The 259320-nt window shown below is 53.2% G+C and overlaps 75 protein-coding genes and 1 non-coding gene across 76 annotated transcripts; 38 read left to right on the forward strand and 38 right to left on the reverse strand.

The window, feature by feature from the left end:
* Positions 1 to 3341: 3341 nt before the first annotated feature.
* On the forward strand, positions 3342 to 4690 carry BDP81DRAFT_449372 (homeobox domain-containing protein; the record flags this gene model as incomplete). The annotated part of the gene is made up of 3 exons (XM_060592397.1): positions 3342 to 3482; positions 3544 to 4378; positions 4443 to 4690. 3 exons carry the CDS (start codon positions 3342 to 3344, stop codon positions 4688 to 4690), a joined length of 1224 nt encoding a protein of 407 aa, XP_060445932.1.
* Positions 4691 to 15480: 10790 nt separating this feature from the next.
* Positions 15481 to 18951, forward strand: BDP81DRAFT_222423 (uncharacterized protein). The gene is made up of 6 exons (XM_060582813.1): positions 15481 to 15968; positions 16024 to 16327; positions 16400 to 16616; positions 16698 to 17000; positions 17064 to 17549; positions 17607 to 18951. Exons 1-6 carry the CDS (start codon positions 15746 to 15748, stop codon positions 18831 to 18833), a joined length of 2760 nt encoding a protein of 919 aa, XP_060445933.1. The 5' UTR covers positions 15481 to 15745; the 3' UTR covers positions 18834 to 18951.
* A 9287-nt stretch (positions 18952 to 28238) lies between these two features.
* BDP81DRAFT_427243 (uncharacterized protein) lies at positions 28239 to 28870 on the reverse strand. The gene is made up of 2 exons (XM_060590340.1): positions 28751 to 28870; positions 28239 to 28702 (listed from the first exon to the last, which is right to left on the reverse strand). The coding sequence occupies exon 2, from the start codon at positions 28697 to 28699 to the stop codon at positions 28412 to 28414; it is 288 nt and encodes a 95-aa protein (XP_060445934.1). The 5' UTR covers positions 28700 to 28702; positions 28751 to 28870; the 3' UTR covers positions 28239 to 28411.
* Positions 28871 to 29525: 655 nt separating this feature from the next.
* On the forward strand, positions 29526 to 30050 carry BDP81DRAFT_471426 (uncharacterized protein; the record flags this gene model as incomplete). The annotated part of the gene is made up of 3 exons (XM_060594586.1): positions 29526 to 29822; positions 29872 to 29893; positions 29944 to 30050. Exons 1-3 carry the CDS (start codon positions 29553 to 29555, stop codon positions 30048 to 30050), a joined length of 399 nt encoding a protein of 132 aa, XP_060445935.1. The 5' UTR covers positions 29526 to 29552.
* An 821-nt stretch (positions 30051 to 30871) lies between these two features.
* Positions 30872 to 33052, reverse strand: BDP81DRAFT_460869 (uncharacterized protein; the record flags this gene model as incomplete). The annotated part of the gene is made up of 7 exons (XM_060593697.1): positions 30872 to 31144; positions 31174 to 31499; positions 31576 to 31752; positions 31803 to 32179; positions 32222 to 32547; positions 32640 to 32775; positions 32835 to 33052. 7 exons carry the CDS (start codon positions 33050 to 33052, stop codon positions 30872 to 30874), a joined length of 1833 nt encoding a protein of 610 aa, XP_060445936.1.
* An 813-nt stretch (positions 33053 to 33865) lies between these two features.
* BDP81DRAFT_222472 (uncharacterized protein) lies at positions 33866 to 35880 on the reverse strand. The gene has a single exon (XM_060582814.1). The coding sequence runs from the start codon at positions 35778 to 35780 to the stop codon at positions 34023 to 34025; it is 1758 nt and encodes a 585-aa protein (XP_060445937.1). The 5' UTR covers positions 35781 to 35880; the 3' UTR covers positions 33866 to 34022.
* A 4161-nt stretch (positions 35881 to 40041) lies between these two features.
* On the reverse strand, positions 40042 to 41925 carry BDP81DRAFT_427261 (Emopamil binding protein-domain-containing protein). Its single transcript, XM_060590341.1, has 5 exons — positions 41219 to 41925; positions 41134 to 41160; positions 40945 to 41081; positions 40653 to 40887; positions 40042 to 40590 (listed from the first exon to the last, which is right to left on the reverse strand). The coding sequence occupies exons 1-5, from the start codon at positions 41439 to 41441 to the stop codon at positions 40442 to 40444; spliced, it is 771 nt and encodes a 256-aa protein (XP_060445938.1). The 5' UTR covers positions 41442 to 41925; the 3' UTR covers positions 40042 to 40441.
* Positions 41926 to 42043: 118 nt separating this feature from the next.
* Positions 42044 to 42936, forward strand: BDP81DRAFT_373842 (uncharacterized protein; the record flags this gene model as incomplete). Its single annotated transcript, XM_060586682.1, has 2 exons — positions 42044 to 42368; positions 42431 to 42936. The coding sequence occupies exons 1-2, from the start codon at positions 42248 to 42250 to the stop codon at positions 42934 to 42936; spliced, it is 627 nt and encodes a 208-aa protein (XP_060445939.1). The 5' UTR covers positions 42044 to 42247.
* An 88-nt stretch (positions 42937 to 43024) lies between these two features.
* On the reverse strand, positions 43025 to 43504 carry BDP81DRAFT_460872 (uncharacterized protein; the record flags this gene model as incomplete). The annotated part of the gene is made up of 1 exon (XM_060593698.1): positions 43025 to 43504. The coding sequence occupies one exon, from the start codon at positions 43502 to 43504 to the stop codon at positions 43025 to 43027; it is 480 nt and encodes a 159-aa protein (XP_060445940.1).
* A 1587-nt stretch (positions 43505 to 45091) lies between these two features.
* BDP81DRAFT_460873 (tetratricopeptide) lies at positions 45092 to 47624 on the forward strand (the record flags this gene model as incomplete). Its single annotated transcript, XM_060593699.1, has 2 exons — positions 45092 to 47494; positions 47550 to 47624. The coding sequence occupies 2 exons, from the start codon at positions 45092 to 45094 to the stop codon at positions 47622 to 47624; spliced, it is 2478 nt and encodes an 825-aa protein (XP_060445941.1).
* Positions 47625 to 49438: 1814 nt separating this feature from the next.
* BDP81DRAFT_318161 (histone-fold-containing protein) lies at positions 49439 to 49774 on the forward strand (the record flags this gene model as incomplete). The annotated part of the gene is made up of 2 exons (XM_060584333.1): positions 49439 to 49553; positions 49611 to 49774. Coding segments are annotated over 2 exons (279 nt in total), but the record flags the coding sequence as incomplete, so codon positions are not given.
* A 317-nt stretch (positions 49775 to 50091) lies between these two features.
* BDP81DRAFT_222604 (Sedlin) lies at positions 50092 to 50984 on the reverse strand. Its single transcript, XM_060582815.1, has 2 exons — positions 50661 to 50984; positions 50092 to 50494 (listed from the first exon to the last, which is right to left on the reverse strand). The coding sequence occupies exons 1-2, from the start codon at positions 50843 to 50845 to the stop codon at positions 50188 to 50190; spliced, it is 492 nt and encodes a 163-aa protein (XP_060445943.1). The 5' UTR covers positions 50846 to 50984; the 3' UTR covers positions 50092 to 50187.
* A 693-nt stretch (positions 50985 to 51677) lies between these two features.
* Positions 51678 to 52132, forward strand: BDP81DRAFT_318493 (mitochondrial ribosomal protein L31-domain-containing protein; the record flags this gene model as incomplete). Its single annotated transcript, XM_060584363.1, has 2 exons — positions 51678 to 51957; positions 52080 to 52132. The coding sequence occupies 2 exons, from the start codon at positions 51678 to 51680 to the stop codon at positions 52130 to 52132; spliced, it is 333 nt and encodes a 110-aa protein (XP_060445944.1).
* Positions 52133 to 52655: 523 nt separating this feature from the next.
* BDP81DRAFT_318197 (RNA recognition domain-containing protein) lies at positions 52656 to 53323 on the reverse strand (the record flags this gene model as incomplete). The annotated part of the gene is made up of 2 exons (XM_060584339.1): positions 52656 to 53162; positions 53258 to 53323. The coding sequence occupies 2 exons, from the start codon at positions 53321 to 53323 to the stop codon at positions 52656 to 52658; spliced, it is 573 nt and encodes a 190-aa protein (XP_060445945.1).
* An 801-nt stretch (positions 53324 to 54124) lies between these two features.
* BDP81DRAFT_318560 (nuclear pore complex protein An-Nup82) lies at positions 54125 to 56861 on the forward strand (the record flags this gene model as incomplete). The annotated part of the gene is made up of 2 exons (XM_060584368.1): positions 54125 to 54481; positions 54537 to 56861. 2 exons carry the CDS (start codon positions 54125 to 54127, stop codon positions 56859 to 56861), a joined length of 2682 nt encoding a protein of 893 aa, XP_060445946.1.
* A 2090-nt stretch (positions 56862 to 58951) lies between these two features.
* On the forward strand, positions 58952 to 59537 carry BDP81DRAFT_427274 (uncharacterized protein). The gene has a single exon (XM_060590342.1). The coding sequence runs from the start codon at positions 58960 to 58962 to the stop codon at positions 59431 to 59433; it is 474 nt and encodes a 157-aa protein (XP_060445947.1). The 5' UTR covers positions 58952 to 58959; the 3' UTR covers positions 59434 to 59537.
* A 184-nt stretch (positions 59538 to 59721) lies between these two features.
* Positions 59722 to 60917, forward strand: BDP81DRAFT_460880 (uncharacterized protein; the record flags this gene model as incomplete). Its single annotated transcript, XM_060593700.1, has 2 exons — positions 59722 to 59767; positions 59830 to 60917. The coding sequence occupies 2 exons, from the start codon at positions 59722 to 59724 to the stop codon at positions 60915 to 60917; spliced, it is 1134 nt and encodes a 377-aa protein (XP_060445948.1).
* Positions 60918 to 66434: 5517 nt separating this feature from the next.
* BDP81DRAFT_449385 (uncharacterized protein) lies at positions 66435 to 66944 on the reverse strand (the record flags this gene model as incomplete). Its single annotated transcript, XM_060592398.1, has 1 exon — positions 66435 to 66944. One exon carries the CDS (start codon positions 66942 to 66944, stop codon positions 66435 to 66437), a length of 510 nt encoding a protein of 169 aa, XP_060445949.1.
* Positions 66945 to 67711: 767 nt separating this feature from the next.
* On the reverse strand, positions 67712 to 68825 carry BDP81DRAFT_460881 (putative short chain dehydrogenase/ reductase; the record flags this gene model as incomplete). The annotated part of the gene is made up of 6 exons (XM_060593701.1): positions 67712 to 67749; positions 67814 to 67902; positions 68036 to 68280; positions 68354 to 68493; positions 68593 to 68695; positions 68784 to 68825. 6 exons carry the CDS (start codon positions 68823 to 68825, stop codon positions 67712 to 67714), a joined length of 657 nt encoding a protein of 218 aa, XP_060445950.1.
* Positions 68826 to 70120: 1295 nt separating this feature from the next.
* On the reverse strand, positions 70121 to 72174 carry BDP81DRAFT_449386 (FAD binding domain-containing protein; the record flags this gene model as incomplete). Its single annotated transcript, XM_060592399.1, has 5 exons — positions 70121 to 70988; positions 71061 to 71677; positions 71747 to 71892; positions 71968 to 72048; positions 72114 to 72174. The coding sequence occupies 5 exons, from the start codon at positions 72172 to 72174 to the stop codon at positions 70121 to 70123; spliced, it is 1773 nt and encodes a 590-aa protein (XP_060445951.1).
* A 3235-nt stretch (positions 72175 to 75409) lies between these two features.
* On the forward strand, positions 75410 to 76490 carry BDP81DRAFT_394017 (uncharacterized protein; the record flags this gene model as incomplete). The annotated part of the gene is made up of 6 exons (XM_060587892.1): positions 75410 to 75540; positions 75617 to 75659; positions 75711 to 75779; positions 75813 to 75981; positions 76039 to 76058; positions 76404 to 76490. The coding sequence occupies 6 exons, from the start codon at positions 75410 to 75412 to the stop codon at positions 76488 to 76490; spliced, it is 519 nt and encodes a 172-aa protein (XP_060445952.1).
* Positions 76491 to 79479: 2989 nt separating this feature from the next.
* BDP81DRAFT_460883 (Glyoxalase/Bleomycin resistance protein/Dihydroxybiphenyl dioxygenase) lies at positions 79480 to 80824 on the forward strand (the record flags this gene model as incomplete). Its single annotated transcript, XM_060593702.1, has 6 exons — positions 79480 to 79632; positions 79692 to 79885; positions 80053 to 80176; positions 80266 to 80495; positions 80612 to 80721; positions 80793 to 80824. The coding sequence occupies 6 exons, from the start codon at positions 79480 to 79482 to the stop codon at positions 80822 to 80824; spliced, it is 843 nt and encodes a 280-aa protein (XP_060445953.1).
* Positions 80825 to 81448: 624 nt separating this feature from the next.
* On the forward strand, positions 81449 to 82518 carry BDP81DRAFT_481071 (uncharacterized protein; the record flags this gene model as incomplete). Its single annotated transcript, XM_060594952.1, has 4 exons — positions 81449 to 81623; positions 81727 to 81893; positions 81962 to 82038; positions 82397 to 82518. Exons 1-4 carry the CDS (start codon positions 81561 to 81563, stop codon positions 82516 to 82518), a joined length of 429 nt encoding a protein of 142 aa, XP_060445954.1. The 5' UTR covers positions 81449 to 81560.
* BDP81DRAFT_427291 (short chain dehydrogenase) lies at positions 82407 to 83927 on the reverse strand. The gene is made up of 2 exons (XM_060590343.1): positions 83689 to 83927; positions 82407 to 83620 (listed from the first exon to the last, which is right to left on the reverse strand). Exons 1-2 carry the CDS (start codon positions 83800 to 83802, stop codon positions 82685 to 82687), a joined length of 1050 nt encoding a protein of 349 aa, XP_060445955.1. The 5' UTR covers positions 83803 to 83927; the 3' UTR covers positions 82407 to 82684.
* Positions 83928 to 84742: 815 nt separating this feature from the next.
* BDP81DRAFT_318177 (Sas10/Utp3 family protein) lies at positions 84743 to 86629 on the forward strand (the record flags this gene model as incomplete). Its single annotated transcript, XM_060584336.1, has 1 exon — positions 84743 to 86629. One exon carries the CDS (start codon positions 84743 to 84745, stop codon positions 86627 to 86629), a length of 1887 nt encoding a protein of 628 aa, XP_060445956.1.
* An 828-nt stretch (positions 86630 to 87457) lies between these two features.
* BDP81DRAFT_427295 (uncharacterized protein) lies at positions 87458 to 90055 on the forward strand. Its single transcript, XM_060590344.1, has one exon. It carries the CDS (start codon positions 87858 to 87860, stop codon positions 89682 to 89684), a length of 1827 nt encoding a protein of 608 aa, XP_060445957.1. The 5' UTR covers positions 87458 to 87857; the 3' UTR covers positions 89685 to 90055.
* BDP81DRAFT_319025 (enoyl-CoA hydratase/isomerase) lies at positions 89853 to 90968 on the reverse strand (the record flags this gene model as incomplete). The annotated part of the gene is made up of 2 exons (XM_060584406.1): positions 89853 to 90477; positions 90772 to 90968. 2 exons carry the CDS (start codon positions 90966 to 90968, stop codon positions 89853 to 89855), a joined length of 822 nt encoding a protein of 273 aa, XP_060445958.1.
* A 414-nt stretch (positions 90969 to 91382) lies between these two features.
* On the reverse strand, positions 91383 to 93299 carry BDP81DRAFT_348343 (A49-like RNA polymerase I associated factor). The gene is made up of 3 exons (XM_060586162.1): positions 93063 to 93299; positions 92672 to 92997; positions 91383 to 92614 (listed from the first exon to the last, which is right to left on the reverse strand). The coding sequence occupies exons 1-3, from the start codon at positions 93196 to 93198 to the stop codon at positions 91751 to 91753; spliced, it is 1326 nt and encodes a 441-aa protein (XP_060445959.1). The 5' UTR covers positions 93199 to 93299; the 3' UTR covers positions 91383 to 91750.
* Positions 93300 to 95378: 2079 nt separating this feature from the next.
* Positions 95379 to 97060, reverse strand: BDP81DRAFT_373884 (zeta toxin). The gene has a single exon (XM_060586683.1). It carries the CDS (start codon positions 96874 to 96876, stop codon positions 95875 to 95877), a length of 1002 nt encoding a protein of 333 aa, XP_060445960.1. The 5' UTR covers positions 96877 to 97060; the 3' UTR covers positions 95379 to 95874.
* Positions 97061 to 99032: 1972 nt separating this feature from the next.
* BDP81DRAFT_427306 (organic hydroperoxide resistance protein) lies at positions 99033 to 100300 on the reverse strand. The gene has a single exon (XM_060590345.1). It carries the CDS (start codon positions 99873 to 99875, stop codon positions 99210 to 99212), a length of 666 nt encoding a protein of 221 aa, XP_060445961.1. The 5' UTR covers positions 99876 to 100300; the 3' UTR covers positions 99033 to 99209.
* A 697-nt stretch (positions 100301 to 100997) lies between these two features.
* Positions 100998 to 104081, reverse strand: BDP81DRAFT_449396 (serine/threonine-protein kinase ATG1; the record flags this gene model as incomplete). Its single annotated transcript, XM_060592400.1, has 3 exons — positions 100998 to 101149; positions 101204 to 103799; positions 103947 to 104081. 3 exons carry the CDS (start codon positions 104079 to 104081, stop codon positions 100998 to 101000), a joined length of 2883 nt encoding a protein of 960 aa, XP_060445962.1.
* A 3054-nt stretch (positions 104082 to 107135) lies between these two features.
* On the reverse strand, positions 107136 to 107688 carry BDP81DRAFT_427308 (uncharacterized protein; the record flags this gene model as incomplete). The annotated part of the gene is made up of 1 exon (XM_060590346.1): positions 107136 to 107688. A coding segment is annotated over exon 1 (254 nt), but the record flags the coding sequence as incomplete, so codon positions are not given.
* A 1614-nt stretch (positions 107689 to 109302) lies between these two features.
* Positions 109303 to 110269, forward strand: BDP81DRAFT_222834 (uncharacterized protein). The gene has a single exon (XM_060582816.1). It carries the CDS (start codon positions 109484 to 109486, stop codon positions 110135 to 110137), a length of 654 nt encoding a protein of 217 aa, XP_060445964.1. The 5' UTR covers positions 109303 to 109483; the 3' UTR covers positions 110138 to 110269.
* A 3177-nt stretch (positions 110270 to 113446) lies between these two features.
* On the reverse strand, positions 113447 to 115683 carry BDP81DRAFT_427312 (ornithine aminotransferase). Its single transcript, XM_060590347.1, has 4 exons — positions 115646 to 115683; positions 114842 to 115571; positions 114067 to 114768; positions 113447 to 114001 (listed from the first exon to the last, which is right to left on the reverse strand). The coding sequence occupies exons 2-4, from the start codon at positions 115337 to 115339 to the stop codon at positions 113864 to 113866; spliced, it is 1338 nt and encodes a 445-aa protein (XP_060445965.1). The 5' UTR covers positions 115340 to 115571; positions 115646 to 115683; the 3' UTR covers positions 113447 to 113863.
* A 1479-nt stretch (positions 115684 to 117162) lies between these two features.
* BDP81DRAFT_348358 (Alg9-like mannosyltransferase family-domain-containing protein) lies at positions 117163 to 120155 on the forward strand. The gene is made up of 4 exons (XM_060586163.1): positions 117163 to 117718; positions 117839 to 118060; positions 118174 to 118364; positions 118465 to 120155. The coding sequence occupies exons 1-4, from the start codon at positions 117506 to 117508 to the stop codon at positions 119852 to 119854; spliced, it is 2016 nt and encodes a 671-aa protein (XP_060445966.1). The 5' UTR covers positions 117163 to 117505; the 3' UTR covers positions 119855 to 120155.
* On the reverse strand, positions 120127 to 123993 carry BDP81DRAFT_373899 (RhoGAP domain-containing protein). Its single transcript, XM_060586684.1, has 3 exons — positions 123394 to 123993; positions 122905 to 123063; positions 120127 to 122852 (listed from the first exon to the last, which is right to left on the reverse strand). Exons 1-3 carry the CDS (start codon positions 123539 to 123541, stop codon positions 120616 to 120618), a joined length of 2544 nt encoding a protein of 847 aa, XP_060445967.1. The 5' UTR covers positions 123542 to 123993; the 3' UTR covers positions 120127 to 120615.
* Positions 123994 to 133504: 9511 nt separating this feature from the next.
* BDP81DRAFT_348363 (uncharacterized protein) lies at positions 133505 to 135196 on the forward strand (the record flags this gene model as incomplete). Its single annotated transcript, XM_060586164.1, has 3 exons — positions 133505 to 133675; positions 133742 to 133894; positions 133971 to 135196. 3 exons carry the CDS (start codon positions 133505 to 133507, stop codon positions 134733 to 134735), a joined length of 1089 nt encoding a protein of 362 aa, XP_060445968.1. The 3' UTR covers positions 134736 to 135196.
* Positions 135197 to 136970: 1774 nt separating this feature from the next.
* On the reverse strand, positions 136971 to 138336 carry BDP81DRAFT_449402 (uncharacterized protein; the record flags this gene model as incomplete). The annotated part of the gene is made up of 3 exons (XM_060592401.1): positions 136971 to 137664; positions 137763 to 137922; positions 138048 to 138336. 3 exons carry the CDS (start codon positions 138334 to 138336, stop codon positions 136971 to 136973), a joined length of 1143 nt encoding a protein of 380 aa, XP_060445969.1.
* Positions 138337 to 139072: 736 nt separating this feature from the next.
* BDP81DRAFT_481085 (S-adenosyl-L-methionine-dependent methyltransferase) lies at positions 139073 to 140731 on the reverse strand (the record flags this gene model as incomplete). Its single annotated transcript, XM_060594953.1, has 3 exons — positions 139073 to 139441; positions 139525 to 140237; positions 140299 to 140731. 3 exons carry the CDS (start codon positions 140729 to 140731, stop codon positions 139289 to 139291), a joined length of 1299 nt encoding a protein of 432 aa, XP_060445970.1. The 3' UTR covers positions 139073 to 139288.
* Positions 140732 to 142372: 1641 nt separating this feature from the next.
* Positions 142373 to 144127, reverse strand: BDP81DRAFT_318429 (alpha amylase; the record flags this gene model as incomplete). Its single annotated transcript, XM_060584357.1, has 1 exon — positions 142373 to 144127. One exon carries the CDS (start codon positions 144125 to 144127, stop codon positions 142373 to 142375), a length of 1755 nt encoding a protein of 584 aa, XP_060445971.1.
* Positions 144128 to 146928: 2801 nt separating this feature from the next.
* BDP81DRAFT_449405 (tetratricopeptide) lies at positions 146929 to 150648 on the reverse strand (the record flags this gene model as incomplete). Its single annotated transcript, XM_060592402.1, has 2 exons — positions 146929 to 147999; positions 148054 to 150648. 2 exons carry the CDS (start codon positions 150646 to 150648, stop codon positions 146929 to 146931), a joined length of 3666 nt encoding a protein of 1221 aa, XP_060445972.1.
* A 1231-nt stretch (positions 150649 to 151879) lies between these two features.
* BDP81DRAFT_471455 (uncharacterized protein) lies at positions 151880 to 153916 on the forward strand. The gene is made up of 6 exons (XM_060594587.1): positions 151880 to 152841; positions 152890 to 152979; positions 153026 to 153103; positions 153157 to 153393; positions 153453 to 153550; positions 153586 to 153916. The coding sequence occupies exons 1-6, from the start codon at positions 152003 to 152005 to the stop codon at positions 153627 to 153629; spliced, it is 1386 nt and encodes a 461-aa protein (XP_060445973.1). The 5' UTR covers positions 151880 to 152002; the 3' UTR covers positions 153630 to 153916.
* A 264-nt stretch (positions 153917 to 154180) lies between these two features.
* Positions 154181 to 159122, forward strand: BDP81DRAFT_481088 (mRNA capping enzyme alpha subunit-like protein). The gene is made up of 7 exons (XM_060594954.1): positions 154181 to 154674; positions 154746 to 155071; positions 155130 to 155396; positions 155448 to 156569; positions 156630 to 156720; positions 157264 to 157531; positions 157705 to 159122. Exons 1-7 carry the CDS (start codon positions 154572 to 154574, stop codon positions 158663 to 158665), a joined length of 3138 nt encoding a protein of 1045 aa, XP_060445974.1. The 5' UTR covers positions 154181 to 154571; the 3' UTR covers positions 158666 to 159122.
* An 859-nt stretch (positions 159123 to 159981) lies between these two features.
* BDP81DRAFT_394040 (Alpha/Beta hydrolase protein) lies at positions 159982 to 161281 on the forward strand (the record flags this gene model as incomplete). The annotated part of the gene is made up of 2 exons (XM_060587893.1): positions 159982 to 160362; positions 160418 to 161281. 2 exons carry the CDS (start codon positions 159982 to 159984, stop codon positions 161279 to 161281), a joined length of 1245 nt encoding a protein of 414 aa, XP_060445975.1.
* A 3405-nt stretch (positions 161282 to 164686) lies between these two features.
* Positions 164687 to 165727, forward strand: BDP81DRAFT_449410 (uncharacterized protein; the record flags this gene model as incomplete). The annotated part of the gene is made up of 1 exon (XM_060592403.1): positions 164687 to 165727. The coding sequence occupies one exon, from the start codon at positions 164687 to 164689 to the stop codon at positions 165725 to 165727; it is 1041 nt and encodes a 346-aa protein (XP_060445976.1).
* A 1245-nt stretch (positions 165728 to 166972) lies between these two features.
* On the forward strand, positions 166973 to 170243 carry BDP81DRAFT_319104 (phosphatidylinositol 3; the record flags this gene model as incomplete). Its single annotated transcript, XM_060584414.1, has 5 exons — positions 166973 to 167052; positions 167177 to 167363; positions 167417 to 169895; positions 169946 to 170150; positions 170204 to 170243. 5 exons carry the CDS (start codon positions 166973 to 166975, stop codon positions 170241 to 170243), a joined length of 2991 nt encoding a protein of 996 aa, XP_060445977.1.
* Positions 170244 to 173858: 3615 nt separating this feature from the next.
* BDP81DRAFT_394043 (Urb2/Npa2 family protein) lies at positions 173859 to 178078 on the reverse strand (the record flags this gene model as incomplete). The annotated part of the gene is made up of 3 exons (XM_060587894.1): positions 173859 to 174598; positions 174650 to 177971; positions 178028 to 178078. The coding sequence occupies 3 exons, from the start codon at positions 178076 to 178078 to the stop codon at positions 173859 to 173861; spliced, it is 4113 nt and encodes a 1370-aa protein (XP_060445978.1).
* Positions 178079 to 178309: 231 nt separating this feature from the next.
* Positions 178310 to 178962, forward strand: BDP81DRAFT_427344 (uncharacterized protein). The gene is made up of 3 exons (XM_060590348.1): positions 178310 to 178362; positions 178422 to 178509; positions 178569 to 178962. The coding sequence occupies exons 2-3, from the start codon at positions 178435 to 178437 to the stop codon at positions 178761 to 178763; spliced, it is 270 nt and encodes an 89-aa protein (XP_060445979.1). The 5' UTR covers positions 178310 to 178362; positions 178422 to 178434; the 3' UTR covers positions 178764 to 178962.
* A 27-nt stretch (positions 178963 to 178989) lies between these two features.
* BDP81DRAFT_348395 (uncharacterized protein) lies at positions 178990 to 179897 on the reverse strand. Its single transcript, XM_060586165.1, has one exon. The coding sequence runs from the start codon at positions 179752 to 179754 to the stop codon at positions 179005 to 179007; it is 750 nt and encodes a 249-aa protein (XP_060445980.1). The 5' UTR covers positions 179755 to 179897; the 3' UTR covers positions 178990 to 179004.
* A 1211-nt stretch (positions 179898 to 181108) lies between these two features.
* On the forward strand, positions 181109 to 181923 carry BDP81DRAFT_449414 (iron-sulfur cluster assembly accessory protein; the record flags this gene model as incomplete). Its single annotated transcript, XM_060592404.1, has 2 exons — positions 181109 to 181474; positions 181549 to 181923. The coding sequence occupies 2 exons, from the start codon at positions 181109 to 181111 to the stop codon at positions 181921 to 181923; spliced, it is 741 nt and encodes a 246-aa protein (XP_060445981.1).
* Positions 181924 to 182307: 384 nt separating this feature from the next.
* On the reverse strand, positions 182308 to 183320 carry BDP81DRAFT_460907 (60S ribosomal protein L7; the record flags this gene model as incomplete). Its single annotated transcript, XM_060593703.1, has 3 exons — positions 182308 to 182934; positions 183119 to 183208; positions 183267 to 183320. 3 exons carry the CDS (start codon positions 183318 to 183320, stop codon positions 182308 to 182310), a joined length of 771 nt encoding a protein of 256 aa, XP_060445982.1.
* A 536-nt stretch (positions 183321 to 183856) lies between these two features.
* BDP81DRAFT_223111 (40S ribosomal protein S14) lies at positions 183857 to 184993 on the forward strand. Its single transcript, XM_060582817.1, has 4 exons — positions 183857 to 184282; positions 184396 to 184468; positions 184590 to 184750; positions 184815 to 184993. Exons 1-4 carry the CDS (start codon positions 184213 to 184215, stop codon positions 184964 to 184966), a joined length of 456 nt encoding a protein of 151 aa, XP_060445983.1. The 5' UTR covers positions 183857 to 184212; the 3' UTR covers positions 184967 to 184993.
* A 445-nt stretch (positions 184994 to 185438) lies between these two features.
* BDP81DRAFT_318162 (SNF2 super family protein) lies at positions 185439 to 188954 on the reverse strand (the record flags this gene model as incomplete). The annotated part of the gene is made up of 2 exons (XM_060584334.1): positions 185439 to 187636; positions 187688 to 188954. 2 exons carry the CDS (start codon positions 188952 to 188954, stop codon positions 185439 to 185441), a joined length of 3465 nt encoding a protein of 1154 aa, XP_060445984.1.
* Positions 188955 to 189878: 924 nt separating this feature from the next.
* BDP81DRAFT_318620 (ketopantoate reductase PanE/ApbA C terminal-domain-containing protein) lies at positions 189879 to 191210 on the forward strand (the record flags this gene model as incomplete). Its single annotated transcript, XM_060584370.1, has 1 exon — positions 189879 to 191210. One exon carries the CDS (start codon positions 189879 to 189881, stop codon positions 191208 to 191210), a length of 1332 nt encoding a protein of 443 aa, XP_060445985.1.
* Positions 191211 to 192334: 1124 nt separating this feature from the next.
* On the forward strand, positions 192335 to 192865 carry BDP81DRAFT_223143 (uncharacterized protein). Its single transcript, XM_060582818.1, has one exon. The coding sequence runs from the start codon at positions 192461 to 192463 to the stop codon at positions 192749 to 192751; it is 291 nt and encodes a 96-aa protein (XP_060445986.1). The 5' UTR covers positions 192335 to 192460; the 3' UTR covers positions 192752 to 192865.
* A 1774-nt stretch (positions 192866 to 194639) lies between these two features.
* BDP81DRAFT_427354 (uncharacterized protein) lies at positions 194640 to 195627 on the reverse strand. Its single transcript, XM_060590349.1, has one exon. It carries the CDS (start codon positions 195281 to 195283, stop codon positions 194816 to 194818), a length of 468 nt encoding a protein of 155 aa, XP_060445987.1. The 5' UTR covers positions 195284 to 195627; the 3' UTR covers positions 194640 to 194815.
* Positions 195628 to 197379: 1752 nt separating this feature from the next.
* BDP81DRAFT_518783 (uncharacterized protein) lies at positions 197380 to 198632 on the reverse strand (the record flags this gene model as incomplete). The annotated part of the gene is made up of 2 exons (XM_060595935.1): positions 197380 to 197570; positions 197670 to 198632. Coding segments are annotated over 2 exons (1101 nt in total), but the record flags the coding sequence as incomplete, so codon positions are not given.
* A 3346-nt stretch (positions 198633 to 201978) lies between these two features.
* BDP81DRAFT_223184 (uncharacterized protein) lies at positions 201979 to 202439 on the reverse strand. Its single transcript, XM_060582819.1, has one exon. The coding sequence runs from the start codon at positions 202385 to 202387 to the stop codon at positions 202139 to 202141; it is 249 nt and encodes an 82-aa protein (XP_060445989.1). The 5' UTR covers positions 202388 to 202439; the 3' UTR covers positions 201979 to 202138.
* Positions 202440 to 208071: 5632 nt separating this feature from the next.
* Positions 208072 to 214996, reverse strand: BDP81DRAFT_319022 (pre-mRNA-processing-splicing factor 8; the record flags this gene model as incomplete). The annotated part of the gene is made up of 2 exons (XM_060584405.1): positions 208072 to 210554; positions 210607 to 214996. The coding sequence occupies 2 exons, from the start codon at positions 214994 to 214996 to the stop codon at positions 208072 to 208074; spliced, it is 6873 nt and encodes a 2290-aa protein (XP_060445990.1).
* Positions 214997 to 215930: 934 nt separating this feature from the next.
* Positions 215931 to 219244, forward strand: BDP81DRAFT_471470 (eukaryotic translation initiation factor 3 subunit 8). The gene is made up of 2 exons (XM_060594588.1): positions 215931 to 216443; positions 216504 to 219244. Exons 1-2 carry the CDS (start codon positions 216098 to 216100, stop codon positions 218762 to 218764), a joined length of 2607 nt encoding a protein of 868 aa, XP_060445991.1. The 5' UTR covers positions 215931 to 216097; the 3' UTR covers positions 218765 to 219244.
* Positions 219245 to 219422: 178 nt separating this feature from the next.
* BDP81DRAFT_t161 lies at positions 219423 to 219495 on the forward strand. The gene has a single exon. It is a non-coding gene; the product is annotated as a tRNA-Lys (tRNA).
* Positions 219496 to 221542: 2047 nt separating this feature from the next.
* On the forward strand, positions 221543 to 222586 carry BDP81DRAFT_394054 (peroxin 11C; the record flags this gene model as incomplete). Its single annotated transcript, XM_060587895.1, has 1 exon — positions 221543 to 222586. One exon carries the CDS (start codon positions 221543 to 221545, stop codon positions 222584 to 222586), a length of 1044 nt encoding a protein of 347 aa, XP_060445992.1.
* A 374-nt stretch (positions 222587 to 222960) lies between these two features.
* On the reverse strand, positions 222961 to 223704 carry BDP81DRAFT_460918 (uncharacterized protein; the record flags this gene model as incomplete). Its single annotated transcript, XM_060593704.1, has 2 exons — positions 222961 to 223395; positions 223552 to 223704. The coding sequence occupies 2 exons, from the start codon at positions 223702 to 223704 to the stop codon at positions 222961 to 222963; spliced, it is 588 nt and encodes a 195-aa protein (XP_060445993.1).
* Positions 223705 to 225391: 1687 nt separating this feature from the next.
* BDP81DRAFT_460919 (uncharacterized protein) lies at positions 225392 to 227509 on the forward strand (the record flags this gene model as incomplete). The annotated part of the gene is made up of 7 exons (XM_060593705.1): positions 225392 to 225529; positions 225641 to 225934; positions 225994 to 226306; positions 226347 to 226574; positions 226623 to 226899; positions 226988 to 227236; positions 227335 to 227509. The coding sequence occupies 7 exons, from the start codon at positions 225392 to 225394 to the stop codon at positions 227507 to 227509; spliced, it is 1674 nt and encodes a 557-aa protein (XP_060445994.1).
* Positions 227510 to 228048: 539 nt separating this feature from the next.
* On the forward strand, positions 228049 to 229485 carry BDP81DRAFT_318295 (phosphatidylserine decarboxylase-domain-containing protein; the record flags this gene model as incomplete). Its single annotated transcript, XM_060584347.1, has 1 exon — positions 228049 to 229485. One exon carries the CDS (start codon positions 228049 to 228051, stop codon positions 229483 to 229485), a length of 1437 nt encoding a protein of 478 aa, XP_060445995.1.
* Positions 229486 to 231329: 1844 nt separating this feature from the next.
* Positions 231330 to 234061, reverse strand: BDP81DRAFT_427377 (heterokaryon incompatibility protein-domain-containing protein). The gene has a single exon (XM_060590350.1). It carries the CDS (start codon positions 233638 to 233640, stop codon positions 231436 to 231438), a length of 2205 nt encoding a protein of 734 aa, XP_060445996.1. The 5' UTR covers positions 233641 to 234061; the 3' UTR covers positions 231330 to 231435.
* A 1180-nt stretch (positions 234062 to 235241) lies between these two features.
* On the reverse strand, positions 235242 to 237220 carry BDP81DRAFT_373967 (Lactonase, 7-bladed beta-propeller-domain-containing protein). Its single transcript, XM_060586685.1, has 3 exons — positions 236586 to 237220; positions 235877 to 236351; positions 235242 to 235628 (listed from the first exon to the last, which is right to left on the reverse strand). The coding sequence occupies exons 1-3, from the start codon at positions 236972 to 236974 to the stop codon at positions 235290 to 235292; spliced, it is 1203 nt and encodes a 400-aa protein (XP_060445997.1). The 5' UTR covers positions 236975 to 237220; the 3' UTR covers positions 235242 to 235289.
* A 1222-nt stretch (positions 237221 to 238442) lies between these two features.
* On the forward strand, positions 238443 to 239960 carry BDP81DRAFT_449427 (uncharacterized protein; the record flags this gene model as incomplete). Its single annotated transcript, XM_060592405.1, has 1 exon — positions 238443 to 239960. The coding sequence occupies one exon, from the start codon at positions 238443 to 238445 to the stop codon at positions 239958 to 239960; it is 1518 nt and encodes a 505-aa protein (XP_060445998.1).
* A 538-nt stretch (positions 239961 to 240498) lies between these two features.
* On the forward strand, positions 240499 to 242390 carry BDP81DRAFT_427381 (family 43 glycosyl hydrolase). Its single transcript, XM_060590351.1, has one exon. It carries the CDS (start codon positions 240609 to 240611, stop codon positions 242220 to 242222), a length of 1614 nt encoding a protein of 537 aa, XP_060445999.1. The 5' UTR covers positions 240499 to 240608; the 3' UTR covers positions 242223 to 242390.
* A 1074-nt stretch (positions 242391 to 243464) lies between these two features.
* BDP81DRAFT_348437 (alcohol dehydrogenase GroES-like domain-containing protein) lies at positions 243465 to 245100 on the reverse strand. The gene is made up of 2 exons (XM_060586166.1): positions 244913 to 245100; positions 243465 to 244821 (listed from the first exon to the last, which is right to left on the reverse strand). The coding sequence occupies exon 2, from the start codon at positions 244625 to 244627 to the stop codon at positions 243539 to 243541; it is 1089 nt and encodes a 362-aa protein (XP_060446000.1). The 5' UTR covers positions 244628 to 244821; positions 244913 to 245100; the 3' UTR covers positions 243465 to 243538.
* Positions 245101 to 245499: 399 nt separating this feature from the next.
* BDP81DRAFT_223284 (uncharacterized protein) lies at positions 245500 to 246123 on the reverse strand. Its single transcript, XM_060582820.1, has 2 exons — positions 245919 to 246123; positions 245500 to 245864 (listed from the first exon to the last, which is right to left on the reverse strand). Coding segments are annotated over exons 1-2 (291 nt in total). The 5' UTR covers positions 245920 to 246123; the 3' UTR covers positions 245500 to 245574.
* Positions 246124 to 247903: 1780 nt separating this feature from the next.
* BDP81DRAFT_348441 (uncharacterized protein) lies at positions 247904 to 249415 on the reverse strand. The gene is made up of 3 exons (XM_060586167.1): positions 249004 to 249415; positions 248784 to 248946; positions 247904 to 248725 (listed from the first exon to the last, which is right to left on the reverse strand). The coding sequence occupies exons 1-3, from the start codon at positions 249223 to 249225 to the stop codon at positions 248043 to 248045; spliced, it is 1068 nt and encodes a 355-aa protein (XP_060446002.1). The 5' UTR covers positions 249226 to 249415; the 3' UTR covers positions 247904 to 248042.
* A 389-nt stretch (positions 249416 to 249804) lies between these two features.
* Positions 249805 to 251911, forward strand: BDP81DRAFT_406286 (uracil permease). The gene is made up of 3 exons (XM_060588968.1): positions 249805 to 250170; positions 250237 to 250380; positions 250464 to 251911. The coding sequence occupies exons 1-3, from the start codon at positions 249940 to 249942 to the stop codon at positions 251769 to 251771; spliced, it is 1683 nt and encodes a 560-aa protein (XP_060446003.1). The 5' UTR covers positions 249805 to 249939; the 3' UTR covers positions 251772 to 251911.
* An 828-nt stretch (positions 251912 to 252739) lies between these two features.
* On the forward strand, positions 252740 to 254523 carry BDP81DRAFT_394064 (uncharacterized protein; the record flags this gene model as incomplete). The annotated part of the gene is made up of 4 exons (XM_060587896.1): positions 252740 to 253006; positions 253078 to 253466; positions 253550 to 253617; positions 253679 to 254523. The coding sequence occupies 4 exons, from the start codon at positions 252740 to 252742 to the stop codon at positions 254521 to 254523; spliced, it is 1569 nt and encodes a 522-aa protein (XP_060446004.1).
* A 750-nt stretch (positions 254524 to 255273) lies between these two features.
* On the forward strand, positions 255274 to 255882 carry BDP81DRAFT_318975 (uncharacterized protein; the record flags this gene model as incomplete). Its single annotated transcript, XM_060584402.1, has 1 exon — positions 255274 to 255882. One exon carries the CDS (start codon positions 255274 to 255276, stop codon positions 255880 to 255882), a length of 609 nt encoding a protein of 202 aa, XP_060446005.1.
* A 596-nt stretch (positions 255883 to 256478) lies between these two features.
* BDP81DRAFT_373988 (oxidoreductase NAD-binding domain-containing protein) lies at positions 256479 to 258071 on the reverse strand (the record flags this gene model as incomplete). The annotated part of the gene is made up of 2 exons (XM_060586686.1): positions 257899 to 258071; positions 256479 to 257827 (listed from the first exon to the last, which is right to left on the reverse strand). The coding sequence occupies exons 1-2, from the start codon at positions 257996 to 257998 to the stop codon at positions 256479 to 256481; spliced, it is 1449 nt and encodes a 482-aa protein (XP_060446006.1). The 5' UTR covers positions 257999 to 258071.
* Between the last annotated feature and the right edge of the window lie 1249 nt (positions 258072 to 259320).

Here is a 259320-nt window from a genome sequence, read left to right on the forward strand (position 1 = left end):
GCACGCAACTGTTCCAAAACACTCGGACGGAAGAAAAGCAGCCTATGATGAATGTCGTTTCAGTCTACACTGGTTGTCCTTGGGTCAATGTGCCAGACTTCTGTTGACAAGCACAGCAACCATCATCGAATGTTGCGGACGAGGCATCAAGCCGAGTTGGAAGCTCAGCGACTGGTTGAACCCAAGAACACCCACACCCACGAGGGAAGTTTGGGGCACGTCACAGACGTCAGCTGCGACCGGGCGACTGACGGGTGGCTTGGAGAGTCAAAGTAAGAGGGAAAAACAACAACAGAGTTCATCGGCTTGGTTTCTTCAACCCAAAGCTTGGAAAAGCTTGGGATGGACGTTTGAATCGTGTTCCCTGCCCTCTCACTCGTCGACAGACTCGCGCGGCTATGTCAAATACTTGAGCCTGCGACGCTCGCGGACCTTATTCAGGACTCGCACAAGAATGCGATACCTGAATAGCGTTAGGATTGGGCTGAAAGGGGTGGGCGTGTCAGCGGCGGATGGCATAGCCGCTCTAGCGCACAACTCAACCTTTGCTTGCCTTTCCTCCCATCCAGGAGACTTCCGGACCCGCCCTATTGTTTAGGATGGCTGTTGGACAGGAATTTTGGGGGAAGGGGGGGGGGGGCGTGGACGGGATCGAGAAAAGACAAGCAGGGGAGCGCCATCACGTCAAGGCTCCCCTGGCTGCTGCTCTCCTGGCCCTACCCCCCTCCAAGAAAACATCGTCTGTCCATCCATTCACCTCATCCGCAGGCACACTCGTCAGACACACCACACATTTGACACCAGACATGCACACACGCGCACATTGGCATACGAGCTCGAACCGGAACTTCAACAAGCAGTTGCAGAACCATGCGCCCATTGCAGCTTTGTGACACACCACCACTCGCTTTCTTGACGGGAGTTCCCTTTCCTGTCAAGATGTCTCCAAGTCATGACATGTTGGACATATGCCTAACAGTACTGAGAGCTGTCTCACTCCCTGACCATGTGCACAAAAAAGAAAGCTGCTTGTATTTGCAGAATCAACGGCGCCTCCCCGGGAGCGAAGGGGCGAGCACGAGCGATGGATTTCGCCCGTCAACAACAAGATGCTAAATCGAGAGATTCGAGAGCTCGAGAGTTGCTAGACCTTTTCTATGGCTACGGTGACCAGTCTTCCAGAGCCGATTGCTCACGGACAATGGAAGCTGATCCAGCCAGCAAGAGGTTCAGGAAAATTCAGGACCCCCGCTGTCTTCTATTTTGGACTGCTGAGCTCAGACGGCAGTTGTTCGGCGGGTCGAGAACGCCATCTTGAACAACAGACAATTTCTTGGGGGCGATCGCAGCATTGCCGTTCACGACCTCCGGGGACCTTCATATTCAAGGTTCGAGGGTGGTGGATGGAGCCGACAAGGGCTTTCACTGCTCGCCCTTTATCGCTTTCGTTAGACTTCATCTTTCTTTCGGCAATGCTATGGACACTCATTCACGTCAATATTGGACAGAATCCGTCGTATACTGAACCCATCTCCGGTTTACCATGTTCCCTCGCTCAACCTGCTCCGATCGGGAAATGACGGCCAGCCGGGTCAGAGACTGTTACGTACCAGAGTAGGAACCAGGCCACCAGTGCCAGCCCCCGGTCTGGTTGATGGTGACTTTTATTTTTTATTTCATTTGTGCATATCTCTGTTTTATTCGCATGGCATACTACTTGACTGCCTACGGATGTCTTGTTCACATTTAATCCGTCATAGGACCCCAGCGCGGCCAGAGCGTTACAAGCGACAATGAAGGGGCTTGGCTGGGAGGGTGAGGTAACTTGACACCAGTTGCATATGTGATGGCACGTTGAATAGTGTATCCGTAGGTAGTCAAGTCGTTGGAGTAATGCACCATTGAGTACAGTGGTAGGTATCTCGATATCCATAATCCGCCGCCGCCGCGCGCGCCCCCCCTTCGGGCAATTTCATCTACATCACAACCGTCCTGGCCCCGGGTGGGAGCCACGAGCAGCCAGGGAGCACAAGTAGACCCCTGCCCACAGACGCGACGGCTTCCCTAGTGGCTCTTTTCGTGTCACTGTTCGAGCAGGCTAGTGCTTCTCCCATCTCTTCCACTCTTCCACCAGACCAAGACGTATCCTGGTCACTTTCTTTTCGTTCAGACCCCTATCCATGTCGTTCTGCTGGCACATCCTCAAGTACGACCTCGAGCTAGCATAATCAGTCCGTTGCCCGCCAAAGGGAACGCCACCGAAGCAATCCTAGGACCAGGCCCTGACTGGGTGTGGGTACGGACGGTGTGGTCCTTTGACCCTGGTCGAGATGGGCAATCCCATCCTCCTTCTTGTTCCTCATCGACGGCCTGCTTGTACCCTGATCGTCCTCTTGCCATGCCACCCATGCCCATGCCTCGCAGCTCTGGGCTAGTTCAGGTTTAGTCTGTTCCGTCAAAACCATCCTCCCTCCCCCACATCAGCAAAGGCCTCGTTCCCAGATACATAGCAAGGCATTAAGCATCCGTGGGCTGTGCGCTTCTTCTTCCTCCAGTCCAGTTCACTTGCTCTACACTACACTACGGATACCTTACCATACACTCTACTACTCCCAGTCAAGTCTCCACGGTCCGATTCACAAGAACCTACTAGTTGGGGGCTCTTTCGTCTGAGGCTGGTTCGTGTCAGTTTCAGTGTGCTCAAATCACCGTCTTAATTTGTCCAATTTGGCCCGTCGCCGGGTCCTCCTCCTCCTCGACACTTCTCTCCCATTTCCTATTTTGGCACCACATCTGTGCACCACTGCCCGTTAATCTACCTGCACAAGACCTCTTCCCAAAGCTCCAAGATATACAAAAGGACTGCCATCCCACCTTACATCTACCTCCAGCATCACCGACCATCATCCCATTCGAGCTGCTTGTTGATTCACGGCTGGGACCACTTGACCATCACATCAGCATCCTTTTTATTGCTTCTACTTCTTCACGCCTCTGTCTGTAGTTGACGAGCAATACCAATCCATTACTACTACTACCATTCGACCTCGCCGCCGAACAAGCTTCATCAAGCAAAAAACAACAAGCAATCGTTCTCCGACGTGCCACTTCCACAAAAAAACGAACTTTCCTGGCTGGGCCGTATTAGGTACAGCTTACTCGCATTCACCTTCTCCACATAAGAACCTGGGCTGATCAGCAGCAGTCCTTAAAACCGCCGTGCGGCTTCATCATTCGAGTCCGCCAATCTTCTTTTTAACCCACAGGATCGAGCACCCAAAGTGTCTCGTCCGCAACGCTCGTGTCTAAAAGCCTTTCATTCTCAAAGAGAACAGCACAAGATGTCTATGCTCGCCATGGCTGCTCCGTCCCCCCATTCAGCATTCAAGAACTACCCCTGGGATGGCGGCAGGTCTTCCTCAGACTACTCCTCGCGCCCTCGTACTGAGCCCGAGAGAATCGCCTTGCCATCAATTCGTCAGGTATGACGATACTCGCAGCCTACAGAGAGGCCCTTGAACAATCAACTAACAAAGTATACAGGCCATCCCAGAACTCCACCTTCGCCTGCAACCCCAGGAGGCATCAACCACCAGAACCACCTCTTCCAACACCTCGCCAACAGTAGGATATGCCGGTGTCATGACGCCTCCCGAGTACGTTCACTCGCCAAACTCGAACAAGAGGAGGAGGCTCTCAATCGACGAGGAGCAAGAGAGCGAGAGAGTCAGCCGTGTCCCTAGACTGTACGAGTCTCCTGCCCGCATTCCTCAACGCCAGATTTCCCCGCCAGTCCCTTCCCGCGCTGCCACTGAGAGCTGGACTGGATCTGCAAGGACGAGCCCCTACATGTCTTCATCAGGCATGCCTTCCATGAGATCCCCCGCCATGGAGGTCAACGAGCGTCTCGAGTCCCGCCCAACACTTCCCAGCCTCCCGCCCATGAACTTCGATCGGGAATCGATCCCCATGCAACGCGTTCGCGGCCACTCCCAAGACGAGTTCCAGCCCATCCGCCCTTCCATGGCCATGTCTTCAGGACCCATGATGGAGGCCGCTCCTTCATACCGCCCCAGTGGATACGCCTACGGATACCACCACCCCAGCCGAGTCCAGTCTCTTTCCCTCGGTTCCATTCACCCCTTCGACCGCACGCCATTCTCAGCCGCCGGATACGGTCACTACCCTGAGTTCATGCGCATCGGAGAGCTTGGAGGCATGGGAATGCACGGTGACAGCAAGCAACGCAAGCGCCGTGGCAACCTGCCAAAGGAGACGACTGACAAGCTGCGTGCATGGTTCGTCGCTCACCTGCACCACCCCTACCCCACGGAGGACGAGAAGCAGGAGCTCATGCGTCAGACCGGTCTGCAGATGAGTAAGTTTACACTTTCAGAACCCGTTAGGTGTGGGACCAAAAACGCTAATCTTTTTGCCTCTAGACCAGATCTCCAACTGGTTCATCAACGCGCGGCGCCGTCAGCTTCCCACCATGATCAGCAACGCCCGTGCTGAGTCCGACGCCATGTCCAGCCGCAGCGGCGAGAGCAAGATCCTCCCGTCGACAGAGCGCAGCGAGTACGACGACGGCAAGCGCTCCAGCGTTCCCCTCAGCGATGGCGAGGCCTTTGATGAGGACCTCGACCTGAAGCAACGGCGCACTGCCCACATCAAGAGGGGGAGCATCTAGAAGATAGCGCCTCTTGAATCATCCGAGACAAAGAAAAAAAAAATTACAAACGCCCAAAACAAAGGGCGACCTCCTGCGACACAAGAATTCTTTATCACTATACCAGACGCGCGCTTCTATTTTATCTTATCATCATTAACGACGGACCACGACCGCCAAAGACCCAACAATCACAAAATTCGGCAAAATCAGGGGCAAATTTCTAATATTCATGAGCTTTTGTATAAAAAACAATACCACCAGGAGTTGATGAGATCAAGTCCCCTCCTCCTGGAAAGCACCCTTTTCTACGTCGACTGTATCTATGGGGATAATGTATTCTTACACCAACACAAGAAAAGGCGACTGGGGTTTTACATCACACACACACACACACACACACACACACACACATACACACAAATGGGACAACTTGGGGGAGGGAATTGGAAGGGGGACAGGCAGGAAACTGGATGGGCTTGGTCGGACAGACAAATATGCATAACAAGGGTTTTTCTTTTTGGACAACTGTTTATTTTTTTCACAATGGGGGGTGGAAGGTGTTTCATGGGTTGGGCAAAGGGGGGGTCAACATTTTATTTTCTCTTCCTCAACCACAGCCAAACCAGAGGCTTGCTTCTCTTCATCACAGGATACGTAGAACGATATCATTGTAACAAATTCTGTTTATTTTAACTCTCTACGAGCTACACCAGAAAGATGTCATTCTCTTGTACATAGTACAAAACATTCAAGATTCCATTTACTGAGAAAACTGGTCTACATCTGAATCTTTCAATGTGCTCAACGTCAGTGGATAGAGAGAGAATGTGTCGGTATTCTGCATAGTTCACCTGGTGAACCCAACAGCCCGGCACCACGGGAAAGCAAGACAGCCCTGCCTCAGAGTAAAGGGGGTGTGTGTTTGACAGTGAGTGACAGACAAACATGTTCCCTCCTTTGCACCCTCTATGAATTTTTAAATTTTTTTTTTCAAAACAAACAAACAAGTCGTTAGAGACTCGCCAAGTCCACGGGCCTCTTCGTTAACCATCTTCACCAGCTTCAGCTGAACGAAGTAGAAGATAGTGAAGAATCCAAGCGCAATGTTTACATTTCTCACGCATATCCAATCGGACACAACAAACATAATCACACAATCACACAGCACCCTTTACCACATAAACAGAATTCAAGAGGTTGGGCTGAGAGGTACGTATGTGTATGTGCAGATGTGCAGGTGTGTCTGTGTTCGAGCAATTCGGCAACAAGAAACATGAAAGGTCTGTGTGGTTTCCCAGTTCCTGGATGACAAGTCAAAAACCAAACCAAACCCCCATTGCAACTCCCACACACCCCCTTTACCTTACGAGGGGATGGGCTATATGCCGTGGTATTCCGAACAACGTCACACGGAAGGAGTGGGTAAGTTTTTCCCACTCCATGATCCCTTCCAGCCCTTCCAGCCCGCTTGACTGTCACTAAGGCAAGGTGATGAGCACGGTGAAATGTGGTGCGGGTTGGTAAGGCGAAAAGGCTCAAGGGCTGCTGCGTGTGTGTGCGTAGTGCGTCTTGCGTATCGCTGTGCATTTGCGTTCACCCGTGCGTGTTGTTGAAGAAGAAAGGCGAGACTACGACGGCTTCGTAATTACGTGAACATAGATACCGTGTGTGTGTGTGTGTGAGTGAGTAGGTAGACCAGAGGCGTGTGAGGAGGGGACCCAAGATCCTGGGCGAGCTCTTAGTCCCGCCCATCGGAAAAGGCCCGTCCGTTACCGCTCTGCCCCCTTCAAACTACCCGTTTCCCGCCTCTTTGCCGTTGCCGTTGGACCAAGATGTCGTCGATATCGTGATTCTGTGCGCGGCGGGTGAATGTTTCTCGCGAGAGACTTACGGTCAAGGTGAAAGGGGTGACTACTGCAGTCGCCTCCTCCTCACTCTCAGTCTCTGTGTGTCTTGTCTTTCCCGCCGTCACCGCCGCTATGCCTCTTTTTTTTTCCTCCGGTTGCTCCGTCATTACACGCGGATTCTGCAGCGAGCGGGCCTTTTTTCGAGGGGGGGTTGATGGTTGTTGAAAAGTGCCCATCACGAAAAGGCGGGATGGAGACATGACAGGACTGTGTAAACACACGCGCGTGTTGACACAACCCGCTGAGATTGATAGAGAGCGGCCGCCCTCTTGGTGTTAAATAAATTGTTAAGCTGACCGCGATTCTTCAACGACGACCACCATCTTTCGTCTTAGTTCCATCATAGAGCCTCCTGGTGCTTTCTTGGTGCCGGGCTAATTAATGTCTGCTTTGCTAATTTGCTAGTCTGGTGTAGTGTAGTTCGTTGTTGGGCCCCCCTTGATTTTTCCCGCCATTTCGTTGTGACAACAAGTCCGCCTCTCCCGTAGTAAATGGTTTGTGTGGAGAAGGTTCGAGACTTCTGCAAAAGACACATGCATCACATTAGATAGTTCATGTGGGCAGTGAAAAAGGGGTACATTGAAGAAAAGATTGAAAAAGGGCTGGGAAAGAACGGCGGAGCTACTGTATGCTCTAATGTGAGGTGATGTGTGGTCAGTGTTTTTCTGTGTGTGTACATGTAAAGTTATGTTGTACATGGCGTGTCCAGCGTTTAGTAAATGTGTGGCGTCGTGAAACCTCTCACACACTGCGCACTCTCTCCTGCTGCTCTCTCAGGACCTCTCTACAAGGCGAAAACAAGACTAACGCTTCATGTTCCAGGGCGAACAGCTGATTCGCTGGGTTCCGAAATGTAAAATGGATAGCCTTCTTGTATTTTCCCTGGCGTGCTTGTACGAGATAGGGGACCAAAAATCAGGCCAGGCATGTTTTCTTCTTTCTTCGGTGGGTTTCACAAAGAGCGCTGCAGGCGCGGACGGATTTGGGGGGTCCCTCCCGCCCTTTCTCAAGGTAATCACGGGACAACGCGGAAAAATGAGAATACGAGAAAAGAAGAAGCCAGGAGAGTGAGGTAGGTTCAGGTACCTGCAGCCCAACCAAAGTACGGATCCTGTGGCGTAATCGTTCATGAAGAAAAAAAACGAGGCCAGCCGCACTCTCCGGATCCCCAACACCACAATGATATTGACAAAATGGAGCAAACGACGAAAAGGCGGAGTGGGCTAAATGTTTTAACCTCCCCCTTGGCCGGCCTTACACTCACCACACTCATACTCACACACACACATTCACACCACAATATCCGGTAGGATGCCTTACTCCACAGGAACTAGACACGTCCCCTACCTTAGTTCACTCATGGCCCGCCGCCGTCACAGAGGCACACCTGGGAAGCTTGGAGTGCGACCCTTCCTCCTCGGTGGCAGGCCTCGCCGTCCTCGCTCTATGTTCCTTACGGGCCTCATGGGAACGTCGGCGAGCTGTTGGCCACGCAGACGCACGCCAACGGCGCAACCTCTTTGCACAGGTGGGATGGACACCACCTCTCGTGGGTTGCATATCCGGGCAATGGCCAACGCCTCCCGATCTCGATAATGGGAGCTGCAGATCTCCTCGACTACCTACCTACCTACCCTCCTCTAGTCCCTGCGTAACGTACAGCACTGGTCTATCCCGCCCTTTCATTGTGTCTGGTTTTCTTTTTTTTCCCCTCTTTTTCTGCCCACCCTCGGAGGGACCCTCAATGTAAGCTAGGTACTTGCACGAGAACCCCAGTGTACTTTTGATGACGGGCGGAACATTGGCATGCCACTCACTTGATGATGCCTTGCAGTTCTTTCCCACCCTCATGCCATGCGGGTGTCTAACCTTGCTCCTCCTGACTTGTCCTCAGACTTGCTGCTACATGCAAGCTGCAATGCATGACCCGTGGATTGTCGGGGCCTTGCCAATTACTTTTAGGTGGTGGTCGAGATAAACCTCCTTTTCCTGTCTCTGTCTCTCACATCTTGGCAGACGCAAACCTTCAATTAATTCCCGGGGCAAAAAAAAAAAAAAAAAAAAGCAAAGAACCATAATGAAAGGTAGATACGGACATGGATCGCTGGTCCAAAGAGCCCGTGTCAAGGCTGGAAAGTGATCGACTGCCGGTGTCAGGATACCTCCTCGAAGCCCCCTTGACTGGACGTGACAGAAGAACCCAAGACAGCTGGATGGGGGGGGTAATAGAACTGGTCGGAGCCATTAGCATGGTCATCCGATGAAGTAACCTTGGTCTTGCTGAGACGTTGACATGAAGGGGGAAGCAAGTCAGTCCTTCCAAGGGGGGGTAAAGTTTGATAGGTACATGGCAACAACCACCACCACGCCATGAGCTTCGACAGCTAACCCACCAAGGGGAGGGAGGCTTTCAAAACGTTTCCGCACCATTTCCCCTCTCTCTCACATTGATGCTCTTAGGGAGTTAGGCCATGCCGAAAGTCAGATTAACATCTGCCAGTGTGCTACGGCAATATCCTGACAAGTGACTGGGCCCGATGCAAGGTGCGGCAGGTGTCCAAAGGTTGGATGAGGGCGAACCAGAGTGGGAAGCGAGACTCGTCGTGGTTGCGATGTCACTGGGCCTCGCGTCCCATGCACAAGCGTCGTAGCTTTGTGTGAGATGACAGCCAGTCGCAACGGCCACTGGACGAAGAGGGGGGGAGGGTGTGCAGGTTCACAACGTGTAGACTGCAGCACAACACAAGACGAGACCCAGGAAAGGCCGCCGTCGACAGGGAACAGGGCTCGCACGTCCGGTTGCTTCAAGCCGGGCCAAGAACGGCCGGCGCTCAGAAGGGATGTCAGTTGCCCACCCTCAGGCACGGGACATGAGACTTGGGGTGGAAGGTTGGCGAGTCAAACTTCACCTTTGGTACAGCTGTTGCTTGTTACAATGTTAAAAGAGCTTGAGGCGGCAGGAAGCTATCATGGATGTCAGCAATGAGGCCAAGCTCAGCCCGTTAATGAGCGTGAGGGTGGGAAAGCGCCCAAAGTGGGCGTGCCATGCCAGCATGGCTAGTGTCGTAGGGCCTGTTACTGCAGCATAGAATAGGAAGGCAGAAAGATATTGGGATGGGATGGCATAGATCCATCATCCAAGGGTGTGTGACTCTTTCGTTTGCTCGGCACTTTTTGGCGGAGCTGGGAGGCGTTAGATGAAAACGACCTTGCGCTGCGGAGTCGAAGCGTGATGCCTATGGAGATGTGCGAGAACTTAGAAGCCCTGGATGGATGGTAACATGCCGCATCGCCACTTGAGACGCAGCATTAGAGGGCATGGCCGCGGTAGACTGGGGAGCATGGTAAGGAGAGGTTCAAACGAAGTTGGCGCGATGGAGAATGGCGGGCGGGTCTACAATCTGTAGCGGGTCCTCGGAGATCAGCGGATCTACATTGGACAACGATGACTACGGTACCACAGTATCGTACAGATACATACCTAGAACGAACACAGGGATTCGCGCGATGACGAGGAATTGGAATGAAGACAAGCCATAGCGGCCGGATGTATCATGTATGCGTAGGGTATGCCATGTCGTGATGCTTGTCGAAGAAAGCAATTCCGTTTCCAGGATAGCAGATCGGGCTATGCGAATGGGCGTCGTGAGCATGCAATCTCATGGCGTAGTGTACAATTTGCAGGCCAATAATTAGATGGAACTTGGAGTCGAAGCTCGTCTTGGTGCAGGATTGTGTTCGATACATGTCAAGGCGAATGGCTGTGGCTGTTTGGCATTGGCGGGAGGGTATCGAGACTCATTCGAGAGGGTCCATGGTGCGGATGTCGGGAGTGTTTCGAGGGCATTCAAGGGTCGATAGACTGTGGCGCCAGGAGCGTTAGTTTCGTGCTCTGCTCGCTCTTTGGCGTTTGTGGCTTGTCTGTTGGTCGGCCAGGCTCGCATGGCAAGGCCGATGGGGCGCATCTGGAAAGGGTAGAAGCTTGAAGGAGAGCGTCTTTGTCTCAGGGCGTTCCTTTGACGGATTCAAGGTGTTCCATGAAGTCGGTTTGCCTCTTGGGGATGGCTTAGCGGATAGCCGCGCCCATGTTGGCACTTTGAGAAGTTCTGCAGCGACATGTAGTCGAGCACAGTCGCCGCCCCCATGTTTCGAATACTTCTGCTGGGGTTCTCCAGGAATGCTTCTCCTGTGTAGGTATCCGTAGGCCAAGACGTGTCAGGGTATTGAATCCCTTGAGGCTTGAGCAGGTACCACTTGATGATTTGAATTTCTTCGGCCCCCCTTTGTTTTCGGAAACGTAGCAAAGTACTGGGCCGGTTCGGGAACGAGGTGTCTCCTGTCAGAGCCATCATGCAGCGGGCACAGAGAGGGCCGAGGGGTGGGTGCCGCGCACATCATCGATGATTGACCAAAAGTGCCTTGACGTGCTGGGAAAGGCCTGGTACGAGAGGATGCCAGCGATGACTCGCCGGGGGAGGAGGTTGTTGAGAATGTAACTCTGTGATGTGTGTGAAGTATCTTTCTTCTCTTCCGTGGCAAGTTGATTTCAAAGAAGCGCACACTCTGTAATACGCTACTTCGTAACAGAGCAGGAAGCGTGATGAAGAATGGACGGGAATGCAAGATTGTGAGTGGACGATTGACGTCCATGTTGGAGATTGAAGATGGCTTGTGCCCCATAATTCTACACTAAGCCCAAGATACGTACTCTGCACTACGTACCTGCACGGTATACCCTGGTCACGCGGTCCGGACCAGTAGGCTGAAGCAAAGATACGTATCTTTCTTCACCTGACGTTGGCGAAGTCCCGTGGGATCCACTTGAGCTTCATGTTCCTTCCTTCCTTTCCAGGCCTTACCGGAAAGATACTTCCAATCTGGGCCATCACTGGTGGGTCTTGCAGGTGCCTTTCTCAAATAGCGTAAGCCCCTGGACAACCTAAGCTCTGATCCAGCTCCATCTCTGTTAGACCAACCAATAAGGACGGGAATGTGCGAAGAATATCGCAGTATGGCGATACCGAGACTGTTGAGAATGGAAGTACCGGGATTCAGCCAGTCCAGGTGTCCTTGAGACAAGGGGTTGTCGTGGTATTAGCAAGGCTTGGTACATTGATTCCTCTCCAGTGATTTACGACGCTCAATCGCCATCACCAACAGTGCCGTATCGCGATCATCATCCGCGATGTAGCACTGACTGGAGGGTTGCCTGGCCCGGGCTACAAGCGGAAGGGTAGGGGAAGGAAGGGACGGAGGCCATGTGGGGAATGATCCGGTTCTGGCTGCCATAATCCCAGTGCCCCGATTTCCGCCTATCATCCGCAGCGAATGATCGCCGGGCCCCGGTCGCCATCTTGCAGCCGCCCTGGCATGGCCCTGGTTCAATCGAGCCTGAATGCCACCAACTTCTGGACTGCGGATATTCCGACCCATGTTCCAAGAGTTTTCACTCCTGCTACTCTCCAATTGAGTCCTTGACAAGGCTTTTACGATTCAAGGTTTACCTGCCGTAGCAGAGGATGGAGACAATGCCGTATACTACCCCGTACATACAGTACTACGCAAAATCTACTGCGTATACCTGGTCGTGGGAGACAGAAATCCCACCAACAATTCAAGCAACGTTCTCGTTCATATTCCGCCATCCCGACGACATCCGTGCTTCCTCGGAATATGCCCCAATGGTCCGTCCAGAGATACTTACCTACTCTAGTTACCCAAGGAGCCAAGCCAAGCAAGGAAAATCTCTGTAAGTAGCAGTCAGGTATCCCACATAAACACTTCTGCATACTATGAAGTATGTGCAAGTGCGGGTACGTGCGCAGGCTATTCTCCTCTTCCTCCTTCTCCAGGTACATGCTGGACGCTGCTCCTTGCTTGCTGCGTCATGATCCAGATTCTAGGAGACTTGGTACATACATACGTGGCGCCGTGCACCTGCTCTCACAGAGCCAACTCGTCACTGGATCACAGAGGGCCTCAGAACGAGTGTTTCCTGCCTCAATCCACGCATGCCACGCATGGCGACCCAAGGTATGTACAGATCTGGGGCTGCGGCTGCCGCCAACGTAGGGCAATGCGACCTGACGTGAGGTGCCAGTCAGACATTGGACGCCCCATCTGCCAGCTTGCCAATACACTACATATATCGTCCAGAGCACGCTTTTGGAGACTTCTCGCTGCATAATTCGACACTAGAGCATCGCCAAACCATCCCCACCAGCATTATGTTTAGTCATGATAATGGAGTCACACTCGGACCTTGACTCGAGGCGTAAGCCTAGAGCGACCTCTTCCCAACATCACGCAGCCTGGGGCACTCACTCCCAGTCTCCAACACATCGTTGCTGCGTGGGTGCCCCCCATCGCTTATCACACTTTGCCTCCTCAAGACCAGTGTGCCCTGCGGGCTGAGAGAGCCAGTCTAGCATGGCCTGGCCTGTCGAAGCCAAGGAGCGTAACTGACTTCAGAAGTTGTGAGTTGTCCCTGCCCCCCTCCTCAAAACATAGTTTGCTCTGACGTCTATCCCGATTTACACCCGTCAGCCGCTTGGTTCCACTCAACTAGCAACGCACCGAGCGGTCATGCTTCCCCAGTCTAACCCACGCCGGCTCGTCTCTCATCCTCAAAGTTAGTGTTTCTACGAAGGCTACCCTGAATCGCAACGGCCGACGATCCCCGTTGCCTGTCTGTTCCCTTGTCGGCTGCGTTTGGTTCCTCGACTCCTACTGGTTGGGAATTTCCTCCGATTTGAAGGATGCGCAGAACACGAGGGCGCTCAGATGACAAGTCTGAAGGGCACCACTCATTGGCAGCAAGCCAAACAGCATATTTTTGGTGAAACCACCTAACAGAGGCCACTCCAGCCCCTTTCATTCCACCATCATGGCAATCCTCATACTGAGCTTTTGGTGGCTGGATTTACCTACGCACAGCCCTGGTAACAGGGCATCGCAAAGTTTCCAAATCCATGTCGCCAATCTTCGAGAATCACTAAGATCACGGCTTGTCTGCTGACCACGCGGCGGGAAGATCATGAAGCCTGGGCCACCGTCGATCCTGATCAGCCTGAATCCAGCGCCAAAAACCGAAATCCCCGGGTCCGTTCGGCTTGTCAATCTTAGTTGGCTTCATCTCCCATCAAGTCACTCGCCCGAGTATTCCTAAACTGGCCTCCCGAGAAGCCACTTGAGCGATCCTCTTAGTTCCACACAAAACACCTTCCGAAGGACTCGCGATCTATGGCCGCTCCGGCCCCGCAGGGAGTTAGTCAAGCATCCAACTCACCAAGCGGTGGCGGGCAAGCGCTGTCTGCGTAAGAGACATCCTTGGCAGTTCATAGCCAATCTCAAAACCTCTTGGCCGCGTTCGTTCAACCACTACCTCCAAACGCCGTCGTGTGTCAATTCCTCACCCGGCGTTGTGCTGACATCCAGACCACGACGATCATCAGCCCTGGGGCCAAGTCTAACGATGCCTTCTGCCATGACGCGCTAGACCGGGATGCCGTGTGCAGCTGTCAAAGGGTAGGATGTCTCGCTCGTATATTCGGCCTCTCAAGTTCATTCAATGGTACTAACTCCGGTGTCATACTCAACCGAGGGACAGTGTTGGAAGCGTGGGAGAATAGTGGACCGTGGCGTTCGGCGCGCGTCAATCCTCCACGCTCGCCCGTGTTTTAGTTCGGCAGGAATGTGAGACTAGTGGCAATTCTCTCGGCGCGGTTTCGACTGGTAATTTCCCGATTCTGTTGCAAATCACCCTCGCGACTACGAGGAGAATGTCGTACGAGGCGTAGTGGAAGGTCTGGCCATCACTTTACTTATGGCGGGCGCCATCGTCAGTGACTGCCGTTCCTCGACACGCTTCACCGATGATATCGCCGGATCTCCCGTGATCCTTCGAGGAACAAAGTTTCAGACCGCCAACCGTGACGAATGAGAGCAGGTGTGATCACTCGTGATCGTCCCACCAAGGTGAGAACAGTCCATCTGACCGCGAGAGACTGGTAATCACGTACTGTATTCGCCCTCAGGCCGAATGCTATGACTGCACGATTGGGATGGCAGTCGGTGAACACCTTGACCCAGGGCCGAGAGTGCAGCAACTCTGTCCAGTCCATTGGGTACTGGTTCCTGGAGCGCCACGGAGAATTTTAGCCTTTTGACGACGCAAACTCAAAAACTCGTCATCAACGAGAACGCAGACGTTTCTTCGTCGGCTACTTTCACCTGATACCTTAGCTCTGGGGACACTGACAAGCTTAGCTGTCGGCTCGCCATTAACTTCGGCCTTTCGTGACGGATCCAGATCATCCAGGGGAGGCGGCGATGAGCCTCCGCCGATCATTGAACACCCCCCCCGAGCTGTCCGTGGACCCGCGGTGCCGCGGTCGGCTCAGCGTTCCTGGCGAAGATCACCGGGCCAAGAACACTAAACTGCGCCGCTTGGCAGCGGATAAGCGGATGGCTCGGCCGAGCCGGAGCCGGGTGGGATGAGATCACCGGAAAGAGGTCGCCGAGTCTAGGCCAACCCAGCTGGACGTGGAGTTTGCGGAGAACCACAAATTATCGGCTGAAGAACGGGAAAATACCGGACAGTATCCGGCGACGGCTCCGAAGATCCCAACGTTAGGATCCATTCTGCGCCGTTTAACAGGCTTGGCATACAGAGTTTGCAGCTCACGTGGCGAGAAGCGTGGACAATTGGTCGCTAGAATTTTGAGCAGTGAGAATGTTGATTCCTCAACTCTTGGCCAGCCTGATGAGTCATCATGTACGGCTCGTCATAGAAATCCCCAGAGCCAATTAGATTGAGGCGCTAGGTCCATCTTGGACATCGGACATCGGTGCAAAAACTGTCCGACTAAGCAAAGACTGGGGCTGACACGCACTCGAGCGCGTATCTGCCTGGTGTAGACCTGCTTCTAATAGTGCAGCAAAGGGCCACGGAGAAACTGTCAGTAACTCTTTGGCCTTTTGTGCCGCAATAGTGCTCGTTCAAAGCCCGTATTACGTACCTGTTGTCTCTTGCGTCACGCTGCAGGCCCCTCCGAGTCCGACTCTCCCGTCTGCTCCGAGTTTGCCTTGAATCTTGGCCCCGGCCGCGGAAGGCCCACTTCCGGCACTCTCCTTACCTCCCGGAAGCAAATTTTTGCGGCTCATCATGGATACCGACGACGGCGTGCAAGCGGATCTCCCGGGCTCCGCCGCCAACGCCTCGGAGCCGTTGGCGTGTGTGACTTGCCGGTCCCGAAAGCTTAAGTGTGATCGAGTGAAGCCGGCATGTAGCCGTTGCCTGAAAGTTAAGGGAGAATGCGTGTATCCGGAATCTAGAAGGAAGCCTGCCTTCAAGCGGAAGAATGTCAAGGAGCTCGAGGAGAGACTAGGTAATGCGTTATCATGTACTCCCGCCAAAAAGACTTCTGACTAACCATGACACAGCGCAAGTGGAGGACCTTCTCAAAGAAGCTGCCAGCAAGGGGAATGGGGCACTGCCCTCTGAGGGTGACCTGGATAGCCGGATCAACATTGGCATGGACGACTTCCATGTTGACATTGAGACCATCATGGCCATGCAAAATGGTACCTTTGACGACGGAACCTCGGGCTTTCACACAGGACCCAATATGAACAAGACGGTCCCGCCCTCACAACCTGGAGCACCCAGCTTCGCCGACGCCTCGGGGGAACTCATGGGACTAGGGCTCTCGGAAGCTTTACCCCCTTTTGAAATGATGGAGGAGCTGTATGTTGCGGCATCTGGCGCTCTCTCTCCCCCCTGCTTTCGCGATAGGCCCCCATCTGACTTGGAGAGCAGGAACAAGAGCTTCTTTGAGAGGCAACAGCATTTCATCCCAATCATCCACCCTGGTCGATATCTCCAGGCGTTCTACTCGGCGCCTCATAAACGCCCGCCCATGTGTCTGCAGTATGCAGTCTGGTCCATGGCCTCTAATGGGCACGAGAAGTATAGCCAGTACCACGACATTTTCTACAAACGGGCTCGACAATACGCGGATGCGGATGAGATGAAGGTGAGTTCTCTCTCTCTCTCTCTCTCTCACACACACCTGCTGCTCTAGAAAGGACTCGCTAACGCTCACACTCATACGTAGGGATTCGGCGAGCACTTTCTCACCATACAACACGCGCAAGCGTGGGCTCTCATCGCGACGGACGAAGCGAGGTCCCTCTTCTTCACGAGGGCGGCCATGAGCTCGGCAAAGTGCGTACGACTCGTGGAAATGATGGGTCTTCACCGCATCGACGGCGACGGGCAGGAAATGGCGCCGACGCTTGCGCCGCCCACGTCGTGGGTTGACCTTGAGGAGCGGAGGAGGGCGTTCTGGGGCGCGTATTGCATCGACTGCCACGCGAGTATTGCAACAGGCTGGCCTACTCTCATTAACCCCAACGAAGTAAGAATCCTTGCATGCCTGAGCCTTATTTTTTTTTTTTTTTTGGTTACTGACCTAAGACAGATCACGACACATCTCCCTTCATCCGAAGAGGCCTTCAACTCGGCTCGCGAAGAAGAAACCTCAACCCTGCCAGAAGCGTTCCAAGGGGCGTCGTACTCGACCTTTGCGGGCGCCGTCATCATGTGCTACATCTTCAACATGCTCCTGAAGCACGTCCACTGGGAGCGGCCAAACGACAGGCCCGCGGACGTCGAGTACGGCGAGTTCTGGAAGCGGCACAGGGACATTGACAACATGCTCTCGAGCGCCTTCATGTTCTTGCCGGAGCGCTTCCGCCTGCCCCAGAGCATGCGCGACCCGACGTCCGTCCACACGAACCTCAACCTCCACGCCTCGGTCATCTGCCTCCACCACGCCGCGATTGACAGGATCGAGCGGAACAAGCTTCCCGAACAGCTCAAGGCCGCCTCGGAGCTGCGGCTGCGGACGGCGGCGGAGGAGGTGGTGAGCATCATCAAGTTGACGAGCCACATGAACTCGGGCTATGTAAGAGAAAGCCACGTCCGCCTCGAACCCGGCTTCGCAAACGCTCATTCGCTACAGAAAAGTCCCATGGTCGCCTTGTCCCTCTACTCGGCGGCGTCGGTGTACGTCTACACGGCGAAATGCAACTTGGACACTGGCTTCTCGACGGCAGACCTGCAGAACCTGAAATTCATCATCAACGCCATGGAGGCGATTGGGAGGCGGCACATCATCACGCAGGCCTTTCTCCAGCAAATCTTTATGGATATCGAGCGCAACGGGCTGTCGGGCGTCATCGACCTACCCAACCTGGCAAACTACAAGAACCTGTTTGGCTGGACGTCGTCCAACATCCCGCTGCTCGCGCGGACGTCCATCTCGAAACACACCGAGATCCAGCCGCCCTTGCCCGGCAGGCTGCCGCTCGGTGATCCCAAGGGTACCGCCTACGAGCACTACCCGATCAAGATGTCGCACGACGGCGGCTGCAATACCCCCATCTCCATGGGCGGGACCAACCCGATGCTCGGGCCGGTGCTCGGGAAATTCGACCAGGCTATTGGGATGAAACCGCCGTCGTCATCGGCGTCTATGGATACGCGGGACATGGGACCGAATAAAAGGAAGCGGACGTCGGAGGCGACGACGTCGACAACGAGCCCGGACGTACCAAACATGGCGGCGCAAGCCGGCCCCTTTGCGTACCAGCCGGTGCCGGTGGCAACCGGTATCGACAGCGTGGGCGGGTTCGGGTCGGGGCTCCTGCGAGGGAGTGGCATGGTTGGGCCAGCAGCATCGTCAGCAGCAGCCACTTCGCAAATAAACCTTCCGCACCGGAGCCCCGCGACGGGACAGCCTTCGCCAACGTCGGTGTTCAACAAGAGCACGCCGTCACAGTCGACGGGCGGGAGTAGCAATAACAATACACCGCCCGGGCTCGGGAACGGCAGCACCTCTTCGCCAGATGATGGTAGCACCACGCAGAGTAACGGTGGAAGCGGTGGCGGGAACGTCAATGAGATTATCGACATTACGAGCATCCAGAACGCGATGCTGGGCGGCGGCGTTGCGGGGTCCTCTTCGACGTCAACGTCAACGACGACGTGGGACTCGAGGGGTTTGCAGTATGCCCCGAGCACGGATCCGATTTCGTTTATGAATATGAACTTTGATTCGATTCCCCCGGGTATGGGAATCGATCCGTGGACTGTGTTGGCGAATATGGATGATTTGACGTGGACTAGGGATGGAGAGGTGTCAACGGCAGCAGCGACGGAAGGGAATGGGAATGGAACTACCGGGTAGGAACAAATGGAGGTGGAAAGGGCGCTGGGTCTTGGGACGGGAGGAACGGGTACGATACCGGAAATCTAGGCTTTTGTTTTTGGTTTTCTCGGGGTTGCTCCTGGGTGTAGGTAGGAGGAGGGGGGGGGGGGCGGGGGGGGCGGTTCAATGTCTGATGATATCCAGCGGGAAGGTGAGGTTTGGCGTTGCAAAGCAGGCAAGAACGCGGGTGGGATAAGGTAGGCAGGCGCCACGTATAGGTAGGTGTACGGATGCGTCACGAACGTTGGGCGGTTCAGCTTGGGGCGGTAATATTGCATCGAAGTGGCGGCGTACGAGGAAGGAGGCTTGCTTGTTGATGAACAAAACATCACGGTTACTATATGGGACACGACACGCATCTCATTCACAACATCAAACCCACAAAACATCACCACTACAATAAATACCTCACGCAACAATAGTAGCAGGTCGATATTTGACAATAAAAAAGCTCGGTCATAGGGTGTTGAACCCCATGCCTACGAAAAACCAGCGTCCCAGTTTCTTCTACCCGTTGAACCACCAGGCTACGTGGCCCCGGCCGAGTCGGATCGCACCGGGCAGATGATCTTTCGTTCGAATCTGTGAGCTATGTATCCTCTGGCTGAGGTGGGAATAGTCTCGCGTGGTGAATGCCCTCTGGTCGAGATTGGTATACACATAAGAAAATCAAAGTCAGGTATCGTGAGCTAGACGTTGCAAGCCTTTTCATTCAAGGGCCGTAGCTGTCAATCTGTGAGTGATACTGGAAAGTCATGATAACATTGCAGTCCTAACTGGAGGCTATTGTAGAGTCACGTTGAACACTTCCCGTATTCAGGGGTGGCTGATCCACCGCCCGCGAAATCTCAGGCCTCCATTTCCCGGCTGTCTGTAAACGTCAAGATCTGAGGGAAGGCAGGTCGAAAGTTTCAGCCAATAGAGCCCGAAGAAGCCGTGGTCCAGCGCGGCAGTCTCCTAGCTTTCCGTACCCGCACTGGTTGGCTTAGCCAGGTCACAGCATTTCTCATCATCTTTCGCGGGACCTGTTTGCCTTAGAAAAGAGTGCGCACGGCGCCCATGGCTCAGTTTCCGTTCGGGGGTCCACGTGATTCTCATTCTCATTTCGTTATGCCCGTATTCACCGAACGCGAACTCGACGCCGTTTCCGGGCGATTGCCACTCTTTTGGCAAAACATCATCGTTCCAGCTTTCGTTTGGGCGACCAAGTTGACTTCGGCGGTACTTGAATTTATCGGCGCGGAAGATGTGGCATTTCCGACTAATGGTTCCACAATGGTATTCGAAGCGGTAAACAGTGTCGGGGAACTTGGGGTGCTCTGTGATGTTGATATGGTAGAGGTTTTGGCTTTTCGTGTTCCAATAAGTGCCGATCAACCGGTCATCAGGTCCTTTTCCCTCAGGCCATTCTTCGGTGTTTGGCAATATGACATATCCAGTGTCAACTGACATGTTAGCGTCAGAAATTTTGGTAAAGGCGTGGTGGATTGAGTGGATGTTGAGTGTAATGTTCTGGAATTGGACGTTGTCTTGGGGTGAGAATGCTCGCTGAGTAGGCAGCTATTTCATGGCGTTTATATAGACGAATTTCCTCTATATCCTATTTCGAAGACTTGGTATTTGGAACGAACTCATGAGCGCGAAGGACTGGCATCTATCCCGTGGCAGTGAATATGGTTGATGCGGTAAAGCCCGGCTTCGTGTCAAAGGATCCCATCGTTGTGGAACAGTAATCATCTTTGCTGAAGAACGCGGGTGACTATCCTCAAACTTTCGAACGAAGGTCGAAGAATAATAGAAACTGAAATTATCTCACCTGATGTTAATCGCCCTCGCTAAGGATCGCTAAATGAAGCATCGTGCTAAAAGGCAGTGACGACATTCCTGTCGAAAATCTGAACAGTCTTCAATGTTTACCTCATTATTAAGAGCTTAAGAGCATGTTGCAAGAATGTCTTTCATAGGACCGCCACAAGTTGGTTTCACGAAGCTGTCCACCGGCGCAAGCTGTTCAGCTATTCAAAGTCTCAAGAAAGGAAAACCGCCAGAGGCAAGGAAGCACCCTTGAGTACATTTACCGACTGCGTTACAGTCAGATTTTACATTCACTGTTCGTGGCAGCCTCTCTGGACAATCTGCGGGAAAGATAAAGCCGCGAGGCTATTCATGCACGATGAAGAGATCCATGTAGTGGTGGCGATGGTCATCAGAAGCCAATGGGTAGATACATTGATCTATCACGCTCGTGGAGCCTAATAGGCACTGAAGTCGAGCTGCTGCCACTGAAACGTCGGCACTAAGCCAGACCAGAAAATGGAATCAGTATCTTGCAATCCTGGAATTACTCCAGGATGCATCCTACGTTTTTACTGATCCTAAAATTACACTGCACCTTACTAGGTAATCACAAAGTTAGCGACTGACGTTGGGTGTTTTATGAGTTGGTTGATTGATCGTCTTGGTGTAGATGGGCTGCCAGGGATGTTTTCCGCGGCGGGGGCAAGATTTCACTAATAATAGAAATGATCCGAACTCTATTGTTGCTGGACCGTAATGATGCCGGATTAGATTTAATATGATGCCTTATTCAGTAGGACAATATATAAGACGTACTATGGTGAACCTCTCACTTTGGGCGTTCCATGCCAGGTATTGTCACTTCTAACGCCTAAACGTATCATCTAAGTAGAAATATATACTTATATACAAGAGATGGTGTAGTAAATCAAATTACGGGCCGAAGAAGGCAACTCAAGGCTCGTAGGAACACATAGAAACAAATCGGCAGATCAGGATCTACATAAGTCAGGGCGGGCTCTCGAATACATGCGCACTATGTGTATCTTAAGTCTACTGGGTATTTTTCTTTACGTAGTTTTGCATTTTGGAAAACTAAAGCTGTAAGGGCTATCTGAGAAGCCCGAAGTAACCCTATAATAGTGATGCAGAAGCGAGGAGTAGGGGACCTCAAGAAGCTGCGGTCCATGGCAATGGTGTTCTAGCTACCTCGGTCGAGCTTGGCTGCCTCCCATGCTCTGTTCACTCGTCTTGCTTCGTTTTTTACTCTGTTTGAAGGACTTCCATGACGGGCACGCTGTCCAAGTCGTCGGTCCACGTCATTTGCTTCAGGGGAAGTCTTTCGTTGTACTGAATTTGACATTCCGGCTCTGTAAAGTAGGGGGCACCTGAGGGTGGCAATGCCTTACGGTCCTTTCTATACGCGACGTCGTTGAGGTTGCCTCGTACCCAACGCCTACCACCATCACCGATGATCGGGGATAATCGGACCATGCGGCCACTTTTGAGCGGACCAATCGCATTGCCCGCACTGTCGATGCGCGTGTATTCTATCCCAAGGAGTGGTTCGACGTGGCCATGCTGGTCTCCCACTGGATCAAGTGGAAAGATCCGGACTCTGCATTTCCTCGAAGTAGGATAATAGGTGCCGACAAACTTGCCAGGTGCGATTATATCGACTGAGGTAGCTTCAACCATTTCTCCGGACTTAGTAGCGCCAGACATCCTGAAAAGAACGCGGTGGGATTGATTAAATGTTGGATGTAATGGTCTTTGAATTGCGGGATGCTGTCTTGGGGAGTGATTACTCGCTAGACTGGCAGCGAATCCATGGTATTTAAGCAAATGGTTTCTTTTATACTCAACCTACTCCGGAGATTTGAAAACGAAATCTCTCCAAACGAAACTACAAATGTGGAGGAAGCGCTTTCACCGAGTAATAGTGGATATGGACTATGCGTTAAATCTCTCCTTCATACTTATCAAAGGATCCTTCGTTGTGTAACAGTAGCCGTCTTTGCTGAAGAACACAGGTGACTTCTACTGTTCAGTATCACAGGGGGGGACCGTAACCAAACTTGCGAACAGATACTGAGGTTTCAAGGAGAAGTACATGGCTGATCTTGACCGCCCCTCGCTTAGGATCGACAGATGAAGCATCACTGCACCGATACCCGAAGGCGGCGGTCCACCAGTTGCATCACCGCCTGTGATTTTCCCTTCATACTTTGTTCAGTGCAGTCCCAATACGACTTAATTGAAAGAGTACGCCATGGGGTTATTCATGAGCCAGGCGTGAGGAGGGTTATTTGAAGCCAAGGAGGGAGAGGGGGGAGGGCCCTGGAATACTCACCTGTCACTCCTGATCGCAGGGATAGGCGCGGTATCTATACCGTTTCCCAAGAGACTCGTTATCAGTGACAGTCAAAGAAGTATATTACGTGCATGGCTATGAACAACGTGATGTTTGATGTTGGCTGTTTTGCGGGGTTCAAGCACCTTACGAGACCTCGTCACCGTAGACCATCTCGTGCCGCCACAACAGCAATTGAATAACAACCCTTCTGTTGGTATTCCTTTCACAGGGAATTTGGTTCGAACCGTAGGGTCCTGGGGTGACGAAGTATCAATATCTCTGTATTGATTGATTCTGCGTAAGGAGTAGAAGGGAGATTCCAACCGGAGGTTGGGTGGGTAGTCGAGGTCTAATTGTACTCCCTCGAGGTGGCCCATGCTCTGCCCTTACTCGCGGTCGAATTGGACTTCCAATCCGACACTGACTATCTCTCTCTTGTAACGTATAACTGGTACGGTTGGAAGGATAATTCGAACGCTGCGAAGTCGTGTACATGTATAGAAAAGCAATGCTGTCTAATACGCCCCTTTCCCTTCCTTCCGAGGTCCCTTCCGTGTGACCCATCCCTCCATTCGTACCGTAGCCTTCCCCTTGTCGATGAAGCTTTCCAACCCTTGGTTGGGGTTCGCTTTAGTGAAGGCGTCGGCGAGGTTGTCGTCGCCATGGATCCAACGGATCTCCATTATCTCGCGTCGTTCGTACGATTGCCGTAAGGCCATAATGTCGATCATAAGCCTCTTCTCCTTCGTGATGCCTAACCGGTCCATATCTCTGAGGCATAGTAGAAAGGGTGTATTGACCGGAAGGATATGGAAGGTCATGGTTCCGAAGGTGGTGATGATGCTCACCGTACCAATGCCCACTAGTTGGTCCCCCGGGCCGAAGCTGATAACGGCGATGCCTGCCTTCGACCTGTCGAGCGCTGCTGGGTAGATCTTCTGTAGCGCTTCCAACTGGCCCTGTCCTCCGGTAGACCAATGTGATGCTCCGGTATCAGGGATAATCCCTTGGAAGACGTCTGGCCCGTACCTTTCCTGGGTATTGTATACCTGGGCCGTCCCCTCGTCTGGCTCATCTGGTGGATATAAAAAGGGGAGTAGCGAGGCCCCTGAGCTTGTCTTCCTTTTTCCCTCGGTACGGGTGTGATCACCTAATGCTTCTTCAGCTAGGTTGTGGTGACTCAAGGCTTCGCTTGATCCTTGGCTTCCTTCGTGTAGGGCCGACGATCCCTTACTTCGTACGAATCTGCCTTGACAACCATGGAAGAATGCCTCCTCGTTGAGGGTATTGACCGCTTGCCTGTCATTCAGAGTGGAATATCCTCCTGACGATGAGGGAGCGAAGAAGACGTGTTGGACCTCGTCGACGTCGTCGAAATCGTTGTCGACGGTATCGTCGATCCTGGTGAGGAAAGGAGTGATGTCCTCATCGATGTCAGATTCGTAGTCATGGTCCTCTTGTGTGGAAGGGTCCTTTCCTTCGTAGTCGACGATGAATTGTTGGAATTGGCCTGGGCTATTCTTGCCCTCGGTGCCCTTCATCTGCTTGTATTTCTCGTACGACTTATCTCTTTCCTCTTGGGTATGGCTTGTCGACCAACAGCCGTCTTTCTTGCAGACCCAGCACTTTCCGCGAGGCTGATTTCCGCGTGGCCTGAATCTTGTGGCTGCTGTTGATCCTCCTCGTGTCTCTTGATCATTGGATCGGTTGCCGTATCTGGCTTCCTTTCCTTTGCCGTTGTATGTACGGTCGACCCAGTGTTGTTGATATGGTGCGTCAACTGCTCGGAATTGCTGTTGTCTGGGCATCCTGGCCTCGATGTTGAAATTCGACCTCAGCCGTGAGCAGAGGGTCTCGTAGTCGGTTGGCGGTGCGTGTAAAGTTACCCTTGCCTCGGGGACTCGCTGGACCGCTGTACAGAGATATCCGACTTTTCTCTCGTTAGTTCCCTCCGTTGGCTGGGTTTTGGCTAACTTGTCGATCTTGTCGATGAGCTCCTCGAGAATCTCAACGCGTGGCTTGCCCTCCATTCCGCGAGCGATAGATCCATATGAAAGTGCTCTTAGCTCGGCAAGGAGCTCGAGGCTCCTATCGTGTGTCTCGAAGCGGCTTCGGATTGCGTCAACAATGCTGAGGAAGTCTGATTTGTCGAGTGTACGCACCGCAAGGTAGTAGTATTCCTCCGCCTTGCCCGTGAGTACAATCGTGATGGCTGAGTGATATTGGTGTTCCTTGATTCCTGCCTTCTCGCAGTAGTCGTAGAACATGGTCAGGGTCTCTTGTAGGACCTCGTACTTCCCCCCTGCATACTTCTCTTTTGGGAAGATTTTCGTGAGGTCTGTTAATTGCCTCGGGCTTGCAAGGGTCTGGTCTTGTTCATCCCGTGATTCGCGGAACGTTGGAGTATAGCGTTGACTGTGTGTAGTCGAGCGAGGGCCTAGCCGGAGCTCTCGGCTGTGGTCTAACGGTTGCGGTAACGGGTTTAATGGTGGTGTGATCGACGGCAAGCTCGGGCTTGTAATAGAGATTGGAGGAGCCGTTGCTTGACGTACTGGATTCGGGCCGCTGCTACTGTGATTCTTCTGAGGTCCGACTGCGCCGTTGGTGATCTTCAAGAGGAATTCCGGCCTGGTGGTACGCTGGTTGAACTCGCTAAACCGATATATCGCGCGGTCTACCTGTTGTTGGTTCCAATACGTAAACTCTGTTGCCGCTAGGGTTGCTGCGAGTACCTCGTGAGGCTCTCCTGTCTTCGACGAGTCTGGCAGTACGCCTCGGCTATGGAGGAATCTAACAACTTCTCTTACGATGCATTTGTTGGCGCTCGCGAACCATTCGCCTAGCCAATGTCCGATGTCATCGGTAATTTGGTAGAACAGGGGTTGCCCTTCGAGTTCCTGTTTTGAATAGATCTCCATTAGGAAGACGAGGGCTGCGTCTATCTGTTCCTTGTTCGGCATGTCCGCTTCGTCGAATGTCCAATTTCCCCAGTATGAAGCATTAATGCTCATCCACTTGAAGGGGATGGGCATCCTTGATAACGCCATTCTCCCTGACTCGCTTATAGTCGTGCTCTGGCTGGTGCTCGTACTTGGCGCAGCCGGTGTGTCTGACCTTAGTGGGCTCGAGCTCGAGCCACTCATTGGTTGTGGCATCATGAGACTGTCGTCGCTTGCTTGGGTTGACGGGGTCTGGCTCGATCCCGCCCCTTCTTGCTGACGGGCGCTAGATCTCGTCGTTAGTCCTGGCCTCGTTGCCGTGGGTTCCTCGGGCTCAGCCACCATCTTGGTCTTCTTCCTTGGCCGCGTGGTGCCCTTTTGTGCTTTGGTCGAAGGGCTCGTACTTCACGCGTTGGAAGGTATAGTCGGTATATTGTCTCGCGGGCGTAAGTCGCAGGCTGCGGAAAATAGATATAATTGTCGCGCGGGCTGGCCGCGGTTGGTGTACTTGACAGACTCGAATTCGCGGTCTTGCCGCGAGGAAGTCGGTATAAGAAAAAGGTCCTTCGTCGGTCGTCGGGCGCTCGAGGCGTCTGGCCGGTCGACCGTCAAAGGCGTTGCTGACGTGATGGACGCCTCCTCTCGTGAGATTCGAGAGGTCAAGGGAGCACGATTCCTCTATCCCGTTCGGTATTAGAGGGTCGTCTCTTCTGCTTTCGTGAGATGCCTTGCTGATCTGCGATAGTGGAATTTAACCACTGATCAGTGTTGGTATTCCTTTCACAGGGAATTTGGTTCGAACCATAGGGTCCTGGGGTGACGAAGTATCAATATCTCTGTATTGATTGATTCTGCGTAAGGAGTAGAAGGGAGATTCCAACCGGAGGTTGGGTGGGTAGTCGAGGTCTAATTGTACTCCCTCGAGGCGGCCCATGCTCTGCCCTTACTCACGGTCGAATTGGACTTCCAATCCGACACCTTCACATCCCAAAGAAGAACCGGGGACTAATTGAAAGCAGGAATTTCTCAAGGCAGAGATCGAACTAGACCAAAAGAAGGTTAAAGAACCATCTCAAGTACTATGGTCTCGCAATATGATCGACCTCACCTCCCCAAGCTGCCATATATGTCCATATTTAATAGAGAACTCGGGATTACGATCTCCCATAGACACGTCGATGACTTCCAGAGTAGTAGTCAAGCCCGCTTCGACCAGCAATTGCCTGGTGTTGTATGTTTTCTAGCATTCCTCGTGATGCATGATCATGAACGGCTATTTCCTTAGGCGCTAGGGTCGGTGATATTGAGCATCTGCAGTGACATCCTCTACTTGAATAGTACAGTGACAGCCAGATTGCCTTACTCTGGAGGGGTTAGAAGTGGGGCACCCAACATCAGCTTCGCCGATGGCGCGCATACCCCGCATAAGTGGGTACTAGGACGGAGGACACACCTACGGGCCGGACTCCGGCGACACGGAGTGCCATGCCCCGAGCCAGTCTCGAAGATGCCGCACCGGGTTTGATGGACCTGAATCAGTTCTCCGCTCGCCCGGGGACTGACCGGTCGCCGTCCCGGAGTCGCCAGCTTCTTTAAGCCGCCCACAAGATGAAGTCAGCGGATGTTGTTACCTGGGTCATGAAAGATACCTAGTGGTTTCTGACTGCTATTGCGACAAGACTACAAGCGACTTTTTACAACGCTAATCCCACCGTTAGACAACCTGCCCGCTTCATCCTCTCGAAGCATCCATTCCTTCTTTTTGTATTTCTGTGGCCAAATCCCGTTTTTCCCAGGCGCAAGGATGCCGTTTGTATCCAGCGCATTCTTGATTGTTTCATTGAGCTTCATCTGAGGTAATTCCTGTTGAACTTGTGTGATAATCAATTTTATTTCAGATCTTAGGATCATATTCAGCGCACACTTATCGAGTAATCTTAAGGCTCGACTTTGACCGATCAATCAATTATATTGTCAGCAAGCTGTTAGTAATATTCCTGTTTCCTCCACATAACCTTCAACTGCCGGCTGGTTACGAAGCAGGTTACGGCTATATGCGTATTGCAAGCTGTAATATGTTCCTAAGCGGCCATTTTAAGCTCATACTGGAGCTATCCTATGTTGCTGACTAGACTTGTTAGGAATAGCTTCTTATCGGAATGATTAATAAGTGTGAGGGCGAGGACAGTGATAAGACCGAGGACGGTCGGGAGAAAACCTCCGTGGGAACACTGGATATAATGCGTGGACATATTTAGGCAAGCAAGAGATGTTTGGAAAGAATATTAGTGTGATTTGAGTTACTATTTCTTGGTTAAGCGTGCTGATTGTTTCAAGCTTGCTGACCGCGATGAGGCTGACAGATCCGTTACTTTTGCCAACTCTATCGTGGAAGCTAGCGAGGAGCATGTCTGTTCAATAGCTTGTCGCAGTGAAGCAGAACCCGTAGTTCAGTGCTTGGGGTTCTAGTCCTTAATTTTGGCCAAAAGGCAGTTCCCGAACAGGTTGGGGTTCAAGTTATCAGGACAGCCAGTACATCCGCCATTGACCAAAGCGCCTCTAGAGCCCAAAATGGGTTGGGTCGCCGAATGAGCACACTTTGCGCTCTCGATACAAATTCGAGTGTACAGTCGGTTGAAATAGTCCTGAGCGGCGGGGCCAATGTACATGTCCCTGGCACAAGTCAAGGTGTAGTCGAAGGCCATTGCAGGCGAGATCGCCGCGAGAAAGATTGCGGTGGCTGAGAGCTTCATCGTCTATCGCTGGTTAGTAAGGCACCGCTTAGATGGGTTTGACATACTAACAACTTAGAGCTCAAGAGATGGTATTTTCATGAAATGCTGACGACGAGTGAATGAAAGTATACTGGAAGAGAGAGTAAAAGGTTTCGGCAGTTCATGCGGAGTTGCGAGGTTCCTAAATACCCAAGTTAAGGTCCTGTCCCTTGCTCTGTGAAGGAAATGGCAGCCTTGGTCCTGATGCCTATATTTCGCGCTTCTTACTCAGCTTCCTTAGTGCAAAGCATAGACAGAGTATTTCGAAGAGCTATGGTAGTTTAATATATGAATTGATATTTGCCCAGAAACTCAGTATAATAAAATAGGAAGGCGTAGTTAATCTACTTAGGTCTATAATCACTTATTATTCAGTATCTGGCTAATGTGGAAGAAGAATTAGAAAGTCATTATTGGAAAAACGAAATTTAGACCAAAGTCTCAATTCATGGGTGATGCCTCATCTATCTATATAATAGGCTTTTCTAGAGGTGTAAAAGCTCGTATTCTCTGGGGAAAAAAGCTAAACCTTTGAAATTCCTACTTAGACGGGGCCCAAACTGGAATAAAAGGCTATTGAGAAACCAATCTCGTTCATCTTGCGCGAGATAGAGCTAAGAACCGTAAACTGCGACATCGAGATTTCCTAAGCGCTTGCGGGTTATAGTGGTAGTGCATTGCCTCACATAAGCGACTGGTCCCTAGCACCCGAATAGAGATCCATCTAGTATATATAGACAGTGGCCCTTACAACTGGAATCATCAACAACCTTTTCTTCAGCATCAGACCTTACAAGCCTCCCTTCTAATCCATCTTTCAATATAATCCATCATGCTTTTGACTACTACCTTGCTCAACGTCCTCCTTGCATCTCTGGTTTCTGCCCGATATGTTGAGAACGACCCTAAGACGTGCACCAAAAACCCCAATAAGAGGGACGTCGGACAGGACCCGGTTTCCGAAGTCGATGAGAGAGCCATCATGGGGGGCAGCTTGCTCGAAGGTCGTGCTGTGGGAAAAACAATTTGCCTCCAATGCTGCAACTATGCTGCTCGATTCTGCGATGAATCTTGCCGTATCAAACACTCGGGCGCTGGTGCCGTAAGTCTTCCCTTATCTATGGCTAGCTGTCAACTAAATCGATTTGAAGGCTTTCTGGGCAATGGCCGCCTGTCAGTCCGAGTGTCAAGTCTGGGGGGCAGCCTGCTCTTCAGCCTGCCAGGCACTTCCCTAAACCCGGAGTATAATTGGTACCTCGTGGACCCCAACGGCATCCTGCATCTGGTACTCAACAGTGGTTTATGGCGCTACAAGCATTTATTTGACTGAGATGCGATTTATCAGGGGAACTCTGGGTAGCATCCAAAGGCCCGTATGAGAGACCGGCAGCCAAAGTTCATTGTTTAGAAGCTGCGAAACTCCGAAGATGTGCAGTATGGTGGTTGCTGAAGAGCTACGGGAGTCTGCCCAAGACACCATTTCCAGTCCAGGTCTAGAAAAAAACGGCAGTATTGTGCCTGCTTTGTCAAGAGCTTAGTACTTAGAATTTATAATTTTTTTGAAAAGTTCACTAAAACCGTTGCATAATCAACCAGAGTCCTGAAAAGATTTACTCAAGCTTTGATTCAAAAAAATTATCGGAAGAAGCCTCCGTCGTGGAGAGCTAATTTGTCATCAGCTCAGCTGAAGCCTTTTCCTACTACTTCCTAAATATCTTGGGCGGATGGATTACGAAGACAGACTCATAAGTTTCTAAAAGAATATTTTTAGACCTATAGCCGATATTTCAGACCGTAAGGCCGAATAGATCTATCTGTAAACTTCCATCTAATAGTCGTTTTGCACATGCCTCTCCATTAATCATGCGTAGACTACCACATTCAACAGAGCCGTTTCATTCAAGCCCAGTCAACCGGCAGTCTTCGTTGTAAAACAGTCGAATTAAAGCAAACAATCGCGGGGTCATCCATGACTCGTATGTCCAGCTGTCGTAGCATCGAATTTCACAACCCGGAGATACGCATGGTTTGGAACCTTGATGCCTTCGATTTGCCCTCCTCCGAACCCCGTACCCCGTATCATGGGTGATCAAGATACGGTTCCGTGTACCTTCAACGCGTGATTTTGAAGGTGCATCTTGTGATCGAGCGTTATTTTATAAATCTTGCACTCCGTTCATTACCGTCCGCAATTTTGGACAAGTATTTATGCCGAAAGTGTTTGGTCAAGTTATTATACGTGTAGAACTCAAGGGTGAGATTGTCTAACTGTCCCCCGTTATCCGGAGGTAAATCTAAGGCCCGGCTAATATAGACAAAGTATCTCTTGAGCCACTCCTGATCGTTAGTGATGAAAACGGATCGTGTGGCGAGGTCCAGCTGGCCGCCCTCAGGCGGATCAGAAGTAGAGTAACGAACTGCAGCCTTTTCGACCGAGGGCGAGACCGGGGCACAGTACATCCTTCCTGGACAAGATAATATGCGGAAACAGCCTCGATAGCTTCATCCCTCCGTCGGTATTGACCTTCGAGCGTGGTCACGATCGGGGCGGTGAGTTTCGTCATCAGGTGTCTTTGGGCTGGGCCCTGAGGTCGACAGGTGTTGTCCGTCGCAGGGTTGGCAAATCCGATACCATGTATCTGACGCTCGATGTCGTCTGTGGCTTGCTTGTCAGTCCACTCGTCTCTGATTTCCTGTTTGAGTTCTCTCCGAAGCCTCGGCTTTTCGTTCTGCCTCGCTCGATTGACTTTGTTGTACTGTTTGGAGCCTTGCGGCAGTTCTCGAAGAGCCCTCGTCAGCTCCCTGGTGCGTGGCAATCGACGCAGACTGCTCTGATGCGAGGCCGATAGGGCGACGCTCGGAGATGGAGAGACCTATGCTGCAAGACTGCTTCTTGAGCGCCTGTTGTGGCTTCTGCCCCCGGAGGACGCCCCAAAGGTCGGCCAAAATGTTACGTCCGAGGTAGTGTCTCTGGAAAGGATCGGAGTTGCCATGTCCTAGAGCGAGATTCCGGAGAGCTTCGCTGACGTCGACTGCGTTGCGAGTCAGTATGACCGGCTACTAAGCTATCAAGAAGACAAACCGCTTTGATCGAACGCGTTGGCAGCATTATAACGTAGGTTATACGCTATCGTAGGGTACTCGATCCCAAGTATTTCGCCGATTCTCTGAATCCACGCCGCCATCATCTCAGAGGTAATACGATCGTTGGTGGAAATTTGATAGCCCGTCAATGTCTCGATGGCCCGACGAAATATGAAGATATCGTTCAGGTCCTCCCTTGACGGCAGTGGCAGCTCCCGCTCGCCAGGACGTATATCGAGGTTATCAAGATGGTGCGGCGAGGTGAGGCTGCATGCATTGAAAGCTCGATGTTGGAAGAGGACGCTTAGGAGGAATACATGGAGGATTAGGAGCAAGAACGGATCGAACATCGTCTCGGGGATGGAGTATGTTTTCCTATAATGTAAGTATGGTTTACTTGCAGCAGACTGGGTCGACTCAATGTTCCTTCTCACCAAGATAGCTTTTGGTGAACTCCAGAGTAAAGCGGAGGGAAGTTTGTGTGGTCCGCCTTCTGGGTCTCTGGCCAGAACGACCCTGATGTCCTTGAACCGCAGGTTCAGAGTCGCTTCTGGGCGAGAACCGGCCGGAGCAAGCAGAAGGACAAAGAGCACGGCGAGGATGCGCAGCTCTCCAAGCTTTAACGACTTATTTGTCGTGCTCAGAGTCGCCCTGATCCGCTGCTTGAGATTGTCGATCGTTATACAACGATTATCTCGCCGCTGCTCGATCAAACGGTGTTCCTTCCCTAAATCTCGAAGAACCTGGAGCAGTCAGCAGGAGCGCTGGTGTCGCTGTGGAAGAAACCTGCTCTGTGCATGCTGCAGTTCAGCTTCTGGTTGATCTTTTCACCCACGGCTCTCTCGAAGAAGAGTCGAAAGACCTTCCAGTATGTGCCAAAGAGCTCTTCTTCTTGATTCCGCGTTTCTTTTGCGCGCATATACTGTCGCCACTGCTCCTCCACGGCATCAAGAAGCACCGTTGTCCCAGGGCTGTAATCTTGGCAGGCGAATGCATCTTCGTTAACGCCTCGACCTTGCGTCGTCAATACTCAGTTGACTGAATATTGCCATCAAATAACCTGATTTGGTCTTCCACATCCAAATCGTCATCGCAGAGATCGCCGATATCGGTCTGTGTCGGTGCCCGAGCCACATTTCTGCTCCTTCGTACGAAGACGTCGTTGTTGTAGTCGTCGCTTTCAAGTTCGGCAGTGAATGACGCATCGCAATCGTAAGTGTACACGTTCGTACGTCGGCGATTTGGCATGGTGGGAAGTAAAGCGGCGGTCGGGAGAGAATGATCGAACAAGTCGTGACGTTCTGCGGATGGATCGACGAATCGGCTCACTAGGCAGTGCAGCGCCCGTGCGCCCGTGGATTATATTGCAAGAAGGCGACAGGCCCATTCTGGCGGCCTCGTTTGGCTGTTGGAAACCGATACGCAAAGAATGACTGGGAAATCAAGACTCGAGAAACTGGCCGTAGCCGCGTGAACTGTTCTGGACGGTAGTGTGGCCGAGATACCATGGCACTCAGGGGTACCCGTCTGGAACGGGAAAGGGTGACGGTTGCTTGGTGGGCGTGGTGCCTGAGTTTAGAGCGGCGACTGGTTTGTGGCAATGGCCCGATGGATCTGGCGGCAGAAGCTGCCAAAAGCGGCGGCAAATTAGCCGTCTCCTAGGTTTCAGGCTGGGCGGACGTCGTGGCGGAGCCTGAGCTGACAGCGGAGGTTGCGACCGAGTCTTGGCCAGAAGCCTATGTAGAATCTATACCAGGGCTCGAACCCGAACCTCAAACAGCGGCGAAGATAGAAGATAATTAGGGCTATTTCATCTAAGAAGGCCAAGAAGAGGACCCAGAAAGGAAACAAGGTCGAAACAAGGTCGAAAGCCAGGGGGACATTTGCTTCTGGAAGGAAACGCATCTTGCTGATGGTGGATGGGAGGATTGCTCCATCTGTCGACTGCACATTAGCAGCTTCATGTCATCCTACCATCAGCCGAAAAGAAATAGGCCATTGAGGATATAGGGCAGCAGTTTTCACAGGACAGACCAAAGAACCAGCTTCTTTCCTTGACACCGCGAACTTGTGTAGGACGAAGATTGATAAGTGTAACGCCATCTGACACATTATTTAAAGATCTACAATAGATCTCTCATTACATGTCCAAGTCCATTACTGTTCTCTCATTCCATCGAACTATCAGAATGCATGTATCGCACCTCACTACAGCCTTTTATCTCGTCATCTTCAGCTTAGTAGAGAAGTGGACTTGCAGCGTCCCAAGAGACCGGCTCGGAAAGGAACTCGAGAAACGGCTGTGGATCTCCCTCCATGAGAGGCCCTGTCCTTTGAGTTGAACCAAGAGTTTATTCTCCTGTTCTGAAAAGGGGCATCTGGACTTTGCAGATCGCCTCGCAGACTTTCGTCGCTTCAGCGAAGAACCTGAGGCCAGGCCAACTGAGGGATAACAATGCGTTTGTTGTCGTTCTGTGGACGGCTGCTCCCATTGCAGTTGAAACGTCGTTATAAATCCATCTGTGATGCGCTTCAGGACTGCATCCTTTAGAGGCCACTCATCGTATCGCGCAAAAAAGGATTTGGGGTCTAATTCGTTATCGGTAGAAGCAGGAGAGACCGGCGGCGTCAGAATTTCACTTGTCCTTGGTCGATTTGTAGCCCGCTCTGACCTTCGTCTTGGCTCTAGTGCTAACTGCGATGACGTGTTCCGTGGTCTCAGAGCCCTGCTGGTGCCAACAGTCTCCTGGAAGTTTCTTTTACGGCGTTTGGGTTTTGGCTGACCGCGTTGGTCATAATTGTCCTCACAGCCCTGGGGCCCTTGCTGAATACTGTCAGGGTTGGCTTGATCTCCGATGCAGTCATCATTGGTTCCATGAGCGCCATCCTCATCGCTAGATTCCGGGTCCGAATCGACTTCAGCATAAGCGCCCGCTGATAGTCGTGATTTGCGAGCTCGGCGATGGACTCGAGATAAGTGTACAGGAGGAGCATCTGATGCTGTCGTCTTAGCATCCATATACATTTCGTCCGGTGGAGGTGAACGATTGCTGTAATGAAACGCCGTTTCTGTGACCAGCGGCTCGCTTCGGTCGGTTGAGCCGGGGCTAATTTCTTCACCACCAGCGTTTGGCCACGCACTGGAAGTCTCTGGTCCGGAGAGGAGTTGGCGTGTGTAATTTCCGGCGTGACAGGGCGTGTCTTGGCCTAGGGATGCCAAACTAGAGTATGGCAGCCCAATTTCAGCCAACGCTGGGCTTTGCATCGTGCCAGACTGTTCGGCAGGCCCTCGCGGGGATTCCGGGGCCTCTCCAACTTCCGCGCTGCTGGATAACACGACTTGTTGATGTTGCAGCCAGATCGTAAAGTCATCATCGGCTGCTTGACTCACTTGGGGCAGCTGCTCGGTGTAGGGCAGAGTGCTCTCTGGGACAGGGGTCTCTAAGCTGACAGTCGATGCGTTCTCAGTCGACTTTTGAAGGAGAGCCGGGTAGGCTATGTTGTTGGCAGCTTGGGGACCTGGGTCTGGGTGCGAGGGAAACATTGCCGCAGCGAATGCCCCGGATGGCAACGAAGGCAACGAGACTGGTAGACAGTTGGCAGACCAAGCCGCCGTCTCAGGCGAATTCTCGCGCGTATTGAAGTCCACTGCCACAGGCTTCTTGGCTGGACTATGGCCCATATCGCCTGACGCTGGGCATCGTTCAATCTGCAGATACGTCCTATCTTTTGAATTGACTTTGCCCTCAACATTTGCCTCTGGAAGGGATTGGGAGGACACGATTGGGTTCTTGTCACTGTGACTCGTGTTCTGATCGGCTGTGATCGTCGTGCCGTCTGAAAGCGGTATCGCGGTTCTTCCCATGGTCGAACAGGAAGGACCAAGAGTCTGCCTTATTGTGCTTCTGGCTGCCGATGGATGCACAGCTTGCGCTGGAGCCGAGTAGAATGAAATGTTGTCAAGATTGATGGGCATTTTGGGTTGAACGTTGGGAGAGTTCCAAAGGTCTGATGTTTGAGAAGATGAGAGTGTCGAAGTCTATCAGCCAGACGCTCTCGTTTAAGTAGTCGATGTTCAGTGACGAGTGCAATGCGTTAACGCTTCCGTGTTGTCTGATAAGTAGAACAGCGAGCACGCCAAGAGGTACCCTCTGAACGCCGATATCTGAGCATACGATGCCTGGGCTGTCCAGGCACATTCGTCCCCCACTGTTCGTAGACAATGTCGTATTGTTGCCAATCAGCAGTCGCCAGAAGTATACGCCCTTATGGATGCTACTCAACCTGAGACCGGCCCCCAAAGTCCCGTATGCATCTCTCACTAGTTCTCGGAGTAGCCGATGGCCTGACAAGGCATGGTATGCCATCTTGAGCACTGAAAAGGTTATATCGCCGTTTGGGCTGCCGTTCCGTTTGCCCGAGGTGTCATGCGCTGGGCAGGAGGGATGCTGGCTAGGCTGAAGCGCAAGGCAGACACGCATGAAGCCTGCCATGCAGCAACCGTCATGATGCATCCATATCAAGAGGCTCGTGCCGCAATAGGCATTCAGCGCGCGCATCTTGAGAGTCGGTCCGAAGTTGACTAAGGAGCCAAACAGCGAAATGATTGAGGTCTGTCCGGGCGCCGAGTCCAAGGCAAAATTTGCCCGACTAGCCCCCTTGCGTCACCAAGTTGGCGCCTGGTGGACAGAGTGAAGGTTGTGACTGGCAGCGAACCTAGGCAGGCCATTGAGCGAGATACGTCCGAGGCACTGAACTATACAAGATTCAGGAACCCATCACAAAGTCACCCAGCAGAAAGTGAATTACAACAGCGCATGACGGTACTCTTCACTCTGCCTCTCGTAGTAAAACACTCGGCCCAGTCCCCATTTCCAGTTCACAACCGTCCAGACCTCCTACTCTCGAGTCAGAATGAGTTCATAGTATCGAGATGCGATTTGAGGTCAAACCTAGAGAAGGCGGAGCTGAAGAGCAAGCGCCTAGGTCGTATAGAACGTCTCGACATGGGGAGAGACCTGGAGGCGAGATAGCGGCGTAACTGAGCAAGGTAGCAACGTAATAGACGGAGTCACACTGCCCTCGGGCAAGGGTACGACTCAGGAGAAGCAGGAAACCCGAGCGATGAATTTTTCGTGGAAGTATTGGGAGGGAAGGTAGATGGTACAAGATACTGACGTCGAGAGGAGGGCGACGCCGTATTTATGGGCGGCGTCGATTGGCACGGGCAGGGGTGCACGTGCAAAGCGGCGTGGGCGCCATGCCCGATTGGAACGTGCCGCCAAACCAGGAGGGGCAAGCAGCGACTTCTTGATTACTTATTATAATATTTTAATACGATATTAGGTTGAATTAAAAACTTAAAGTCTTAAATAACTATAACTATCTCGTCGTTACTTATTATACATTATTTATTTCTCTAATGATGGTATAAGAATAATACCGTACTTAAATTGTCGTTCTCAAGGCGTTTGATACTTAGTTCTTCCTAACTCTAAAGTTTATAAGATATATTATTGCCTAGGTATTTTATACGATATTTCCGTGGATAATATTTATATTTATAAGACTTAGAATATTTACTAAAATTCTAAAACTTGTACCTAATTAGTACCTTAAAAGTAGTACTCTATAATATAGAAAAAAATATTAACATCTCAATGAATATAAGGGCTATAGATGTTTTATAAATATACCTAGACTCATTGATTTTCAATGATTTTAATGATTTATTTATAATTTATAAATACAGGTATTATAAGAGTTACGTGCTCAAGAAGTTACATGGTAATAAGAGGCTCAACTGAGGTAGGTATCTATTGAGATACAACGCTTTGTACGCACGTACAGCCCGTACGTAAATACGCTTTACATATATATGTTAAAGCGCCGACAGGCATATATGCCCGTATAAACTTGATAATAAATGCTCGGACTTAAGCATTATATGTGATTACATGTAATTACATGTAATTACATATGATTACATATAATACTTATATAGTTATTATATATAAACTATACTTTTCCACCATATCATAGAATAATTATTAATACAATTGATTCTCTGATTATCCCAACTCGTACCTCAACTTATTTACCTTTTTCTTTTTTGCCTATGTCTAACCTCTTGGTGTATAATATACCCGGACTCAGCGATATATTATAGTAAAATAGTGGCTCTAGTACAGCCGGATATCTTGACCGGCTCCGGCCTATAGTTTAATTAAATATAATAATCTAATAAGTTATAATAATCTAATATAATAATTGGTTATTATAGGTCGCGGTCGAATAGCTTCCCAGCGGAGGTGTATGCGTGCGGCTCCGGCAAGGCCGGAGATCTCAACCGGGCTCCAGCCCGTGACAATATGTAGAACAAGGGACAGTGATGACCGGAGTTATTATTATCAAAGCTTTTGCTTTGTGCCACAATTGGTTGCCTTGACCTGCTCGTAATACTAGGTAGGTCGGTGTTCTATTATACTTGCCTACTTATCATAATAAAGTTATCGCCGTAATATAGCGCTCTACGCCTAGGATAGACGCCGGTAACTCCCACGTAGTGTTACGGCCAGCTAGTCGTAGGGGTAGTTTGCAGAAGTTGAGGCTGCGGAACTGGTAACAGTAATCGTAGTCGGGGATAGCTTTAGGGAAGCTATGTCTGTCAATCGTAAGGGTAGGTAAGGCTTCGGTGATCAATCGTAGTCTTGTCAAGGTAGTAGCTGAAAGCGGATGTTAATCCTGATACGAAGTTAATTGCTGAAGAGCTATGGAAAGTCTGTCCTAGAGCCCAGCTCGAGTCCATCCTTATATACAAGTCCCGTGTACTATCTGAACAGTTCCTTTGTGGTTGGGACCGACATCGTGTTGTCGGTCCTACAGGGGTGGACCGCCTTTATCCTGTCGGTCCATATCATGGACCGCTTATCGTCTGTCGGTCCTTTCTTATCATCACGTGACTTTTCCATAGTTCTTCCGTTCCGTTGGGGTGACTCCTGTGTCTGCACATATGGCGTGTCGTAGCCGCCGTAAGCCTGCGGGGCAGGCCCTGGTCTTGGTCATGCATGTTGGGTCGTAACACGTAGGCGGACGTCTACTACTAGTAGTATATACTAGGCGGACTTATATTCCTTCTATTATTATACTACTCTAAGAAAGAGAGCCCTTAGGAGTTTCATAATAAGCTAATATAGCAGGGTACCTTCTAATATTAATATAAAAATTATAAATAGGGGAACCCTGAAATTATTAGCAATAGTTTACTGAGAATTTAAGAATGTATATCTGTTGGAAAGGTAAATCTTTTACCTTATTATTTGCCTTATTATTCATATTACGTAAGCATATTATATATTATATTAATCTATAAGAGTTATAGATTAATATAGATATTGATTACGTAAGCAAGATTGGTTATGTAAGCTTACGTGAGCGAAAGAAGGCACTGGAAGATAATGAAATGCGCTGGAATTTACTTGAAAGGTATTACGTATTACGATTACGCATTCACCTACGTATAACTTATGCTTATTAATTATAATATAATTAATAAGCAATGGAATATTCTAGTCGGAGGATCTTATGCCTATATAAGGGCATCTTTTTACCTACTTAGACCTTTCGTTAAGCAAGCAACTTCTCATATAGTAATCTAACTATATACTCTCTTTACATTTATCAACCTCTTTTATATACGCTTAACTACCCCTATATCTATATATTCTTGCTTCTATATGAATATTCACCATTTAATACTCTTGTATAAGAGTCTTATTACTTACCTCTTAAAGCTATCGTGCCAGAATATCTTATTAGTAAGCGCCGCTAGGCCCTGGAACCTTTAGGATAAGTCGAGTCCAAAAGCTTAGCTACTTAGATAAGGGTTAGCGGTTATAGCTATAGAATAAGTCTTATTACTAAGGAGCCTAGGTATACTAGGGTATACAATCTTACTAAAAAGGGCTGTTTATATCTCACCCTTATTAGAGAGTTTAAAAGTTACTTCTTAAAAGTTGGAAGCAGGTTGTGAGCGGGCTGGGTAGTGGTGGTGGTGGTCTGCCTCGCTTAGGGTGTCTGGGTGGGTGTTCGATTAGTGCTGACCGTCGAGCGACGGAGCTGCTCAGTCCAAAACGGTGCCTGACAGTTTGGGAACTTATGATCCTTGTTCCGTATTCTGGGCTATCCTTCGTCACCCAGTGATGGTAACCTACACCATCTTCACGATGCCGAGTGCCCATAGACAAGCCCTATGAGGGCCGGATTAGTAGTTGGGTCGGTGACGACCAGCGAATACCTGATGTTGTATGTTTTTGATTTTTGTTTTGTGAAGCTATCGTCGTTTGCTGCGGTTGGTGACGATGGGTGACTTGGGCGTAATCGGTGGGATTTGGTGGTGGCTAGCGGGGTAATTTTGCTTCTCCAACTAATCCGGTTCTCCAAATGTCATACTAGTGCCGGCCCGGGTTGCATTGAATGCCAAATCCATCAGGCCGTAAAGGGGCATAAGCTTACCCGAGGAAGAGTATCGAACGGTGAAGTTTCAGCTGGAACAGTCTCTCATAGCGTCATGAATCTATTCCACAACAAAGACTATCCGGCATGGCTAAACCACAATTCATACAGCCATCATAAAAGCTAATTTGTCTTCTTCTCCTCGTCCTTGGGCACATACGTCTGCCAAGATTTGTCACCCATAATGCCATCAATCCTGTTCAGCTTGACCACCACGTCCGCACGGTCTGTGAGGTGTCTCTTGATATGGACTGTGGTTTGATAGAGAATAACTAAGGAAGACCTGCGTCAGCACACAAAAGCGGACAAGAGGTGTGGAAGCATTATGACTTACTCGCAGGCACCACGACCCAAGGTGCATTGAAACCAATGTAGTAGACCCAAAAGTACAGGAACTCGGGTCTGCTGTGCGACACTCCGTTGGAATAGAACTCGATCAAGCTGGTTGAGTAGTAGAGCACGACGCCGTACAGATGCCCGACACTCATGATGATCTGAAAGGGATAACGCAACTGACTCCGCTTGGCAGTAGTGATGACGATGGCCCAGCAGAGGGGACCCCACACGAACTGGAATCTTGGTCAGCACTGGGCTCTTTCGCAATGCTAAAAAGCAGCAAAACTTACTACCGTGAAAGACTCAACACAGAGCATGAATGGATCGGAGGTCAGGTAGCGAGAGTCGGAGAGTGCATACTCCTTCCACAGCTGGCCGAAGAGATTTTGGTCGCTCGCGAGATGTCTGTGGTTCAGGATGAAGTATCCTATAGAAGCATTAGACTTGGACTAGAAGGAATCGAAGATTTGGGGACACACCTTCGAAGAAACAGTGAAGGAATCCGCCTGTGTAGATGAAATGATTAGCTAGAGTCGGACGATCGATGTTCTGAACACCACTCACAAAGAGCAAACCAAGCCACGGAAAGCTGGTCCGAGGCTGTCAGCTGAGGATAGGCGTTTCTAGCACCCATGACGGCAGTGAACACGACGGAAGATATTATGCTCCCGAAGAATAAGAGCAGGCCGAGGATGGAGTTCTTGTTGGCAACGTAGTGCGGCAGGGCAGCGGTGACTGGGTAGTAAGGATGCGCAAAGGCGGCGCTGGCGTCTGTCGAATTATCCATGTTGGGTTGGCGTTCAATACGATTATCTTGAGACTTTCCACGTGCGTAGAGTAACACGTTATTTCGAGTGTTCCCAGAGTTCCGTCGTCTTGTCTGTGAGGTGGCTGGAGTTGGGTTGGGTTTAGTTGAGAGGGGTTCCCCGTTCCTGAAGATCGCTTGAAGACTTGCCTGCCGAACCAGGGTCGAAGTTGCCTGATTAATGCCAGACACACCTTCCACTCAGCATCGGGCAACAACTACTGGCGTCCAGTTGTTTCTCAATGTGACGAGGCTGTCAAATTAATGTCTGGAAGGAATACTCAGGTTGTAGCCCGATTCTGTCTATTTCTTCGTGCAGAGGCAGGCATTACTGGGCTCACTTAGGTACCTAAGATGCACGGATCCCTTGCAACACTAGCACCTGCGAGTCCCTTGGGAATCTAGCGGTGCCTGATGGCTTTCTTCCTGGCTCTTGTTAGTATATATCAGTGCCACGATGCAGAGAAATTGAAAAGCTGGAATCAGCTTCATCAATGCTCTCGAAATGGGATGAACTATGAGGTGGAAGTGGCCGCCCTGCCCTACCACGGTAGCTTGTCGTATCCGAATAAGGAAACCGGACCGCTGATCTTCCGCTGCTCGGGGGCCGCCCGCTGCAGACAGCCGCTCCTTACCGCCAACTATTCAACTTCGTGACAAGCTTATCCGTACTCGCATCCTCCCAAACGACTTCATTCTTAACCCGGAAAACGCCTCACTGACTTGCCTCAACACACGTTTTGAGCCGGACCTTCAGCCGATCATTTTACCCAGACTAGATACTCAACATGGGTGACGTTCCAGTTGAGGAGGCACCTTTCCCGCTCACAGACGTTGATAAGTGGGTCCTCTCACAGACAGATGAGGAGTTTAAAAAGCATGACTGGGAAGAGCTCAAAGAGATCATTGGTAAGCGCATTTGCCTTGTATCTTTATGGAAGTTAGGTTTCAAAAGCCTAATCAGACACCAGATACAAACAAGCTCGAGGTTTTGAAGCGAAAGCCATCAGACCTTCGTCGATACATGAAATGGACGGCCGAGACCAAGGCGGAGTACGGCTCCATGACCAAATTCCTTCTCACCAACCGCCTGCCCAAACCTTGGGGTGAGCCGCCTTTCACCCCCAAGTCCATCGTGCCTTTTGAGGATCCTTCCGACTACCGAGTTCTCGTGAACGACTGGCCGTATGGACTTGACCCGGGCATCACCCATATCGTGGTCTGGTCGCGTGCCATCATCCCTACTGACCCTGACACCGGGGACATGACAGTAGAGAGCAGACGCACTGTCCAGGATTTCATTGACAGATACTTTGTCAAAACTCTTGGTGATGTCGGAGAAGACAGGGTTGTCTGGTTCAAGAACTGGGTCGCCCTTCAGAGCGTCCGGGCCTTGGAGCACATCCACGTGCTGGTGCGAGACGCCGACCCAGAAGTCATCAGGAAGTGGTCTGAGGAGCAATCCTGGCACAGATAAGACCTAGTCGCCGCAATCTCGATAGAAGACTATAGACATCTTTTGGCTCGTAGCACGGCGTCCTAGGCAGTACAGGATGTGACTTTGACTATGCGGCTCGACGCTGTCTTCTGTTGGCGGGCGGGGCGGGCTCGTCGCTGTTCGCAGCACCCATCTGGGCCATACGCTTGCCAGCTCCGAGCAAGCCGTATCCAGCGTATACGCCGTAAGCGGGCACGGCGAGCCATAGGAACCAACCCCAGTTGCCGAACAAGATGACAATAACGACGGAGGCCCAAGTAACCCATACGACGTCGAACATGTACTCGGTCAACCCGGCGGCGGCCAAGTCCTCACCAGAGGTCTTGAGGCCTCCTCCCACGTCATACTTGGGACGTCCAGATTTCTCGAGAACGTACTCGCAGATCAAGGCCGGAGCGGAGAGCAGGACGAACCAGAAGAGAGACCGGGACTTGAAGATGAAGTAGAATATGAGAAATGCGACGTTGACAACGGCGGAACCGATATGGAGGTTGTTCAAGGTGGTGGCGTTGGATTTGGCCCTGTCCTTCTTTGCCTTTTGCGCCATGGTGGATGTTGCTGAGGGATGTTTCGTGGGGAAAGAACTTGGATGCAAGGTATGCCGATAGAAGGCCTCGAGAACGTGAGTGAGGTCAAGTTAATTAAGTTAATGATGTCGGTCTTCAAAGGTGGGGTCCAACGTTCCTGTGAGTAAAAGACAGGTTGCGGCCTGGCTGGAATTGAGGCTGAAAGGATGGAAGGTGACGAAATTCCAGAGAAGCAATTGAGGCGGATGGCTGATGGTGTGGCTCAGGCGCGGCGGGACCCAATGGAACGGGCAGACGGCGAGAAGTGGATCCCCGGGAATGGAAGCGAACAGTGGCGGGTAAAATGTCTCTGGCGCAAGGGGAAGGAAGGCACGGGGGAGGCGTTGCGACTGCGACTGCGACTGCAAGTTGTAATGGAACTGTGGACGACCAGGCAGGTGGGGGGCTGGCGGCAGGGGAGGGGGGTTGGTAGGCGCTTCTTCCGGTCGGGTTGCTGGGCAAAGACGACGGTGGTCGCTGAGGTATCGTATGGGCCAATCAGATTTGTAGTATCACCACACCAAGCGCGACCTAAGGAAGGAAACGCCGCAGTCAGGTCAACACACCATCGTCCAGACTTGGACAAGAGACGCTGACTGGACATGCACAGTAAATGGCAAGCCGCAACATGGCCTTGGATCTGGACCTAAAGTGACACCTTCACGACCAACTCTACCTCTCTCTCCCCTTCCCTCCTGCCATCCCACGCAGAGTGCACGGCTGATCTGGCCTGACGTCTGTTGATCTGACGAGCTACGGAGAATTCTCACTTCGCTGACTCTCAGTCTCGTCCGTCTCCCGCCTCCCGTCTGGCTGTTTCCCTCTGGACAGCACCCCTCCACCTCCTCCCCTCCGTCCTATTCAGTTCCTCTTCACTCGTTCTCTGGGTGCTGTGTCCATCTCGCTGCATTGTCTTTGCGACCAATTTTGCTTTTTTGTTTTTTTTTGGTATGCTCTGTTTAGTCAGTCAGATGGACCGCGAGTTTTGTCTTGTGTTGCTGCAAAGAGCCGATACTGCTGCACTTTGACTGAGTTCACTCACTGCCTGTCGCCGAGCCCAAACAAAAATCCACGGGGACCCACCACGCAACGAACGCCTTCTTCGCTCCGACAGGCAACAATCCGCAAACTGCCCATTGAACCACCTCTACGACCTTACGATCCTCGCCGTCGCCTTTTGCAGCACTTACCGATTCAATTCGACCTTGCACTCTTCGCCTCCCGCTGCTCTTTAATTGTTAATCCTCAACCATCTGTCGACAAGAACGCGCTTCCAGCACCCTTGCTGCTCTCGGCCTCAGGCTCTGCGCGAACGCCCACCTCGAAATTCACGGACGCAACTTTTTGCGCCTGCACACAATCCCATACCCAAGCTCGACAGAGCCCGACCAACGCCTCTCGACCAAAGCTGCACGTCCAGTGCATCGGGTCGCTACTGTGTACCGCGATTTCCAGCCTTCAATTTCGACAGTTGTTGCACCACCCGCGAGATCTCATGGCCATAAACTGCCGTGGACGTTAACCCTCCTCCACCGAACCGCCCACCTCTTTTCACCTACCCACCGAGAATGGCGCCCACGAGTGCGGCCATAACAGGGCTGCTACGGCAGGTAGTCTACTACCATGTCGACAACAGTGCCTACGAGAATGCCCTCTTTTTCGCCGAGAGGCTAAGCGCCCAAGATCCCAAGTCGAGCGAGTCTGCACATCTCCTGGCTCTATGCCACCTCCGCCTCGGTGACCACCGAACTGCCTTCGAAGTCAGCAGGCCATCGGCTTCCCGTGGGACGAATCTGGGTGCCGCCTGGGTATTTGCGCACGCATGCGTCAAAATGGAACGATACAAAGACGGCATCAATGCCCTAGAAAAAGCTCGGGAGAAGTGGATCGGCAAGACGAACATGGGCAAGCACACCACCTCGACTCGCTCGCTCTACCCAGACGAAGCTGCGGTTCTGTGTTTACTAGGAAAGCTGTACCGGGCGTACGATGACAAGCGGAGGGCAATCGAATGTTTCGAGACTGCAGTGAGAGTCAACCCTTTCATGTGGGATGCCTTTCAGGCCCTTAGCGACATGGGCGTTAAACTGCGCGTACCAAATATTTTCCAGGTCACCGATCCTCTCGTTCATTGTTTTGAACAGGAGCAGGGAGTGTTACCCCAGGAGCCTAAGGAGAGCTCGGCAAATTCCTTCGAGCCCAAACGACCTCCGATTCGTTCAACGGCGGACTCATCTGACCCCTTTAACCTTCACCGATCCTCTACATATCAGGATATGCCTTATAGCGCCAACGTCTTCTCCGCGGAAGCAGAGGAGAATGATTTCATGTCAAAAATCACAGCAGCAAGATCTAGGCTAGCCCCACCATCCACGAGTAACGGTGAGCTCGATCTCATGGAGACACCTACCGGCCCAGTGTCCATGCCAGAGGTTCCTACTATGCGTTCAGCTTTCGGCGCTGCGGAGCCACCACAGGCGCCGCCACGGAGGACAAGAACAGCTCAGGCCGTGGATCCCGGCTTTTTGGAGGCCCCACCAAAGATGAGCTACAAATTAGGTGCCAAAAGAAGCACCAGAAGCCAAGACAAGGATTCAGTCGAGCTGCATTCCGACGCTGGGACCGGAACTCTGCGGTCGACCATGGCACCTACGGAGCGGAAGAGGACGGTTTCGGGCCACCCGGTATCTAGGCAACACTCCGAAGAAGCCAACGCTCCTGCACAACGGAGAAGTGCCAGGCTTAACATGTTTAACAAACCCTCAATTGCCAAAGCGAATTCCGGCGCTGCTACCATCGGCGCCGCTGCAACTCGTGAGCTGAAGAAGGCTAGACCCCAGATCTCACGGATAATGCGACCTGGCTCTAGTGGCTCCAGTGTTGGTAGGGTCGTGAGCGGCAACCGTAAGCCGGTCGAAGACAGTGGTATGGATGTCGACCACGCCGAGACCACTCGTGTGAGAGAGCCTCATGCGGTGCAGCACGCCGTACCGAAAGCCGTCTCACACGAACTCGACAACGTCAGGATTGAGGAAGCTTTGAGATGGGTTATGGAGTTGCTCAAGAAATTCGCCTCTGGATACTACTCACTCAAAGCTTTCCGGTGCCAGGAGGCCCTGCAATTCTACGCTTCTTTACCTCGAAGCCAGCAAGATACACCTTGGGTGTTGGCGCAAATGGGCCGAGCGCATCACGAACAAGGGTCATACAAAGACGCCGAAAAGTACTTCAGAAAACTGCGTGTGGTGGCGCCTACGCGGATGGATGACATGGAAATCTACTCGACAATTCTTTGGCATCTCAAGCGGGAGACGGACTTGTCCTTCTTGGCTCATGAGCTGGTCGATGCCGACTGGACATCTCCACAAGCCTGGTGCGCTCTTGGCAATGCCTGGTCGTTGGCAAGAGAGCATGAAATGGCTCTGCGTTGCTTTAAGCGAGCGACGCAGCTAAATCCCAAGTTTGCATATGCTTTCACGCTTCAAGGCCACGAGCACGTCGCCAACGAAGAATACGAAAAGGCTCTCAGCGCCTTCCGGAAGGCTGTCACGGCGGACCGACGTCATTACAACGCCTACTATGGCATTGGCCAGGTCTTTGAGAAACTCGGCAACTACGAAAAGGCTTACGTTCACTTCCATACGGCATCCGATATCAACCCGACCAATGCCGTTCTCATTTGCCGTATTGGGGCGATCCTGGAAAGGCAGAAGCAAATGATAGCCGCGCTACAGTTCTATACCAAAGCCACAGACCTGGCGCCACGAGCACCCATAGTACGGTACAAAAAGGCACGCGCGCTGATGAGTCTGGGCAAGGTAGATCTTGCGGAGAAAGAGTTGCTCATTTTGAGGGATGTAGCCCCTGATGAGGCCATGGTGCACTTTTTACTTGGCAAGTTGTACAGAAGCCTCAATGAAAAGCAGATGGCGGTACGGGCTTTCAGCAATGCTCTTGCTTTAGATCCAAAGGTAAGATTCCCGGTCCAGCTAGCAAGGCAGACACTTGAGCTAACGATCTGAGCAGGCGAGTCAGTCGATCAAGGATGCCATCGAGAGTATCGAGGATGACGTGGGCATGGAAGACTCCATGATGACATAGGATGACAGGATGAAGAAGGTTGTCTTCGACTGAGGCTGTTTTGCCCTATCCACAGGAGCGGGATGGTGTCCGCGATTGTACATGCGTTTTCTGTGGGCGGTGCGAGAATTGGCAACGAGTCCGGGTTCCCACGACGAGACGAGAGCGAGTTTGGCCAAGCTTTGAATTTGGGCATGGTATAACAGCACGACGATACGGATTCATGTTGCATGCTGCATGGCATCGGCGTTTAGGAAAGTAAAGCAGGGTTGCATATTGGCTTGGGGAGGGCTCAAAGGATGACCCTCTTGTATATTAGCGCCCTATGAGGCGCCGCAGTAGTGGCTGAAACGACAGATCGATGGCCATGAAAAGTAATGCATTACCTAACCTGATTAGTCTGTACTCTGTAATGTCTGGTATGCATGTGGCAAAAGTGAGTGAGAGTTAGGTAAAGAAACGCGACAGGTGCGAGTGTCCTAATCAATCCAGGTCTGTCAAGTGACAGTTTGGTCACTACCTGCCTACCACCTTAACTGCGGCAGATCATCAAGGTCTAGACCAATGATCCATGTCGCGTCAGATCTAGGCTGGGTATGCTCTAGAGTCTAGCCAGATCAAAAGGAGGGACGAACGTCATATCTTGTCGAGGCCCTGAGCTGTCAAAATCTCCTAAGAAAGGCCATTACCCCAGGTTTAAGGTCATGAGCTGGGTCGCTGCCTCGATCTCGTTAAATTCCCACGAGGTCTTATGTGAATCGCCAGAGGAGGGGGTTATTTAACTTGAGCTACCTTACAGCCTACGGGGCTTTCCTTGCATGAACACCCAGCGGCGGGGAGAAAACGAAAAGCCTGACCAATCCAAAATAAGTCTGACTGGGCAAAGGAAGGCGAAAGCGGACGACAGATCGGGAGCGGCAGTGGCAGAGTGCAGGAAGAAATCCATTGCTGACGCGTGACCTTATCAGACCGCGACAATGGGTAAATGGGCTCGGAAGTGGAAAGAGAGCTCGGACCAGTCATAATTCACCCGCACTTGCCTTGAGTCCTTGACCTCTCTGCTTTTGGCAACCAACACACCCCTGCTTTCGACGGCTCTTTCTGCTTGGCCCGGGCCCCTTGGTGTTTCCCCGACTAGAAAAATGAAAAATAGAAGCCGTGCACGTTCCACCCCCACTCAACAATGCGTCCATAACAAAAAAGCGCGCCTGTCAAAACAGCCGTTCGTTAAGCAGCAATGTCAGCCAAAGACTCCCCTAGCGGAAAATAGAGGACAATTGCCGGTTTTTCAGAAAATAAAGAGCACTCACCAAATCGGGACTAGCCTACTGATCCCATCAGCGCCTGCCGCACCACACAATCAGTAACCATCCCCCCGGACTTGCAGCACCGCCTTATTTATTCTTTACCCCCCTCAGCTACCTCTTCTTTCCCCCATTCCCACTCTTCTCTTTTCCCACACCCAGTGTATCCATCACCACCAACTTTCAACGTCATCAAACGACACGTCTTTATCGAGACGCTTATTCCATCCACTTAAGCATCTACTTCAACAAACTCATTCAATATGACTGGACGTAAGTTGCATCTCCTATTTACCTATTTGACCTTCCTGTTTGTCGCAGTGTCGTGGCGCGTCTCGAGTGTGGCGTAACCCCGCGGTTTAATGGATGAGGCTCAGTTGGTATGCGTATCTGCTTTCAATACGCGTCTCAACCTCATCCATCGCGGATACGCGTCTCTTGTCGCATCACGTCCTCGACTTAGAGTCTCTATTTTCCTGGTTGCCATCATGATACTAACGTCTCCCAGGCGGCAAGGGCGGCAAGGGCCTCGGAAAGGGTGGCGCCAAGCGTCACCGCAAGATTTTGCGTGACAACATTCAGGGTATCACCAAGCCCGCTATCCGCCGTCTCGCACGTCGTGGTGGTGTCAAGCGTATTTCTGCCAGTAAGTTCACGCAACTACGTCTCTACTCAACGGTCTGCTAACATACCTCGCTCTTAGTGATCTACGAGGAGACCCGTGGTGTCCTCAAGTCCTTCCTCGAGGGTGTCATCCGTGACGCCGTCACCTACACTGAGCACGCCAAGCGCAAGACCGTCACCTCCCTGGACGTCGTCTACGCCCTCAAGCGCCAGGGCCGTACCCTGTACGGTTTCGGTGGTTAAGCGTATCACTTCGATGGTTGCTTTGCCTCTTGCGCGGCTCGGATGCCATGGCGCCGTGGAATCTAGGCTGCTGATGGGCAGGCTCTCGTTGTGGATTCATTGGTCTTTTCAACGGTAATGGGGGATATGGATACATCACGTTGATTTATGGCGTTTGGGAATCACGAGACTCTGGGAATGATAGTGCTCTCATGGCGTCGATAGGCAGACGCATTGTCTGAAATGGAACACCAACCAACATGGTGACTTGAACACAACACACAGTCTTTGCTCCCTGAACGTGGTTAAATCGTGACTTGGGTCTTGTTTACGTTTTATGAAGTGATCCACTATGAATACGGCAAGCAGTCTAGGCTGCGACGTTCGTGTGACTGAATCTATTCCACATTATTTCCCCTAACACCCAAGGTGAACTAAAGATATTTCCTCCCCGCAGCCGCCACCCGTGACCTAAACACGGGACTCTTGACTTCCATGTTGACCCGGTAAAACGGACTCATGATGGCCTTAACCCAGTTCTCGTACACCTCTTGGAAGAAGTTCTTGATGGCCTCCTCGGTCGCGGGGCTGGTGGGGTTGGCGCCGATGGCCGTCGACGAGCGCGACGACGCCGTGGTGGAGGGCGCCGAGGGCTGGTGCAGGAGGAGGAACTTGACGTTGCCTGCCGTGACGAAGCAGGAGACGTAGTTGTTGAAGAACTTGTCTACGATTTTGAGGTACCTGTGTGTTTGGAGGGTTGGTGTCAGCATGCTTGTGTGTGTGTGTGTGTGTGTGTGTGTCTATCCTAGGTCGTCTTTTGATCGCGAGGCAAGCTTGCCATGGGCAGTCTGGGAAGTAGAGCCCATTTGAAGCGGGATGTTAGAGGGAGTAGGAGGTGAATTTTTACATTTGCCCCTGCGCCCACTGCACTTCCTCCACGATATCCAGACTACTGTGCAGGATGAACTGGTTCAGGTGGCGGACCTGCTCGTTGAAGCGCGACTGGCCGTCGCCGCCTTGTTTGGAGGTGCCGAATTCGTATTCGAAGAGGGGGTTGTCTTGCGTGCCGACGATGGCGAAGTAGTACGACATTGTTGTGTGTATTTGTGTGTTGTAAAGTGTGCGCGCGGGCGTCCTCCTTTTTGCCTATATCTATCTCTCTTCTCAAGCAATATCTATCACCCTGCACGAGGTGTGTGGACGGCCCTGCTCAGGAGTTTGGCTTCGAGGTTTCCGATGCGCTTCTTCGGGTTCGAGGTACGGGAGGATGTATGCGGCTTTCGTGGGAAGATGATCTGAATGAGACCGTCGGATAGATAGCGTTCGCTTGGGTACAAGGAGTTTGTCGACGTGGGAAGCAAGGGGGGTATCTCGAGAAATCGCTGGAGCTTCGGTTCGTGATGTTGCGCCTCTGGCCTCTCACCGAGTTCCCGCTGCAGCGACAGCGACAGCTAACACCTAGAAACCTTGGCGCAGGGCCCGCGGGGCGGGCTGGCGGGCCTGCAGGACGCAGTGGAGACTCTGGTCCTCTCGGGTGGTACATGGGAAATTCCGCACGAGCAGAGAGCCAACCAATTGAGTTCTTCGAATGCTCTCCACTCTTAATCGGCTTTCGAAGCTCCAAAATTTCCCTGGGAAGGCGTCTGCATCGAATGGTTTTGTTCGTCAATGTAGGAGAGGTATCGAAGCTCCTGAGCTGCATAACCGACGACGACCGAAACGACGACGTACCGCGAGGCAGCACGATATACGACACGTCCGGGGAGAGGATAAATTCAACACCAGGGACCTAGTCCATCCGAATTCGGGGCACCGAATCGAACCCGAACGAAGCAGCCCTCTTCACGACCGGAGCATCGCAGCTCGACACTCAATCCACCTTCCTGACTCTCCCATACACGTCACACACACACACACATCCAAAATGTTCGGCGCTTTCCGCATGACCTCCCCGCTCTCGAGCGGTCTGCTTTGGAAGATCCCCTGGCGGCTCTCCAAGTTCCAGAAGCGCCGCCACCGCGAGCGCCTCCGCGCCGTCGACGACGTGATTGCGACGGTGGATGCCGCGCTGGCGAAGAAGGGCGAGACGGTGGCCGCGCTGGAGCGGTGGAAGGCTGAGATGCCGACCGAGGCGGAGATGTTGCCGAAGGACAAGTATACCATGTTTGATCGCAAGGAGAAGAAGTACCGCAAGGGCATTCACAGTATGTTTCCTCTCTCGCTCTCTTTTCTCGTTGCTTGCCACCATCGTGTGATGTGCTGGCTTTGGGAGAAACCGTGATATATGAAATCGAGGGGTGTTGAGCTGACATTGGGTCTTTTGCAGAACTTCCCAAGTGGACGAGAGTTTCGCAGAGATTGAACCCGCCGGGTTACTAAACTACCAGAGCCATGTCAGAGGCATTTGGCCTGGCAAGATGGGCGGCGAGAAACTTGGAACAGAGGGAATGGCTACGGCCCTTGTACGAATATGTACTCTACGCAACCCGAAGCTGAGGGAGAGGAGGAGATCCAACGGACCGCTGCCGTTGCAGTGAACAGGAGCAGACGAAACAGCTTCTCTGTATATTATAGCATCTGCTTTGGGGCTCATGAGACAAAACCACACTTTGTACGGCTGATTAGGAAGTTGAATGTGAGATTAACCAAAAGGACAAAGTCCAGTCACGCAGCCAAGTATTACAATCGGTTTGATGTCCATGATTGTGTCATATTGAGGGTATCGATTCCCCGAAGCCTGCCTAGTATTTGCAAAAGCTTTGTTTCCCACTCTCTGAAGTAGAGTCTCTCGTTCTCTTTTTTTCTTCCCACGTCTCACTTGCTTTTGATGTCGTCCCCTGACGGACAAAGAAGAAGCTCCCCAGTCCCAATCCCAGTAAACATACACGCACACCCTCTACGCTCATCGCGACTCCTCATACTCGCCCATGCGATCATCCCGATCCCTCTGCATCTGAATCGCCCTACCATGCCCACCGCGCCCTTCGTCAAAGTCCTCACGGTACTCATCCCGCACCTGTCCACCGCTCTTGCCGCGACCGTACTGTCTTCCTTCCTCAAAGCCCGGATCGAGATCGGTGCGGATGACGCGCTCGTCGAGCTTGGTGCCGCCGATATACTTCATGCAATCCAGGGCGTCCTGGTGGGTGTAGTACTCGACGAAGCAGAAGCCGCAGGGGGTCTTGTTGAAGCGGTCGAGGCCCATGACGAGGCGCTTGATCTCGCCGCACTTTGAAAAGAGCTCGTAGACCTGCTCCTCGGTGGTGTAGAAGGAGAGGTTGCCGACGTAGAGGGTCGTCGCGGCGGCGAGGGGGTCCTCGGGGAGTGGCTCGTTCTTGGTGGCAGCTTCGTCTTCTGCGTCGCGGGCTTCGCGGGCGGCGTCGCGGGGGTCGTTTCTCCTGCGCTTGTTCTGTGAAGGTATGGAAGTTAGCTTCTGTTTGGGAATCGCCTCTTTCCTGCTTGGACGATTGGAGAGCAGCTCTGGGGGGACGAGAAGCTGCATACCCGGTTGTGGTAGTATGCGCTCGGCCTGTCGAGGCGATCTACTGTGTTTCTGTGCCGGACCTGCATTTTGAAGGGATTGGATGTTTGTGGTGGAGGACAATTGGTTCGTTGTCGATCGTGTAAGTGGGAATTGAAGGTCGAAGGTCTGAAGAAGCAGCACTTGCCGGTTTGAATCGAAAGGTACCAAGGTACCTCAGGCAGGCGCACCTTGCCAGTTACTTGATGGTCTGTGCGCGACGTTCACTTATGTCGTTGCTTCCAGGATCGTTCAACGTCACTTTGGAATTTCAATTGACAATACGGCTGAGTTTTTCCAATAAGCATCCTCCCCAGAGGCTTTTACTCACTCTTGACTTGAATTGAGAAGTGGCGATAGCTTCAGCAAAGTTAGGCAGAAGACTAGTACATGACTCCATCTCTTGGACCTCACCAAGCTGTGCCTTGGCCGGCCACAAGGCATTCACTGTTGTGAGCTCCAAACTATATTATTCATGAGAACATTCAGATATTCTATAATGTACTTCAGTAGATCTGAAGCCCGCACTATCTTGTTGGCAAGTCCATATAGTTGCCTACCTCAGGCACTGAAGCCCGAAGACTAACACGGTCCGTTGTCCAGTCGGTCTGATTGGCGCAGCGCAAATGCAGGTAGCGCCGGGAAAGCTCAAAGTGGGTCTCGGTGTGGCTGCTAGCAGCAACCGCGTTTTTTGACTAGGAATAATTCTAGAGACAAGCTCACCCAGCAAACACTACCGAAAAAGTCCACGAACGACATTCGAGCTCGATCCAGCCTGCAGCACCTATTCAACCACCCGAAAGCCTGCAGAGAATCTCCGACACATAATTCTTACGCTTGAGAGGGACGCAATGCCCAAGGTCAAGAGCTATACGGCCCCGTGGCTGTCGCATGGGCCGGGCCACAGCTTGTTCGCGCCCTCCAGCGACGCCTCCAACAAGGCGTTGAGCGCACCGTCACCCTACGGATCCAAGAAGAAGAAGATCCAAGGCCCTAGGCGAACGATTGCGAGACGAGGAACCGAGGTCTTCGTTGCTGTTGGCAAGGAGTTGCGATGGGGCGATCTGGCATACCTGAAGGAGAAATGGTCAACGAAACATGCGCACCGTCGCATGGGCAGCCGTGTCAAGCGGGAGGACTCGACGCAATCGTTCGACGACGACGCCATTCCCTCGACGGAGGAGGCGGCTACGGCCCAGGGCTTCAGGGTAGGTTCTGTCTCTCAACAGAGCGAGTGACTAGGGATGCTAACAACTTTCTTAGACTATCAAGACATCTGTCGCAGACGACATCCGGCAGCTCGTCATCTCCCCGAACTCCGATTACCTCGCTATTCTCACGGCACATACCGTTCACATTTGCGTGGTTCCCGACTCTTCGCATCTCACGGCCGAGGATACTGGACCTCTGCGACCCAAGATCTGGACACTGGGACCTACAACTCATGTCACCTCGCGATCCTCAGTTGCGTCAGCTGTATGGCACCCACTTGGCGTCAAGGGCTCTTGCCTAGTCACCGTCACGACCGATGCGATTGTACGCGTCTGGGAGTTGTCACTGACCGATCGGTGGTCATTCGACTCTCCTACACTATCGATTGACTTGAAGAAGCTAGTGGATGGCACGACGCTTGACCAGGACTTCAGCGCATCCACAGCTGCTACGAACGCCAGCTTCTCACAGTACTCTCTCGAGATGCAGGTGGCCTCTGCTTGCTTTGCCGGCCGTGGCTCCGGAGGATGGAGTCCTATGACTCTCTGGGTTGCAATGAGAGAAGGCGACGTCTATGCATTGAGCCCCTTGCTGCCCCAGAAATGGGCACCGCCTCCTACTCTTATCCCATCCCTTTCAGTGTCCATCGTATCCAAGGTGGCCGCCCTGGAGGATGACCCTGCTGTATCCGAAATGGACAAGCTTCTCGCTCAGCAGCAGCTCGAGTGGATGGGTGATTTGGATTCTCAGGAGCCCCAAATCCTCGACACAGCGCCGGGCGAAGAGACCGTGGAGGTCTACACACGACCCTCCCGGCCGGGAGTTATCCCAAGATTGCAAGGCCCGTTCGAATTCGATGCCGATCCCGAAAGCGAGGATGTCGGGGACGGCCTTCTAACGGATCTGCTAGTAATCGGGAAGAAGGTGGACACCGACGACCTGATGATGGGCGAGGATGAAGACCTGGACTTTGACGAAGGTGACCAGGAGGGTCTTTCTCTCTCGGTCATCTGCCTCTTGTCCACCACCGGTCAGGCCCGCGTATACTTGGACCTGGAGGGCGTCGAAGCACAATGGTTGCCCCCACGAAACAAATCCAAGCTTGGACGTCTCTTGTCCGCTGCCGACCCACCTTCACTATTGACGTTCCAATGCATCGACACCATGGCTACAACAGAAATGAACGACGACGCTTGGCCGACATTCTCATCAGATGTCATGTCACGCTACTCGCTTTTTGTCACTTCGCACGCCGGCGTCACGTTCCTCTCTCTTTCTCCCTGGGTCTTCCGGCTCGAGGGTGAGCTCTCAGGCGAGTCGGAGGCGGGCTCTGACTTCCGTCTCGGCCTCCTTGTCAATGGGCAAAACTCTATTCGCGAAAGACTCTATAACCAATCTTCGAGCGATGTCAACGTGCCGCTCGCCGCATGCGCCGCCATCCGCGATCCGGATTTGGGATACTTCCTTCTTTCGGCCACTCCGTACGAGCCGATTGCCTTAACGTTCGAGACACCCGAGGACGACTTTTCGCCCGTCCGCCACGAAACGCCCTACGAAGAGAAGCCTACGACGATGGAACCGTTGGACTTTTATGAGCCTCGCCCAGCTTTCCAGCCGTCGCACGCATTCGAGCAGCAATCCGACCTTCCCGAGCTGATTAACAGACTCCGCAGCTCGCGCCACAAGACCATTCTGAACCAGGAGATCAGACTGTCTCCGGTGACGCTGCAGATCCTTACTGACGCCCATCGCGTTCTCGGCGAGGATACCTACCGACTCGGCACAGCCGTGGCGGAGATTTTCCGCCGCTGCGCGACTCTCCAAGATGAGCTCAGGGATCAAATCAAGAAGGCAAACGAGGTCAAAGAGAAGATTGACAAGATTGCGGGCAACGACAAGGCCGGAGACGGTGAAAGTGACGATGTCCGATTCGAAAGACGTATCGCCGAGGCGCAGGATCGACAGAAACGACTCAACGAGAGACTAGAAGGCGTCCGCAAGTATGTGGGCAAGGCGGCAACAAGAGAGCTCAGTGCCAAGGAGAAAGCATTCGTGGCAGAAGTCAAAAACGTGGAGGCCAGCGTTCTGGGATCATCCTCGGACGACAGCCCGGCAGTGAAGCAGCAGAAGCAACTGAGGAAACGTGTGGAGGACGTGCAACGACTCAAGGACGAGTTGGTGGCAGAAGTGGAACGGATACAGAAGCAGAGCGAGGACGGAAAGGGTGGGAAGGAATCATCATCTTCGGTGTCGGAGCTCAAGATCCCGACGGAGATCCGCAAGGCCAAGCTGCAGCAAGTCATGTCGCTCCTCTCACGGGAGACGGCTCTGGTCGAGGCTGTAACATCGCGCCTGGAGCGTCTCCAGACGCAGTAAGATGGAGTTGCGGTAGACAAGGTGGGATGACAGGATACCAGGCGGCATTTACTTCACGCCTCGTCTCGGTTGGTGCCCAAGAGCGATACAAGGGCTATCATTCATCACACTGGCTATTGAACCTTGGGAATGCAATAGATACATGTTGGCGAATGTCGGATGCACCAATCGGTTCGATGGCAAGCGCAGGGCGTAAGGCGACACGAGAACAATGGAGGACCACGGACATATGTTTCGAGAATTGGGAACGCACAACCGTAGCATGATTTGAGGTTGGATCAAAGAGACGGAACTATCTGACTCGGGCAAAGATTGTCTTCAGGCCGCCTAGTACCCGTCTACGATATCTTGGTGCTGCCAGTAGGCAAGGAAGATGCCGGTTTCTGGGCGTTATCACATAGCCTTGAAATGGGGTGTCGTCAAACCAAGAAAGGAGATAATGGTATCATCTCGAATTGAGGTAACCTTTATTACTCAGTACCGATACTTGTGGGTCTCGAATTGTCGTCCAATCACACGTGATCGCCGCTCTACAGCCTCACTTATACCATGTTCATCGAACCTCTCGCCTATCAAATACCAAGGATCGTTCCATCTGCATTACTTTGTGCCCAGCCCGTATCACGAGGGCTGGGTGCCCGACCGTCTTGTGTGAGCCGAATCCGTTGACAGAACACGATAATTCAAGGTACCCTATCCAGGAGTTCGGAACAGCGTCTCAGAGCATCGAAAAGTTAGGACACGAAGCCACGACCTCTCAACCCGTCGGGTGCGTGGGCATTCGGATATCATGGCTCTCTGTAGTACCCGACGACGGTCAAGCCCGCCTTCCGTCTCATCTGCCCTCGTGGCTCTAGGGCGAAGCTTGCATGCAGCAGCGAGTGTCACCTTCAGGCTTCGCCCGGAAGGAAAATAGGACAAGGTTATGGTTGCTTTTCCCACGTTTCCACTTTCCGCTTCGCACGCAGCATGTCTACTTACCTATTGTGAGATCGTGCTTCTCTAGTGCCTGGTCATCCCTGCCATACACTGCCCTGCTTTGCCTGCCAGCAAGAACGACGGATTCTCGCAAGGTCCAATTGTTCGCTGCATGGGCTGTGATGGGGCGCACATTTGACAAGGGCATTCCTCGCACGTCCGCTCCAGCAACTCCCCAACTTCAGACGAAGCCGAAAGACAATAGGCGAAAGGTCTGACATTGTCCTGGGGTTCCCATTCCGACGTCCACACACGTACGAGCGAAGATTCGCAAAGCCCAACCTTCCTTTCTTGTTTCGTTTCTTTCCCCCCCAGAGCTCTGTGCGATCGTCGTCGTGGGGTTGCGAGCTCACGGTTGCTTGACTCCCAACGCTCGCTCGCAGAGTCGCAGCACAGCAAAATCCGAGCACCAGCCATATTGTCTCAGATTGATCTTGACCCGCGTTCTAGAGAAGATCCTCTCCGCCTAGGGGACATGCCAATCATATGGCAGTCCTGCGCAACGGCCCAACGATGACGACTGGCAGGCATGAAGCAGTACCCGGCAACAGAGCCTAGGGCGGGCGTGTGTATGAGACTACGAGTCTACGCCAGGACAGCGGGCTTCTCCGTTGTCGATGCGTGGTTGAATGGTGCAACACCAGAGCAACGACAAGAAGCTCGCGAGTCGGGCCACGATCGAGAGTTGTGCGTATTCGGGTTTTGAAGCTTGTGCGAGAGGAAGACAAGGAAGGACGAGACACTGGACTCTTGCGTGGAATTCGACGGCTTCTTCACCGGTCTCTTGCACTACTCGTGCCAGCGAAACAGACTGCTAGGCAACCCGACCAGCTGGCTCCTATATATACTATTTCAGGGCCGCCGGAGGAAGGTTGTCTAGCCAGCCACGATTTCCTTCGTCATCGTGGTCCTTGCAGAACGGGAGGAATGCGGTGAGTCGCATCTCTGTCAGAAGTGGACGAGCTGAGGACAAAAGTGCAAGACCTCACCTCGCATCTACGATAGGGCCCAGCCACATCAGTTGACTGGCCACCCTCCCGTATGCAGGGCGGCCCAGGGGAGTACACGGTATGTACGAGCAAGACGGGGGCCTGTAATTGGTAAGTCCCGACTCGAAAGCATGGCATATACCGAATGTGGCCTCCGAGTGGTGGTCTCAAAAGTATTGGGCTTGAGTGGAGCCTTTTTTCTTTTCGTTACATGCCTCAAACCCTCCTCCTTCCAGTGGGTGGCTTGGCCGCTTTCCAATACCACAGTCCAAAAGAAGATTATACCAGCACGTTTCTTTTTCCATTGGACTACTCCGTATATCCTCCCCATTTCCGGTAACCGCATGTTCCCTGTTGGCAGGCATATATACACACACTCGCATGAGCCGAAGATCAGATTGTACATCGCCCATAGACATTGGGATGCACAGCAGCTGAAGCTCCCTGCCTCCGTCGCTCGGTCTTGGATTACATGCTTCTCTCATTCCTTGCTTCTCGAGCTTTTCGGTACATCTGAGATCCATAGAGACTTTCAACTCGTGCCATGTCAAGACCACTGCCATTTCGCCTCACTTTCCCCTTTCTGTCAGACGTGCCGTGCCTGAGTGTACGTTGTGGGATACAACCGCCCAAGTACTGCAACGGTATGCCCGAAATGCGCCATCTCAGGCTGCAGGGTCCTCCTGCATGCCACAAATTTGAGTTGCCCATGGGATGATGACCCAGAGATGCAGCCGTAATGTATAAGAAGTGCCCTTGGCCTTTCATCCTCGCCCTCCTTCTTCACCAACCTTAATTCTCAAGCCTCTTCTCGCTTTTCTTTGCACATGCTCGTTCTGCTCAACGATACAATCGAATCCACAACATTGCCAACACGTCCTACATCTACAACAATGGCCCCTAACCCGTTGTGCCTTGTTTGGCGTGAGCAGATCATAGGTAAACATCTAGATATGCTCTCGTGATGGGTAGAACACGTGAGGAATTAACGCACCTCGCAGATAATCTTCGTCTGATCTCAGGCCGTAGTGCTCTCATTGACATTTACACCTCTCGCCAACCTAATAAGTCATACACTATCTACGCCGTCAAGGTCCACCGAGGCAAACGTCAAGAGATTCTCTCAGCAACGGGCCGCGATCTGGAAGATGCCTTTGAGAACCTCCACACCAAGTCCTCTCAGGAGGTGTATCAGTTCATCGAAGCCAACGGTTTCGCCTTCCCCCGAGGCGTAAGATCTGAAGACTCTGAAAGCTCTGGGAGTGAAGCCTCAACAATGGACGCCTCCGATGTGCTCTCTCTGTCTGCCGGCTCTGACAGCGACAACGACAACGACGACATCATGTCCAGGAGGGGTAAGAAGACAAAGTCCTCGCACCGCAAGAGCAAGCACAAATCCCACAAGCACACCAAGAACGACTCTTCTTCCTCCGAAGAAGAGATCGACTCGGAACCAGAACAAACCACGCGTACGCGCCGCCCGGCCCCTGGGCAGCGACCATCGTACATCCCCGCGCCCCCCATGGCCGCGATATCGCAACCTCCCCCTCCACCTCCTGGCTGGACAGGTCACCGGGCACGCATCTTCCCCCGCGCGCCAGACGGCGTACCACCGCCGCCCCCACGGGGGAGCTTTCCCCCAGGCATGCGACTCCCATCACCACCTCGTGGTATGGCCCCCGCGCCCGTGACCACCGCCGTGGTCCCGGCCATCCCTACCGCGCCCTCGAAGCCTGTCCGCCTCATCATCAACTGGAGGGGCCACGGCGAGAAGAAGATTGTCGAGAACTGCCAGCCGAGTCACCGGGCCCTGCAGAGGACGGCGCTCGCCCACGTGCGCTCTCAGTGGCAGACATTTGACAACGTGCTCGCCCAGGAGATGACGCCGGGCAGGCTCTGGGGGCTGGGTGCCAAGGTTCGCAAGGTGGCGCTCGGCAAGGACATGTACTCCATCTCGGCGGCCGGCGGGGACGATTTGGGTATGTACTTCAAGGCGGAAGATATCCCCATGTTTGAGGTCGAGATCGATCACGACGGAAGCATTATGCCGCCTCCGCCGCCGCCTCAGCACCACCACGGTCAGCGGTGAGATATTAAAGGATCGTTTTCGACTTCGGTGTAATATGGAGGAATCTCTGCATTTGTCTTTTAAATGGGATTCGGATTGGTTGTGAGGCGTGGTGTTCCATGTAAGCATACCTGCATTTCTCCCGAACAGGTTTCGATTTCGGTCACCACATTTGCATGGGTTCTGGGGGTTCATCAAAATTGCAGTTCGAATTTTGGTTGCAGGGTAGAAAGCAGGCTCAATGGGAGGAATTTGTCTTCCCTCGTTTATTTTCCAGCTTGTATTTGATTCGTTATCTTTTTGGACAGAAGTGTTAGGTCTAGATAGTGCATTATGGCGTGGGAATGGAAGCAATGTCACTCATGGGGGTTTTGCTGTTATGGTGTTACACAAGTTTGATATCAAAAGCGCAAATTTTCCATTACAAGCACCGTTCCCTCTCGTCCCGTAACCCGAGGTTTTTGTGATTGGATCTTAGTACAATGTACTATAACGTTTATGAAATGGTGATATGGTGATCAGACTGAGGCATTTACTCACACGTTGTTCATTCTCACCTTTACCTACGATATCGAGCCCGCGCGCCATAATCGTCGTCAGGGGTTTGGGGGATATTTCTCATCACACTATCTAAGCCGGCGTCAAATGGTACATGTACCCGTATCCACGCGGGGGTTCGGAGCCCTCAGCCGGGGGGCGACACTTAGGAAGTGAAAGGGGTTAGGTTGCTGTGCTGCGACCCGGGACTTGCGAAGGGGGGGTCGATTGGGTGGGGGCGAGGGATAGTGGTATGCCCCTCGTCAGCCTCACGAGCAAGGGGGTTGGGTGATGGGTGGTGGGTGGTCACCCCACGCGGCTGCGGCAGACGCCTTGCGAATGCAGGGTGACAGCGGCGGCCATTGATGAAAGCTGGATTTCGATAGTTCCCGGGACTTGGGTTGAGGAGTGAAGGAGGTTCTCGGTTTCTGGGTAACGGATTACCGGATGATGGGTGTGATTGGGTTGTTGGTGGGTTTGCCAAGGGCTTATTGGTGATGTTGGTTGAGGTGCTGCTTCTTCGGTGAGATCTCTTTTGAGGCAAGACGGCCGGGTTGGTGTAGGAAGAGTATGAGAACGAGGGTTCGGTGTGATGGTGTGATGATATGTAGAGGTTCTCGCGATTACAGGGCACGGGATAACAAATGATTTGTCTTCTGTCTTCAAACCGAATGAGAAAGCTGGCGATATTTCTCTGTGGTACTATCACGAGACATGACCACTATCAACCCAGATCAAGCGCTATACCACGCGCGTTCCCACTTGATCCACAACTCTAACTTTTGATAAGCTTCAAGGACTCTTTCAAATCTGCTGGAAAAGCTTGCTAGGCGTCTCTGCAGATCTAAGAGGCCGTCTTCGTTGGTGAGACTTTCTCGTGGCATGCGGACTACGAGTGTGGCCCAGGTTGCGATCCGTTGGACTTAGTTGCGACCTCTTTGATGAGAGATGTTGACGAAACGGAACTGACTTTTTCGAAAAGAATTCTCCATCTAGGATACTCCGTGAGACGGCATAGCATGTAGTCACGAACATCGTTGCGAATAAACTCATGCATATGCAGCCTCGAGTCCGGCTTGTTCCTGAGAGTGTCCCCAACGACGCTCCACGGCCTGCTTGAGACGCATAGGTACCTTAATGAGGGGGGTTTTGGATAGTTCCTTGAGCGTTTTCACAAATATCAAGGCGTATGCCTTCGACTCCATCCAAACCATCAATGCAGAACGTGACTTCGCACGATAGCTTGACGATGCGGATCCCCCAAGGAGTCTGAGCAAGATCTCCAACCCAGATGGCATACATCTGAGTCCAGTTCGGGACGGATCAAACTCCCGAGTCGGTTCAATGAGTCTTGGTGTCAGGTCCATGGCAAACCCGTCTGGCTAGGTATATACGGAGCGCTACCAAGCTCCACAAGCAGGACAGGTCGATAACCCCCACCTCGTTGGGTTCGGATGATGGACTTCATGGCCATCTCTGAGTTGTGCGTGAACAGCCTCGCAACTTAATCCTTTCACTGGGTTGTTCAGAGAGGCCACCACTAGCAGCCATTGACGACAGTCAGGGGTGTATCCTTACCCCTGACGGTTTGCCTATTGGAGACCTTTGATCGCTGAACCAACGCGCACCAGTGGAACGGACTGCTGCGAGTGGGGCCAACCTCTGGCGGTTCCATGAAAGAGCTCCCTGCGAACAGGCCCCTCAGCTCGTAAGAGTGAGGGAAACAGTGAAGGTAACCTATTCGGAAATTGAACAGAAGTATCGTCGCCATTTAGCATGCTGCTCCACCTGATGGTGCTTGCCGAGAGTGGTGAACATCAGCTTAGGTACCTATGATTCTTCAATCGTTGTTCGTAAATTTGGCAGGGGGTCGCTGAAGAGTCGTAGTCACACGTCCTTCAGCAAAGACGGCTACTGGTTCGTGACAATAGGATCCTTTGATGCGAAGGAGAGGTTTACCGTATTTTGCGTATTTACCGCCACCCGGTAGACTCTCTTGCTTCGCATTCATGATGTAGACTGAGAGGCCAAGTCTAGTAAACGAAATCTGGAAATTTTCGTTTATATAGATGCCATGGAAAGGTTGTCTATCGGGTGAAGAACTGCTACTCACAGCAGCAACAGCAACGGCGAGAATAGCAATAACAACTATATTCCGGAATTTCCAAGCCACTACATCTAAAATTTACTCAGTCCGTCACGCCTTTGCCAAGATGTCTGACGATAAGGACCCCAGAGTAACGTCGCCAACTGTTGTATACGATCACATGAGGTTCTGCAACAATTACTCTTACACTGAAAAGAGAGAGAACAGAGAGAAGGGAGAGAAACTGACCATCCTCGTCTCTGAACATGTTTATTCGACTACGGAGCCCGTTCTCAAGTTAGCTTTCCAGGACGAAAAAAAAGTCTGCTACCTCAAGCCGCATCCGGTAGGCGGTCTTGACACAATTTGGATACGAAGCAAGCTCCAAGGCGAGAATGAACCCCCCAATGAACCGGAGATGAAGCATTTGGTCTGTTTCCTCGAATTTAAGGGCGGGAATCAAGCCGGCCTACTTTTTTGGACCGAGGAGGAACCCGATTATCCAATGATTTTTATGTGTGATCCTCACATTGGAAATTAGCAGGAGAACTTCGCGGTAGTCTTTAGACATAGTCCTTGGTTTCTCTCAAATCCATATACGCAACAGCCAAACCTGACCGAGGTGGCTAGAACACTACCGCGGTGGACTACAGCTTGTTGAGGTTCACTACTCCTAGAGAGATAACTCGGAATCTCAGATATCGTCAATATTGTTAGGCTCTCAAAATATAACTTTGCATCCCATAAACTACCTCATAGACCGAAGAAACACATCGTGTGCATGTATCCGCGAGCACGCGATGACTCGTGTGGACGATGGTGTGCCCATGCTTCCGAGGCTGACCATGTTTCGACGGTTGTTTAGTTGACTTCTCCGGTCGATATAGTGACATAAATGCCATGGAATTGTCACCTACTGTCTCACGTAACGCAATTATGTGTTCTCATTTGGGAGATAAGCTCAAAATAAGCAGCAACAGCACACTGCTTAGGGCCCCCAAAGTAAAAGAACCACCATGACACGTCTTGTATATTGCTCACGCTGAACACGAAATAATTTTCAACTTTGTCCGGCGTAACTCCCGTCTACTATTAATAATATCTAGATGAGTCCTGTTCGTTGTGATAAACTCTAGCCACCCCCCTTCCCCCCAACATGAATAACAGACTCGGCAGCCTACACAAAGACCGCCCTCCTCTATTAAACGTCCAGTGTCAATTACTAATTGGATCGTAGTAGTAGAAGACGTAGCATGATCACGCAGTCAACATCAACATGATTCTAGGGCAAATCAGATCTCACAAGTAGCTGCCACTTACAGTCATAGAGGGAAAGTATCTGGCGATAACGTGGATGGTTCTCGGGGGTGTTTCCTTGCCTCTGACGGTTTCCCTTTCTTGACTTTGGATTGCCAAACGTACTTGCATCAGTAGGATGCTGCAAGTAGGGCAAGATTCTGGTATTTCCATGGGGGAATTTCTCGCAAACAGGCTCTTCAGCTCTTGAATTATGGGGGAAACAATAAAGGTTGTTCAGATTTCTGAACAGAAGTGTCATTGCTTTGGTTGGTACTTCACCAGACGATCCTTGACTACCTACCTTCGAGTAAGCAGGTAAATCTGGCCTGCTACCCGCCACGCGTCTTAATCTTTGCTTGTTGAACATCATCATTGACTACCATCACGCGCTTGATAGATTCTCTTGGAAACAAGTGGACGCCTCCAGCGATTGGCAAAGGCGCTGCCGTCCCGCAATTATGGAATCCCTTCAACGCAAGGTAGTCGCCGCCTCTCTGGGACTTACCGCCCAGAGCAAACACCCTTTCTTCAATTTCCGGTATTCCATGGTGTTTTCCAACAGCAGGAGCAAGTTCACTGGGTATAGAGGAAGGCGTTTATATAAATGCCATGGAAAAGCTGCACGTCTAGTTGGTCCCTATCCCAAGATCATAGCCATTTCCCCCCTGTTTTATCCAGCTTTCAAGTTTTTTAATCGACAACTCCTATCTGTCGCTCCATTTCGCCTTCGTCGAGATGTCGGAACCCATAAGACTATTAAAACTACCATCTCTCGGGGAATACATTAGCGTCTACGTATCACCTGGTGATAACCCGTCGGATAGATTCGAAATCAAGCGAAGCCCACTTATCCCCAGTATTCTCATTCTGACACACAAGATTTTCGACGGCATGCGGATTGAAGCATGCCAACTCGTTCACAAAATCTGGAACGTTTGCTACCGGAGTGAATTCACCACCGAGTTGGGAAAGAATGAAGGAGAGCTGGTAGGAACTTTTAAACATGAATTAAACTCTTATCTGGTCCAATTCAATGCGAAACATATAGTCTATATCGATGATCGACTAACGGCACTTCATGCTGTCCAAAAGACAATCACTTTCACGCCCGGTATCTTGGAGGAAGCGAGCAACTGGGTAACGGTGACTTATGGGCGTTCGGAAGAGGAAAATAGAGAGGCATGTTGATGACTGACGCGGTCATACATTGGCCACAAGCTGATGCTTGTGTTGTCAGCCACTTCTGATTCAGACGGATAAATCATGGCTTCTTCAGACTCGATAGCTTCCTCTTATCCACTACGCTTAAAGAGTACTCTGATTTTTCAGACAGTTTCAATAGTTCTAGTGACTCTTTTAATTTTCATTTTCATTTCACAAATTACTTGAGAAACGTATCGCACGCCTGTATTGAATGGCACGCTGTGAATCATGTGCAGATGGTGATCTGCTCAACAGAACTGACCGACAGCCTCCCCGACATTCAGATAAGTAGCCTGGAACTTGCGTAAAGTAGCTACACACCTTAAAGGTTGATCACGCTGTGCATATAATGGTCCTCTACAACCGAGCTCCAAGTGTATTCTTGACTCCTCCCATGGTCAACAATCAAAGGATCAATCCCATTCATTGGAGAGACTCTTCCCCCCAGCATGAACAACATCCCCGGCAGCCTGCGCAAAGACAATCCACTTGGCCATCCCGCCGTCCGGCGTGATATTCACCCACTTATGCTTCGTCCCCCTCTGCGTGACCGAGTCGCCGGCCCGCACGACCCGCTTCTCCCCGGAGTCGAGGTGCAGCTCCACCACGCCCTCGAGCATATACACCACGTCAAACGTCATGGTCCTGTGCATCGGCCACTCTTCGCCGGATTTGAGGACCGTGACGAGCGCCGAGGTGCCCTTGTCTGGTGTGATGACGCGCGAGCTCAGGAACAGAGACTGTGTGCGGTCGATTTTGTATTGTTCAATGTCTGCCTCGCTGGAGAGGTCGAGCGGTGTGTTGTGGGTGGAGGTAACGACTTGAATCGAGCCCGAGGGAACTTGGTGCGATTCCCGGGTCCCTGAGGCGTGGGAGAAGACGGCTTTGCCGGTTGCGTCGTGGGTAATGATGTGGTGGGACATGGTGTAAGTGGTTGAGGTGGTTGATGCACGATTGAGATTCTACCTGAAGTTCAGGCGATCAGAAACGAGTCCTGTCTATAAGTAGGTATACAGGGACAGCGAGGCATCATAATATATACGACATTGACGTTATTCATCGGTTAGACAAAGTTGGCAAAGTTGTCCCCGGAACCCAAAGTTTGTCAGCTTAAATCAGTCGGGATTTGTGGTCCTTCGAGAAGACGGTCCTCAATGTCTGTATTTGGCAATTTTGACGCGGTGCGGGATTTGGAAACACGTCACGCTAGAGCATCAGCGACGATTGTTCAGGACCTTGACCCATAGGGCTGATGCTGCGACTTCTAGAGAAAACTTTTCTCCTAGTACGTGACAGCGATGGACAAAGCATTGAATTACTGTTCGGAGTTCCATGGAAATGAGGATAGAGTCGGGAGGCGAATCATGAGTCAGGTGGTGAAGGAATAGATTCCTCAAGACCCCATATGCTTCCTTCGTAACGTTGACGGAAGAAGAAAACACTGCAAAGACGATGTTCTTTGAATGATAAAAACTTGAAACTTATGAATACGGCCCCCAGAACCTTCCGACTTCTCAACCACACAGCCTCGGGACATGGACTAGACACTGCTTTCCGCTCTCTGCACGCACATGATGACGGCTTTCGAAGGCGCCTCTATCGCTTGGTAGACAAGAAACGCTGACTGAATAGGGAGGCCAGGAAGGTGACATCAAGAAGTGTATAGCATACTGGACCGTCGTCAATGCCTCTAGCAAGCCAGATAGCCCCCATCGACATTCCAGTGTGCTATTATTCACTGTAAGTACACGCCAATCACGGATATACAAACCAAGAGCGGGGCTAAGCTTACCTCCTGTCACGTATGAGGCATCTTCACTCAAGAGAAAGCAGATGACCTTTGCTATCTCGTCGGGTTGACCCATGCGGCGAAGCAAGGTCCTTGGAAAGCATGTCCGAGTCGAAGAGTCCCAATGCCTCGCCGTCTCGAAAGATCTTGGTATCGACCGGCCCGCTGATTCAACCCTTCAGTCAGGATGCACAAAGTTTCACAGTATTTGAGAAATCCACTCACGGTAGTATCGTGTTAATCCGGATGCCATCCTTAGCGTACTCCCCAGCAGCTGATTCGGTCAACCCAATGACGCCAAACTTGCTGGTCGCGTACGCAGCGCTATGCGGTAGACCCTTTCGACCGGACGTGCTCGAAACGTTGACGATTGCTCCGCCTGGCTTTGATAATAGTGGCAGTTGAGCTCGCATACAGTCAAGGACTCCGTTGAGATTGACGCCTATGGTCTTGTCCCAGTCTTCTTGAGCCTGCGAACCTAGGACGTCAGCGTACACCGATCACGGCAGATACATGCCCTGGAGAGGAGGGTTTGATTCTCACGATTGTCTCGATGATTGTAGATCCAGTCCCACCAGCGACTCCAGCGACGTTGGCGGCCCCATCGAGTCTCCCGAACTTGGTGAAAGACTCTTGGATCCAGGACTTCACCTCATGGTCGTGGCGGACGTCGACTTTGGAAGCTAGTACTTTGGCTCCAGCTTTCTCGCCTTTGCTTGATTGTCAACAATTGCTCCAACTTTGCGATGTAACTACGTTGACTTGGCATCAGAAGACCTTACACTCTCTCACGGTCTCATCTAGGCCCGCTGCATTCACGTCGCTGACCGCAAGAGCAGCGGCACCTCTTTGCGCTAGTATGACTGCCGTTGATCGACCTATGCCCTAGAAAATTGTACCACTTAGCTATTACATTAGGAAATCATGATTGAAGCACGTATTGAGACCACCGGGTTAGGTCGGGAGGCTTTACCGATGCGGCACCGGTGACACAGAACACCTTTCGTGCGAACATGACGGATCCAAGGTTTGCCTGATTGGCGTCTGTACGGTGAAATAGTTCAGACGGGACACCAACTCGTGGTAATATCTGTTCAAATTTGGCTGCGCAGCGGAAAGCATCTTAAGAGTCGTTGGAGTAGGCCTCGTCCAAACAGCAACTTGGTTGTGTTGGTCGATAATTATTCCGTAGTTAGCCTACCGTCTCAATGCGGACTGATATTCGGCCTAACTTTCAAGTGCCGGCCAAGACAGGACATCACCTACCCGCGCCTACATGCATTGTTGAAGCTGAACGTTCACTCGAGTCTCATACATTCTGACTTTGAAGGGCTTTAAATGTTGCTGTAACAGACACACACCTCTAGTTCCGCATCATATAGTCTTACAACTAGTTCCAGAAACTACCGCGATTCCAATCACACATCAATCGCTTCTTTCCCATTCAGGACCAGCAATCTGACACTCTGACAATGTCTTTCTGTTGGAACAGCAAAGGCTGATAAGGAGTAATAGGCAGGTACCATGGGCTGGCTGGCACCTGCCCTGGGCGAAGTGGGACAACTGGCTTAGTCATCACGGCCGGATAAAGGTGGGGCAACCACCCAGGCCGTCACTACCTACTTCGACCGACTCCTGCCTACAATGTAAGAAGAACAAGAAGAAGAACAAGCAATAGGATCACCAACAGACGAGTGATAATTGCTACCACTATTTGTCGTATACGACCCCGTGAACCAACAGCTATCCTACGCGTCGCTTATCTTCATGTGATATATCGGTACTTTAGGGAGCACACACATATAAAAGGAAACCGATTTCGTATAAGTAAAATGTAGCAGTGATCACGATCGGCTTTCTAGGTCCCAAATAGCCACAACGGTCGTCAAAATCGCCGCAAAGACAGCGGCCGTGAAAACTGCAAAAGAGAATGGGACATTTTGTGGCCACTATGAGAATTGAGTAGCTTCCGGTCCCTTTTCTATCTCTCATTCACCCGTTCCGCTCTCCTACATTATATTCGGTGTGGAATAGGCTTTGACAAGAAAGTAGACAGCCAAGGCGTGGTAGAGTGGAAATCTGCAAGTAGCCAAAACCAGAGGGAGCAGAACGGCGCTCAGGTCTTCTACTGGGACGCGGGGCGCGCGTACGTCGGGTACTATTAGACCCGGCTAAGTGGCGCCCCGACGTCTACTCCGAGGACGGAGGAAGAATTAGGGTCTGCTGGTGAGACACTGGAATATGAGGAAAATGATGTATAAATAGGTCTGATGTCTCTAGCTCAACTACATCTCCGGCACCGAGCCCCCGTCACTCATCAGTACGGAGCAAAACGGTCTTCATCACCCGCACAAGCTTCTGAACACACGTATCCAAGTCAGCAGATACCTCGCTCTGCCTCCACGCCACAAAGCGGTCCGGCCGAACGAGGACAACACCCGACTCCTCAACCCCGCGAAGGCGCTCCCACTCATAGTAAACATCCTCCCAGTCCTGGCGAAAACCAATAGAATGGACCCTGATCTCGCAACCCAGCTTAGTCGCAACCGCAGCAGCCGCCTCACGCCAAAGACTTCCGCCTGGGCCGGTGAAGATGGTAAAGCCACCCTTGCCAGCCAGGTCAATAGTCGAAACAGGCTCCTTCGGAACCGCCTTGTTCAGCCATACATGAGGTACTCGGCGGCCCGGGTACGTGCCAGGACCGTAATACGCAACAGGATCCTCAGCTTCCTGCGGCGAAGGCGTGTAAGGCCCATCTTCATCCCCAGCATAGATCGCCGGCCCGGAATAAAGCTGATTCATCTCAACACCAAGACCATGAAACTCGTGAGCCGTCCGGCCAATAGCCTCACGGAAAGCGCGGCGCTTCTCACGGCCCTCGTCCGTCGTATGCGAGAGTTTCTCAAAGATTGCACTCCGTTCCTCTGCCGTCTGCTCCAGCATGCCTAGGGACTGCCACACGGCGTAGTAGTCTCGGAAGGCCTCGTTGGCGCGGGCCACGATACCGAGACCTACGGGTTGCCGCTCGACGCTGTAGGTGTCGAGGAGAGCGGTGCCGGCGGAGCCCTTTTCGACGTGGGCGATTTTCCAGGCTAGGTTGAAGGCGTCTTGGATGCAGGTGTTTGAGCCGAGGCCGTTCATTGGGGGGTGGCGGTGGACCGCGTCGCCGAGGCAGAATCTGGAGGTTTCTCGTCAGCTCTGAAATATAGCAGTAGATGTACGAAAGAGAAGTTGTATCGGGCTTGCTTACACGTTCCCTTCCGAGTATTTCTCGGCAACAATGTCGTTGACGAACCACTTTGAGACGGAGAGAACCTCGACTTCGGTATCGTCACCGATGAACTCTTTGACACGCTGCTTGTACGCCTCTTCCGTGACCTCAGCCGACGCATCAAACTCCTTGGTCGGGAACAGAATAAACATCCACTCAAACCATGGCTTCACCATCCTCGCGATGCCCGTCCAGCCGAAGCTGGGATGATCGACCCCGGGCTGCATTAACCAATGCAGGTTGCCCTTCCGGTGGTCCATCAGATGAGAGAGGTCGGCTTTGACCAGGACGTTGATGGCCAGGCCACCTCTAGGTTTTGCCACCAGGGGTAGTTGGAGGGTCTTTGCGACAAGACTTCGGGCGCCGTCTGCCCCAAAGATGTATTTTGTCCGGATGGTGTAGTGGATTTTGGAGACCATGTCCCAGACGGTGGCTAGGTACCTTCCGTCTGGAGAAGATTCCTTGCTCCAGGATACGAGCTTGGTGTTGAACCTGACGACGAAGCCGTGATGGGCTGCGTGTCGGACCAAGATTGGTTCTAGAGCGGTTTGGGGTATGTCGACGTGGTCACAGGGACTCGCAAGTTCGTAGTCACCCTAGGAATCGAGTCATCTTCAGATATCTTTGTCGGGTGAGAAGAAGATAGCCCTTTGTTGACAACATACCTTTCTTCTGGGATCACTTCCCCATGAAGGAATACGCGCAAACTCCTCCCCAGCCATGCTATAACACCAACGCGTGTGTTGCATGCAATGACCTTGCGTCGCAATCGCTTGAAGTTCCTTGTCCAAACCAATATCTCGGAGACATTCTGAGAACATGTTAGGCTTCTCTTCTTGAATGTCGAAGACAGCCTACTGCAGAAACGCGGAAGGCTAGAACATACCCAGAGCTGCCATGTTCGTGATGTGAGCCCGCGGGGTATCTGCGGTCCCGGGACTTGCGCTGATCATGATTCCTTTCAGTCCTATTTCAAGACACATGTCAGTCCAAGATGATTCCCATTTTAAAACAAGCGTATCCAGAACGAACCGTATGATGCGAGAAAACAAGCCAGCGAAGCCCCAGCAGGGCCTGCGCCGATGATGAGCATGTCGGTCTCGAGGGCTGCGGAATCACCGCTGCCCTCGCGAGATTGACTATCTGCACTTGCCGGTTTCATTGTGGCTTTTTCCTGGATCGTCATCTAGAAAGCTTCAATTGGAGAAGTTGTTTAGCATTTGGTAATGAAGACTACTGTAAGTGGCGATGGGAAGTAACACGGAGCTTCTCCCACGAACGATGTTATCACAATGGATGACGACGAAGGAAATTCCGTCATATACCAAAAAAGAATTTGTTCGGTTATCTCGCAGTATCAATGCGTCGTAAATTCGAATGAAACGATGCATGATGAGTATTTCCGTTCCGCGGACAGATGCGACGGGCTATTAGTCTCTGACTGAACTGTTGTTGCGTCGGGGTAATTTTCTCCAAAGGTGGACATCTACGGCAGACTGCAAGAGGCACTCCGCCAAAACACTTTTTCTCAGTAGACTTACGGTAGCCGTACAATTAAGTACGCTAAAGTGCCATACGCGCCCTACGTATAAATGAATATGATTACCAATCCCGTACAATATGGCAATTGCTTGCGACCGGAGGCGCCGTAGATCACGTGAGGGCAGTTGACTGGGCGGTAGAAGTGGGGCCACCAGGGTCTATACCGCCTTACCAATTTCCACTGCCGATCAATTTCCTCTTTTTCCCACCCAACCGAATATTCCTCAAGAGAGGTAAGTAACCCGCCTACGCCCCCCCATTTGCTTATATGCGATTATATTTCGTCATACCATACCGTTATATTACATTACTTCACTTTCTACTCTTTTTATTTCATCTATAGTACAATTACCCAATTATATACGCGATTGCTAGTGCAAATATTCGCGATCTGCCAATTGAAAATATCAACTTGGTGCTCCGTACGATTGGGTACAATTGGGCAACTTTTTTTTTCGCAATTACCAGCACCATTTTTGGAAGTTGGCAATTGTGATTTTCTTTGCTAATACATAACGGTACATTACAATCTAAGCAGCCCTTTCGAGTTGTCTGCAGGCTGGGCTGGAATTCCGCAGTGTTGAATATCCGTAGTCGCTGGAGTAGCAGTTGGAAACGGTCCCGGGACATAAACCGTGTAAATAGGTGGATAGGATCCTCCGTTTGCTGCTGGGTTGACCAATAGGTTGATAATCTAGACTCCCTATGAATCCCTATATATAATAGGATCCTGACGGTTAGTCAGGGTGGCCAGCGGAATATGCATATGTGAGTGAGCAGAAAAGAGCGTCTATTCGTACTAAAGAGTGGATGGAATCACCACAGGCTTGTGGGCCTAATGCTATCCTAATAAGTCTTGCAGAGCTAGGACCAGGTGGAAATGACAGTCTGGCCTGTTTCGTGATGGTCAGACCATTCCGAATGGGTTATGTCCATGACTCGCATAGGAGCATGCATGGATTCTGTCAGATCCCTAGGAAGAGGTAGATCTCTTCTACTGAAGTCTGCCGCCATGAATTTACTCTAGACGTTCTAGCCCTAGGGCCAGACAACGGCATCGCATTTGTCCACTGGGCCCACTGCTCCACGAGACTCTGCGGGACGTATTGGAGGAACAGTTCAAGCGGGCTTGCCGGCAGCCCCCGTATCTCTTGGGCACGGGCCGGCACGTTGAAGGGCCGGAAGGAGCCCGGAGGACCATGCCGAGTAGCCGGAGGTTCGTGGGGCCGGACTGTAGCTGCGTCACAGCGCTCGGGCGTACAGTCTGTATTACAGGCAGCAGTAAGGTCTTCTGGGTGGACCTCAGCTACTATACAGCTGCGTATAGAAGTAATAGAAGCATTAGATGCAATAGAGGTATCAGAATCACCAGAAGACATCACAATATCAATCAAAATGGTAATAATAGTGATGATAATAGGCAAAAGAGCATAGGGATGAGTGACGTATCGACAAGTACCCCTTTAAATACGGGGTAATAGTGGATAAATAGTGGGTATTTCATGGTCTTGGCGAAAGTGCTGTCCATCAGCACCCGATGGGATACGGCTCTTTCGTACCCTACGGAAGCAACAAGTTGGAGCTTCTGGTACCTGCCGAAAGGATAGTGGGATAGATAAGACCTTAGTTGATGAGAAAGAGACTGAAGGAGGGGATATTCCCTGGGGTGAAGTACACTGTATCCCTACTTTAGATGGGGAGGTAAGCTACCAGCCCAGCCCAGCCTAGCCTACCTAGCTAACTAGTAAATAGGTTAACCAGTTTACCTGGAAGGATAATGCCCTTGTACTATTCCTATCAACCGTCTTCCAGAACGGCGAGGAGGTTGTTCGCAGCCGTCGCCGCCCAGCTGGGAATTCCACTGCCAAGAGGGCTGCCCGGCAAGTCTTTGGCCCAGACGTCCGCAAGGACCTACCAATCCCTAGGGCAATTGATGAATACAACCACAAGATGAATGGGGTTGATGTGAGTGACCAGATGAGGTCCTATTATCAATATAGCCACCCTATTCGTCGAGGGGGCTGGCAGTCAATTGCCTGGAATTTCCTACTAGAAGTGGTAGTTGTGAATAGCTTCTTACTGCAGCTACGGGGCAGCCCTAGGTAGCAGAAGGTGAAGACCCACTACCGCTGGCGTCAGCTACTTGCAGCCCAGCTTATCCAGCAGTTTGGACCATTAGCATAAGGGCGGCAGAGGTCACGGCCTAGACGGGCTATAAGTAAAAGGAATACCTCTATCCCATGGGAACACCATACAAAGGGGTCACGGAAGGTTAATTCCCCTTGTTCTTATTGTAGTAATACAAGGGCATTAAGGGCCCGCAAGGCACTAGGCGAGATATCTGGGAATAGCTTCACGCAGCGTAAGTACACGAGGAAGGGCTGCTTAGACTGCAACGTACCCTTATGTATCCAAGGGGATTGCTGGTACCTCTGGCATACGCAGAATATGTAGGCAATAGAGGTACTGTAACCCTATTGGTTAATGTTGGTATACACGTCAGCAGGGCAACCGTACGGTTGGAACGAAGTGTCAATAATGGTCTATTATTGCTACGTCTGGAGGTGGAAGGAGGAGATTGTGGGCAGAGCCCACGATCTCCCAGAAGTGGTATATAAGTGAAAGGGCCGTTTGTAAGTGCCCATACCGCCTTCCAGATCCATCTTTTCTGCCGACTGCTCAGAGATCCAACAGTTAACTTAATAGATTTACAGCTTCTTATTGGCTCTACCCCGCCCTTGGCGAAAATGGCGTCAAGTGGCACTCGATGGGATACAACACTCACGATGGCGCAAGAAGACTGCCTTCCTGACAAGGTCAACGGCGAACAGCTTCCTGCCTGTCCCGTACAGCAGCCTACGAAGTACCCCGATGATCTTACATCCAAGGAGATGACCGCCTATCTCCTTGCCAATACGTACATCTCCGTACAATAGCTTCCTTATTTTACAGTTTCTTACATTATTTACAAACTCCTTAGCCTCTCTTTCTAGCACGTTCCACAAGCTGGTTGATCTTAGAACCCAGGATGTTGTCGTACACTACCCTACACTTCCCTATGACGCCTTACTAACCCGTACACTCTAGCCCCTCTGCTGGGTGAGGCTTAATCCCAAGATCTCCAAGAAGGGCCGCCAAATTCCCCCTGACATCGCCGTAAACCGCACTCAGGCGGCTAACGCCATCTAGACCACGGTCTACGGCACCGTACAGCCCGCTACCACGTCTTACTCTCGCTACAAGGCGGGTAAAGGAATATTTGCGGATTACATTACCTTTACGGGCCATAGCTGCAACTCTTGCCAGTATATCAGCACCGCATATGAGTGTTCCCTACGTACCGGCACCGTCACCACTTGTACGTTATCCCACACCGCCATACATTCCCCTACAGTTAGCTAACAAGCTATACTAGCCCGTCCTACGCCTACCAAGGTCAGTAAGCGCACTCGCGCTACCAAGCAGCGTAGTAAGAAGGTTATCGGCGCTCTACTTAAGTCTTGTTTGTTTGTTTGTTTTATATTTAACGCCATGGCGGCAAGGGCGCAGCCGCCCTTGCGGCAGACCTCCCGGAGGGTATGTGGCGTGAAGGGTCGCAGGCTCTAGCTATATACTATATAGTACACGCCGTATCCTAACGTCCTCCAAGTCTTGCTCGTGAGCTACTATGTGTTCTATCCATCCCTAGTTCCCACTAGTGCCCTAGTTCCGTTATAACCATCTGGTTTCTTAATAGAGGTAGTTTGTCGTTTGGAGGATAGGTTATGACCTATCTCCTAGTACCGCGGGCAGATCTTCTGGAAGAAGTCTGTCACGCAGAGGAAGGCCTGGAAGCCTTCAGAGTCAGTGATTAGCCCCTTGAAGTAGCGATCGAGGGACCCTATAGGTCCTACGGGCTCCTGACGGCTGTAGGGGTAGAGGGTGGGCCACTGTTGCCTCCTCATTAGGGTCTTTCGGCAGTAGACTAGATGGTCTGCCTCCTTAACCCATCCACAGGAGCAGGTGAGTAGTGCTTCTGTGTGGTTAAAGCGTCAGTGATATTGTTTAAAGTCCCCGTGGCCTGACCGTGCCGCGAGGAGGTGATGAAGGGCAGCCCTAGGGAGGCCAAGTTCAGGAGGGCAAGCAAGGGTGGCCTTGAGCCCTAGTTGGGTATAGCGGGGAGTTGCCTCTTGTTTCCACCATCGTCTATATTAGCGTCTTGGCCGCTCTTTAGCAAGCCACTTGATACCTGATAGAGTAGCTAGTTGGCCCCTAGGGACTGGTAGAGTTGTTCCCTCCTTAGCTAGGCTGTCTGCTTCTTCGTTTCCTTTAATATCTTGGTGCCCCGGGGACCAATGGGTTCGTATATCGTATATCCTAGCTACCTCCTGGATCTCTAAGAAGGCAGCTTGTGAGGAGTCTGGGACCTTGCCACGGATTCCCGGGATGACACTGGTATTATCGATACAGATGTGTATCGGCTGGCCCTGAGAGGTATGGAGGGCCCGTCGGAGCCCCGCCCTCGCCCCTTCCGCCTCACCGTCAAACACCTCTGCTAAGCCGAGGCGGCCGCAGCCCTGGGCTATACGTCTGTTCTTGCGATAGATAACAAAGCCGAACCCCGTGGCCCCATCAGCGGCTTTAGAGCCGTCTGAGTAGACGATTGTATGATTGTCTGGTACGGTCTTGAGCCAGGCTTGGAAGGCTTTAGCTGCATCCTCCTTACGCTCTAGGGCTATGAGGTCTTGTGAGCCTGGGGGGTATTGCGGCTGTATGAGTAAAGGCCTTGGGCATTTAGGTAAGAGGCCAGCTGTTCTTTGAAGTCTTGTCCGTTGCCGCCCCTGCTGCCAGAGCCTTGGGACCAAGGGATTTTGTTGGTCAACCTTCTGTAGCCGCGTAGCAAAGCATAGTCGTGCTGCTTCGAGGGCAACCTCTGCTGTGGGCAGGCCAGCCTCACGAAGGAGGCTGCTAGTTGGTGTGGTCCTCCAGACAGGTAGGATAGCCCTTGCCGCTGCTGAAATAACTTTCCCGACTTTGCGGACCAGGCCCTTCTGTCCCGTACCTATAGTAGCTATCTGCATAGTAGTACCACTACTGGTATTGGTGTTGTTACTTAAGGCTGGTCTGTATAAGCCTGCATACCAGGTTTCAGCTCCGTAGAGGACTGTAGGTAAGATACACCTATATTACTCTTATTACGATAATCTTAATATTAGGGCGGCCGTGTGTTACGACCCAACATGCATGACCAAGAACAGGGCCCGCCCCGCAGGACCACGGCGGCTACGGCGCACTATATATGCAGGCTAGAACGGAATATTAGAGAAACCCTAGGAACGGAAGAACTATGGTACGAGTTACGTGATAATAAGAGATAAGGATATGTTAGATATGAGTTATCCAAGCGATCCTTGGATAACCAGGATATGAGCTATCCAACATATCCAAGCAAGAACACTGTCCAGCACAAAGGACATGTTCAGAATCAGGACTTGTATATAGGATGGACTTGTATATAGGATGGACTTGATCCGGACTCTAGGACAGACTTCCCATAGCTCTTCAGCAATTAACTTCGTATCAGATCTTATGATCGCTTTCAGCTATCTTCCCTGAGAACCTCTTTGATAAGACTACGATTGATCACCGAAGCCTTCCCTTACCTTACGACTTACAGACATAGCTTCCCTGAAGCTATCCCCGACTACGAATACTGTTACCAGTTCCGCAGCCTCAACTTCTGCAAACATACCTCACTACGACTAGCTGGCCGTAACACCGGTATTCGGAAATATCGTAAGGATTCTTTACGTTAATAAGTAATATTATCCATTCCGTAGAACGAATTTGCTAGTTTATTATGAAATAGGAAATGATAAACCACATCATATCATAGTATAAAGTAAAGGTCGAGAAGCGATTGAACTAAACTTTCCTAATAAACTTCTTAATAACCTGAACATTGGTATAAGTTATTACTTAGAAGCCGTTCAGTTTATTCTCGAAAAAGGACGCATTATACAACGTAATAGAGATATTAATCATTGGCGATTGCTTTTGCCCCTTTTAGTTTTGTTAAATACTTCGTTCTCGCTCTTGGGAACTCGTAAGAAGAGATTCCATCAACGTCGAAGCTTGTACATTCGAATGCTCTTGTTGTACAAAAAGAGCAGAGCTTGTAGAGGGATTGTTCTCGATCGTTCGTCTCGGGATTGCTTTGCGAGGGGGCGTTGTAAGGTCGATTGGTTCGGTTACGTCTCGGGAAGGGACTGGAAGTTGTCGTAGATCTACACCACAGTGTCCACAAGCTAGCCACTGGTTTGATAACTTAAGTAAAGAGTGACTTTTACCCATAAGAGGGCAAAAGGCAGTAGTTGCCTCCATAATAAAGGTATAATGAGAAGAAAGACTTTTCATAATGGTTTACAGTAGTGCGCGATTTTATATACCGCCGTACGGGGTCCTACAAACTCAATCGATAATGTATCTCAAGCCGTAATTCTACGTAAACCATATCTATGGTTTATCTCACTAGTGTAAAGTTCAATAATCGGTGGTGGGGTGACTGTGAAATTCGATTTCTGCTTTGACGCATGAAAAAAGTGTTTTGGCGGAGTGCCTCTTGCAGTCTGCCGTAACATCGATCGGGCACGGTCTTTGACGACGGTGCTTCCATCTACCTCGGATAGCTCATGCTAATTCAATACCATTCGTTAGAAATCAAGACAAAACCTAGACTAATCCAGATTTATATTCAAATACTCAGATTTCCAAGTAGTCCCTTGCCTCAAATCCTTCATTGTGTAAAGACCCGATCAAGGACGCCCCATCCCTGCCTCCAAACACCCAACCAAGCTCCAACACCACAATAGCAAAGATGACCGCTCCCATCCGCAAAATCAACCTCGTGCGAATAGCACACATCAACTACACCTACCAAAACCTCGAACGAGCCGAAGCCTTCTTCCGAGACTTTGGCTTCGTAGAGGCCTCCCGCGTATACTACCGGGGCTACGGCCCGGAACCCTTCGTCCTCTGCGCCGAAGCCGGTACCAAAGACGCCTTGGCGGCGCGACTTTTGTCGTCGAGTCCAAGGAGGATCTTCTTTATGCGTCCAAGACGCTCCCTGGGGCTTCTGCACCGTATGAGCTGAGCAAGGCGCCTGGTGGGGGCCGATGTGTGACGTTCGAGGGCGGTGTTGATAAATTTCCGTTTCACCTTGTTTATGGACAGGTGATGCGGGAGAAGGCGACGGGTTTTCCAGAACGAGAGTTCAATTTTGTGTGTATAAGTCCTTTTCTCTCCGAGAACGTTCATTGCTATTCCACTGTGACGTTCTAAAAGTCTGACTATCGCCTTAGCCAACAGAGAAACATAGAGAGGCGGGCACGTTTCGGCGGTTTGACAAAGGTAAGTTGATTACATTAGTTCTGAAGACACACTTGTTCAGTCAAACTTACTTGTCTATGGGCCCGGCACCGGTACACAAACTAGGCCACTTCGGCGCACGCGTGACAGACTTCCAACAAACATACGACTTCTTCACAACCCGATTCAACTTCATCCCCAGCGACGTAAGTCAAGCAAACTCCCTCATCACCCACAACCCCCTTTCTCATCCCGTGATCGAGGGAAAAAGAAATAACTCGCCAGAGAGAGACAGCTCGTACACGACGAAACCGGACGAAACGTCACAGTCTTCCTACGACTCGACCGCGGCGACGACCTCGTAGACCACCACTCCTTCTTCTTCTTCTTCGAGGGCCCCAAATGTCACGTCCACCACGCCTCGTTCGAGACCCACGACTCGGACTTGCAGTTTCTCGGGCATGACTGGCTTCGCGAGCGAGGGTACGAGAACTGCTGGGGTGTTGGGGAGGCATGTTATGGGGAGTCAGATTTTTGACTATTGGTGAGTTTCCTTCCTCTCTCTCTTTTACCCGGCGCATTTGGAGAGTTTGGCATGTTTGGTGCGAGACTTTCTTCCGACTAACACGATCGTCACGCAGGTTTGACCCCAGCAAGTTCATTTTTGAGCATTATGTCGACGGCGATCAAATGAATAGCTCGCATCCGCCGAATCATTCCAAAGCTTCTCCTGATAGCCTTCATATTTGGGGTGAGTGTTTCTTCTGTAGACTGCGCTTGGGAAAGTCTGGTTGGTGTTGATCTAACTCCCTTGTTTCGCAGGACCTGACCTGCCGGAAGGCTTCTTACTCTGAGATTCCTGAGAGTCATGAATGGACAAGTCTAGTGGCGAGAAAGGAGGGTTGCTATGATAGAGTATACACCTAGTTTAGACACAAGAGTTATGAAGAAGTCTCAATACATGTTCTTTACTTGAATGCAGCTATACCATCCCTAACGTGCGTTAAAGCGGATTTTTTATGTCGAGAATCAGACAATCTACCCTCACTGCTCTGGACAAAGATAGCGGCTGTCGAAGTCGACTGCATGCTTGCAGACAACTAGAAGTGTATTGTCATGCCCAATAGATCAAGGTCTGACCGACCTTAGTCAATGCAGCATGGGCAGAAACCCAGGGCCGGGAAAAGCATTCCCGAGAAGCCGTCTTCCTCACCATAGGTTTCCAGAAGCATGTTCGATAGTACGGCCGGTGATGATCTTGCGTAGACAAAGATGCTCCGTTGGGCAGCTGGTCCCTATCTTGGGCCACCGGACGGACTGATTCTTTTATTTTATTTTTGGCTATGCTGTTGGAGATAATCACGCCGAACCGCGGGGTAAACCCAGACAGCAACTCCAAGAGCTCACCCCGCACTCACTGAATGTTGGAATCCACCGTCCGAATGAGGAGCTCATGTGAAATTCTTGGGAATGGCAGTCTTAAATATGTGAAGCTGGCCGTGGTCTGTGAGGCAGGGCCTGTGTTAAGACAGAGAGTCGTCCATTGACGTTATACCCCATCCAACTTACACTTGAAACCTTTGAGCCAGAATGTCGTGCCCCCTATTCTTCGTAGTCGCCCGTGTCGTCGGTTCAGATGGCTCTCTGGAAAAGGTAAGACCACATTTGTGTGCCAAGTTCGACTCTTGAAGTCCTCAAGGCATTGCCACACACTTACACACGGCTAACTCCATCCCCCCCTTTCTTCCCACTGTAGTGGAAACAAAGACTCATCGCCCTCTGCGCCGTCTCGGCGACCGAACCCCTAGGAAACAGCTACTACTGGGGCCACGACCTCTCCAACGCCGAACCAGACACCCTCTGGGGCCTCGAAGGCTACACCCACCCGGCGGGCTTCTTCCTCGGCCCCACACCTCCACCGACGTCTTCAAGCGCGAGATGCGCCTCGCGGACGAGGATAAGCTCCTCAAGACCGTCCAAGGGGTCGGTAGCCCGGACTACGATCTGCATCACTGTGATCTCGCGGGCGGCTGGTTGAAGCGGGATGATGACCCTGGGAAGGATTCTCGTGAGAGCGCGGTTGCTGTTGTGCACTTTTGGGCGGCGGAGAGGAGGAGGGAGGAGGTTGTGAGGGGGTTGATACGGCTTGCCGGGGAGCAGAGGGACAAGGGGGTTGGGGAGGGGGAGTTGCAGAGTTGTGCTGTTTTGGAGGAGGTTATGGATAGGAGTTTGGCGACGTTGTGGTTACGGTATGTGAATCCAGTGCGAACAACACACCCGAAGAGCAATTCTTCCTCGACTGGGTTGTTCTCGCTTCCCTTCTCCCTCCCTGTCATACGACGCCGGACCATAGGTTGTAATTCGCTAACACTACGCGTCTTCTCACAACAGGGCAAAAAACACGGAACACCTCAAGTCGCAGCTAGAGGGGAAGGAATACCAGGCATTGCTCGCGGCTTTGCAGCCGCTGACTGCCAGGACGGAGACGCACCTGTCGCAGATCTTCAATGGACACATTGATCAACGGCCGAAAGAGACTGGTGTATAGACATAGGGCCAAGTCATCCAGTATCGTAGTCTGTGGTCAATCACCGACCCTGTCTTGTAGGGTGTCAGATAGATATGGCAATCTCATAGTGGAATACTGGAGTTGTGAATAATAAACATTATGGGGTATCAATTATCTTCCATTTTCTTAGCTCAAACACGAGTCCTCACGAACTCGGCTTCGGCTGGGGCTTAGCATAAGTTGCAGGATGACCGTGTTTCTTGCCGTGATTCCTAATCTGTCTCAACATGTCGGGCAAGATAAAGATCCAGACCAGGGACGAGAGGCAGATGCCTAGCGTGTCGACAACCCAGTTATTACGCAGGGAACCGCCGAGACCGCTCCACCTCATCAAGCTACCCAGCCACGCCACCGTCACAAAGTAATCCCCGCGCTCGAGTCCCTTGATGGCCGCCCTAGCGACCTCGTCGGGCGACTGGACGGGGTCGAGCTCCTCGAGCTGGTGCGTGATCTGGGGCTTGGTCAAGTTCTCCTTCTCCAGGCCTGGGCTCGTGATGGTGCCCGGGAAGACGACGTGGACCTTAACGTTTTGCGGGTAGAGCTCAACTTCTTGCGAGAGGGTGTCCGCCAGGCCGCGAATGGCCCATTTGGAACCGGCGTAGGGTGCGTACCCCGCGACGGTGAAGAAGGCGACGACGCTGGTGGTCATGATGAGGTGGCGCGGCTCATCCTCGACGGGAGCCTCGGGCGCGAGCCAGACGCGCAGAATGGCGTGGGCCATCTCTGCGGTGCCGTAAAAGTTGACATCCATGTTCCTGCGGGTCTCGGAGAAGGGCACCTCGGTGAAGAAGCCGGTGGAGGCCATGCCGGCGATGCACCAGACGACGTCCGGGCTGCGGCCGGCGTTCCAGCTCGCGGCCTCGGCGAGGAGGGGTGTGGCGTAGTCTTCCTTTGTGATGTCGGCGGTGATGTAGGTGAAGCGCTGGGTGGACGGGTTCTTGGCGGCGGATTTGCACTCGGCGAGGAGCTCTTGGAGGCGGGCGGCATTGCGGGCGATGAGGATGAGGTTTGCGCCCTTTGCGGCGAGTCGGAGGGCGACGCTGCGGCCCATGCCCTCGGAGGCGCCGGTCAAGAGGACGGTCTGGAGAAGGGTGCAGGTGAGTATACGTGTGCGAATAAAGGGGGGCGGGATCGAGGAATTGAGCTTACCTTGCCATCGACGGGCATGTGATTCTTCCAGTTGAACAGACCCATTGCGGATGCGAGAAGGGCTGCTGCGAGGGCGGGCAGGGCGATCCAGAGAGCTTGCGATGCGTAGTCCATACCTCTCGAGTTGGGAGAGAAGACGGCAGAGGGCAATTGGCAAGGGGGAGAGAGGGAGCCGTCGTGGCTTTATATTCCGGCTTTGTCGGCGATGAGTTGCTCGAGACACGCGAGGCGTTGTAGTTGGAGTAGCTTCCGTACCTTGGGTGAGGTATTCGTAGACACGGTCCAGTAGGGTGCCAGGGTGCGTGCAGTTTGGCTGGTGTCATCAGGATCCAGGTCCCTGTTCCTGGTGGGGTGCCTTGTACCTCTAGAGTCTAAGTGGCTGCTGATGGCGCCCGTTCAGACGGAATGATATGACAGTTCGGCCAGCTTGGGTTAGCCCTCATCATCTTAATGTCGATTTGCAGCAATGCTGATAATCTTACGAATTCCGAGGTTTCTGTACTGTTAACAAAGATTGTCTGTTCCTGCCATTCATTGGGCTAAGTAGCTCTTCATCAACTCAGCAAGTTGAACCAGCTTGCGCCGCCAAGGGAGTACCGAATGTGTAGCTGTGAGGTAGTCTCAGACCCTTCATAGCTCAACGAGCTAGCTCGAGTTCAAAGCCATATGTTATTTGAAAAAATCCAAAAATCTCGTAGATTTTATCTGAGAGATTTGCGTCAACTTCTCAATTGAAGAGACAAAATCATGTACTTGAGACGGCGTTGTTTGAGTGACATGTTGCTGACTTGCATCGATTTGACCGTGGACGGACTTGGTATGGACCCCACTGTTAGCATGAGGGACAAGACCAATGAGAAACACCCCTTCTAGTTCATCTCCACTAAAAAGTTCTGCGTTTGACGGACGCAAGAACATTTTTCGTAGCCGTCAAAGTGCAGCACGCGATCCCGCCCCATCCAACGCCCGATTCTCACCACCGATATCGACTTTCGCTCCAATCCTCACCCCTACACCTGGATAACCGACTTATTCAATCAACGAGTCGGTCACAATGGCGAAGAAGAGAAAGGCCTCTGGCCAAAATGCGCGCACCGGCCCCAAGGACTTCGACCCCGCCGATGCCCGCCTGGGCCCCATCACCACATACGAAGATGTCGCCGATTCAGAAGACGAGTACTTTTTGAACCGCGACAAGATCATGTTCGACGAGGGCCCCAAGTCTAAGAGGAGAAAGAAGGCCGACGAGGAGGACCAGTTCCTGGAACACTCGGACGAGGAGATCCTGGACCTCGACGACGGCGACGGCGACGATTCCGACGGAGAGGTGACCAAGAAGCCCGCCCGCAAATCCAAGAAGGGCAAGACTGCTGCCGCTGAGGAGGAGGCCGAGGAAGAGGGTGAAGGAGTGGAGGACGAGAACGATCCGAATTGGTGGGGTTCCTCAAAGAGGGAGTACTACAATGCCGACCAAATCGAGACCGAGGCCGATGCGCTCGAGGAAGAGGCCGAGGCCAAGCGCCTGCAGCAGAAGAAGCTGGCCAAGATGTCCGAGGAGGATTTCCTGTTCGACGAGGGCGAATGGCTGGCAGCCGCCAAGGAGGACGAAGAGGACCAGGACGTTGTCACAGAGGTTCTCAAGGACGTTGAGATCACGGACGATATGGGACCCGAACAGCGCACAAAGATCCTCCAGAGCAGATACCCCGAGTTCGAGCACCTCGTGAACGAGTTCCAGACTCTGCAACCGCAACTGGCCATCCTGCAGAAAGACGCCCACGGCAAGTCGAGTCAATCGCTCGAGGCCGTAAAGTACTGGATCCTCGGCTGCTACGTTGCCGCACTGGCAAGTTACTTTGCCATCCTCACATCGCCCGCACGCGACGGGTCAACAGCCCAAAAGACGCTCGACCCCGCCGAACTCCGCGACCACGACGTCATGGAGACGCTGTTGGAGTGCCGCGACGCGTGGCAGCAAGTCAAGAACGCCGCGCCGGTACGGCCTGACGATTCCGATGAGGTCTCCTCCGCCGAGGAGGCTATCAGCGGCGTGGCCGCCGGCAATGTGGACGAAGACGCCTTCGCCGCGGCGAGAGACGAGATCAGGAGACAGCGGCGACTCGAGAAGGCGGCCAAGTCCAAGAACAAGCAGGCGCAGAAGAAGGCCGCCGCCATCGAGGCTTCGCTCGCCGACCTCGACGACCTCCTCAAGCAGTCCAAGAAGAGCAGCAATAAGACCAAGAAGGCCAAGGCTGCTGCTGCCGCCGCCGAGGAGGGCGACAACTCCGACTTTGGCGAGGAGGAGGTCCTCGACGCCCGGACGGCCGCGGACAAGGCCGCCCGCAAGAAGAGTCTGCGCTTCTACACCTCGCAAATCGTCCAAAAGGCCAACAAGCGCGCCGACGCCGGCGCCGCGGCCGGTGGCGACGTCGACATCCCCTACCGCGAACGTCTCCGGGACCGCCAGGCCCGCCTCAACCGCGAAGCCGAGTCCCGCGGCCAGAAATTCGGCGCCGACCTCGGCGACGGCGACAGCGACGACGAGGGGGGCAAGACGACGGCGGCGGCGCTGCGCGAGGAAGGGGACGACGAGTACTACGACATGGTGGCCGCCTCCTCCAAGAAGAAGAAGGCGGACAAGGCGGCGTACAGCGCGGCGCTGGCGGCGGCCAGCAAGGCGGACCGCATCGTGGAGCAGGAGATTGTCGGGGAGGACGGCAAGCGCAAGATCACGTACGCCATTGAGAAGAACAAGGGCCTGACGCCGAAGCGCAAGAAGGAGAACCGCAACCCGCGCGTGAAGAAGAGGATGAAGTACGAGGAGAAGCAGAAGAAGTTGAGGAGCATGAAGGCCGTCTACAAGGGAGGCGAGCCCAAGGGCGGCTACGGGGGTGAGATGTCTGGTATCACGACGGGCATTGTCAGGGCGAGGAAATTGTAGAGTTACGTTGTCGTCGGCGCCCTCACGTAATACAATTGAATTTTTCAAAAAGGGGGGGTTTTTTTTTTCTTCAAATATTGAAGCGTTTGTTCTTGATAGTGTGCTCTCAATTGCGTATTGTGTACACTACTTATTTGTATCGAGACACCGTTGTGAGTGTTTTATTGTGAGGGAGTGAGACTGGCACTGTAAGTGAGATTTGTTAGCTGGGGTTAATTGCAGGGTCCCGAAGCTCGAGAAAGCTGGCCCCACCAATTTCCATTCCATGTGGCCAGAACAGCTTGAACACCAAGCTCCAGATACCAACTACACATCTACAATTGCCAACCACCAGGTAGGCGCAAGACCAGCGCAAACGTCCTGCGAATATAGAAATCTACGAGAACGACTCTATAACGAAGTTACATCCTAATGAACCTAACGACCCACCAATAACGACCCCCCACCCACCCATCCATCCGAACCATCGTCGAAAGCCGCCCAACGACCACCCAAGATGGCGACCCCCGACCTCTCAACCCTCACCTCCTCCGCCCAAGTCTTCTCCTCAAACTACACCCTCCCCCAGATCCGCGGCATCCACAGATCCCTCCATGTCGAAATCGACGAAAAGGCAAGCCGCCTGCGCACCCAGGTCGGCAGCTCCTACCGCGACCTCCTCGGCACCGCCGACACAATCGTCCAGATGCGCAAGGACAACGACGCCGTGCAGAACGTCCTCGGCGGCATGGGCGGGCGCTGCGGCCGCGGCGTCGTAGGGAAGAAGGTGACGGGTCTAGGCGGCTTCGAGCGGAGCGCGGGGGAGCTCGGCGGCGGAGCTATCGGTGTTGCTGCGAGGGCGAGGCTGCTTGAGGCGTGCGGGCTCGTTGTTGGACGTGTGCTTCGGGGCTCTGGGGCCGCTGGTGTTGGCAGCCAGGATCTAAGTAAGGGTGATAGGGTCGTGCTTGCTAGTAAGGTGCTGGTGCTGAGCCGGCTTCTGGTGAAGAGTCTGGAGGCGGAGAAGGGGGGGTTGCTGGACGGCGACGTCGGACACACGGTCGAGACCGCAAAGAAGAGCTTAGGTGGACTGAGGAGGAGACTGTTGCGGAACATTGAAACTTTGCTGGAGCGGACTGGCGAATCCGTCAAGCAGCAGGACGTCCTCAAGGCGCTGTGTGCGTACAGCCTGGCCACCAGCTCCGGCGCGTGCGACGTCGTCAACCACTTCCTGCGAGTCCGGGGCGCCGCCATGGCGCTAGCCTTCGACGTCGAGGACAACAAGGAGCGGCAGAGGAGCACCGCGGACGTGCTCAAGAGCCTGACACTATACACCAAGACGCTGCTCGACGTGCAGGCCCTGGTGCCCTTCAAACTGTCCGACGCTCTCTCCAACCTCAAAAAGAGCCCCTTACTAGCGGACGCAACGCTCAAGACACTCGAGTGCCTGCGCCTCGACGTCTACGAGCGGTGGTGCGGCGAGGAGATCCAGTTCTTCACGCCCTTTGTACGGCACGACGACCTCGACGGCCCGCAGGCGCGAGACATGCTCTTCAGCTGGGCGAAGCGGGGCGGCGAGGTCCTCGTCGACGGGCTCAAGAAGACGATGGAGCGGATGACGGAGTTTAAAGCCATCACGGAGCTGCGGACGAGCGTGCTGCAGCTCTGGATCCGCGAGGGCGGTAAAGCGCGCGGGTTCGACCCGTCAGAGATGCTCGACGAGCTGCGCGGCGCCGTCAACGGGCACATGCTCCGCGTCGTCGAGACCAAAGTCAATAAGCTGCACCTCGTCGGGTCCGAGGTGTCGGCGACGCTGGAGTCGTGGCAGGACGGCGTGACGGACGAGGGCGTCGATTTGTGGAACGTGCGCGGGTTCGATATCGACCTGATCCACGGCGCGGATCATTTCTTGCAAGAGCTCGTTGCGCGGCTGCATGGCCGCAACGACGCCGTATCCAAGGCCGTTAGCGGGTTCCAGTCGTGGCGGCACATCATCGACGAGGTGGGCGAGGTGGTGGAGCAGCTCAAGCGGCAGCGGTGGGATAACGACATTGATGAGATTGAGGACGAGGAGACGATCGAGGCGAGGCAGCAGTTGCTCAGCAGAGAGGACCCGCGGACGCTGCACGAGAAGCTCGACGCGACGCTGGTCAAGGCCTTTGTGGATCTGGACGGGAAGCTCACGGGTCTCTGGCGGTCCAAGGAAGGTGCGCAGAATGGCGGCCGGGTGGCCATGTACCTCCTCCGCATCCTGCGCGACGTGCGCGAGGGCCTGCCGAAGCTCGATGCCGTCAAGAGGTTCGGGTTGGAGGTTGTCCCGTCGCTACACGAACGGCTGGCTACCACCGTGGCCGCGCAGCCGTTGGAAGTATTCAAGGGCAGGGCGCTCACGCAGAAAACTGTTGTTGGGCGGCCGCTGTGGGAGGGGAGCCCCGAGTTGCCTACGCAGCCTTCGCCTAGGGTGTTCCAGTTCCTGCGGGACGTGTCGACGGAGATGGGCGATGCGGGTATGGATCTCTGGAGCGCGGTGGCCGTGGGCGTGATTAAGCGGCATCTTGGGACGCAGTTGGGCGAGATGTGGCTCGAGGCCATGGAGGCGCACCTCGCGGAGGATGTCACGGGTGATGCTTCCGACGCAAAGCCGGATGATGTTGTCAAGGACTCGGCAGAGGAGAACGGTGATGATAAGGAGGCCGAGACACCTGACACAGAGAAGCAGGAAGACGCTATCGACGAGGAGAAGGGAGATGACGCAGACACAGAAGACAAAGAAGAAAAGGAGGAAGAAGCTTCAAAGCCAGAAATAGAGACTACCGAGCCCGCTGCAAAAGCAACGGCAAAGGTGGACGATGGTCTCGCACAGCAGCGCCGCGACCTTCTCATCCAATGGCTCTACGACGTCTCTTTCCTCCGCTGCTACCTCGATGCCCCCACGGCAAGCCAAAACAACGAGCTGGCGAGTCTGGAGGATACGATCTTTGAACACACGGGCTTGGAAGGCGACGGTGCGCGCCAGCGGATAGGCAAGTCGTCGCAGGAGTACCACAAGAAGACGAGCCTGCTTTTTGGTCTTCTGTGATGTGAGAAGTTTGTATATAGATACCCCATGGAATAGAGCGTAGATGAAATCCATCATATGCCGATATGCCGAGTTGTGAGAATACATAGTGACATGGTGAAGATTCTGTGCTATATCTTTCTCTCTTAAGACATTTTTATAAAGTCCCGTTACACGTCATCGGCAATCTCACAACTTATGCCTCTTCTCTCCACTCGCAATCTTCCTAAACTCCTCCTGCGGAATCCCCTTCATAAACCGCTCCAACCCAGCAAACACCTCCTGCGAATTCTGCTTATCCATAGCATCCATCTCAGGCCGCCTTATCAACGCCTTGATCCCCGTCAAACTATCCCCAATCAAATGCTCCCCCAACCTCTCATCAACCTCCCTCAGCACCAACTCCCTAAACCTCGCATCCTCCCCCTTGCCCGTCTCAAACACCTTGTTCACGTACCCCGTATGCAACAGCTCCTCGGCCGAAATCCGCTTACTCATAATCAGCGCCTCATTCGCCTTGGAGATGCCCAGCCTCTGCACCAGCGCGCGGGAGGCGCCGCCCTCTGCGACCAAACCGAGCGATGAAAAGGGGGTGAGGAGGAAGGTGGAGGGGGTGGCGTAGATGAAGTCGGCAAAGGAGACGAGGGCGGCGGAGAGGCCTATGACGGGCCCGTTGAGGCCGACGACGAGGATTTTGGGGTGGGTGTAGAAGGCTTGGGTGATGTTGAGGTTGAAGGCGACGAAGGATTGGAGCCAGTGTTTGTGGGCTTCTGGGCCGGAGGGGGAGGCACGGGCGATGCTTACGTCGGCGCCGCTGTTTGGTGGTGAGCGAAGTTAGTATTTATCCTCTTTTTTTTTGTTTTGACTAGCTTGTGATTGGTGATTTCCGTCTCTCTTCATCTTCTCGTTGAGATGATGCGCTGGGGTATAGAGGGTGGGATGGGCTGTATGAACAGCTTGAGTTTCTCATGAGAATCGGCCGAGGTGCAGCCGGGGTCTGAGATTAAAGCCGAGGTCCAATTCACTCATAGGCTCACAGAAAAGAAGTACAGCACCGCAATAAGGAAAAGCGCAGATAAGTATTAAAAAAAATTTAAAAAAAACTCACGCAGAAAAGTAGCGTCCCTTGGCCGTGAGGACGGTGACGAACACCTCGTCGTGCAGGGCAATCTCGCGGAGCTTCTGCGCGAGGTCGTAGTACTGCGGCTGCGCGAGGGCGTTGAGCTTGCGGTCGTTGTCGATTGTGAGCAGCGCGACGCGGCCGCGGTACTCGAGGGAGATGACGGAGTCCTCGGGGCTTGCCATTGTGTGATGATGATGATGATGATGATGATGCGTCTGTGTAGCTGGAGTTTGTCTTGTTTGTATGTGCGTCCTCTCTGTTCTTTTGATTGGAGTCGTTTCTGCAATTGAATCTCTAGTTAAAAGGTAAGGTGAGGCAGATGTCGATGAAAGTGTTCAATGGAGATCAGATACTGAGTCTCACCTTCGAGTCAAGCTAGGGTGGTTGGCAGGTCGTCGGGTTTATCAAACGTCGAGTTGGCCAGGGTGGGAAGGTCCGGCTACCCCGGACCCCACACTGCACCGAGATGCCTCGGCAGGTCGGGGTGGCATTGCGGGGTGCTAGCGCTCATGTTCCAATGCACCCAACATTGACAACATTACCTTATACAAGCCCTCACTGGATTACATTTCATATTCATCGTCACAGTTGTTGTTGTTGTGAATAATTTTAAATTTTAAACTCCGAACCCTATGCAGCGTAGCGTTTTGTCATTGTGCGCTCGTCTACTTTTAAAGTATCGCGTACGTAAGGTAGGAATGTGTATCATCATGAGTGTCAGCAGCAGCAGCAGACACCCATCGTCTTGTGGATATCCATCCCCTGGCCTCCGACTCCGCCTCCTAAACCTCAAAGATGAGGAATAAGCCCCCTTCTCAACCTCATCACAATGCCACAGGAACATCCGCCGGCGAGTCGGCTCCATATCCGTCTGCAACAGTCAAACCGATCTGACCCTGATCATCTCGCGAAGCCGCCTCCTCTCCGGCGTCCTCGGCTCGTCGCCGTCGCCCGCTTCGCCACCCTAACGGCGTTTCGGCGCGACAGATCGGAGCTTGGGGAAGTTGAGCGGCAGGGCGAGCTTGGCCACGTGCGGGGCCTTGACGCCCTTCTCCTTGGAGGCGCCCTGCTTCACCTTGGCGCCAATCTCGAAAAAGTAGTTATTCATATCCTTCTGGTCGAGGCGCAGGTCCTCACGCAGCTTGGACGTCTCCACCTCAAAGTTATCAATGATGCACGCCACCGCGCAGCAGTGCGTGATGAGCAGGTCCATGTGGAACTTGCGCATCTCGCCGCCGTCGGAGAACTTGCGCCGGATGTGCTCAATGACCACCTGCGGCGCCGGCTCCATCCGCTCCTTGAGCTTGTCGCGGGGTGGTATACGCTTCGTGCCGCGCTGCTTGCCCGGCGTCGCCATGGTGTAGAATGTGAAGAGGAAGTAAAAGTAGCGCAGGAGGCGCATCTTGGTGACGTTGCCCGAGTCGGCAATCTTCTTGACGCGGCCTGCCACGTGCCGAGAGTAGCAGAGAACCTCCTCGCCCTTCTTTGCCGGGTCGATCCAGTCCTTGACGGGGATCGCCGCCAGGATCTCGCGACCGATGAACTCGTCGGGGTCGTAGACGTCCTGGATTGCTTCGGCTTCGAGGTTGGGCCTGGGTACGGGCTTGGCTTCGTCGACGACGGCTTGCAGCTTCTCGCGCGATGCCATTGTCGCGGTGGCGCCGCCAATCGCTTCCATGATCGCCTTTGATGCCGTGTCGAGCTTCTTGGGTGCGCTGTCTCTTGTTTTGTTGGGGTCGATGGCGTTGAGAGCGACCGACTCGATGGCCTTCTTCGCCTTCTTGGTACCAAACGTCTGACCAAGGTCTTTCTTGAGATCGTAATAGCTCTGCTCGACGTTAGTGACTGTTTTACAAGGCTTTTCCCTTGGCGCAATTGGGCATACGTTGTAATCTGCCGGCGCTGTCATGGCCTGTTCTGACGCATGCTTTGCTCTGGCCACACCACGAACCACCATCTTCTTCGCCTCCACCACTTGAAGCTTGCCGGTCTCGGGGTCGTAAATGCCGACGTAGTGCTTCAGAGCCTGCTGGCTGTCGCTAATGCCATCTTCTCTTGCCGTGTAATCCATCGTCTGGTGGTCGGTGGAGTGTAGAACGAGATCCTGCGACACTGCGGGGGTTTTTGACCGTCGCTTGGCGGATGAGACATCTTGCTTGACGTATGGGTTGAACTGCACATTCTTCGCTATCCGGATACCGGGAGTAGAGGCTACGGCATGTTAGCAGTTATCTGCGACTGCAATTGATAGGCTGATGGGGGCAGATTGTCCGTACCTAGTACTGGCGGGCAGAGCTGAGGTCTCTGGAATGAGGAAACGACAACTGTGGAAGGCTCGGTGGCCTGCTTCTTCTTGGACTTGGATGAACCGTCAAGGTCGCGCTTTCTCTTTCGTGCGCTTGTGTCCGCCATGTTTGTGTCGGCAATCTGAGGTTTGGGCTAGGCTCGGGTGGTAATCTGCCGTTGGTGGGATGGCGACGGTCTCTGGAAATATTTTCTGTAGGGGTCCTGGGCCAGAGACAGGCGGGAAGGAAGAAAAAAAAAAGTCGGCAAACCGGCGTTGATCTATCCTAAAGAGGCAGGCGGTGTGCAGCCTAACGGCAAGCGTATGGAAGCGCCTACTGCAGCTACCCCACTCGAGCTGGGTCGACAAAACGTCACAGCTCGGCTGTCGCACTTTAACTGCGTTGATGAAATTGAAGATATTAGGTGGTTGAGCTTCCAGACACTGCAATTGAATCGTCGCGGATGCACAGAAGTCAAATGGCTAATTAATTCAGTTCACATTCATCACTCATTGGAATTATTGTTTTTTTGGAATTTTTGGTTCACTTTTTGATTTTGTGAGGAAGCAAAGTTTCTGCCTTTCAATTGTCATGCAAGTCCTGATCCCGGTTCCAAATCCGCGTTGCGTCAAGACATCATGCTTCCTGCGGCCTTGTTCCATAAACACCGCGTCCTCATCATATCGTCATCTCGACCGATCTTATTGTCGGGGGTTTCCGTTCTTCGTCGAATTCTCATACGTCTCCAGACGTGCGCGCCGATCCAGTCATGACCCCAAGTCCCGTAGTTCCAATCCGTAGTGTGAATGTAGAAGTCTCGCGCGAGCCGAGACAGACTGAGTCGCTGATGACGAATGCTAGCTGTAGCATATCCGTTTTTGCGAGTCGCGTGAGTTGTTGTTTGCCGTCATCTCAAAAGATGGTCAGGTCGAGTGGAGGGGGGGCGAGTTGTTTATTTGCTGTCAAGCTGTCAGACCACGATCCGCGCAGTATTGTCATTTACTGGTAAAACTTACGAGCGAGCCCTCATCTTTCTTCTCTTACGCTTGAGGCGACGCACGCGCTTCTTTCTCCATTTAGCTCTCATCTTGAATGACGAAGCTGCAACATGTTAGTGATTGATTCGCATCGCGCGCAATTAACCACCCTGCCAATTGCTTGCCGGGAGCTCTACAATCCGTTACGGGATTGGCGCTGACGACATCGCGATGGGTGTGGCGGGCAGGGGAGGGGCACTGTACTTACTCTTTCTTGGTGAGAGATGTTGGTGATGAAAGTTCCATCTCCAACTGTCACGCGCCTGGAGGGGGAAGTTTTAGTGGTTGAGCTTCGTAGGGCAGCCAACCCTACTGATGCATTACATAATCCACACAGACCCCACACTCCCACCTACAGCTCCTCGTCCCTCACCAAAGTGTTGGAACGGCAAGGGCACGGCAGGCACGAAAGGTACCTCCAATTGACGTGACCTCACTGGTCCACAACCTTCCAGGTTTGCTCTGAGCTCACTCCAGCCTTCAGGTCCTCTGCTCCGCTCAACCTCAGCTCCCATCTGGCCCCGCACTGGCTTAACGCCGGCATTTACTTACCTGCCGTGTCGGAGCTGTCGGGGTCCACTCGACCCCGATGTGGGGCTTGTTCCGGAACGAAATGTCTTGACAGCAATTGAGGCGGCATTTGCCCATAAACGATCTGGGCTTCGAGACAAGTTGAGAAACCAAAGACTACTCCGGTTTCGTTATTATCTCAGCTTCTGAATGTTACTAAGTAGCTTGGTCTGCCACACGATCTCTAGATTCGTACCTTGTGGACTGCTATGCAGCGTTTTGACAGGCGCCGCTCTAGTCTGTCGATCATTCGATCTACCTTTACCAACCTTGACCAGAGTAAATACGGCAATTATGCTTTGAGGAACGTAAATACCTGCCTGAAGATCATTCCCAGCAAGAAACTATAATGCCACTACGACTACCAATGACATGTTCTGAGAACGTCTGCAACAGTTTTCAGTGTTGAAATCCAGACAAATTTCACTAGGAAACCCATTTTTCAAGTATACTTACCTACCTTTACATTACACACTACTGATACCTACAGAAACACAATCGCTCAAGTTACCTCATGAAGGCGAATTCCTAGAGAGCCAATTGAGACGTGATTAATGCTCTGAACGATGTAATTGTGCCCGATTTTACAAATGCTACTTCAAGAATACTATATCCTTCACAGTCATTAAACACCAAGTAGGATTGCTCATGCTTAGACTTGACAGATCTCGAAATACGCAGCGGCCAGTATTTGACGTCGATGGCACCTAAAGCCTTGGGCGATCAAAGTCAAAAAGTGCCAAAGAGCTCTTCTCATGTCGGTTTATAAACACTTCATTGCAGCCATTCCATTATCAGCGGCAGAAGCAATTACAGCCATGGAGAACTACGTTTCAAGTGAATGAAAGGTGTAATCCATTCTCAGTCGATTGGCGTGTGGTTGCAACATTCTTTGTATTGTCGCAAAAGGCATATTTCAAAGAAGTCGTCTTACACTCTCGATGTCGTCTGAGTCTGTCGCTTTGATCACCTAGCAATGAGGACAAAGGGAGAAGAGGAGAAGCAAATATGATGTATCCAAGAACATGACGTGTCTTCTCAAAAATAATCATCCTACCGCGTTCCAATCGTTACCAGCAAATACCCCTATCTTGCCCTTGCCCAGATGCTATCCTCATGTAATCTCGATCCATCTAGAGCTTCGCTTCATGCAGAAAGTGATTCCACGACACTCCATCGCAGAAAATCTCTCCCCATCACGCCTCGCCCAACGTAAGCAATGCTTCCCGCGGCCCCCCAGGAGGAAACGCCAACGGCCGCAGCTCCGGACACGTCTTATCCTCGTCCACCAACAACGGCTCAAGCAGTCCCATAACCTGCTCCGCCACCCGCGCATCCCGCGCCGTCAACTTCTCCAGATCCCTCACCACAACAGCCCTCTCGTCTTTCGTAAGCGGCCGCCTCCGCTCCCTCTCCACCGCCTCGGCAACCCTGCCCTGCAACCTGCCGCCCGTCGTCGTCGTCTTCTCATCAGCAAACGCAACCAGGTTCCCCCTCCGCACGACCAGAACCCGATGAACGAAATCCACCTCGTCAATCCACTCCGCCACGCTCATCAGCCCCCCGTACGAATCATCGTGGATCTTGACTGGCGTAAGCCGAATCGGCAGACCCCCGCTCGGCCCGGCCTCAGGCAACCTCTCGTGAAACCGGTGCAGGATACCCAACCTGCTCAGCGCCGCCGGCACCGCCATGACGACGACCTCGACGCGGTAACCCCCTTCCCCAAACATGCGCGCCAGCGCACGGAAATCGTCCGGGTGGCGGCACGCGCTCTCGAGGAGCACGTCGAGTCTGCGGTCCACGGCCTCGGCGACGGCCATGGCCAGCCACCTGCGGGCGTCGGTGCCCGTGGCCGGGCTCGCGAGGGCCGGGCCTGGGCCTGGGCCTTGCCCTTGCGCCTGGGAGGAGGCGTCGGACTCGATGAGGGTGCGGTAGGAAGGGTGGTGGGCTTTGTAGAGGTCGGCGATGAGGTGGGCGGGCGGGTGGATGCGAGTCATGGCGTCGAGGATGACGGGCGCCAAGCGGGTTTTGCCGGCGCCGGTCTGGCCGACTATCAGTACGGCGAGGGGCCGGGACCGGCGGGGGTGCGGGGTGAGGGTCGGCGGGAGGTCGGCGGGGAGGATCTTGGTGGTGAAGATCTCCCGAGCCTCTGCGTCCGGGAGGACGTAGCGGGATAGATCTGGCGGTGGTGGCATGGTTTTGTGTTTGTGGATCGTTTGAAGTGGGCTGAAATCGTAATTACTTGATCCTCAGGGAGTTTTTTTTCCGATACTGAGTTTACCTTATCTAGTGAAATTCAAGAAACCTCCCCCCGAGTTTGGGTAACTTTTTTTTGGAAGGGGAGGTGAGGAGAAGTGAAAAAAAAAAAAAAAAAAAAAAAAACCAGGTGACTCCAAGTTTAACATGCAGTGGCGGAGTCAAACGCGGAACCCAGGCGCACAAGTCGTTCTTCTGCAAATCCGGCATACCCGGGGAAACCGGAAGGGAAAACAAGCAAGCCAAAGTCCGCGTGTCTTTGCGGCTTGACCTGCCTCTTGCCCTGCCTATCTCATCAGAGTCTAATTCGCCTGTGCCTTGGCGGAGAGCGAAGGGGGAGCTGAGCGAGTCAGGGGGGGGGGGGGGCTGGAAGTGGTAGGTGGCTTTTCTCGACATGAACCTATCGCCTCCCTTACCCCCCCCGGCCGCCCGAGCAGTGTGATGGATGGAGTGCTTGAGTGCTCTCGGTTTTCCTGATTCCCTTCTCCCCCCGCGGTAACTCGGTACTCCACACACCAATGAACCCCTTCGTTGATCCAATCACGGTTCACAATGCCGAGCCGACGAGCGGCAAACGCTGTGGACTCGTGGGGTTGGGAACTTTGACTTCACATCCCCCCCCGGGAGGTCTTGGTTGGCTAAGGCACCTAGCACATTGCTTGGTGCTAAGGTATAGTAGGTAGGTAGTGTCCGGTAAGGTTGAGAGAAAGTCCAGCGGCCCGAGAACGAGCGCGACATGACGGCATACCAGATACAGACGTCAGTTTGACAGAGTCGCATTCTTATGTTTCCCGTGGGCGATTTGTCAGAAATGGCTGGTTTGTTCCACCGATTATGCCGGCACTGAGTTGCATTACGTTGGTGCCCGACCCGAGGTTCTGGTACAGGAGTATTTACCTTACCACCACCCCCGGGCGGCAGCCCGCCCCGGGCACTGCCCCGGCGCAGCGCCGGGCCCCTGCAGAAGATCCGTCATCCGTCATCGGATGAATCATGATCGGATCTCGCTTGCCATTTCGGGTCACCCGCGCCGCCGCATCGCGGGGCGGGATCACCCCCTCCCCCCATTCGCCTTTTATTGATTCCAGATTCTCAATGACCACTTGACAAGCTGCGTGATGCGTGATGCGTGATGCCATCAAGGTTAACTTAACTTAAAGTTACGGATGAGTAGGTAGTCCTCGAACGATGCTAAGCCCTATAAGTGGGATATTATTATTTTCTACCTTATATTCTATATGGGGTTCTTGTCTGACAAATGGGGATAGAAGGTTAGGTACCTTGCACAAAATGTCGAACCTTGCTCGTTGGGAACTTATGAGGCGGTCTGGAACATCGGACCATGCAAACATCTCACATTTTTTCTCTTTTTTTTGACAAAGGTTGTGTGTCATGATTACATCCTTTCTAAGAGTATCAACAGAGATGCAGTACCCCAGCACTGAGCTTTGTTGCGCTCTGGTTGAGGAACAACGCATTATGGGCTTATTCAAACCTTGACAAAGAAAAGGCCACTGTCTTCGACAGTTTTCTGGACGCGATGGATCATAAATCACGCAAGTCATCGACCCAGCTTGTGTTGTCGGCCAAGATGATTTGCAATCGATGACACCAGGCTCAAGCAGCACACCGCCGAACCATTCCCTGTCAGCACGCGTCTTGTTATTCAGCCTGCATCGACAACTTCAACTAGCCTGAGCAGTACCACAACCTTCTCGACAGTCTTTGAGTTGAAATTGAGCTGATGGAGGCGCGCCAGGTAAGTGGTCAGTCAGACTGAGCCAGATGATGATGACGATGTCCAGATTCAACGACAGCAGTAACCATCCCACGTTAACCTCAGACTCCAGCTTGACGGCCATGAAGACACTGATGATGACGAGATGCAAGAAGATCGCATCGTCGTCACGACGGATGGATCAGAAGAGCCAGAAGAATGGTGGTAAAGTTGTAGGTATAGGTAGAGGTTAAGGTAGGTCAAGGTAAGATGTGGGGAGTGAAGTTGATGCACTTGTGTGAGGTTGTGATGATTTCCCAGTGTAAGGTGAGTATAGAAGCAAGACGAGAACTCGTAGTTGAGCTGGGAAATATTGACTTTGAAAGGTGTTTGAACAAGATAGATTCGTCTTTACTGGGGGGTTCACAGAAACACATGGCCATATGATGGCAATGTGTATTCTAGATTATAATAATGCCCCTATTAACCTGCATAGCGAGCTTATTGATGTCACAGCCTCCGATCCAATTATTATACATGTGCCGAGACTCATCCTCACTGGTAATCGCTATGCCCCTTAGGCTCAACACCAGACATCTTATCCGAACCCCCCTTCTTCTCGCCGCTCTCCGCCTCACTCTTCTCCCCACCACTCTCCTTCGCCCCCTTCTCAAACCCAACAACCTCAACCCTCGTAGCAACATTCCCCCTCGTCGCCCTCGAATAAGGACAAACCTCCTCCGCCCTCCCCACAACCCTCTTCACGTCCTCCTTGCTCAACCCCTTCACCCTAACCTTCAAATCAACCCTCAGTCCCATATCAAGCTTCTTCATATCCCCCACCAAGTGCACAGTCGCCTCCACCACACTATCCTCAGGCTTCCGCGGCATCGTCACCCCCAAACTCGCCGCCGACGCATTCATCGCGCTCTGGAAACACGCGCCGTACCCCGCGGCAAACAGCTCCTCCGGGTTCGTCTTGCCTTTATCCCCCGGTCCGCCGAGGGCTTTCGCCATGGTCAGGTCCACGCGCAGGTCGTCGCCCTCGACGTGGCCCGTTCGGGCGCCGACGACCTTGGCGTGGGCTGAATAGAGGACGGGCGCGGTCTCGGTGCTGAGGTGGCGGGTTTGTTGGTGGGATGGCATGGAGGTGCGGGTTGCGCGCGAGAGCATTCGCGGAGCTCGCTGCGCGAGTCTGAGGGAGCGGATTGAGGCCGACATTTTTTCTTTTGCTTTCGGAACAATGCTCTAATTCTTACAGAGACAAACTTTTGGTAGGACAGAAGAAAAGATCCAGAAATGAGTTGAGTTGAGAATGTGATTGCGGTTGAACATGGGAAACCCAGAGCTCTACGAAGCTTCTGTGTCGACCTTATAGATTCGCGTTTTGGAGCTTAGCTCTGGATCGTCTTGAAAATGTACCGGTCACGGTGACGTATTCGATGGTCGAGCACCACAAGGCCCCCCTTAGACCACAAAGTCCTGAAGCTGACTCATCTGGGGCATTCTAATCGAGAACTACCGGCGACAAATATGAACGTTTTCTGTCTAGTACCATGTCTGTTTCCGTTAAAGCCAAGCGTCCAGACTCTCTGTTGTCAAACTCCACCAAGGGGGAGAGGGTAACGTACCTAACCTTTATTGCGTCGCCGGGATGGGCCAGGCAGATGTCAGGCTGTCCAATATTACCCATCATTGTTGTTGCGTCAGTCTGAAGTAAGTCAGACGGTGCGACTTTCTTGCAAGGCACCACTACTTCAAGAGTTCTTGATGGCAGGCAAATTTTCTCAATATTGATGACTATAAAGCAAAGACCAGATTGTCTCCGCCAGCAGTACTTCAAAAGGTATCCATCATCCCTCGTGTTCAACGGACGGCCATGTTCGCCCGTTGCCATCCTCCGATGGACGTCCTAACCTAGTGAGAAGAACTCAGTGAAAGCCAAGCTGCAATGCCGGTTCAAGGTCCTGTGATTGCCCTTCCTTGCACTCGTGCGGACTTCAGAAACAACAAGATTGTTTGGCCGCACCGCCAGTGAGCTCGCAGCCGCAGATTCCCAACGCCAATGAGATGAGGTATGAGAGAAAGACAAAAACCGCGTGAAGCCCTAGTAATGCCGAATTCCAGTTCCCCCAACGCCGATGTATGAAAAGTACTGTGAGATAATCCGGCCTGTGACACCCGCTGTAATATGAGTGTCAGGTCCTCCCTTGTTGGCCAGGATTCCTCAAAATCGAATAAAGCAATAATAGTTCGTAGCCGCGAGGCTGTTCGGTTTGGTGTTTTTAATTTTTCTTTTCCCGTTAAACAAGAGCGATGCTCTTTTCATCCATTCCCTGCAGCTCAGGAGGCGTGCGATGGCACGCTGCGGGGCGTCACATCTCCGCTACGTCTGCGGCCTTGAAATTGCGCGGCCTGCTGCGACCTCGATGCCTCTGCAATCATAGCCATCTTCTTGCGAACAGTCGAGAGACGTGACGTAATCATTTGAATCACTGCCAGAATGTTAGTGTTGCGAGGAAACTTGAACATGGCTGCTCATCACTTACTCCGATTCACGGCCTGCTGGTCTTCGCTGTCCAGATCGCTAGACGTCTCCTCGCGAGGCAACTCTTTGCCTGAGCTTGAGTGGCGTCGCTTGACTACGTCTTCGTCGTTGTCCAGGACAGCCTCCAGCATTCGAATGGCCGTGACATAGTACGTAACGCAACCCTCAAGGTTCTCGTTGGTAATTTCATCAATGGCTGCCGTTCTGCTCATTTCGATGGCTCGGTCGTACATCAACTTCTCAGCACTAATGCCTGGCGTAAGATAGACATCGGGAGTGCTTGAAGTAGCTGACGAAGCTGAGACTTCGCCGTGGTTGCTAGGGTGGCTGGGATGATCCTCGGGAAGCTTCTGCTGAACAGCGATGAGTTTCATCCGGACAACCTCTGTCTTTTCCAAGACTTCGTTGAAGCGAGTCCGGACCCATTGAACGGTAGAGTTGATGCGCTGTGCGAGGCCCTCTTTGGAAACCTCTGCCGCAGAAGTTGGATCGCCACGCGTCTTTTGCGACCACCATAGGCTTGCAGCGTCCATGGCTCTAGCTAGCAGCGTCAGAGCCTTGACGTACAGGACCAAAGCCTCTTCAGACAGGGAAACCTCGGCATCGATGGTGAGGCCATCCTCATCTCCAGTGATTTGATCGGTCGGCGTGCCGCCGAGTCCTTGCTCCATTGATGGGGCGAGGGGGAAAAGCTGCTTGTACTTTACTTCCGCAAACCCATACACACAGTCACTCCGGTGAGCGAAATCCTGGATCAGCTTGACAGCTCGCGCATCCTCGTCGGCCGGTGCGTTTTGCTTTCCATCGCCAATGAGGCCGACGGGACCCGAAGGGGTAGGGTACGCAGGGAATGGACTGTATAGAGGAGGAGACGCCCCCTTTCCGCCCAACACATGCTGCGGGACCTTGAATCCGAACAATCGTACGCTGGCGTCTGAGATGGCTTTGGCGATAAAGCCTTGAGTCGTCGGGCTGGCGGAGAAATTCTTCCCGTCGTACGAATCGCGGCTCTCATGACCGGGACGTCCCTTGCCTGAAGCGATTTGAACTGCATTGGATGGCTGGACTCGTCCGGCGCCGGTTGTCGAGGTAGGCGGTCCCTGTTGCGTGGCTCGGCGGATCATCTGACCAGTCTTGGGTGAGAGTGACGTGAGGCGTGGGTTAGCGGCCATTTCATCAGCAAACGCGTTCACCTCAACGTGCTTCTTTTCGACCACAACATAGTCACGCTCAAACGCCACATCTTGTGCAGCCTTTTCCTGTTCGGTGACACTCCGCTCGGTGACTGGACGAAGTCTGTTCCTTGCAGGATTATCGTTCAAGTACGATGTCGGTGGGGAGGCAGAGGCTCGTGCAGAAGGCCGATTGAGAGCTGCATTCGAAAGTCTGTGAGGCCGGGCAGGTGCAGAAGTGGAGGGTTGGGTCATGGGTGGACGACGAATTCCAAGTCCCTCTCCAGGTTCTTGTCCCGGAGACTGTCCTGGACGTGGAGAAGCATCGACAGCCTGCTGGGCTCGCCCTTCTATGGGACTGGGCAACTTTGGCGATCTGAGAGGCTTCTCACGAGGCGATTTTGCTGACTCGCCTTGCTCACGTACAGGCTCGTTCTCGGTTTGCCGACGAAGGGAGAGCCGGCGAGATAGTGATGATGTGGAATCGGACCTGCCGAGAGATCGCAGATCGCGCGAGGCCTTTGCCTCGGGTTTCGGGGGTGCATCATCCTCGACAGTGCCTGGAATGGGTTCTGTCAAGATTGGGTCGTTGAAGAAGTCTTCGAATCTCATGCGCTCGACCGGATTGCGAGTAAGAAGCTTGCCGATGAGCTTGACCAGCTCTTTACTGACCACAAGCTCCTTTGGGTACTTCACCCGATCTTCAGCGGCTTCGATCTTACGCAAAAGCTCTACGTGATTTCGGGCGCGGAATGGTGGACGACCGGTAATCATCTCGTATAAAACCGTGCCTACCGACCAGAGGTCGGCCTTCGCATCGTACCGCTCGTAGCGAAGGATTTCTGGAGCCATGTAGAGGGGAGATCCGCAGAGGGTGTCGGCGAGCGACGTTGACGGGAGAACACGGGCAAAGCCGAAATCTGCGAGCTTCAGCATCGGAAGAGAAGCCAGACCAGAGTTGGGAATCAGTGAGTCCTGACTGGCGGTCAAGATAGGGCGGGAGTGTGCCTCCCTGAACCTTGGTGATGGCAGGAGCAGAAGGTTCTGAGGCTTAACATCGCGGTGGACGTAGTTTTTCTCCCGCAGAAACTTCAGGGCGCTGCCGAGCTGTTGGAGGAAGTGGCGTGTGACAACCTCGTGGAGACCCGAATTAGGTGTAACGGGGTACTTTCTCGCCATCTCGTGTGTAGCAGGGTTGGTACTCAGCTTGTCCCTCTTCTTGATGAACAATGACAAGTCACCAAGCTCACAGTATTCCATCACCAGGTTGATGTGTGTCGCCGATTCGACGCAGTCATGGAGGGCGACGATGTGCGGGTGTCGAAGAGTCTTAAGGATCTGGATCTCTCCGTACAAGTTCTCTCGGAGCTTGTTATTCAGGCGTCCCATTTCTACTGATTTGATAGCCACAGTTGCCTTGGAGCTCTATGACAGAGAATTAGCACGCTAGGAGCAACACAATGCAACGCCAAGTTGAGTCATAGCACTGGAGCATATCGAGGGGAACAACAGTTGGTAGTACATGCAACAGGCCTCCAGGAATACACCACGGACAGAGGGGAGCTCGCGAACCTTGTGGTGACCGCTGTACACCTGCGCAAAGCTGCCTTTGCCGATTTCGCCTCCAATAACAAAGTCTCCGATAGAAGCGTCGCCTTCGCGTCGCCTGCGTCCCGAAGAGGACGAGGTTGGTAACCGTTCCGCCATATTGATCGCCTGCAGTACTGCTTGTGTGAATGTGAGTTCGGGGACCCTTCAGTTCAGGCCTTTGGCCTATGCTATTCGAAAGACGTCGGCCGGGTGGGGTGTCATGTACACGATCGAAGTTGGAGAGACGGTCGTTATGATGGTTTTATTTGATAGATTTGGCGGAAGAAAGGCACGCCGAAGAGAAGCAACAGATGAGCAGGCAGAACCGCGAGTAGCAGCCAGAACCCTGGTGTCGATGCTTCGAAAGGTAGGGTACTGTGAAGGCAGCGACAGGCAAGTATCCGATAGGTCGGGGTGCACGCGGACCAGGTTGATGCAGAAGGGAAGGACCGTCGTATCGTCCGTGGGTGGGTGCAGGATTGTGTCGACGAAGCGACCGGGAACGATGCGAAAGTCGAAGAAGGCAGAGAAGGGCAAAGATGGATTTATCGGAGGGTCGTGGTGATCGGGCGGTGATCGGAGTGGGAGGAGGCGCTGGAAGTATCGAGAGTGATGTGACTAATACGAGTGGACGGTGAGCGTTAGGAAGCAAGCCAAGGAGAATGAGGTACCAGGCCGTTTGAGGCTCTCTCGCAGTATATCGGAGAGTTTGGAGCAAGTTCGGAGGGGAAAAGGTACCTTTTTCAGGACAAGAGTCAGGCAAAATCCAAGGTCAAGCTAATGACTCGGAGCTACCAAGGACGTGACGTTGTGTACTCGAGAAGTACCCTGATGGAGTGAAAGAGGCGGTTATGGGCGAAGCAAACGCCGGTACAAACGGTATGCGATGGATGGTGTTAGATGGGTGGTGGTAAGGTGTGCGCACAAAGGGCTTCCGAGGAGCGACCGGGGGGGGGGGGGGCAGAGAAGTCGAGGGATGTCGTGAATGTGGTGAGTAGGGGGAAGGGCAGGAGATGGAAAGAGAGAATAGTCGAAGGATAAGAAGTCGAGGTTGGCGAAGGGGAGAGAGTAAGGTCAGAGGAGTGGCGGTCGGGATGGGGATGGGCAGGCGATGTAGAAGAAGGTCAAGGGACGCGCCGAGAGAGGGTTGAGTGACAGACCTGGAGCCAGCCGGGCTGCCCAGGATGGGAGTGAGTGACGAAGGGTGGATGGGGCGCAGAGTGGATAAGACCGATTAGATAGGGAGGTGGGTGCAGGGTGGAGGGTCCAGTTGTTGATTGCGATAAAGGCACAAGGGGAGGTACCTTTCCTACCTTTGGTACCTTACACAGTACCTTACCTTTCCAGGTTGGCCGCGGTAGCAGCCCTTTTTACTGTCACCGACTGCGTAAGTACCTTTTTCAAAGTAAGGTGCCCGAGGTGAGGTAAGTAGATCGGACTGGAGGAAGCAAGTACCTAGCGGCGCAGCAGTAGCGCCAGATGGGACGGGAGCCCAGTGTGAGTGACTGTCAGTGACAAGGACGGGATTCCAAGGTGAGGTGTGCTGAGTCCTAATTAATCGGAGCCGGCATGGAACTCTGGACTGCGGCTTGCCGTGTGCTGTGCGAAGCGATGCGTTACCCTGGCGGTGGTTGCTTTTGATACATATGCAGTATTCCTATGGATACACTGCAGACGGGAGTACACAACTAATGGTCGGAGATCAAGGTGACAGGGCACAGGAAACCGGGGAGGGGAACGTAAGGTATGGGTCTGGACTGGGTGATGAACAAAAGGGATGCCTTGATGGTGGGTGCTTGGTCTTCTCCTGATTCGGGATGTTGAAGAAGAGGTGGATTGGTGGATTGATGGATTGTTGGGTTTTGGTGAATGCGCTGTGATGCTGCGGGTAGGACAACATTGGACTGGCGGCAGCTGTGCTCCCTCTGTGCCACTCACTCAGGTTCAGTCTCTCTTTTCTCTTGTGTTTCCGAGTCTCTCACTCACTCACACTGTGAGTTACACCACGATCACGACGTGCCCCAGTCTGACCGACCAAGACAGATAGATCCAGGTGGCCAGGGTTGATGTCGATGATGTAGTGTGTCTATCTGCCTGACCAGGGGGGAAACAGCAGAGGAGTCGCATATAGGGCGCTTATGTCTGTCTCTCCATGTCCATTTATTACCTTACTGTAAGGTATCCATCCGTAAGGTAGTGTATAATGCGTCAGAGGACGACAGTCATTTGTCCAAGGCACAACTCCAACAAGAAGACGATCCTCCTTGTCCTTGACTCGAAGCCAAGAAGAACACACAGTGTGCTGAGCAGATTATTATTATTGGGGTGAGCAAGTGACCAGAGAAACGTGAGCTTTGCCTAGGTGACCAGCCCGACCCTTGGGTTTGGGGGCTCGTGATGCTTTGCGTTGCGCTGCCCGGTGGAGCACTCCCCAATTGTGCGAGTGAGCATAAGTGTCACAATGCGATACGTACCGGGTGGAGGTACCTCCGTTAGGTAAGGACCGTACTTGTAAGGTGGTGCGTAACCTTACTGCGGTAGCTGCTCGATCCCCCCCAAAGATACCAGGTACATACCCAGGTACATGCCGTTCCGGAACAGCAAACCTATGCAGGTGCATCCCAACCACCCCCGCTCGTATCCTCGTGGTCACTGGTCAGGGGTCCTTTTGGTGGTGCGTGGTGGTGGGACGGGGGTCTCATTGGAAAGGGATACCTTGCCTGTACCAGTCCGGTCTCGGTCACGCACACCAGACAAGCCAGGATTTCCTGCCTTTCATACAATTGATTTGGTCCTTGGGTTTTTGGGGGTTCCTCTTCACCATTTCTCGCCGTTTGGTCCTCCAGCTTGGTGTGCCAGCGCTTGGCTCGTTGCTTGTGCGAGGGCCAAGTAGGGGTATCGGCTGCTTGTCGCACTTGCCTTAAAGGTATGCAGGCAGGTAGGTACCTCAAGACCTGGAGTCAAATGCCATCATGACGCGATAAGGCTCATGTATCGCGATAAGACGCACGGTTCGGCAAGGCACCAAGGCACCTTGGAGGTTAGCGCACCAATCCGCCCACCGCCCATCACCGCCTTCCTCATCCTGCACCCCGTCGCTGTCGTCCTCCAAATCGTCCATCCTCGCCCTTCTCGTCTCTCCCGTCCTCGGCCAGCACGCCTTATCTCTGAGTCTTATTCATCTTTGATTAGACTAGCGGCAGCGACAGCGGCAGCGGCGACATACGGATATCTCATACATGATACGACATCCGGGGTGACAGAAAACAGGGTATCCTGTTTCGGCGTTTGCATCTCGTCTGCATTCCTCCCCCCCACGGCTCGTCTCGTCCAGACCTCTATCCGTAGGCAGGCCGCAGACCTCCAGGCTCGTCCCCACTCGCCGAACTCGCCTAACTTCCGTGTCTGGGAAAGCGCAGAGACAACGCAGCCAGCTCCAACCTCCTGGGTACAATGTCACCAGTCCCAGTGTGCGTGTCAAGGTCATGGTCCTCCGAGGCTCCGTTTCCCCAGGACCCAAGCCGCCGACTTGCTTCTGCCTCTGCGGCTGCTGTCCCTACTGCGAGGCAAGAGCATGCAAACGCACTGCATGTATCCGTACGGATACCCAGGGAGAGCACGGGCGTCCCATTATGTTCAACAATACATACGGACAGGGCCTGGACTCTTCCCAAGGTTGTGCTCGAGGACAAAAGAGCCTGAGGCACAAGATGGAGGTGGTGCCTGAGGAATATGTTGGTGGTACATCTCGACTGTCATGAATCCTTGACTTTGACTCCAATAACAAAACAAGCGCCTCTCGGGAGTCAAGGGGCCAAGGGCCCTGCCTGTTCCTCACGCTGGCGTTGCCATGGACCACCATTCATCAATATCAAACCTCCCGTGCATTGCAGAGCATGTCGCTAACTCAAAGACAAACGACGAGCGGTGAGTGAACGATAAGGCATCGACAAGGCGAGGAAACTTAAGCTCACCGAGTCTACCCCAACTCAACCCAACGTCCATTGTCTCCGAAGTCGTAGCTTCCACTGTGCAGCACGATACACTTTAGCTGCTGGAACACCTTACGCCTGCCCGCTCGTCCCTGCTACTGAATTTCATCATCACGTCGTAAGGTCTTCGTGGCACAGGGTTCCCAGCAACGGCCACTCTTCCGTCCAATCCACGCCTCCAACCCGGCCTGGTCTCCTCACCTCTTCTTACACCAAGCACCACCTTTGGCCCCGACTCCAGCGAACCCTTTCTCGGTCTCTCCCCTGCAACACCATACCTACTTGCGATGGAACCCTATCCACCTGGCTTTACCTTACAGTGTGAACGGAGCACGGCAAACCTTACACTAGGGCACGCAGCTAGCTGCCTGCAATCCACCTTTCGAGCATTCCATCCGCCCTTCCAGATGCACGCCAGAACACCCGGACCGCATGAAAAACATGCCCGCCGTCCCAGAGTCGCAGACCTCTCTGAGTTGTTTCGACACGTCAGTTACGTTGTGTTTCGGTATACCTCTCGGCCAACCAAAGTATCGTCTACCTTTCCGACATACACCGCTGTCCTCGGACACGATTGATCACCCTTTGGAGCCACACACTATTAGTAACCTTGAACCAGCAACAAAGTGGACCCCAGGGACCGATGGGCCATGCATCAGATCTGTTCCGCTGGGCCACCAGAACCCACAGAGCACCTATCCGCAAGCTACCCTGATAGACGGCAACTACCTACCCGCAATCTCCCTAGCAGCAGCAAACACATGCTGCATCTCGTTATCTCATGTGAAAATCACCAGCCACGCCAGCGGCTAGACTAGCCAGCTGTCAACCGGCCGTTGAAACGAACCATTTCCACGCAGGTCGACCGATCCAAGCATCCCGAGCGCTCAAAGCCGTTCTCTGTTGTCTGTCTCTGGCCTCAAGCCGTGACGGCACGAATACCTATACTGATGGAACCGTTCTGTTCCCTCATTCCAGCGAGCCATGGCGCAATCTGGTGTTCCACAGCTAAAGACGACCCGGCAATGACGCTGCCAAACCTCAAAGTACCTTGCGTGCTTGCCTACGGATACATGGTCCCGAAGTCAAAAGTCTACCTACGCTGCGCTACGTCCTGTGCCCGAGTGCGCTGCGGTCGACTTGTCATTCATCGCCTCAAAACTTAGGTTTCCGGTCCAAACAACGCCCCCCGTTCAAATGGGTATCTGATCCAATCTTGACTAACGGCAAACGCAAGCCCCATACTTTGCAACGAACCTTGCGCAATCAACAACTCTTCGCCTGCAGTCCAGCACGCGCATCCGGGCATTCAACTTTCCTCGGGGGCTGCTCGTCCCTGCTTCGCCTTGCCTCGCCTCAAGCTCGTCTCATTGCTCAGGCTGCTCGTCTTCCTGCCTGGCGCCACCTGTCGCTCCTTGTGCTAGCCAACCGGATCGCCAGACGGCAGATCCGCGCTGGTGCTGTCTCGAGACTCGACTGTTCAGGTTCGGTTTGAGACTTTGTCCACTTCCACTTGGTGTTTCTTCAATGTTAGCGCTGACCGTGGCTCTCGTCGTTGTCTCCTTGCCTGGCGGGCGGGATGAGATAAGACATGCGTTCAAACGCCGCGAGACCAACCAGGACACACCCATCACCCACAACGGTCGTATTGTGACTATTGTCGGGGTCTCGGGAATCGTTGGAACTGGAGACGCAACTACCTTACTCGATATGCATGGCTCAAACAACGCGAGAACCAACAGGAACGACTCTAGCATCGTTGCATCGCTACCTTGCAGGAAAGTACCGTACCGCTTCGGTGACCACCACCACGACGCACAAATGCTCCAGGCCGATACTTCTCCGGCCTTTTCAACCATGGCCTATTCTCGTGTCACACTCTCATCCCAATCCAGACGTCTTTGCCATGTGTGCACGTCTCAGGCAACCACTCGTCCAAACGAAGTTTCTCCTCACTTCCTCCTGCTATGCGCCTATCCAAGGGCACGAACCATCTATCAAGAGAAACGACTTGACTGCCCAGACTTTACATGTGGTTCTGTTGATGCCCCAAGCCTTCACAAGTCACTTAATAGCCCCTGTCCGGTGTCAATGAAACCTCTTGACATCACCAACTCTGGTCTCGAATCGCGCACACACCCCACTCGAAATCTCTCTGAGGCAGAAGGGGCCAAGAAGTGAAGCTCAAAAGACCAAGGCAGAGAGAGCTGTTCACTGTGCCTGGCAGCAACAGCAACCATCGACGGCGCAACCCACTCCACTAACGCCTCCGAGACACATGTCTCGCTGGCCAGCCCCCCATGCAAGTGTCATTCGCCGTCCCAAAGAGGCAATCCGAATTGGGTGCCGCGCCCTCGGAGCCGTCATCCATCCTCGACGATCATCCTCCAATCGAGAGACAAGTTTGGCATACAAAAATTTGCACTATCGTCAATCACTATGAGTGATGGGTGCGAAATGTTCGAATACATCACATCAACTTTTAGACCAAAACCCTGGAGCAGTTGTTCCGAGTGGTCCCTATGAGACAGCTCTTGGTCCCCCGGCCGATCTTCACGCTCTAGTCCATCCCTCCCGGGTACCACACGGGGATCCATCCCCGCGTGCTCCAACTTCAAGCTCCTCCGCCTGCCGCCTACCCCCTTGGCGGGTGGATGCCCGCATCACCCGAGGTCCTAGCGTCAAAATGGCAGCCTCGCCGGCAGCGATCGACAATCCTTCAACCGTCGTCGGGCCAATCACCAATATCAATGGGTGGCCACAGTGAAGCTCAAACTACGGAGTAAATGAATGACAGATTGAGTGGCATAAGCAACAAAGTGCGGCTCCAAAGTCGATGAAGTCTGGGGAAGTACGACTTGTGTTCCTAGACGACTGTCGGGAATTGCCACTTCGTCTCGTCTTACAATGTGGCCAAGTTGGGTGTTCAGACCAGTATTTGAGGTGGACTGGGGATGTGTCGATCCAGGCTGGCGTTAGGTCTTCTTTTCTCGAAAGACTCGATGCTTTCCTAGAGTCATTGGCTGCACTCATAACCTCGTCACCGAACATTTTATGCTCTATTCGGTTTGTTGCCCCACGTCCGATACGTCACGACTGACGTCTCCGCATAGGAGGCTTGATTGCGCCCGTGTTCTGCCGCCAGCCAGGGTCCTGCCAGGGTTTCTGCCTAGCCATCTGTGTCACCAAAAAGTACGATATCCGTATCGTCCTGAGGCTCCGGCTGGCAGCAGTCGAAAAAGTCAAGCGCGCCCTCGAGGATTGGCATACCTAGATCCGTGGCTCTGCCTGACCCTGGCGTTTGTACAATTCTGCCTACGTCCAGTATGAAGCAGACGTGCGTCGAATATCGTAACCTAGGTGTCACAGGCAGAACTCGTCACCGCTCCACGAGAAACGGGAGGATCCGTCGATTGCGTCTCAGAACTTCACGGCTCCCGGTGCTAGAAGCCCGAGATAATCGACTACCTTACACATGACGTCTACGTTGCTCCCAGGAAACGGGGCTGGACCACGCTTTCAACGTAGGGAGCACACATGAATCTTGTGTTTGACACTTGACTCTTGCAATACTCACAAAAGTCACAGTCCACCGCAGCGCCGATCGACTCACACGGCCGTTTCTTCTTTGCGCAACTGAAGGGCCTCGACCCGCCGGATCGCCTTGGTGCATACTTTCATGTGTAACCGAAAAGGGTTCGCTGGGCTTGGCGTCGGCCTCGACCGGCGCTGAAGATACTCAAGTCATTGGGGGAAGCGAGCTTGAAGACCAGCTTTGCGTTCCCTGTTGCAGCATCTGAGAGTCGCAATTATACTCCAGCGATTTTCTACGATGCTGAGGTATATCGGCCTCTCCTTGTGGGATTGAGAATATCGTCAATTCAGACCTTGTCTTTTCATCATGTGCTTATCCGTCCGCTGACAAATTATACTGACAGACTAGAGTTGCTGCTGATTGAATCTCAGACCGGGTTCGCATTTCCGCCTGCTTTTCAAAGGCGACACGAGATCACAGCTAGTAGACAGCAGGTTACAAAGCTACTCCTTGCCGAGGGGAGCATCATTCTCTTCTCTCAGTGTGTTCTACACAGAGCGAAACTCGGCACCCAGATATCCCTCGAAGAAGAAGATACAATGCTGCCCTTGGGTATGACTTGCGCAGGTGAGGCCATCCACTCAAAGACCGGCAGCTCCTCGGGCCGGTAGGATTCCAAGGACAACAGCGAAGTCGTACAATCCACCATACGTACCATGAGGGATGGACGTATTTTGGCCTCACTTTTATCATGCCCCCCTGACTAGTCGGGTGCCTGCCTGCTTGCCCCGCGTCCATCGCCAAGGAGAGAGGCCATCCTCCCCAGTCCTGTATGACTCAAAACCTTCAACCCGGTATAATGGCACATAACTAGCGTAGGAGACGGAGAGTAGGAGTATAAACATTCCACTCTGCCAGTGAGAAGCCTCGTACCCACAGAGAGAGGCACGTAGACGATATGGAGAGAAGAAGTACCATGCAAGGTAAGTTCTTGACGTACAGACACTTACTGGCTGGGCGAAGAGTCTTCTTTTGAGCTGTGACTGGACTTGTAATGTCTATCGTCTATGACAATAACTTTCATCATATGAGGGTGGTGGAAGATATTGGTCGTTCCCAGAAAAAAGGTAGCCAAGTAAAACGTAGACGGGAGATAAAGAAGATGCACGTTTTTACTTTATTCCCAACATTAGAAGGAAGGTGCTAGAGTAAGGCGCAGAATACCATCTTCATCTTCACCATCTACGCTTTCCATCTCATCCCCCCCCTTCCCCTAATATCTTTTCAGAATTCGTAAAACCACCTTGTACCCGTGGTATCCTGGAAATCAGAACATGAGGCTGTATGTAGTAAGAAAGGTCGTATGAGGCCAACGGCGACAGCAACGGAATCTACAGAAAACATGCGTCTTTTTTTTCACAAAAGGAGCTTAGCTCAGGCCACCAGATGAACATGGGAGAAGCATGGGATTGGGGGGCAATCGCTCACCCACTCTCGTCACGGCAACGGCAGCAAGAGCTCGCGCGTAGAAGAGAACAAAGAAGATGGACAAAAGAGGGTGGGAAAGCGTCGATGCAGCTCGACGTGTTCCGCACCCACCTTGGCCTGACTGCCTGCCGAGAACTATGCATGCAAAGATGCAGCTTACCAGATTTGTACAGCTCCAGCTTCTGGCCACTCATGTCTAGCCTCGCAGGACCAAGCATCGCCTGGATAGTGTCAGTGGTGTGACTTTCTGTGTACATCCCGTTTACTTTGCAACAGTCCTTTTCGACATTGTCCTTTTTTGTTCGCTCTACTCTAACTGAATGTATCCATGAAGCGGTTCCCTACAAAGTCGGGGGGACCAGCCACAGCGCCGTTGGGTATGTACGTCTAAAGAAGTAACATGGGGAGCGGCGAATGCTTTTGCACAGTACGCCCTCTGCTTCCCCCGCGCCGATGGCCTATGCTCCGTATGCTCCATGCTCCGTACCCGTGTGTGATGAAAAAAAAAAAAAGGGAATCCCAATGCTGCCTGTCCCAGGCAAGGCAAGTGTGACCTGACCCTATCGTGAGACAATCCCCCGCGCCGCAACTTGAAGCTGCCTTCTTTTTTCCCCCCGTTCTCGAGGGCAGACAAAATAACATGCGCTTCGACGAAGCGATGCTCTTTGTAGTTCTCAACTAAATGTCCAAACCAAGCCGCGAACTGCTGCGTCATTAAGGCTATTCGCCAGGGTCCATCATTGGATCCCGACTTGACCAACCGTACCCCACACTAAAGTGTGGTGTGACAGGACACCAGCCGCTCGACGATCATCGACAAGTACACCCCGTTGGAGAGCGTATCTGTCTGTCATCACTACCATCTCAGTGAGCTCTATCTTCACTTAGTGGTGCGCGGCCTTCTCGACAGTCGGGAGCTCCTTGAGCGCCTCCCCGATGATGTTGATGGCCTTGCGGAGCTCGGTCTCGGAGATGACCAAAGGAGGAGCGAAGCGGATGATGTTGCCGTGTGTAGGCTTGGCCTGTAAAAAGCAGAGTAGTCAGTAATGTGCCGTGTGTATCATTATGCCGGGCGTTTGCGACTTACCAACAGACCCTTCTCCTTCAACAACAGGCACAGATCCCAGGCGGTGCGGCCAGCCGTAGCCGACTCATCAATGACGACGGCGTTCAGCAGACCCTTTCCACGCACCAGCTCGACAATGGGCGAGTTGAAGGCTCTGATGCCCTCGCGGAAGATGTTGCCCAGCTTCTCAGCCTTGGCAGTCAGGTCTTCCTCCTCCATGATCTCCAAGGCGCGGATAGACACGGCGCATCCGAGGGGGTTACCGCCGTAGGTGGAGCCGTGCGTGCCGGGCTCAACGACAAGCATAATCTCCTTGCTCGACAGAACGCAGCTGACGGGGTACAGACCGCCAGAGATGGCCTTGCCCAGCGTGATCATGTCAGGCTTGATGCCGGCCCACTGAGAGCACAGCATGCGTCCGGTGCGACCGATACCAGTCTGGATCTCGTCGCAGATGAAGAGGACGTTGTGCTTCTTGCAAAGATCATTCACTCTCTTCAGGTAGTCGTCGTCGGGAACCACGACACCGGCCTCGCCCTGGATCGGCTCGATGATGATGGCAGCGGTGTCCTTGCCATGCGCCTCGAACACGGCCTCGATATCCTCGACGTTGTTGTAGCGAATGGCCTTGCCCGTGGAAGGGTTGACGGCGCCAATGCCGGGGACATAGGGGCCGTAGTTGTCCCTCGATTCGGGGTCGACTGACAGAGAGATTGCAGTCATCTGGGAGGGTTTCATGTCAGCCTCGGCCCGCGTTACGCAGCTGTCAGCAGCAAGATCTAGGAAATGTACTCACAGTTCGGCCGTGGAAGTTGTCGTTGACGGAGAAGACCAGAGCCTTGCCCTGCTCAACGCCCTTCACCTTGTATGCCCACTTGCGGGCAATCTTGATTGCCGTCTCGACGGCCTCGGCGCCCGTGTTCATGGGCAGGACCATGTCGTAGCCAAAGACCTGCTGGATCTTCTCGGCCCACTTGGGGAAGACATCGTTGTAGAAGGCTCTCGAGCTGAGAGTCAATCTGCTGGCCTGCTCCGTCAAGGCCTTGACCAGCTCGGGGTGGCAATGGCCCTGGTTGACGGCGCTGTAGGCGGAGAGGAAATCAAGGTACTGCTTGCCCTCGGGGTCCCAGACGTGGACGCCGCTGGCCTTGGAGAAGACGACGGGCAGCGGGTGGTAGTTGTGGGCAGCAAGCTCCTCCTCGGACTTGATCGCGGCCTGGGTCGAAGAGGCGTGGTATCTCGACTCCACTCCGCCATTGGACTGAGGGGTACCGCCGTTTGCGTGGGGGGCCATATTGTCTGATTTACGGCGAGAGGACTCGTTGGGAGGCTAGTGTGGTTGAGGTGGGTTGAATGGGTATTTGAAAGTATCAATTGGCTCAAGGGAATGTTCAATTTTTGTCAGAGAGTGTTTGCGACTCAGGACAAGTGGCCGTTCAAGTAGAGTTCGTGGGCAAGGAGATGGAGGGTAGAGAGAAAGAGAGCGTCAAGAGAAGAAGACGGGAACGAGGGGCAAATCGCGGGGTCTTGGGTAATTATACCCCCCCCCCCCCCCCCCCCCCCCCCTGACAGAAAGCCCGGTCATCCTTGACTAAAGAACTCAAGCGCGATACGGAAGCAGAAAACCAGGAAACCAGGTGGTCGTGGAAAGCGGCGGCGGCGGCAACGTGGACAGGGTCCAAACATCGCCGGAGGCGGACGATACGAGTGGGAAGTACATTGGCCCTGGTACAAGACAAAGCAGACGAGACGGGCATGACGGGTTCTGGCCAGTTTGTGGGCGAAGAAAAAAACTAGTAATTGCTACGCAGGTAAAGGTATGAAAAAACGGCTGGACCTTGACCTGGAACCAAACTCTTGGTGTCGGAGTCAGAAGGCGCGCCACTATGCCTTTAAGTGCAGGTATGTTCCCCTAAGCGCAGGTATAAGCGGCTCAAGTGGGTGAGTGGGCAGGATGACGCCCGAGGGGGCCATGTAAGGGAAACCATCCCGGTGCCAATTCAGTCACATGGCCCCGGGAGGAGAGAGGGGAGGGTGGCGCGGACGTAGGAAAAGCAGTGCGTTTGGTCACCGGTGGTTTCTTTGATCCTTTTCTCTGGTGTAAAGATCTCGTAATGGAATATGGAAAGGATGCCGTTGCTTGGTGTTGCCGCGGGTTGGATTCTGGGGGAAAGGTGGCACGGGGGAAAGATGGCTGCCGAGTGTTGTTGATGATGGAATGTCAAGAGAGAAAACGACCAATCCCATCAAGGCAGCAGTCAAACACTCAAAGCGAGAGCCTCTTGCCAATGCGGCGGGGCGGCGGAAAGAACGACACGGGCAGACTTCAACCTTTGGGTGGGAGTCTTGGGACGGGACAGGAAGAAGGGAGAGACAACAACTGTGAGGAATGCAGGCACCGAGGCCGATAACGGGCATCTGTGCTTGCGGCGTTGGAGAGGCACAGCAGGTAAATGCCTATCTACGCTATCGTTTTTCTTTTGCGTTGCAGGCGGCCAACATTGTAACAATTCGTCGTCAATTCTCGAAAAAGCGCATCTGTATAATATGTTCAACGGTTTGCCATTGGACTGAGAGGAATAAGATAGGGAATTACACGTAGATAAACCAAGCGGACCGTAGAACGTGGAGAATAAGAGAGTGCCATTGGGGCCGAAGTGGACGGCAGAGGAAGTGGCTCCGTGGCCCAATGACAGAGTCGGTATTTCCCATTCCCGCTGCTCGGATCCAATAGGGCCGTCCATTTATATGGAGATGACTGGGGATCCAATGAGCTTCTCCTCTCTCGCCGAAGAAGTGGATACCAGAATGTTCTTGCCTGACAGCCTGTGCCTAAGTAACAAGGCCACAAGGCTAGATGTGGTCTTGTGTCGTTTTGATTCTTCAGGCTTCCGGCGACTGATTCTTTAGTGACCAATTGCCTGAGGACGGTGGCCTGTCAATGAAACTTTAGCGTCTCTGCGTCCGTCCACGGCCCTGCCGCATCATCCTGGTCTACCCGTCTCGACATTCCATTAGCGATCGAGACCACCGCTTTTCGGCATCAACTCACTCTTCCATCAAAGCCCACACACTCCTTTCCCCCCCCCCCTTTGCTGACGGCCACACGGCAAAGCGCGAGAAAAGGAAAAGAGCGAGAAACGAAGGAAAAAAAAAGGCTATCCAGGTTGACACACATACATTCGACAACCGGCACACACGCGGCAACACCATCACACGTCCTGACTCGCTTCATCGCTCAAATCCATCGGGCTCCCCGTTGCACCGAAACCGTTCGTTCACGCCGCCGCTTCTGCAAAGAGGGTCATTCCCCAACAGCAGCTTCACCGCACCGCACCACCACCAAACCCCCCGTCCGACCGATGATTACGCAATAACTCTTCCGTGCCCACCCCGCCTGACTGCTGCCGCCGCCGCCGCCGGCCACAACTCAGTCGTCGTCTCCCACCCCGTATCCACAATGGCTTCCGTCGGCTCTCCGCCCGCCCCCGAACTCCTAATGGCAGTTCGTAACGAGCACAACAAGCCCTCCGTCTTCCGGTCCCTCCTCGTCATCCGCCTCCTCAACGCCTGGTGGGTCCTCACCTTTTTCCAGCCCGACGAGTACTTTCAGGCCCTCGAACCCGCCTGGCGCATGGCTTTTGGTGAAGGGAGCGGCGCCTGGATCACTTGGGTGAGTTTCTTGTTCTCTATTTGTAATTCTTGTGATTCATTCACTGTATTTCATTTTCATGATGACTATTCCCAACCCAAGTTCTTTGGTGATGTCCGAGTACAACTAACACAACACCAGGAATGGAGAAACCAGCTCCGCTCCTCGGTGCATCCCGCCCTCTTCGCCGGCGTCTACACCCTCGCAGACCTCGTAGCCCGCCCCCTCCCCATCATCAGGCCATGGCTCCTCCTCGCCGCGCCAAAGGCCGCACAGGCCGTCTTTGCCGCGGCCGGCGACTGGTACACCTGGCAGCTGGCCGTCAAGATCTACGGCGCCGATAGCTCCGTCTCATGGTTTGCTGTAAGTCATCACCACCCCCATCATTAACATCAACATCGGTAGCTGCCACAAACTTGCTATACCTTTGTGAACTTGTCAAGTGAAGTCATGGCTGATGCAATATCGTTATATAGCTATTCATGAGCATGTTCAGCCCTTTCCAATGGTACTGCTCCACCAGAACTTTTTCCAACTCGCTGGAGACCACCCTCACCATCATGGCCCTCAACTACTGGCCCTGGGAACTCCTCGGTGATGCAAAGACCGAAAAGGAGAACCCCAAGCCCGCGGTGTCCATCTTAAACACGCACGGGACTCTCTCGAGGTACGTTCCCGTCTCTCACATTTGACACCGGCCGGCCAGCCTACCAGGCACCCTAGTCGGTCTCCCACAAGAGGGAAACACTCACTTACACGCATAATAGCCTCCGCATATCCCTCATCCTCGCCGCAACAGCAGTCCTCCTCCGCCCAACAAACATCCTCATCTGGACAACAGTCGCCCTCGCAACCCTCCTCCGGCCCCTCCTCTCCCGCTCGGGCTCCACCTCCGCCTCCGTCCTCACCCCGCAAACCATCCTCCTCCTCCTCCGCGAAGCCCTCCTCTGCGGCACCCTCGTCCTCACCCTCTCCCTGACCTCAGACCGCCTCTACTTCAATCAATGGGCCTTCCCCCCCTACAAATTCCTCTACTTCAACCTCTCCCAGTCCCTCGCCGTCCTCTACGGCCGCAACGACTGGCACTACTACCTCTCCCAAGGCCTGCCCCTCCTCTCAATAACCTACCTCCCCTTCGTCCTCTACTCCCTCTACAGCCCCACACCAACAACCCAACACTCCAAAATCAGCACAGCAACCCTCAAAACCCTGTCGTGGACAGCCTACATCACAATCGCAGCCCTCTCCTGCGTCTCCCACAAAGAAGTCCGCTTCATCTACCCCCTCCTCCCAACCCTACACATCCTCGCCGCCTCCCCGCTATCAACCTTCTTCACAGTCCCGGCCCCACCATCCTCCGCAAAATCCCCGCTCCCGAAGCCCCGCCTACGGCACAAACGCCTCCTCACCTCCGCCCTCGCCATCCACGCCGCGCTCGCCTTCTTCCTCACCCTCCTCCACCAACCCGCGCCCCTGACGGTCCTAACCTTCCTCCGGACCTCGTACGCCCGTATCCACCCGGAGCAGGCAGCCACATCGGCCCCGATAGCATCCCTGGCCTTGGCCTCGTTGTCCTCTGCCTCTTCCTCTTCCTCCTCGTCCTCCGCTTCATCAGGACCAGGATCATCATCAGCATCAAAACTACCATCAAACGAAGAAACCGGCCACGAACTCTTCGCCCTCTTCCTAACACCCTGCCACTCCACCCCCTGGCGCTCCCACCTCCTCCACCCATCCCTCCGCGCCCGCGCCCTAACCTGCGAACCGCCCCTCCACACGCAACCAAACACCCCCGAACGCGAAGCCTACCGCGACGAAGCGGACCGCTTCTACGACGATCCCCAGCTCTTCATGGCGACCGAGTTGTGGCCCGCGGCAGCCGAGTCCGGGTCCGGGGCTGCTGAATCCGGGATCGAGTCAACAACACCACCACCACCATCAGCAGAAGCAGAAGACATCCCCCGCTACATCATCGGCTTCGAAGGCATCGAACCCTGGCTCCACACCTTCTTCACCCACCCCGCCGGCGCAGGCCACCATCTCGGCGTGAGCCCAAAACGCGTCTGGCAAGGCTGGAACGGCTTTTTCAACGAGGACGCCCGTCGGCGCGGGAAGCTTGTTGTTTGGGATACGGGGCTGTATACTACAGTGTCCTAAAAAAAAGTTCTCAATGTCAGTCGTGTAGACAGTAAAAAGAGTAAAAGAGAAGAAATACGAATGGACCAAAAAAATTAAAAATTTGGAAAATGGTCAGAAACCCGTATCTTGTAAGAAAAGAGAAAAGAGAAAATCAGACCTAGAAACCATCAATATATTCCCCCAGTGGAATACAACCTTTGTTAAATCTGCCATTGAAATGTCTGTGGGACCCAATGATGACATTGCCTCTCTACATCACCTTGTCGCAAAAGTCAGGCGTCATCGCGAACTTCCAAACATGAAAATTATTCTTTTTTCCCTACCCTATCCTAGGCCATAGACACACGATTCCAAATCCCAGGAAACGTTAGGGGGGATAGGAGTGGCCGGGACTACTACACTCATGACAAAAAAACAAAAAAAAAACGCCAACTTGATAGGATACCCTTCATAGCGAGCGAGCCCGTAGACAATGCTTCGCTTTACACCAAGCCAGAGAATCGAACAACTCCGTACATTTATGATGATTCACAACAACAAGCACGCACATGCCTCCTTTTTCTTTTCTTCGAATGTTCAAACGTGGATTCTTGGAACTTTGGGTCAGCCTCGTCTAGGCTAGCCCCCCCACCTTCCCCCCTTTTTTCCCTCTGCCGCTGGCCTCAAAACTATTGAGGATGCATCATGTCCAACGAGTGAAAAGTGATCCCATAAGAAAACGTGCTCCCAATAACAAACACCTAGAATGGTGATATTTCGAATTCGGACTCTTGTCGTAGTTATCGCGCTGCTTCAGGTGCCGGTTGTGTCGGCGGTGCTATTTCCGGTTGGGAGGCCGCTGCCAACTGGGACTTTGCCGGTTGGGCCGGTTGAGCTGGTGCTGGCGGGCTTGCTGCTTGAGAAGCGGGCGGCGCTACAGGATTCGTTACCGGCGGAGATGATGCCTGCTGCGCCGGTGCCGATGTCGGCTGGGGCGGCGGAGGTTGAGAAGGTGCGGTTTGCGTTGCTGGTGGCTGAGCGGACGCTGTCTGGGTCGGGGCCGCTTGCTGCGGCAACGGTGGCACAGGTGGGTTCTGGGTCCTCTCCTCGGGTTCCCTGCGAATATCCAGACTCTTTCCCCTTCCTGACATAATGCTGGAGCCTCCCAAAGATGATTGACGGTCCGCTGGGGGCGATTTATTCCTTCGTTCGGCGCTCTCCTTAGCTTCACGGTATTTGTTCCTAATCCAACCGATGGGGCCCTTGGATTCGTCCTTGCCGTCCTTGTCACGCGATTCATGGCTGGTTTGTGCCTCGGCAGCGTACATGCCAGTCTCTGAGCTCTCGCCGGTGAAGCTCTTCCGGGGCCTGTATCCACCACTGCCAATTGACGTCACGCTAACGTCGGCGTTATCGTTGGATCCGAAGGCCAGACGCGGAGAGGTAATTGAGGGGTGATGTTCGTGGCCTCTCTGTCGTGAAAGTCGCCATCTTCTCTTTTTTTCCTTATCCGGCTCGCTGGCGTCTGCCGAAGTCGTCACAATGGACTCTTCAGTCTGATCAACATCAGAACCTTCGTTAAATGATGAGTGGAGTGATGTTGGCGGCGACTTCTTCGCCTTGAGCGTCTGCTCGGGGTGTAAGGTGTTGCTGGAGGGGACCTGTGATGCGCGCGGGGTGGGTTCCGAGGGTGTATCAACCGCACTATATTGCTGGCCAATTGCAAGGGAATCGTGCTCTGGGATTGTATCGGCCACCAAATCCATAGGGTTGGGGGCCTCAAAACTAGGGGACACAGCGGCTGAGTGCGTACCGGACAAGGATGCGGCCGAGCTTTGCGCGCTCGGGTTCAAGCTCCCGGGAATCCGCTTCTTCTTCAGTTTGTTCGGTTGTCGCTTCTCGCCCTCTCCCGTGGGAGATCTTTGGAATATGCTCGGCAGCACTCTTTCCTTGATGGGTGTCGTGGCCTCGTTCGGGTCAAGCAACCTCTCCTGGCTTCTACCTGCGTTGCCAGCAGCAGTGGGTGCCAGGCTGGACGTGCCTATCGCAGCCGGTACGGGCGAGATACTTGAAGCAGCAGGGGACTGATCAGGTGCTTCAACTAGTTCTTCCGTCGTTGTCGGGATCATGGGCTCACGGGTCGACGAGCCTAGGATGGGTGAAGCATCACGTCTGAACCTTCCCGTCTGAAGAGCAGGGGACTTCTTGGACGGGACTGTGTTGCTTCTGCCGAGGCCGCTGTTCGGAGTCGGTGCGAGGGCTGGGCTGTTCGGGGTCGTAGAACCTTCGTGGTGCGAGTGCCTCGAAGATGTCGATCGGTTTCTCCTCAGCATCCCGTCTCTTCTTACACTGTCAGCGCCGGCACTGGCATTGGACGCAGACCGACCCAGACCCGACTTCCTGTTAGGGTTGGGAGTCACTGGCCCACTCGCTGCGGGGGGCGTGCCTTTTTCGATCAGCTGCTTTGTCTTCTCGTCAGTGGCCGTGCCCTGCATGCCAATCAGGAAATGGTCCTGATTTTCGATGAGGAAAATGAGCACGCATTGGTTTAAGCGATACTCTTCAGGCGCCATGGCGTGCTGCGGATGCGACAGCATCCCGGGCTGGAAAATGGCTGCTAGATTCTGCGAATTCATCCTGTTTTCTTCCGACTTGGCGGCAAAGACAGCAAGCAAATCCAGGATGTACAGCAGGAGCTGACGGTTCAACGGCGGAAGCTCCGTGATAAGCTTCTGGTACTTGACGATGGCCGCTTGATCGTCAAAATTTTCGACAAACTGCGGGCCTTCGGCATCGCCCACAGCTTGCCTTGTGGCGCCTCGCAACGGTTCCCTGAATTTTTCATACAGATCTAACGGCACAACAGGCTCGGGAAGGTCGTTGAGGTATCGTCGGAGCACGTTGGCAGCATCGTGAACCGTGTAGTTGTCCCAGACCAGGCCCTTTCCGTAGCGATCGGGTGAGTCGAAAATTTGTTTCAGCTCCTTGATTCGCTTCTCGGAGCCACTAAGACGGAAAATACCCTCCACCGTTGTTGCTGAGACGAAATGTGAGCACGCGCAGATGGCCCGGGGTTTATGTGCACTTACCCTTTTCCTTCAAGAAGACGCCGCACTTGGCGACAACAATCGGTACGTAGCCATAGATATAGCTCTTTCCGTTCTCGTCGACGAGAGATATCGCGACATTGGCGTAGGTGATGCTCTGACGGAGAGGAACGCCGAAAATACCGTGGGGCCGGTTGTCTGCTGCAGAACCTTTAGCACATGAAGTCGGAGACGTTTTCACAGCCGCGCGGATGAGCTTGGCACACTGGCGCACAGGCGTGGTGATGGACAGGGACAGCCTGTTGAGCCGACGAGTTGAGTTCAAGGTGTTGGGGGCTGTCGCATCACTCGAAGCGCAGACTTGGGGCAAAATGGGATCGCTGGATCCAACAGGATGGGCGTCCTGCAACAATAGGACGAGACTGAGAGGTGCAGCTGATGTATCGATTGTCTCGTCGACGTCTTCACTGAAGAGGGGTTGTGTGGGAGTTGGGGGCGGAGGTTGCGATGCGAAAGTAGAAGGGGCTCTACCGTGATGTTCTTGGTGCTTGGAAGGAAGCTTGAAGCCCTTCCACCACGATTTCAAGTCTCTCTTATTCGGAGTCGAGGGCGCGGCGGGCGCTGTCGAGTTGCTCGTGGGCTGAAAAGCCTGGTTGGGGGGAGGAGCGGCGGACGTCATCGCAATGACGGAGCGCAGGTGGTCGGAGCTCAATTACTGTGTCGTAGCCAGCGTCCTTTGGTCGTCGTGGGAATCGAGGAATGAACAAAAGTGTGTCAAGCGACGGGCTGTTGTCGAGCGACGGTCAAAGAAAGATGGTTGTTACAAGCAGAGTCGGTGCAGCCGGTCCTCGATCTGTAGGTCAATCGGTCGGTCGCTTGGTCGCCTGGTGGTGTTTTGGCACAGGATCGAGTCTCTTGAAAGGTATTGGGTGTGAGCATGCGCTAGGATGAGATGCGACGCGCAGGCGGTGATTGGTCGTGGGCTTCTTTTGGCGCGCAAATGTTCCTTTGTCGATTAAAGGGCTCCTAAAGACCGTCTCTAGAAGTCGCCCTTGTCTTGTATTGCAAAAGCCCTGCTGTTGATGTCATGAAGAAGTTCCGACCCAGGTATGAGCAGGAACAAGAACGGGGGGGGGGGGGGGGGCGACTGAGGTGACGAAGAGCGTCCGTGTAGGTGAAATGGCCCAGTTGTATTCGGGCAGCGTTGACCGGGGACAGAGGGCGGCGGGCGACGACGATGCGGAGCTAGAGAGGGGATGGCGGGAGTCGGTAAGACACGAGCTGTGCGTTGGTGGGATTTTTGACGACAGAAAACGAGCGATGTTTGCGACCAGAACAGTAGAGTAGGCGCGACAACGACACGTCGAGAGCTCGTCGTTAAGAGTTATCGGGCAAAAGAGGGCGATGAGAGAAGGAGTTTGGCTCGGAGAAGAGAGTATGGGGGTCGAGTAAGGTAGAAGGGGGAAAAAGCGAGGTATGTGCACCGGTACCAGGTAAGCAATAGGAAGGTGAGTAAGGTGAGGTGAGGCAGAGGCAGAGAGAGAGGGCGAAGCAGTACGGAGTCGGTACGGAGCAGGTACGAATAGACGAAGGCGGAGGGACGTAGGAGAGGTTGCAGGTGCCGGTGCAAGTCAGAGGTCCAGGTCCAGTCCAGGTCCAGGTTCGGGTCTAGGTCCAAGTGGTCCAGGCCGGGCGTAAGTGTAATGTGCGCGCGCGCGTGTGTGTGTGTGTGTGTGTGTGTGTGTGTGTGTGTGTAAATTGGGCGAGGTCAGGAAGTGTAGTGTAAGGCAAGGCAAGGCAAGGTGAAGAGAGAGAGAGAGAAAGAGAGCACCTAGGTGAGGTGTGAGGTAAGGCAGACAGGATTGAGAGGTGTGGAGGGAAGTACCTTAGTATGGGTGTGCGCTAGACGCGTTGTCGTCAGTGGGTGATGAGACCAGTACCTTTCCTTCTTTCTGATTTGATTCAAGCTCGCAGGCAGCAACTCCAGGCCAGGCTGGATTGTCGAAGACGGCCAAGTTGATAGTGCAGAGTGAGTGTATATCGTGTAGTGTAGTTGGTAGTCGAGTGAGCGAGACTGTAAGAGGAAGAATGAGAGTGAGAGTGAGTGCGAGGTTTTGCGTTGCAGCTGTATCCGTAAGTACTTCACTGAGGTATCCAGCTGTGGACAATGAAGTGTGGCGCCCAGAGTACGATGGATGCTGGACGTTGACGATGCGGAAACAATAGATACCAAGAAACAAGCACGGAGTAAGGGGAAACGCAAAGTACCCAGAGCTGAGCGAATAATTGTTACAGTGCCAGCCAGCGGTCCGCGGACAGAAAATTACAAAAGACACGACAGGGAGCATCAAGCAAGCATCAACAACACACACACACACACACACACACATCCATCCATCCATCCATCCATCAGGAGCAGCAGCAGAACGAGAATACTCCGTACGGGTACCGAGCTGTACAACTCCTCAGCGCGGCGGCGGCAACCAGGCGCTGACAATACGGTACGGGATGGATAACCCGGACCAAGGTAGCAGCAGCGAGCAGGGTTGACGCCGGTCAGGTGGTCTGGTAGGGCCAGCGGCGACGAGGATGGATGAGGGTTGTGAGGGGTGGACGGCTGCGATACCGATGCCATGCCCATTTGACGGGGCCAGAGGCTCCAGAGTCCAATGTGAATTCAATATCAATATCTGATGGGCCCTGAGGGGGAGCATAGGCGTGGCAGGCGGTACTGTGTACGGTAAGGTATAGACGGAGGGGAAGGGCAGGGCAGGGCATCATGAGCATCCATCGCATCAGAGGCACAGGGACTGGCGCTGGGCCCTTGGCTGGAGATGTCGGGTGGGAGGAAACGGGAGTGTGGGAGCGGGAGTGGAAACATGAGATACCTACCTGCCCCGCCAGTTTCGTAGGGTTGGCCAGGTACCTCCTGGTGAGGTGTGTCTAAAGCACATTGCACACCAATGGAAAAGACCTGGCTCGGGACCTTGCAACAGCTCCAGAAGGCCCAGGGACCAAGACAGGCCAGGCACTCCAGGCCCATCCTATGGTGGAGAGAAAGACTCGTCGAGGCCCGAAGCCTGCAGCGGCCAATGTGTGCTACTAATGCGCAGTTACGGCTGCTGGGCATGTGTCCTCCATTAGCGGTCTGTCACTGGTCGTTCCCGAATGTCGCGGACTCGCAGCGTCTCTTTAACCACTGGGGTTCCTGGCCTGGTACGTTAGCACGTTACCTTAGCCATCAACCTAAAGTACCTTGGGTGCCCCAAGGCCCAGGGCAGGTAGTTGCCGATAGGCCTAGGGTACGGAGTACCGTCACCGACGATCCAAGAGGGGGTGGGTTGGCGATGGCGATGGTGGCACTTCACCATGAGATAGGTAGTCAGTTGATATTGCAGCTTAGCATCGCAATGGCGGCGGTGGAAGGGGAGACTGTGGTATTGTGGTTGCTTGTTGCTCGCTGGAGAAAGGCTGACAGCTTGCAAGGGGACGACAGCGCGGCACTTCCTAGATGAATGTGGAGGCGTCCAATGGCAATGCCTATGGTAAGGTAAGATAAGGTGGTAGTGTGCAAGAGGTGACTGAGAAAGAAGATGAATCTGCAAAATTCACACCTCAAGTGTTTTCTCGTCGGTGTTGTCCACGGCCACTCACGTCTCCATATCTGAGGTACGTACTCTACATATACGGAGTACTGGTAAGGTGGAATCCGTACCTTAAGGTAGTGACAATAAACGCTTGGGTTGTCCATCTCTATCTAGCTGGCAGGTCCAGAGTAAGTGCCGTAATTTCCATGTTACCATGCACCCATCTCCAAACATGGCCAAGTACCGTTCGTATGTCCAAGACACCAAGATGATACCTCGCCGCATTTTTGGCTCTGTGGGGCGTCGTCAAGAAGGATCAAATGGGACGAGGCCTGGGCCAACCTAAGTGCCTGGGTGCCAGCGTGCCTGCCACCTGGGTTCTAACTTCTGGGGATGGCAGAGAAGGGGAGGAGAGGCCCAGCGCGGGTACGAAGTATGGACAACAATGGGAGAGGAGGAAGGAGGAGGGGTGGCCCTGCCGACGGGAGCTCTTGCGCGAAATGAGACTGACGAGATGGTGGTGGGTCCCAGTCTCCCGAGTCCCAGTGACCACTGATGGACGGCCCTTTCTCCGAGTCCTCCCCGCCTGGCGGGTTGTTCTAAGATTTTGGTTTTATTTATTTTTCAACACCGGATCAATAAAGCAATCACACTCAATCAATCTCTCATTTCACTACCGCGCACTTACATACGTACTCTGCACCAGTCTAGTGATTTTCAGTCCACCGTTCTCATATCTCAGTCCACATCACATTCGTACACGGCATTACCCAGACATCCGTACATCACCTCAACGTGAATACGCAGATATACTTTGAGCATCCAGACGAGACATGCATACCTACGAGGTAGGTACCTTAGGTCCAGCAGTGGAGTGAACGCAGAGATTTCATACGGCGTCCATTTCCACAGCCCGGCGAGGAACTTTAAGTTAAGGTACCTACGGCAAGGGAAGCGTGCAGAGGCCACCAGCCCAGCCACGCTCTCACTTCTCACTATCTACCCATCGCGAAAAGATGCGTCATCCTTCAATGAACGATCCTCGGCGTCCTACCTCGCTCTTGCCTTTTGTCTCCCATGATCCCCATGGCCCTTGGGGTCTTCAATCTTGAGATCCAAGTTCCATCGCTCACGCACTTGATCACGAAACAAACTACCGGCATGCGTCAACCCCTTGACTATACATGACTTACAACTTACAGCGTCTTCGCTGCGGGTACATACGCAGTAGGGTCTACAAAGATGCGGCTTGCCTACGGTAGTACGGAGTAAGGTATATCAAGGTACCTAGCGGATTTGCCGCATGCTGGAAAGGCCCCTCTTCCCCTCTTGAGTCTTTCGGCCGTTCGCGAAAAGCCTCGCGAGTCAAGCTTGGGAGGGGATTGGTGCTGGTCAGTGACCACTGACGAGAGTCACTAATCCATCCACGAAAGCTTAGATATGCAGTGCCTTAACACCAGAGAGCGTCCACGCGGGCAGTGGTAATTGCACAGTGACAGTCATGTTGCCCGAGACGTCTCCAGACTCCCGAGCCTCTCGGTGGGATCTGCCTCGTCTAGTTGATGGTTTAGATGGTTCATCCATGGTTGTCGTCTGCTTAGACGTGGAGACAAGTCCCCCCCCCTATGCTCCTAGCGGCCCTGGCGGGAGCTCACCGGAGCTTGAGCGCTCTACTACGGAGCCAGGAGAATACCAGTTTTGGAAATTGGTTCAAAAGGGAAAAAACAAAACATGGACACAAATCAATAAACAAAAAAGTACGGAAAGAAATCGACAGGAAAGAAGAAAAACAAAACACGAGAGCAGGGAGCTATTTGCCTCCGGTCGTTGCCAGTCATTGCCATCCAATCTGGAAGTCGGTGCAGGGCAAGAATCAGATCAAGAAAGATCAATCCAGGTTACGGAGTACATGCGTCCACCTCACCTGAAGCCTTTGGCCGCTTTGTTGTTCTCTCTCTGCGACGGCGAGAGCTCATTTAGGATCTAAACTTATTACTTGTTTCTCAAAGCGATCCTCTCACGGCTTCCAACAATCATCTCGCAAACTCTGAATTACTGAGTAAGGCAGGCACGCCGCACAGCAGGCTGGCAGTCTGACCTTGGAAACGACGGGAATGCGCCGCTGGAGGTACCTGCATTAAATGGCATCTGCTCGTCTCGTCCAATCCGGACCGGGCACCAACTGACAGATGCACCCCGGTAAGGTACCACGGAAGTTACTGTGTACCTTACGCAGTAGGGACCTCTTTCCTCTTTCTCATCTTCCATCTTAGGAAGAAGAAACTGCATCTGTAACACTGACACGCGACTGCCGCGACATCAGGCCAGCCGTAAATTCGTTTTTTTGCCATTAATTGACTTTTGGACTGAAATATTGACACATCGCCAGCCGCAAGCCGCAATTCTCTTCCCACATCAGCCGAGGCTGCACATCATCACATCGACACGCGAAACCCGCCGTGCGGCGTGCTACATTCACCGGCCCGGCGTTCTCAAGAGTCGCTGTCTCATTCTTACATTCTTACTTGTCCGTGTCTATCGACTTGTTTTGCAAACTTATCCGGTCCTTTGTTCTATTTCACCCTACCTATCTCGTAATCGAAAAACTTGGCTTTCGTTGCAATTTCTTTCCCGCAACCTGCTTTCGGCCGGTGGATCTGCTGTTATCAGTCGGGCAAAAGGAATCTGGCAAAGTAGCCTTCATTTTCCTGCCTTGGTCGAGTCATCAAATGCTACCGCGACGACATCATCTTGCTCTCACCCGTCCGTTTTGAGCTTCTCCTGAACCAGAACAGGACTTTGTCACGTCTTGACCTCAGTGCGCGGTCCATTTGCTGGTCCAGCCCGAATGTCCGTCTCCGAAGAGGCAAAGGCCGCTGTCGATCACCTTGCCAGCGCCGAACTAAGCCTCCTGGCGGATGGAACTGTGCCGGTATGGTCAGGCCTTGCAACCATGGACTCAACCGACGACATCTGTCCATGATGGGTCTGCTCTTTGGGACGGCCAAAGCCTGCAACGAATTATCAAGTTCCCAATCTAATGATTCCATGAGTACGGATAGAACGCCGCCTACTGCTTTCGACTCTCCCTCTGCAGCTTGACCGTCGATGCGATCCATGGTGGTGGGGCCGAGGCATACAATATCACAGATTGTTCGTTCTATGTGCTCCCTCGCGGCCCTCTCCGGAGTGCTACCGACCGCTCAGGAAAAGAAGAATCTCATCTCGTAACGTCGGCGCCGAGATTCAACTCGTCCAGGCAGTCAATTCGTCACTCGTGGCCAGATACCATGCCACTTCCAAGCTTCGGTTCGCAGCACTCACCTGCAACCGACAGAGTCTAGCCAATGGGCCCCAGGACATGCTGCTCCTGGCGAACCCTGCGCTCTCTGACCGACACCAAGTCACCAACACATCGGCCGACGTTCCAGGTAATGTCTGACAGCTTTGACACCAATGTCTCGCATTTTCCCCGACATACCTCAGGAGAACAAAGCCTAAGACTCCTCGTGTTTTCTCATCAGCTCAGCAACATGGAGTCATGGGCAACTGGTTCAGATTCACGGTTCACGGTTCACCTTCTGCAGAAAAGCAACACAAGCCACCCAACGCAACCCAATGGCACCCCATTTCAACCCATCCGACCCGGCAGCCTCTGCACTGTCTGCAGAGCCCAGATGCTGGATCTTGCCGAACATCCAACGCTCCAACCATTCATCTGCCTTTCCATGCCCATGCCTACTTATCCCATCTTCAGGGACTGGCGGGTTACAGTGGCTCTCATAACAGATACCCTATCGCTACCTGCAGTCTTGAGGGCTTCACCAAGGGCCAGGCGGTAATCCGCATGTACTCTTCCATCTCATTGGCACTTGCTCCCACCCCCATAGCTACCCGATGACGTCGTGTACCTCCGGCTTCGACGACGATGCCCGCATCCCCGCCAGGTTTATGTCAACGGCCTTCAGTGCTAGAAAGAGCTTTTTGGCCCGAAGCCCTTCCCGGCTTCGATAGTGTTGCCTCCCGCCATCCTGCCCAATGTCGGCGTCTGCCGCCCACTGCCACCGCACAGCACCATGCCACACCCTCTAAGTACCATCGTGAGGACCCTTCAAAATGCCGTCAATAAGCTGCTCCAACCAATGCCGGGTTCATCCCGTTTCCAAAATTAGCACCAAATCCTCTCATCATGCAGGGACACACAGCGCCCGTTCCCCAAGTCAGAAATGTCGTGTTTCCTCACCCGGACCTGTTGTTCAACGACAACCGAGTGGGATTTGCGGAGAAAAGCTGCCTCGGACACGGCTTTGGCATCATCTCTACTGGCTGCGTGGCATATTTCTTCGCCCTTGACACATCACGCACTCTGTACGCAATAGTGTAGTCAACCTTTGGGGGTGGCGCAGAGCCACACAACTTCGTCATCAAAACAGCCATTCGCCTCAGCTCGCCCAATAGCGACTTCCTTCCGCCTTGCCCTGTTTATCGTTGCATTTTCGGGACGCTCACAACTGGCTCTTGGCCGAGAGATCTCTGATCTACGCCCATCTACAACACAACTGCAGGAAATGAAACAGGCTAATTGTTGAAACGGAGGATTCTTGTCTTGCAAGTGGTGTCTGCAGGGCTGAAAGCGTATGGCGAACCCTGCCGTCCATACGAGCCAGATCCGACGCACCCAACGCACCATGACAACTTCACCTCCTTGGTAGGCAACAGTCGAATCCACACTTTAACCTGCTGTCAGGTCCAGGAACGCGGGGTAGAAGGCGATAGAAGGAGGGCATAGCCACACTGTTCCTCCATCGTGGCTCACATGACTGTGTTTCTATACGATAGCGTGCTGACTCTATGCCGGCGTAGCTTATCCATGGTTGCGCAAATGTGGAGGTTCGGAGCTGTCGGGAGGACGTTTTCTCTCTCAACTTGGCAGCTTGGAGACCTATTTGTGGATACGCAGTATTCATGATTCCAAGTTCTGCATCAAGAGTTTGCTGCATGGCTTCCTTGGTTCGGATGACATTTTCGAGCTGATTTTGGGAATGATCGCGGTTTGTTGTTCACGAGACACGTGTAAGTGATCAGCGGTGATGGCGGGGAGGTGGTCTGGCTTCGCTCTGGAGGCAAATTCAACTTGCGACTAAGATGCACGTGACAGTAAGGGGTTGGAGAGTTCCAGAGGCACTGCCATTGACTGACTAAGCTCGTCAATACGCAGTCCAACAGGGAGCTTGTGATCAGGCAAGTATTCAAAGGCCAGGGTGGGTGACGTGCCCTCTTGGTTTGGAAGCACTCTGAATTAAGCTCGACGAACACAAGTGACTAGTCACGGTAGTCTCCTGGCCATGATTGAACTTGCTTCCATTCACTGGTCGTGTCGTCAAAGACTATGCGTCAAGTGACCTTCTCCTGACGAGTCATCTAATAAAGACACTTGAAAGCTCATCGTAGAGTATGCCCTTGCATCCTTATGAGATGAGCCGTATGATGTAGCAGGCCTCTTGAAGTCAACGGTCCTTAGGAGGCGGGGGTGTACCGCCGTGATACCGTGAAACCCCAAGAGAAGCAAGACCATGAAGAGACTTATCTCTATCTCAGAGTTTCCTCAGTCTCGGGATTCTGATCTTGAGCATGGTACTTTACCTCTGGACAGTCCCAACTCTTCACCCTTGGTCTGTACGACCTTCTTGTCAACAAACGACGCCAAGAAACGGAATTTTTGTGACCAGGGTATTTGCAGGAGTGCTTCGTTCCACAAAGTTTGGTAGGGTTTCCAGACAGTTCGGTGAATCGATAAGAAATGAGTTTCCTGGCTGATGATGTGGTACGGCGTTCGACGTATGGTTGTCCTGGTGTCCTAAGTTCCGGTTCGTAAAACTAGATTGAGTCATTCCTTGCCTGGATCCTGGACTCTACTTGGGTGTTCGATATTCATCGAGTTGTACCTGACCATCTTCACTCTGGCAACGTCATGCAAAGGCGCAGCCCGAGGTTTCAGTGCCTCTACACGTCTCGAAGTATTGGCCAGGCTGTTGGTTGTGAACGACGTTGAATGTGACAACATGGAAGGCCACGGGGTGACTCGGCGCTACATAAGGTAGTCGTGGCTTGGTCTAGGTCTAGGTCTAGGTCAATTCACCACTCCTGACGTTGAACGTTTGCATGGGGAGAAGTTTACGAAGCTGGGAAAATATTTGAGAGAGTGTCGTTGGCCTTTCATGTTTATACATATGGCTTGAGTGAACTTTTCAGGTCTTGAGTGAGGAGTTGGCGAGTCGCTCAGTGAGTCGATGTAGCTGCCTTGATGGTTGGGATAGATTTCACTGCTTTTACTCGGTTTATGCCGCAGGCTCCCTGGCACCGGCGTCTAAAAATTTGTAGTAGGGTCCTTCAAACGCTACCAAATGAGCTTCTGCTCAGACTGAACTCGTTGAAGATTTTACTCCAGGGTTACTCTGTCCATAGCGTGGACAGTGAGTCGGAAGAGATGCAGGACCGCTATGAAATATTCCACCAATATCAATTAGAAGACGTGCGTCGATTCGACAAGAAAAAAAGCTCAAGGTAGAGTTTTTACTGAATCAAATTTGAATCCATGTTTGAGTATACGAGAGGGCTGTGACGATCCGCGTGACTACATGGGGGGGTGGGCTGGTCGAGGGGATATATTCTCCAGGAAGCTTTCTTCGTTGAGAAACCTTTGCTCAGATTGCAAGAAATCTTGACGATTATCAAGAGTAATTCAAAAATGTGAAGTTGTTCTCGGAAGCAGCCTCAACCAAGATACCACGCCTCACTTACACCAAAGGGCAGAATTTGCGGGCAGACAGAGCCGGCGATTCGGAGCCCACTCTTTTTGGGATCGGCGCCCGGTTTGAGTGTGGCCTGTGCGCCGGCACTTGGAGGGGTGAGCTTCAGCCACGGTGGCTTGACTCTGCAACGACATCATCGGCTTCCAGACACTTGTCCAACAATTCCGTCTCTGTCAGAATTTCATACTGAACCAACCCCGAAAGCGCCGCGAACCCAAAGCGAAAGACCTAGGAGAAGACACAATGGCTCGACTGTCATCGACGTCACCGTTCACCGCCGGCGCATCCCCCGAGAAGGGCGCGGCCGAGCTCAGCCAACTCCTGCGACGACTCGACCACGCGATCCTCCATGCCGACCAGGGCCGCGAGCGCAGATTACGGGCCAGCGAATTTGAGCGAGCGAGATTGAACTCGGTAGGGGATTCCTGATGAAGGCCAATACAGCGCGTGCTTGTGCTCACCAGGATTATCCCAATACAGAACCTCGAATATGCCCGAAGTCTTCTTACTAGAGTCGAGCAGGAGGCGCTACACGTCAAGCTGCTCTCCCGGAGGCAGGATATGCAGGTCGACCTGAACCGTAAACGTGAACTTCTTGAAAGGCTGGTGGATAGGATGCATGATCTCGAACAGGTGCGCTCATTTGATGCCCTTCTAGACGGAGGGGTACGGCGAGTCCCATGGGTCGCTGCTAACACCTGCGCAACAGTTACACGAGGATGAGGATGACAACAGCTCAGATGGAGAAGACATCCTAGCCGATATCATTCCGACACCGAGCGAAAGCATGGACTCGCGATCAACAGACATACCCACAGACAACACCCCCGAAGACGACGACGACGACGACGACGACGAAGAACCAGAAATACCGGACCTGCCTCCACCCGTATCGGCTATCCCCAGAGACCCGTCAGAGCCGCCAACGGCACCAGCACGATCAGCAACAGAACCATCACCAGCGCCGCAAACACGCACGACCCCCGACTCGGGCGGCACAACAACAACGCAGACCCTCCGCTCCCGCGGCCCAGCCCGCCCAGACTCTCCATCAGCAACGACAACAGCCACAGCCCGCGCAGCCCTCTTCGCGTCCCGTCGCTCCAACACGATGAAATCCTCCGCCTCGGGCCCCGCGTCGTCGACGGCGACAGCCGAGGCGATCCTGGACCACCAGCGCGCGGAGCAGGACGCGCTGTCCGAGTCGATCCTCAAGATGGCCAGCGCGCTGAAAGCCAGCTCGCAGAAGTTTTCGAGCACCCTCGAGCAGGATAAAGGCGTGGTGTCGCGCGCGGCGGACGGGATGGATAAGACGGAGAGGTCGATGGACGCGGCGAGCCGGCGGATGGGTACGCTAAGGAAGATGACGGAGGGGAAGGGGTGGTGGGGGCGGATGATTTTGTATGCTTGGGTGTATGGGCTCATGGTCGGCTTGATTTTGTTGGTGTTTGTGATGCCGAAGCTGAGGTTTTGAGGGTACATGGTAAAAGGGGGATGGAAAATGCCTATTACCTATGCTCAAGAAGAGGTTCAAGATCGGGTTTGACATGTCTACAGGGGCGTTGGGATAACAAAGAGGGCTCCGTCTGCGAATTGGATGCGAGGGGGCATGGCATAAGCGGCACTACCAAATGCAAAGATGGCCTTTTTCTTTGATTCAAAGATTTTGCTCATTCTATCCCTTCAAGCTTACTGGTATACTAAACTACCCCGTACCCAGAAACTACATCAAACACCAACCCAAGCCGCACAAAAGACAAAAGCCAGCGCAGCAAACCCCAGAATAAGGCCGCGTTGTACACTCCCCACTGACGCCGACTGTCCCAGCGCCAAAGCAGGTGAAGGCGAGGGCGGAACCGCAAACGTAGAGGTCTTGATCGGTCTTGACGACGAAGACGCCGAGGGTGTCGCCGTCGTCGGGGTAGCGCAGGGCGTCGCCGTCGCAGTCGCAGATGCGATCTGGGGCCTGGACGTAGTCGAAGACGATGATGTTGATGATGATAGTGGAAGCGAATCAGTGAAAAAGGTAGGCCATGTATTCATGGCGAGGCTCTGGATGGATTTTGTCTTGAAGTCAGAGCCGAAGCAGGCTAGGCCAGTTCTTTGGGACTCGCCTGAGCCGCGGAGGAGGGTGCCGCAGATGGGGCTTTCTGTGTTGCTTTGAGAGGGGAGGTTGTATTAGTGTGTTCGAGATTGAGATCGAAAAGGGGGGGGGGGGGCGAGATAGGTAGGTTTGACGTACCAGCAGAGCGTCCTCTCCCCGTTCTCCGTCTTGCCGCTGCAGATTGGTTCGGCGGGGCCTAGACAGGTCGAGTAGAGGCTTCCGCAGAGCCATCTGCCAGTGTTGTGGCATGCGATTCTGGAGGTTCCTGTGCCGGCTGTGCAGGTGACCAATGCGAGTTCTAGAAGAGGTTCATATTAGCTTTTGCAGTAGTACTGAGCCTGCCTTTTTTCTCCTCTCTTGATACATCCTGATTCTCTAGAGGTGTGGATATGAATGACTTCAATTGACTTACCTCCGCCTGTCCTAAAGTACCCGCACGTCTCTTTTCCTGTGCCCTCTGAGATGACTTGTCGCGGGGTCGAGATCTCAGAACGTTGGTCCAGTGGGCCGCTGTTCTTCAATCTGTCGAGTGGTAGAGTTGCGGTCTCTGTTGGCATGACGATGGCGATAGGATCCGCTGTCGTCGGAGACAGGAGGATGCCGGCTAAAGCGAGTAGAACTGAGTAGCCTCTCATATTGGAATGGGGGGAAGCGACGTAGACGCTAAGTGAAACTTCAAGGAGAGGCGGGCCATCACCGACAAGAAACGCACGAAAGGCATTCTGACTTGGTCATATAAGTAAATAGACTCTTGGCATCTTTCTGAGGACGAAGTTAGGTGTTTTTGAGGTTCAAAGGTGGCTCACACTCGAATGGTAATGATGGAAATAGTAGCAAACATGTACGATGAAAGACACAAGCGAAGTGAGTGCCCTTGCGTGTATTTGAATGGGGACCGGATATGGACCGGAGCCGCGTCTCTTTGTTCATCTCGTCGCTTCGTCTGCCCTTAGTTCAAGCAAACAATCAGCGCGAGGTTTTTCAAGGGCGGAAAATCTCTGTTATGCTGCATGGTCCCGAACCCTCATGAATGGGGCTTCAAGGTTTCTTGGAATAGCAATGATCAGGACAAGGCGAAAGTACGCGAGGTGCGTATGTTGAGGTGGGAAGTGGGAATTACAAGTATACTACCGTGCTCAAACCGCGTGCAATTTAATTCTTGAGAAAATCGACATGGCTAAGTAAACTTCGCAGGTCTGGGAAATGTCGATGGGAAGAGTCAACCGATCGTGACCTGAAAAGTCTCGTACTTACATTGATTTGGAATTGGGAGAACTGGCCCAAGAAAATGTTCAAAGCGAAACAACATCAAGTGTCGGCTAGGCATACCATGAAGAACTCTCTCCCCTCTCACAACGTATTTCAGGTGCTCTCGAGATCATCCGCCATACGCTTCGTAATCAATCCCAGTGATACATACGCATGAACGACTATAATTAAGTTCTAAATAATGTGGTGTCTCTTCTTGCAGGGTTTACACTTATACCGAAGAAGAAAAAAACATGATAATTCATTTCCATAACATCGTTTGACCCGCCTGGGACTTTCGCGTAGAATCAGATGCTGGATAGCTTTGAAGATCACCACAACGTCGAACAGTTCAACTCAACCCAGCTCGGCAGGCTTCATAGCGCTCCCTATCGAATCGCTCGCCGGCGCCTGAAACACATCCCGTTGCGCAGACGAGGACGCGGGTGACAAGGGCGACATGGGCTGATAGTCCCACTGCTCCCCTCCTCCGCCTCCTTCTTTCGGGTTCGGAGACACACACGGCTGATCGCCAACAAGCTCGTGGCTGGGAGACGGCGAGACGCGACCGCCGCCCCTCGATTCTCCCCGAACCGTCGTCGCTCGTCTCCGTCTCACGACGAGCCAGGTAGCGACGCAGCCGGCGATGGCGAGGATGGTTACGCTGCCGAGGACGCCACCGATGATGGCACCCGTCTGAGAGCCGCTCGATGGAGCTGCGCCACCGCCGCCGCTGGAAGGCTCAGGCGTCGGTGCGCTTGTCGAGGAGGCTGTTGAGAGTGTTGGGCCCGATGGGACGGAAGCGGTGGGCGTGTCGTCTGAGGCTGTAGAGGAGGAGTTTGGCACGGATGTGGTTCGTGTCTCTGCTGAAGAAGAAGAAGGCGTGGTGGTGACAGGAACTGCAGGAAGCAGATTGGACGATGCGGTATACAGGTAGACAATGGGATCCCACGGCAAGCCAGTCTCGCGACATCCCCAGAGCTTCTTGCTCTGAGTACCCTCTTTCCTGACGAACTGCTGACACTCCCCGTTGAAGCCGTCTGTTGACGTGCTATTATTTCATCAGACACTGTTAGTGTCTTCCACCCGCCCAAGAAGCTACGGGAGGGGGCCAACACGTAAAATTTGCCTCGAGGGACGCAGACGTACCAGCAAATCGTATCCTTTCCACGAGTTTGAGATGGAGATGAGCCGCACAAGGGGTTACTTTGAGGCAAACAGGAGACGATTGGGTTCGTTCCGCAGAACAGATAATCCTTTTGAACGATGCAGCTGGTGTCTGGCTCAACGCAAAGGCGCGTTCGTATCTCTGTAGTAGCCAAACAGAAATTTATCAGTATGCCGTAAAGACCGAGATTCCCGGGTGGAAACATTTTCTGCCAAGGGTCGGGACTGTTCTTCTTATGGAAAAAGTAAAGAAGAGAGAAGACTTACCCGGATCCGTCTCTTTAGAGAGGGTGAATAATCCGCAGGTGTTCTTGCCTATGGTCCCGGCCGTGACAGTGTCTCTCTGCTCTAGTCTCTTTGCGACGGCATCTGAATCCATGACTACCGGCGTCAGCTGCGGCCGTGGCCATCGGTTCGCTCTCGGTAATACGAGACTGCTGTCGTTGAATCCGAGCTCTGTCGATGGCTCTGGCAGGTTAGGACGCCAGAACCCAAGGCTTTCCGCCGTTGGTAGGCTGGCTGCAACGACGAGGAGCAGAACCGGGAGCGTCTGCATCGTCGGAAGTCTGACCAAAAAGAGGTATTAACTGAGTAAACGAGAATATGGGTTTGTTGGAGTAAACGTGGTGATGGGGCAAGAAAAAGAAAGATGTGACGAAAGAGATGGGAAAATTGAGACGGAGTCTGGGCGAAAAGGGTTGCCCTTGGTTTTATTCACGGCTTTGGCCATGCGTCTTTGTTCCTCTCAAAGAGAACAGTAGCCATTCAGGACGGGTAGTTTGATGGAAGGGCTGTTTGTGATATGTTCGATCGCGAGCTTGATCCAAGCTGTGCTAATTTCCCTTCTCTTTGAGTGAGGGTGGTACAAACATGTTCTCGTGGTGTTTGCTCAAAATGTTTCTTTTAATCAACTGAAGCGCAAACACTCTCTCATCCAGTCACTCGGTCCTCGCTTTGGTTTTGATATTATAAAGTCCGTTTGGTGCCATGCTTTTTGACAAGTTTGTGGTACCCGAACATAGGCCACCCCTTGCTGTTGCGAATTTTGGTCGAGCACTCCCATTTGCTTGAAGTTCAGAGGTATCGCAAGCTGCCAAGTCTTCCTTATGCACAAAGCAGTGTCGTATTCATACATATCAGCGGCCGTATCTTATGTTTTCCTGCAAAGGAAGATATGGAAAAAGACTCATGCTGTATCACGTTGTGCGCCACATCACCATTGTTTCTCACAGCCACCCAGTCTGTTACCACTCATGAACTGATTTTGTCGAAACTTTGCTGAGAGCACATTAGTGCACTACTTATTGCTTCTACCATTCCATCAGCCATGGTAGTTCTAGGTCTCCAGTCTCATGATGTGTCCTTGATCTTCTTCCTTCCGACCTGATCCTTTGACCCCGGGTTCAGCCACATCTGATCTCAGAATACCACTTCCTCATAAAAGCCCGTAACGTCAAGAGACTCAAAGATCGGTGTAAGTTGAATGGACGAAGGAGAGACTCAAATGACTACTCGCAGAGATCCCAAGAAGACTCCTCAACTTCAGGCGCAGCCTCAGTTCGGTTGACAGAACTGGGATTCTTGGTGACGACAATCTGGTAAGTGTTGGCGCGGCCTTGACCGAAGATGATGACCATGTAGGCCAAGAAGAACTCGAACGTCTAGCAAGGTAGGCTAACCGTCAGTATTTTATACGTATGGTGACAAAAGGGGGGAAGGGAAAGAGCTGTGTGAGAAAACTCACCCGGTAGATCTTGGGGCCATACATGGAAACCAAAGCCTCTTGATTCCAGACAAAGTTACCGTACCACTTCCGGACCGTCTCAGAGTAGTGGCGGCCAATGTTGTCCACGCTGTTGACTCTGAAGCCGGCGGTCTCGAGCTGGTTGGTCAAGGATCCGAGCGAGGTATAGGGGACGGCGTCGGGGCAGACGTACTTGGCCATGAGGAGTCTCCATACGAGGTCCTCGTACTGCCAAGACTTGTCCGCGCCCGCGACCTCGAGGAAGAAGATACCGTCATTGGAGAGTAGACCGTGAATATGCTTGAGGAAGTCTGAGTACTCGCCAGGGCCTGTGTGCAGAGCCATGAAGTTGCCGGGGCCTTTGTGCTGGGCGAGATGCGTGCAGATGATCTTCTTGTATCCGCCTCTGATGGCCGGGATGTTGATATACTCGTTGGTATGGGTGAGGCCAGTGAATGGGACATCGGGAAAGATACGACGGGCGTAGTTGGCTAACGCTTGCCAGCCATAACCGATGCTGAGGACTCTGTCGTATGGGTTAAGATGAATCTTCTCGCAGATGATGTCGAGCTTGTTGTTCTCGAGTTCCTCTTGAGACTCTTTGTTGTTGGTGTCGCGGACGATACCAGAGGTGTACATCATGCGCGGTCCCAGGAAGCCTCGCAGCAAGCCTACGTCGAGTTCCTCGTAGTCTGGATGAACACAAGCATCATCTGTATACAACTTGATTAGATATTTCTGATGAAAATCAGTTAGGATGAGGGACAAACACACCATGAAAGCAGAGAACCTCAGCCATCTTTGGGATGAGCTTGAACAGAACGTGGTAGATGAGACCGAAAGTCAGACGGAAAGAAGCCCAGTCATGTCTCTTCTCGAGGATAGCCAGAGTGTCTCCGTTCATCTCAACCTCTCCGTCGAGGTACATCTGGCAGAAGGTGGCCATCGGGATCTTTCTCTTGCCGCGGTACTTGACCTTTGCCAGATGCTTGAAGATCATGTAGGATTCGATAGGCTGACCGGGGAGGATCGTCTCGCTGATGCGATGGCTGATGGCGGAAGCAACGAGCCAGAGAGCGGCGGTGACTGGGACTGCTATAAGAGCGCTGAGAACGAAGTCAATGATGGGACTTCCTCCGAAGGAGAGCCAGAGACCCTGGAGTACGATGACGTACCCCAGGGCCACGCTCTGACTGAGGGAAGGCATCGTTGTTGTGGTGGTGGATGGAGAGTTGAAAAGTCAGGATAGGAAAGATAGAAAGCCATTTAAATAGAGATCTCTCGGCACTGCTTAGTTGCTCGCACGTATTCGTAGCACGATACGGGACTGTCACTGGACTGTGAATAACACTGGAGCGGGACTTTAAAGGTCTTAACACTGCTCGGCCACCTTAGCATATTCGTGGGATGATACGGGTGTATTACCGGAGTATGAGCACTGGAGCAGAACCTGAAGTTGTCTCGATATTACTTAGTCGCTCATACATATCCATGGTACGACACGGGACAGTCACCGGATCGTGACTTGTACTGGAACGGGACTTGAAGTAAGCACCTAGGTTTTCGATTAACCATGGTAAAACCAGGAGCCAGCCCTTGTCCAATTCTCAGTCTTGACAAAGAAAGCTTTTTGGGCTTCACTGCCTCAAAAGCTGCTCAGCATCAACGATAGCTGGCTTTCAAGTAAACTCAAACAATTCAGACTCGCGTCGTTAAAATATGCTAGCAACGGGCAGTAAAACCCAACATGGCACGTGGTTTTCACACAATGCGGGAACTGACATCAATGTGGTCGGTAAGAAGAACATGGAATTACGTTGTGCAGGATCTTAGTTAGGACATGAAAGACAATTGGTGTTTGAGTCTGAACTTTTCGGGGACCTCATCTTTGGAATTATCAATGACAAGCAGCGGTAAGCTACTCATCCTTGCTGTGAACTGGTTTCAACAGTCCAGCTTTTTGTTTTCCCTATCCTTGGAAACCAGCCCTTATATAAGAGCTGTAAGTTAAGGGGCACCAAGACTGATTGTCCTCTAATGTGAAGAACGGGTTAGAGATTGCTTTCTTGACAACATGTTCCCGTGTACATAGTTCGTCAAGCGATCTCGCCTCCAAGAAAAGAGAAGAAGCCAGCTAGCTTAGCAGACTAACTGATTGAGAAGAACATATAGCTTGACACTATGAAAACGCTTTGGCTCTGTACTGTTTGTTAAAAAGAAAGGAACTTGTGATCTCCTTGTCTCTATTAGACTTCACATTATAGTTGCCAACGGCGAAACTAAGCGCAGAAATTTGCAGAATGACCGGCGGGCAGCGTATCCAAGAAGTGAAAGTCATCTGCTAGAGCACTGAAAGACTCGTGCACCAAAAAATAAAAATAAAAATAATAAAAAAATAAAAAAAAATAGTCCTTTTTATTTTGTGATGTTTGCTTTGGTCAGCTCTCCAAGCACACTTGGTTGAGAAAGAACGACTTGAGGAAGTTGGATGGATGTTGAAGGATTAAAGATGGTGTGGAGATGCAAGCGAATGCGAGGAGCCGAGAGAGGGGAGTCCATGCTGTGCAAGGGAGCTTACCCCAACTTTGGGGTCTAATTACTCGGCGACTCCAAAAAGTTACAAAGAGGACGTTGTGAAAGTCGTTTGTGAGGAGTTGGGAATAGCTTCATTTGGTATCCTAAATAAATATAAAAACCCCAAAGTTCCAGCCACGATGGGCCGATCATCTCTCTATAGACTCTCAATCAAAATAGCACAGTCTGCAAATCTGCACCAAATCTTGTCCACCAACCCATTTTACCCTATAACTCAGGAGGTATATCCAAAGAACCACATGCTCACACAACTTTAACCCTGCAGATACAACCGTCCCTCCCAAGGCCTCAAGATCGTCTTGCCACCCTCGGAAGCAACTCTATCCTTGACGTCGTCGTAGTTTCCGACCCGGATCTTGGCACCCTCGCCGGGGACCTCAACAAGCTGCTCCTCGCCCGTGAAATTCAACACCACGACGGCGCTCCGGCCCCCGCGCGACTTCTTATACACAAACGTCTCCTTGTTCTCCTCGTCAAACAGCTCAAACGCGCCGTGCGTCAGCAGCTCGCCCTCTTCCTTGCGCAACTGCAGCATCTCGCGCCAGAAATTCAACACCGAGCCCGGTTCCTTTTCTTGCTTGGCGACGTTGATGGACCTATACTCGTCGTGGACGCGCATCCACGCGCCGTCCTTGTTGTCCGTGAAGCCGGCGTAAGGCTTGTCATCCCACTGCATCGGGATGCGCGCGTTGTCGCGGCCGAGCAGGTTGATGCCGTCCATGACGTATTCCAGCATGTCGCTGCCCTCGCCAAACTCCTTTCTGATGTCGTCGTAGTAGTTGAGCGCCTCGATATCCTTGTAGTCCTCGATGCCCCAGCTGCGCGAGACGTTGGTCATGCCAATCTCCTGGCCCTGGTAGACGAAGAGCGTGCCCGTCTGCGAGCACATCATGAGCGCCAGCATCTTGGCCGACGTCTCGCGCCACTCGGGCGTGTCGCTGCCCCAGCGCGAGACGGAGCGCCCCTGGTCGTGGTTCTCGCAAAAGGCCGTCGTCCAGCCGTCGGTGCCCTCGATGAACATCTGCCACTTGGCCACGATGCGCTTCAGCTCGGGTAAGGTCCACTTCTGCGCCTGGTACTTGTAGCCGACGCCCTGGCCGAGGTCGACAATGTCGAACTGGAAGACCATGTCGAGCTGGCGGTCGGCGGCGCTGATGAACTTGAGGACGTGTTTCGGGTCCGGGGTGTGGGGGAGCTCGCCGACGGTGACGGTGTCGTAGTGGTTGAGGACTTTTGCGTTCATCTCGCGCAGGAACTCGTGTATCCGCGGGCCGTTGCAGTAAATCATGTAGGCGGGCTGCTCGTAGGCGTTCTTGTTCATGATGGGGGCGTCGCGGAAGTCGACGCCCTTGCTGTACATGTTGACCGTGTCGATGCGGAAGCCGTCGACGCCCTTGTCGAGCCAGAAGCGCATGGCGTTCTCGTAAATGGCCTCGCGCGTCTCCTCGTTCTCCCAGTTCAGGTCGGGCTGCTCCTTGGCGAAGAGGTGGAGGTAGTACTCGCCCGTGGGCTCGTCCCACTCCCAGGTGCTACCGCTGAAGTGGCTTCGCCAGTTGGTGGGAGGCAGACGGGTGCCGTCCTCGGCGTAGCGGGGGGGTTTCCAGATGTACCAGTCGCGCTTGGGGTTCGTTTTTGAGGATCTCGACTCCTGGAACCACTTGTGCTCGTCCGAGGTGTGGTTGACGACGAGGTCGAGGATGAGCTTCATGCCGCGCTTGTGGCATTCCTCGATGAGGACCTCCATGTCGCGGACGGTACCGTAGGGGCGGTGGACGTCCTGGTAATCGGAAATATCGTAGCCCATATCGATCTGGGGGCTGGCGTACATGGGCGAGACCCAGACGATGTCAGTGCCCAGGTTCTTGAGGTAGTCGACCTTGTCAATCATGCCCTGGACATCGCCGAGGCCATCTCCGTTGCCGTCCTTGAAGCTGGCGGGGTAGATCTGGTAGATGACGGCATCCTTCCACCAAGCTCTGCTGGCGTTGTTCAGAGTTATTGAACCCATTCCGAAAACCAGTCTGACAGAGCTGCTAAAGTCAGACTACCTGGAGATATTGCAATTGGGTGTAAAAGAAAGAGAGGAGGGGGGGGGGAAAGAAGGGAGAAGGAAGTGGGACAGTAGATATGCTCAGTACAGAGTAGAGGAGCGCAGGGCAGACAGAGCAACACAACGACTAGCTTGCGAGCTCAGAAAGAGTGCTCGCCCGGAAGCTCCTCGCTCTCACTTATATATACATCCTCACAAATCGGACCACAGTCGACCTTAGCCCGGCGCCATTGTCTTTCCCCGCCCCCCTTCTTGCTCTCTCTTTGGTCTCTCTTTCTGTCTCTCAAGTTGGAACCAAGTCAGAAAAAGGTGGTCGAAAGACCACTGGCAATAACCGAGGCGGGACACGAAACGTCGTGCGTGTGTGGGCCACGGTGCGGAAGATCGTCCCTCTCGATGACAGGCCGGTGCATGCAAGCGCCGCATGCGGGTGGTGGCCCTTGGACCTTGGAGTCAGTTCCGAGTCTACTTGCTGCCCGCGCGGGGGGCGGCCACCTAATCGTGCTAATTAACTTGTGTTTGCTAGGTGCGCGTTCGATGGCTCAGGGTGTGTGGGTGGTGGTCCGCGGAGAGAGTGGTGGTGGTGGTGCGCGCAGGGCCGGCCAATGACATGGCCTAGAGGGAGCTCAATTCTCGCTGTAAAGTCTGGGAGAAATACCATTGGCTCCCCCCGCGCCGTGCGGACTGGTTCTTGGAACCATGGTCCATTGGTCCCATGTGTGTGCCCCGCGGCGAGGTCTCCGTACTTGGGGTTGTCGAGTTAATGGTGTGGTGTGTATCCGTATTAGGTGCTGCGTGTGTGTGCAAATACAGACGAAGAAAAAGAGCGAACTCCACGCCCAACCCAGGGGCGCGGGTTGGATTAGCGGGTAAGATAAGCGGACGGGCAAACTCTCGCTAAAATTATAGATCGGGGCGCTGCCGACCCCTTCTTTTTTGGAGAGTTATTGGAGTATTGGAGAGAGAGAGAGAGAGAGAGAGAGTCTTGGACCTCTTGGGCCTCTTTTGTGATCTTGTGAGTTCTGTCTAACTAAACTTACCATCCAGTTTACAAACCCTATTACAACTTATCCGTGCCAACCAAACCAAACCAACCAGTCAACCCAGACACGCTAGGTACGTAAAACTTGCACACACTTACACCGTGATCACTGATCCCCACAAGGATAGGCACGCAGCTTGAGCGAACCTTGAGTAGAGAACAAGTGCTCAACATTGCCACGTTCAGCCAAGTGGTCTCATTTCACTCAATGGCCCGTGGAAGATGCTGTGCCGTTCTCCCATAATGCCAAGGCCTTATGGACGGTTCTTGGAGGGGTTGTAAGTGCCAGATTCCAACTTGTCCAACTTCCCACGCAAAACACACACACAGAGAGAGTAAGGAGGACCACGGTGCCCGTTCATCCATGACTCCAGACACACACACACACACACACACACACACACGTACCTACACACGACCTCTCTCTATTCGCGGTCATGCATTATCCGCTTTTGTCTGTCGCCTCCCACCCCTCCTCCGTCTGATCTACCGTCACGGGAGATTCTCCGACGACATGCGTCAAATCACACTTGCTAATTCTCCCTTCTGGCCTATCCTCTCCTTCTCGGTACGACTCGGTCTCTCTATCATCTTACCTTGCCCTAGTCGCAACCACCCCAAAATCACATTCCCCGCCCCGAAGTTCAACCGCTTCTGCCGAACCTCTTCCCCCATCATCAGCTTTATCCGACCAGCCTTCTCGCGACGATCACCGTCTCGTTGGAAGGGTGTTTCCTCATGCTCCTTCGGGAAATACTGAGACGACCAAAATGGGCCATCCATCCGCCCCAAGATAGATAGACATGTCGTGGCAGGGTACCGCCAACCAACCCCCTCGAAAGCTTGTCGTCACTTATCAACGACGCCAGACGGGAATATGAACCTTCGCCCTAAACTCTGCCCAACTTTAAACATTACAAGACGTCGTAGTATCATGTACAGAGACCCCCAGCCCGGATAAGCCGCCTAGGGCCGCAGGGCGGCAGGGCGGCAGTGCCGCCGTGCGTTCGTTGCGGCTCCGCACCTTCACCTCAGCTACTATACCTTGCCGCACCGCAGACCCCCTTTTGTTTCCCTTCTCCGACTTCGACCTTCCCTCGCAACCTAACTTACAAAGGTAACTTATGTTAAAAGGTAACCCCAACCAACCAACCCACCGGCCCTCACAGCTTCAGAGGCCCGGACCGTGGGCAGCTCAAACTCAGTCCCAATCTTACAGTCAGTCTGGCTGGGAATTTCTGGGATTAATTAAGTTCAACTTCAGATCCCCTGATCCACTCACGCGGGGTACCCTACCCTACCCTACCTACCTACCTTAGTACGGATACACGTGTGAAGGCATTGTAGGGCCGATGATCTAGTCGGATATCGAGGCACCCTATCGAAGCCCCTTTTCGACTCCGGATATGCTCAGGCAGGTAGGAAAGATAGATAGGTAACGCCGACTCTCTCTCCAATCTGCACCTCCAGCCTCCAGGTTCGGCCGACTGTCCGCCGAAGCGGGCAAAATCGTAGCTACAGAGTTCCGGATAAGTTTCAAGTCATGTGTCATTTTTGTGTAATTCCCTATCCTATCATACTTAATACTACAAACCGCCAGAATAGACGCAAGACGCTTTTGGAGATCCCGATTTCCCAGGCGAATGAACACTCTTGAGAATACCTTGCTGTCGCCTCAAAATAAAATGGGCTACCCTTTCGGGCTATTTCCGAGCCTCTACTCCTCGTCGTCATCATCAGCAGCATCTGCCATGCTGGTGTCAGCAGCGGGTTGCGCCTTGTCAGCCTCATCATCAGAATCTCCGCCCGCACCATTCTTCTTGGGGCCTTCATCCTCGTCCTCATCCTCGTCGCTCTCAATGACCCTGCCCCGCCTGGACCGTGAGTTTTGCTGCCGTCTGCTGATTCCACCGTCCTCGTCATCGTCTTCGTCGACATCTCTGTTGTTGTCAACCTCCATCTTGTCCTCGTCATCGCCGCCCTTCTCTTCAGCATCAGAAAGAGGAGAGCTGGCCTTTTCGAGTGCCCTCTCTGCACGATCCAAGGGGTCCTCGTCCTCATCCTCGTCATCGCTGTCGACAATGATCTCCGCAGACTTGTACTTGCTATTCACCGTGGACTCCTTCTTTGTAAGGCGGCGCTTCTTCTTTGTTGGGCGTTCCTCGCCCGAGTCTTCGCCGTCTGTCTCGGTAGCCTTCTTCTTGCGTGACCCTCTCTTCGGGCGGCTTTCGCCATCGCCTCTGGGCGCCGACTTCTTCTTTCTCTTGACTTTGTCGCCAGTCTCGCTGTCGGTTGTCATTTCGGCATCTTGTCGGGCCTTCTCCTCCTCGGCACGACGCTCTGCAATCTCTCTGTCTCTTGCCGCGATTTCTTCTCTCTCCCTTCTGATCTTCTCCTGTTTCTCGCGTTGCTTGTCCAGAGCTTGTTGTCGTTCCTCCTCACGTTTCCGGAGCTCGACTTGACGCTGCTCCAGAGCCGCCTGCAACTTCTCCTTGTTCTTCTCCTCGTACTCCTTCTGGCTAGCGATGGCTCTCTCAAGCTGCTTGCGTTGAGTGTTGCGGGCCATGTTGGCACGCTGCTCGACGTCGTGTTTGGGGTAAGGAGTTTGGGGGTGGCTCGCGATCTCATCGAGAGCAGAGATTGCAGATTCAAGCCCAGTGGCAGCCTCTTGAAGTTGCGCCAACGTCCGCTGGTTCTCGTTGAGGCCATAAACAGTGGTTGCCATTTGGATCTGAACGAAAGCCACATTGAACTTGTAGTGAACTTGTTCCGGTGCTGCTTCGAGTGCCTGAATATTGTGTTAGTGCCTGCAGATGGAATTGCCTGGAGACTAGTAAGTTACCTTTTGTGCGTACTTGAGCGCCTCGTGGTACGCGTCCAGGAGTTTCTCGGATCGGCCCTTGTTGAGCCAAGTCCGTCCCAAACAGGCGAGAATGACCGGGTCGCTGCCCTTGCCCTCTTTAGACAGAGCAACCTCGTAGTTCTCGATAGCCTTGGAGTACTGCCTGAGCTCGGCATAGATGTGACCTAGGTTGACGTAGACATGTGCATCCTTGATGGTGTCCCGAATCTTGACGAAAATGCCCAAGGCCGTCTTGTAATCCTTCTTGTCCTCGACCAGCGCGATAGCAATACCCTGTGCCGCGAAGGCATTTTTGGGGTCCAAGGAGAGGGCCTTCTCAAAGAACTCAACCGCTTTGCTGTATGTTGCACTCCTCTTGGCTTTGTCACTGTCGCTTTCACGTCGCATCTCTCGAGCTTGGATGAGGTACAAATTGCCCATGCCAACCAAAGCATAGCGGTCATGCTTGTCGTAGTTCTGGAGTGTGTGTTTGTAATGACGGAACTCGTGGTCTTCGTTGATGTTGTGTGGGCGCTTTCTAGAGTGCACCTTACCCATGTACCAGCCGTACAAGGCTCGGACCTCGAGGTCCTGAGGGTTTTCTTGGTACAGCTTGGCAACGGCGTCAGGTCCCTCCTTGTTGGGGTTCCTACGAAGCTTGATATACGCAAGTCTCGTCCTGGCGTCGGTATAGTCGTCGTGGCGCTTCAGCAAACCTTCGTATACCTCGGTGGCTTTGTCGTAAATACTTTGTGACTCGTAGCTTCGACCAAGATTGAAGCTAATCGTGGTGACCAAAGCATCCGTATCAATCTCTTGATCCTTCTCGCCGATCTTCATGCAAGCACCCAGAGCCGCCTCAAACATTTCGCTGGCCTGCTCGTGCTTCTCAGACTGCGAGTAAAAGCAACCGATGTTGTTGAGGAGCTGCGGAGGGAGGAACTTGCGGAGGGCTGCGCGGTTCTCGGCTTCATCTTCGATTCCGGTCGGGCGTTCTTCCTCGGGGATCTGGTCGAGTTCTAAGTGCTCGACTTGGAGAAGGCACTGCTGAGCTCTCTCGGGGAACTCATGCTCGTACAGACGGGCCAGGTTTAACAAAACCGCAGCGTCTGGGGACATGCCCTTCTTGCTGTCCTTCCAAGCACCTCGCACACCCTCCAGAAGCGAAATCGCCTTCTTCATCTCGGCTGACTTGTCCTCCTTGCCGTCCGCGTCTTCGTTCGCGAAAACTTCCTCCGCGTACAAAGTGCCCAGCAAAATCATAGCTTCGTGGTTCTTGGACTGCTGAATCATCTTCTCCAATCGCAACTTCGCCTCACCGAGGTCGCCTCGAAGCACTGCTAGCTGGGCAGCGCCGAATTTCGCAGGCATGTAGCCACGCTCGGCACCGCCACGCGCATCATCAGCTCGGCGATAGAAGTCGCTGGCACGTTCTGGGTCGCCAGTGTAGTGTTCCTTTCTTGCCAGGAGATACCAGCCGTCACTCGCGATCGCATTGACGTCGGTGTACTGAATCGCCTTGTGTGCGAGTGAGTCTACCGTGCCGAGCTGTTTGCGCGACAGGAAGTAGCCGGCAAAGGTTGCGCATGTCAACGGCATGTTCTTGTCGAGTTTGAAAGACTTCTGGGTGTACTCGGTCATTGCTTTCTTGTATAGATGAAGAAACTCGGGGCTGTTTGTGGGGATGCGGCTGCTGGCGTCAAGATGATAGAGACCGAGAAGAATGTTTCCAACCTTGTGCTCGGGGTTGATTTCGACACACCGCTCCCAAGCAAGTTTAGCATCATCCTTGAAGCCCAATTGCCAGAAACAGCAGCCAATGCCTATCCTCGGATCGGGGTCGACGAAGTCGGGCATCTTTTGCAGAACCTCTTGGTAGGATGCCAGGGACTCCGGGTACTTCCCGAGTGAGAAGAAAGTTCGCGCCTTGCCCATCACCGCAAGCATGTTCTTCCCTTGCGACACTCGGATGGCGTCTTCGAAAGCCTTGAGTGCCGATCGCAACAAATCTGCCTTTTCAGAGTCCACCTGTCCATGACCTGCCGCCTTGGGGGTCTGCAGAGACGCTCTAAGCAGCTGCAGAACTCCGCGAGCCAGGAACAGGGGAGGGTACGCTGGGTTGATGCGCGACGCATCGTTTAGCGTAGAAGTCGCCAGTTGCAGGTAGTATTCTTTTGTCTTGGCTTCGGAAGCCAACTCGCCATCGGGGGGCACTCTCGGCGCTTCGCGACTCTTCCACAGATACATCCAGCAGAGGCATCCGATCATGCTCAGCTTTTCCCTTGGGTTATTGTCGCGCATCGCGTTTCCACCTCGGACCAGCATCTCGATAGCATGGTCAATTTTCTTCTGCTTGGCATAGGCCAGTGCAACGGTCATCCAGTAGGTTCGAGCGGCGCGTTCATTTTCGAAAAGGGTGCAAAGTTCGGTAGGGTCATCGAAAAGTTCGAGGAGATCGATTTCGACGGCTTCGTCTTCGGCTTCGCCTTGAACCGGGACGTCGATGGCGGCTGGGATGTCAGAGAACCGCTTGCTGACTGGCGCGCTGGCTGCGCCATTGGTGCCATTCATCGCGCCGTTCTTGAGGGCTGACATTTTGGCGGATGGGAGGCTATGACATGCCTCGGATAAGTTTGGTGATGAAGTGGATGAAAAGTGAGGCAATCTAGAAATTCGGGGGGGAGCTGGGATGAGGCTGAGGAAAGATCAATCCGTCGCGTAGCACTTGCCTGCCACGCCTGCTCAGTTGGCCTTGCACATGTGGATCCATAAAAGACGCTACCTAGTGGGGTGCTCTCGCAGCTTTCCACCAGCCTTGGTCACGTTTTGATTGGCCAATCAGCTACATAAGGTACTGAGTACAGGTCTTCTCAGTCACAGCTGTTGATTACATCATGTACTGTATACATATAACTTCACTTACACGCTTGTCACGTCTTCTCTCTTTTCCTCGACTTAAGGTAACCCAGATACTCTACAAAATAGCCAAGCTTTCCAAGTTGAGTTGTAAATCATTGAAGTGAGATGAGCAGATAGGCTTTGGCAATATGTAGCTCCTCGCTCGATGAGACGTCCGTTGCATGGGTGGATGCGATTCGAAAATTGATGATTGAAATACGGACATGAGCTACAAACCAAGACATTTGGCATAGGTAGAAAACGCGCATAAGTCCCGGTCCTGGATTTTTTTCCTTTCCCCAGAATAAAGAGCTCGAGTTCAAACTCTCCAGACGCAGGAAAAGCTCGAGGCTTTAGCTTGTCTACCAAGTCAGCAAAGGAAGGAGCAAGTGAGGTCGCCTAATCGACTGACAGAGGCAGGTGCGCCTTCGCTAGCAACTTCTCACCTTGCCACACCCAAAGTTCTTTCTTTCACACCACCTTCCACCCGTGATTTTACTTTATCGCAAAATCACATTGATTGGCAATATTCTTTTTCTTGACCTGTTGATACAATCGGAAGAAGTGCCAAGCTGGCATTCGACCACCATTGCCACCATTCGAACAGCTGTCAACCTTCACGCAGTTCACCATGCCCGCCATTCCCAAAGCTGTGAAAGGCAGGGATGGCCTTTTGGAGAATTGCTTTCACAATCGGAGCACCGAATTTCTGACAGGGCGACAGGTCGAAGAACCAAGCGGTCCACTACCCCCGGTGCCCCCAGTACCGCCAGGTTCTCAAGTCCAATGTTCTGGATGGGGATGCCTCAGTGAAGCACAGCAGGCTGGGATTCTTGTAACCATTGTTGTGGTATTCTTATCTCTCTTTCTTGGTCTGCTATTCTTTCTACGATCAAAGAAACAGGAGGATTGGGTTGATGGTGACCTCGTCCTTGTCCGGCCGAAGCGACGACCCAGACCCAGAAGCCAAGCGGCCTCCTTCAACTCACAGCATTCGCGCTTCTTCTTCAGACACGAGGGGCTGACAGGCACGCAGCAGCCTCCTCCACTCATGATTGCTCATCCGACAATTCTTCACATTCCTCCGCCTCCTCCTCCGCCAGTTCCGGTTCCCCTCTCAATGCCGATGCCGATGCCGATGCCATTCCCACCACCTCAACCGATATACCCATATCCGATGGCTTATCAGACGAACCAATACCATTCGATGCAGGCGCAAGCACTTGGACACTCTCAAGGACCCTCTGTAGCTCCAAGGTTCCCGATCAACACCCAGTACCAACAGCAACCGCAGCCTTATCCTCAGGCCCAGCAACAAACTCACTATCCATGGAGTCAGATGCCTGGCCTTCAGCAGCGCTCTCCACAGCCACCGCGAAGAAGACCATCACTTGCACGAAGACTCTTCGGTCTGTTCAACAACCCAGTCGGTAGGGCGTCAACCATTGCCAGCTCCGACTCGGACTCAACTCGAGCACCATCAATAAGGAGCAGTCGCCATACGCGGACTTCATCCATTGCCACACAGCCGTCTCCTGTAGCGCGACCCAAGGGGGATGCAACGCATGGAGCAGACGCAACGAGACCAGTTGAGGTGTCTCCCACGGTGGCCACTGTCCAGAGTGATGACTACATCGCTCCTGCGACTATGCGGGATGAGTCTCCTGAACGCCGCCAGCCAAATTCAGCTTCGTCAGTCCCAGTCAACTTGGGTAGCAAAGTTCAAGATGAGGCGCGAGGGAAGGTCACTGCTATCGAGTCTCCGGCCAAAGAACAAGACAAGGCTGAGCCTGACAATGCAAAGGCAAATCCGACTTGGAAGCCGATCTGCGAAGACGCCGAGACCGCTAGAACCTACCATCCTCGACCTATCGTCAAGCCCCTTAAAAGGTATGATGTTTCGACTACAATCATGGATGTAAAGCTCACAAAATACAGTGCCCTGAAGAACGGAAGGAAAGCCGCTGCAGGCGCTAGACCAAGCAACATGAAGAACGACCAGAAGCTCTTATCCAAAGAGGATCCAAGGTAAGGGGGACCCCATCTAGGTCCCAATGCTTACTGACTTCACCAGTGCTCAAACGGACTTCGCGTCTAGTCGTATGATCACTTCGTCTATGGACGCAGAAGCCAGCTCGAGAAAGGGCAAAGAGTAAACTACTTCCTGAGTCTTGAACTAGAACCGCACGCTGATACGATTGATAGAGAGGAACAGCAGGGAAGCTCTGTCGATAAACGCAGCCCTAATAGAGACGCAGTCCGCGAGGTCAGACGTGATTATCCAGACGTCTTGGGTATGCCCAAGAATGCTGTTGAGACGACGAAGAAGCCAGTATCGGCTCCTTCAAGCAGCCCAGTCAGAACAACAGAGAAGAAGCAAGACCAGAGCTCGAGCCCCAACCAACACTTGCGGGGATCCTCGAGCAGAACTGAAGAACTTCGGTGAGCCGCACGAACCAAAACGCCCAGGCATTGGCGAGTGAACGCTGACTGATATTGAGATTCGATGTGTCTGGCTCTGATGTCACGGAGACCAGCGGCTCGCTTAGCGACTACTCGCCGCCCCCGTCTCCTCCGAGACCAATCCACCAGGGCGGCGGTAAGTATGCTCCTGACCAGCTGCGAAAGAAGCAGGCAAGAAGAGCGTACTAGGCTACGATGACAGACGCGGCGACTGAGTGGTCACCACGAATCGGTGGCGGAGAGGAGCGACTGATGCACGAGAATGATTCTTTTTGGAATCAAGATGAAACAAGATTCGGACCATACGAAGCATCGTAATCCCCAGACAGGCGACCTACTGTCTAGTGGTTGGGGGCGTTTTTGGTCCTGACAAGATAGGTGGAAAAGCATGTGTATTTGGTCATTCGGGTCACCAAAGCTTTTTTGAACCGATTGAGATAGGTATTGGGGTCAGGAATAAGGGTTCAGATGTGCTACAAGGATGTAGAATGATACAGACAAGCAGTTCGTCCATACCCAATGAAGAGATTTGTGCAGCTGTGGTTCATAAGATATGCCGAGTAATGCATAGCCTGGGAATGCACACAGATGCTCAGCGGGGTGCAAAGCAGGGGTAACTTTGGTAAGACAGGTATTTGTGTCACTTTGGCCTGTGCGCAATGGAGGTGAGGTACCTTGTCACTGCTTGTCCGGGTGCGTACGACAAAAGCAGCAAGCAGCAGGAGCAGGGCCCCCAGGGGAGGTGGCTTCGTCATTGCCTGCTGCTCCGGCCGGAAAGGCACTTGCTGCACCCTGGAGCTTACCTTAGTCCAACCTCGCGCAGCCCCGATCACCTCTCCCCACGCTGCCGCCCGACAAGTCTGCTTGTCCGTATCATAACTCTCTTTCAACCCGACCATTATTCTGTCAGCCTCAAGCCTTTCACTTTTTGGGTCAGCGTTCAACATTTATCGGACCTTGCGATCATCAACCACATGCTTGTCGCATGCCGACAGACAAGTGCCTTCCATCATTCCCACCCCTCCTCCCCCCCTCAGCTCCCGGCTCAGCTGCGCATCCCCGGTTGCGCATCCTGTTTGAGACTGCAAACCCTTCTGGACGATTGAATACCGACCTATAGCTTTGTTTGCCATTCCTTCCAATCCGACACCGACACGATGTGGAACGATGAGGATAATAATCCCTATGGCGAGGGCTTTGACCGGAGAGACAGCCTGACTTCCTCTTCTGCCAACCCAGCCTCTCCTACTACTCGTGAGTGTATGTTGCGATCCTTCCCCAGTTCAACCCCTCGTCGTTTTGAAGATTTCAGAAAATGATGGAAACCATAGATCTGGATGATTCTTCAGACAGTACTGATGCCGACTGGGAGACTCTAGACCAGCGATTCGACATCCCTCAGACCCCGTCGACCACAAGCGATGAGGCGCCTCAGAATCGCTCCCATACTCTCGAAGACAGCGAAGCTGAGAGCAGCGATAATGAGCCGATTGCTAGAGACAGAGGCGACCTTGTCCCGCGTCCTAAGCCCGGCGGCTACGAAAGCCGCGTCGAACAGATCCTCTGGGAGAATCCGACCATGACTATCCTCATTACTGATGCAGGAAAGAGCGCGGAGAGCGGTGGAAAATACATTGTGTACACCATTCGGACAGGCGTATGTGGTTGTGTGAAGGATCGCTCCTTCAGTATTTGAGGTACTGACTATGCCATAGAACCTCGAAGTGCGCCGACGATACTCGGAATTTGCGTCTTTGCGTGAGGCATTGACGCGGCTGCACCCTACCCTGATTATACCCCCCATCCCCGAGAAGCATACCATGGCCGACTACGCCGCGAACCCTACGAGCGCAAAGCAAGATCAGCAGATTATTGACCTGCGCAAGCGCATGCTTGCCGTGTTCTTGAATCGATGCCGCCGCATGGAGGAGGTCCGCACAGACGGTGTTTGGTGGAGATTCCTGGACCCCAATGCTAGCTGGGTAGGTTGAAACGATCTTCTGGATAGTGACCCGGTAGCTAATCCATCGCAGAGTGAGGTCCTGCACTCTCACCCAGTCGCATCAGTGCCCAAGTCAGTCCTGAAGGCGCCTCCTTTGGACCCTGCGAACCCCACCCCTGCTCACAACTTCCTTCCTGTACCATCAACTTCCGCTAAGCTCAAGACGACGGGCGGCCCTGGTGTCGACCCCGGCGCGATCGCTGGAACTGGATCCCACGTCTTTGGCCGATTCCCTCCCGACAGCCACACCCTGAGCGAGCAAGAACTTGACCCCTACTTCATCACGTATGAGGCATCTATCAAGGAACTGGAGCAGCTGTTGTCGGGATCTATGGAGAAGGTCAACCGTCGGACCTTGAGCCACCTATCTGCACTGGCAGCGGATCTTTGCGAACTGGGCTCCAAGTTCAATGCGTTCGCGCTGTCTGAGCAAGCACCCTCTTTGGGCCCTGCCCTCGAGAGAGTGGGACAGGCGGCAGACTCTTCCTACATCGCTACCGAGGAGCTTTCTGGCTCTCTAGGTGCGAGTTTCGCGGAGCCTATGCGGGAGAATGCGCAGTTCGCAGGTGTTGTCCGCAGCGTGCTGAAGTACAGGGTGCTCAAGCGAGTACAGCAGGAACAGACCAGCGACGAACTTAGCAAGAAGATTGCGCTGCTGGACCAGTTGGAGCGCAGCGAGCAGGAAGCCAAGCGCATCGAACAGTACCTCAGTAGCAGCCAACAAATTGCGCCCGCGCCGAAGCGATCTACGAGCCTTAGAGAAGCGAACTCATCACACCAGCGCGAGGGCAGCGCCGAAGACACAGCTTCCATCGACTCCGACTTCCCTCCTACTCACGGCGAGCCGGTTCCCACCGCAACCCAGGGAGTTCCACAGAGGAGCAACTCGACTCCGGGCCATAAGAAGGCCGCGAGCAGCAACTCAATCACGAACAAAATCTTCGGACCGATTCGTCACGCTATTCAAGGTGTAGCTGACGTCGACCCCGAGAGAACTCGTCGTGACATGATTGGAAAGACGAGGGAGAGTATCGAGCAGCTTGAGCAGGCCAAGGTGGTTTCTGAGCACGATGTGAAGGAAGCCAGCGCAAGCATCTTGAAGGACTTGAAGAGATTTCAGGGAGAGAAGGAAGAGGACCTGCGACGTTACATGGTAAGTTGGGTGCTCAGTAAGGTGCTAGGAACGATTCTGTGCTGACCCGATTTATCACAGCTGGCTTATGCCAAGAGCCAAATTGAGTGGGCCAAGAAGAACAAGGAGACTTGGGAGGACGCCAAAGCCGAGGTCGCCAAGATTGACGAAAGTTAAGGGCATGGTGGGTTCATTAGGGAGAAAGGGAATTCGCGCAATGATATCAAAACAGACAAGGCTCAGAGGCCTCGAGCTGTTTCCAATAATTTGATGAGGCGTTGAGTCTACCGGGCGGCTGGCGTGGCACAGCAAGGCTCATTTGGCGTTTACGAGGGATTCGACATTCGTAAAAGTCATGGGATAGTCAAAGGCAATTAATCAACTCAGTTCAAAGTACCTTGTGGTTTCTCAAGATGCGTGACATTTCCCGTTTTTGGCCTCACTTACCAGTCTTTGGCCTCATGTGCCACAAACTTGGCCTCCCCATATCGTCGGATCTTAGACACATTTGCCTTGCCGATGAGGCTGTTAAAAGCATGCAACTTAGGTAGTGGCCTCAGGTCCTGAGTAAGCTCCTTAATCAACCATGTAACCTCTGAGGACGGGAACCGCGAACACGACGTTGATGCACAGTCTTATCTCGTTACCTTATCGATAAGAGGCCGATAAAGCTCCGAGACTTTGGCGTCGTGAGGCTACCTACTTACCAACGGAGGACCGATCCCGACTTGTACTTCCTTCTCTCCCCTTTTGCGCAACACCAGAAAAAAAGGTCCATCCGCAACCATGGATGGCGTACAGGGTCCCCCGCCCGAGGGCCCGATTGCCTCAATCGCAGAACCGGGCATCAAGGCCGACGGTCAACTGCTGTTCGACCTGCGCCGCGAGGTCGCCAACCTTTTGCATCGCAACCAGACCAGCTTCCCCGGCGCGCAGCCCGTCAGCTTCGCGCGGAAACACGTCGATGAGCTACGGAATAAAGAGTGAGTGCTTTCTGTCGCGCCCGTTCTCCGGCCTCCCGGCCACTGCACACGTTGCTCGCAGTGTGTCTTTTGCGGTCACCGAGACCATTTGTCAGGTGGGGAGGTTGGGAAGAGATGATTTGCAACTCAGTTTTTGCTGACAATCAGCGCGCTCCGCGAGCGCGTGAAAACAGCTACTACGTTTGCGAAAAGTCAGACGGCATCCGGTACCTGCTCTACCTCACAGAAGACGAGGGTCGGGAGATCCACTACCTAATCGACCGCAAAAACGACTACTGGTTCATCAAGAACAGCAGCTTCCACTTCCCGCGCAAGGACGACCTGACCAAATTCCACACGCGCACCTTGATCGACGGCGAGCTCGTCATGGACGACACGGGCAAGGGCACAAAGGAGCCGCGGTTCCTCGTCTTTGACTGCCTCGTGCTGGACGGGCAGGACCTCATGTCGCGGACGCTCGACAAGCGGCTCGCCTACTTCAACGAGAACATTTACAAGCCTTACCGGGACTTGTTTAAGCAGTACCCCGAGGAGCGGGATTTTCAGCCGTTCTTGGTGGAGATGAAGGCTATGCAGCTGAGCTACGGCATCGAGATGATGTTTCGCGAGATTTTGCCAAAGTTGCGGCACGGCAATGACGGGTTGATTTTCACGTGTGTGAGTAGTGATTACAAGCACGGCACCGACCCGCATATTTTGAAGTGGAAGCCGCCGGAAGAGAACACGGTTGACTGTCGGCTGCGGATGACGTTTCCTACGGTGCAGCCTGGCGAAGGGGACGAGGAGGCTGAGGGCCCGTTTGTGGACTACGAGGCTGTACCGCGGGCGGAGCTGTGGAGTTTCATGGGAGATGGGCGGTACCAGTTCTTTGACGACGTGCACATCACCGAGGACGAGTGGGAGGTGCTGAAGGGTCTGGGCGATCCGCTCAACGACCGCATCGTGGAGTGTCACAAGGACGACCTGGGCCGGTGGCGGATTATCCGGTTCCGCGACGACAAGTCGGAGGCGAATCACATTTCTACCATCAAGAGCGTCATGGAGAGTATCGAGGACCGGGTTACGGAGAAGGATCTTGCGGAGGCGGCCAAAGGGATCAAGGATAATTGGAAGACGAGGAATGCCAAGCGGTAGTCTCCATCGTTTGGTTTTTCCTACGTAAGAGGAAGAGGGATAAGGAAGGAAAGCAGAAGAGATACCTGGTTGAGGCTCCAACGGGTGCGTGGTTCGGGGGTTGAGGAGCACGGCGTGGGGTGATGTGTGAGTACTGTACGTGTGCGCGGTTCAGGATTGGACGAAGGCGTCTTGGTGTTGTGTTTTTTGCAAAAAGCCCCCAAGTTAAGAAACAGAGAATATGGAGGGGAGTTCAAAAAAGAGAACGGGGAAGGTGTTGGCCCCTTTCCTAAGCACCCTCGCCATCCTTCTGCTTCTCGAAGCTTGAGGTTGTCACGCATTCATAAGGGATAGCTATTTTTTGGCGTTTTCCAGCTTCTAGGATAAGCGAGGAGAGCATCACGGTTTCCGGGGCACGAGAGTGTATCGAGTATCTTTGAAATAAAAGAGTAATTCATCGCTAGATTGGACCTTTTTTTGATTCAAGACCAAATAGCTAGGTAGCCCCCCGAGACTTCTCGTTGAAGAAGGGATGCTACCGGTAGGTATTTCACCCTTTCCCATACATAGCCATAGGGGGGCGAAGGTGTGTGGTTGTGTGTGCTTGTTCCACAATCACAAGCCAAAAAAAACCAGCAAGGGATGATAGAGAGGTTTCGCACGCATTGCTTGCTTGCTACAACTTGGGATGATCTAGATGAATATTGACTCAGATTCAAAAAAGTCTAGCTCCCGTCCCCAGTGACAGAACATGTAGACATGGACATGTAGGGCAGTTGCTGACATTGATGAATTGGGTAAAAGGCGCTCGGCATCTTACCTTAGGTAAGAGCTCCCCAACAAACCATCAAGCTCAGGAAACAAGTGCCCCCCCGCACCAGATACCTACCGTGCCTACCTAAGGTGAGGTAGTGTCTGAGCAGGCACGGACACTGGACTGCCTTCCGTAACCTCGAAGACGTCACAAAAGGAAAGCCAAAAGCTTCCCGTCCCAATCTTACATTAGCCCACGCGGTGAAATCGATCGTTTTGGCGGCGAAGGGAGGGATAGAGAATGGCTTAGGCAGTGCCCATTGAAAGAAGCTACAACGTTGAAGAAGCTCCCCCTCTTGACATCGATCTCAGTCCTCGCTTCAACCGTCAGATTCCTCCTTCAATTTCTCTTCTTCTCTTGCGTTCTTCTAGATTTGTCCTGCGACTCACGATAGACTCAATTGGCGCCTCTAATACAATACGACCACCTCTGCACCGCCTCATAACCTACGACACGTCACGTTCTGGGAGAATAAATTGTTCCACTCTTGCGTCCTGCATCAATTGCAGCATCGCCGCCCACCATGATACTCGGACCGGTGTCACTGCTCGACTGTCTCGTCTTTGTTATTTTCCTCACGCCACAGCTCCTCATCAATGTCGGCTTCTTCCCGACGGTAGTCGTCACCTTGAAGATGCTGCCTTTCCTCGTGTTTCAACTGCCGACTTCCCTGTTCCGCGAACGATATCTCCTACGCCACGACGAGCAATCGCCCTTTGTGCAGCGCGCGAGTTTCTTCGAAGATTTAGTCATACGCTGCGTGCGTTACGCCTTTGCAAACTTGCCAACCAACATTGGACGTGTCTTCTTTTCAAAGTACATATCTCTGCCGTTTCTGCGGTTTCGAATGCTGCGGCATGGCTATCTCAGGTCACCTGCGACCTGGAGTGAGCACAAGGAAAAGGTTAGTGTAACCTACATCTCAGTGCACAATGGCCGGTGGCTTATTTGAATGATAGGGCCAACACGGCTTCGAAGGGGTTTGGATCCAAAAGGATGCGTCGCAACCGCCCGACATTGTGGTATACTACGCCCACGGAGGCGGTTTCGCCATGGGCTCCGCGTACTTTTACCTCGAATTTCTTCTGTCGTGGCACTCACTACTCGTCCAAGCCGGCTACCGGAACCCTGCTATATTCTCTCTCGAGTACACCCTCGTGCCCGATAAAATGTACCCGAGGCAAATGTACGAGACTTTGAGGGGCTATAAGCATGTTCTGAAAAAAGTCGGAGACCCCCGGAAGGTAGTTGTTGCAGGAGACTCAGCGGGAGCAACCCTGATATTGACGTTGTTGCTGGAGCTGGGCCACATGAACGAGGCCCGGGCATTCAAAGAGAAGAGTGAAGATTCCACCGCATCTGAAGGTCGAAGTCAGGAGCACTTGCGCCAGGCCTCAGAGTCCCCTCTACCAGGGCTCTGCGTCTTGATTTCGCCGTGGGCCAAGCTCATCTCCAAGCATGAGAACACGGCCAGCGACTTTCTTGATCGCGACACGCTGTGGAAATACGCGGTGCAGTATGCCGGGGCAGCGCATGTCTACGACAAGACCGCGTCGCCTGGGCAGTGCGCCGATCCTCGGGTGTGGGCGGAAGCTAGTCCACTTTGTGGCTTCTTCATCACGTACGGATCAGAAGAGGTGTTCGCGCCCGACATCAAAGACCTGATAAACGTCTTGGTCAAAAGTACCGAGGTCGACAGTCGCAGCGAGGATGGTGGTATCCACGCCTGGCCCGTTGTTTCGTTGTTCCTGTCAAGTACCGAGGACAAGAGACTCAAGGGTCTGCGGACACTCACGTCAGCCATCAGAAAACATATCCAGTAGAAGTCCTGTCAAAGACAGATTGTTGTTTTTAGAAAAAAGTCTGATTAGATCAAGTAAAAACTATCATAAACCGAGGCACGCCAACCTCGAAACCTGAGTTGAGATGACTCGGTTTGTACAGTTGTGGCCTCTTGGGGTGGTCTCCAGCTGTTTCTCTTCGTTATCTTCATCCTCGGCCACCAATAGGAATAGGCGCAAACAATAGAATTTAGTGGTTTGATTACCTGCATGATTGAGTTGCGTTCCTGCATACCGGGCCGTCCGCCGACAGGAAATTGCGACGGTAGTAGGGTGATATCTGTTCTGAAAAACAGCGACAAACATTTCGCGAAGAAGCGTTGAAGGATGCAGACAAGTTCTTCGTAGCCCCGCTACAAAGTCGCCCCGGCGGGGAGGACGATTGACGAGCTGGACGTGGACGCGGACGGGGCTACTCGAGAGTCGAGGTGCCGTCGCAAAGCTTGGACGGGTAGGGAGCTGTAGTGGGTCTCGGATGAAGTCATGTGTGGTTCAAACAGTGACGAGTCGAGAAGCGCGACGGCTTTGCGACAGAAAACATCTTTTTCGGACGACGGGGTTCCTTGATGATGGCGCGCTGCAGAAAGGGCTTGTCTGCCCAAGGTACAGGGAGGGTGCCAGCTCCAGGCAGCATTGGGGGTAGATGGCGGCGGGGTTTGACGATGTCGGGTGTCTCATGAAAACAAAGCCAGCTCGTACGTAGGTCACGGCCGCGAAGTATGGTATGTCGAGAATGAACGAGTAACGAGACAAGATTCTCTAGGAGTTCAAAGGTGCGCCGTAAACCAAGTCTAGAGTTTGAAAACAAGGGCCGAGATTGATGAGGGGAGATGGAGCTGACAGGGCAAGAAAGGGATCAGCCAGCCTGCCGTGCCCTACGTTGCCATGCTTGCTTCGGTTGAGCCATCCTTTTCAGCCTGCCTCACGTTACTTCGCGCCTCGAGATGCAGCCACGCCTGCGAGGTTGCGACATGCGGCGGCAAGCTGGGACGAAGGGGGAGACATCGACCATGTGGCGAGATCAGTGATGACGACGATGGGCTGCAACTTGACGAGAAATCTCTATTGAGGGTTGAGTGGCACACAAGACAGGCGCGAGTATGATGGTTCGGAGAGGTCCTAGAAGAAGTTAGAGAGAAAAGGAAGGAAAGCAGAGGCGTTCGGTGTTCGAGAAAGTGAAGGAGTACGTGGGCGCAAAGTGAGAATTCGGGACACCTTGGAAATAGGTGCCTCCCGTGCTCCCTCATGGAAGGAGGACTGGCCAGGCAGGTACCGACAGAGCTTAGCTAGCGCGGAAAGGTACAGAGGCCCATCAAGCAGGACTAGCGGCTGTGCTCATGCAGGATTTGGGAAGGCGTGGCCACAGCTCGGGCATCCTGAGCCAATCAGCATAGCAGCGTGACCCCTGCCTGGGCGTGTTTTTGGGGGGAAGAGCAGAGGGCAGCAAAAAAGGGGAGTTGGGAAGGAGCTCTGACCCGCGACACGCATATAAACGGTGGACATTCCCACCGTGATCCATCAAGTCGCCAGGAGTGAGGAACCCGCACACCGCGAAAAGAAGGAGCCCACCCAGCCGCTGGCTGCACCTGCCACCGACCGCACCGCACCGTACGTTCCGTACCACCGCACCGCATCGCCGTCCGCCCTCCGCAGTTTCTCGATCCGTCGCATCGTCCCACGGCCGTCTTTTCCTTCCTTCCTTCCCCTCCTTCAGTGTCCTTCCTATCCAATCATTCCAATTCGTTCCTGCTCAACCACCAACTTCCAACAAGGTACACACTTGCGCTTGCGCCCAGAGCGTGTAGCGCCTTCCTGTACTTGTGTGTCTGCGCCTACCTACTTTGTCGCCGCCTGGCCTTGCCTCGTCTGCCTGTCAGACCGACTGCATCCTTCCCGATGGGCGCATGTCAATTTTGAGGCTCGACTGACCACACCTTGCCACCTGGACTTGGAAAAGACCAATACCAAGCAATTCTCCTCCTACTACATCACCTCACTTCGCTATACAATTCCTTTCATATACAAATCCCTTCTCACATTTTAATCATCTCCCACCATTACATCAGAGCATCAGGCCGCTTCCGAAAGTACCGCTGTTGCCCCGCACAGGAACGCCTGACCACACGTCTCACGCCCCAGGACTGAACCCCGAAAGCCCCAAGCTTACAGAACTCCCACCACCCCTGGCTCGCTAGACACACCGAAACCTTATCGAGTGTCACTCCCAGTTTTCAGGTCTGACTCAGCAAAAACGCCGTTTACACACCTTGGACCAAGAGACTATTTGGCATACACCAAGATCTCGGACGAGAGCCTGTCTCACAGCCACGCTCCCAACGTCAGTCAGTCATCAGTCACCGCCCACACAGGCTACACTGAGTCTGAGGGACTTCCAGCCTTACTCCCACGCCATCCGAGATACCTAGGTTCCATTCCAACGGGAAGCGACGCCGGGATTGGCCAGTTGCGACGTTGGGCCTCGACGTCCACGCAGACTCGCCGAGAGCTTAGTGAGCCAGGATTGTCTCTACTGCAAGTGGTTCGTTTTGCTGGACCTGGGAAGCAATACTATCCTCGACTTGCAAATCTGTCAAGAGGCTTTCCGTACAGTGCTGCTCAACACGCTGCTATCCACCGTTTAGGTCCAGCACACTGTTGCAAACACGCTAGGGTGTTGAGAGGATATTACGAACCCTTCATGTTGTAGGCCGTGTACTGGCTTTGATCTTGTCTCTTCGCCATTTGCTCCTGTATCGCAGCGCTGCCCAACACGTTGGCTGAGGCTGTCTTACACACGCAAAACACTCTTACTTCTCACAAAGGCGTTTGCGCTGTCTCGTCTTGTTATCATATTTCAAGCCGAGCTTGGCAGCAACACTTTGCCTCGATTTACTGTCATCAACAACACGCATTGCCTTGGCCCGCGTCTGTCGGACCTTTACGCCCTGATTCCCAAGGATATGACGGTGGAATAGATCGTCACCACATTCACCGCACGTAGCAGCCCAAGCCTGAATCAGGACTCATACGCCGTGCTTCCCTGGACCTTTCATCCACTCAGCGACTAAAGACGGAACACATCCATCATTAGACGCAATCACACAGACATTCCAAGATTGTTCGGGTTGAGGCAGACGATATTCCCACAGCGGACAAGAAGAGGCGGGGGTGCAGGCTGGGTTTTGTACGCGAAAATCAGTCCCTGCCTTTCGCTTAATCATCCAGTGTCCCACGCCAGCCAAACTTGGATTGGAACCTTGGCCAATTTTTTCCGGGGCGCCAGCCAAGGCCCCCTGTCGTTTGGCCTCCACTTCCAAATTGGAAAAAAAAAAGCGGCCATCAATTTTTCCACAAGGGCCGGAGGTAGAGGGGGAAAAAATAATAAAAATGGCGGACGACACAACCTACGCACCAAAGTCGCCGGACCTCTCTTCTTTTTTCTCGGCAGCACCCGCCCCGCCTACACCTCCACTGCACACTCACAGTCTGCAGCACTACCAGCAACAACTGAGCAAGCTGCAAACCTCTCCGTCTGCTGCACCGCCCGTATATGAATACTCCTCCCCCTCGGCACGCATTCACCACCCAAGCCAGCCGTCTTCAACTCCTGTTCACATCAAACAAGAGCAGCCCCACTACCCAACACCAGCGGCAATCAAAACGGAATTCTCTTCCTATCAGCCACCGCTGCAAACTCACCCCGGCCAGCACCAGCCCCAGCACCAATACCAACCGCTCCAGCAGCAGCACTACCTGTCCCCCCAGTACCACCAGTCGCCGCCACACCAACACCCATCTCCGCAACATCCCCCACCACATATACAAAGCGCGTATGGGATACAGCCCGTTCTCAACTATCAGGAACAGCAACCCCATCAGCCCACAACACCTCAAAGCCAAGGATTTCTAGACCAGAAAAACTTTGGCGGAGCACCCCAATTACACGACATTCCTTATAACCCAGATTTACAACATCTACCACAAACACCGGCTTCAGCAACTATGCCTCCTAGAAAGAACACAAAGCAGGCTGACTCGCCACCTCCAATTGATCCTTCACCTGTTCGGACAAAGTTCCCCACAGCCAGGATAAAGCGGATCATGCAGGCCGATGAGGAGGTTGGCAAGGTTGCCCAGCAGACTCCCATTGCCGTTGGCAAGGCTCTCGAGATGTTCATGATTGCTGTTGTCAGCCGCAGTGCCGAAATCGCGCGGGAGAAGAACTCCAAGCGGGTCACAGCTCAGATGCTCAAGCAAGTCATTGAGACAGATGGCCAGTATGACTTCTTAGCCGACATTGCCGCCAAGGTTGGCGACGAAGAGAAGAGAGGTGGCCGCTCCAAGGCCGAGTCGTCAAGCGACGAGGAGATGGAGGTTGAGACGAAGAAGAAGGGCAAGGGTGGCCGTAAGAAGAAGGCCGCTGCATGAGTTCTCTCATATTCAGTTTGGGTCTGTGTCTTGAGGCCAGGGAAGGGAAATTTCCCATGATGAGAAATATGACTAGGGTTATGAGGATTGGCGTTGGACTGGCTGGCATCTACATCGGCGTTGGGTGACACGGCGATAAACTCGTCGAGCCGCACCTTGGGGGAATATTATATGGTTTACCTTATGGAAAGGAGGAACAAGCGCTGCTTCCTCGACTTGCATGCCATGGACGGCTTGTCTTCTATATGCGCATCCAGCCTATCTTGGACAAGCCTTTTTACAATTTTAGAATGAGAGCATCTTATCGTTTGCGCAACATGATTCCTATAATAACGTGAATGAGATGGGCATGAACCACACACACCTTGAAGCGTCTTGCTGCTGATGTACCTTCGCCAGGGGACGTCTCATGTAGAACTCACTTTCCACTCATTCAAAGACACCCTGCTCATTGAGGCACATTTGAGCTTGACGTCGTTGCTAGACTGTGCTTCATCGAGTAAAATCTTAGAATCGCTGCAGTTTCCTTATGGATTTTGCCCTGTCTGTCAATGATATTCTCTCACTTCGCAGCTTCACCGTGAGGAATCTCACACTGGAAATTGAAAAAGAGAACTCAGCAATCGAATGCAAATAACGTCACATATGCAGATAAAACGATGCTGCCCCGCAGACAGGGATTTGGTCTTCGCCCCCATTCGTCCTAGCGCGACTCTGATCCTCTCGGGTCCGGCACTCTTGTTCTCACAGGTGCGGGCTGGCCCCCCCCCCCCCCCCCACCCCCTCTCTCCTCAGAGCGTACTATGTAGGTGAGAGAGGTGTGAGAGGCTTGAGGTGGCCCGCCCAAGGTTCATGCTCGCTGAGGTAACCGGCGACGTAGTCTAATTTGAGGCCAGAATTTTTAGGCACTAGTACTGGGAAACGGCGGGTCGCATGGGGCATTCCTCCCACCTTCCAAGTCATGCCCTCAGATTAGTGGACAAATCGACATCCAATTCACGGCGGAGAGGGAGCTACCTATCTGCATCGAGTAACCGGCCACCGTGTGTACCTGGGCGTCCTGTCTCCCATTCAATTCTCCTTGCGTGCTACTGCTGCGCTGCTCGAACAATTCTCCCAAGTCTTCTGAGCTTCCCGCCATGCGAAACCATCCCTCGACCTGCGAATCCCGTTCATGTCCATGATCAAATGAGGCACCGAGCCTCGCTGCACTTGCATCCTTCTTTCCGCTCCGTGGCGTAACCAATGTCGTGGGACCTGCTCAAGCGATTCCTTGAGTCCGACGTCTTCAACTCGAACCCCTTTCTCTCGGTCTCCTACCTTTCGTGAGCGACCCTCCCCTTGCGCCCACCCGTCGCCGTCATGCGCTATGCTCTCAATTGACGCTTGTTTCGGCAATTGGCAATTGGAATGACCTCTCTGCTAACCCTTGATCTCTCCTTCATCTAGTCGTTACGCCGACCATGTGGGCATTCACTATGTCCTGTGCAATAAGCTGCGACAATTCCCCTACGAGGATATCGAGTTCTTCCTGCCGCAGCTATGCCACCTAATAATCAGCGTCGACAACGAGTCCATGGCCTTGGAGGAGTTCCTCTTGGACTTGTGCGAGGAGTCCGTCACCGCTGCGCTTCTGGTTTGTCTCGTCTCCCCACTCTTGCGCTGTCGTATTCGCTCACAACCTCCCAGACCTTCTGGCTATTCCAAACGTACCTACACGATTTATCGTCCAATCCGTCGTCCAAGGCCTTTCAAACATGCCGGAGGGTATACAACAAGGTGCAGCATATTGTGTTCGGCCTGCCAGATGCCGCGAGGCACGATAAGATCAAGGAGAACATCTTGCCCGTCACGGTCCTGGCGAGCTTCGTCCTGGCCAGTGTCGCGGTGCCACTCGTCCCACAGTGGGCGGGGCCACTCGCCGTGGCACAGGCTAGGAAGCCTCAGCCCTCCGACGACCTCATATCCGATTCTCGAGATAGCAACCCCAAGACAGCGCAAGTGACGCGAGCCCACACGGTGACGGCTGGGAGCACGAGGTCTAGGCGTACGAAAGATGGAGGGCGGATGGTCAGCGCGCCGGATCTGGTATTATCAGGTGTCGCGTCGGCCAACTTGCAGCATCGGTCGACGGATCCATCTCCGTCTCGGCCGGGTTCCTCTGGCTCCAAGACCCCAATCGAAGTCAAGCGTCTACCGTCTCATCTCAACATGAAGAATGACGACGCCCGTCTCAGCTCCTCTTCGCTGCCTCTCCCCGAGCTACGTTCTCCGAGGCTGGCCATAACGAGACCGGCAACACCAGTATCGGCAGGATTCCCCCCACGCCCTAACGATGTCCTGAATAGGAGACACTCCCTTCACTTCAAGAGCGGTGCCGCCGGTTCTGAGTTGACAACACTGCAAAAGACAAGATTGCTGCGCCAACACTACTTTAGATGTGAGACGCAATTCCTGACCGCGCTAGAGGGTATCTCCAACAGGCTCGTGATCGTGCCAAAACCCGCTCGGCTCAGTGCTCTTCGCGCGGAGCTGGCCCTCATAGCGCAAGACCTGCCGGCGGAAGTGGACGTTCCAGTTATTTGCCCACCTACACTTGTTGATGGTTCACCGGCAAAAAGTCGGCACCATCGAATTGTCCGTCTGAATCCAGGAGAGTCGACAGTACTGAACAGCGCGGAGAAGGTTCCTTATCTTCTCATGGTTGAGGTATTGAGAGATGACTTCACATTCGACCCGGATACGCCTGATAACAAAAGGCTGCTGGCCACTCTCCTATCCGATCCTGGCCACACCCGACGTATTTTTGACCTTTCCGACTCACCTCGCATACCTATAGCGCCCAAAACCCCAGAGACAATAGTTGATAGCGTATTTGAGCCGGTCTCTGGCGACTTGGGAAGCTCTCCCCTGATCAAGCCGTACGATGACGATCCTTTCCAGAAGCCCCAAGGAAAACAGATTCCGCCCTCGCAGCCCCAACGTCTCCCGAGTGCTGGAACATCTGCAATGTCGACTGTCATGTCAGAAATCACAACTCCCCGAAGTTCCGGCACGTCAACCTCGAGATCGAGCAGCCCAACCGGCCCACTCCGCAAGATGACACTTTCTTCACGGCCTAATGCTGTGGTTGATCAACCAGATTTCTCCGCGCTGGCTACGCACATGCGCACCGCTTCGCAGATGTTGGCTCAGCTTGAAGCTACGAGCGGCAAGCGACCGCGACATGAAGTACAGGCAATCAGAGCCAAGATTATTGCGAGCATGCAAAGTCTGGAAGAACAGAGCTTCGACATGGACGAGCAAGGCCCGACCTTTGACACCATCATTGCCAAAGCCTCTACGGTACAAGCGAATGCTGTTGCAGCTACCGAGATACCTGAAGCCGAGAGTGAATCCCCCGTTGAACCGGGGCCTAATGCTGGCGCAGGACTTGCGAGAATGGAGAATGATATCAAGACTGGTGGTATTCAGAGCAAGGGCGACCGCGACGATCCTAGCGCGGCTGTCTTCGGTGAGGCATGGCAAGCGAAAAAAGAGCGCATCCGCAAGACGTCACCGTATGGATGGATGAAGAACTGGGACTTGGTCAGTGTCATTGTCAAAACTGGAGCCGACTTGCGTCAGGAGGCATTCGCTTGCCAGCTCATTGACGTCTGCCACAAGATTTGGGTTGACGCAAAGGTCAACGTCTGGGTCAAGCTTATGCGGATTCTCGTTACCGGCGAGTCTTCCGGTCTGATTGAGACCATCACCAATGGTGTATCACTGCATTCCATCAAGAGAAGTCTGACATTGTCATTGGAGACAAGTCCCGGTCAGAAACGCCGGTTTGCCACGCTGAGAGATCACTTTGTGAAAGCGTTCGGTGCTCCGGATAGCGAGCCTTTCAAAGCGGGAGTGGATGCCTTCAAGCGCTCACTGGCCGCTTACAGCATGATCTCATACATCCTACAGCTGAAGGATAGACATAACGGCAACGTTCTGATCGACAGCGAAGGTCATATCGTCCACATCGATTTTGGTTTCATGTTGTCCAACTCGCCAGGCTCTGTTGGTTTTGAGGCGGCACCTTTCAAGCTTACACAGGAGTATATCGAGGTTCTCGGTGGCATCGGGTCCGATGATTACGAAGACTACAAGAAGCTCTGCAAGCAGGCTTTCCAAGGTAAGTCCTGCGTTAAGCCCTTGGGAAAGACATTGCTAACTCATTCTCAGCTCTGCGGCGGTCTGCGGATAACATCATCGACTTGGTGGCCATGATGGGGCGTGACTCAAAGATGCCATGTTACTCGGCGGGAGTTGTCCAGGCCACACACAATCTTCGCCAACGCTTCCAGCTGCAGCTGAGTGCGGATGAAGCGGAGCAGTTCGTGGAGACTGACCTGATTGGCAAGTCCCTGGGCAGTTACTACACACGGCTGTGAGTTTGAATTATCTTTCCACGCAACTTCTCATACTAATGTGCCTCTCTAGCTACGACACTTTCCAATATAGAACGCAAGGCATTTACTAGACGGTTGTGACGACGGACACAAAAAGAACTTCGATCAACAAGCTCTCGAAAGCATTTGGGACATGAACGTGCATCTAGGCATCTGGGCGGCGTTGCGGTTGATCAGACGACTGAACTGAACTTAACTGGCTAGGCTAGTAATGACGAAGCCGAGCAACGATCTTCTCGGTCATTTTTTATGAGTTGATGGGGAGGGAGGGACAGTAGCTATCAAAAGATAGAATAGCAGATGACTGGCCACTTGAGGGCTGAGCGCGATATATAGGATACCGAAATATGCTGAATTAACATTATATATCCAAGACGAGATGGGACTTGAAATAATGGAGTTCCACGTCAATGATTCCGCTCTCCAAGTCCATTGTGCTGATTGGATTTTCTTGTTTGTCTATCAGCCATGTTGACGCCGCAATCATAGTTACAGACCAAGGGCCCATTGCCATATTCTCTCTTGTATAGTACCCAACCCGAACAAGACTGCATACTTGGCTACTATAACGATACTCTTAAGGTCGAATCGGACTTAGGGTAGTCGAAGCAAACCTCGGGCATCCCCTGTCCTAGGAGTTGTTCTCCAGCATAGGTTTATCTCGAGAAATGGGTATAAGAGTCCGTCATAGCCAGAAATTTTCACGTACAGAGATATTTGCAAAGGGTGAGCTTTTTTACGCGCTTACGCGCCTAGAAGAATTAGAAGAACCAATAGCCAGAAGTTTAACGCATCTTCTCTGTTTCCTCCTCACCTCCTTTAACTGAGGAAAACATCCTTTTCCAACCGCACCACAATACCAAGCATGCTACCTCTTCCCAGAATATCTCGCCCAAACCACGGACCTCCACGCCCTTGATCTACCTTGTCAAGCATAAGGATATAATTATATACACGCCTGTGCAAGATGTGTAGGCCAAGGGCATGACGAGCGAGCCTGACGGCATGCTGCATCTCTTTCCACGAGCATGCTGGAAGAACTCTAGCCACAGCCAACCTCATTTGGAGCGAGGGTATGTCGGCGGAAGGAGGCAGAAGGTAGGAATAGTCACCGGAGCTCCACTGCGGGTCACGTACGTGTTCCATCTGTATGCTCTCCTCTGCTATCGCGCTTGAATCAATCCATAAATAGGCCGCCTGTGGCCTTTGCATCCAGTTCGATAACCACCGTAGTTGGCCATGGGGGCTACAATTACTGGAATCACAGCCAACTGCCGTCGTCACTCAAAATCTGGACCTCACCCTGTGCCACTTGCTGAGGAGGATGCTCGACGCCAGTTACATGGCTTACTACTAATGATTCGAAGTGGCCAACCGGAGTCTTCTCTCGATACCTTTCTCGTATTCGCAGGGGAATCACACAGCGATTTAGAAGAAAAGACAGAGATGGCCCCTATGTCATTGGAATGGCCTGAATATGGTTTGCCACCTACCAGCAAGACGCGCACAGCCATCTAGCTCCTTAGGCGACTACAGGAAGCTGTTTGAGAATCTGCGAGTCAAACAAATTTCTTCTTCATCTACATTCGATCTCGAACGTTCGAGACTAAAGATGTTCGTCCCCGGTTAAACGCGAATCTGGCTGGGCCAGTATAATCTTCGATGAGGCGCAGATGCCGAAGAAGGTCTGGTAGGATTATCATAATAATTGCTCCTAGGATATCTTCATCAACAACCAGACGCAAGTCTAACCGCAAGCAAGAAACTTGAAGCATGCTTCTACCACTATTTATCGGAAACGACTAGACGACCATCTCACCATGGATATAATGCAGAACTTTGGATTCCATCCCTACCTTGGACATTATGTCATCTACTCTTGAGGAACTGGAAAACCCATGGAACTACATGCTACTGAGTGCCTTGCCAATAGTTTATACGTAAAGCTCGTGAATGACTTACACAACCTCACTCAGAGCAAGACAACACCCGGGAAATGGATCAAATTTACACGACGCTTGGGAATCAAAAGACCCTTGCCGTGAAACGCACTCCTCGAAACATTCCCGAGAGCATCTCACATATTCTCTCGAAATATGTCACCCGCCTCTGGGCGGAGCTACAACTTCGGAACTGAGTGCCGAGAGAATGCCTCCATACAGCATCGAATACAGCCACGCTATAGATTAGCAACGCCGGATAGAAGTCAACTCTGCATCTCGCCCCTCAATTCCATAGCGGTGTGCAGATCTTCCTCAAGAAATGACGGGCTGGAGCTCGTCATGGTTTCACAAGTGGAAGCTGTGTATCAACTAGTCATTCGCTTCACTGAAATTAAATACTTACAAAAAGTCGCTCTACGTTGATTCAAAAACTCTGTGTTGCCATCCCTCAAGCCAGCGGCAGTGATAAGAAGGCCTAGATTGGGGTCCCTTACCTCCATCCCCCCTTCGTTAGGCATTTGCGGCGGAATCCTGACCTTTCAGACTTGGCCCGGTTGCTGCTCTTCATTCAATCGGCTAGGAATTACCTATTGAACCTGAAGTCCTTGACAGAGGTCTGGTATATCACTGCATAACCTGCTGATAATATTCAAAGTCATGACTCTGCTTGCTCTTCACTACCTCAGTCTTGTTCATCAGGGAGTCAGGCCGGAGAGTAAGGTCCTCAAGACCGAGAAGAAATGACGTCCGCGCCTATACCCCAAGGACGTCGCAAATACTGCCATCGCCTCTAAACAAAACCCGTTCAACATGGATGCACCAACGCACTGAAGATGTATCGCTCACATTTGGCGGGCCTCTAGCAATGACAATCAGACCGGTCCGGCGCCTGCGTAACACCTCTTCAGAACCCTGGAGCCCCTTATGTTATACCTTTTCGAGCGAAGCCAGCGAGGATACTTGTAGCCTGGTCTGCCTTGTACCAGCGAAACTCGATGACCTTTGAGGAAGCTCTTGAGAATCATGATTATGATGGATTCAGTGGGCGATGGTGGAAACGTGCGACATCAACACGCTAGTCACACCTCAACTACAATGATAGCCGCGTTCCTTCATCCGCATCTTCGCCCACCCACAATGTGTTGCGTATCATTGCCTTCAAAGGAAGAAAAGGGACATCATGATAGTTCGCATCTCTCGTCATCACAACTCTTACATAAGAACTTCCATGCAATTAAAAAGTCCTATGCTCATAATGCTTGTTCCAAGCCATCTCATCAATATAGAAAGCCGCAGAAGATTCATTCACACCAAAAAAATAAGCTGTCTGTGGCATTATGTAGGACCACCAAATTCGAACTCGCAACCTTTGCAAGACCCGATTACGCGTTAATCACTTTCCACCACTAGGTCATGGACGCTTCAGACGGTGCTCATGCCTTCCATCCAAAGATTTCTGCCCTATAGATGCAAGAGCGGGGTGGTTCTGGTGTATTCGTGAATGTTTATTCCATAGAGCATCCACTCTCCTCAATATCACTTCACAGAAGGGACCCGCAGCACAAAACCAGGGCACGATACGGACTTAGGTCAGGTTCAGGGCCAAGGTCTCACCAGAGCAAGTAGTGGCAGACAGCACAGCCGGGTAGGCTGGAATCAAAGGTATACATGGTCTTTGACCAAAATGTTGCATTATGTCTAGGGTATCTTGCACACAGCCTCCGCGAATCCGCCTTCCTCCTCTTACACACCACTCCACTTGCCAAACTTGGTATACCTCTTGTACATCTCCCTCAAAATAGCCCTGCCACTAGCATCCATGCTATCGTTAAGAATCTTCCTCACCTCTAGCGGTGTAATATCAAACACAGAATTCATGCCGGGCTCCAACGCCTCTCGGACCTCGCGCGGCACGTCCACGTCCAGCTGCAGCTTGACGTACGCCATGAGGACGAGGTACATGTGCCGGCCGGCAGACCTCTTCGCCGCGTCGGTCGCCGAGTCGAGGGCGCTCAGGTGCTGCACGCGGGAGACGGCGGCGGCGGCGGGCTCGCACACGAGGGTTACGAGGCGCGTGAATTGCGTGGCGTGCTTGGCTCGTTGCTGCGTGGACGATGAGGGTGGGTCGAGGGCGCTGAGGAGGGCTTCGAGGGTGGTGACGAGGATGTGGTAGTGGCCCTCGAGGCGGAGACGGTGCTTCTTGATGATGACCTCCATCAGCTTGCAGAGCCACTGGTACACGCTCGGCGATGCGGTGAGGAGGTTGCCTTGATCATTGGAGACGATTGCTGCCACTGTGCTGAGTGTGGTCTCAATGTTCCACTGGGTCATGGAGTCCGACTTGATGTCGAGCAGTTGCTGGAGGACTTCGGCGGTCCTGACGAATTCGCGCACAGTTCCGGCCTGGGCCAGGTACCTGATCAGTTTGCCGTGGGCCGTGGCCAAGTCAAAGGCCTTTGATTTATCAAGACCGACAGGGGATTCTATGACTTTGGTTAGCATCGGATCCGATATGAAGATTGGAGCAAACTTACCAGTCATCTGGGTAACCACACGGCGGATGGCAAGGAGCTGGCCTTCGGAAGTTGAACCTGCTGCCGGAGCAGCGTCTGCCTCAACGCCCTCGAGAAGATTCTGCACATACTGGACCTTGCCATTGTAATCAAGACCGGCGACGCCAGCGTCAATGATGTCTTCCAATATGGATTGTCGGTTGAAGTCAAAAAGGGGATCGGGTACTGCGCCGCTCGGCAGGGGTGTGGGCAGCGCGCTGCTGAAGAGTTGGCCGAAGGAGGTCGGCCGAACACCTGCCACCTTTGACGGGAAATACTTGATGAGGAACGCCTGAAGCTTCCATCCGCTGAAGTATCCATTTGTGATCGCCTGCTGGCTCACCTCTTCCAACTGAGACACCTTGATCTTGAGCCCCATGACAGCGGGCTTTGGCAAAGCTTCAGCTGCGTCGAGTGCAATCAGGGCGCGGTTGACGATGTCTCCCTTGACCTTTTGCTTTCGCGAGGCCTTGGAAAAGTCACTCAAAGTGTCTTGAATGAGGCTTCCTAAGGCCGAAGCTACTTGATCGCTGTCGATGACGGCAACTTTGTCATCAGAACCAGCTTCAGGTAGCACAACGGAGAGCAGTGCCTTCAACAGAGTCATTTGCACAGAGGAGGCATCACCATCTAGGCCCTTCAGAAGAGCGGGGATCTTGTCGAAGTATTGCGTGCGCCATTCCTGGTGATCGTTCATTTGTCGTACAGTTAGTGTCGCCAACTGTGATACGAGCTGGGACAGGCCGAGGGCCGTCCTCGAGTCGCTCTCTGCGCAGACTTTTGCCAGTGAGTCGGCAATCTTCTGAAGGTCGGAGAATGACATTTTATGGTAAAAGGTTGGCCTTGACATAAGCTTGATCAAGAATCCCAAAACCAGATGCCAGTCTGATGGATCCAATTCGCCGGCCGCGTGTACTTTTGGAACCAAGACTTCCATGAGGCGCTCTCTCTGTTGTCTTGTGATGGATTCGTCGGGGATTCTTGACAGCTCAATCATGACGGTTCTGCTCCGCTGCTCGGCCCAGGGAGAAGATTGACTTGAGGCCTTGCTGATTATGTCGATGGCGTGGTCCACCACCTCGGCTGTAAGCTTCTTTTTGCAGAGGTTGTTCTCGTTTGAAGTAACCGCGTGAAGGACATTCCCGAGCTTCACCTCGCTGCCCTTGGGAAAGCTCTCGTCACCCAAGGCGCGTTGCAAGAAGTCGGGCAGACCGCCCGAGGACTTCACAAGAAGAGCCACGAGTCTCGATGCTGCGAGGGGGAACTCTGCGCAAAATTTGGGGACATCGGAGGTATCTGAAACCGCAAAATCTCGAGAATCAAAGAGACCCTGCAGGTCTTCCACCTTGACCTTCTTCAAGAGTCTCTCGATGAAGCTTGTAAGCAGGGAAGAAAGAGCAGTCTGGTCGCGGCCGTCGGGATGCATTGATAGCCAGAAGTTATATGCGCACTCCAGGGCCTCGCACGTATCTTCGTCATCAAATTTAGCCTTTTGTAATGACTTTGTGAGATCTGTCTGGACCTTGTCCCAGAGAGCAGTGGCCTGGTCGTAATCTAGCCAGGAAACAGTCTTGGAGATGATTTTCCAACGCAAAGAGCGAATATCCGACGGTGTCTTACTGGCCGACCCGACATTCAACGCAATGTCGGCAAGCTTGCTTCCAACCGCATCGGCATAGTCATCCTTGGTCACTGCAGACGCGAGGGTGTTGAGGAAAATGAAGACGGCAGCTGGACGAAGTTCCTGCTGTTCCTCAACCCATTGCAGCAGATTGATCAACTGTTTGGTGGTCAAGGACTTCTGAATGCCTCCAATCAGCGTCTGGTCGCGGTGTACTCTAGTGAACCAAACAGGCCGGTCTCCGGAGCGCAGCTTCTTGTCTTCGAACTTTGAGAGTTGAACGAACCACGTCTTCAAGAACGTTGACAAGTCGCGGGCATTTTCAAAACCAGTTATCAGCGACTCAATCAGCTGGCGCATAGTGTCCTCGTCCGCCTCCGCGCCAACTGCAGTGATCCTGTCGCACACTTGGTTGAAGAGTTGTGTGCCCTCTTCTGATTGCAAAAAGACATCAGCGTCACATTTCGCAACAAGCGACAAGAGACGCCAGTCAGTCTCGCTCTGGTTATCAGAAAGCGCGTAAGTCTCACAGACTGACAGAAGGTCGCTCGGAGCGATGCGAGACTTATTCGCGATAGCCTCCCCAAGGATGCCTCCCATCGCCTGTGACTTTTCGCTACCGGACAGCTGTCTCATGGCACGCTCAGACATCTTGAAAACCTCTTGCATCCAGGCCTCATCAGCCTTTGTTGTCGTGAGTCCTCCGACGACCCTCGGAGCTGAAGACACTAAACGGTAAAGAATGGGAACCGAGGCCAAGGCGATGTTCTGCACCATGGTAAAACAGCGAGTAATAACCTCGAGATCGGTTTTGTTGAGGTACGCCGACCTCGCCGGCAGAACAAGGTTGCGTTGGAGGAACTTTTCCAGGTCGCGAGTCCAGACCCTGGCTACTTGTCCATCGTTGCTCGACCGGTTCTTAGTCTCGCCCAGAATAGAGAAAGACGCCCGCGAGAAGTGAGTGGCGACTTCGAGCGCATCGGCGCCGCCCTGAAGATGCAGGTCCCAGGCGGATGAGAAGACCTTTACCCATGACTCTTGCGCCTCAAATGTTTCAGTCTCTGAGGCTTCCAGGGAGGAATCGCAAAGGGACAGCAGAGGCGAGAGCAACTCTACCGCCTCAGTCGCAGGCTGGGCGAAGAGTGCCTTGATGTGTTCTGCTCCCATCCTGTCGTGAGCCGACCATTGTGCCGCCGGGTCCAGTCGTTCAAACAGGTTCTTTAATGCGTCAAAGATAGCCTCGCCTGTGACTAGACAACCCTCGAAAGACTGCAGAGTCTTCAGCTCAAAGATTGCGGTATTGGTCCTCTTCCTCTTCTTCGACTTGGATCCTGAGGTCTGGGGTTCGGTGCTCGGCTTCGCGACGCTCTTGAGAGTCTGTTGGAGAACCGCCATGAACTTTCGATCGGCGAGGGACTTTGCGAGTGAAAAGAGAGGGACTCTCTGGAATGTGCAATCGAGAATGCGCCATGTTAGGGGGAATCGTCGGATTGTGTCGGCTTCGTCGTTGTTCGCTTTCATGACTTTGAGGAGCCATCGGAGGACGCTCTCCTCAGCGGCAGAGAAGGGTCCCTGGCTGGCAGATGTGAGCTGCTTCCATACTCGGTCGAGGTTTTCGCCATTGGCTCCGGGGCCGGTCTGGTCGAGAGATCGCACTGTCTTGACCAAGTCCCTGTCCGACGTCTTCGACAACGGTTAATAGACGAGGATGGTGTTGAATACATGGTTGAGGAACTTACAATAGTCTCAGAAGACCGACTGGGGCTTGCATCAGTCATTTCTACGTCCATGATAGACAACCAACCACGAGAGACTTCAAAAGACGTGCAGATCTTTTGAGTGCGCTCAGGTGTAAGTCGCATCGACTCCCCGCGATTTTTGGCTGGAGCTTTCCCAAAATTTCGGGATTCTGCCGCCCCACCTAAGCCGAAGAGGTCACCGAGACTCACACCGAGACTTACCGCCCTCGGGTGTTCATCATCAATTTGCCGGCTCTCTCCGAAAACATCACTTGGTTCAATTCCATAGCTGAAGCTCCGACCTCGACAACACCATTGAGCACCGAGTCAATTGTGTAAGCACCGCCCCCTAGCTCTTCGCTCGATCCATTGACGCTGACGACCAGCTGCCCAGGGTATCGACGACCATGTCAGACACCTCTGTTCCCCCTCCCCCGAGCGCCGTCGCGCGCCCCGTCAGTGAGGCACTTCTCAACGAGAAGGTAGCTCCCCCAAGCCGTCACCAACTTCGATAGCCCGAGATCTCCTAACAGTTATTTAGTGGGATCACTGCCTGTCCAACCTCCTCGTCAAGTCCACCCTCGGTCTTGGCTTCGGCGTCGTCTTCTCAGTCCTCATTTTCAAGCGCAGAGCGTGGCCCGCTTTCGTCGGTGTCGGTTTCGGAGCCGGACGCGCATACGAGGAGTGCAACTCCAGCCTGAAGCAGGCCGCCAGAGAGATCAGGAAGCAGGCATAAGATGCCACGACTGTCTAATCGATAAACGACGCGATCCGGATCGGAATACAGCTGTACAAACATACTACGTCACACGCACGTGAAAGCTCGCTAGGGAGCCAGAAGCCGGCGGGCCCTTGTGCGATCACCCTGAGGAGCCGGTAAACTAGGTTAGGGCGGGGACGAGCGAGGGAATAGAGTCTTTTTATTTGTCTGTCCATCCTTGACTGTCCTGTCTTGCTCGCGTGCCACCGCTCAGCTGCTACTTATGGGTTGTCGGTCCTGAGCCCGTGTCCATGACACCTCCCTCGTCGAAGCGCCTCGACGGTCTACGACCATAATGTGCGGGTAGATGTTCATCGACCGAACGAATGACCCCTTGATTGTCGGTCGTGGGGTACTGTTCCGAGTCCCGGACGGTATCGTTGGAAAGCCCCGTCGATGTGCCGTCGAACTTCCCAATCCCACCATTACGCTCATCAGCGGCGTCTCTCCAAGGCCTGAAGATGTGTTTTGGGGCGAGGGAGGCCGTTTCATCTCTCCCCAGGAGATGGAGCTCGTTCCTCTCTTGTCCTGCTACCGAATCGCTCCGCCTCTGGACACCGTTGATGAAAACCTGTGTTGTGTCATGTGAATCCCATCCCTCCCGGCCATTGCTTTCCGGAAAGCTATTGGCCTCATGTTGTGCTCGGGAGCGCCTAGTCTTGACGCCGATCAGGACGATGAAACCGAGGATACAAGCAAGGACGAAGATGGCGATGGCGAGACAGAGAACTTCGAGGGTTGTGGCCTGGGGCGCGTTTGGTGAAGGATCAGGAGAAGCTGTGTAGTCGGTTTGCAGACCCTTGCCAGCGACGATATCTCTCGCGTGGTTCATGAAGCTAGACATGTCTGCCGTGCCGCCTGGATTTGGGACTTGGAATCCGCCACGGCCGAAGTGCGGTCTTGCCGCTCTGTGTCGCGTTGGCTTGAAGTTATCGGCAAGGCCGAGTTTGTGAATGACAAATGACATGGAAAATTGAAGTAACAAGTAGGTATCTTAGGTAGCGTTTGAGTTGTTATCGGGAAAAGTTTTTAGGTGTGGTCGTATGGTCGAGGTTGAAGAACGACTTGGACGATGCACCGCCATCCAGAGGTCTCATAAGATAAATTTCCATGGCTGCCGTTCAGGGGTACCTTCTGCGTGAGTCCAGCGATTCATGCCGGCAATTGCGATTGTCATTTTAAAGCCATGCGTGGGTACATGTAAGGTAGTAAAGAGGAGGAAGGACGGAAAGCGCAGTCCCTTCAGTTCTCACCATAGTCGAGGAATAGGTTGTGATACCAGATTGAGTCGCTGGTGCCTCTTGCCCTGGTTTGTGTCATTGAGTGCCTCGACTACCTTACCGGACTCCAAGCTTCCAGAAAGTCGACGGCCTTCATTACTCACTCCACCTCTCTCCAAGTCACTCAATACACTTCAAATGACGTGCCGTAGCTGGGTTTTATAAACAAGTCCGATCACAATAAGCAGAAGACAGCAAGCCTCGAAATTGGCATGCAGCATTGAATACGTATGTAGGGTACCTACTAGGTGGCTTAATCATTCCCTACGTTTTGTCTTTCACTTTGGCATACCGATTGCGTTGATGGAATACTTAAAACTTAAGAATGTCACACGCGCCTATCTACATGCTCAGCTTGAATGTGGTACAAACGTCGATACCTGGGTCAATTAAGTGACACTCTTCACCAAGATTAACGTGCCACGTCCAGCTCATCCAGCACCGGATCATATGGCCATTCAGAAGTATAGATTGCAGGATGTTTAGAGTAAAAATAAATACTAATTAAGCCAATAATCTAGGATCTGTCATACACTAGAGATTTGCTCTCTGAGTTCCAATCTCAAAGTCCCGGGACCGTCCCGAAAGCTCGGCGATTGCAGCTGCAGCCTCCGATGGTCTCCACAGTTCCGAGGGGCCGGCTCCGACAACGATGACCGAACCGAGCTTTAACGCCACAACGATAGGTTCATCTGCAAAGACAGCCATTTGGCAAGAAATTTATGATGCTAACGCTACCTTACATGACAGGATTTCACGCAACGGTATGCAATCTGTCCGAAGAGGGTAGCAATGAGGTATCATTGAAGAATATGGTCATGGAGTTGAAATCCGTCTATTACCATTGGTCGAAAACCATCGAGCTCCCCCAGGCTGACTAATGCGGCAAACAACCAACTGCCGCCACCTACCGCCCACCACCCTTTACATCATAAGCTACCGTATTACCGAACATTGGTATCCTCAAATTTCTCTGCTGCCGGCCCCCGTTCAACAATTATCCGCTGTCACGACCTCGGTATCGCAGCAAGGCAGCTCGAAATGGTCTCCCTTCGATGTATCCACAGCCCCTCGAGCGCAAATATCTTTGTCCAGCTTGCGCGCCGCACAACACCGACGTCGAACGCCCCGGCACCGATCCTCTCGGTACTTGTTCCGGGATGGAAGCCCGCCACCACCACCGCTACCGCCACCAGGAAAGCCGGCTTCAGCAGCACGCGACAATGTTGCACCGACGGCGTTCCAAGGAGGACGATGCCGCAGCGCTTCGCCGGGAGGACGATGCGACAGCAGACCCGAGCCTTCACAGCTTCCGCGGCGAGGAGGCAGACGAGATGCGCCTGGAACCCGAAGACGGATGAGGAAGGGCAAGAGATGAAGCTCGATATCACAGACAGAGCGGGCAAGGTACGTGCAGCTACGTGAAGCAAAGCCCCGAACAAAGGAGTCCGAGATCTAACAACCTTATTCCGCGATTACAGCGTCTAGCAACCATCATGAAGAAGGACAACAACCCGAACCTAGCCCTGAGGATACAAGTCGAGAGCGGAGGTTGCCACGGCTTCCAGTACCTCATGAGCCTAGTCACCCTACCCGAAGGTGAGAGCGCAGAGGACTGGTCCAAGGTTGTTGGGGAGGACGACACGGTTTTCCAATACCTGCCAGAGGATGCCAACCCGACCAGCGTAACGTTTGAGGGACCCAAGGTGGTGATTGACGAGCCGTCGCTGGATCTACTCAAGGGAAGCAAGGTCGACTTTACTATGGAGCTTATTGGGTCCCAGTTCAAGATTACGGACAACCCGTATGCGTCGAGCAGCTGTGGATGTGGGACTAGCTTCGACATCAAGATTTGATGATGAGTCAGCCCGACCTCGACGAGAACCGAGAGAGCTGGCGCCGAGTTTGCCCATGTACAATATTAATATAATGCATACAAACACTACTCATGGTTGAGGCATTGGATACCAGGAAACATAACGATAGTCACACATGCACATGACACATACAACTCTCTGAAGAGGCTTGCATTGCTACCCATTGAACAAGGAGGATGGAGAATCCAGTGGTCGTCAAATGATCAATTCACAAATTCCCTCTTGTGGTTATCAACGCCGTGCAACCGTGCCAATCATGTAATAAACCCTTGGTATTCTCAAACCTGCCGAAGTCCCGAGTAACTAGACAAACCCTGCCAAATCCCCATTTTTGTTGATCATGAAGCCGTACAATCGACCAGTTTAGTTCATCTGGCGGAGGAGGGCGTTGATCTTCTCCTCGCGGTTGCCAAGGTCACCACCCTCGATGAAGTGCTTGAACTTGCGGGGGCGGAAGCCACCAGTGGGGTTGGAGAGCTTGAAGGGCCAGAGGAAGTTGGAGGCCTGCTTGAAGTTGGGGCCGACGGTGTAGATCTCGTGGATGAGATCCTCCATGCAGACGATGCCGTACTTGCCGAGGTTCTCCTCGATGATGGAGTTGTCGGTAAGAGCGACGCGTTGCTTGTTGACCTTTCCGTAACCGCGCTTGTAGACAAGATCCTTAACGGACTTGAGGTTGGGGTAACCGTAGGCAACCCACGGCTCGATGATCTTGATCATCTCGGTGGTGGCCTTGGTGATCTTGATGAAGACACCGTTGTTGATCTGGAGGAGACGGAGGAGCTGGAGAATCTTGCGGGGCTTAGGGGCGATCTTGTTGATACCCTTGATGCGGATAAGGAAGATCAGGTTGGCCTCGGCAGGAACGTAGGCGGAGTCGTTCTCGCGGGCAACGCGGGAGAGGCGGACCTTCTCGCGCTCTGCGTCGCGGTACTCCTTGACGTACTTCTCAGCACGCTTGAAGATGACACCACGCTTCTCCTTGTTGGCCTTTTGAGAATATGTTAGCAAAATGTTCCTTGGATCAGATATGCAATGAAGATGTGAATGATCCGGCAAGTGTCAGACCCGAAAGAAGGTTAATTCCAACTGCATCGACCGTAGTCTAGTTGTGAAAGGTGTGTTATGCATCATGAAGGCGGGGGAAGGGTAGTAAAAGTAGAAGTATACTTACAGCCTTGCGCTTCTCGGTGGCCGAGTTGCGCTCAGCGCGAGCCTTCTCCTGAGACTTGCGCTTCTTGAGGAGGGTCTCAGGGACCAGAATCTGGTTTGAGGTGGGGACGGAACTATTGCAAGTCAGATTAGTACGCAGTCCGACATACTGCAAGCAGCATGGAAAGAGCGCCGGTGCGAGAATTGTAGCTGAAGCGCGACATTCTCGCTGTGGCTAACTCGAAGTTCATGACTTTGATCGGTGAGCAGACTAAGCAGTAGCATTGGCTCCAATAGGGACCAGCAACCGCGGTACGATGCTCATCCGACAACACCTCGAAGCACAGTAGTGTTCGAGAGTATATGCACGCTTGTGGACGGCTCAGGAGCAAGCTTTTCAGCATTGCAGCAAGAACCTAACAAACGGCAATGTATTTGAGGGAGAACGAGTTATCGTTCATCCCCACACCCCGGGCACCGTCTCTCAATCCGCAAGCCATATTCCAGGTCATGAAGGAAGGAGGGAGGTTGCCCAGGAGGGTTCGAGCTGAGAGCCAGGCATTCACGACGAGGTGAAGCAAGGACTCCAGCGAGAGGACCACGACAATCTGCAAGACCATCGCAAACGGAACCAACGGGGAAGATGCTGCCGCTGCTATCAAGAGCATTGGTGTACATACGTGGTGGCGGCCATTGTGAAGGCGGGTCTGGTTGTCGTCGGCGGTTGTCGTCGAAAATTGGTCGCTGAAGTAAAAGAAGAAGGGAAAAGAGAAAAGCTCGCGGGATTGCAGAAGTTTTACCCAAAATTTCGCTGGATCCGCTGGGGCTGGTGCATGGGCCACCACCAGCAAATTGAAATTCTCACCGCCCTTGTTTTTTCTCGCTTAGGTAGGGTTTCTTATAGCGCTAGGCCTGTTCGGGTTGTTCTGCCACCGCCAACCGCCTGACCCCCGTCAGGGCATTCTTGCCCACTCTTTTTGTTGGTGTGTGCAGGGCAGCGGGCTTTGTGAAATTTCGTTTGGGATTATTGCGAGAGACGGATTCAGAGAGCTTCCCTTTGCCAACCACTCCGACTAACCACCACCGAAAGACAATTCGCCAAACACAGCAGTCACGATGCCTCCCAAGTCCAAGACCGTCCGTCCCGCCCAGGAGAACATCTCCTTGGGTCCTCAGGTCCGCGAGGGTGAGTCTTCGCCCGTATCCCACTTGATTGTGACGTTGCGCGTTCCATTTCGCATGCGTCGACCGCAAAATGAGAAAATGAAGCATTTTTGCTGACTACCCCGCGATCTTTAGGCGAGCTCGTCTTCGGCGTTGCCCGTATCTTCGCCTCCTTCAACGATACCTTCGTCCATGTCACCGATCTTTCGTAGGTCTCACCACCCCGCCGTTCTGCCTCCGAGTCCCGGAATACTCCCTCCTCGTTGGCGAACATGAAGACTATATCCACAACCTTTGATGGTGCAAGATGGCTAACTGGGTGATTCCAGCGGCCGTGAGACCATCTGCCGTGTCACTGGTGGTATGAAGGTCAAGGCCGACCGTGACGAGTCCTCCCCCTACGCCGCCATGTTGGCCGCCCAGGACGTCGCTACCCGCTGCAAGGAGCTCGGCATCACTGCCCTCCACATCAAGATCCGTGCCACCGGTGGTAAGTTCAAGACCCTCTCGATAGCTTCCCACGAGCACTCGCGCTGATTCCGTCCCTCCCACAGGTAACGGCACCAAGACCCCCGGCCCCGGTGCCCAGTCTGCCCTCCGTGCCTTGGCCCGTTCCGGCATGAAGATCGGCCGTATTGAGGACGTCACCCCTACGCCCTCCGACTCTACCCGCAGAAAGGGTGGTCGCCGCGGTCGTCGTCTCTGAGCGCCCGGTTTTACATCATTACCTGGGTGGCTTCCGTGGGACAGGAGCGCTCATTATTTGGTTTCTTGGTGGCATCGCGAAAAACGCGGGGAACGGCGCTTTAGCCTGGTCCCCACTCTACCTCTACGCACTGTGACATGCCTTCTGCTGCGGGCGACAGTATCTATCGTAGACAGAATAGAAACTCGCCATATATGGCCTGAACTGAAGAGTAGCTCCTGAACCCTCGACAGAACTGTGCACATATTCTTATGCTGTGATGTGAAGTGTGAATCACTTAGTAACTAATGACCGCTTCGCTCAATTATTGGGTCTATGAGAGAGGCAGCAATCTTGTCTCAGCGAATCAGTCATGACGAGTCTCTGCGTCTAAGTCTGGAAGTACCCATGCCTCCCCTGAACGCCATGCTCCCGGTCCTTAACATTCACATCATGACCCTCAAGTTGTCCAAAGGGAATTGGCCATCTACTACTAGAATCCAGGTTTCAGCGTCCAGGTACCTCTACCTGTGCCTCCCGTCTTCCCTAGGACGGCTACTCTGTCCAGCGCACTCTTGAAGTCTTCCGTCTGTTTCGGAGTCTTGCAATACGGGTTGAAATGATCAACCAGCATCTTGGTGACTGCCTTGCCTCCTTGACGTCTCATAAAACTCTGGATCAAGGGTATGAAATCCTTCTCCTTCAATGGTTTGTCGGTCCCTGGAGTATTGGCCCGCGAACTGGAGCCACTGACCGGCTGACTGAGCCCCTGACGATCCGCAAGTGAAGTCATCACGGCCGAAGAATTCACCCCTCGACGTCGCGGTGCCGTAGGTCGTCCGCCCTCGCCGATCTCGCCAGTCCAGGTGACGGTCCCGATGGGAACATGGCGCGCAGCCTCTCCAGCTCGTCGCAGATGAGCGGCAGCCTGGGCCGCTATCTTGTTCGCCTCGTGTCGATTCATGGCCTGATCAGCCTGCACCTTCTTCTTGCCATTCATGATTTGGTCATGCTCGTAGGCACTATCCACGGTCCGCGAAAAGAGATTCTCGGTTATCCGCTTCTCTTCGCTGTCATCTGTAGGCTCCGTGAACTCTTCCATCGCTGCGACGCCGGAAAGCTTGCGGACCGTGTCGACCTCATCTTCTGCCTTGACGGAGGAGATGGGAACGGCGTTCTTTGATGGCTTCTCCAGCTGATTGTGGCCCTCTGACTGGTTGAACTTAACTTCTGCACCCTCAAATACCTTACTTCTATTGGCACTGGCCATACTATGGCTGTTGTCACCAAAGCTGAATAGGTCATAAAGGTCGGAAAGATCGAAATTGGCTCGCTGCTTCGGATCTTTGAGGACTTTGTTCGTCATGAACTGCTTGAAAATCTGGCGGTGGTAAATCTTCTCCTCGATAGTGCCCGATGTCATTAGCCGATAAATCGCAACCGGCTTTGTCTGGCCTAACCGCCAGGCTCTCTCTCGCGCCTGCAAATCCGTCGACGGATTCCAGTCAGGGTCGTAGATAATGATCCTGGTTGCTCCGGTGAGGTTCACACCTAAGCCGCCTACCTTGGTCGTCAACAGGAAAACGTCAATAGAGGGGTCGTTGTTGAACTTGTCAATCAGGACTTGTCTCTTCTCAATGGTGACGTCTCCATCCATGCGTAGGTAGTTCATCCCCTCCATCTTGCCGATGAAGTCTTGGATTATGTTAAGCATGATCTTGGTTTGGGAGAAGAGCAGCGTCTTGTGTCCGAACTTCTTCCACATTGGAAGAAGGTCGCCGACCATTTGCAACTTGCCAGACCGTCTGGGGCTTCCCCAATCGTACCCTGGTTGATTCTTCCTGTTCACACTGACAAGATCTGGATGATTGCAGATCTTTCGCAGGATATCGATTCCGTAGAGGGATTGACGCTTTTTGGCCATAATCTGAGAGACCGCATCCGAATGAATGAACCTGACGTACTCCTCGTTTTGTTCCGGCGTCAACTTGCAGAAAAGCACCTGCTCCGTCTTCTCCGGCAGATCTGATGCCACGTCGACCTTGAGCCGCTGAAGCAGATACTGGCTGATAGTTTCCTTCAAAGTCGTTGCGCATTTTTCAGCAGTCATGACCGCAAGATTGGTCGCATTCGCATGACCACCCATCTTGATAGGAATCTCAAACTGTTGTCTGAAGTTGACAAGAGTCCCTAGTCGCATGGGAAAGATGAAGTCGAATAACGACCACAGCTCAGTGAGGTTGTTCTGGATTGGCGTACCCGAAAGGATCAGTCGATGAGGCGTATTGAGACACTTGGCTTGATATGTAACATTCGCGTTGGGGGTGCGAATTCTGTGGCCCTCATCGAGGATGGCGTAGGCCCATTCCAGGGAAAGTAGTTGCTCGCCATAGGTGTTCAAGCCAGCGTACGTTGTGACCAGGACGTGTCCATGCTTGGCAACACGCCTGACGATACGTTCTGCGGCGTCACGGTTCGTCCCGTTTCCAGGATACTCTTCATCATCATCGTCTTCAGCCACATTGATCATGCCGCTACCGGATGAGTGCAGAATCGACACTCTCAAAGGAGGCCACCATCGGTGAAATTCGTTGACCCACTGCTGCATGACAGTCGCGGGGACAACTACTATGACGGGCTTATCAAGCTTCTTGGTGTAATGCAACGCCGCAACGAAAGCGATTGCTTGCACTGTTTAACGTGTCAGCAACCATGCGTTTATTTGCGACCAGAATCTCTTACCTGTCTTTCCAAGGCCCATCTCGTCCCCGATGATGCCGCCTACGCCTTGCTCATAAAGCTCAGCAAGCCAATGAACGCCGGTCTTTTGATATGCAAAGAGCGACGCATGGATGTCTCCCGGGAGCCTCAGCCCATTGCCAAATTCATGATCAGGTTGATCAGGCGACGGCCTAAACCACTCTTCCTCGCCATTCTCTTCAGTTGAGATGTCACCATCAGCATTTCCGCTTTGTTGTTGACGAGCTGCACTCCGCCTTCTGACCCAATCGGCAAGGCGTGCTTGATAGATCGCCTCATTTCCGTCGTCGACGCTGCTCAGGTCGACCTTTGTGTTACCAACGGTGACTGTATTCTCTGCAACCTTCTTCTGCTTATTCTTCTTATCCGTAGTCGTGCCCTTCTTGCGTTTGCGACCCGTGGCTTCTTCCTCACTGGTGTCCGAAGCGTACTGGCTTTCAGCAGAACTGACAGCCGACGCATCGAATTCATCGGAAGATGCTCCTTCATCTACCTTGCGCTTCTTCCTCGGTCGTAGAGAAAATTCAGTCTCAACAGATGCCGGAGCTGTTTCTGGATGTTCGGCAAATCCCGGCATCCGCAGTACTTGATGAGACTTTGGCTCTTCATCGTCGCTCTGGTACTCTTCTGCAGCTGCATCTTGCTCAGCCTCGACGAGAACGTCTGCTAGCTCGCCTTCGAAACCATGAGGTCGTTCACCGCCAATGTTGGCAAAGGGCGTGATCTTTCCTGTCCGAACAAGGTATTCTCGGTGTGATTCGCCGGCCAAGCGTTTAGATTTGCTCTTGACGGGATCCTCGACAACGGCAATCTCCTCCTGCCTCTTATCTATGCGAGCTTGGCAGTCCGAGATATCGTTGACGGCATTCTCAATCTCAAGTTCCAGCTTGCCGAGCTCCTTCTGTATGATCCGCGACTGATAAGGGTTCCGACGAGCTCCTTCAAGCTTCTTCCGTTGATCTGTTCTCTTTGTCTCGAGTTTGTCTTTGGTGGCCTCTAGTTTCTCAATGCGCTGCTTATCCTTCTTGTCTTCTGCCTCAATTAAGGCGGCGTTGGCCTGTGTTGTAATATCACGCTCTAAATCATATTGATCCCGGATATCGGCTGTGATGGTTCGCAAAAATGCTGCTTCGTCACCCTCAAACTGAGCTGCTGTGGTTCTGGGTGCATCTGTTTCAGTGCTGGAAGGCGCACCTTCCTCGTTTGTTTTCTTAGCAACAATGCTACCGTCTTCTTTGTCGGACGACATCTTGAAATCCGATGACGAAGGATTTTCATGAATCCATGCCCGATATGCCAGGTCGCGACCCAAGATAAATGTACTTTATTGTCGCCGATTTCGATGAGCTAGTTGGGTAACAGAGAAATAGCCCTGCTGGTGGTTGGCGAACGGAGAATTGAGTGAAGTTGAGAATGGATATGAGCTTAAGTGGCGGTATCAAGCTTAGTAAGTGCCAAACTGTGTCCGAACGGCGACAACCAGGATCTGGATTCCAAGAGACCGTCGTGAGGATAATCGTGTGTGCTGTTGGAGGTGACTCACTCCGGTGAGATTGTGAGGCAAAGATGCAGCAGGACAGGCAGCAGGACAGGCAGCAGCGCGTCAGGCTTGAATGTCCACCAGCGATCTGCTCCGAAAAACGATGACGCCACGGCGAGGCAGGAGCGAACGGTTCGCGCAGTCAGCTGCTCTGGACAGGGATTGTAATGGGAAAACTTGGTGATGAATTTGATTGGTAGAATCTGGGCCCAGTCCGTAATTCCCTACGGCGTGGGACAGTCTTAGGTAAGCAGCTGAGCATTCCTGAAGGCTCTTTCCAGCCACAATGAGAATCGGCATGGCAGCCACACCTGACTAATGCGGCGCCCTGATGCAGAGAAGGAGCTCCCTCAAGGGGTATTCCGTATTCCGTGCGCACCTCTCTGATCGTCTTGCTATTGCTGGGAATCAACGACATCCAAACCAATTGCTTCTATCAGCTACAGGACTTCGTATACAAACCCTGACAGCGATAGCCTCTGTTGTCCTTTGTCTAGAGCCATGATTAGACGCCCTTCACCTGACATTCTCTCAACAGTTGGCCACGGCCTTCGGTCCATGCACCGTTCCTCGTCGACCCTACGGAGCGCTCCCAAGATGGCTCCCGTCTGGCTACAACCCTACCTCAACCATATGCCCCAAAAGAGCGCACCCAAACTCTATGCTTGGAGCCTGTCTAATCTGGAAGAAAATCAATCAGTCTTAAGCTCATCGCCTAGTCGGCTGGATGGCTCCATATCCCATCAACAACACCGCAGTCCCCAACAGCGTATCTACGTTCTTGGTGTTGGAAACCTAGGAATTCTTTTTGCCAGCTCGCTTGCGTCTCTGCCAAATCCACCACCGATAACCCTCGTTGTTCATCGCAAAGATCTTCTACTGTCGTGGAGACAGCAACCAGGCATCGAGGTCACTCGGGGAGACTCTACGCAAAGGTATTTGGATTTCGATGTTGAGCTATGGTCCGAAGAAAAACCATCCTTAGGTCCGGCAGGAGAAGTTGCAGATGGACAGGAGATTCCCAACCTCATCGTCACGACAAAGGCATCCCAAGCTCTTCCACAGGTCGATCGGGCACGTCGCTATCTCAATGATCGCTCCACGGTTGCTTTCGCTCAGAACGGCATGTGTAAACTTTGGCCACCTCATGGCGATTCTTACATGGCATCGCGGTTCCCAGATGTATCTGCTTCTCATCCCAACTGGCTGGCTTGCGTCACAACTCACGGTGTGACTTCGTTGGGTCAGTTTAAGAGTCTACATGCCTCCGAGGCAGACCTCAAGGTTGGACTTGTTTTCCCTAATAACTCTGCCGACAACGCCTCTTATTTGTCAAATCTACTCGCTGAATCACCCCATCTCAACGGCCAAGTTGTGGCACGCGACGAACTATGGATACTACAGCTAGAGAAACTCGTCGTCAACTCCGTCATCAACTCGTTAACTGCGATTCTTCGCTGTAAGAATGGCGATCTGTTCACGAAAAAGGATGGTACTATTGCAAATATCATCGATTCTTTGTTGATGGAAGCTAGTAATATTCTCCAGGCCCTGATTAAGGACCGAAGCACCGGAGCTATTCTGCAGACAGCCCCTGGCATGGCATTGGCAACGGAGGACGAGATGACCCGCAAACTCGGACGTCGACGTCGCGACCTCCTGGGCCGCTTTTCCCATGACAAGCTCAAGGAGATGCTTTACAGTGTTGGACACAAGGTCCGAGAAAACACGAGCTCCATGCTTCAAGACGTTTGTGCTGGAAAACCGACCGAAGTCAACGAGTTCAACGGATGGCTAGTTGAGATGGCTGCCTATCTCGAGGGTAGAATTGACGTTGTCCATCACAAGAATCTCGTCGATCTTGTGGAGAATAACACTGTGTTAAACGAAGAGTCTCTCGGCAAGCATTTCTCCAACCTGACGGACAATCGTCAAGGTAGGCTTGCCAATATTCAAAATCAATGACACCGCTCGGCTCGGGTCACAGTACAGCGAAACAACAACGAGTCGCTGAGAAGGACGCGATGACACGCTTGCATTCCCCAGACTATCGTCGATCATATTCCAACACTTTACGAGATCGACCACTATGACACTGGAAATATTAACGGTCCAGGGTACAACCCTCTCGATGCTCGTGCACTTGACTTCAACAACTCGACTGCTCGCAACTGGACTACACCGCCATAGCGACTAGTGCCTGCTGAATGAATCGATTCCGCGGCAGAGATGCAGCATGGTTCTGTCGTAGAAGCCACGAGACGACCTTGGTTCAAGGAACTCGTCTGCAGTACTGTACTTCGGCGGGTGAGCTCCATCCGTCCGGCAACCACGGTCCTCGACAAGCCACTCGCCAAACTCGCGGTATGCCAACGTGGCCGAGTCTCCTCCAAAGGTTACCAGTTTGCTCTAGTACCAAGGCAATCCCGGAGCCTGTTAGTATAGTTTGGTGTGCAGTCGCATTCGAGGTGGCCTACTTCATTTGCCACGTTCGCTTGCTTGTCGCCCCTTAAGAGACCACGCTATAGCCATAATATCAGGCATTATATACTGGTATACCACCACGAGTATCGCGTCAGGGGCCGACCGAACACCAGCGACTGCCATGGAAGTACCCGGCCAGAAGACTTTTCCTTCCAAGGAAATGCCCACACTCTTGGCCCTCAGGATTCGCACCCGCCGCTTACCTTTTGCCGACGATGCCGCTGAGGCGTGCGAGAAAACTCATGCGAAGCTACGCCCACGCCCTCTGGCATTTCTTGATGGGCAGTCATTTCGCCGAACCAGTAACGCTGCTTGAGCCCGCATTCGCATGCACGGTATGGTGGCCTCAACGGGTTCAGCGTCGTGTTGATGCCATTCATGGAACCTCGAAGCTTGCTATACACCAGAGAGAAGCACTGTTCATTGTGGCGACAAAACGAGCAGCCAAAGACACGCAGTGGATTATCTTCATGGATTGAAACGGCTGCCGTTGTCAACTTATACAGTGGAAGCTAGCAATGCACCAAGTTCTGCCCACACAATCTCGATACTGATCTGTCATAAGAAGTGGATCGTCAGTGGCGGGCCACCAGTTCAAAGACGTTGAAAAGCTCGATCTGGAGTCAGCATGGATCTTGGGATCATCTTGCTTGAAGTCACGCCATTTCCTCTATAGCAGCAAGATCTGATTCCTTGCATTCGGTCTAGAGCTTGCTTTTGCTCCCTCAAACATGACAAACCCTGGATGTTCGATGGTTGGCCGATGGAATGCCAAGCGGCGAAATAAGAAGCGGAGCTCAGGGCACACAGCAACCCAGAGAGCTCAATCCAATGAGACCCTCAATTCCCTCTGTTCAGTTGAGTGTCACCATGCAACGATCATGACCGGTAGTGTTCCTCTGAATTGCGAGAGAGCCACGCGGTGGAGAGAACGGCGGACCCAGCATCAGCGCTCCGTTTTCCAACATATGGATCCAATTCATATTGATGCCTCAATTCTCCGATTGGATGACAGGGGTTGAGAGAAAACTTCCGGTGCATATTTAACGGAGATTTTTCTGTCGATGCCTGTCTAATGGATTCTTGTCAGCTCATTGCGGAGACTGTGGACGACATCAATTTCGACAAGGCTAACAACATCCCACAGGCGAGTGGTCTCGAGGCAACAAAACTACCTGACCAAACCCATTTCTAAGTGGAACTCCAAAAATGCTCTAGCACACATCACGTTGATCTCAAGCTGGCCCTAAATGTCAACCTGCGGCAACGGAGGACCAAGTCCTGATTGGCGCTTGAGCAGGCACGAGAAAAAAACGTTGCTGTATGGTTACATCGCAGCGTCAACCCGCATGACGCATCTTCGAAGAGGTTGTATGCCTGGCCTTGGACGTACAATTTTCTCTCCCAAAGCTCGAAAAACAATGACCTTCAAGGGCGAAGAAACCACTGTCTCGCTGAGTGTTGTATATATGAGTACGGAATCGGTGAAACCCGGCATATGCTCGGCGCTGTTGGTCCTCGGCTGCAGTATATACCGTCAGTCAGCCGCTTGATCCAAGCTTTTCGGGCTGGCACACGGAGCAACCGGGTGGGAGAAAGGCCGCGGCAAGGGTTCCCTGACAACGACTGTGAAGTCAACTTTGGCCCCTTTCAGCAATATCTCGGACTCGAGAGACCTAGGCCTGCTGCCAATATCAAATGGTCGCCGCCTTGGGATCTCATGTGTGAATACACTTGGTTCACACACGGTCGGCCGACTGGCCCGCCAGACAACCCTATCAGCCCTAGGCCATGAGACGCGACATGACGATGCTGATGCCCCGGAGGACAAACATAAACCATGTCCCCTGGTTCGCGCTCAAGGGAACCGAAGCCAGCATCCCCCGGCTTAGATACCGAGCATACTCACCATCTGGCCCGGCAGTTGACATACGATAACCCATTATCAATCGCACATCGGGAGTTTCACCTGGGACGTCTCATGCGCTGAGCTTGCCGATTTCTTTCAGCATGAAGTTCGCGAACCTGTTGACATTCGTCCGAAGACTAAGAGATGGCTAGCCGCTGACGGGTCATACGAAGGGCAGGGTTGGGAAAAAGGTTCAACTTCGTCGCCAGGAAGACGGGTTGTGTTTTTCTCCCCTCGTTCTTTCAAACGTCGCCTGCATGACCACATGGCAATTTTCCGTGGGTACCTTGAGCCGCAACATCGTGGCGCCTGACGTTTTGGCTTGCTTGATCTGCGCCATGCGAAACGGTACCTGTCCTCTTGCGATTGAAATCGTCACAGTTGCTAAAAGCTTAGCCGTCTTTGTAGAAGAATCTTGGCCCCCTTCACGAACGTCTTCGGAGCTTTACGACTACTCGCTGCGCGAAGTGCGAGAGGGTGTCCGATTTGCGGCCCCCCACAATCGGAAAGTGGTCTCGGGAGTCACGAAATCTTTGAGCTTGAATGTGTTCATAAAATGTCTCAATAATATAGCGGCGGACACGACCTTTCGAAGGGGGGTGCGATAGTGGGTTGGTAGTAACACCATCTACAAGCAGCCGTCGAGAGCCGACGTCTGGACCCAGGGTGCGGTTGGCCTTGCCTCGTTCTCACCCGGTGGCCTGCCTAGACCGTTGGAAGAACGCCGCGTAGGTCTCTGTACCCGATGCAGTGATGCAGGTATCACTCTGCATAGGGGGTGACATGCAGGAACCTCGTCGACCCAAGGCTAACCCGTCACGTCACTTGTCACCGCGCGATCCACGACCTCTCACACGGATGCATGGCGCTGCATTTCTGCTCGCGAAGAGAGAGCGGAAGAGGCTCAGGCATGACAAAGTGTGGGAACGGCTCCGCGCGTGTCACGTCTCGGGGCGACTGACCGCTTCTTTCTTCCCTGGATTTGCCTTCTGGCGGGTGGCTGGGGCCTGGGAGTGGGATATGACGGGGTAGGGGGGGATATATCAGAATTCCCTGGGTCTTATAATGAACGAAAGCCTGGGGCCGAATGTTTCAACGGGCAGAAGCCGCTGCCAAACCAATCTTTCTGGGTGGACGCAGAGCCAAACGAGAGTCTGCACAGTGATCAATGGGTTCATTAACGACTGGAGACTGGAAGCCAGCGGGAGATCCAGATTATAGGACGCTCATTGTAAGGGGGTGAAAGAAGGCGACAGAAGCCGTAAAGGGCCATACTCTTGCTCGACCACAAACCCGAACTCGGCACATGCGGAGGCCAGATGCCAACACGGCTTTTCTTTTTCTTTTTCCCCCTCTGCTCGATAGCCGGTCCTGGTCCGTTCAGCAGACAACAGGGCCAACCTGCAGCCCGTCTCTGCGTTACCGTCCCCATCTGGCTATGTGGCGAACTCTGTGCTGGGATAGGAGAGAGCCTAGAGAGGGGGAAGAGAGAGAGCCAAGGCAAGCAGGTAAGCAAAGCAGGGCCTGTCGTCCTACCCTGTTCTCTCGTCTCCGAACTCTTCGCACCTTTGGGTGTCTTCCTGAATCCTGCCCGCCGCCGTTCCTTTCCCTCCCTCTTCCCCCCACCCGCTCCTCTTTCCGCCATTACTCGCCAAGCCGATATTGGCCCAAAACCAAACCGAACGCGCCAGCCAGCCCAAGGCCCAAGGCCCCAGACATAATGTAGGGAAACAAGAATAACAGCAGAAGCCTGAAGTTAATGAACTTACCCATCGTCCATCACCCAAAAAAAGGAACAAACTTGAAACGAGAGCAAGAGCCAACATTAACTTGTCAAAACTTCGCTTAAAAAAACCACAGCTATCGCCTAGTTTCCGGACTTTAGTAGCTGCTACACGCGTCGCGCGCCCGCCCGCGCGCCCGCGCGCGATCTCTTGACCCCTGGGCCCCTGGCCTGGTTCCCCAGACTTTTACTCAACTCGATCGAGGGACGCAGGCGGGCAAAGCACGGAGTAATAAACAGCTGCCAAAAGCGGATGTATTGTTAATATAGATGCGGCCACACGTCAACTGCACGCCAAACCGTAAAAAAACCTCCGGCCGTCCCTCGGGGCCGCACAAACAGGCCGCGCTAATGTGGCAAGGCCAAAGGTGCCTTGGAGGCTTGGAAGCCTTGTTGGGGGGGGGGGGGGGGGGGGGGGGGAGCCTCGACACCTGGTGAATGGCTCTACCTAACTTGACTACACACGCCCTGATGAAAGGGCACACAATGCATCGCGCGTTTCCCGTCCCGAAGAGGACGGATGATAAGGGGAAAAGAAACATGTTGCTTTTTTTGTGTCCACGTCTATGATCTTGCTTCTTTCCGTCTCCCCCCGTCCTCTCCCCGACTTCCCCGACTTCCCCGAAGCGGTCGGCGCATGGTTTCTTGCAGACTGCAATACGATGCTAAATGTGATCACAGAGTTATCCCGATGTTCCACTTTGGGAGAATACTTGATGGAATCTCGAATAGGCATGCCGGGATCGAGTTAGTTACGATTCCACTATACATTAATAAAAGAAGAAACAAAAATGTTTCGTTTTCCCATATCTTTTCTCCATCTTCCTGCACGTTTTTTTTTTGGTTCACATAATCAGTTTCGGTAGCAGTTCAGGTATAGCTGCCGCTTTGTACCACTTCGTACTATGGCGTAAGGGCTCGCAAAAGGTTGGGACGGAGCAAAAAAGGGGGTTCAAAAAAAGCTACAAATACTATAAAGTATATTTGCGTGATGTGTGAGGCAGAATCGAACAAAAACGAATAATGAGCGTTTAGAAGACAAAACAAAAAATGGTCAAAAATACAAAAAAAAAAAAAAACCAAAAAAAAACAGACGTCGTCATGGATGCGAAAACTAAGCGCGTGTCATCCGCCCTGTATGCGAAATGCATCTTTTCCCCCTTTTGTGTTTTTCTTGTTCCATCCGCAAGGCGCCTAGGCATCAAAGCCAGCTCACCACCAAACCCTTTCCTCGGTTAAATCCAATGCAGTCAGGTTTTCGAGAATCGATGCTGTAGGCGTGTTGGTATAACAACCCACCAAATGCTGCAGGGAAACTGTCGAATGCACCAAATCTCGAGAGAATCAGTATTGATAGCTCCTTGCATGGTGCCAACAAGAAGTTGATGACAATCGTCGAGAATAAAAGCCAAAATTGCCCAAGGGAGCGTCGAGAAGGATAAAAACAAGTAGAAAGGCCGTAGATTGCGTGGTTCGCTGTGTTGCCCCCCAAAGTCTATAGTGTGTGCGTTGTGTCATGAGTCGAGATAAAGGAGTAGGTCGAGAAAAAGATGAAGTAAAATAAGGTGACCCGTGGTGTTCGGGGGTATCTCTAGAATTAGGCGGATGGGGAATCCAGCAAAACAAAAGGACAATGCCACTGGAGAGTCGCAGGTTATGAGGTAGAAGCTGAAGTGAACAAGGCGAAGAAGTAATTATGGCCTCGGTGATTCGAGAAGAGCTGGCGCAAGTCTTCGGACCTTGCGTTCTCTGTGCTTTGCGACCCAAGCTGTTACATGAAAAGACGTCGAGCGAATTGTTGCAGATCTTCCTCCCCTACCAGCTCGCTGAGTCGAAGTGGGAGGACGGCGTTCGTGGAGGTCGATCTGGGTGCTCTGGATGGGTCGTGTCGTTCCAAGTTGCATGATGGAGATCATCGCTGAAGGCAAGCTTCTCTTCATCACCGAAGCTGCTGCGTGTAGATGGTGTCTCCAGCCGGGGGCTCAGAAGTTCCCGGTGGAGACATTGAATGCTATAAGGGAGGACCGCCCATCAATTCCTGCGTGCGTTCTCGGCAGGCAGCAGGGGTGAAGCCGGTTCCGACCTTGTTAGCTACGATGCGCCATTTCTCATTCTCGTAGTCTTGCAGTGCAGTGCGAAGCTTTTGGTCCTGGAAAAGAAGTCAAGTCAGAAAGCTGCGCGCGGTCTTGCCATGTTGTGCCGTCTGGCTGTATTGCATGGCGTCCTCAGGGGAGGGAAGAGCACATACCGTTTCGTCGGTCCATTGGGTGGTCTTGGCTTTGAGCTTCGTACAATAGCGCACCTGCAGTGTCCCTGATGATCTTCCGGGGAAGAAATCCGCGATTTGCTTCCATGTCAGGGATTTGTTCTCTTTCAAATCGATTAGGAGCTGGTCGTCTTCGGGTGTGAACTTTAGCTTCGGGCCCCTTGGTCTCGGTGCCGGAGTCGGCATGCCTGCTTGTCCCACGACGCTCGGGGCACCGCCTCTGTCTCCGCCGTCATCATCACGCCTCATCATCTTGGAAGGGGGTCCTGTATCGGGTAGTCGATGGTGATGGTGCGTAGGAGCTTGCACTTGCTGGGTCGCTTGTCCATAGGCGGTGCCCAGAGGAGTCTGCTGCATGGTCTCGAGGTCCGTCTGCTCAAGGTCAATTCCGGGAACGGACAGGTCAAGCTCGTCTGGTCTCGGTCTTTTCGGTGCTCCATGGGGCGTATGAGATTGCGTAGGCGTTGTCATGGATGGATACAAAGGAGCAACGACTGGGCCCGGAGCACCGTAGTGAGGCGGGCCCAAGTGCCGGGCGTGGCCCATGTGGTGCCCCGGGTCCATTAGAACCTGATGGGGGTGGTGAGAGTGGTGAGGGTGCTGCTGGTGTTGCTGCATGGCCGGATGATGGGAGTGATGGCTAGTGGGCGGCTCATGGAGAGTTGGCGTGTGAGCGGCGCCATGGTGGAGAGAGCTCCTATGATGTTGATGATGTGAGGGCGTCGTGTCATAACCATGCTGCTGTTGGCCTTGGTCGCTCGGATGCGACTCCTGTGCAGAATAATCGACATTGTAGTCCCCTACTCGGTAGTTGCCCGCCAGCGTGCCTCCGGCACATGGGTCCCGCCAGAGCGAACCGCTCTGGACGGTCGCCGGGCTTTGAAGTGAAAGAATTGGTTGAGCGAAGGCCCTCTCGGGCGGCGTCGGGAGAGGTGAAGGCTGCTGATACGACGTTGCGGGGTCGCGATGGTGGTGGTAGTCTTTCAAACTGTGATCCTGTAACAGCGCTATGGTGTCGCCGTGATGAGACCCCCCGTCCAGACTCAGCGAACATTCGTGCCCGGGAGGTGTGGAGAGAATTTTCGCGGTATTGCTGGAAGCGGATGAAAATGGTGTCTTGTGGCAACGGTCGAGCCCTTGCCAGAGTATGTGGTTGTGATGATCAAGATGCTTCTAGCGGTAGTGCTGTGGAGGAGTGGAAGAGGAGAGGGACGACGATGACGATGATGATGAACGAGAAATAAGTCCAAGTTGGTGTTGCGGTTTCGTAGTAGAACTTGTCTCCCGGCGGTGGAGAGTTATCTGTCTGTCTGTCTGTCTGCACGGCCGGACGGATAGTTCCCTTTGACTGGCGTAAGGTGGGAAAAAAATTATTAAGACGAAATGAAGGTCGAGGTAACCATGCTACCCTTTTTCAACTGGTTGTTGTCACGCGCCGTTTAAGCTCACGGGATCTTCCCTTGACTTATTATAAATCCCGTTCGGCCCTGGACAAGTAATATAGTAATGAAGGGGTCAAAGGAAAAGAAGCGCGGACGTGGGCAAGGGCTGCATTATATCGTCCGATGTGCCTTATCGAAAAGAGGAATAGAGGGCTGTGTGTGGACTCTTGCTCTGGGGGTAGAGAGAAGGGGACGAAGGAGAGGAGAAAAGCATGCATGGGAGGGGTGAGGCGAGAAAGAGGGTACATCAACTGCCGCTGCTTTTGTCACCGACTTCAAGCACATACGCGATTCGCCATGTGCGAGACGTATTCTGTTCCTGAGTAGGTTGCGGAGACTCAAATTAACCTTGCCCAGTAAGTGATGACGGTAGCATAATTTGGGGATCTTATGCCATGGGTTTCGCTGCCGGATATAGAAGCAGGAGTACCCCCGGCCGGCGGTGATGATGCAACAGGCGAGGGGTGAGCGTGACAGTGGCCAGCCCAGTATGATGGGCAGACAGGGCCGTCGGGGGGGGGGGACAAGCAATGAACAATTTCACAAATCTAAGAAACCTCCGGATGGATTCGATCCAACCCTGGAAAGAGAGGCCAGACGACCCAGAGAGAGAGAAAGAGAGAGGTCTGGAAAACGCATGGAAGGAATCCAAACACGTTCAGCCGAATGAGGGATACAAGCTGAAACGAGCCCTACCATGCGCTCGCTGGTTGGGAAGGGTATGGCAACTGAGCAGCAGCAATTCAGAAGAAGGCCGCCCATGTTGCTCGGCCCCCTGCTTCACTGGGGAGAGAGAGAGAAGGGGAACCAGGGTGGCAGCTCTTGGCTCAAGGCAGTTGACTCTTGAGTGCGAATGTGTATGAGCGTGTGTGTGTGTGTGTGCGCGTGTGCGTGGGCTCGGAAGCTCATAGTCCCTGGGTCATTCTTCCCCTGGCTGCCGTCCTTGACGGGGGGCTTGCTTTGGGTGGAAAACCACCAGCGAACAGCGTAACTTGGACAGCTCTGCCCATTCTGGAGAATACAGTGGAGTCTGTTGGGGGGCAAACAGCAGGTTTTGGGAGAGGAAATGGCTGGATGAGCACCGGGAAGTCATGCCTTGGCCCTGATGGGGGTATATCTGATGCAGGGAGGGTATACCAGAACCATGAAGAGAAATCGCCGCTCCGGTACGCGATAGGGCCAGAGAGACGGTAAGGTTGCAACAACCACTCGACCTAGTGGGCAGATTGCCGAGGGGTGAGAACAAGGGACTGCCGGGTGAGAAAGACGGAGGGCACCAGTTCAAGCTGGTTGTATCCGTACGCAACGTCAGGAAGAAAGGAAGAAAAAAAAAAAAGACCCTTTCTTTTTTTAGCCTTGATCCCCTTTGCCGTCACCGGTGGCAGTGAGGGCCTGCTTCCACGTTCGAGGACCTGGTCAAAAGCTTCGGGATCGATTCGGAAGGGAACTGCAGTGGTCCCAGGAGGCAAATCATCCCGGCTGACCCAAGATGAAGACGTCCGCAGCAGGGGGATTTGCGTCCCAAACGCCAGAAAAGGCGTGTCAGTCGGCCTTCGCCTCGATGTCGATACGGTCAAATCTGGCAGGTCCCACAGGCAGATGCCAATGCCAGATGCAGAAACAGAAGAAATACGACTCCGAAGGGATATGTCCGAGATGAGAATGACGGCGGTGCCACGGTTGAGGTTCAGGTTCGGCAATGCGGCGGCTGTTGGACCAGGCGGGCGGCGCGCGCGTCGACGAGATGGGATGGTCGAAGGGTTGACTTGCACCGGACCAGACAAGACTGGTTAGCCTGTGGGGTAACAACTTTTTCCAATGAGGATATTTATTTTGGGGGACTTGGGACGTGTGCGACTCAACGACCAGGTCGTACGATGGTGCCGTCGTCGAAAGCATGGGATGATAGCGGTTCGCTCGAGGTGATTATTCGTCTGTTTGCATGGGCGGGCGCGCGCGCAAACGTGCACGCAGCCGCCAGCAGTTCGAGTTCCTCTCGTCTTCTCACGAACTTGAAGGCATCCCCAGATTGCCAGACGCGTGCGCTGAAGACGCGCACACAGTTTCCCGCGGCCGCCCACACGACCGTACCCTCCCCCCCCCCTTCCCTCACCTAACCGCGAGCCGGGAATGTGGTGGGTGTAAGCAGGAGGACGGTACATGGCGAAAGAACCCCCCCGGCTTTCGGCAGCAAGGAGATTGTGCGACTCAATGCACATCCCAGACCTTTGGTGCTCGATGGTAGGTCGGTCAAAAACAGACCTGGGGAGTGGCTCGACAGGCTCGCTCTCTCGCCGCTGGGCCAAGGCGAAAGTCGCAAGTATCTTCCATGGCTCGTCAGGGAGGGTAGGGCCGAACCAGTAGGAAGGGCGCTTGGACGAGAAAACCTGGGACGAAGACTCGATGGGAGGGTGACCAAGGAGGGCACTCGGACAGCAAGAGGACGGATGGCCGACGGAGTTTGGTTTGGCGTTACGTTGGAAAATTGGCTCGAGACTCGTATGGGTGAGATGCGGCTTGTGCTGGCGGCCAAGTTGACCTCATCGAGACATGACGGATCATGGGAGGGGGGGGACTTGAAGCTGGAGCAGGGGGTCAGACGGGTATCGCATGAAGGAAACGCGTTTCACGCATACCTGGCAATTAAAAGATCAATTATGCGACCCAGGGATCCCGGGCAATCTTTCTAGAAGGAGTGGGACTCTATTCTAGCGTGTGCTCACCTTATTTCTTCGTCGCCAGCTGGGCCCTCTGGGGGGTGACTTGGGGTCCATTCTGGAATTTGAAATCGTCGACTAGGGGAGGATCCTTTGGGGCGGTTCCTGAAGAGACGGACGAGGGCCGCGAATCAGATGGCTGGGCAGTGGACAAGTCGGCCGAGTCTGTGGGCACGGGGATGTCGATCAGACGTAAAAAGAGGGCTTGGGAGGTGACGGAGTCGGCGATGATGTGTGGTGATGAGGTGGAGATTGGAGGAAATGCAGGGCAGATGAGATGCCTGATGCGCAGTCATGGAGCAGAGCAGATGACGGATGGGCAGATGAGACGACGAGAAAAGCCCAGGAGGCAGACGAGGCAGTGACGGAGACAGAAAGAGAAAGACAAAGAATCAGATAGGACAGGGTCAAGAAGATTGTCGAATGAGGTCAGAGAAGGTTCCATCATAGCTTCAGAAGACGACGGGAGGTAGGCGCCGAGGAGTTTGAGGGCAAGATGATTGAAGGAGGAAGAGATTGCGAATCTTGGAAACAGCGACATGGAAAATGCGATAAATGCAGGTCCAAATTGAAGCTCCCGACACTCACACGCCGCAATTTTGATGTTTAATTTTTTTTACATTGAGAAAAGTGTGGTTGGTTGGGTCTCAGATTTGGGTCAAGTTCATCTCACTTGCAAGTCACTTTGCTGGAGAATTGGGTGGAAAGATACATGGGTCACCGATAGACACTTTTCCCCAGGTGTGCCATCCTGATGCCGAGACTTTTGTCTCGGCTCTTTGTCTCTCCCAGGAAAAGAGGAAGGTGCAATCTAGGTTGTGTACACAGTCAGGTGCAAGTACAGATAGACCTTCCGTGCTTCCTCACCTCATTATTAATGGGCCATGGCAATCTCCATCACCTCACCTTGTAGAGATGAGACATGGCAGCCGGGCCAGACTGTCCCCCAAGAAAGGCTGGAACAGTCAACAGACACAGTCCGCATTGAGAGCCAAGCCTCGAGGTTCGACGTGTGTCGGTGAGGTCAGACCGTCAGGTACCTTGGGTAAGGTATGAGGTATGGAGTACATGTGTCCGTACCTTACAGACCCAGGCAAGGTACCTTATCTGGTACTTTGCAGGCTCCCTGATTAGCCGCGATGATTTGACAGATGGGGCCGGCGGGTGCGCGTCAATGAGGTCGAGTGTCGTTGTGGAAGAACGGAGGCAGTGACCCTCGGCTCACTCACGATCCACTCTTTCCCTGGTACCTTCCAGTCTCCACTCCCGAACTGGGTGCTGCAGTGTTCTGTTCCTGCCTCCACTTGTCACGATTCTGCCTCTCGTCATGTAAGGTACCTAGTTCCTGCCGTGCGTCGTGCCTGCCCAGCCTTCATGGGGTAGGTAAGAGAGGTACTCGTCCAGTCAGGTAAGCCAAGGTACGACGGCGACTTCTTCAGCCCTCGTCGCATGTCGTCAGCCTGGCCCCTTCTTCCCTTCCGTCTTGACGTAAGGCGGGTGGTATCTTAGGTAAGGTAAGGTAAGGGGCGCCCTGACATCGGGTTCCTCTCAGATTCCGACGACCGGGACTGTAAGTGACGACAAGAACGGCAAGGCAGCGCTGGATGCTCGCTCTTACCTTACTTTGCCGTACCCTGCCCTGCATGTGGGCATCTGCGGAATAGAAGATGGAAGGAATGGATGAGGAAAGAAGACTGTAAAAGTGTAAGGTACGGTCCACGGAGTACTACGGAAGGTAGGCACGCAGGTAACCAAAAAAAAAAAAAAAAAGGTGCCATGTCGATGGTTCCTTCCCGTTCAACACTAGGCCAAGAATGGGTAGTCGGCCAAGAAAACCTAAGGCAACTTAAGTTAAGGTCGGCTGCCTTAGGTTGCTCTCATCTCACGTTGAAGACGGATGACTGCAGCACTGCAGAGAGATGGGATGGGATGGGATTCTCCATTTTCCATCATCAATGCCCGCCCATTGCCAAAGCACATGCGACAACCAACAATCCGAAGCCTAGATGACCACTGCAATCTTCGTCATCGTTCTCGTCCCGCATCGAAATAGATTGCTATTGCCAATAGCCGACCCCCTCCCCGATGCTGGAGGATGGACCCCGGAATGTCCAAGCACGTCAGTACATACTTCGTACGCAGTACCTTGGGTATTCTAAATCTACGGAGTACGGATACGCAGGTACCTAACCTTACCTTACACTTCCTGGCCAAGGTAAAGTATCTTGCATCTCCCGAGGGCGCAGCGCACCCATATCGGCGACCACGCCGCTGCACCCGACTGATCCTTTGCAGCATGCGAGCCCCTTACAGAAGAATGCCTGGCTGACTTCTTGCATGCATCGCATGGCTTGCTTCTCGGTAGCTCGGCTCAGAAAGGGAAGTGGTGGGTAGGGTTACGATTGCGACTGCCAGCGGTACATCGTCCTCGCCCACGTTCATGGGCTTGTTGGACGTACCGATCCTTACTACGCCCTTTGCCCTTTTTTCTCTTCCGCTTCAGCTCTTCATCCACTTTCCGAACCGCGATCCCCCACGAACATGACGCCGCTTTGTGGCCTCGCCTTCGCGTCGCGTTCTTACCGCATACTTTTCCTACTCTCTTACACGTGTCTGGGATTATCCTCTTCACCTAGTCTTGGACGCTCGAACCCGCCGCAAACCTTCTACAGTCATGAGTCCGGACCGTCGGTATACACCGGATGACAGCCGGCGCTGTGCCTGTATGCAAGTCGTTGTTGTAAGCCAGGGACACCCGTGGTCGATTCTTGGTCTTGCTCGAGGGGCCTCTCCCCGGACTCGAGCCGAAAAAGTCTGCTGCGCTTCAGAGGAGGGGCATCATACGATCAACCTCGTTTCTGTGGCAGCGGTGCCCCTGCATCGCCTAGCGAGCCTCCAAGGGCCCTGTATCGCCTCAGCCCAAAGCTTGATGAACCTTCGTCCGCTTGGCGGTTTGGGTATCCGGTCGGCGGAAGCCGTCTCTTTCAGACTTTCAGTAGGGAAGTACGGATAGTATTACTAATTGCCCTTGCGTTACATGGCGCACGTATTTTACTCCCGTCTGTCTATCCGTAGTCCGAGGTAGCTACTACACCCCGCAGACTGCAACCACCACACTTACAAACTTCCGCAACATGGCTTTGTGCTACACCAAAGAGCCGCTTCTTTGTCTTTGTCCAAAGTCTCGCAACGAATCTAGGGTTATCAACCCGTACCCTGGGGCCGAGACTAGCAATCGCTTCCGTCCACCGGGCCCCCCCACTTGTCTCGAGGCCTTATTGCCGCTTGGCTCTTGGGGAATTTTTTTTTTGGAGAAGGCCGTTGGGTGTTTGCAGGCACCCGGGTAGGGATCCCCGAGGTTGTCACAACTCACACTAAACTTGGTGGGTTTCTGTGCTAAACAGCAGGTCAACCTTGAATGCGCTTCAGGGTTGTCAGTCTTAGTCCTCTCGAGTCTTTCGCTGCTCTTGGTACCCAGTTTCTTGTTCAAGGGACCTGGTCAGTGTTTTCCTTTCGGGGATCCTTCACGAAACCAGCCCTGTCCAAATTACAACACCTGTCCTCCAGCTGAAGGTTAAACTGCAAACGTGTCGCGGGATTGCGCCGGCCTGCCGATTCCGAGCGTCTCCTGAGATCCGCGACAGTCCCTCCGCAAGACGTTTGATTTACCTTACGCCACCTCGCGCATTTCGGCTCGACTGACCAGAAACACAAGATCGTGTCCAAGCCTCGCATCAGCTGAGAAAGACGAGAACGATGTCGATACGACAGCGAACCAGCCAAGGAAATTACCGGCTTCAGCTGACCTCCTGGATAACTGCCGAGAGGAACTTTTTTCCCAGCAATCACGAAGCAGAGTCCAGTCACAAAGCCAGAGCCAGAAACCATCTCCGGGCTGCCTCATCTCCACTCACCAAGCCCAATAGTTCGTCCCTACCTTCTTGGAGAGCTCGCCCGATGCAGTGCAGCCTCCAAGTGAGTTGACGGGGGTTGACCCAGAAGTTATTTCCATGTCTTCATGCGCCGCCCTGTGGCTCATTCCACATCTGCTTGCGTGCGGCGTCGACCCTCTCAGATCGCCAATTAAGGCCCCCAAAACAGCCACATCTCCACGACCAAAAATATCCGCTCATTGCCACACTTTTCTTTTCCCGAACCCTTGTTCGTCCAACGAGGATGCCAGGACGAGCCCCCATTCCCGACGGCCTGGGCCAAGAGACGCCCAGTACGGAATGAATCGCCATTGTCAGCCGCACCTTAAGCCCATCCCGACTCCATCTCCAAGGATGCCGCAGGGCGATGACGTTTCGTTCCGTGCTCGCAATGTCAGGACACAGACAAAAACGCCCGAGAGGGACGGAAACGCGTTCGCTTTCCATGGTAATATCTCAACCACGCTGTCGACATATTGATCATGAACCCCTCCTTATCACCTCTCTACTAACATGCCCCAGTTGCAATATCTACAGGGCAACTAGCCGCTCCAAATCGATCCAAGGGAGAGCGTTTCCATCGCATCGGTGCTGAACATCTAGCTGCCCATTCAGGGCAACAAACAGGGGGTGCCTTTTCCCTCTCTCCTTCTCCCTTCCCGTTCTTAATTCTTGCCCTGGCGCATTAATGCATGAAATCTCAAATTTGCGCGGACCATCTACCCCGCTGAATCAGCGATTAGACTGCCCACCATCTTCAACGGCCTTCCCGCCGCCTTACCACTTGCAGCCCACGTCGTCCGAAGAACAAGCATCGACGTCGCGCGAAAACTCCAACGGTTGGAGCCGTAAGCGGAATACGGCATGGCAAAGGCCACCACCACTCCAAAGCAGGCGGCAAGAAAGTGGACGACATCGCCTCCACAGCTCCTCCAAAATGACAGTTTTATCGTCACATTTTGCAGCTCAACTCCCTTCTTGGACCCTAGCCCCGCGTTCACAAGCATGGAGTGCCTGCGTACCTGTTTTCTGAGATGATCCCTTTCCTTCTCGGCACCCTCCGCCTGTACCTGCATGCAGTCCGCATGCGCGCAACGGGGGGGGATTTGGGGAGAGGAGGGGGGGGGGGGGGGGGGGGGGGAGGGCTGGCACGCAGGGCCCCCTGCCGGCCTTGCTGCATCTCCTAGATGAGTTTACTGCATGGAAGCCTTGGAAGAAGTCGACGGAAATTTCTATTCATGGTAACCACAGTACACACTCCCGCCACTGATACTATTCCCATCTTGCGCATGAACGGGTTGTCGTGGGAGGCGCAGCCGCCGTACGTAGGTAGGTGTACGTATGTTTTGTTCTTATGTGCTACTGATAATCCTCACGTTTATCGAATATGGCCATGGGTTTACAGAGTATGGTACGGATGCGGCGGCGAGGGAGCTTTTCTGCTCGATTGATGTGCTTCCAGATCTAGTGGTTTGTTCGCATACTCATCCTCACCTTGACGGCATTGCAGGTGCAAGTCCTTGACCATGCCCGCGAGGAATTGACTTTTTTTACTAAACGATCTGGATGGAGGTGGATAAATGGAAACAAGGATAGATGAGTTGAGTGAGAATAGTTAGCACCCAAGTGTCTCACACAGTTGTGATGTTCGCTTGCGATCATGCGACGTCTCCCGCCTTGCCCGCAGCCGCCGAGCCCACTCAACATGTCAAATACAAAGTTGACACCTAGATGACAAGTCATGGATTGCATGATTTCCCTTATTGATTTTTTGAAAATACTCGGACAAAAAAATACAGTTTGGTTTCGAAATGAAAAGAAGCCTGGGGCTGTCAAGAACCTGTCAAACGCCGGTTATTTGCCCGTTAATCGCACAATGTTCCCTTCCTTCCCACTTCCCTCCCCTTGCGCGTTGCTCGCGTTTCCCGAAACTACCCTTCTCCCTGCTACTCGCTTTCCTTCTCTCTTCTTCTCTTCTCAGGCTTTTGAAGAATCCACCCTCGTAAAACATTCTGCCTGGGAATCGGGGGTTCCCCCAACTTTGACGTTCCTCTCTCCACCCTGAAAAATTGTACCAGATACAATGCATTCAGTTTCCCATTGATCAGGCCCCCCTCCTTCTTTGGCCTATTTTTGTGTGTTTTTTGATGTGTATGTAAACGCGTGCGTGTAGTGTCCCTTTCCGGCAGGTGAACGCTCTCTCGGTAACAGAAAACTCCTCAGCCTCAGCCTCCAAGTCTCCGTTTCCCTTCGAAACACGCACCTGCCGCGTGGACATTCCTCCACCGCCGCCTTAAGCGAAGTTGTCAGTCCGATCGACCCAGATGTCCTCGAGCTCTGCAAAGCTGTGGAAGTGCACGGGACGGTGCTGGTCACTGTAGAACGACAGCGGCGTATCGAGCTTGACGTGCACGGCCTTCTTCTCCATGCCCGCAAACGCCGAGCCCATGAAGCTGTAGTTCCACATGCCGTTCTCGGGCACGAGGAAGAAGCCGCGGAAGCGCGGGCTCAGCAGGAGCTTGCGCTTCTCGCCCATGGTCGTCGTGAAGCCCTGTGGCTGATCACTCTGCGTGTCCCTGTTCTCGGCGCCCCACTTGTAGCCTGTCGGGGTGAGGCCCCAGGCGGAGAGGGAGACGGAACCGGGTGTGAAGGCCACGTTTACCGTGACGGTGTCGTGCTTGTCCCAGGCGGTGCTGTGGGCGTCGAGGAGGCGGGCGTGTTCTGTCACGTCGGCGGCGGACATGTAGGGGAGTTCTGAGCCCGAGGCGGTGTGAATTACACCGAGGGGTTCCATGCCCTCGAGGAACTCGTGTTGAGGCAGCTGTTGGGGCAATTGGACATTGCGCAGGCCACCGATCTGGGGGATCATGACGATGCACTTGATTTCCTTGACCTGGTCGTTGTCCGGGGCGGAGGATCCGTAGAGGTAGCCTGCAACCTGGACGCGAAGATCGGCGATGGTGATGAAGCGCTTGAGGATGTTGTTGGGCATCACGTAGGTAATCTCCTCGAGGTCGTTGTCGACGGACGAGACGTAGATGTTGTTTGCCTTTGTGCGCAGGTTGGACGTAGCAATGGCGCGCGTGCGCCACTCCGTCTTGGAGGCAAAGGTCTGCTGCTCGAACTGCGACGTTGTCGTGACGATGATTTCCTCGCCGTGGACGTTTTGCGTCTTTGTTGTCACGGCCGTGAGCTGCTGCTGCTCCTGCTGCTGCTTCTCGATCTCGGCGGCCTGCTGGCGTTGCATCGAGGGCGCCGAGATCTCCATACCCAGAATGATGTCGCGGACTTCGCTGCTCGTGAGACTGGAGACGTTGACGTTGTTCTTCTTTCCGTAGTCATTCAGGATGAGATCGCGCAGCTGCGTTTCCACCTTGATCCAGTCCTCGTCGGAGAGCGTGGGCCAGATGTGGTGGTCCTGGGTAATGACCGTCTTGTCCGGGCGCAGGATGAGCTTGGTCTTGTCCGGGTTGACGTGGAGGGCACGCAGGATCAGGATGAGACGGGAGAAGGCGGTGTACGACGAGATGCTCTTGAGCCACTCGTCGTAGAGGTTGAAGAGAACCATCTGCGGCTCGGTAGCGCGAAGAATCATGTCTCCCAGCTTCTCGACCTTCATGGCCGCCTGGAACGGCAGTTGCAGCTCGGAGGCTCTGATGGCGATGTTGGGGAAGTCGAGCAAATGGACTTCCAAGGGATCCAACAGACCCTTACGGGTGACGATGAGCTGCTTCGGCTGTTCTTCCACGGGGAGAGAGCGGATGAGGGCTGCCACTTCTTCGGCGGTCTTCCACTTTGCCAACTGTCCGAGACGCTTCTGACCAGCCCAGACGCTCGTGTGAATGATCTTCAAGAACAGCTGACCGGTTCTGGGGTTGAAGATGAAGATAGCACCGTTGATGGGCTTGGTGGTCAAGTTACCCTCAAAGGTCTTGTGAATTGTCACACGGTAGACGTTGGTGTCGTCGATGAAGAGCTGCGTTTGGTTGCTGAAGAGTTCAGAGTAGTTCTGAGAGTTAAGGAACTCCTGGTTGCTCTCAGAGGCGTAAAGCTGCAGACCCTTGCGGATACGCTCTCTCAGGACGTAGAGAGCCGGGTTGGCCTTCATGATCTTGGCCATGGCCTGCTGAACGAGGACCTTCAGACCAGGGAAGTACATGCCGTAGGCAGAGTACAGGTTGTAAGCCAGATCGATACCAATCATGAGACCGGTTGCTGAAGGGTAGATACTGGCGCTGTCCGTGGTGTAATCGAGGTACTTGGCACGAGTGTATCTCTCAATGTCGTGAGAATCGTAGTCGCCGTATCTCAGCTGGACATCGATCCAGAACTTGTTCGTAGTGGTGGGCTCGATCACATCCTTGGTGTCAAACAAGGGAGAAGGTCGCGTAACGTTCCACTTGTGACTGGCAAAGAGAAGAATGTCGGCACAAGAACTGTTCATCTTGTAAGACTTTCTGGGATGAATCGTCTCTTTCTGTACCGTCTCGATTCCGAGGGACTCGAGTTCTTGATCAAAGACCTGGCACAAATCCATGACGACCGACTCGTGGATCTTCTGCCACAAATGGGCTCGGAAAATCTGGATAAGCGAAATCTTCAGAGTAGGGATCTTGCCGTGCAAGAAGATACCAGTCAGATCAAGCTGGACTTGGAAACCGACGTAGACGTTGGCTCTGTTGATCGTAGGTGACCACCAAAGGGTGAAACGTCGGTTGGGAATCTGGTTCAAACCGGACCGTTGAGCGTTTGTCAACTTCTTGAACTTCATGGATTCTGCATAAAAGTTAGTCCAAACATTCAGATACGAGGAAACAATTGAACTTACCCTCGAAACCGCTTGCTCTTTCCCAGAACAGGCCTTCCCATGACGGGAAACCAGTTGCTTTGAACAAGGTGTGCTCGAGGATGGTTTCTACACCACCAAGAGCTTGAATGACATCGGTACGATAGGCGTTGAGGTTCCACAGTTTTCCGTCGTGCCTCTGGCTAGTCCACCAGAAAGGGTTGTTCTTCATGAGCTGATAGATCTTGAACTCTGCACGAGCGCGGAAACCCTTGTCGAAACTCAACGTGCTTCTGTCCTTCTGGAAGAGGGTGTTGATGCGCGGCAAGCCGCGATCCCAGCTATCCTCCAAATCCTCGAGGGTCAGGCGGCGATTCTGCTGGTTAGCTTCCAATCTCTTCTGCGAGTATTCCGTCCATACTCGCTGCGAGTCGATGAACTCGGCCTCCCACGGAATAATGTATCGGAAGATGTTAGGGATGAGCGTCTCCTCGTCATGCGTCATTCCGGCGCGGTAATGCGTGACGCCAGTGTCAGTCTGCTTTGACCACCGCTTGTCACTGGCAGGAATCAAGATATGCGATCCGGAAATCATGCCCAGACCTCCCAGCTCCTTGGGCGTGTAGAACACTGCCGGAGGGAAACGAGAAGGCATCTTGGAGTTCAGTCCGATCTTGACTCTCGTCTGAATCTTCGTCTCGCACTTGACAATGGTGTCAAGCAAGCTAACGGTAGACACTGCTGCCTCGCGGTAGTACGTAAATAACGCGATCAAGGCAGTGTTCCACTTGTTAGCGATCTTTGTGAAGGTTGTCGAACCCGAGGACATGAGAATTTGACGGATCCGGTTGTTAAACTTTTGAATGTCCTCTTCCGTGACCTGAAGGAAGGCGTGCGCCGTTCTCTCCTTACTCGTGTTGTCAACCAAGGACCAGACGCTGTCCTTGACTGAGAAGTCGTCATTCTGGTTTCTGCACTTGGGCAAAATGCGGACCTCGAAACCACACATTGAGAACAACAAGTTCGGGTTGTCACGACTGTAGACGCTGGCGAAGCTGTCATCCCACTCGATTGTCGTAACGGAACGAGGCAGACGGTTCTTCAGATCCCAGAAGACGGCTCTGCCCAAGTTGACGTCGTGTCTCATGAGGCGCATACGCGAGTCACGAGGCCAGCACTTCTTGCTCTTGTATCCGATGACGTTCTCAAAGTTGGGGTCAGGTTGCTCAGTGAGGAAACGTTGGATGAGATCTCGGGACTCATCAGCTGTGAAACGCAAGAAGACCCAGATCTTGTCAATGTAACGAGTGTAGAGGCGGATGGGATGTCTTGTCTCCGTCTCTCTGTCACGGAACTGAAGGAAGTCGTTAGGGCTCTGGGGAGGACCCGCGATCTCACTGGCACGCTGGGGGCCCAGGAGAAGAAGGTCGAGCACAAGACCGTAGTACTGGAAAACGAATGCAGAGAACTGCAATCCACGGATCATGCCGTAGCTGTTGACATGGTTCATGTCCTTGTACGTCAACTGCACGTTGTTCTTTGCAGTGATGTAATCCGCAAGGTTGTGATCCATGATCAAGCGGAGCAGAGAGTTGAGCAGGGTCAGCTCGATCTTCTCGTAGACCTTGGACAGCTCCGTCTCGATCATGACGTTGCACTCTCCGTTCTCGGTCTCCCAGACCTTGTCGAGGTTGTTGATACCTTGAGCCCACTTGTAGGTCAGAAGAGGCGGGACCTCAGAGTCTGAGGGCTTGATCCAAGCGGGGAACAGGTGGCGCTGGTCGGCCTGGTACCATAGGTACTGGTCGAGGTAGGCATCGCTGATCTTCTCAATGGGCTCGATATCATAGACGGGGTTGATGGTGCTGTAGTTGTCGTTCATATCGATGCCGACTTCCTTGAAGGCACGCTGGGTAAGGAGGAAACGCTTGATACGCTCCAGGGTAGTACCGGGACTATCATAGGCCTGCTCGATCAAAGCCAGCTCCTCTCGCTGACTTTGGTTGAGACGGCCCTTGACAGAGTAAGCTTCTCGCAGGCGCTCAAGTGCCAGAATGAGAATCTTCGTGTCGTGCTTGTAGGACACACTGGGGAAAGGAATGGGAGAGAACTTGCGAGACTCCAGCCAGTGAACAGTGGTGGTGTAAATCGCAACAGCCTCCTCAGAAGAAACGTAAGGTCCGTCCTTCATGTGGTTGTGCTGTCTCTCTTGCTCTGCCTTGAGCCACAGTCGGGTGAGACGACCGACGTTCTTCTTGGCCACTGTCTTATCAACAGTTGCTCCACGGCGAATACGCTCTCGGTTGTAGTGGGCGACAGAAATCCACCAGTCGGCCTTTGCCTTCACATAACGCAGGATGATGTTCTCAATAGGTGCCGGCAGACCGGGCACCTTCCAGGGGATGTTACTCTTCCAGCATCTCCATGCCTCAGACAAGTGCTGAAGGACGGTGTTGACCTTGTTTTGCTTGATACCTTCGGGCATCATATCCATCAGGTCAGCCATTACAGACGCACGAAGTTCGAGATCAAAGTGAGACTCCACACGCTGCTTGGTCACTGTCTTGGCAACACCCTTGCTGTGACGGCCCTCGAATTGACGGGACAAGAGGTTTCCAAGCCACCTCTCGAGGAGAGGGATGATACCACGCATGAAGAAGAGCCAGACTCGCCAAGCGGGAGCCCAGAAACCGCAACCGGGACCCTTGCCGACGGGCGCCGAGTTGAAGCGGTAGTAGATTAGATGCTTCAAGTCCTTGCAAGAACGGATCTGGTGCATAAGCTTGTACTTGTAGCGGTACATGCCGGTAAGCTGGCCGACGTGATTGAAAGCGTACAGAATGCCATCAGCGAGTTGAAAGGCGTCGATGTTGCCAAGGCGGTACTGCACCTGTGCATCTACAATAAGCTTGGTCAAACGCAGAATCTCACGCATGAGATGGAATGCGTTTCCGAAACGGGACTTCTTTCGCTCCTTGGTAGTCAAGGTCTTGACAGGCTTCAAATTAAAGTTGTAATCGAGGTGAAGGTACGTCAGGTTCTTGCGGTGAATAAGGAGATTGAGCATGTTGAAACCCTGTCTGCAGACTTGAAGACCAGCTTCAACCCAGTCGATCTCGGTCTGCTGGAAGAACTTTGTCTGCTTCAGGTTGCGCATCAAATTTTGATTTTGCTGTGACTTTGGCTTCTTCTTGTGGAGTTCGTTCAAGACGAAGTTCTTGAGCAGCTTTTGGTAAGAGACGCGAACCTTGACGGGTGGCTTGTCGGAAGGAGGGTGCTCCAAGTACCACTGCTTGATGAGAGGAACATCCTGAGCCCGCACCATGCGACCTGACCGACGATCGAAGGGGAAGGGAGCCCACCACAGCTCGATTGCCGATGCCGTGTCTTCGTTGGTCAGCTCCTCCTCCCCGAGGAAGGGCTCGAACTCGGCGGGGAGTTCAAATTCGTCATCTTCAGGCTCCTCGTTGTTCCCAGGGCCGAAAATCTCATCCTCGTGGCTGACAGTGAGATTCTTTGGTGCCACCGCACGCGAAGAGATGGGGTGGATTCTGCGGTCAAAGTGGAAAGCGGGGAGATCAGGGCTCTCTGCTCGCTCAAAAACCACCTGGGGGTGAGAATGCCATGCCAGGTGCACACTTCTTGGAAGAGAGTTATACAAATAGGGATAGGCCACACGGAACTCTGTGCGAATGGCGTTCCTAAAGATGATGCGGTCGATGGCGTTGAACTCTCCGAAATCCTCATCATTGGGGTCGATATCCTTGTACAGAGGCTCGAAACGGGGCCCGCCGGGCAGGGCGACGTTGAGGGCCTTTCCAGTCAGGAAGCTCCTTAAGTCGAAGAGGTTGAAGTAGTTCTTATCCACCACGTCAGAGATGAGAGGTCGACTCAATCTGAAAAGCGTTGCCATTTGCTGTAGGTTGAGATTCCAAGACCGATAGCTGTCGCCGTTGACGTGGGGAGTGTCGAGCAGTGGCCTGTGGTCGTAAAACCACTCGAAGACGGCGGCATCCTCCTCTTCGTTCAGCTCCATCTGGATAGGCTCCAAGGGCTCAACGTCCTCGATGTTCTCGGACCAAGACAGAGGTGGTTCTTCGTCGTCGAAAGGGGGGAATCGCATGCGCTTGAAGAGACGTCTGTCGGCCTTTTCCTTCCTCATAAAAGTCCACATCATTGCCCACTGCGCAAAGAAGACAGGTTCAATGACTCTGGGGATCTCATTGACCAACGTCAAGCAGCCGTTGACATGGTACAGAACCTTGACTTTCCTGTCAGACTCCCATGGCATGGGCATATTTTCGAGAAGCTTCATGACAGCATGGGGCATGAACTTCAATGCACCAAGGTAACTACGCTTATCGCTTGTGTACTTCTTCTGCGACACATCACCAATGTCCTTGACGATCTTGCGCAGATGCTCAGGGGGCATGTCTGCCTTCTGCGTCTCCACGAAGCCACCCTTGCGCCTCTCGCCGAATCGGTTGCGCTGATTCCGAAGCCATTCCTTCTTCTTTTGGGCGAACTTGGCGATCTGGGGATCGGTCGGGGGGCGATAGCCAGGCGGCGGGGGAGCTGGTGCCGCTGGTGGTGGAGGGAGGGACGATGATGGAGGAGGAGGCGGTGGCGGAGGAGGACCCCATCCGGGGGGTGGTGGTGGTGGAAAGGACATCTCGACTCGATGGTTGACTCGTCTCGCGTGCGTGCGTTGAAGGAGGTCGTCAAAGTCGAGGAGTCGCAGTCGCGACTTTCAAGACGCGAAAGTCGTGAAGGAAAACGCAGCGCAATCCGACTCGATGCTCAGTGTCGGTCTGGAGCTGCGCTGGGATGGGAAAATTGGTCGAGTGGTCTCGCGGAAACTCGCGGTGATGAGACCCAGGGCGCAATGTTGTTGGTATTAGGTGATGGTTGATGAGTTCATCGACCTTGACCTCGCCGCGCCATCGAAATTTTTGGGTAATGCAGCTCTGTCCCGGGACGAGGAGGCCAATCCATTATGCGCTAGCCTGTTTCGGTGCAACTCCATCACGTGAGGACGTGAGCTCAAGTCACCTCACGGCGCCATAGATAGTCCGGCGGGCAACAATTCGGGGCTTAGATCCACTTCTTTCGGGTGTGGCTGGTGATGCCCCGGAATGCACGGCCACACTCAGAAGGACAGGGAAGTGTCAAGGCAGGCACTCCTGGTGAACCACCAAAGGAAAGTGCCTGAAACTTTTCTAGTGGGGCTTCACTTTCTGCCACCCGTCAGCTCCACAGAGCCCAGCCAAAAATTTCCAAAACTGCGGCGGCAGAACACCCCGCTGCCACCTGGACCACGGTTTGCCAGCTGTTGTTCGCTAAACCCTCCTCCCCCACCAAAAATTCCCGTCAAATTCTTGCACAACCTGAATTTGAGGAGCCCCTCTCGACAGGTTGACCGAAGGCCCCCCGTGACAAGTCCCGACGACAACACAACTTCCGTCGATCCCGCGTTTCCCAGTCGCATCAGTCAAAACCGTCGCCTGCACGAACCGAACATCGATCGCCCAACATGTCTCGATTTTTCCGCGGCGGAGACGACAGCTCCACCGACTCGTCTTCCGACGAGGAGGAGCTTTACTCCGAGGAGGAGGAGGAGGAGCAGCAAGATCAGGAGGACTCTGATGAGGAGGAGGAGGATGACGACTCCGACTCTGATTCCGATGACAGTGAAGGTGGAAATAAGGCCGGTGCCTCGCGTTTCCTTCGCGATGCTTCCTCGGAGAGCGAAGACAGCGAAGACGAGGAGCGGGTAAAGGTCAAGAGTGCCAAGGACAAGCGCATCGAGGAGCTCGAGGCCACCATCAAGCTTATCGAGAACGGCCAAAAGATTGGTGACTGGGCTTCCATTTCCACAGGTAAGATACGACGGAATACCTCGAGATGCTGGAAACATGGGCGCTAACGTTGATGCGCAGAATTCGACAAGCTCAACCGCCAGGTCACAAAACTCCAAGATGATGGCAAGACCCCCAAGGTCTACATCAAGGCCGTTGCCGAGCTCGAGGAGTACATGAACGAGGCCATTGCCAAGCAGAAGGTCACTCCCTCCAAGAAGGGGAAGCAGATGAACGCCACCTCTGCCCGTGGATTGAACGCCGTCAAGCAAAAGATCAAGAAGGTCGTCAAGGACTACCAAGCCCAGGTCGATGCCTACAAGGCCAACAACGATGTCTTCATGGAGTCCGAGGAGGAAGAGGAGAAGCCCGCGCCCAAGCCCAAGAAGACTGCCCGCTTCGTCGACACCACCGAGGAGGCTGCCGAGGGCGACGACGACGAGGGCTTCGCCACCGTTGGAAAGGGCGGCCGCACTCTTCAGTTCACCCCCGAGAGCATCTTCAAGCACCTGAGAAGCATCATGGAGACTCGCGGTAAGAAGAACACCGACAAGCAGGAGCAGATCAAGATCATGGAGAAGCTCAACGAGATCGCCAACACACCCTACCAGAAGATCCGCGTTCTTCTCACCCTGGTCTCTACCCGCTTCGATCTCGGTTCCGGCGGTGCCTCCTACATGCCCGTCGAGCACTGGAAGGCTGCTGAGAAGGAGCTCAACTCTCTCCTCGAGGTTCTTGAGCAGAACAAGGACTACATCGTTGTTGAGAACGCCGAGGAGTGGGATGACGACGAGAAGCCCCCCGCGTTGGAGAAGGGCCAGAAGTACGTCAAGGTTCCTGGAAGCATCGTTTCCTACGTTGAGCGCCTCGACGACGAGCTCACTCGTTCCCTCCAAAATATCGATCCCCACACATCCGAGTACATCGACCGCCTTACCGATGAGGGCGCCCTCTACAACACCGTCTTCCGCGGCATGCTCTACTACGAGTACCTCCGCAAGGATGCCGAGCTCGAGATTCCCCAGGAGAGCATCAACCGTGTTGTCACTCGCCGCCTCGAGCACGTCTACTTCAAGCCCGCCCAGGTTGTCAAGATCCTCGAGGACAACTGCTGGAAGAGCGTCCCCTCTACCGTTGAGTCCGTCATCACCCCCCGCGACCAGGCCCAGGACGCCAACAACCTCGTCAACGTCCTCTGCAACTACCTCTTCACCAACGCCGAGGGCATTCTCCGCGCTCGTGCTATGCTGTGCCAAGTTTACTTCCTCGCTCTGCACGACGAGTACTACAAGGCTCGCGACATGATGCTCATGTCTCACTTGCAAGAGAACATCCCCAACTTCGACGTCCTCTCTCAAATCCTCTACAACCGCACCCTTGTCCAGGTCGGTCTCTGTGCTTTCCGCCAGGGTCTCGTCTACGACGCCCAGAACACACTGCAGGAGATCTGCGGCAGTGGTCGTCAGAAAGAGTTGCTCGCTCAGGGTGTCATGATCCAAAGATACAGCCAGGTCTCACCCGAGCAGGAGAAGCTCGAGAAGCAGCGTCAGCTCCCCTTCCACATGCACATTAACCTCGAGCTTCTCGAGTGCGTGTACCTTACCTGCAGCATGCTCCTGGAGATCCCCCTCTTGGCGCAGACTGGCTCCTCCCCCGACGTCAGGAAGCGTGTTATTAGCAAGACTTACCGCCGCATGCTCGAGTACCACGAGCGCCAGATCTTCACTGGCCCCCCCGAGAACACGAGAGACCACGTCATGCAGGCTTCCAAGGCCTTGGCCGCTGGCGAGTGGAAGAAGTCCACCACCTTTATCCACAGCATCAAGATCTGGGATCTCATGCCCAACACCGAGGACATCAAGACCATGCTCTCCAAGCAGATCCAGGAGGAGGGTCTGCGGACATACCTCTTCACCTACGCTCCCTTCTACGACACCCTGGCCGTGGAGACTTTGAGCAACATGTTCGAGCTGGACGCCAGCAAGGTCCTCGCGATCGTCAGCAAGATGATCAGCCACGAGGAGCTCGCCGCGTCCCTCGACCAGGTCACATCGACCGTCATCTTCCGCAAGGGCGTCGAGCTCAGCCGTCTGCAGAGCCTGGCCCTCACCCTCTCAGACAAGGCCAGCGCGCTCATCGAGACCAACGAGCGGACACTGGAGCAGCGCACCCAGGGCTCTGCCAACGCGTTCGAGAGACAGGGCGGCCGCGGCGGCCGTGGCGGACGCGGTGGTGCGAGGGGCGGCAACAGAGGAGGCGCGAGGACGGGCGGCAACCCCCAACGGCAGGCCGGCGGTACTCAGTTCACGGGCGGCGCGTTGGGTGCTGCGGTCCGGGGATGAGAGAGTGACAGGGAGAGAAATGAGCGGAAGAATTGAAACGGGGGTTCCTGGGGTTTTCACGCTTGTATCTTGCATTAGGGTTGGGTTGCTTAATCCAAAATACCGGCCGCGCGGGGTTCCAGAAAGAAAAAAAGAGCCTTGGCTGGTTAGGTGTTTGTAGCTTCAGGGAATAGAAGCTGATAGAGTTACGTCACGTCCATGATGCAGAGTGTGTATGAATGTCACGATTTAGCCGTTACCACGAATGATGGCTTTCCCTAGGCGTGTCCCCGATTTGTAGCAGCCGTAAAGTAGAAAGACACCGAGTTATAGAAATTTTCTCTCCACGAGCAGCGAAGTAATCTTGATGCGGTTATTCGTCTAAAGAATTGTATCAGATTTCCAGGCTTCCCCTCGCGAACTTACACAGCTGACCAGGCTTGATTTTGGCAGAGAATTGGGTTTCGAGGAATCTCCAACTCAACCCAAATTTCATACTCCACTCAGCCTCAGCCGTACCTGACAACACCACATTCCATAACCCCATGAAATGTGCCTCCTCCGCTGCCAGATGACCTGCAATCGACGAATTTCGTCCTCCGAACAAACTGTAAGCCTTCTTAACCTCTCTCTTCGGCCTCCGACTTAACATCGGGTCCTCGGACCCATCACATAACCCGCCTTGCTAGCTCAATCGGTAGAGCGTGAGACTCTTAATCTCAAGGTTGCGGGTTCGACCCCCGCGTGAGGCTCAAATCCTCACGGCGATTGGCAAAGCCATTCATTCTGCGGGTTACTTTTTCGTCTTTTTGATTGTTGATGTTTGCCCATATTCGCGTTACACCACCAGACGAGGAGCGAATCTTCACCGTGGTATCTATCACAAGATCACAAAGACGCCAAGAAAGAGTCAAGATGTATGGGTATGGACGGATACATTTTGCTCATGCGCGCGCATGTGCAGCCTATCAACGCAGCTGTTTCTTCGCAATCCTACCAACGACGTTTGCTATTCACTGCATTTTTAACTTACCCCAAGGGAATGACCGCTCACAGTAGCAACACTAGCAAGGCGTTGGCCGACTATCTACACTTCCTCTGCAAAGCACTCGTCGAACCTGGGAATAAAATGAGGGATCTCTTCCCTGCTTGGTGTCGTTCTCCAGGTTCTGGTATTGAATTCTCACGAGTCCGGTCATCTACCTGTAGCTTTCCGCCCTTCCCCCATATGCCATGGCAGAGCAAAAGAAGACGGGAAAGTAAGGCCATCATCCATCACCTACCTCATTTGACTGGGTGATATCACTACCGTACCCTACCTTTCTGTCCTATACTCCGTACATAGTTGGATCATTGGTCAAGAAGACCCAGCACGCTAATCTTTGCGATGACCCACCAGAAGAAGAACTTGACGACGAAGTTGAGTCAAATCACGGAGAGAAAAAACTCGGCGATTAGATGGATCGATAAGATAATGACACCATTGGTAGAAATGTGGACAATGTGTGTCGTAATCTCCTCATACCCTCCTCCACTTAGTATCCCATTCATGGTGAGAGGAGCCTGAACAGCTCATCGGGAATAGGTCTTTGATGATCGGACTTTGACGCCAATATTGGTTAGGCTTGGTGTTCGGACAAGCCCCGTTGAAGAATGCGTCCATGAAGTTGACAGACTCCACCGAAAACGAGTGAGGCATACGGAGTACATCACGAATATTGCCAGAGACTGAAGCGTGTGTGCGCGGTTAAAAATTCGATCTGATAACGGCCAAAATCCGGGGCAGCATGAGCACGTTCCTTTGATTCCTTTGATTCTCTCTCTTTCATTCCGAGCTAGAGTTCCGAGCCCTCTCCACCAAAACCCGCCGCGGTTGCCGAATCAATTTCAACCGAGGTCATTCTGGCACCCACTTCAATGCCGAACAACAACCTGAACTTTCAAAGGTCTGCCAGCAGAACGGATACAGCATAGGTAGGTACCTTACAAGTTACACTGCACCAGTGCAGCACCAAGGCGCTGGATGGGAAGCATCGGCCCGCCGCCGGCAGCAACGCCATCTTTCCCTTTGGTCGCACAAACATGAGCCGAAGGAGCTTGAACTGCTCTAACGAGTCTCTTAGGCGATTGCCTAGCTACCTGACGGTCACATACCAGTAAACCTTGTGACCCATCCATGGCATCCATCGGCGTGTGCCGTCGGTAAAAACCAGCACTGCAACGAGCATCCACCTCGGCGCATGAACATGGCTAATCGGGACAACGGCTTTGGGTTCTTCTTGCAGCTACCAGCTGGACTTTATTTTAGCGTTCACTTGCCCGTCTCTTTCCTTTTTCTCTCTTCTGATTCAGAGAGAGAGCGATTTTTGGGTGTGATTTCTTACTTGGTCGGGGTTTCTTTTGCAACACCATAGCTCCTCCCACTTCCTAGAGGGGTCCCGTCCTTCTTCACAAGCTTGCCATTGACATTGACGTGACGTCGAACAGACGAGAACCCACACACAGCTTTCCCTCCCGCCTTTCCCTCTCTCTTCCTCTCACTCTCGCCCTCCGATCTTCGGGATAAAGCTTTACCACCGACACCGAGCTCGAAAACAGGACCCTACCTCACTCGGGAGCTTCTCGCCCACAAACCCTTGATCGTCGTGAGACTTTTTCTTTTTCCCCTCTGTGTCTGCCGTCCTCTTTTCTTTTTCCTCGGACGGAAAGGAAACCACCACAGATCGGGTTCCGCGAGACGAAAAGAAAAAAAGCCCACCCAAATCGACAGCCAACGGCCCTCACTCGTCTTTGCCCAACATGTCCACAGAAACAGCCGACCAGGCGCCCGCCGTCTCCGACCTCCCCTCCGGCGACCCCATCCCCTCCGGCGACCCCATCCCCGCCGCGCCCGCGCCCGCGCCCGCGCCCGCGCCGCCGACCGCCGCATCACCAGCCTCAGCAACCCCAAAAGGCACGACGACCAAGAAACCCACCCTCGGCCAGCTCCTCGCCGCGACGCCCTCCAACGTCGACGCCTTCGTCGCCCACCTGAACCGCTGCTTCGCGACTCCGTCCGGCATCGACGCCGTCCTCTGCTTCCTCTGCTACACCTCGCGCTTCTCCGCCTCCGTCATCGACTCCCTCAGCGCCTCCGCCCTCCGCCACTCGGCCCGCAAGCTCGTCGCCCTCGCCTTCTCCCTCCCGCCCGACACGACTATTCTCTTGAGCAAAGCGCCGCCCGCGGCGGCGGCTGCGAGCCGCGGCATGCGCGTCGCGGGACACTTGAGGGCGTTGGCGTCGCTGCTGAGCGAGGCGCGCACGATTACGAGGTTGTGGGCTCTGCTGCCGCTGTACCTCTGGCTCCGCCGCCTCATGACGACGCCGAGCATCACGGAGGAACAAAAAGAAAAGGGCGACAAGTACGCGGCGTCCGAGGCGGCGCTGGATAGGGCGCTCTCGTGGCTGCAGGTCGTGGCGTGTTTGGTTTTGCAGTCGCTCGAGAGCTCGTCGTATCTTGCGTCCAAGGGGGTGCTGCCGATGACGCCCAAGCAGCAGGGGACGGCGGCGCGGTGGAGCGTGCGGTTCTGGTCCGTGTTTGTGGGCAGTGAGCTCGGCCGGTTGGCGATTGAGAAGCTGAGGCGGCGGGCCAAGATTGGGCGCGGGGAGCTGGAGGTGAGTAGCGGGGAGTATAAGGAGTGGGCGGATGTCTGGGGACGGACGCTGGCGAGGCAGGCTTCGTGGTTCCCGTTGACGGTACATTGGAGTATGGATAAGGGGTTCGTGCCGGAGATGGGGATTGGGTTGTTGGGGAGTATTCCTGGTATTGTGCAGATGCGGCAGCTGTGGAAGGAGACTGCTTGAGGGGGGTGGGGGGTTGGGGGTTGGCCAGATGTAGAGTTGGAAAGAGTGGGAGGAGTCCTCGAATAAGACTGGAATCGAACGAAGAGATGCATACATATGAGACGGGTAGACGCACCATACCGCCACTATCGAGACAGCTTTCCTGTGGAAAGCTCGTGGTATCAGAGTCTGTTGTGACGCAGGCGATCTGCTCGCTGGTGTTGGGTACGAATTTTCCATTTCATGTTTATGATATAATACATGTCAATTTTTTTTTTCCAAAGAATCAGAATCCAAAGCACAAAACGCTATGCCCTTATCCTCCTTCCATCCATCTCTGTTCCTAGTTTAAACGCCAACCCCCGAGACGAGAACACCCCAGGTTTATGTGACGTCTACATCGGCATCCTCCTAACCTCCTCCATCGTCCAATACTTCCTCATATTCTCCGCCCCCAACGTCTCCACCTCCTGATCAAGATGCGTCCAGAGCACCTCGCCCCAACTATCCATCTTCTCTTTCAAGACGCCCAGCTCGAGCTCCGTCTCGCGGTCGCGGCAGGCGCGGAGGTAGGCCTCGAACTTGTCCATGCCGTCGTGGATCTGCTTGTGCTGCTTGAGCAGCTCGCCGCCGCGGCCGCCGCGGAACTCGGGCATGCGGCGGGCGAGCACGGGGAAGACGTGGGCTTCTTCGATGCCGTGGTGGGCTGTGAGGTGGCGGGTGAACTGGAGGCCCGTGTCGAGGAATTGTTTGAGGGACATGTTTTGGGGGCGGCGGTTTGTTGTTGCTGCTGTGTGGAGGAGGGTCCATTGGTGGCGGAAGTGGTTGTGCTTTTGTTTTTGGTCAGTTTTTGAGCAGGGTGCGTATCATCTTAATCTGGTCTCGTTCGATTTCGGAATGGGGAGGGTTGAGGGCGGTGAGAGAGGTGAGAGAGGTGAGGTTTGGGAGTGATGAGTGGCGCGATGTGTTGGGAGTGAGTTTCTTACAAAGTAGTTCATCTTTTCTGCCATTTGGTTGTAGACCCTGAACTCGGCCGGGGTCAGAGGGGGTAATTCAGGCTTGGCCGGCGTAGTCTCCTCCGTCGACGGTGTCACCGCCGCCGGCGTTGTCTGTGGTTCTTCGGCCGCGCTGGAGGACATGATGTTGAAGGTACGGATATTCCGAAGCCCTGGGAATTGAGTGTTTGCGAATACGCAGCAACGCGGGCTCTGAGCCGGGTTGGGATGACGACGGGGTCTGGAGATGAGATGAACTGCGCGGGCGCGGGTACTTTGCGATAAGACACTGCTCGCAGAAACTGTTGCTTTCATAGTGTTTTGGAGAAACACTTGCAGTTCACAAGAAGTTTCTTTCCTGCTTTATTCCACGGAGGGGGAGGGGGCATGTTTCTAGAGGTTTTATCCCAGGATCATGCGCGCGCGCGCCGCCCCTCCATCATCCGAGCGATGTGCTAGGCATGTAGGAATTGCCCGCGGCGGGTAGGCTAAACTGTTTACAGATGGATTTAGAGAAAGGAGCCCCTGCAAGTACACCGCGCGGCTGACGGTGCTTTGGATTTGGGGCTTGTTGGATTGGCCCGCCAGCTTTCCGCGTTGGCGACTTGGAAAGATGGAGACGAGACTTGTGGCGCGCGCTCGCTGGAAGCCCCATCTCGGGATCTCGCTCTCGAGACTTCATCATGCCGCCTCAACCAACCTACCTTACACTTGACATTTCGTCTGGAAGAAAAAACATTAGAAAATTGAGACTTCACGATCGATATTCACCGTAGTCAAGTCTCCATACCTGTGTCCCATTCCGCGATTGCGACCCATGGGTTTGAAGAGATTTCATTTCGGCGTTCTCAGATTGGTTGGTGGCCCTCTTACCCTCCTTACTCAGCTCTTTGAAAGCGGCGGCGGTGCGGCAGTCACATTGCGCGACTCGCTCTATGGCGCTGGGGGTGAATCCACCCATCGCTCTCGTTTACCCTTGCACCTGTGACCGCGCGCGGTTTCCAACCTCCAGTTCCATTCGTAAGAATCGGCCTCCGATATTGTCCGTCTGGTGAAGCTCCGCTCCGGGCCGGTGCCCCCATCCGCCACACCCGACTGTACTCCGTACACCGTAGCGGGTCCCATCCCGCATCCGGCCCCTCGGCCCGACTACGTACCGGGTGTCTGCGCTCATCACGTGCTTTCTAGCCTATGCGGCATGCGGGGGCAGATTTGCACTGCACTGTTAACTCATACACTGTCGGAGTGAGGAGAGGAGAGGAGAGGAGAGGAGACCAAGCTGTGGCAGGTCTCCTTACGGCATTGAATGGATGCATCGACTGTTTTCAATTGGTCCGCCACGTTAGCACAGCTCGCTGAAAGTTGGTCGATTCCGCGGGCCCGCGGTTCCCCGGGTCCCCACCCCCACCATCACAGGCAGCAGCAGGCAACACCAACACCCAGCCATAGGCAAAGGGAGGACTTACAAGCAAACGTGACCCCGTGACAACCTCGCGTTTTCCCGGTTAAGCTTCTGCCAACCATTTGGCGCCATCCTCAGCTGAAGTTTGCCGTCGGGACGCGGTCGCAGCCTAATTTGAACCACAACTGTCCCATAATCGGGCTTTCGACCCCTGAATCCATCCCTCTTGGCGATCCTTACGGTGACCCTTCAACCAATGTACAAAAGCTCGAGATTCATCCGCACTACAACAACAGCCAAAGTTGTTCTGCAATCCCATCATCTCCATCTTTTGCATTGCTGCGACCGGACATTCGATCGAGGTCGTTCTCATCGCTTCAATTCAAACTTGGCCTCAATTCACCGCAAAGGGAATCGACAGCAGCCGATATGTCGTCCACGTTGACTGTCCACGAGCGGCTCACCCTCTCCAAGTGGGCGTACAGCCTACCTGGCCACGTCACTCCGAGCCTCCCTCGCGGTGCCGAATGGGTCAAGAGCGAGTTCGGAAAGGATGTGCCCGAAGCCGTTATACTAGACCGCGCGGACACGATGGACGACCTCCATGCCTATATAAGACCTCCTCATCCAACACTACCTCTCTGCATAACAAGCAGCAACGACTGATCAGGAATGAAGAACGACGGCGAGATTGCCCCCCTGATCCGTCCAGGTTTCGGTAAAAACTTCCGGGACATGCCCGATGACGATGCCGCGTTCCCTTGCGCCGTTCAGGAGTGGAAGGCAGCGACCCTGACGTGGGCGGAGATCGCCATCTTGTGGTTCGTTGAGAAGATCACGAACATGCCTAATTGGCATGTCAAGGTCTTTAATGAAGAGATTGTCGCCAAGTGGAAGCAGGAGGTCATGGCTGTGGATTGGAAAGCCGTGGGTCTCAAGTATGCTTATTTTGACGAAGATCTGTTCAAGTCTGTAAGTGCCTGGATTCACCTGGCTCCCTGTTGGTAATAGGCTCCTAACTGGTGACGCAGGCTCTCGCTGAGCTTCGTGAGAAGGCTAAGCTGTATGAGGCTACTGGCTTGATCCCCGTCTTCGATGCCTCGTCCGTCGTCATCAGGTCTGACAACGCAATCACCCCAGAGGTAAAAGAGGAACTTCGAAAGGGCGTAGCTGCTCTTGAAAACGTCCCTGAAAACGAAAAGGACTGGCATCCCGGCAGCGACGGCAAGGTCTTGGACCTTGTCCACCCTTCTCTCTGGCCTCTTGTCTTTGGCAAGTCTCGCATCGTCTCCGATAAGCGTATCCTGCTAAAGGACACTCTGGCGGCATGCGGGCACGGGAGACGTCATTGCCGCTCCTAAGAATGCCGAAGACTCATCCGAAGGGCTGTGGTCCGTCAAGTTTCAGTGGCTCCCGTGCGACATTGATATCGAGGAGGGGAAACCAAAGATTATGAGCTACATCAACAACCTGCACCCGCAGCACCATGCCGGCCTCTACACCACGATCGAAAAGGTGCTCGAGAAATCTTTGCCCATGTGGGATCTGATCTACAGATGGCACGAAGACTACGAGACCCTCCGCATCCCCTGTGAATCAGCCAGGAGGAAGTGTCTGGTAAATTGTGCCTCATACTGCTGTCCCCCAAACCGCCCACTAGACCCAGACGAAGACGAGCGTGACGAGGATGATATCGACGACGCCGTCTACGATAGCGACGAGGAGCCCAGCCGCGAAGTCGAGAGAAGAGACAAGATCTGGTACTCGGCCACCCACCCCATCGAGAAGCCGCCCGTCCCCGAGTACAAGCCCATGGAGCTCCAGCCCAAGGACGTCAACCTCACCTCGGGCTTCTTCAACCACGCCGACCGCATCCAGGTTATTGTCAAGCTCGCCAACATCCACCTCACGCCCGAGAAGCCTACGTACGACGGCGGGTCCTGGCACATTGGGGGCCAGCTGAACGAGCACATCGCCGCCACGGCGCTCTACTACCTACTACGACAACGAAAACATCACCGACAGCCACCTCGTGTTCCGCACCGTCGCCGATAAAGAAGAGCTCATGGGGGAGCTGAATTACGAGCAGAGCGATCACTACAGCATCGACCGGACGTTCGCGATCAACTCCCACGCGGACACGAACCAGCACCTCGGCAGCGTGCTCACGCGCGAGGACAGGCTCCTCGCGTTCCCCAACGTCTACCAGCACTGCGTGGCGCCGTTCGAGCTCGAAGACAAGACGAAGGCGGGCCACCGCAAGATCCTCGCGCTGTTCTTCTCGTGGACCCGAGGATCCCTTTCATTGGAACGGCCAACGTGCCGCCGCAGCAGATGGGGTGGTGGAAGGAAGGGGCCACGCCGGGGGACAGGCTGGGGCCGCTGCCGCCCGAGGTTACGGAGATGGTGTTTGATAATATGGATTTCCCGATTGGGATTGAAGAGGCGAAGAGGATACGGGCTGATGTGTTGAAGGAGAGGACGACGATTGCCGAGGTTGGGATGAGGACGATGACGAATGGGGAGTGGAACTTTTGTGAGCACTGAGTCTCACGGAACGGCCCGTTGTATGTTCGTATGGAGAGAGGTGACCGCTCAACCGTCACGGCGGTGAAGGGAGGGAATTGGAAGCTACATTGAGGCGTTACTTCACCGGCCTGAAAGTTGGCACCAGAAATGTCAATAGCTGTGCAAATCGTCACACCCCAGCCTCAGCTCATAACTGTGGTTGTGATCCGATTGGAGGATCGGGCGGCATCTTGCTTTCCCGCAGTAAGACAAGTGGGTTTTGTCTCGAATTGTCTACCAATACGTTCGTCGGTTGTGAGACATTGAGAAATTGACACCAGAGCACAAGATGTTACTTATGAGGATCGTCTCCAGAACGAGCACACGCTCGCTGTCTGTTAGAAAATCGATATATACTTGTATCTGATAACCTTGTCTGATCCATGCTCCTCACCGGCGCAAATTCTAATCTCATATTTGTTTCCTTTGAAATCGCCTACGTCCCAAGCGCAAATCCTCATAGACCGTACTGCAACATGCTATGCTATCTATTCAACAGCTTCAAGTCTAAGAAGGACATGGACCTCAGCCTCAAGTCGCCATACCTTCAAGACGTCTCGACCCCTGAAAAATGGCTCGCCCACAAAGTCCACGAAGCAACCACCACCCCAAACACTAGTAGCATCGACGACCTGAACCCAAGCCTCGCCAACCTCCGCAACATAGTCCAAAACGACCCATCCCTCACCGCACTAGCAGACAAAATGTTCACCCAAGCCGCCGCCCTCCGCCCCCGCGACCCAACAGAACAACCCGCCATCCAAACCTTTCGCCAATTCCTACAGGTCGTCAACGTCATCATGCGCTCCGGGCCGCAGTTCTTCGACAGGCCAGGCAATGAGGACGCCATGGGCTTCGTGGCGGCGCCGATGAACGCGCTGCTGAATTGGCCGATGGGTACGGCGGCCGGGTATGAGTTCTTTCGGAGGCGGGAGGTGAATGAGGCGATGGGGTGCGTGTTGGGTGCTTGGGGCGGGTTTCTTGCTTCGAGGGCGTCGAGGGGGTGTTTGAGGGGGTGGGTTTCTGCTTCTGGGCAGGTTGTGATGGCGGAGAGGGCTAATGCAGCGGTGGGGGAGGGTGAGGAGAGGAAGGGGTTGGGGTTTCAGGAGTTGTTTGTTTGTCCTGATGCCGAGGATACGGAGACTCTTGGTTTCGAGTCGTGGGATGCATTTTTTGTGAGGCGGTTTCGGGAGGGGGTTCGGCCTGTTGAGTTCCCTGATGACGAGGACGCGGACCATGACGACGAGAAACCGTTCAGCGTGAACGGCGGCAGCAGCAGCAACAGCCTTGGCATCGAAGTCGACGACAATACCTCAGTCATCGTCAACGCGTGCGAATCGGCGCCGCTGCAAGTCGTATCCAACATCGCTCTCCGCGCCGACGTCACGCTTAAGGGCCAGCCATACTCCCTCGTCGACATGCTCAACGGCAACCCTCTTGCGCCGCAGTTCGTCGGTGGGACAGTCTACCAGGCCTACCTGAGCGCCTTCAGCTACCACCGCTGGCACGCGCCCGTGAGCGGGCGGATCGTCGAGGTCGAGATGATTCCGGGGACGTACTTTAGCGTGAATCGGTACCAGGGCTTAGCCATGACTGGGGGCGATGGTGCTGATGATGGTGACGCGGATCCGCAAGCGCCGTGTACGTCGCAGGCGTATACCGCCTCCGTGGCGACGCGGGCGGTGGTGTATATCCAGGCGCCGAATCCGAGGATCGGGATGATGGCGATTGTGTTTGTGGGTATGACGGAGGTGTCTAGCTGCGAGGTGACTGTCCGGGTTGGAGAGGATGTGGTGAAGGGGCAGGAGATTGGGATGTTTCATTTTGGGGGGAGTTCGCATTGTTTGGTGTTCCGGCCGGGTGTTGAGTTGAGGTTTGTTGGGAACCGGCCTCCTTGGGCTATGGGCCACGAGGCGAACAATAGGGTTAAAAGTGCTCTCGCCGTGGTTGGATGAGTTTCAGAAACGAATAGCTGCTGGAATTGGTAGACATTCTGTATGAGCAAATTCGAGACGACTGCCTAGATGAATCTATCATGTCGAGTCTACGATTCAATGCATTTTTTTCTAGCACCCGATTGGGATTGGGAAACTTGCTACTACTAAAATGTGCGGAAGAGAAGCAACGTGCTGGAAGTGTCTTACAATTACGCATGGTTGATACTATTTTCTATAGTACGTCTGAAGAACAAATCTCGTAGGTGACGACACCATCCATCTCGCTTCTTGCCTGCCCACAATCTCACTCATCTCATATGTGTCCGCATATACTAAGTATGCACCTAACATTTCGAGTCGCGAATCATAACGCTCCAATTGTCAGTGGGATGGAAAGCCTTGCCGCTGAAACCCTCTGAACCGTTCACAGAGCAAAACTTGGAAAGTTGAGACGCCATCGACGCAATGTCTTTGAAACTATCAAGTTTGATAGCAAAAGGGTTCTGAATGTCCCGCGTGGCGGCGTGCTGTCAGCCACCAAGATTCAACGGGATCGAATGTCAGGAAAGTTTTGACAAAAAACTCCAGACAAACTCACATTATTGCAAAACCAAATGGCCGTACCGTAGCTACAGCTGACCCGGCCGCAGTTCTCCGGACCGGGACCTGCTTGGGGCTGGCCCGGTACCCGACGGAGATGCGCCACTCCAGCGGCGACGATGGATGCGACGTTTGAGGGCTTGGTATCGTTGCAGGTTACATTGTCCTTGGTGACGGTGGTTTCAACAATGGTTTGTTCGCTTCGTCGTTGGAGCGAAGAGATCGCGGACCGTATGAATTTTTCGCCCCTCGGACCGGCTACATCGGTAGCGTCGTCAGGAAGTCTGTAGTCGGGGTTGATTTGCTTGAGCTGGGCGAGGGCTTCCTCGATTGTGCCATCGAGGTGGACTATCTCGCCTGGGAATGGCTCGACTTCCCATGATGGGAAAAAGGTTGTAGTACCTGTTGCTCTTGGATCTATTGAAGCCGCCTAGGAATGTTCATTGTTAGATTGACGATGTTGACGTCTCGTTCTGTGTTACTAGGGGGGGGGGGGTATCCGTTTACCTTGACGGCTGAGAAAGTGGCAAGTAATGGCAGAAGATAAGTACAACGCATTTCTTATATATTAATGAGTGATTAAACGATGGTGTAATAGTCATAGAACAGTGAATTCGTTGGCGACGATGTTGCAGCTATCGAAAAGAGAGGACGTTGTGTGCTTTTATGGTGCTTCTCAACTTTGAGGGAGCTGCTCAAGGTAGATTATGGTGGAGTGACCCATCGACTTGGAATCTTTCATGTCCTCCAACGAGGGATCTCAATCGCTTTCCCCTTGTTTCGCTGTCACCTGAAACTGTTGCTGAATTGCTTCGAATTTTGACATGTTTGCTATGCAGGGTGCGGCGCCACCGAACGGGACGACCGAGTTCACAGAACATTGGCCTCGATATCGGTCCTACAAACACCTTCCGTGCCCATTAATCGGGATTTAAGGTGATGATCCATAGATATCTGCCAGGGGTTTTCAAGCCTGGCAGGTCAAGTCTCAAAGTTACACGTCTAAAACTCCAAGTGTCCACCAATGTTTAAGTCTCTACCTTGTACTAAGCCAAACGGGCTTTTGATGATGTTCGGTTTGACAAAATCTCGAAATCTTTCTCTTCTCATCAAGCAAGTGATATTTTTCTGCGGGCGTCAGTCTGTCTACGTTAGAAGTTTGCTCCGTGTTTAGCACACCTAATACGGTCGTCAACGTAAATAGACCCGGTTGTTTGTTACCAGCAAAGACCAAAGCATGGCCGTAGCTCTCGCCGTTGATGTTTTCAGGGGTTTATAATGTGGCACAGCAAGGGAAAAGGGGCTCTAGACAGCCGCGCTACTTTTCATTGTGTTGCTTCAAAGGCTCATTCAGTACACGACAAGACCTCAACGAATACACAATGTACGACTCTTGGCCTCGTCCGTGAACCAAGACCCAGCCGGTGACTCCGTGTTTCCGGATTTCATCAACATTTCTCCTTCCATCCATCCCTGGACAAAACAGGTGCCACCAAACCTGTACACAGTCTGCCCATCTACACTGTCGACCTCTTGCAGCAAAACCGGCACAGAACACGTCGCTACCACGGCCAAAAGCCACGGTTCCTCAGAAGTCTTCCCAGAGACATACGAAGGCAAGAGGGCCATGTACCCCTTTTTCGTGATACAAAACGCCCTCCCTCGAAGCACCGACTGTACGATATCGAACCACGGACGCCCTTCATAGCTGAAAGGCCACTCGTGCGTCGGGATATGGCGCGAATTTTCAGTGATGCAGTCATAGTTATACCACTCGTTCTGCTCCTTGGTCTTGTGATAGCGAGCGCCGAGGGTTTCCAGCTTTTCCGGGTCCTGGTCGCAGCGTTCCCAGGCCGAGGTCACGTCGCCGTGGAACATGGCAATGGCTGCTTGTAACGGATCATTGTAAGGGTTGTCTTCTCGGTTTTGATAGATCTTTGGTATGGCTGCCGTCCACTCTTGAAACTTGTAGAATGCGTCGGGGTCGGGCGGCTGGAATATGTGTCCCGAAGGGATCTCACCGGGATCTTCGATGATTTCGTCAATCTCGTCTAGGATGACACCGCGGCAGTTGAGGTTGTCCCCTGCGAAACTGAAAAGCTCCTCCGAGTTGCGAAGCTGCCCGATCCCTCCATCTGCCGAGTACAGCTCGCCGTCCAGATCATCCATCCGCATCATGGGCCTCATGGGGATTCTCTCTCGACGAACCAGGCAGCTCGTGGCTGCAGGGGCGGCCCAGTCTGGACACCACGACGGTACGTGGTTGTAAAAACCATCTGTATCATGCCACGGCTCAGAGGCGGCGATGATATCAAGACTCCCGTGCTGTCTGGCCCAGGCCGTTGCGAAATCGAGGAAGACCTGCTGGCGGCTTTTGTTATAATCCATCTTGAATTGTAGACCCCTCTTATCCCTCGCCAAGTTCCACAGAGCGAAGATTTTGTCCCTGCCATCAGTAGCCTGAAAGTCTCGTGTGAGGATGGCGGCCTCGAGAAAGCCGGGACTATCCTCCCTCACGTTTGGAGGGAAGAGGGACTCATAAAGTCTGCCTCCAGCCATCAGATGCCTAAAGTAAAAGAGCTTACGAATGAAGATGAGCTCGTCGTACGATAGACCAAACTGATCTAGTTGCGGGTCTGCGCTCATCATCTGCGTTCTGAGAACGGGGTTGAAGGCTATCATGGCTTGTAGATTGTACGCGGCGGCATCGAGGGATCCGAAAGCGACGGCTTCTCGGTTGTCGACTATTACCGCGGGATCCGACGAGATGGCAACCTCTTGGACGACCCAAACTCGTCTGAAGTAGGGACGACACATGAACCTGTACAAAGCCGCGCAGCGCCTGGGGTAGATGTCCGGACCAATCTTGACGTCCCCCTTTCCAATGTCATACTCGCCCTTTTCGTTCATCTCAATCTTGAGCTGGTCCATCGGATAAACGAACTCCAGCGCCTTATCGGTTTCATCGCTGTGCTCGCCAACGTAGCAGATGACTTGGGATGCGCGGTCGTAGATATCAAACATGCGCGGCACCTGTCTGGTGCGCTCGGCAACGTTGAGCTGGTCGATGCATACGGCATCAATCCAGATGGATACCGCCAGTTTCTCGCTCCGTATGGTACGCAAGGCTTGCTCCAGGTTCCGTCGGACCTGCATCTTCTGGCCGTTGACGACGATCTCGACCGTATCACCGGGATTTCCCCAAGTGTATGACAAGGCGTGGTAGACGACCTCGCACACAACGGGGCAGTGGGCCAGATGGGTGATTACTTGTGCATCGCGGTCCTCTGAAGGTGCGACGACGAGCATGCGGATCTCGTCGACGAGCGTGTCGAGCGGGACGTAGTCGTGGTTCGTACTGGGCGCAACGCTAGATGGGCTTTTTCCTAGCTTGATCGGATAGACGGTAGGCAAGGTGAGTTTTCGCGGCGGCTGCGATTCGTCGCCAATATAATGCCAGGTCTTGTCCCATGCTCGGTACTTGTCCTGCATTCTTCTTTCGACTATACCCCTCTCGATCAACTCGGTGACGATCTCGGTCATGCTCACGACCTGCGTGGCCTTTGCGTACATTGAGTCGAGAAAATCGCGGGTCCAGTACCACTTCTTCTCCTCCCGCGAGGAGAATTCCTGAAGGCAGATGTGCCGGATCCATAGCGTCACGGGCAGACGGTGACCACGAAAGTACCTAAGAAAGACCTCAACCGAGGCCGGGACTACTAGTCCTTTGCCGTCGATCTCGATGGCATCCTGTAGCAGCCGGTATCCTCTACTGTCTCTGACGGCGATGAAAGGTCCGATATTGGCGAGCGGCCGCACTTCTATGCTGCATCTCACGTGGTTCTGTGGATCGCCCTTGTCGCCGGGACAAGGATGAAGGATGAGGAAGCGATGCTCTTGTGTATCGCGGTCGATGGGCGGGTGTTCGTAGGCTGGAACGTCAAGTTCCCAGCAATCTTCTAGATCTCTGCGCAATGAGTTCACAAGGTTCCTCATGGTAATTCAGTCGGTCAATCAATAAAGTTCCAGCAGCACCATGCCCTAAGCAGAGAGGATAGATCCGATTACTAGGACGTTTACTGCATGTTATTAGGAGTTTTGCGACCAATTTCCCTAGCAACCCCCCAAAATTTTCTCTGTTAGGCATCAGTATTCGCTTGGTTTAGTTCCCTAAACGAAGGAAGTGGCGATGCCTATTCGTAGAAACCAAACAGCTATGCATAAGCGCTACTGCATGGCATTCCGAATCCATCCAATTAGCCGCCGTGCATAGGCTGTAAGTGGTCCACATTGTCAATTGGAAGCAGTTGCAACAAAAAATTTAAAGCATAGCAAGGTAGGTGCCCCAAATAGTCCGTGAGTTGAATTGTGTGGTGCGCATCTAGAGCACCTAATCGCGACGCGTGGAGCCTCACACATTGGAACTTGGTTCGGGGGGTATTACTCCTTGATCTTTGTTGTCGTGTGAAAATTCCTCAAAACTGAATTCCGAAGGCTCAGGGTAAAGAAACGGCCGTTAGCATGGCTGCTGGGTGCTGCAAAATATTGAAGAGATGAAATCGGCCATGCTGGTTATGAGCCAACAAATCGAGATGAGGTCGGAACTCCCGAAATGGTATATCATGGTCTTGGGCAGCAGAACAACACATATCACCTTGTTGAAGATTACGCCAAGCAATAGTTGATTTGCCAACGTCTTTGAAAACTCTAAGAGTGCTGCGGAGCGTGAGTGTCATACGTCCATACTTCGTGTAGATATGTGATGAGTCGCAGGTTGGTGGTTCATCTGCAAGCAATAGAGTTGCCATTTGCCTGAACTCAATTGAAGTGACAACTCTCAGATTGTCATAGACGAACCAACCAACTGGTTTCCAAGTGATAAGATGAAGAGTATACCTGAGCATCTCACTTTGTGATGAGATACAGACGTCGTAAGGTACTCCCAGCGGCAAGTTTTGCGGCAGGCGCTTCCAACCCCAGAATATAGACATTCTAACAAGGGTTGAGGCTCGACAGCTAATTTGACGGGTTCCCACAGCTATCATCGTAGCATTTCCCAATCTGGCGAAAGTTTTCCCGTCATTGTGCTTACGGATCCCAGAATACATGAATCGCCGAAAGTATCACGATAGGACGTCGAAACGGAGCTTGAGTGTTATTTTTTATTTGTTTCTTTTTTTCATTGGGTCTATGTTTTCTTAACAATTGCTGTGGCGCACCCACTACTCATCAAAGATGGTGGCGACAACAGCACCAGTGAGAGTGACCTGACCAACCTTGCCGCCCTCAGCTTCGGTGATGATCTTGCCCGAGACAAGTTCGCGCTTCCAGATGACGACGGTGCGGTTGTTCTGGTGACCGACGGCGATGAGGTCGCCGGCCTTGTTAATGGAGAACTGGCGGGGGGACCAGCCGCCGGAGGGGGCGAGCTGCACCAGCTCGAGGGAGCCGTCGTCCTTGATGACGAAGGTGGACATTGTGTCCGAAGGGCCGGAGCCGAGGACGGGGGAGTCGCGAAACGAGACATCGCGGTTGGAGACGATGATGAACTTGTGGTCGGGCTGTGTGAATTGGGTAAAAAGAACCTTGTCAGTCAAGAAGTTCCCACAATAGAGTAATAATTATCAATCCGGATACAGACTGCGCCCGCAGGACCTAATTTGGGAGATGCATGAGGCCGTGGGGGCCGACCCAGAATTGAAATAAAGCCTAGAAAAAGATCTGCGACAGTGCAGGGGGACGCTTCTCTCGAAAAATAAAAATAAAAATTGAAATAGGAAATGGGGACCAAGAACGGAAAAAAACTCACAGTGATGGCAATCTCGCTTGTCGGGGCCTTGGTGGCAGGGTAGTCGGCGTTGACGGAGGGAATGGACGAGATCTTGGTGAAGGCGAGGCCGGTCTCCTTGTACTCGACCTTGTACGAGTAAATGAGCTGGTCAAGCTCGCCGTTGAAGAAGAAGACGACGTCGCCGTTGGCCATGGTCTTGAAGACGCCGTGGCGGGGCCCGACGCCGGGGCCGGTGACGAGGCCGTCGACCTCCTTGATCGGGGCGACGCTGTTCGGGTCCTTGGTGTAGACACGGACCCGGTCACCGCCGAGGTCGGCGAGGAGGACATATTGGTTCTTGGGGTCAATGATGACGCGGTGAAGGTAGCTGAGGTCCTGACGGGCGGTCACCGGACCGGGCTTCTCGAGGGTTGGGTAGAACTCCTGGAGCGGCGCGGTGCCCGGGAGAGCTCCCTTCTCGCCCAGGGCGATGACGGAGACTGCGCTCTTGTTGCTAGTTGAGACTTCATGTCAGCTTGAAACTTTTTGTTTAATATGTCGTTAAGGTACAGATTAAGTTTCAGGTCATAGTGCGAGCAACCGGTGGGAGTCAAAGTTCGAGTAGCCGGTGGGGGGCCTTGCGGAAGTTTTCCCAGGGACGCTTAACTATCCCACCGGAAGCGCCAAAACAAACAACACACGGACACAATTGCAGTGCTTATTTCGACGTTGACAGCTTGGAACTTACTATGAAGCAGTAACATAACCGCGCGCACCAGACTCAGTGGTGACAATCTCACCAGCGACACCGCTGGCGGGCGCCGGGATGCGAGCGATGCGGGTCAGGGCGCCTCCATCCCCAATGGAGAAGGAGTTTAGTGAGCCGTTGGGAACCGAGTTGGAGCCCCGGTCGAGGCAGTAAAGGATCCGGTTGGCCGAGTCTAGCGTGAGCCAGGCTGGGTTGACCTCACAGTCTGCCGACTTGGAGGCGACGGATAAGCTCGCGTTGGCGCCGGTGGTGAGGGAGAGGGTCGTGACATTTCCGCCCGAGTCGGCTGCGTAGAGAGTGACGGCGTTGCAGGAGGCCGCTAGAAAGGCGGAACCTGCCAAGAGGCTCTTCATGGGTGAGGTGCGCATGGTGGATGGATTAGAAGCCGATTTTGTAAGCGGAAAAGGGCAGTCTGGGAAGAAATAAATGCGCTCAAGTGAATGAAGGAATGGGAAAGGATGGACAAAATGAGTGGATTTTGGTGTAATGAGCGAATGTGGTGATGCAGAAAACAGGCAGGTCAAACGCAACTGAGAGGTGGGTAAGCGGCGATTTAACTGCAAACGAGGTTGGCGATGGAAAGGATGAGAATGAGTGGATTCGGACTCTTTTGGTCCAAGTCTTTTTTCTGAAAAGAGCGATGAGAATTTCTACTTCCTAGTCTGCCAAGCCTTCGCAATAGCTCTCCTTCATCTAGGATCGTGAACCTGAGGGGAACCGAAACCTGTTAACATACAGACGAAAAAAGGCAAAGAATGCGTTCGGATGGCTCCGAGCTTCAGAGTCGCAATTGCAAAGCCCAACTTCCAACTGGAACCTGCTAAGACTCTTCCTCCCAACGTGCCGGTATTCACGGAGATTTGAGGGGCCCTCCAGTTTTTGCCTGTTGTTCCTCAGTCTTCTGACTCGCCTTTCGAACGTTGTTTAACAAGACGCCTCATCGCCAAGACCAGACCGTGTGTTAGCTGCTATAACGGTCAGTAGCTAAACTCCGCGGGTCCTCCCCAAGTCCCCAAGGTGGTAAGGGTCAAAACTCCGCGAGTGTGTGGGGGCCAACAGTTGGCGTTAACCGTTCCCCTCGGTGTCGACTATTGCCGCTGCTACACGCTACTTCTGCTGTGCCTGGTCTGAAGAATATCTGGCGCCTTTTGCGCCCCAATGACAAAACCTTAAACAACGGGCGCCGGGGTGGTCGGTAGTGCCGAAAAGGGGGACGGGCTCCGGTGCCAGACTGACGGCGACATAAAGAAGACGCTTGGAAGCTAGGTTTGGCCTGCTTCATGGGGTGTATCGCCCGGACAAGGTTCTACGCTTTGAGTAGGTCAAGAGGCTGAGCGGTCAGCGCCAAGACCTAATACAGAACCAGATTGATTGATTGATTGATATGATCAAACAAGGCGTGATCGATACTTCTCCCTGACTCTGGAGTCTCAATGAATTGGTCGTGGAGTTGTTGACAGTGGAACTACGCCAAGTTAGGGGGGACAAGACGCCAAGATCGGGTAGCACCGTGGCCCTGGCTTGGAGAGATGTTTTGACTTTGAGACGGTTATCGAGTGTAGGGCGACGGCCGAGGACCCGAGACCGATCCCCAGTTCCTAAGGCGTCTCTACGTGAATATCCGTACGAGTGACCTGTACGGAGTAGAGGGGCCTTCAACGAGATGGTCCCATATATCCCACGCTAAGTATTAGACGAACCCGCGTACAGACTCGGATACTGATCATAGGTTTGTGTCTTTAAGCCTCACAGCTCAAGTCTTCACAATCTCCATCTTTTGATCCTTACATTCGTTTCTTTACTACCAGGCTGTATAGACCTGTACATACTACAGCCATGGATTCCACATTCTCTCTTAGACGCCTCGCCGTCGCTTCACTCCTTTGTGTTTCTCCCGCTCTTGTCAGCGCGCAGGCCGAGAACAAGGCCGCCGCTCTGCAGTCCTGCTTGACCACCGCCGGTGTCCGCAACGTCATCAGCACCGATGCTACCTGGGCCGATGAGACCACCGGCTTCCAGAAGCGCATCAAGGTCGACCCGGCTGCCATCTCCTTCCCCGAGAACAAGGACCAAGTCGCCCTGTCTCTTGACTGCGCTCGGAATGCTTCCACTTCGGCGTCTCCCCTCGGCGCCGCCCACTCCTTCCAGGCCTACGGCTTCGGAAACTCGGGCAGTCTGGTAATCAGCATGGCTGCCTTCAACTCCGTCTCTTTTGACGCCGCTACCAACCGCCTCACCTACGGCGGAGGTTCCCACATCGGTCCCGTTCTCAAGGACCTTTGGGACAACCACGGCCGCCACTTCCCCCACGTTCGCGGCGCCCACGTCGGTCTCGCCGGCTCCAGCATCGGCGGTGGCTATGGCTCTTCCTCCCGCCACCTGGGAACTCCCATGGATAACCTCGAGTCCGTTGAGTACATGCTGTACAACGGCACCATCGTCAACGCCGCCAAGGGCTCCGACCTCTTCTGGGCCGCTCAGGGTGCCGGCGCCTCCTACGGTGTCCTTCTGTCCGTGACCACCAACACTCACAAGCCCCTCTTTGACACCGCCGTCAACTTCACCATCGCCGGCGGTCAGCTCGACTCCACGGCCGCTGCCAAGGCCGTCATCGCTACCCAGGAGTTCTCCCTCTCCAAGGACTGCCCGGATGAGCTCGCCCTCCGCTGGTCCCTCAGCGGTCCCCCTTACACCGGCACTGGTTACTTCTACGGCAACCCGGCCGACTTTGACACCGTCATCGCGCCCCTCGTCACTGCCCTCCAGGCTATCGGCAGCAACGCCACTGTCGCTAAGACGGAGCTTCCCTTCTGGGACATGGAGGTCGCCGTCGCCGGCGCCGGCATGAACCAGCCCAACGGCGGCACCCTCGGCAACCGTTCCTTCTACACCCAGGCCCTGACCATCACCACCGACCACCCCCTGACCGAGGCCCAGGCCAAGACTCTCTACGAGAGCACCACCATTGCCTTCAATCGCACCGACCTCCGCAAGTCCGGTTTCCTTGATCTCTGGGGCGGCGTCTCGCGCGACATCTCTGATGCCGACACCGCCTACGCCCACGGCAAGAACCTGTGGCTCATCCGCTGGGAGGCCAACTCTGTTGATGCTACCTCCTACCCGGCTGACGGCCCTACCTACATGAAGGGACTCATCAAGCCCTTCGAGGATGCCCTCGTTGCCGGCGGCGCGCCCCTCCGTGGTTTCGTCAACTATGCCGATACCGAGCTCTCCGAGGCCGAGTGGAGCTCCCGTCTCTACGGCTCCAACTTTGACCGTCTCAAGCAGCTCAAGACTGTCTACGACCCCGAGGGTGTCTTTGTCAACCACAAGCAGGCTATCCCCCTTCCTTGAGCGGTGGTAGTAAACTTCTCATGATTCTTGGATATACTTTACTAGGGAATGGCAGGGAAAATTGACAGAATACCAGCGGTTTCGACCGGGTGAGCCAAACATTGATTTCGTTTCTCATCTTCTTCTACCGCCAGTGCCAACAACAGCTTCCAGTAACGTTACCTTGTGATTGTGTCACGAACGCGTCTCGGCCGATACCCTGTCCGAGATTTCCATCGTTATTTCTATTATTCGTAAACTTGTCAGCGATGAAGTTTCAAAAACTCTCCGTCCAAGGTGTCCATGCTCTCCAACATGAGGCGCGTCTGACGCGTAGCCCTTTGTGCGGAGAAGAGCATGATGCTTCTCCAACTTCTCCCCTCAATTCCTGCGGGGTAAAATTCCACAATCCACAAAAACTAGCAAGTGGAGTTCCTTCGGTAGACATTCTCACGAATCACTTATTCCCGGCTAAATGCAACTTGCGGAGGCGTGGGGTTCAATCATCTCAAAGGCTCAACTCGCTCTTGGCTAAGTTGGCTTTGAAGAGCCGATTTCGATAAATATTGACCTCAACCTTCGTTGCCTCGGAGGTGACTGCTGGTTTGGTTCTCGAATTCTTGCATTGATCATCAACACCAGTTGTGCTTTCAAAGCCCGATTTTCACAATGCCTCAAGTTAGAAACCCAATCCTTCCTGGGTTCAACCCGGATCCCTCGATATTGAGAGTCGGAGATGACTACTACATCGCGACGTCAACCTTTGAATGGTTTCCCGGCGTCCAAATTCACCACTCCAAGGACCTGGCAAACTGGGAGCTTGTCACAAGGCCCTTGAGTCGCAAAAGCCAACTCGACATGCGCGGAGACCCAGACAGCTGTGGTGTCTGGGCCCCCTGCCTCTCCCACGACGGCGACAAGTTCTGGCTCGTCTTCACCGACGTCAAGCGTAAGGATGGATCCTTCAAGGACACTCACAACTACATCGTCAGCGCGCCAGCCATCGAAGGGCCCTGGTCTGACCCGTTCTACATCAACTCGTCCGGCTTCGACCCGTCCCTCTTTCACGATGACGACGGCCGTAAGTGGTTCGTCAACATGATGTGGGACCACCGCCGCCGCTTCCATGCCTTCACCGGCATCGTACTCCAGGAATTCGACCCGAAAGCCGGAAAGCTCGTCGGCCCAAAGAAGAACATCTTCCGTGGCACAGAGCTGGCTCTCGTGGAGGGCCCGCACCTGTATAAGCGCAACGGCTGGTATTACCTTCTGACCGCCGAGGGCGGCACCGCGTACGAGCACGCTTGCACCCTCGCTCGTTCCCGCGATCTCTGGGGTCCGTACGAGCTTCACCCGCAAAAGTACGTCATCACGTCCAAAGATGCACCCGATGCGGCGCTCCAGCGCGCTGGCCACGGCGATATCGTGGACACGCCCGACGGCAAGACGTACATGGTTCACCTGACGGGGCGTCCCACGACGGAGAAGAAGCGTTGCGTTCTCGGGCGCGAGACCGCGATCCAGGAGGCGTACTGGGGCGACGATGACTGGCTCTACGTCAAGAACGGTCCAGTACCGTCTCTGTACGTCGAAGTACCCGGGACCAGAGACGATACTTCGTACTGGGCGGAGAAGAAATACACCTTTGAGAACGGCCTGCCCAAAGACTTCCAATGGCTGCGGACGCCAGAGCCCGAGCGTATTTTCTCAACCGACGGCGGGAAGCTCACGCTTATCGGGAGGGAGTCGATCGGATCCTGGTTCGAGCAGGCGCTCGTCGCTCGCAGGCAGACGCACTTCTCCTACGACGCCGAGACCACCGTCGACTTTGCGCCCACCGACGAACGTGAGTTTGCGGGGTTGACGGCGTACTACTGCCGCTACAACTTCTTCTACCTGACCGTCACCGCGCACGAGGACGGGAAGCGCGAGTTGTTGATTCAAAGCTCCGAGGCCTCGTGGCCCGACAGCGACCTCACAATGCCCTTTCCCGAGGCGGTTTCGCTGCCTGATACGGGCAAAGTGAAGCTTGCGTTGACGATCCGCGGACCGAAGCTCCAGTTCTACTATGCACTTGAGGGCGAGGAACTCAAGGCTGTCGGTCCGGTGTACGATGCTTCCATTATCTCGGATGAATGTGGTGGGCACCAGGCGCATGGAAGCTTTACGGGTGCGTTTGTTGGTGTTGCTGCGTCTGATTTGAATGGTACTGCGAGACGTGCGGCCTTTGATTATTTTACGTATCGTCCTGTTCATGATGAGACCGACCGTTATGATATTTAATGACGAGTTTCCACCGCCTACATCTGAGAGCGGGGGCTGGACTGATACTGTACGTTGAGATTTGACAGGGGAAGAATCAAGATTTAGTCTCACAGAATAGCCGTTTTAAGTCAACGAGTCAACGAGCTCCTGTAGTAAAGAATTGATCATGTTGCGTAGATACCTAAATATGTTGTTCATGACAAGCCTTAGATGAACAAAACTTCGTCGCCCAAGACAATCTGATCGATCAGCAGCGGAGGTATTGATGTCAAACCAGTCTTAGGATTGAGATTCTGAGTATCGGGCTGGGGATCTGACCCTTCAATAGCGCCTCAGAACTTCCCCCTTTCCCTGGTTCAAGGTAAGTAGTTAGGCTTCCTTCCGTGGCCCAACTCAAAGAAACCTCTGCATCAAAGGGAACAAGCAATTGACGACGCCGTAAGATCCTACTGCGAGCGGGGCGAGGTCAAGAGCGCCGAGGTGGGCAGGGTAGCCTGGACATCCAGCCCCATCTTTACCACCAACCGCTTATGAAGAGCAACCAACACCTACCTCTTTTCTGGACGTGGCAGGAACCTCCAACAGCATCCGTCCCACGCCACAGTTCCCCCTGAGCTTCACCAAAGAATATCTCGCAACCCTAAGAGTTGCCAGCTGCGTCCCACAGCATGGAAGAAGACTGTTTCGCCGCGCGCAACATCGAAGAGCTTCCTCGGCACCGCGCCACCTGGAAATGTGACGAATTCAGAAGGACTTGCGCAGATATGAGAGACCTCAATTATCACACTTGGGGCTTTGTCATTTATCGTTGTACCTACGATGATGAAGATCTCTGGGCCCGGTACCTCTCGCAGCTCAGGGACTTTGCTCATGAGTATCTTGTCGAGACTCGCCGAGCTGAGCTGTTAGAACACTACCTTGATTTTCAGTTTATTGAAAATCGCGCCACCCTTGAGAATGCCTCGAGAAAGGATGTTAGGCGACATTTCAATGAATGGCTTTCGAATCAGGACATGCCCGCCGGCGATAGGACCCGCGGGGGATCAGACAATGTCTTGATGACGGGAATGCTAGTTCAAAGGGAGTCGAGGTACAAGTTCTGAGACGATCTTAACGGCTCTGACCACCGACGAGACAGCTTAATTATCCGCATCAGTTATGAGCCTTAAACTACGACCTCCCTCATCTCCGAACTAGTGGCAAGGGTTTCAGACTCCCGGTGCATCAGCAGGCTTAACTACAAGCTTTTTATATCATAATCTCATCGCTCATCTGCTATTCAACAAACTGCTATCATTACACCAGCTCATGCCTTGTCTTGTTCTCTTAGCCCTCTAGAAAACCATGCACAGACGACCCTTAAGCTGCTTAGACAAGTAGTGTTCCGCCATCTCATTGGCCTGGTCGACACCATACGTCTTCTCAATGTGCGTCTTGCAACCATTCTTCGCATGCAATTCAACCATTTCTCTGCTCCGTTCAGGAGTGCAAATCAACGCACCACGAACAGTCTGCTCCTTGAAATTCAGCGCGAAGGGATCGACCTCGAAAGGTCCATCGGCAGGAAGACCGACATCGACCAGGACACCACCCTTGCGCAAGAATTGCTGTCCGAACCTGACGAGCGGCCGTGCCTCGGTTGTGATGACGACGCGGTCGACGCCGGGGTTGGTATCATAAAATGAAGTCTGGAGCTCTTCGACGACCTTCTTCTGAGACTCGTCCGTGTCGATTAGGTACGTGCGATCGGGATTCAGGTGTGAGGGCACGTCGTTGGCTAGGTCGAGACCTTCTTGTCTGTTGTCGATGACGATGACCTTGTATCCCAATGCCTTGGCATACTGTACACCGAGGTGTCCCAGGCCGCCGATACCGACAATGGCAAGCCACTGGTCTCTTTGACCCTGCGCGGCACAAAGGGCACCGTAGACCGTCGCACCGGCGCAGAATAAAGGCGCGGCCTCGGCCCAGGGGATTGACTCGGGGATCTTGGCCACGACACGGGCGTCGGCCTTCATGTACTGCGCGAATCCGCCGTCGAGGGTCAGTCCTAGCATGCCGACGAGGTTATCGCAGACCTGCTTCCCCTGGTTGCACGAGTTGCACTTGCCGCAGCAGCCGTAGGTGTTTATGGAGCCGACGCGGTCGCCGACTTGCAGGCCCTGCTTGCCTGCTTCGGAGCCGAGCTTGACGATGGTGCCAGCGGGCTCGTGGGAGCCGACGAGGCCTGGCTTCGCGCCGGCGGAGGCGTAGACGCCCTGCTGGACTTGGAGATCTGTGTGGCAGTAGCCTGCGGCAGCAATCTTGACGAGGACGTCGTTTGGACCGAGTTCGGCGGGGACTTTTACGTCTTTTACTTCGTAGCCTTTGTTGAAGTCTTTGATGGTTGCTGCGCGCATCTGTTGGGGAAGTTGGTCTGCCATCTTTAGAGGGCGTTGAACAGTAGTGTAGTAAGGTAGTTGTAATGCTGATGTAACTTCGGGATGGTACTTAGTATTGATTCGATGCGGTTCCGTCTTCAGGAAAGTATGATCTGATGGGTATCTTGCTATTGTTCATAAGAACCTCTTTGGCCTCGATGCCTGCTCCTGACTTATATGTTCGAGAGACGGTTAATCTGCGTCTGACTTAGTCTATGCAACGTCATGACCAACGCTGCTCAGATGTGAAGGGGAACGCAATAGTAGCGTCACAGGATCCAATCATACGTGTAGTTACGTCAAATGGAATAGTTAAATGGACTTTGTCGCCTCATAGTGTCATAAAAGTGGCCCAATGAGAAACATTGTGGACTTGAGGTGGTTCGGGAGCATCTCAACGTTCTAGACCCTAACTCAGCATATGAGCTTTCGGAAATAAGCGCAAAGTAGTATCGCTGATGCGGGTTTCCTTTGAGACTTTCAGACCGACATTTGAATGGTGGTGAAAAACATGTAATTTCAAGATGATTTATTATTTCTGGCAGAGCTGGCTGTAGCTCGCAAGTAGGTATGGGAGTGAAGCGGTGACGGTTGATGAGCCTGAAAAGGTTGTCAAGCAGGCACGAAAGGCTAAAGTCCCCACCACGTGCTCTCCCACGAGACAGCGATACTAAAGCCTTAAAATCAGTGATGTAACCTGAAGCTCATTGAAACCAATTCCTCCAAGCAAGTGCATGCCCCATTCATAAGGCGAGCTAGATTTGTGGACTCAACCCCACTGAGTTACGGGTTGAGTCCACTGAGTTCCACCATGCCGGGCGGGATCCGGACATGCATCCACCCTCGAGATCGCGCCTGGCCGAGTGGCTCTACATCACGACGATAAAATTTCCGAGGATTCTATTTATTCATAGAGTTATCAAGTGCCATACAGCTTTTACCATCACCCATTATGACCAGGTGCACCTCGTCTCGATGTTGGGCTGACCCGATGCGCTTAAGCTTGGGTGGTAAACCTTCTTAGTGTTCGCGTTGACGGGATTCGGAACCTGGCACTGGCCGATATCATCGTAATAAGTCCCCTTCAATTCCGTCTCGCAGATTCTCTGCCTCCAGTTGCGCAGGCTGTCGTTGTATGCGGCTGGTGGTGCGGGTGAACAGCTGGCGTGGAAGGCGGTGAGGTATTCGGCCAAGACTGTGCTAGACAGGGCAAGCAGAAGGGTTGCCGAGTTAAAATGCACTTTTAAATATTAGTAAGCCGGACTTATGAGAAGGAGGAGCAGTTTTGACTGACTGGTGAAGTCAATTATCAAGTACAATGAGGTGGCGATTGGTACGAGGGAGGAGCGATTGTGCGGATGTCTTTATACTTCAATGGCCTTGAGAGCGATGTAATTCCAAGGTCAAAAGTGGATAAGGAAACTGGACAACGTGATCTTAAGTATCCAGATGTAATAAAAATAACGTTACGCGGCATTGAATAATATGACTGTTTTCGTGTTCAATTATGTAGAGAAAACTCTAAGAAACAGCTACAGTCAAAAGTTGAGTTTCGGATTCGCTTTTCCCCCTTTTGAAGTGCTAAGGTTTGTACTAAGTGCGCTATACCAAAGTAAGCCTCGCCCGCTCATTCCGACCACGCACATCACAACGAAATCGCCGAGGTAAATTTATTATGTTGTCATTGAAGTCTTGAAATGCAAGAGGTGCATCGTTTACACCAGTAGGATAGTAAGATGAAACCAGGAACGCTTCGTGGGCTGCTTTACGGCACACGGGCATTGTCAGTAGGAAAACAGGGGATGAAGGGGTCTCTAGAGTCCTGTTTAATCAGCCAAAGCAGAAACGGCGCGGCCTGATGTCTAGAGAATTAGTTTCGCATCTTGTACTCATTTAATCCATGGAATTTTACACAGAATTAACCAGACTACTTTGTCTTTATCATCTTAGCACGAGTTAGTCGCGTCTTTTTTCCTCTTTGAAGGACCACTTGACGGGGCCCCGACGGGAGCTTTAGAACTCCGTCCTCTTCCGTCGGCTTGACGATGAACCTTATTTAAGGGCTGTCCAAGCAATACCTAGAACGACAAATGGCAAACTCCCAAGCAAGCAGTGATTGGCTCACCGTGCCTTATCAATGGCTTTTGGTATTAGTAATCCAGCCCGTTCACTAATAGTTGCCGTCATCAACCTCCACGAAACATCTCCAGCTTGGCACGGGCTGTTAGTGCCATGCTGAGGAGGGGCCCCAGTCCCCGCGGTTTGCCGCTGCGCGCTGGGGTGGATTAGCTATACGCTAATCAAACCCTTAACAACGCACATTTTCCCCTCGAATCGAGCCGCCGTCGACTCGAATTCGCCTTCCGCAGGCTAGACGAAGTCTTCCTGGTAGGGCAGGGAGCAGAGGTTCCATCTAGCCTCCCGAAGGAGACGGGCGACTTTCTTTCCCGGCGCAAGTGGCGCTTCCGGGCCCAAAATTGAACATCACCGACCGACTTTTCGACTTCGCTCTCTCAGCACCTTTGCCCCTTAACGATCGAAGACTCCCTCGAAGAGACGAAACGACCATTGGGTAGCGACGTATAGCCACGGCTATATACAGCTATGCTCGTTATAGAACCTAATAGCAAGCCCTACAACCTAGTCTTACGAGGTTTTGCCCCTTGTGGTTTCCCTTGTGGCGGTATTACCTATTACGATATACTCCGGACGGTTACTGGAACGTTGTATAAACCAGAAGCCTGCGGGCTCTGGGTCGAAGGATAGGAGATACTGGCGGAATTGCGTTCTAGGGACGACCATAGCACTGTCTCGGGCAAGCCAGCGGCACCCAGAGACAGGTTAAACACATAGTTGCCTTTGGGCACGATTTGGAGGACGAGCTGGACTGTATCTAGTGATAGCTATAGGCCTACGGCCCTCCACGCCATATACCCTTCGGGAGGTCGGCCGCAAGGGCGGCTGCGCCCTTGCCGCTACGGCGTTAAAATACAACAACAACAACAATAATAGTTGCCGTCCTACATCAACAACTTTTGCGTATCATTCAACTCGTCCAAGAGGCATTGTACTACTTGTTTTGTGGCCCTATTCACCAAAACCTGGAGTATCTGATTCTCTATGAACCCTTCCACATCTCTTCCAAAGACTAGACGCGTTCCACAAGCGAGCAAATTTTGCCACAAACGCGGCATCAAGTGCCGGGTCGGACCGACAGCAACCAGACAAGTGACAAGTAGATCAAGAGTCTTACCTAACTTGTATGGAAAAGATTTCTTTGCGACTAGCTTGCTGAGCAGTTTTACTTGGCCATACGGAACGTCAAACGAGACGTATATGTGGCTAAGCGCACAAGTATTTGTTGATATCACCTTGAATGGAGTCAAAGTCAGATCATGGATACAAATACGGAGAACTATTATGACGATTCAGCCTTCGAACTCGAAGTACCACCATTCTTTTGCCTGTTCGTGCGCCAGGCATAGTATTCTCCCCCAGTCATGACCGGATATTTCATGGGATTACTCTCACTCACGCATGTTGGCACAGGCTCCAACACCTTCGCTCTATCAAACCCAAAAAAGAACGGCGCAGAATACCTCTCATTACCACTTTTGTTGATGACCCGATGGATTGTTGACACAAAAAAGTCGTTCGTCTGTCGCATGAAGCAGTCGGCAATGTTGACGACGAAAGACCCGGGCATAGGATCCGCCTTGACCCAGATTCCCGATTTACTGAGAACCTCGAGACCGCCGGATGTATCTTGAGTGACAATGGTGAAGCACTCGACGTCAGTGTGCGCGCCGATGCCATTCTGCTCGTCTACTGAGTGCTTTTGCTCTGGGTAGTGGAGAATGCGCATCCCCGCCTCTGGATGCTTGACGTATTCATCAAAGTAATCTTCGGGTAGGTGGAGAGCCAGTGCAAAGATCCGAGTTAGCCGGCGTGAGAGCCGGAGAAGCTCTGTATAGTAGGCGTAGAGGTTATCCCGGAAACCAGGTAGGTCGGTAGGCCAGATGCTGACAGACCTTTCCGATTTGTCAACTGATTCGGGGTCTTTCTGGGCGTCATAAGCCCAGTTGAAAGCCTCGCTCAAATCTGGCAAAGGGTCAGCGGAAGAAGCCACCCAGAACTCATGACCGAAAGGCGGCTTTACCTTGGTGCTTCCACCCATTGCGGTTATAGCATCCCATCGGATGGAAGCCAACGTACTCGTTGGGGACAAGGCCGGTAAAGACCTCCATCTTCTTCTCCTCCGGCAAGGCAAAGAAGCGTCTCGCTTCGGTCATTGTCAAGTCTGCGAACTTTGAGTCAATCCCCTTGTCTCTTGTTAGCATAATGAGAGACTCCAACATTTGAAGGATCACAGAGCTCACATGATTGACCAAGTAGAAGAAGCCAATGTCCCTAGAGGCCTCTCGTATTTTTTCGGCCACAGCTGTTCGATCCTCGAGCTCATCACTCCATATCCCTGACGCATCGATGACTGGAATCTTTTCTAGGCTTGTCGAGGTGTTGGAGTTGAAGCTAAAAACTTGCCCGTTGTGAAGAGTTACGGTTCTCGCCTTGGAGTCTGACAATGTGGCAGTCTCTGACATGATAAAGCTGTGATGATGTGATCTGGAGGGCTAAGACAAGGGAAAACGTAATCTTAGATAATTGTCTTTCGATGCCACTGATTTTATTCGGTGTTTGAAAGTCTTCTATGGACGTGAAATCTGGTTCAATCATCTACTAAATGACTGTCGTCTGCATGCTTCATACTCTGAAGATGATCTAGGCAACTCGAATGTGAGCCCCGCCAATGCTCGGCTAGCACTTCCCGTCGGCGACATCTTATCGCGGGGAACAAGACGGACAAACTGCAAATCCGCTCAGCTTGATTGAGGCAACCGCCCGTCATTGGCCAACATTGGTTCTTGTCAGATCTCACAAGATACCGCAACTTTGAACTACCGAGGAGAATTGCCCCGCTGTTGCCTATCTGCATGAGGCCAGCAAAACCGTAGAATTGCCGATTCCTTATCAAGACGCCTCCAATAATGACTGTCTTACGGGCGAGAAGACGAGGTATCTTGATCCTTTGCGTGGCATCTCCTATCTAGAGACTAGATCTTTGTATTCGATGCCTATCTGAGTACCTTTAGGTAAGATAGGTAATCCTACAAATGAACATTGAAAGTTCCACAATCATAAGACAATGGGGTTCCTGACTTGTCGTTTGTGGACTTTTCACGGTTATTGAAACCTTTCCCAAAGGAAAGATCACAGTCTGGCCTGGATTCCCTCATTATCCGGCTCGATTTATAGCAATGGTGTCCACTTCTTCATGGAGCCGCCGTCTACTACGGCGCGTAGAGGTAAATCGAGACACAGACACTGACGTGGACATTTACGTCAACAAAGATACTCGTCCGTTGCCTCCTTCCCGCAGAACATATGGGCCTTGGGAGTTTGTGGGGCTATGGATGGTCACCGGATCTTTCAATGTCGGAGGTTGGACGACAGGTTCTTCCTTGATCTCCCTGGGACTCAACGTCTGGGTAAGCGATTTACCCCATTCCGTAAGATGACGAGAGTCAAAGACCCGTAAGCTAATGCAATCAAAGCAATCGATGATTGCAATCGTCATCGCACACACCTTTGTCGGGTTTGTATGCATCGCTGGAGGTCATCCGGGCGCAAAGTGGCATATCGGGTTTCCGCTTTGGATGAAGCAGAATTGGGGCATTTGGGGTTATCTGTTTCCCATGGTAAGTCTAGAATCTAGGTCTCCCATCTCACCTTACCTTGCTCAAACAAGATTTGAGGCTCTGCGAACTAATCTCGCGACCAGGCTATCCGAGTCTTCTTATCTTTTGTATGGACAGCCACCAACACGTGGTATGGAAGCCAATGCTTGAGGGTCCTCTTGACCTGCATCTGGCCATCGTACCTCAATTTGGATTCTGGGCTTGCGGGCGGGACGATGAAAGTCTATGACCTCATCTCATTCGTCCTGTACTTCCTGCTCTGTCTACCACTGATCTGGTTCAGCCCAGAGAACTATCGCAAGCCGTTCCTCTTCGCCTCGACGACGGTGGCGACGACCGTTCTTGTGCTGTTGATCTGGTGCACCACTCGCGCCGGAGGTGGAGGTGCCCTTCTTGCAGATGTAAGCTACGTCTCTGGTATCGAGCCCGCACAAGGGGGAGACTTGGGCTGGGCTTTCGTAGCCGCGGTCACGGCAAACATTGGAGGTATTGCCACGCATATGTGGTCTCAGTCCGACTATACCCGCTATGCGCGGAAGCCAGGGGACCAGGTCCTCGCTCAGCTCATCATGGTGCCCCTCGGAACCATCATCGTGGCCTGTATCGGGATAATCTGCACGTCTTGCGCGGCTACGATCTACCCCGACGAAGGGAAACTGCTGTGGCAGCCCTATGCCTTCCTCGATGCTGTTCGCAAGAACGAGGCCAATCCCGGCGCTCGCGCTGGGGTCGCATTCGCCAGTATCGCTTTCATACTGTCGCAATTTGGCATGGTGGTTGCCTCCAATTGCGTAGTCGCGGGTATCGATCTAGCCGCGCTGCTACCGCGATGGTTCACGATCCGCCGCGGGGGCTACTTCACCATCCTCTTCGTCTTCGTCATGCAGCCCTGGTCACTGCTTAACAGCGCCAGCAACTTTTTAACCGTGGTCGGCAGCTTCAACGTCTTCCTCGGTCCGCTCATGGGAATCATGTTTGCCGACTACTTCCTCATCCGCAAGCGGACCATCAAGCTCACCGACCTGTATGGTGACTCACCCGCCAGCATCTACTGGTACACCAGAGGTTGGAACTTGCGGGCGGCCGTTTCTTGGGTACTCGGGGCTTGGATGTTCATTCCCGGGTTAGCGCAGAGAGCTATGGCACCTAGCGAGGTTTGGGCCGGGTGGACGAGACTTTACCAGTTGTCCTGGTTTGTGGGTTGTCTCGTATCGGGGTCGATATATCTCGCATTCAACCGTATCTGGCCCATACCTGAGAAGCAGGCAGTGGATGACCTTGATTACTTTGGCACCTTTGGAGATGCGCCCGTGGCTGAGCTGGACGCAAGCTCGATATCAGAGGCTGTGGGAGAAAAGTCGCGCGCGGGGCAAAAGGTCCAGATCGTCTGACGCCAATGGAAGTTCGTATTAATTGCCTGTTCCGTCGACTTTCCAAGTAGACTAGAACCCAAAAATCTCTTCATACTTCAAGCCACCGTCCCAAGTTGGAAAGAAGACAAGGAAATGTCTCAAACCATTTGTTCTTCGCCCTTTTTTCCTCATATCATTCATGATGTCTTTTTCGTGATATGATCCATGGCATCCACCCACATTCCATCTGATCGTCGTGCATGGCCGCAGCGTACCTGGAATTTCTGCGTTTGCCCGTGCTAAGCCGTTTGCAACATATCTGCTTGCTGCATTAGAGGCTCGACAAAACCTAGACCAGTTACGACATCAGCCCATTGGATCAACGCGGAGAGGCATACATGGGACGGCTGGAACGGGTAGGGCGAGCGACTCTGGGCGAATCGTCGCATTTCCCGCAATGCCACATTGCATTTTAGGCTTGGAGGAGCACGCGCCAATGCCTCTTTCTTCCCATCTGCCAGGCAGCTCAAGCTTTGGGTGAGCTTATTCCACGTTTCATAGGGAGCACCCATCTAGTTCCCATTGGGGACGCCCTTTGTCCAGATGTGGATAACTGATCTTCAGAAAGGCGGGATGAATTCCACGTCCATCAGACTTTCCGACGTCAACACCCGGCCCGTGGTCTCTGAGCGTGGTGCCGATCCAAAAGCTTGAGCCAGGTGCCGGTTCAAAGTCTATTCTTTCTATGCAAACCTATGTCTCTATGTCCTTTTTAGCTCAAGCGGATCCCCCCCGCATCCAGGAGAGACGATGGTTCCGATCCTTGCGTGACCGACCTTCTTTCATTAGGGTGCCGTTCCTACGGATCGCATGCCATCGAAGACGGCCGGTTTGGGCTCCCCAGATCTTTTACCTTGTTCTTTCTCTGATTGTTCCTCTTGCCTCTGCCGCAATCTCTCTGATGCAGCAGTGACAATCATCAGGTACGATAAACCTCATGTCGCGGCATGGTAGACGTCGACATTGACCCGCACCGACCTCGTCGCGTCCTCGCGGTCGCCGTCTTTTGCCTCTGCCTCACCTGGGTCGCAGTGCCACTGCGCATCTACTCGAGACTCTTTCTGACACGGGTTTTTACTCTCGATGACAAGCTCATATGCCTGGTCCAGATCACCTTCACCGCATACCTTCTTACGGATATCGCGGCAGTCTTGCACGGGTCTGGACACGATGCTGTAGAGATTTCGCCAGAGGATAGAAGGATAGCTCTTCAGGTATGTGAAAGACAACAAGATTGGAGGCTATCCACCTCATGACCACCAGAGGGCTGATACTCTAGCTGCAGCTCTTCTTCGTTGGCGAACTTCTGTACCTGATCACTACAATACTCTTGAAAGTCTGCGTTGGCCTACTGTTGCTCAGCATTGCTATTGTTCCCCTCCATATCTGGACGCTTCGAATACTCCTCTGTTCGACATTCCTATTCGGCTCACTGTACTTCATTCTGGTTATCTTCCAGTACAGACCGCTTCACGTATTCTGGGACGTGGGCCCTCGGACACCAGGCAGCTGCTTCTCAACCAGTGTCGTACTTGGATGCACCTACACCCTCGCCATTTTGAACTGTATTGCAGACTGGACTTTTGGCATTCTGCCGTTGTTGATCGTCTGGTCCCTGCAGATGCGCCTGAAGACGAAGCTACTAGTCATTCTGCTGCTAGGTTTCGCGTCCATGTAAATTGCTCTCTCTCTCTCTCTCTCGATGCCTCGCACACACCAAAGCTTTTCAACTTACTAATCATGACCATCTGTTGTAGAGCGAGCATTGCTACCATAGTGCGCGCAGTAGCTGTTCCAGGACTGCTCAGTCAGGAAAACTTTTTTCGTACGTCTCAAACAGCTACCCCAGAGAAAGATGGACTTGGACATGTACTGACCTGTCCAAGGCGATACAGCATATCTAACCATCTGGAGCAATATAGAGCCCGGTATTGGCATAGCGGCAGCTTGTGCGCCGGCTTTGTCGCCGCTGGTTCGACACATTTTGGGGAAGAGGCAGCGGCGGGGATACGAAAGCGGTATCTGGCGAACACGAGAGCTCCCAACAATCACAGACAACAGCACCATGGCGCTACCAGAAAGAACAGAAAGGAGGCAGCACGAGTTTCGAAACTCGTCCAAAAACGACATACTACGCTTGCGATTTGACGACTTTTCATACGAATCCCGGATCACCTCCGGCCCACAGGCACATCAGATGCGGCCAGTGCCGCCGCCGCCACGGAGTCGAGCGTCGTGGGCTTTTCCGATACGGCGCGGGTCAGCGGTCGGCGGCGGTGGCTTCGATTGTATCACTGCTGATACCACGCTCACCACATCGACGATATCATCAGACGGAGCAGCGGCCGAACCGCCGTCCTCGGGGATCATGAAGACGATGGAGTTTCAGCTGTCGTATGAGGCAAGGACGTGGACAACGTCGCGGCAGGGGAGGATGATTCCGCGGGACGAGAGCATGACGCTGCGGCCTTCGACGATTGCGGAGATGAGAAGGGTAACGAGCGGCGAGGTGCCGCTTCTTCACGAGGGGTTGTCACCGACTTCGCCCGAGTATGACATTGAAGCTGGATTTACGGGGTGGTCGCGTAATAGGCACTCCTCACCACCTGCGTCACCGTGGGAGTGGATGGGGACTGGTCAGGCGAGGCCTCTTTCCATGAATGGGGGCAAGTTCGCTGCTGAGGCGACTCACATGACTACAGCGGAAAAGCGCCTATCGACAAAAGCATAGTGAGAGGAAAGTCGTGGCTTGGCTGTCTGATTGCACAGTTCAACGTACATAATATTGTAATATGAATGTTCTCACCCATCTACTCTGATGAAGTTTTAACCTTTTGCTCTATCTATGATGCGCCCGCAACACTCAATTGATAAGTGATAATATGCTACGTACTGGTAGGTTGTCCATCTGACAAGATGCTGGCCAGAAGTGTTTCTCTAAAGCGCACCTAGATTTTCGAGATGCCGTAGCTTATTTCATGTAGCAACGCACCTCGAAAGTAATATCTGTAGAGTCTCAATAATGTTGGCAACCTAATAGGGGCAGGCTCTGTGGGACTGGGATTCTGAAGGCCGGGTCAAGCCTGGCCCAAAGTTTTACAACAGAATTACGAAGGGCTATATGGAGTCTCTTGCTCCTGAGCACGTAGACTTTTAGTGAGCAAAAACACGTGATACACTTCATCTTCAAAGGCTTTCTCCGAAACATTGACCAGGTATTTTACCATGAAAGTCTATAGATCAGGTCAACCGGATGGCTGAATGTTACATATGGCTATAAATTGATCACCTGCACCATTCTGAAGTACTTAAAATCAAATAGAGAAAAAGGAATCATCCTACTTTCACATTCGCTTTCCTTGCCTACTGTGCTTGCACACTTACTCGTTGTCAATCTCACAATTCTTCTTCAATCTCCAAAGAAATCGCCAACAAAAACGCAGAGGGAACAACTACCAAGAACAATAACCATAACACCACAATGCCGAAAACAAGCAATCAACCGGAGAACAGCCAGTCTGACAAACCCCTATTCTTCTACATGCCCGATGCCGAATGGGGAGAATTCTGCCAATGGTACAAGTCCGACTTCACAGTCTCCAAGGCAGAGATTTCCGCCCTGGTTGGCCACATCGTAGACGAGGCAGACCCTGATGGCACGGTTATCTTCAATTGTGCTGAGCAGTTCATAATGTACTGCAAGGCCGCAAGGTTCCACGATGCCTCGACACAGGCGGGCGTGCTAGCGACGAGTAGCCCAAAGGAACAAAAGACACTGGGGAGGAACGTCACTGGTTTCACGAACGAGAGTTGGGACCAAATCAAGAGTCCCGTCGCCGAGACAGGCAACAAAGCAAAATTGGGACAGAACACACGCCTGGGCAGGAAGCTGATATCCACGGGCGATCGTTTGCTATGCGAGGCTGCCTCAAAGGATCGCGTCTGGGGAATTGGATATACCGCTAAGCATGCCTTGTCTCACCGTCAGCACTGGGGCGAGAATCGATTGGGCAAGGCTCTCATGGCGACGAGAGAACATCTGAGGAGCGAGGAGGCTCGCAACAAGAAGCCTTGGGAGCATTATGAGTGAGAACGACATAGCCTCACAGCAGAAGCCGGCAGCACGGCGCATAAGCAACGACTTCAACATTTGCTTTCTGGAGTCTCGGCAGAAGGGCAAACCCTCAATCGTTTCATCGCCGGCGAAGCTAGTCATCTTTATCGTCGTTCACATAGCATCAAACAAGGATTATCATTTGCGGTTAGAGAATAAGAAGAGGCATTAACGGGAGGACGCTTCAAACTGGCATGCAGATTGTCAGTGTGAGCTTCAATCAGGCGTACGAGGGGGCAAGGTTGCAGGGAGACTGTGAGAGTCTGGAAGTCCGACAATTGGGGATTCAATAAAATCAAGGAGTTGAGGAGTTCAAGCGTTTGTAATGGATATTCATTTATATCTATAAAGATGACAAAGGAGATGGTAGTAGTCTATTACAGGCAGGTATCAACAATGGTACAGATGGGATGCCATCAATCCAGACACCAACCCCGATGCACCCGTCCCTCGACTCCGTTACGATGCAAACCCGTGAATATTGACACAAGAAAAAAATGGTTCCGAAACAATGATAATCACAACTTCCCATGGTATCTCTCTATGGCCCTTTCCCGAACTAGCGAAACAGCTTAGAAGCAGAAAACGGCATCAGACATCTTGGAAGTGGCACCAGGCTTCTCGAAGCCCAGGTTCGTCAACGACTTCTTGGCAGCGTTTACCATGCCAGGCGGGCCGCAGAGCATGACGCGCGAATCCGGGCCGGGAGCGGGGAACCGCTCGGCCATCATCTCCTGGGTGACGTATCCGGTGCCGTAGGCCCAGTTCTCGGGCGGCGAGTCGAGAAGGTAGTGCAGCGTGAAGTTCTTGGGGTACTTTCTCGCAAAGGCCTCGAGCTCGTCCCTCAGCAGGATATCGGCCTCGGAGCGGTTGGCGTAGATGAGGCTGACCTCGGTGGTGTCGCGGTCGTCCTCGCAGATGGCGCGGATGAGCTGGTACATGGGGGTGATGCCCGTGCCGCCGGCGAGCATGCCAATCTTCTTGGTCAGGTTGGGGCGGTAGCGCATGGCGCCTTTGGGCCCGCGGAACTGCACCTCGTCGCCGACCTCGAGGTTGGCGAGGTACTTTCCGGTGAGGGCGCCGTCGGGGTAGCAGCGGATGACGAGCTCGAGCTTACCGAGGTCGGCGTTGTTGGAGGTGGGCGTGTAGGAGCGGGAGACGGACTTTCCGTCAATCTCGGCCTTGATGGCGACGTGCTGGCCGATGGGCAGGCCGAGGACCGTGATCGGGGTGGGGAGCTCAAAGACGAAGCGGTAGACGTTGGGGGCGAGGAGGGTCTTCTCGACGAGCGGGAGAGGGTGGTAGGAGACGGGGTCGAGCCAGCCGCGCTGGTTGAGGGGGTTCGCCTTTGCGACCTTGGGGATCTTCTTGTGCGGGCGGTAGTGCATGGGCGTGAGCTCGTAGTGGAGGAGCTTGGAAGCTTCCTTTGCGGCGATGGAGCCCGCGACGGCGAAGAAGGCGGAGGCGACGGCGAAGCCCTCCATGAAGCCGAAGCCGGTGCGCTTGGAGCGGGCGGCGCCGCTGCCGAAGGAGAGCCATGCGGGGGGGAACTGGATGTTGAGTCTCTGGATGGCGGCGATGGCGTCCTGGCCGGCGGGTGTGGAGGATGCGTGGCGGGCGGCGACGGCGCCGAGGCCGATGAAGAGGGCGGCGGCGGCGGCTTGGGATGCGACGCGGGCGGCTGAGCCCGAGCCGGAGGTTTTCTTTTCGGGGGTGGCCTTGGGCTGGAGGCGGACGGCTTTGGGGGCGGAGCGCTTGTTCACGCCCTTGAGCTTGCCGACCTTGAAGTCGGCCATGATTTCGTAGGCATCTTCGGAGTGGCCTGCGTTATCGAAGGCTTCTGAGGCGTCGACGCCGCCGGCCTCGACGAGGACATCTGCGCCACCGGGGTGGTCGTGGAGGTACTTTGAGAGATCGTAGACTGTGTTTCGCAAGTTAGTTTGGTGGCCTATGGGCAAGTTTGTAATGCGATTTGGGGGTTATTGGGCTTACCTTCACCGTGGATGACCATCCAGCAGTCGTCTGCCTCTCTGTGTGCGGCAACCTCCTTGGCCGTGAACTCGGGGCCTACTGTTGACTCGGTAGTCGCCATTGTGAATGTGTATGTGGTGTGGGTATCTCTGGGAGATGGTCGAAGGTGGGAAAGGGGGCGGGGTGAGAAGTAGTAGTGTTACACTGTCGCAGTCGTGTCGCGCTGATGATATAAAAGAGATTTTTACTATCTTATCTAAGAAATGGGAAGATCGCTGTCGATCGTGATGTGTGGACAAGGTTACAATGAACAGGACCCCTTTTTACTTCAGAGGACCGGGCTTCGGAACGGGGAGACGTGCAGCGTTCCTATTTATCGAAAGATGGCGAGGCCATGGCGACATTTGCCAGCGGAAAAGATGCCTAGGTATATCCACAATTTACAAGAGAAATCCAGAATCGTCGTCAGAGCATACATACACCTCACTCTGCATTGGATGACAATGAGACCGAAGGAAAAAAGGAAAACAAGGGTAATGTCCGAAGGGCAAAGATGCCGAGGCACAAAGATAAGTGTGGGCATCATCGGGGGACCCTGCGCGCGTTTCTCTGCGCGATAAAGTCGATGGAGCCCAGGGGGTATGGAGCTTTCTTTCGGAAGCTCCAAAACGTTCCAAAGCTTGGGATAATTTGGTGCCAGCAGAAGAGATGAATCTGGAAAGATTCGGCCGGCGGTCGGCGGGTCGGGGGCGCCACTGACAAAGCAGAGCCACGGGATTGGATGCCGGGGCCCGGACCCACTTACGGCGATGTGCCTCGGCGGTCCCGATACGATGAGCGGGTTGGTGACTTGATTGACGTTTATGCCTTGATTTCAGAGAAATGCACGAGACGTTTTCCTTCACTGCTGCACCTATCCATCGCCTCGATATGATGCATCCTTACGTGCTATAAGGGCAGAATTCTTGAAGAGTTGGTTTGCGAGAACGAAGAAGGCAGAAAAAAAAAGTGCGATCGGCAGCACAAATTCGCCAAGCCCAGAGTAAAATAGAGATGAACTAGGACAAGAAAGTGTAAAGCCAGAAATGCTACACCATGGAGACGGATAGGGATACTACATCGTAGACTGCCGGGAAGCCAAGAGATATGGGCCGCGGCTCTGTCTACGGAGTACTAGTCTACGTAGTAGCAAATGCAAGATTCGTTTCTGCACTGGAAATTCGTACCTTCAAGGTTGTTATCGAAGAATTGAGCATGGCTGCATGGCACGGTAACTAACGGTTCGGTCTCTGGGGCCGATTGACAGAACTGACGAAAATAACAAGAGACCCACATACGGACGGTATCCGGAAGAAAACGGTCGGTGATTGGATGCATTTACGTAGGTGGCATAAAACGAGCCGAGGCGACTTGGGCGACGACCAAACGGCGACGGAACCACAT

This window comes from Colletotrichum phormii (genome assembly GCF_030913505.1).
Source record: "Colletotrichum phormii strain CBS 102054 chromosome Unknown BDP81scaffold_9, whole genome shotgun sequence".
Taxonomy (NCBI): Eukaryota; Fungi; Ascomycota; class Sordariomycetes; order Glomerellales; family Glomerellaceae; genus Colletotrichum; species Colletotrichum phormii.

Excerpts from the sequence above, each read along its gene's own strand:
- BDP81DRAFT_427295 (XM_060590344.1), top strand. The coding sequence starts at position 87,858 with ATGGCGCTAGCCTTCGACGTCGAGGACAACAAGGAGCGGCAGAGGAGC.
- BDP81DRAFT_348437 (XM_060586166.1), bottom strand. The coding sequence starts at position 244,627 with ATGGCAGACCAACTTCCCCAACAGATGCGCGCAGCAACCATCAAAGAC.
- BDP81DRAFT_348343 (XM_060586162.1), bottom strand. The coding sequence starts at position 93,198 with ATGGCGGACACAAGCGCACGAAAGAGAAAGCGCGACCTTGACGGTTCA. Across the intron at positions 92,998-93,062 it reads GCTCTGCCCGCCAGTACTAG|CCTCTACTCCCGGTATCCGG; the intron begins GTACGGACAATC and ends AACATGCCGTAG. Across the intron at positions 92,615-92,671 it reads CAGCGCCGGCAGATTACAAC|AGCTATTACGATCTCAAGAA; the intron begins GTATGCCCAATT and ends AACGTCGAGCAG.
- BDP81DRAFT_373884 (XM_060586683.1), bottom strand. The coding sequence starts at position 96,876 with ATGCCACCACCGCCAGATCTATCCCGCTACGTCCTCCCGGACGCAGAG.
- BDP81DRAFT_222472 (XM_060582814.1), bottom strand. The coding sequence starts at position 35,780 with ATGCCCATCAATCTTGACAACATTTCATTCTACTCGGCTCCAGCGCAA.
- BDP81DRAFT_427306 (XM_060590345.1), bottom strand. The coding sequence starts at position 99,875 with ATGTCGGCCTCAATCCGCTCCCTCAGACTCGCGCAGCGAGCTCCGCGA.
- BDP81DRAFT_223111 (XM_060582817.1), top strand. The coding sequence starts at position 184,213 with ATGCCTCCCAAGTCCAAGACCGTCCGTCCCGCCCAGGAGAACATCTCC. Across the intron at positions 184,283-184,395 it reads GGGTCCTCAGGTCCGCGAGG|GCGAGCTCGTCTTCGGCGTT; the intron begins GTGAGTCTTCGC and ends CGCGATCTTTAG. Across the intron at positions 184,469-184,589 it reads GTCCATGTCACCGATCTTTC|CGGCCGTGAGACCATCTGCC; the intron begins GTAGGTCTCACC and ends GGGTGATTCCAG.
- BDP81DRAFT_348395 (XM_060586165.1), bottom strand. The coding sequence starts at position 179,754 with ATGTCATTTGTCATTCACAAACTCGGCCTTGCCGATAACTTCAAGCCA.
- BDP81DRAFT_427291 (XM_060590343.1), bottom strand. The coding sequence starts at position 83,802 with ATGGACTACGCATCGCAAGCTCTCTGGATCGCCCTGCCCGCCCTCGCA. Across the intron at positions 83,621-83,688 it reads ACATGCCCGTCGATGGCAAG|ACCGTCCTCTTGACCGGCGC; the intron begins GTAAGCTCAATT and ends ACCCTTCTCCAG.
- BDP81DRAFT_222423 (XM_060582813.1), top strand. The coding sequence starts at position 15,746 with ATGGATACCGACGACGGCGTGCAAGCGGATCTCCCGGGCTCCGCCGCC. Across the intron at positions 17,001-17,063 it reads CTCTCATTAACCCCAACGAA|ATCACGACACATCTCCCTTC; the intron begins GTAAGAATCCTT and ends GACCTAAGACAG. Across the intron at positions 17,550-17,606 it reads GCCACATGAACTCGGGCTAT|AAAAGTCCCATGGTCGCCTT; the intron begins GTAAGAGAAAGC and ends CATTCGCTACAG.
- BDP81DRAFT_373967 (XM_060586685.1), bottom strand. The coding sequence starts at position 236,974 with ATGCGCACCTCACCCATGAAGAGCCTCTTGGCAGGTTCCGCCTTTCTA. Across the intron at positions 236,352-236,585 it reads GGTTATGTTACTGCTTCATA|CAACAAGAGCGCAGTCTCCG; the intron begins GTAAGTTCCAAG and ends AGTCTCAACTAG. Across the intron at positions 235,629-235,876 it reads CAAGCGAGATTGCCATCACT|CCCGACCACAAGTTCATCAT; the intron begins GTGAGTTTTTTT and ends CAATTCACACAG.
- BDP81DRAFT_481088 (XM_060594954.1), top strand. The coding sequence starts at position 154,572 with ATGTGGAACGATGAGGATAATAATCCCTATGGCGAGGGCTTTGACCGG. Across the intron at positions 154,675-154,745 it reads CTCTCCTACTACTCGTGAGT|ATCTGGATGATTCTTCAGAC; the intron begins GTATGTTGCGAT and ends TGGAAACCATAG. Across the intron at positions 155,397-155,447 it reads TGGACCCCAATGCTAGCTGG|AGTGAGGTCCTGCACTCTCA; the intron begins GTAGGTTGAAAC and ends AATCCATCGCAG.
- BDP81DRAFT_222604 (XM_060582815.1), bottom strand. The coding sequence starts at position 50,845 with ATGTCGTACTACTTCGCCATCGTCGGCACGCAAGACAACCCCCTCTTC. Across the intron at positions 50,495-50,660 it reads CAGTGGGCGCAGGGGCAAAT|GTACCTCAAAATCGTAGACA; the intron begins GTAAAAATTCAC and ends CCAAACACACAG.
- BDP81DRAFT_373899 (XM_060586684.1), bottom strand. The coding sequence starts at position 123,541 with ATGACGTCCGCCGCTCCTCCCCCCAACCAGGCTTTTCAGCCCACGAGC. Across the intron at positions 123,064-123,393 it reads CAAGCACCAAGAACATCACG|CAGACAACCGGCCCCACGGT; the intron begins GTAGAGCCCCTT and ends AAGGTTCTGCAG. Across the intron at positions 122,853-122,904 it reads CGTCTTCTTGAAGGAAAAGG|CAACAACGGTGGAGGGTATT; the intron begins GTAAGTGCACAT and ends ATTTCGTCTCAG.
- BDP81DRAFT_348358 (XM_060586163.1), top strand. The coding sequence starts at position 117,506 with ATGGCTTCCGTCGGCTCTCCGCCCGCCCCCGAACTCCTAATGGCAGTT. Across the intron at positions 117,719-117,838 it reads GCGGCGCCTGGATCACTTGG|GAATGGAGAAACCAGCTCCG; the intron begins GTGAGTTTCTTG and ends ACACAACACCAG. Across the intron at positions 118,061-118,173 it reads GCTCCGTCTCATGGTTTGCT|CTATTCATGAGCATGTTCAG; the intron begins GTAAGTCATCAC and ends ATCGTTATATAG.
- BDP81DRAFT_471455 (XM_060594587.1), top strand. The coding sequence starts at position 152,003 with ATGATTGCTCATCCGACAATTCTTCACATTCCTCCGCCTCCTCCTCCG. Across the intron at positions 152,842-152,889 it reads ATCGTCAAGCCCCTTAAAAG|TGCCCTGAAGAACGGAAGGA; the intron begins GTATGATGTTTC and ends CACAAAATACAG. Across the intron at positions 152,980-153,025 it reads TTATCCAAAGAGGATCCAAG|TGCTCAAACGGACTTCGCGT; the intron begins GTAAGGGGGACC and ends TGACTTCACCAG.
- BDP81DRAFT_471470 (XM_060594588.1), top strand. The coding sequence starts at position 216,098 with ATGTCTCGATTTTTCCGCGGCGGAGACGACAGCTCCACCGACTCGTCT. Across the intron at positions 216,444-216,503 it reads CTGGGCTTCCATTTCCACAG|AATTCGACAAGCTCAACCGC; the intron begins GTAAGATACGAC and ends GTTGATGCGCAG.
- BDP81DRAFT_427274 (XM_060590342.1), top strand. The coding sequence starts at position 58,960 with ATGGCATATACCGAATGTGGCCTCCGAGTGGTGGTCTCAAAAGTATTG.
- BDP81DRAFT_427261 (XM_060590341.1), bottom strand. The coding sequence starts at position 41,441 with ATGGATAATTCGACAGACGCCAGCGCCGCCTTTGCGCATCCTTACTAC. Across the intron at positions 41,161-41,218 it reads CGTGGCTTGGTTTGCTCTTT|GCGGATTCCTTCACTGTTTC; the intron begins GTGAGTGGTGTT and ends TCATCTACACAG. Across the intron at positions 40,591-40,652 it reads TTGGGTCGTGGTGCCTGCGA|TTATTCTCTATCAAACCACA; the intron begins GTAAGTCATAAT and ends GGTCTTCCTTAG.
- BDP81DRAFT_406286 (XM_060588968.1), top strand. The coding sequence starts at position 249,940 with ATGGTGTCCACTTCTTCATGGAGCCGCCGTCTACTACGGCGCGTAGAG. Across the intron at positions 250,171-250,236 it reads CCCTGGGACTCAACGTCTGG|CAATCGATGATTGCAATCGT; the intron begins GTAAGCGATTTA and ends ATGCAATCAAAG. Across the intron at positions 250,381-250,463 it reads GGGGTTATCTGTTTCCCATG|GCTATCCGAGTCTTCTTATC; the intron begins GTAAGTCTAGAA and ends TCTCGCGACCAG.
- BDP81DRAFT_427344 (XM_060590348.1), top strand. The coding sequence starts at position 178,435 with ATGTCAGACACCTCTGTTCCCCCTCCCCCGAGCGCCGTCGCGCGCCCC. Across the intron at positions 178,510-178,568 it reads AGGCACTTCTCAACGAGAAG|TGGGATCACTGCCTGTCCAA; the intron begins GTAGCTCCCCCA and ends ACAGTTATTTAG.
- BDP81DRAFT_223143 (XM_060582818.1), top strand. The coding sequence starts at position 192,461 with ATGACAAACCCTGGATGTTCGATGGTTGGCCGATGGAATGCCAAGCGG.
- BDP81DRAFT_222834 (XM_060582816.1), top strand. The coding sequence starts at position 109,484 with ATGTTAGCGCTGACCGTGGCTCTCGTCGTTGTCTCCTTGCCTGGCGGG.
- BDP81DRAFT_427354 (XM_060590349.1), bottom strand. The coding sequence starts at position 195,283 with ATGGCGGAAAGAGGAGCGGGTGGGGGGAAGAGGGAGGGAAAGGAACGG.
- BDP81DRAFT_427377 (XM_060590350.1), bottom strand. The coding sequence starts at position 233,640 with ATGTACGCAAAGGCCACGCAGGTCGTGAGCATGACCGAGATCGTCACC.
- BDP81DRAFT_427243 (XM_060590340.1), bottom strand. The coding sequence starts at position 28,699 with ATGAAGCTCTCAGCCACCGCAATCTTTCTCGCGGCGATCTCGCCTGCA.
- BDP81DRAFT_348441 (XM_060586167.1), bottom strand. The coding sequence starts at position 249,225 with ATGTCAGAGACTGCCACATTGTCAGACTCCAAGGCGAGAACCGTAACT. Across the intron at positions 248,947-249,003 it reads TCTTCTACTTGGTCAATCAT|GGGATTGACTCAAAGTTCGC; the intron begins GTGAGCTCTGTG and ends ACAAGAGACAAG. Across the intron at positions 248,726-248,783 it reads CAATGGGTGGAAGCACCAAG|ATTTGAGCGAGGCTTTCAAC; the intron begins GTAAAGCCGCCT and ends ACCCTTTGCCAG.
- BDP81DRAFT_427381 (XM_060590351.1), top strand. The coding sequence starts at position 240,609 with ATGCCTCAAGTTAGAAACCCAATCCTTCCTGGGTTCAACCCGGATCCC.
- BDP81DRAFT_223184 (XM_060582819.1), bottom strand. The coding sequence starts at position 202,387 with ATGTCGCTGTTTCCAAGATTCGCAATCTCTTCCTCCTTCAATCATCTT.
- BDP81DRAFT_427312 (XM_060590347.1), bottom strand. The coding sequence starts at position 115,339 with ATGGCCCCCCACGCAAACGGCGGTACCCCTCAGTCCAATGGCGGAGTG. Across the intron at positions 114,769-114,841 it reads ACAACTTCCACGGCCGAACT|ATGACTGCAATCTCTCTGTC; the intron begins GTGAGTACATTT and ends AAACCCTCCCAG. Across the intron at positions 114,002-114,066 it reads TGAAGGAGAAGGGTCTGTTG|GCCAAGCCTACACACGGCAA; the intron begins GTAAGTCGCAAA and ends TGCTTTTTACAG.